This window comes from Dermacentor silvarum, chromosome 1 (assembly GCF_013339745.2).
Source record: "Dermacentor silvarum isolate Dsil-2018 chromosome 1, BIME_Dsil_1.4, whole genome shotgun sequence".
In the NCBI taxonomy this organism is placed as follows: domain Eukaryota; kingdom Metazoa; phylum Arthropoda; class Arachnida; order Ixodida; family Ixodidae; genus Dermacentor; species Dermacentor silvarum.
In genome coordinates, this window is record NC_051154.1 from 19,514,943 (window position 1) to 19,803,300 (window position 288,358).

The 288,358-nt window shown below is 46.6% G+C and overlaps 4 protein-coding genes, 1 non-coding gene and 1 pseudogene across 8 annotated transcripts in view; 2 read left to right on the top strand and 4 right to left on the bottom strand.

The window, feature by feature from the left end:
- Positions 1 to 32,967, top strand: part of LOC119456018 (transcription elongation regulator 1-like) — a 113,080-nt gene extending 80,113 nt beyond the window's left edge. Inside the window, exons 9-14 of the mRNA XM_037717613.2 lie at positions 3,741 to 3,911; positions 10,795 to 10,986; positions 18,738 to 18,944; positions 27,093 to 27,250; positions 27,329 to 27,389; positions 32,708 to 32,967. Of these exons, the coding sequence (XP_037573541.2) occupies positions 3,741 to 3,911; positions 10,795 to 10,986; positions 18,738 to 18,944; positions 27,093 to 27,250; positions 27,329 to 27,389; positions 32,708 to 32,848 (930 nt within the window). The 3' untranslated portion in view covers positions 32,849 to 32,967. The remainder of the gene's footprint in view (positions 1 to 3,740; positions 3,912 to 10,794; positions 10,987 to 18,737; positions 18,945 to 27,092; positions 27,251 to 27,328; positions 27,390 to 32,707) is intronic.
- A 43,759-nt stretch (positions 32,968 to 76,726) lies between these two features.
- Positions 76,727 to 206,862, bottom strand: LOC119457570 (uncharacterized). 3 transcript variants are annotated; one of them, XM_049665230.1, is made up of 7 exons: positions 206,838 to 206,862; positions 192,672 to 192,834; positions 85,872 to 86,139; positions 83,161 to 83,277; positions 78,201 to 78,299; positions 77,481 to 77,533; positions 76,727 to 77,008 (listed from the first exon to the last, which is right to left on the bottom strand). In XM_049665230.1, the coding sequence occupies exons 2-7, from the start codon at positions 192,829 to 192,831 to the stop codon at positions 76,977 to 76,979; spliced, it is 729 nt and encodes a 242-aa protein (XP_049521187.1). In that variant the 5' UTR covers positions 192,832 to 192,834; positions 206,838 to 206,862; the 3' UTR covers positions 76,727 to 76,976. The 3 variants fall into 3 exon arrangements, with proteins under 3 accessions (XP_049521187.1, XP_037575110.1, XP_049521193.1); XM_037719182.2 differs by lacking the exons at positions 192,672 to 192,834; positions 206,838 to 206,862 and adding an exon at positions 130,604 to 130,677; XM_049665236.1 differs by lacking the exons at positions 192,672 to 192,834; positions 206,838 to 206,862 and adding an exon at positions 98,908 to 99,054.
- On the bottom strand, positions 179,269 to 179,465 carry LOC119437828 (U2 spliceosomal RNA). The gene has a single exon (XR_005189548.1). It is a non-coding gene; the product is annotated as a U2 spliceosomal RNA (small nuclear RNA).
- Positions 194,755 to 195,454, bottom strand: LOC125942689 (protein GVQW3-like; annotated as a pseudogene).
- Positions 206,863 to 207,354: 492 nt separating the features above from the next.
- LOC119456028 (SOSS complex subunit B1) lies at positions 207,355 to 225,395 on the bottom strand. Its single transcript, XM_049665266.1, has 7 exons — positions 225,141 to 225,395; positions 224,925 to 225,022; positions 220,725 to 220,863; positions 211,708 to 211,779; positions 211,546 to 211,624; positions 207,591 to 207,687; positions 207,355 to 207,531 (listed from the first exon to the last, which is right to left on the bottom strand). Exons 2-7 carry the CDS (start codon positions 224,998 to 225,000, stop codon positions 207,488 to 207,490), a joined length of 507 nt encoding a protein of 168 aa, XP_049521223.1. The 5' UTR covers positions 225,001 to 225,022; positions 225,141 to 225,395; the 3' UTR covers positions 207,355 to 207,487.
- A 32,631-nt stretch (positions 225,396 to 258,026) lies between these two features.
- LOC119457576 (band 3 anion transport protein) overlaps positions 258,027 to 288,358 on the top strand; it is a 200,516-nt gene continuing 170,184 nt past the window's right edge. Inside the window, exon 1 of one of the 2 annotated variants that reach the window (XM_037719223.2) lies at positions 258,027 to 258,071. The gene's annotated coding sequence lies outside the window, so the exon portion shown is untranslated. The remainder of the gene's footprint in view (positions 258,072 to 288,358) is intronic. The other variant, XM_049665117.1, reaches the window with a different exon arrangement.

Here is a 288,358-nt window from a genome sequence, read left to right on the forward strand (position 1 = left end):
CATCAAGTCACCTTTTTGCTCACTAGTGACAGCGGAGTATGATTAGCATTTCACTAGAAACGCTGCGCTCACTTGCTGTATGAAACTGCAGCTCTGACAGTGTGGTGTGTCCTGCAGGTTTTAACATAAAGAAGGAAGTTTGATTCAATTAAACTAAACAGTGCCATAGTGCTGTAACTTAAGAGGTTTAAAACTCGCCAAATGTGGAGCTCTGGTGCCCATGCTTGCATAGTTAACCATTTGTTAGTGTGAAATATTTGAGTTGAACGCTAGGTGTACTTGAGTTAAATTTGACTAGATAGTGATCGAAATTCAGATATTCGCACACCCCTATGGCGAAAATTTGTCAGCAGTTTGTGTTGAAATTTCGGTCCAGCAGATTCACATCACTTCTGTTTAGTAAATAATGAGATCTGTTTTTCTGTTAATTTTATATATATATATATATATATATATATATATATATATATATATATATATATATATAGTAGTGTATTTGTTACTGGGGAACTTTGGAGATTGCTGGCCTGCCCAAGCTATGATTGGAGCTGGCTAATACAATTTGTTTTGAATAGGTGCTGAATGAACCGGAGACATGGTAAGGAAAACTGCTCCTGCTTCTCTGTGGTGTTGGCAGTAACCAAAGTCCCTATCATTTAAAGGGCTTTTCAGATTATGTGGGGAAGAAAAAAAAATGGCAGTATGCTATTGACAGTTGCATAACAAAGCTGGCTTGTTGCTGGCTGGCTTGTAGAAGCATGCTGCTCATCAAATTGTCCTTGCTGAAATGTCATTTTTTTACGAGTGCTACGAGAGTGCATCATGTCTGTTAGTAGCATAGATTAAGGTCAGAATTGTTTTGTACTTGATGTTTCTTGCAAGTGTTAGTGAATAGAAGTGCTAGATATAACTATATAACTGCATTTATAAAGCTTATCTCTATGTATGCTTTATTCATTAGCCAGCCAGATGCTGAAGGCTTACACTTTGGTGCTTCTGCTGAGGGGCCTGCTTGTAGCTCCTCACTGGTGTTATAACTCAACTTTTCTTTCAGCTCGTACTATAGAGACACTTTGCAGACATATTAAACTGTTTTGTGTTTCAGAACACTGATACTTGTGACATCTATAAAATAATGTGATCCATCGTGACAGTGTTGACACTATGCTTATTATACTGCAGCCATATTGTGTACTTCATCTCTGAAATTTGCACCACTGTGCTTGTGGCTTGTTTTTGTACAGTTTTGTTTTTTCTCTCTTATAACAGCATGTAATCATGTTGCAGCAGCAGCAACAGTGGACCTCATAACAGAATTGAGATTGTGTATAGCATATTTGTTTTCAGGACCTGATAGCTTGTTTTTTCTATGATAGGCTATGCTGCAGTGCATGAAAATATGCCCAGTGAACAAAAAAAAGGGGGATTTTTGTATAGACTGAGGAGCATGTTGTTAATGGTCCAAGCCTTCCTTTTGTACTGTTTGTATACAAAAAATATTTCTCAGCTTGCTTCATGAACACTCAGATCTATGTTCAGAGCAGATAAATATCTTGTCTGTAGCTCGACATACAAACATGCCACAGCCAAGGACCACCATTCTGTGCTCAGGAAATTATTAGTGCAGAAAGGACTGAGAAAAATTGGTTTTAATCGGTGCATTTGTGGGTGTCCCGCTATTCAATAAAAATTGCCTTATCACAAATGGATGCGGCCCATTTGCTTGCAAACGTCATTGAAAGTTCCGACTTTTGTGGCATATAAAGGGGGGGGGGGGGATTCATTAAGTTATGACTAGGGGTGTTTAAATAGTGAAATTTCCTAATCGAATGGAGTATAAATATGCGAGGAAAACTACTTCCAAATATCAAATCAAATATGAAATATTTTCTCCGTTCTAAACCAAGTGTAATTTGGTGCAAGAACAGGCTTAGATACCATATTTGATGTAGTACCGTTTGCAATTAGATGTCTGAACGACTGAAGAGCTTGTAAATGAGTAACAACGGCCTTTAATAGTAGAAGTGCCATAGCAATATCGGTAATGAAACGAGGCAACAGCACATCAGCAGATGCGCATACTGTGTTGTATTTTGAAGTATAGAAATGTGGTACTACAGCGCCACCCATAGTTTTAATGAGGTGCAAACATGGTAAGACTGGCCTAATAATACATTGAAACAACAAGTTCGTATTTAAGCTGCCTAAAAGCAAGCCATTCTGAACTTAATGGCTAGAAAATATTGAGCAAAGGTTGCATGCATTTGCTCAGAAAACTAGTGCCCCTGCGCAGCAACGGCAACTCTCCTGCAGTCCTCACTTCCATTCGAAAATTTTCAATGGCAAATTCCACCATTCAGAAATTTTGAATGGCAAATTTTTTAATCGAATCCTAATCAAAAGCCGAGAATATTCTATTCGTATTTGAAATTTGGAATATTTGGACACCCCTACTTAATGAACTGCCTATAGGGCAGTACCAGATGTAATGCAACCTTTTCTGGCTCATATTTTTTCCTTCCGTAGAAGTTAATGTGTAAATGTGCTAGGACCTTTTTCAGACAATAGTTAGGCTTTCTTTTATGCTGTAATTATGTATCAACAAACCTTACTTCTAGTTGGGATAGCATCAGGTGTGTTTGAGATATTGGGTACCGGCGCCTTCATATACCCAAGAAAGGTTTGAAAAACAAACTATAACTACTGAATTTGTTAGCTCCCTCTGCTTTTGCAACAAGTGTAAATAAGCATGCGTAAGCAATGTCATTAAGCTTTCAAAGACCAGCGTCATCCCCTTGAACGTAGGTTTTTAGGCTTGGACATTTCTTGAAAATTGCAATGCTAGCAGGAAACAGATACATGTAGATTGCTCCCCAACAAACGAGTGCATTTCATTTAAATGAACCACAGTTAGTTCACTGGGCAGCATTCTTATGTGCTGTAAAGCAGCGTTTGATGCATTAAAAAGCAAACTGGAGATTGCTGAGTAGCGCTGAGGTCTTGCAGTGATGTTTGTTGCCCAGACTGCACTGGCATATCTGATTCCCATCCTTGAGGGTGAATGTGTTGGCACATTATTTGCCAGCATTAAAAGAAGGAACATAAGCAGTCTTATGAAAACAGGGCATAGCCCTTGGTAACGTTTCAATGTGTGATTTTTGCTTAACATGTGGTATTTGAGTTTGCTTTGTTTTCTGTTCCTCAATATCATAAAAAAAAGGACAGCCTCCTTTTCATTGAATGCCTTTAAGGCACAACATTTTGCACAACATTTAACCATTCATGATAGTTTCTTGCACTGAAAATGCAAGTTTAATGTGCTAGCCACATTTGGCTGGTTATGTTCCTTCAGGATGGCATCTCTGCATTCTGTAATCATATAGCATATTGCTCCAATGTGTGGACGAGTACAGTTTTCTGCAGGTGCTTGTCAGCTGTTGATTGCAAAGTGTGAGGCTTCCACACACTAGCTCCAGCACAGGCATGGAGAGCATGCAATGTAGCAGTTTTCCCAGCTTGCTTCACACCAGTTTGCAACACTATTTACAAAGATATTTTCATTTTGACTGAACTCTTGTGTGGCACCTGTTTCTCGCAGATAGATGCAAGCTGTGCCTTCAGCTTTATGACGGTGCCTCTTTATTAAGAGCCACTTTTTTTTTTTCCTTTTCATATTGCGAAAGAGCCATTTTGATTTCAGTGCTTACCTTGTGTACTTTTTTTCTTTTTTCTTCATGTAGATGAAAAAAGATTTTCTGGACCTGCTTAAAGAACAGAAAAACTTGGACAAACACTCCCGTTGGGGTGATGTGAAGAAAAGCATGGCGGAAGATGCTCGATACCGAGCAGTGGAAAGCAGCTCCCAGCGTGAGGAGTGGTTCAAGGAGTATGTCTCCAAGCTGACCGCACCTGTGAGTCATTTACTGATCACATTTCTTAAGCTTACTGCATAACAGTTTGAATAATTGGGCAGATCGTCAAATACCCACACTTAAAAAACAAGGGACGAATGTAAAGAGACCTACACAGTGCTGTGTATGTCTTTTTACGTTCGTTCCTTGTTTTTTAAGCGCTGGTATTTGACAATCATGAATAGCCAACTAGCTGGAATTTCAGAAATTGGGCAGGCTTAAGAAATCAAGAGAAAAGACATTTTTTATTGTTTTATTGCGATAGCAATTTTATGGACACTCCAGGCAAATTTTCGTCGTCACCATGAGGTTCCATAAAAATCCAAAGTGCGATAAAATACTATCGTGCCCCTCACCATATGCTATGGGTGCGAGGGGAAGTGTGCGAGAATGAGCCACTGAGAAGGATGGTGGCTTGATGTGCGTCCATTGTTGGAGGTCACGTGATAAAGGGAGGTGAGCAGGCATTTCCTTGTCTAGCCCATCTGTCTGCCACCTGTGCCCTATCTTCGGAGGTAATCTCCCCCCCCTTGGGTACAAAGGCCGTCTTCCGTCTTCCCACACTTCTAGCATTGGAGGTCACGTGATAAACCGTGCACAAGGGAGGGTGGCTGTGTATGGCATGCTGTCTTTGCAGCCGAGCACATATGGGATCCACACGTCCTATCATGGAGGTAATATGCAGCGGGTACAAAGATTGGGCAAGCCGAGATGGCTGGTGGCCGCATGTGTGCTGCCTACCCGCACGTCTATTGCTTGGGGTCGCGAAATTTCAAGTTTTGGAGGCTCATTGAAGTGAGAAGCAGCAAAATCGTTCGTTCCCCTCTGTTTGCGCTCTTCATCACGCCAGCGTTGTGAAAGCATGTGTTCGCAGCCTGTTTGCCTGTTGGCGCATGACATCATGCTTGCTAATGCACATGACACCATTCTTGCTACTACGTGAATGTTTACTGTAATTTATACAGCCATTAAAACTACGAGTCTTCCTTTGTGTAGTTGCGTAATACTTTGCTGTCCAGAGATGTGATTGCTGCTCCAAACTGCTCCAAAGGGTGAATCCTGCTACATCCTGCTACATTTTCGATAATGTGCTCCAAAACTGCTCCAAAAGGTGTTTTCTGCTACTTTAAAAAAACAGACTTATCTAACAAGCGACATCATTTATCACACGCACTCGTCATGTGTGCACATGGAGGAAGTAAAACATGGGTGCAAGAGTCGGGCTACTAAGTGCTTGGAATGTGCTGGCTCCGGCCATTGCTGAAATGGCGCTTAGGAGGTGAGAGCGCACAACTTTCTTAATAACGCTTATGGAAAAGCGTTCTGCTGTTACAGCAAAGCCTTTTTGCGATGTGACTTTCCTGTGGTTTCGTCAAGTGGGTACATGACAGCTGAAAAATTTGCTAAGCAGGGCAACTCGTTGCACATGCTACTGAGCTTGTTTCTCTTCCTTGCACTGCTGCCATTTTGCTGTTTTCTGCTGGTGTAGCTTAGCAAGCGAGCATTGCACACTCCTAAAGCTCTTCCAGAGTCGAGTTCCCCAAATTCGCAACTCCATGTGCACTTCTACAGTTCCCGCCATTTTATCGCCCAGCCTCCTGCAAACTGGAAAGCTAAAGCAGAGATTAGAGTGGTTTGTGGTCATACTATCATCGTGACGCTGTAGTGGTTGTATTATCGTCATCCCACCTTCGTCATCTAATTTTCGTTACACCATCCTCTTCATACAGTTGTCATTCCATTGCCATGATGCCATTATCATCACACCGCCGTCGTCATTACTTCGTCATCATGCATGGGAGTTGCATGTTTTAGCGCCATAACTTTTTATGTTGAGCTTAATGATTCTTGGTAAAAATGTGCTTATTTCCCATTAAATTGGGCTTCTGCCTTCTGTAAGCTCTCTTGCTTCTCTCGAAGGCAATTTTTTCATTTGGAATAAGCATTGAGATGCTCCAAAAGCTCGCTTTTCTGCTCCAAAGCGCACTTCTGGTTGCTCGAAGAAGCTGCTCCAGATTGGCCTCGGCCAATCACATCACTGCTGTCGCTATCAATACTTTGTCCTTCGAAGAAGGCTGCGTCCTTTTTTTTTTTATTTAAAATTTTTTTTAATGCCAACTGCATGGACAGCTCATGAAGTGACTTTTGCTGGACCTACATATGTTGGAACTAGGGAGGCTGCAGCAAGACTATCCTCATGATGTCTTGGTACCTCTCTTTCATGCTAGTGATAGTATAAAGAGCAAGCACCCTTACGAAGTTTTGCTGTGAAAAACTTGACAGGCAGACTTGTTCATGTTACAGAAAAATTGTGACTGATTATAATTACTTCATTTGAAAATATAATTGATCACAGTGACCAGTTACAGCTCCACAATAGTAATTGAGGAATTACTAAAGTAATTCATTACTTCTACGCTATTTTCTTCCAACTTTGATTAACATTGCGCTAATACATTACATAGAAATAACTGGTCTGGTTCTTTCTCTGTACTCTGCAACCCTTCACACATTTATAGTAACTAACAGTTGCTTTTGAAAATTCTTGTCGGTCATCTTCCTTAGGAGAAGGTGCTCCCTAGGTACAAGGAAAAGCTGGAAGAATAGTCTGTAGGGAATTTTCAGGCATCAACTTCCGAAGCAGCCATCACTATCGAGCTATAGCAACGCCATTTACATTCATTGGCCAACATCTGGCAGAGCATTAAGATAAGCAAACGAATATTGACTGCCCAGGTCTGCCTGTCTGTACATGCGTAATTGTGAGGCTGCTGCTTGGCACGACCACAGGTGTTCTACTGTACTGTGGAACCTCGATTGTACATCCCCCAGTCATGATCCAGCCTAGATCCTGAAATTAACCTCAAGGAGGCCAAGGATAACTCAGGGAGCAGGCAGCAGGCAGCGTCAGATGAAATCGAGGCACACATGCACATCTGGGCTATTAAAAGCGCATTGGATATAAAGGCACAAATGCTTATAGAAAGCCCGACGGACTGGGCAGCGGTGTACATGGGCAATGACCTCGAAGAGGACAAGACCAGCAAGGAGGTACACTTGCGAACAGTGCAGCAAAAAGCATATCAAATGAAGAGGCACAGAGACCTCTAGAAAACCCGACGGAATGGGCAAAGGTTCGCATAGCCAATGACCTCGAAGAGTGCAAGGCAAGCGATGAAGGGCTCACCCACTCTTCCGGTGTACCCCTTGCAATAGTGACAAGTGGCCTCGTCAGGTGCGAGGACCACCCAGATAACTCACCTCGAGAGAAGGTGAGCTTGCCTGCCTGCGTCCCTGAACACCCTATAGGTCAAAGTGCAGTGAGCACAAGTACCGAAGTATTCGGTAGAAAGAAGAGATTCAAAGAAAAAAAAACAAGACATGTAAGAGAAATGTCGCATGGCATTTCAGCACGTTCTGATAACGTGCTCAGGAAAGGGGTGCGGGGTTGCATGCTTGGGAAGGCGTTCCACAAATCATGGTTGGTTTACGCTAGAAAATGCGCTGTGGATATGTCAGAAACTAATCCGAGAGCAAACGGCCATGCGTCTACTCCCCATTTTGCAATGGATAATGAGGAAGCAGATCACTCCTCATTAGTGTTCACTGACATGCCGGGTATGCGTTTTAGCCATAGGTCAGAATGACTGTAACGTACCCGAACACCAGGGGTTCTCAAATACAGTCATCCCACGGAACCCTGCTAAGCTCCATAAAGTGCCAAGGACCCCCCCCCCCCCCCCTCGAATTAACCGAATGTCGAGTTATCGAGGGTATCAAGAAAACAATAAACAAATACTTCACTACGTCATCACGCTTCTATTTACTCAATGAATCGTCAAATCTTGTTTCTATTTAGCACAAGACCAGTGCGGAAGCTGAAATTCTCTTCATCTCATGACTGATTAGCGCTAGCAGCGGCGAAGGCCTCGCGACATCCTTCGCGGCGCGCGTTTTCATCTGAGACGTGCTTTGCACACCAACGGGCGCACATCTCGATTATTTTTTCGCCACTCAGCTGCTCGCCGACAAATTGTCCGTCCATCGTGATGTAGTAGCTGGTGCTTTTTATCTTCGACAGCTTTGCACTGAATCAAAGCGAAACTACTGCTTGCCGCAACCACTGCGAACGAAACCGCGGCCGCTATCGACGATCATGGACGGCGACTTTACGGTTCAAAAGGCAGGCGGCTGATGCACGCACAAAGTCAAAACGAAACTACCGTTCGCTGCAAGAAGTGCGGACGAAACTGCGGCCGGTCGCTGTCGACGCTGCCATGGGAGACGACTGCGCAGTTGTGAAGGCACGTAGCCGACGCGCGCATCGAGTGAAAACGAAACTACTATTTGCCGCAACCGCGGCGGACGAAACTTCGGTGAGTTATCGACGCGATTAGAGGTAGCGACTACGCACTACGGAGGCACGCGGCTAGCCGCCAACGCGGTGTTGCGCGCGGCGATAAACGCAAGAATAAAGGCTTTAAAGGTTAGGCACGAAGCGCTTCGGCGTTGCTGTCAGTCACGTGCCGCTTACGATCACCGCTGAGGACCACGGCGATGCGGACTACGCCGATTCGTTTCGGTTGGACGCTACGCCGTTCTTGCTCTTCTGCGGCGCGCATTTGCGGCGCTCCGCGCATTTTTTTTTTTTTTTCCCTCTAACGTATACGTCAGTGCGCACACTATCGGCACCGACCCTATCTACAAATAGGAGAAACGAGCATGGTGGTAAGCTACGGCCTCCGAGATTCAAGTGGGAAAGCTTAGGCGCGCTGCCCGTTCTCAGAGGTTGGGTGGCTAAAAGCTGCTTGCGTATTTATTGCGCAGTTCGCGCGTTGCTGTTACGCACTGTGATGTGCTTTTTGACACTCGGGCATGGGTAATGGAGGTTCTTTCGATCAAGCGCACCTCGTGTTCGCCGTTTAAGACACTTGTCGAGAGCGGGACCAGGGAAAATTTATCAGTGGCTCGCGGAACCCCGAGCAGGGGCCTGCGGAACCCGTAGGTTCCGCGGAACCCACTTTGAGAACCCATGCCCTAAGGCATTTGGGTCTCACTGCATGCAGTTACCGTATAATGAATCCAGTGTCAATGATGTCCTGGGCGAGACCAACAAATTAGTTGTGTACCGTGATCAGATCAATCAGAGGCCCATAGCTATACATCTCCCAAGTCGCAGCAAAGCAGCTCCGGTGCTGTCATCCCGAACGAAGAAGAGACGCGCGGTTCGTCTCATTTGGGATGCAATAGCCTGAAAAGCTGATGAACAGCCGGTCGCCATCCTGAGATCATTGACCCTGGACCGAGTAGAGCCTTTTAAGTGTATCGCGCTTATGTTTAAGCCCGTGCTATCGGAACTCATGAGTGTTTATCTTATGGTTTTTTATTCTCGTTCTGGTTTTATTAAAAGTTTGTGTGTGTTTTCCAACAAACGGTTTTGTCCTCAATTTTGTTCTCGGAGGCTCCGCCTCAGAGCACCGTCAGAATTATTAAAGAAAAGAACCTGTCATCACAAACTCTTCGCGCCCAGACACAGCCTCCGCGATGTCCGACGCCGCATCCGTGCCTCCGCACCAAAAGAGAAAGGGAGAAAGCGCGTGACTGCGCGCTGTTCTCTTTCGCGGCCGTCGGTGGGCGGCATTTATTCGTATCAACCGACGCGGGTCAAAAATTGATTCGTAACAACCGTTCTCTAGCACGTTGCAAAGTAATGGGGCTCGGCCGGGACCACAGAAAAATTCGTATCATCCGGAAATTCCTATTAGCCATGATCGTATCATCGAGATTCCACTGTACTTTGACTGTTTTCCCCGTACTCGGTATAGTTAAGAATAAAAGAAAATGTGGAAAAGAGTGACGATGCATCGAGGCACCGTAGCGTGTACCGCACACTCTTGCAAAGACAGTGCCTAAGGTGATGGTCCTTATGTGTATGGCTTGTGTAGCTGTACAAGAATAAAGTTAATGGATATTCACATTAAAAAAATATCGATTTCTGTTTACCATGTGCGAGGCAGGCAATTTTTGTACCTCCTGACATTTGCGCCATGCGTACAAGTCAATAGCATTCTGCAGCATGTTGCCATAGGGTAGAATAAAATTTACTGTGCCAAGCCGGTTCGTGAGCTGTGTTGAATTTTTATTTCTGTGCACCAGAACTGAACCGGAGCGAAATCAGAATGCACTGAACCGGTATGTTTTTTTCTTTTTGGTTCAACATCCTGGTTATAACAGTCACATCCAACAAAAGAATACCTTTGCTACAAGCATATGCAGTAGAATGCATCGTTATATCCATGCTTGTTGTATCAAGGTTCAACTATGATTGAACATAAGTGCATTACAGACAGCTGCAGCTTGCTCATGAAGCAGTCACATGAGATAAAAAGTTTGTTTGGCTTCCTTGTGCACCAGATGCCAGCATAACAGCTGAAGGATGAGAAGGGCCCAGTTTTGGCCTAAGAAAGCATGTGCGCTTGAAAGAACATATCAACACCAAAGCTGTCATGAGGTTGCTGTGGCAGTGGAGCCTCACTGGCCAGTGCAGTCATGCTGACAATGCATGTTTTGCTGCCAGTGTGTGCAGGGATTTTGTGTCCTTTCATTTAAGGGAAGTTCTGTTCATATAAATGAGACAAAAATATATGGGCTTGTAGGGACTTTGTGCATTTCCGCCCTGTTCATTGCCAGGACTGGGAGTTTCCATATTAGCAAGGTGCAAATGCTTTGATGTTTGGTTCCCGCAAAGATTTTCCATAATTAGAGTTGTCCATTTAAATAACAAGGGCAATATAAATGGGGTCTTACTGTATACGTTTTGCAGCCATGTGTTTAATGGGACCTTTCGCAGCTATATATTCCATGTGTATCCCTTCCTTTTCAGCATGGACATGAGGGTGAAGATGAGAGCACACGTGAACGAGAGAAGCAGGAGCGGATTGAAGCAAGCCTGCGTGAGAGGGAAAAGGAGGTACAACGGACACTGTCCACACACCTGCGTGAGCGTGACAAGGAACGAGAGCAGCACAAGCACGATGAGGCTGTTCAGCATTTCAACGCCTTGCTCACAGATTTGGTAAGGAAACGTATACTTGTGCAGCTACAAGGACACAACAGTGCAATTCCTCCTGCTTTGGTAGCCCAGTGGCGATGTTGTCGCGCTGCTAAGCTGGTGTTTTTGATCCTGGCCGCATATCAATTGGGGGGGGTGCAATGAAAAACATGCTTGTGTACTTAGGTGCATGTGAAAAAGCCACAGGTGGTCAAAATGTATCCGGCGCCCCCCACTACGGCGTGCTTCATATTCAGATTGTAGTTTTGGCACATAAAACCACATAATTTATTGGGGTTTTTTTTTTTCGTTTTTTTTTTATTAGTACAATTCACAGAAATTTTAACACATGATGTATGTGGTTCTTCTTCATCCGGGGCCAGTGACTGGTGTTCAGGGGAAGAATGGTGTAATGGGGTTATGTCTGGAGGCAGCCAAGTTATAAGGAGCACTGCAAAACCTTTTAACTAGGGATGGGTGAGTAGTGATTTTCAGGTTAAAATTGAACTGTAATATTAATTGAACAATTTCAAATCAAATAGTTCAAATCCTAGTACTAAAGTAAGGAAAGGTAAACTGTTGTAATGGGGGGGTCAAGTGGAATACAGTGGAATCCCGATGATGCGAATCTCAAGGGGTCACAAAAAAATTCATATTAGCCGAAATTCGTATCATCGAAACACAATTAAAACTAGCTAAATTAAAGAGTCGAGAGGTGAACTCACTCAGACACACGTACATAAAAAGCATTTACAGTATAGACCACTTAAACGTAACCGTTTATAGTACAGAACTGGCTACAACGCGGCCTTTTTCGACTCCCGTTTACCCTCCCATATATACGCCCATCCCATGTATACGCATACCGCTTACAGTGCAGCTGCGTGAGACGAAATTGCGGCTTCCGCGGGAAAATCTCGCTGACAAGGGCGGTAGCGAGTACGAGGTGCGCCCACCGATGGGAGACGAGATCAACGAGGGCGATGCGGAGGAGGAGCATGAGACGTGGAGCACGAGTCCAAGGGCAATAAAGTCGTCACCGCGCGCCGTATGTGCGAGTGAAAGCGCGCGGGGGAAGCGCGCCTTCACGGACAGCGAATGCACAGCGGAGAGCAAACGTGACTTCCATTGCGCGAAAGGCCTTAGGGGTATGGGAGGAGGAGGGGGGGGGGGGGGGCGACGCTGTGCTGCGGCGCCAAATGCGTATCTTGCAACCGAGCGCAAGGGTAACTGGCGACGCAATCTCCCCACGTGAAAGGAGCAAAGCGGGAAGGTAGCGCGGGAGGGAGTGGGGGGGGGGGGGGGGGCAGCTTCTACTATGCCAACAAATGCGTTCTTGTACTTTGCGCCTGTGTCAGTTGTCGGTGTTGTCGCGCGCACCGTATTTGAAAGCGATCTCCACACGGCTCTGACCTTTGCATGCGCTGTGCTTACGCCGCTCAATTTCCGTTGAAGCGATAGACCACACGAACCTTCGCGGCCGCCGCAGCGAGCGAAGAGACAAAAAGAAAAGCACAAAAGCAACAAAAGTGCCACCGCTTCAAACTCTTCGCGCCCAGTCGCGGCTTCCGCACTGTCCGGCGCCGCGTCCGCGCCTCTGCACCAAAAGAGAAAGGGAAAACACGCGTGACTGTGCGCTGTTCTCTTTCGCGGCCGTCGGTGGGGCGGCGTTTATTCGTATCAACCGATGCGGGTCGAAAATTGGGAGTTGGTTGCAGTAGACGACACTTTCGTGGTTACACTTGCAGCCATCATCCTTGACTCTGTTGACCTGGTCACCCAGGGTAGGCAAAACTAATACTCCTGTTACATGGGAAGTTTCAACTACCTATGAGTTTAACAGCAGTTGACACTGAAACAGCCATTCAACTAACAGCAGTCTACTTGGAATTACATGTGATAGCAATGTAGATGCTAGTTTTTGTGATGTGCTTGGTACGCTGTCTTGTGCACGTGTGTTGGTGAAGTCGTTCAGTACAGCCCCTGGTTGGTGTGACTCCATGCCCAGAGATAAAGCCACCGGCGATCCCTTAAGGTTCGCTTGGCATGTGACCACGCATACACGTGAGCACTACGCTTCGCCAAGCACAGCTCACTTATGTGGTCCTCCCAAATGCCGATAAATATGTCAGTCATTGATGTTGCGCCAAAAACCGCTTGGCAGGTACAGCAGAAGCAACTTGCGATGTCACGCTGTCCACACTCACACCACTGGAGGCAGCCATCTTGCCAGTTGACTTGCTTCAACTAGGTCGTCTATCTCAGTTGAACTCAACTGCCATTCTGATGTCAATGATAGTTGGAGCTGCCATATAATACTGTTCAACTGCGAATGACCCAACTAACAGTTGCTTTTAAACATTCTTGTCGGTCATCTTCCTTAGTCTGAGAAGGTGCTCCCTAGGGCCAAGGAAAAGCTGAAAAAATAGTCTGTAGGTGATTTCCTGGCATCAACTTCAGAAGCGGCCATCACTAACAAGCTATAGCAATGCCGCTTTCATTCATTGGCCAACATCTTGCGGAGCATTAAGATAAGCAAACAACTATTGAGTTCCCTGGTCTGCTTGTCTGTACATGTGTAATTGCGAGGCTGCTGCTTGGCACGACCACAGGTGTTCTACTGTATGTAGTTCCTGCCAAATTTAAACACTCGAAGCTGCTTGTCTGTTACAGCTCTCGTCGATAAAATACTTGGTTACATGCAATTGGTAACTGAAAATAAGTTATGAATTACTGTGAGGCATTACCAAATAAAAAAGCAAGAGGATTATTGCAAAACTATCAAAAGATGTAATTAACTATATGTAATCGGTTATTTACAAATCATCTGGCAGGTAAATCTGAATCCTTCAAAGGAAATCTTTATGCAAGATGCAAGAAATAGTTTACAGAAAACTATCTGTAAGCCTGGATTTGTTTTATTCAGTCAGTGTGCCCCTGTTTCTGAAAGTCTTATGCAATTAGCAAGCTTTTGTTGGCAGGCCAATATGTCGGGTAGAGTGTTCCTGTTGCTCATGTTGTTGATGCGCTGTGAACATTTGAGAAAAACGTCATTTGGTTCCACACAAGTACAGTAGAACCTCGCTGATGCGTTCCCGCTTAATACGATTTCCCGGCTCCTACATTCGCAATCGCGAAAAACAAACATAACCCCATAGAGGAATGTGTTAATACGTTCCGGTTAATACGTGCCCGGAAAATACGATTATACGTTCAGCATTGCGGCAAACTGCGGTCGTATGATACGTTCTGCAGTGAAAAATTAATTATTCAGGTGTGCAAAAAGGCCGCTCTCATGAGCTTACGAAGCGCTAAGTGGCAGACAGCCGCCGCGCGGCTTCTCTCCAGTGCTCAATCCCCCCCCCCCCCCCCCTCCTCCGCGACTTCTCTGCATTGCTCGTTCGCCCGAAGGGATGAAGCGCGGCAGCAGCGGCGAGCGAATTGACCTTTGCGCTACCTCGCCCCTCGCTTCAATGCAAACTACTAAGCAGCGAAAACAGGCGGACGCCGCGCGCGTGGCGCAGGGCGCTACGACTCGCTAAGATCGTAGCGGAGGCGAACCAGGCGCCTGAAGACGGCGGCGAGAACGAAGGCTTGCGCCCACCGGCTACCTTTGCCGAAGCCCTTGCTGGCCTGGAAGCTTTCATATCGTGTTGCCATTGTGGCCAAATATTTTTCTAATACAGTTACAATATTTCAAAATGTCAATAGCGCCCAGTTAAACATAAAATAGGATCACAAGTACGGTAAACTTGTACCCCCGCGGGCATAGTATAGACATAAAACATGAGGACTTGCGTAGTGCAGCAGGAGGGGTATTCTGTAAGTGTCCACGTAGTGTACATGTCCATTTCATCTGCCACTGAAGTGCGGATTAGCTGGGTTTGCCTGTATCCTGCTGGCGCGTAACCCAGCCCAGCCAATCAGAGCTTCAGCAACAGACGAAATGGGCATGTCCACTAGGTGGAGACTTACAGAATAACTCCCAGGATACGTCGCTTAGGTAGCCGTATTTTACCGGCTATATACCGTATTTACACGATTGTAGGTCGACCCATTTTTTCAAATTTGACAATCCAATGTTGGGGGGTCGACTTAGAATCGAAACCGAACCGTGTACCGCTAGTAGCGGCAAGAGAAACGAGAAATCAGGGGCGCTACGGAGTGGTTACAACTTTGCACCTACGTTTCCATGGTTACGGTAGAAGCGTAGAGTATTAATTTACCGTATTGCATACATTTTGATTGCGCGCACCACGAGCGCACGGCTCTTGTGGGAGCATCGATCATGGAAGAGCCGCCGTTTGGGGGGTATTGGTAGTTGGCGGAAGCGCTTTTCTTTGAGATACGATTGTTTTCGACGGCCGCGCGCATCTGTCACTTCTGCTGTTGTGCTGAATCGTCGCGCCTGTCATGAGTGCCAAGAACTTTCGGCGCTCGTTCACAGCAGCGTTCAAACGGGCTGCTATCCTCCATGCCGAGGAAACTAACAACTGCGCAGCGGGACGCAAGTTTGGAGTCAGTGAACGTGTGGTGTGGCAGTGGTGGCTTCAGCGCGAGGAAATTTGGCCTCCCTGGCTACTGTGTGCGGGTGGGTCCTCTCTGCGTGGGCGGCTGTACCGCGCGATATCGTGGTGCAGTTGTTCATGAAGTGTGGACTCGCACTTGATGACGACGTGCTGTGGGACCGCAGCAGCTATGACGGCAGCAGTGCCAGTGAGGTCGACTCTAGTGACGATGAGTAGTCTTAGCAACCCCATCAATAAATTTCCCTTGTGTGAATGCACTCACGTGGTGTTTCTCTCCCCCCCCCCCCCCCTTTTTTTTTTTTTTTGAGACATGCAATTTTGCGGGGGTCGACCTACATTCGAGTCGACTTACAATCGTGTAAATACGGTATACAGTGGTCATTCACACTCTCTGAATAGTCCTGTGAATGCAAAGAAACTACTGTGGAACCTGGTTGATACGATTCTGTGGTGTACATTTTTTGGAATGATATATTGTTTTTTTTTTTTTCCTTCTTCTTTTCCCGTTAATACGATTTGGTTGGATAATACGTTGGATCATCCGATTTTTGGAACATACTCTTTACTTTCCAGTTCTCGGGAAGATCGTATCGAGATTCCAGTGTACTTGTTTGCTTGTAATTAATGCTCCATTTGGGCTTTTAATAAAGAGCACTTCATAATGAACTATGTAATGACAGAAACTTGCTAACATTAAGAAAACTAGGATGTGAACATCATTTTATACGAAGTGTGATAATAGCTGTTCAATATTTGAAAACTATTCAAAATCTATTCGATATTCTATTCGATTCATATTGGTTTAAGTCACAAAAATCACTATTCGCACACCCTTATTGTGTGAAAAAGTACGTTTAGCACCAAAAAATTCTCGCAAAAGAAAAAAATTATACTACTAAATGCTCTTGATACATTCTGGCGGTTAACACTTTTTTGCAATTGCACTATTTCAACGCTCTCGATACAATTATTTTATTCCAATTGCAGCATTTTGCTGTTTTTTTTTTATTTATTTATTACACCACAATGACGATTGCTTTGCCGTCACTGCGGTGAATCGGGTGTGGCTATCACGCAAGCAGCATGATAACAAGCCAACGCGCTTTTTCCTCTTCCCTTTTTTCGCTGCAGCCGCAGCTATAATTGAAGCACAATAAACGGCCAGGGGTCTTTTCTTTCTTGGCCTAGTATACTGACGTGTCGTGTCTCAACATCAAGTTAACGATACGTCGTGTCAGAAGTGGGATAGATAGCTTCCGCCTTAACAGTATTTGCAGTGTTCTTCGCAGGCCTTCAATTTATGCATAATTGTTTCGTCGTGGGCTGAGATGAATTGGTATGGCAGTGCATTTCTCACCTTAAATTTTTTCGTGCCCAAGTTTGAATATGCATGTTTGAACATTGAGCTGCTATTGCACCTAATAAACTTTAAGCTTGTTCTTGCTGTAAGAACTATTTACAAGAGCTGTTTTATTGCGATAGCAACTAGGACACCGAAGGTGCGCTCAGGTCGCCGCCATCATGCTGTCACGATATCCGTGCATGGAGGGTTCCGTTTAGCAGCCATTTTAGCCATCGTTAAAATCGCGGTGATGGTGGCAACGCGAGAAGCTTAACTAAGCGGCTCGCACGGGGCTTCGAATGACTGTACAAAGAAAATAAAACAAAAACAAAACACCCAGCTCAGAACTGTGTGGCCACTGCCCGCGTTTTCGGCATCTCAATGCTTGGATCTGTGCAGCATTCTCGCACAGTCGCCGACCGATTTTCCGGACTTCGCGGGGACCGAAAAATAGTCCGAAAAACTCGTTCACCCTAAAAAAAAAACTTTATTAGGCTTAGAGTGGCATAAAAAATCATTAATAATGCACTGCCTCATACCACGCTTGGAGGTGATCAGATTTGCTCGGATTTCCGCAAGACTAACGTCTCCGCATACGGTCGACAAGAGCGTCACTGTGTTGGCGATTTCCGCTAGCGGAGATCACCACTGAGATCGAAGAAACGTGCCCCGTTACTTCGCACGTGACCTCCGCAATCAGCTCTCGCAGCACGTCATTCGCTCCGGTCTTCCCATTCGGCAGGACCTTGAATAAAGTTGATTTCATTTATTCCCATTCCGCGTGTAGCCCAGCGGAGAAATGTGATCTTGCTAACTCTCTTAACGGCTTAGTAATGGCGCGCTGCACGTAGGGATCGCGGAGGCTACGCTTCGCACCACTTGGCTCTCGCGAAGGCACAGGAGGTGGCGCTGATCGCACAAATTCGAAGCCGCACATGTCTCCGAGGCACGCACACCACGTGCAAAATAGGAACCGTGCATTAAAAAAATAATTTTAAAAAACAAATTTCGTAAAAAGTGATTATAGCGATGGTGCTGACCGAATAAAAGAAAAAAAGTGCTGTCCCCTAGAGCGTTTTTTCAACTAAGGAAAAGTGGGCATGGCCTCCGAGACGAGAAGATGGAGCGCACTCTCGTGCATCTCCCAATCTTGGAGGCTATACAGCGGGCCACTGGAAGCCAAGTCTAGGCAAGCCAGTGGAAAATCCAACATGGCGTCCTCCAAGAACGGGTAGTGTGGCTCGGAACAAGTGATTTAGTCCGGAAAATCGAACTTGGGAGCCGAAATTCGTCTGAAAAATCGGTCGCAAAAATACATTTAGCTCTATGGGAACCCTGAAGGTGCATTTATGAAGTCTGGAAAATCCAACAAGTCCGAATTTTTGGAGTCTGAAAAAATCGGTCGGCCACTGTATTAGAAAATTTTGCCATTCGAACACCCTTATAAACTTGTAGTGTTTTCTCCATACTCTGTATAGTTCAGAATAAAAGGGAACGCGGAAAAGAATGACGACGCGTCGAGGCACTGTATGGCCGTACAACTGAACAGGCACTTTGAACTGCCATTGAGTTGAACGACCATTCAACTCAATGGCAGTTGAAAGTGCCTGTGTGACAATGGTATAAAACCGGTATTGACAGTAGCGTTTGCTCTAGAGCAAAATGTATGGAGCAGCACCTGCTGCCTATTTGAGCAGAAGGCTGTGATGAAGTTTAGCAATTCTGTGGTTTTCTTGATGCAGTCAAGTACATCGCCAGTTTTGTTAATGGATACCAACAGTTTTTTATCAAGGTGATCATTTGCATGGTTGTCATTAGAGCTCTTTTCTTGGCACACCCATAATCTCTGGTTATAAAATGTGAAGGTCCTCAGGTCAGAAATTACAGACTCGTGGTTCTTGCAGGTCCGAAACCCGGATGCATCATGGCGCGAAGCCAAGCGCACACTGCGTAAAGACCACCGCTGGGATCTAGTGGAATCACTGGAGCGGGAAGAACGTGAAAAGCTGTTTGCTGAGCACTTGGAGCAATTACAGCGCAAAAAGAAAGACAAGTACCGAGATCTGCTTGATGAAACACCAGGCATCACACTCAGCTCCACTTGGAAAGAGGTGGGTTTTCCACTGTGTCATGCCTGAATGGCACACCTTGGCTTTGCAAAATCAGTGATTCCACTCCTGCGCCAAAGTGCGCCAAATGGGATTTACTGCGCCATCCTAATACAGTCGACGAAAATTGCGCTTAACGGCGCTGAACAGTCTCGGATTTGACGGCGTCTATTGCCGACAATTGCACCACCGGGGAATTAAAACGTGCAACGCAATGATAGGGCTACCCTTAGTTGCAAACAGTAGACGAAACAGCACTAGCGCGTGCATCCCGATTAAACACCAGCGCCACTCAGGCGCCGACGCGGCGTCTGCCTTGCAAGGCGGCTCAACGGCAAAGTGCGGTTTCTGCTGAGGCTCGTGGCTTCAAGGTCAATTGGCAATTCATCGGCGGATGTTATGTACTCCGAACACGCAGTTAGTGCAGTAGAACCCTGCTGATACGTTTTTCACGAAACCGTAAAAAAAAAAAAGTAAAAGCCGGGAAACGCAAGAGCCGAGAAACAGGAAAAATTGAGAAATGAGAGTAGTGTTGAACTGCACACAATATTATTTTAATTCCTACGTGTGAAAAGAAGTCGTAGTTTCGCCCGAAAGCCGAAGTATCGATTGCGATTGCAAATTACAGTAAAACCTCAATAATTCGAACTCGGTTAATTCGAAAATTCGGTTAATTCTAAGAATTTGAGTGGTCCCGTCATTCTCAATGCAAATTCTACCGGATAATTTGAATGGCCCGCGCGGCTCTATTCGGATAATTCGAAGCTTCCGGCTAGTAGCAACGTGCGGCGGTTAGGTTAGGGCGTTCCGTACAGTCGCCAACCGATTTTCCGAGCTCGTGGGGACTGAAAAATAGTCCGCAAAACTCGTTCGTCCGAAAAAAAAAATTTTATTAGTGCGGCTTAAAAAAAACCTCTAATAATGCCCTGCCTCATACTACGCTTGGAGGGGATCGACTTGCTTGGATTTGCACAGCAATGACGTCGTCTCCGTGTACAGTCGACACGAACGTCACCGCGTTGGCGATCTCCGCCTAACGGAGTTCGCCATGGAGATCCAAGAAACGAGCTTCGCACCGCTTAGCTCTCGCGAAGGTACAGGAAGTAGCGCTGATCACTGAGACATGGGTCTCCGAGACACCTGCTCAGTGTACACGCCACGTTCAAAATAGCAACCGAAACTTGAGAGAAGAAAAAAAAAAGACTCACTGACTTAACGAGCGTGGTGTCAGCGCGCACGAACGAGTGCGGTCTATCGCTTCAACGGAAACTGAGCGGTGAGAGCACAGCGCATACAAAAGGTCAGAGCCGTCTGGAGATAGCTTTCAAGATACGGCGCGCGCGAGAAACCGCTCCGGCGCTAAGTACGCAGTTGTCAGAAGGCCTCCAAGATTGAGTAGCGCGGCTCGGAAAAAGCAATTTAGTCCGCAGAATCGAACTTTGGGGTCTCAATTCGTCCGAAAAATTGGGTGCGAAAATGCATGAACTCAACGGGAACCCTGACGGTGCATTTTTGAAGTCCGGAATATCCAGCAAGTCCAAATTTTTGGAGTCAAGTAGTACCACGCCCGCTTTCGCGGCAGTTATCAATTTCGTGAACATCGTCCGCAACTTTGTTGAGTGCAGTGCGGGTGATATTTGTATGCTACGTTTTTTGAGCCAGCTGGAGAGCATGGCACTAGGAGCGGCGAACCAGTGCGCCAAGTAATCCCGCATCGGTGATTACATTGAGTAATTTTTCTCGGACATGGAAAATAAAGATGATTTCTTTTTGCGGCAAGTTCTTGCTTGTTTTCTTTTTTTTATCATGCATTTCGGTTAATTCGAAAATCCGCTTATTTCGAAGAATTTTCGCGGTCCGGCGACCTTCGAATTATCGAGGTTTTACTGTAGTAGGCAGCTATACAAAGTAGGTACAGTATAGACCACTTATAACGTAACCGGATATAATGCGGTCTTTTCAGACTCCCGTTAATTTTCCCATAGCACTCCATGTATACACGTATCGCTTATAGTGCAGTTGCGGGAAACGAAATACCAGTTACAGTGCGGCTGCCTGGGAGTACGGAAGTCAGCTGAGATGGCGAACGCTCCCCTCAAATGGGTGCCCCAAGGATTGCTCGAGGAAGAAAGAGAGACGAAGTGGAGGAGAAGGGCACGTGGTGCGAACGAACAGCCAGTGAGCCTGAAACCAGAATCTTGAGTGCGAGTCGTGAAATATCACGGCGCGCATAGCGAGCGAGGGCCACGAAACTGCCAATGGCGGCCAACGCTCGCTTCACGATATCGGTGGCTCCCCTCGCCCTCCCTCGTAGCTCCCTCACTTTCGACTGTCACCGTGCGCGCCCGCCGCCGTGCAGGCACCACCGCTCCAGCCGGCCCAGCACCAGCTCCCCGAAATTTCGTTTTCTGCCGTTATCGGGAAGCGGGCATTTGCCGGCGTGGGGCAGTTTCGTTGGCCGGCCTGGGACAGCACCGCTGCTTCCCCCTGCGCCGTAGCCGCAGCGTGCAAGGTCAACACGTGACTAGAAAGTAGAGGAAGCATAAAGGAGAAAAGAAGGGTTCACTGCCATTTTCTATGCGTGGCTACGGTAGCGTGGCTGAGACGTCGGCACGTACACCCATGTTGAGGCGCAACGCAGAATCGGCTACCTTGCCATTTAAGAGAGGGTGAAATTTCCGCCGTTTTTGTTTTTTTTTTCTATTTCTTTTTGTTTTGTTCGCGCGCGACAGTGAGAGGGGTCTCCTAAGCTTTTACTCTATGGCAGTGCTGGTTGGAGGCACTGCCACATGATTTGGTTCGAATTAACGAGATTCGACCGTAAATTGAATGCAAACGTTCAAGCCGCATTCGTCGACTGTCGTACACGCGTGGCGGCTCAGTGTACATGTTTTGCATATGTGTTGGCCTTGAAAATTTTTGCTTTGGTTATAGTGCGGATATTCGCGACTCCGGCGACTTACGTTATAAGTGGTCTACACTGTAGTATAGTAGTATTATCGTCAGTATAAACTTGTAAACATTCACTTATTAACTATATTAACAAGCATGGTGTGAGCGCGCACAGGCAAACGTGAACACATCACACTCGATGAGCGCAGACACGCGCTGTCAACCGCTGGGGTGAAGATGCGCTGCAGCAGCAGCGAACGAAGGGACTTTCCTACTCGTGTCTATCGCTTCCACGCACTCTGAGCGCCGAGAACACTACGAGCCGACGACACACCTACACTGCCCCCAACGCAGATCGCCTTCAAGATATGGCCCGCGCTACCGCACGCCGCCATGCAGTACGCAGTTGATGCCGGAGTACAACGCCGCCCGCTCTCCCTCCCTCCCCCTCGTTCCCTCGCCGGTGCCTCGAGTGGGGGTGCTTCTTCCCTGCTTTTCTTTCTTGCGCGCTCGAGATTTGGTCGCGGCCGTCGGCTCCCCTTCGCACGCTTTCACTCGCACATACAGCATACGGCATTGCATTGTTTTGCATGTGGACATTTGCCAGCTGAATTTGGTGACGCGGGTAGTTTTATTGTTTCTTAAGGGGGGACGTGGGTTCTAAAAACTTTTTCTTTAGTTTTGGTTCTATCCTAACTAAACTTCACTGTTTAGATAAACTTTTCACACTGATTTCAAATCTATAATTAGTTTTTTGATAGCTACTCTAGTTCAGAAAGTATTAAAATCTGGAAATAAATTTCATGAGTACTTCTTATGGGGGTTTTTGGCAATTTATCCTTATCAAAGACAAAAAGTAAGAGCATGACTTAAATGCCAAAGACTTGCTCTAGGGGGTGATGCTATTTTTATTTGTTTGAAAGCATTATAAAGGTAAGAAAGGAGACCAACATTGACTGTGAATATATTTTTCTTATTTTTACTCATTGTTACTTTTGATTGTAATTTATAAAATGATGCTAGAATAACATAAATAGCATCACCCCCTAGATCATTTCATTACGAATACACTGATACCAAACTTTTATTGTCACTCCACAACATCATAGAAAAAAGCCCCGTAAGGCTGAGTGCGGTGTGTAAAAACATCCAACTGAGAAAAACGCATTTGAAGTTTAGACAGCTGCAACTTTTTCTAGAATCCAGCTACAGCAATACTAATGACATCATTTGGTAGCTCTATTCTTCACGAGAATGACTAAACTAAATATACGACGGTACCCTGCCAGAAAACTGGGAAAAGCTTGTCATAAAGCCATGTACTGCCCCTAAACCAGCATGAGAAACTACATTTACCACTTCATGTGCCCGTTCCAGTGGCCTGCAAGCTAAATGAATACAAAAATTGTATAATAAAGTAGCCTTTCCATAGACAAATAAACTTACACAATGTTCAAGTCAAAATCACGCATTTATTGAATATTTATTGAATGACCAAAATTGATTGTCATTCAACAACACTTCGCTCTACAGCATGCCAGGGCTGTATATGCAGGGTTCTTTGCTGGCTTGTGCCGTTTTGAAAGCCTAACCTTGGTATCACTACTGTCTAGATGCTCATTTTGCGACTTCTGAAGCTTTTGCGACTAGCAACTTGAATTTCCGGTCCGTTGCGCACTATGATGCCAGAGACTCCTTCAAGATCGCTGCACTTCTCGTGCGCTCAGCCGACTCGCCCACTCAACGCGTTCTTGGATGCTGCTGGACACGCTGGCTGACGATCCAATGACATCATATGGGCCGTAGCTATGCCCAGTAGAATCAACGGCGACGTTAATGGGCCGTTTCGGACGCAACAGGTGGTTCCGACCGTTCCCATAATGCCGACCGTTCGCGCAACGCGCTGAATAGTACGCCGTATCAACGCGGTCTTGCGCTGAATGGTATGCCATATCAACACAGTCTTGGGTGCCGTTGGATGCGCTGGCTGACGATCCGATGACATCAGATGGGCCGTAGAATACGCCCAGTAGAATGAATGGCCACGTTAGATGCGCCGCTTAGGACGCGGTGGTTCCGGCCGTTCGGGTAGCGCGCCTTCGTCCGCGATCTTCAGCTGTGCGTTCGATGGATGCTTTCGTTTCTTTCCGTAAGATTAACGCGTTACCTTCAGACGCGCGCGGCGCGCAAGACGAAAAGACGGTGCGCGAGCCGCGTGAACACAAGCGTATCAGACGACCGCGATAAACCAGGAGCAACGGAGATACGGCGGCGCACGCAAAACAAAAAAAAAAAGCAAAATGGCAGCCACGGTGGGCGCGCCAGCCAATGGGAGGCGCGAGACGGGGGGCTCGCCTTGCGCGCACGCGCTTCACCCAATCAGAGGCCCGGAACCATCCTTTTGCGCCATTTTGAGCTGGCGCAAAATGCTCACAAAGAAAACAGCTACAAAACAAGCCCAAGATGGCGGCGGTCGGTTGGCGGCTGCGTCCGCGGCGCGCGCGGGAAGTTTGAACAAATTTTGCCTGCCGCAGGTCGTTTCGCGTCTCCCGTGGTGTTTTGAAAGCCGATTTTTTCCTATTTACCGATCGAATTCAGGGTTAATAATTTGAGGGCAGCTGCTTGAAGGCCAAACATTCCTAAAATGCGTTTTTCCGAAAATCAATTTTTCGGCGGTTTTTTTCCATTCTAGAACCCGCGTCCCCCCTTAACCTGTGCAGTCAAAAGTAGTGAGTTGCGACCATGAGATACTTCTTTACTTTAGTTTTCGTGCGACAGCGCTGGCCGACAGGCTTGGCGTCCAACGAAAGGACGAGCACTCTACGCAATCTACGCACAAAGTTTTTGTCGGCCTCCAAAGAAAGTATGTTCTGTGCAGCGATGTGATTTCAACACCCGTTCGGCTGACCTTTTCCTGCATCGCTTTCTGCGCTGAAAGCTCGGAACGCCCATCAAGTCGAATGGCGGGGTATTTGAATATACAGTTCCAATAGCAGGCCTCCGAAACCAAATTTTGCGCCTATGAGAACAAAATTACGTCACTTCTGTTTTTAACAGATATGACGTCAAATTATTTTGACAGATGGCGCTAAGCCCTATGAACCGTCGATAAGCCGCCATGTTTTGAACATATGGGCTTCTATGGAAGCTTCGCTACCAGGTATATTTACCTTGAACTTTATATGGAACATCTATGCGTTAAAACCAATTTTAGGGCCCCAACGCGTCATAGGCACCATCTTTAGATAGCAAATACGGATCTCAAAGGCCATGCTTTTGCTGGCGAAAACTGAAAATATATCATAGGTGTCGCTCCTGGCACTTTGGGCAGCCAATCCTATCGTCAAGCCACCAAGCCAAACGACATAAAGTCAAAATGGCCGTTCGGGCCGGCGCGGGGTGGCAGCAACACATGATGCAGGAACGATCCCACATTTGGAAGGCAACAGCGGTGTTACCAATCCATTGGGTCCTATGGGAGCTTAACAGCCGGGAAAACGCAGAACCTAGGAACGTAACAGCAGGGTTCTACTGTAGCTTGTTTGAAGCGCAGCATGACATGTGATTATAATAACTGCATGCCGCCAATGTGTCCATCATTTCTGTTTCTGGATATACTGAATGACATCTGGGAAAACTAGCAATATATGAAACGATACCGATTTGTGTGTGCGTGTGTCGCATGCACACTCGTTTTTTCGAAATACTTCAGGATGTGAAAAATCAACTGCTCCAAGCTGCTCCAAAATGAAATTTCTGATGCTCCAAAAATTGCTCCAAATCAGAAGTCCTCAGTAGCATCACTGCAAAATCCATCCGAGCCAGAGCCCCTCTGTATACTGTGCTGGAAGCTGAAGGCTCAGAGACTGATGGCTCTCTAAGAAAAGTTAACTTCTGAACTCTCTACCTTCATTTTTTCTTCTCAGAGTCGTTTTATGCTAATCCTGAACGTGGTCATAGAAGGAATCTGCACTTCTCTCACCTGTGAATTATACTAGTAAAGCCCTTCAGTAGTAGTTTTTTACTATGGGAATACAAAGAAGTAGCTTTCAAATTGAATGTCAAAAATTATCTCTCTTATTGTAACTTTCCTCTCCGCTGTACCGGCTGTTGCCGTGTATCTTTTTTTGTAGTTGCAGGACAGTTTAGGTGTCCACCGGCAATTGAGGCTGCCTTTCCTGTCTCTCTTTTTTATGAGTTCAATGGCTTATATATGCTGTACAGGTAAGCTGTTAAAGTGACAGCACCTTCATTAGAAGCCATGGTCTGCCTTGCCATGCCTGGCATCAGAATCATGAAGATGTTAGTTGCCGAACTTTGCGAGGTGAGGAAGCTAAAGCCGGTTGTGTTGTGTCCTCAATTACACAATAGCCACAATCAATGCACACCACAAGGTTTGCCACAATCGAGCATTTCTTGCAGAGTAATCAGAAATAGTTGCCATGCATGCAAAATTGAGACCAGCACATCAGCAACTGTAATTGCCATTAAAACAAACATTCAAACTATTCTAAAAAATGCTTCAAAACAGTCAGTGTTAGAAACTTTCCTGCTCTTGTCGGCTGGCCATCATTAATATGCACTACTAGTTCAGTATGCAAACAGCAGTTATTGTTGAGGGATTGTGATATTTGGGGTGTAATGTTGACTCATGAATGATCATTAATGTCTGCAAATCATTTCTAGCAGGAAAGAATCAGGCATTAGAACAATGTTATGCCCACAAGAACGTAGCTGGTGATCACTAACTCAGAATTACATTTCAAAGTGTAGAAAGCTTGCATTGCATGGATTCAGCAATGCAATGTTTGCAACATTGAAACAGCTTTTCAAGGAAAATGCTGTTTTATGCATTGAAGCACAAAGTTAACTGGAATGCCCATGCATTTCGTCAGACACCTTGAAAATTAATATCTCGAAACTGGTTCAGTCCTGAGAATTCGTTCCAATTGGATACATCTTGTGAACTCAGCGGCTTTAGTTCGTAGATTGATAGATGTGCCGTAAAATAATGATTAAAAAGAGAATTAGCGTAATTAGGTTAATTATTCAATTGGGCATTTTGATTTCTCGTGGAAGTAATGGCCGCTTCATCGAGTAGTTTAGATCAAAGATTATAATTGTGCTATCTGCCACAGGCAATTTTGAAAAATTTGGTGCAGCTAAAATGAAACACCCTGTATGTAGGAGGAACTTTCCTGTGGATGTCACATGCTGCAGCATCTTCAACAAAGCTCCTTTATCTGGATTTCTTTACAGGTTAAAAAAATGATACGTGATGACCCCCGGTATGCAAAGTTTTCATCGAGTGAACGCAAATGCGAGAAGGAGTTCAAGGAATACCTCAAGGATAAAATGGCTGCAGCCAAGTCTGATTTTCGTGAGTTGCTGAAGGAAACCAAGACAATAACGTACAAGTTAGTAATAGTTCTGTTCTGATATATTGGACAAGGTCCACTGGCAGTTTTGAACTCACTCTGATCTCTGTTGTGCAGGTCCAAAAAGCAAATTGAGGAGTCGGAGCAGCATTTGTTAGATATCCAAAAGGTCCTTGAGGTACGTACCTCATCTACAGCCACACCACCGTTTGAAACATTGTTTTAATTATCTCCATGCATTCAAAATGTGGTGTAGAAAAAGCACTTTTCACCATTTTCTATTGAAAAGTTTAAGCAATTTTCCAACTGCCAACAAATGTTTCTGAAACCCAACACCATGTGACGTAATTTTTGCAGTATCATTGGTATCCGAGGGTGAGTCAAATGAAAACCTTATATATATATATATACATAATATATATATATATATATATAGTTTTTTTTTTTTTCGTTTTCTTCAATAATTGTGCACTTGCAGCGCAAAGCTGTACAGTGAAAGCTCGTTAATTCATACTTCAATAATTCAAATTTATGGATAATTTGAACTGTAAGTTTTGATCCGGCCAAGCTCCTGACAAGTCTATGTACAAAAAAGCCCGTTAATTCGAATGCGAGTAGGTCCACTTACATAAAAAATAAGGGGGTGTTGTGGACAGTGTGCTTCGCGTCCGTAAAAAAGAAGAAAGCTCGACATCATGGCCGCTTGCTACACATGCTTGTGCGTGCTTGAGAGCAAGTGACAGCGCTTACGATAGCAAATTGCTATCGCCACTGTGGCTTCAGCACGCAAGCTCTGCACGCTGACGAGCCAGCCACCTGTGCTCGAACATGGCGTCACCGCCCTTATGGCAGACATTTTGGAAGACGTCCGCCATGGGGGCAGTGACTAGGTCGATGTGGACGGAAGTGCAGTGGTGTGTGGTGCGGTGCGCTCACAGATGACGACATAATTTGTCGGGTAAGAAGTTCAGAACCTGTCACTGCCGGTGACGAGGAGGAGGAGAAGGACGAAGCACCAGTGCGGCGCTCTGCTGCGGAAGTCATGGTCGGATTGAATGCCGCCCGTCTCTTAAGTTTTGAAGAAGGCGAAGAAGAGGCCTTCCGCACATTCGCTCGTTAGAGCAAAAAGTGCTGGCTGTCACCTTCAAGGAAAAAAGGCAGAGCGCGATCACACATTTTTTTTCAAAAAATGAATTGTTGACATGCCCTACCGCTTCCCAATCGCAGTGTACTGTTGTTCTTATTCACTTTCGTTAATTTGAACTGAGACGGCTTCCCCTTGTGGTTCAAATTAACGAGCTTTTACTGTATTACTTTTCGACATAATCTCCCCAACGCTTAATGCAAGTTTTCGAGCACTTGCAAAGTGCCTAAATTCTCGTCAAAAACAATTCATCTTGGAGTGTGCATGACCACTCATGTACCGCGTGGCATACTTCATCAGAAAGGAAAGTATGGTGGATGCTCCGAGGTGCATGTGGAAGATACTCGAACTTCAAGCCTGCTATTGTCGCAATTGTTGCATGGTCTGTATGGAGCTGTGCGCTGTCTGTATGGGTCCGTGCACTGTCATGTTGCAACAGAGCACCTGCAGACGGCAATCCACGTCGTTTTCATTTGACTGCAGGACGAGGATGATTTTTTAGGAGGTCGGAGTAGATTCACTAGGGCAAGTGGTGCTAAGCTCCATGAAGTGCTTGGCACTTCATGGAGCTTAGCAGGGTTCCCTGGGACTAACATGCTTTAATACCCCTGCTTTAGAGATAACGTGCGTGTGCGCACAATGCCTGCGAGTCTTCGAGGTGGCACGGCCCGCGAGCATGGCCAAGGTCGCAAGCAAGCAGCCAAGCCACAGCAACGGAACCCAAAGCGGGCTACCTCTTCGCCGGTTCCACTCATGGCCGACGACGGGTTCACTTGGAAAATGATTGACAGATGCGTGACGGTGTTCGAAATTTGCGGTACCGCCCCGCTGACGCAACCACAATTACGACCAATCACGTGAGGGCGAGCGAACCGATTCGCTTTTGGAACCGTTATAAGATTCCGCCCCTGAGCCCCTATTCTCGACACGCATGGCGACTGCGTGGCCGCCATTATTCGCCATGTTGACTCTCCCATTGGCTGTCGAGAAGTCACATATTTGGAAATTTGTGCCGGTAAACAGAAGTTTTGCAAAATGCAATTTCGCGTTTTCATCAGAATGACGAAACGTGACATGGAGCTGCAAATTTTATTAACGAATACTTTTTTGTGACCTGTATTGCGACTTTAGCTCTTTAAGAGAAAGTGGATGGTAGCGTGCAGAAGCCCGTGCAACGCATTTGCAATTCCGCAAATAGTTTCGCTTTGACTCAGTGCAGAGATGTCGAGGATGAAGCGCACCGTCTACAACGCAATGTACGGACAATTTGTTGGCGACCAGCTGAATGGCTAAAAAATGTCAAGCAGAAACTCCTCTGGGAGTTCTCTACGTATGCGTAAGCATTGTGCCGCTTTCTCATCTCCATGCTGCCTGGTGTCATTATCAGTGTTAAAGGGACACTAAAGGCAGATAAGAAGTCAAGCTAAAGTGATAGAGCAATGCTCTAGAACGTCTAAGGCGTCAATATGATCGCGAACAGAGCTTTAGTAATCGAGAAATTGAGGTAAATGCAGGACACGATAAGAGAATCCCCAGGGACATTCAGGTACTTACCCGATGACGAAGGCACTCCTCAGAAAAATTATGCCACTATGACTCAACCACTCGGATAAAAAAGATCATTTCGTTGAATTATAAGACGGAAGAAAATGCTTCTTGTCTACTACTATTAGATTCTTAGGAAAAATTACTTTTGGGTATTACCCTTCATAACAACATGGGTGGTGTAAAGGTTTCGCTTTCGCTCGACTCTGCACCGTGCACTTTCGAGTTTCAGTAGTTCCGTTATCGCGTAGTGCTGTGCTGGTGTTACTGGCTCGCTAAACTCACACTTGAAATTGCAAGCAGCAGAGAATGGCCGCATCCAGATGATAACGCGGGATGCCCAAACGGTCCTCGCGACGGCACGTCCAAACGGTGACCAGCTTTATCGCCCGACGTCGAATTGCTGGAGTCCTCGCTGCTTTCGCGCTCTGAAAAGCCGGTGTCGAGGCCGCCGTCGTAGTACACAGCGACGCCAGTAGCACGAGCCCTCAGCAGCATGTCACGCTCATCGGAGCTTAAATCGCTGAAATCGAGCCCAGCATCGCGAGCCAATGTGTCGTCGTAAGTGTCGTCAACAAGGTCCATTGCATCGACGATCATCATGTTTGCAATTCGGCGCACGCTTTTGGTTCCGCTTTTGCACTGCCATCAGCTTTTTCTTGGCTCTGTTTCTAGCCGCGCGTCGTGAGTTTTCCACAAAAAAGCCGTAGCGTTGTCTGCGGGCGGTGTTTTACTCACCAGCGGCACAACGTCACTATGGGACCATACGTCACCACTCCTCACTCGGGAGAGTGGGCGATTTGAATGGCGCTAGAGGTACACGGACACTTCAGATGCAATTTTCTCATACAAGAAGTCTTTTCTTTGCACGAAAGAACCATTTTGAGGTGTCTGTGATCGTATTTTAACATTCGACGTTGACTTAATATTTGCCTTTAGTGTCCCTTTAAGACACTTGATCCGACCAATACTAATGACAGCGTTGTGGCGGACGGAGGCGCAAGGTGCATTGATAACGCAAGCAAACTACTGCAGGTGGCAGAGCCATGTGCGCTGGTGACATTCTGATCATCATAAGCTGTTATCGCTCTTTAGCTCCTTGTCCACACGTGCCGAACCATTATGAACCGTGATCAAAGGACTCCAGCGGTGGCACAGACCGTTCAAACGTACTCTGGTACGGCCGCGCGTACCATATCTTAAAAGCAGTCTGCGAAGCGGACATACAGTGCCGACTGCTGCTAACTTCGCACGTTGTGTTTTCGCCGCTTCGTTTGCACTGAAGCGCCAGGTGGCCTGAAGGTAAAGGCGCTCGCTGCTGTGGGCTCTATCTTGAAAGCGATCGTCTAACGCGAGAGACGGACGGACGGACTGGCGCACGGACAGTTTTCTCGTTGGGTAAGCATAGAAATGCTTACGCATTTAAAAATAATGTATGTGCGCGCGGTAGTGAAAAGCGTGCCTCAGATGAAGACGCGCGTTGCGGCCGCGCTGCAAAGGAAGTCGCGAGGTCTTCGCCGCTGCGAGCGCTAATCGCATACTTGATGAAGCTTAGCAGGGTTCCCTGGGACCAACATGCTTGAGAACCCCTGTGCTAAGGGGTTAACAAGAATTGTATTTAAGAAAATGTGACCTGCCATGGTGATGTAGTGGCTTTGGTGTTGTGCTGCTAAGCCCAAGGGTGCGGAATCAAAGCCCAACCACAGCAGCTGCATTTCGATAGGGGCGAAATGCAAAAATACCCATTTACCAATTGGGTCCATGTTAAGCAACCCCAAGTGGTCAGAATTAATCCAGAGTCCAATTAAATATGCGCGTCAATAATGTGCCTCAATATCATATTATGGCTTTGTCGCATAAAACTCCTGAATTTAATTTAAATTTTTAAGAAAATCTGAGTATGAAAAGCAGCAGGGGATCTCAAGCTTGAACCACATTGGGTATCTCCCCAGGAAAATAAAGAAGGAAATGCTCATTGTGGGGTATCAGTTGACACATGTATGCACACATGCTGAAGCATAAACTGATTCTTGTTGAAAAGCATAACATTGTGGTATCTGCTGTAAATATTTTCAAACACCTGTGCCTGTTCGCCACTCCGAAACACTTTTTCTGTCGATTTGTTGTTTTTCTTGCTGTATTTATTTATTTTTTCTCCTTATCAAATTTGCTCAAATTGCGACATCTTCATTCTTACCATTTTTGCACCTGTTGTCATCTGTAACTTTTATCCTGTTCCTCTAATGTTAAGTGGGTATTGTGGCTAGCAATGGTAACAGGAAGGGCATGGGTAAACAATAAAGTGGATCCTCCCCCCCCCCCCCCCCAAAAAAAAAAAAAAACAATTTCATTTATTAATGCTGTCAGCCCACTAATGGGCCATTACAGGGGGCAGAATGTAATAAGACAAAGGATTTGCGGGCAGACTTAGGAACGATCAACAGCAGTCTGCCAATTAGGATGTCACTGATGTTTTTGCAAGATTGTTCGACCACTATTGATCAATTCATGTAAATAAGTAACTTGTAGTTCTTTGTGTAAACAGAGGGACATATGAAGCACCTCACGTATTCAGCAAACTTTAAGCGGTGACACATGGAAATTGTTGTACCTGTTACCCAAATTATACTTCAAAAGTACATTTAATAAGCACCATAAAAAAAGTGGGATGCTGATTTTAAAAAGAGGTCCAGGTTGTTTATAAATTATGAGTTCTTTAATATCTGTGCGAGCTTGTACAACTTGTGTTTATGTAGTGCTTTAGAAGAGAAATAGTCAATGCAGTGAGGCTTTTGGTGCTTTTGCAGAAGGACAAGCGGTACCTTGTGCTCAGCTGCATTCCGGATGAGCGGCGCAAGCTATTGATGGCATATGTGGAAGATCTTGACCGTAGGGGACCACCACCTCCACCCACAGCATCTGAGCCCACTCGGCGCTCCAACAAGTAGCTGCTTCTGCCACCATCTTCTTTTAATGCTGTCCACGCCATCCCTCATTTCTTCCATGCTTGCATCTGAAGGTGCCTTTTAATAAAGGGCCTCTGTGGAGAGGGGCACTCCAACCCCTATTTGCTTCTGCCTTGATTTGTGTGACCTTTTGCCAGTCGTTTCTGTGTTCTTAAAATGTTAAGTCAAGTTGCATGTGACATAAAGTGTAAAATCTTGTAGTCAGATTGTGATGTTATTAGGGGCAGGATCACTCCAGAAAGAGATAGAAGCAGCACACAGAAGCACAAACACATATCAGACTTGTATTGGACACACGTAATACATTGAAACGGCACACACGCAACAGTTCCCCAAAATACATTCTAGAAAACATGCAGCTATATATTCAGTCAAACGTAATCTGCCTACAGTTCATGCGGAAGCAGGTGTCGCCGTGTGGGAGACGTCGCGGAACCGGTGTCGGACAGCACTGTCGGACAACAGGGTCGGACAGCAGGGTGGAACTGCAGGGTCGGATCGCCTCATGGAGCTCAGGTGGCCCTGCGCCACAGTCGATATACCAGAGCCTCCGCGTGCCCGGTTTCGAGACGGTGGGGTTTCCAGCCGGGAGCACACTGCAGCAGCCCATCGGATCACGTCCACAGCTGGCGAGGTAACCTTGTGGCCGCTCACCCGAACGCTCGTTCAGCCAGGCTCAGGATCGCCAGCCCTCCTGGACCGGTTGCCCAGTGGAAGAGCTGGACGTCGTGGCCTCTCAGCTGGTGACAGCTTTGATTCGAGTGCAGTCATAGTGACGCGAGCGGCAGTAGCTCCTATGGGCCGGACGCCCAGCGAGGATGCTCTGCAGTCTAATGCCGAACCTCACGCCACGGGCCACGCTCACTCGAGCCATGCTTTTTGAGGCGCCACTGTCAACGCTCACAGGTCGGTGTCGATGATGATGATCACCTTAAGGTACATACCCACTCACGGGTATTGGCCAAGAGTCGATGTCCTCTTCGCCACCGCACGACGTCACATGCTCATGTTTTACACTCCCGTGTACCATATATTATCACACAGATAATCTCGGAGAGCATGAGCTTTTTTTGTTATAGTATTTTTTACGGAAAAATTATTGAATATTTAAAATTTGTAAAGTTTGCAGGCAACAGCCATGTGTGTGCCCTGTGGGGCCTTTTAAGTACTACCCCATTTCCACATACTGAAATCAATTTTTATCCTTTCCAGCAGCAGAATTACTTACACTTACCTTTAGGTACAAGGTGTGCCAGTGTAAGAGGAACCAATATCCGTACTATGACTGCTGCAGAAACTTAAATTGGAACATTACTCAATGGTGCATGCTGAGCACATACAATTTTCAAGAAAAGATCACATAGCTTATTTCAGTGTAAAAAGCAAAGAGAGCTTTTGTAGAACCCAGTGCACTTCACGTCTTCTGAGCAAGGAATTACTGTATTGTGTAAGGCCTGCACCACCAATTTGGAGCAGGAAAAAAAATTAAAAAAAAAGTTTTACGAAGCGGCACACACATACCTGTGTGCTGGTTAATTTTCACAAGCTGCTACTTTATTGCACTAATTACTGTCTTGCCAGTGATTGCATCGTAATCATCATTGGCATATCCTGCCAGATCACGCAGCATAGATTCAGCATTAAAGGGACCCTGAAACAATTTTGTACAAATGTACTGAGTCGTTAGGGTAGGTCCTTCTGATCGTTTGCTATGTGGCTGTCGGCGGTGTCCTTCTGATCATCCCACGGCTGTCCACGGTAGGATGAAAATTGCTCGTATTTGTCATGCTATCTGCTAACCACCAGGTGCATCCTTTGTCTGCTTAAATGCTAATAAAAATGTAATCTAAAGTTATCTAAAATGCTGCTAATAAGAAAATTGGGCAGTTACCAGCCCTGCAGCTTTGCCAAGATTGCTTCAGTAGTATATACCACTCACTTATCAATCTAGTCAAAATTAAGTTTTGTTGCAGTCCTTCTTTGTAAATTAAGAATAGGACACTTGTGGTACTCACTCTTACCTCCTGACTGTAAGCAGTCCTCTGACATGCAAGTGTGGTAGTACTCTAAGAGTTATCCATGTTCTTCTCCAGTGCCCTGCTATTGAAGTAGAGTGCAAAAACTTTTTTCCCTTTCGCATATCACGAACACATCCCTCTGCACACATCATTTTTTCTGAACCGCTTTTGAACTTGAACAAAGCTTTAAATTTTTTAGCCGAAACATCCTGAAAATCATTTGACCAGGATATTTGTAGCATGTGCCCTTGCCTTTGAAGGGACCCTGAAATGATTTTGACGATTTTGTACAAACGTACCGAGTCGTTAGAGTAGGTCCTTCTGATCATTAATTGACGCATCTAAGCGCTCCACGTAAAGCGTGTAATTTATTATAAGCTTTTAAAAATGTACATCGCTACTGATTGCAGCACGCAAAGCGGCTGAGTTTTGTGCCCAGATGATGCGATTTGCCCAAAATACGTCACTGGGCCAGCTATCCGATTGGCTGCCCAGGGCGCGTCATGGATAATTTTTCCAACATTATGGTCAACAAATGTTCGCAATAGTTTAGATGTTAGTTAATTTGTTTCTAGAAAAAGAAAGTAACAGAAAGAGAAAGCACAAGGACATGTATCACTACACAAAAAGCACTTCTGGCCCACAGCAAGTGCCGTCTGCTTGTGTTACAATGTGCTCCGTGTTGACGAGAGCTGCGCGGTCAGTGATGGTCTTGTTCTTTCTTTTCGCAAGCACCATGGTTAGCCCTTGCGTTGTGGGCTGCAAACGTAGCGATCGGCGACATGTCAAGCTGCGACCTCGTGCCCCACTGCAAGGCAGCAGACGAGCGGAGTGGCTGCAGCGCATTGGACTGACGGTATCCAAACGGCGCCAGCATCTACGCGTTTGCGGCCGTCAGTTCTCGTTAAAGGATTGCCACAATAGAATTTAGGTTGTCCGGTATTCAGGTGTACACAAGCGTAGTTTTATGTGATGAACGGAGGGGCAAACGTGAACTGCTTGCACGGTGCAGCCACCTGGTGGCACAAAGCTCAACCAAACACACAGCTAATATAGCAATAACCAATCAACTTTGCTGCTGGCTCAAATTTTTAGCAGGAGCGTAATCTTGAACACGTTGTCTTTTTATATGTTTCAAATGTTTTACACTTGGTTACAGGCATGTTGGATCTGTATTTGGCTGTTTAAGCTCTGCGCCACCAGATGGCTGGACCGTGCATGCCGATCAGGCCGCTCACGTACGTCTACGAAGCTCCTTCATCACAGCGGTATGGAGGAAGGCTTTAGTTTACTCCTCTGGCTATCCGTCAAAACACCCAGCCCGCGTGTGGTTACCGGACACGCTCGGCGCTGCGACAATGCGTTGGTCGCTCGCAGTGGACTGACGGCCGGGCGGCTAGCAGAGAGCTTGGAGAGCCTTCGCGCGCTGGCTCCAAGACAACCGGAAGTAGACGACAACGTGCATCACAACAAGACGTAGAGCCAGCGAAGGCGGAGCTTAACCCCGATCGCTCGGCGAACGAGTTGAGGAAATGCATGGCTAGGGAGGAGGGCAACTTGTAATCGTCCGTAGCTCTCCTAATATGAGACACATATCTTAAATTGTGACGCGAATGTTTTACTGTAGCTGTATCCTACACGTCTACAAAATTTGTCCGAACCGTTTCAGGGACCCTTTAAGGGCACTCTTGGAACACTGTTGTTACTGTCACCGATATTATTTATTGCATCATCCATTCTTAATGAAACTTTATTTGTCGTAGTGCACACTAGTCATTGTCGTTATTTTAATAGCTATGTATTTTACGCAATTTATAATGACAGATTTTTAGGCCTTTTTTACGGCTATGTAACACCTACCATTAGCACTCCATTTTCCACTACATTCAGAATTCATTGACAACACATCATAAGTCATGGCGCTCTTTGGTCATATCTGGCCCTTGCGCTATTAAACACTACACATCATCATCATGCTTGAAGCATTGAATAAGTAAAATTTTTAGTTCTTTTATAGACCTTTTTCTCAGTGCAGATTGTTCTAGAGGAACAAGACGGCGCTCTCAGCAGTGCACCACACGTTGCTTCAGCGAAAGTGTACGAATACGAAACCATTACCGCTTCTGCCCTGCTACTGTGTGATCAGGTGTCGGAAATTCAACTGGGTGTTCGCTAACCCACTGTGCTCCATTCATGTGTCAAAATATGCAAAGGGCCGCCCCTCACCTGGAAATTGTTACGTGCCCTCTAGGGAGCGTTCTACCAAATTTTTCGAATTGGTTCACTATTAGCAGCGGTAGAAATACTTCAATTGTCACGAGCCCATGATTTCAGGAGGCTAGCTTCACTGCCAACATGGACACTCTCACCACTTGCCCCATCTAGCCTTCCCAAAGAAGCCGCCGTGGTTGCATAGTAGTTATGGTTTTGGGCTGCTAAGCATGAGGTAGTGGGATCAAATCCCGGCCACGGCAACCGCATTTTGATGAGGGCAAAATGCAGAAAACACCCGTGTGTTTAATGTGCTTTGGGTGCACATTAAAGAACCCTGGTGGTCCAAATTAGTCCAGAGACCCTCACTACGGCGTGCCTCATAATCAGATGGTGGTTTTGGCACGTAAAACCCCATTATTTAATTTAATTTTAAAGCCTCTGCAAGTAAAATTCCTTTCCTGCACCGGAGCCGGAGAATCGCATCACGTGCTCGTCACAGTCCCCATAAATTCAGCTCAATCTGGTCCAGCTCATAGATCCTTACCGCGATACACTGCGTCATCGTACAGCTGGCACCAGACTAGCTGTATGACAAGTCTGTGCCACGTGAACACTGAGGTAGACGGGAGCGGATGAAAGATCACGCGCTGGAACATGGTAGAAAAATGACAGTTTCGTTCTCTGCACGCGTGACTGCATGACATGGGAACAAGCGTATGAAATGGAAGGACATCTCTCTTGCTACGGTACGAAGTAAAACAGACACGCAGACATTCGGTTTGTATGTTTTATTTTTCAAACTGTAATTTCTCTATTAACGCAACAGATCATACAAATAGTTGCTGTTGCTTTGAATAATTCTCAAAGTCGCGTGTCACTGTGAGTGACGTCGCAACACTGCGAACTACGTAGGCGCACTTGTGCGACTGACTTCGACTCCGGCAGGGAGTGCGGCACCCGCGAAGAGAAGGACGCACGGCGTTTGGTTTGAAATTTCACCCGTTTTCGTGGCCATGTAAAATATCTGCAGACACTATCGTTAGCGCGCATTGTATGCACTGCACATGTCAGCTCAAAATGGCCAGACCTGGTGAGGGGCCTGAGTGACCATGTTTATAGACTGCTGCTATATATATAGACTGCCGGTGTCTCTGGCCCTTCGCGATGCACAGCTTTCCTTGAGGATAAAAAAAGAAAACTCACCCGACAGCGTTCTATCGCTAACCTCCGAAAAAAGGACTTCAACCCCTGAACGTCGGTAAGAGTGAGTACCGCTCTTATACAGTGTCAAAAGGAGTCGCGCTGCTTCCTGATATACCTGTAGTAAGTTTCTTGCACATTACCAACACACATCTACCCCAACTCACGCCCAAACTTACGCATACTTATCACCAACGTATCAAGAATAAGTGAATGGGTGCGCACTTTGAATCAATGTGTGAAAGCATTGGTTACTGTGACTACACCGACAGCACACGAATATTAGAAGCTTAACTTTTTGCGACAGTTCACAGGGAGTAAGCGAGTGACCAGCGATAAAACGTCTTTGCTTCAAGCTATTACAAAGTACATCTGCGTTCCAAGCTCTTGTGCGCAGGAAGAACAAGTCTATCACAACTGAGCCCAGTGAACCACAAATATCCATTGGATGTACCACAAAAGACCAAATATCCAAGAGATTTAACGACGTCCAGTTTACATCTATAGTACGTTCGACTGGTACGTGGCAGTCAAAGGTTATCCAGAGGACGTCGAATGTCCTTATGATTTGGACATCTCTTGCACATTCAAAGCTCTCGTGCATTGATCGTACATAGTGCGTTATGAGTAGATGCACGCACTATGCCGCAGAAATACAAGCAAATTGTCTCTAATGCCTAACAATGGGAAGCTAGGAGAGCAAAAGCATTTAATTAATTATTTTGCAATTTAGCACGACCTTTGCTCGCACTGTTGGAGGTCTAGTAACGTTGCTGCCGGACACCGCGCGCAAAAGCCAATACTTTCGCCATTTTTTCGCTATGCTTTCGGTCTCGGTTACGTCATTTTCTTTCTCATACAAAGATGCTTTATTTTTCAGTTATATCTATTAGTACACTGTTGAAAATACGTAACCTTTAACTTGCTGATGTATTACGACAATTTATAAAGAAAAAAAGAAGCTTGAACCAGCTTGAACTCGCAATAGCTCTGACTTCGCATCGCCACTGATATCAATTCAGCAACACGCGCCTCGATGCAAGTGCGCAGCAATGTTCCGGGCGTGAGCAGCGTGTGCTTTATTTGTGTCTTTTCGACTTTTGTGCGGTTGACCATGGCCCAAGTACGTGTATACTAGGCAGAACTGTACAGTTGCGTGCTGAAATTTCGAGCTGTGCTTCTGACTGCTATTTGTGGTACGTTTGTTCGCCTTGCGGAGCGCTTACGGGAATACTCGGGAGGCAATGTTTTGATGGTTAATTTTCGCACATGTTTGTATCGCTTGGTTTCCTGCGTTCCTCTTCAAGTGTCAGGGATATTTCTCATTTGCAATGCCTATCTCTAAGTCTCTGGCAGCATTATGTTATTGGCACTTTTGTGATCTGAGAAGCTGCCTGACCAAGTTGCCTATCAAGATGAACATTCCATCTCTGGATTCTGCTTGCGTGGAATTTATTTCACCATATATTTTTCAATGCAGCTAGAAAGTACTGGCTTTCTTTCTTGAATCCGGTGGCCCCAGAAGCAAGTGCTGGCAAGCAGGCCATGCGCTTTTGGTCATTAATTAGTATGTTATACTACCTCTTACTAATCAGTTTTATTCTTTTTAATTATAATTGTGGCACTGTGCCTGCTAGTCATTTTGTGCCTACTCGTTACTTGTGTTCTAATGAAGTTTAATTTTCAAGAATCTGTTTTTGATTACGTTTTTTTCTTTTAGATCCGCGTTTAACCTGTTTGTATACAGCGAGAACATGTAATGAATAATTTCATACATGTGCGTGGCTGGGGGCCGATCATTTTTGTAATAAAGCTTTATCAGTTGTATAAATAAAAAAGTAACATTGGTATGACATTGTGAGTTTCACTGGTGTGCTTTACCTAGTGCTTACTGAACTCACTATTTTTCATTTATCCATTGCAGGATTTGCAATGATGCATAATGATCAAAATGCGGATTTACGGTTTTGTTAGCACAGTTTTCGCATTTTGATGAGCGCTAGAACTATATATAAAAGTTGACAGTCACTTTAGCGAACACTGAAGAGGATGAAGGCAGAAGCCTGCGCACTCACGAAGCATTAATTAAATTATTTGTCATTCTCATTCGCATGCGTTGTTACTTCTATTGTTTTCTCCTAGCAAAGTTGTGGGCTCGAGTGCCTTAACTTCGTCATAACACCAATGGTTGCGGGCTCTACTCCCACCAAAGCCTTAATTGTATCTTAATTAACTTTGCCTTAATTAACACCAAAAGTCGTGGGTTTGACTTCCACCCAAGGTCGAGTGTTCGAGTGCCTTAATTAACTCTGCCCTAATTAACTTGCCTTAAGTAACTTCCCTCTAATGAACACCCAAGGTAGTGGGTTCGACTCTACCTTCACCATGTCAATTGGAATCCAACTTGGAGATAATTTGGAGATGTGGCCGATTCGCCCATCTCTCCAAGTGGTTTTGACTCCCAACAAAGGCCGTGGGTTAGAGTGCCTCAATTAACTCTATCTTAATGAACTATGCCTTAATTTGCTTCGACCTAATTAACACCAAAGGTCGAAGGTTCAATCCCCAATTTTGGTGCCATTACATTTTGGTGCTGCAACACTGGACATCGGATTTTTCGACCATTGAGCCATCTAAGGATTTCACCTTAATAAGTGTTGCAATTTATATTTTCACATTCACACGTTTACACGTTAACAAAACATTTCAAGCAAAGTCACCAGCTACATGCCGACAATGGGGGTAACTGTGCCATTAGTGTGCCTCAGTAGATGTACCATCGAGGACAAATTAAATGCGAACAGCGGAGTGTGTGGCCGAAGCATAACTAAAGGTATACTGTGCATGTCGTGGGTCAGTCGTTGTGCACGTGCGTGGGGATGTAGTTCTCGAGGAAGAGTGCAGCGCTGCTCGCCCTATTGCGATAAACGTCACCCGTATTTTGTCCGAAAGTTGTTTTCTCATCTCTCCTCGACAGTGCCATACCCACCTGGCAGTACAGTGTTATGGTGACTAGCACCATCGCTACATCTGTAGTGTGATATAGCTGGCATGCTACCCAGCTTGCTAACGTACATTGCTTTGCTTTTGTTACCACCATCAAAGCTGACAGTGTCTAATCGTAATTTGAATAGCACGAAAAATGTATTGCATTGGATGCGCAACAACAGTGCTAGCCACCTTAAAAGTAATCATAGATAGGAATGGCACTGCAATAGTGGGGTGAGAATACAAGCTTCAAACAAAATACAGGTGACGTAATACGCACTAGGACAAGCAGCCCCGCACTCCGCATCGAAACCACATGCATGTACATGTGGTACATGTGGTTGTACATGTAACCACATGCGTGTAAAATGATCGCTGGCCGACGCCGCAGACTGTGCTTTTAGTTACGTTTTGGCCACACACTCTGCTGTTCCCATTTCATTTGTATTCAATAGTACATCTGCTGTGGCACTCGCAGGTATGCAGCTCAGTATAGCGTCAGCAGGAAATATCCACTAGATGTTCTATGAACCTCCTGCATCCCCAAAAAGAACATCTATTAGAGGTTACTTATGTCCAGCTGCGACATCCTTTCAACGTTAGAGCAACGTGATCTGGATGGGACTTAGATTATCCATGGTACGTATTTGTAATGTTGTTTGGATAAATATAGATATCTATAGGATGTGTGCAATGTCTCAAACATTATGTTCTATGGACATCTATGGTACATTAATGGTTCACTGGGAGCCTACCCGCGAGCGATTCGGCAGAAAATGATTTGGATAGTGACCGTGCCAAATATACTGAATCAAAAACATGAGAAGCTGCTGCTTCAAAGTGCTTGCCAAATTAAGAATGACAGAGCCAAATGCACTAATCACGATTTAATTCATTAGCGGAAAGTTTAGACAGCTTGGAATACATTTCTAGCGTCGCTTTTAGTACAAGTACTGCGCACGCTACTCGCGCCGTTTGGACAAGGCATAACGAGCTGACGAATGCCTTATACGCTCATGAGTCATGGCATATATACTCATCAAAAGGCTACAGGCCAGCACTGTGCAATTTATGGGTGCACAAACAACCAGCGGAAAATAACGATGGTGGGGCCCAGTGAACCACAAATATTTATTGGATGTACCACAAAAGACCACATATCCAAGACATTTAACGACGTCCAGTTTACATCTATAGTATGTTCGACTAGTACGTGGCAGTCAAGGGACATCCAGAGGACGTCGAATGTCCTTATGATTTGGACATCTCTTGCACATTCAAAGCTCTCGTGCATTGATCGTACATTGTGCGTTATGAGTCGATGCACGCACTATGTCGCAGAAATACAAGCAAATTGTCTCTAATGCCTAACAATGGGAAGCCAGGAGAGCAAAAGCATTTAATTAATTATTTTGCAATTTAGCACGACCTTTGCACGCACTGCTGGAGGTCTAGTAACGTTGCTGCCGGACACCGCGCGCAAAAGCCAATACTTTCGCCATTTTTTCGCTATGCTTTCGGTCTCGGTTACGTCATTTTCTTTCTCATACAAAGATGCTTTATTTTTCAGTTATATCTATTAGTACATTGTTGAAAATACGTAAACTTTAACTTGCTGATGTGTTACGACAGTTTAGAAAGAAAAAAAGAAGCTTGAACTCGCAATAGCTTTGACTTCGCATCGCCACTGATATCAATTCAGCAACACGCGCCTCGATGCAAGTGCGCAGCAATGTTCCGTGCGCGAGCAGCGTGTGCTTTATTTGCGTCTTTTCGACTTATGTGCGGTTGACCATGGCCCAAGTACGTATATACTAGGCAGAACTGTACAGTTGCGTGCTGAAATTTAGAGCTGTGCTTCTGACTGCTATTTGTGGTACGTTTGTTCGCCTTGCGGAGCGCTTACGGGAATGTTCTGGAGGCAATGTTTTGATGGTTAATTTTCGCACATGTTTGTATCGCTTGGTTTCCAGCGTTCCTCTTCAATTGTAAGGGATATTTCTCATTTGCAATGCGTATCTCTAAGTCTCTGGCAGCATTATGTTATTGGCACTTTTGTGATCTGAGAAGCTGCCTGACCAAGTTGCCTATCAAGATGAACATTTCATCTCTGGATTCTGCTTGCGTGGAATTTATTTTACCATATATTTTTCAATGCAACTAGAAAGTACTGGCTTTCTATCTTGAATCCGGTAGCCCCAGAAGCAGGTGCTGGCAAGCAGGCCATGCAGTTTTGGTCATTAATTAGTATGTGATACTACCTCTTACTAATCAGTTTTATTTTTTTTTAATTATAATTGTGGCACTGTGCCTACTAGTCATTTTGTGCCTACTTGTTACTTGTGTTCTAATAAAGTTTAATTTTCAAGAATCTGTTTTTGATTACGTGTTTTTTTTTAGATCCGCGTTTAACCTGTTTGTATACAGCGAGAACACGTAATGAATAATTTCATACATGTGCGTGGCTGGGGGCCGATCATTTTTGTAATAAAGCTTTATCAGTTGTATAAATAAAAAAGTAACATTGGTATGACATTGTGAGTTTCACTGGTGTGCTTTACCTAGTGCTTACTGAACTCACTATTTTTCATTTATCCATTGCAGGATTTGTAATGATGCATAATGATCAAAATGCGGATTTACGGTTTTCTTAGCACAGTTTTCGCATTTTGATGAGCGCTAGAACTATATATAAAAGTTGACAGTCACTTTAGCGAACACTGAAGAGGATGAAGGCAGAAGCCTGCGCACTCACGAAGCATTAATTAAATTATTTGTCATTTGCATGCGTTGTTACTTCTATTGTTTTCTCCTACCAAAGTTGTGGGCTCGAGTGCCTTAATTACCTGTGCCTTAATTAACTTCGTCATAATTAAACCAATGGTTGCAGGCTCTACTCCCACCAAAGGTCGAGGGTTTGAGTGCCTTAATTGTATCTTAATTAACTTTGTCTTAATTAACACCAAAAGTCGTGGGTTCAACTTCCACCAAAGTTCGAGAGTTCGAGTGCCTTAATTAACTCTGCCGTAATTAACTTGCCTTAAGTAACTTCGCTCTAATGAACACCCAAGGTAGTGGGTTCGACTCTACCTTCACCATGTCAATTGGAATCCAACTTGGAGATAATTTGGAGATGTGGCCGGTTCGCCCATATCTCCAAGTGGTTTCGACTCCCAACAAAGGCCGTGGGTTAGAGTGCCTCAAATAACTCTATCTTAATGAACTGTGCCTTAATTCGCTTTGACCTAATTAACACCAAATGTCAAAGGTTCAATCCCAAATTTTGGTGCCATTGAATTTTGGTGCTGCGACGCTGGACATCGGATTTTTCGACCATCTAAGGATTTCACCTTAAGTGTTGCAGTTTATATTTTCACATTCACACGTTTACACATTAACAAAACAGTTCAAGCAAAGTCACCAGCTACATGCCGACAATGGGGGTAACTGTGCCATTAGTGTGCCTCAGCAGATGTACCATCGAGGACAAATTAAATGCGAACAGCGGAGTGTGTGGCCAAAGCATAACTAAAGGTATACGGTGCATGTCGTCGGCCAGTCGTGCACGTGCGTGGGGATGTAGTTCTCGAGGAAGAGTGCAGCGCTGCTCACCCTATTGCGATAAACGTCACCCGTATTTTGTCCGAAAGTTGTTTTCTCATCTCTCCTCGGGCAGGGCCAAACCCACCTGGCAGTACAGTGTTATGGTGACTAGCACCATCACTACATATGTAGCGTGATATAGCTGGCATGCACCCAGCTTGCTAACGTGCATTGCTTTGCTTTTGTTACCACCATCAAAGCTGCCAGTGTCTAATCGTAATTTGAATAGCACGAAAAATGTATTGCATTGGATGCGCAACGACAGTGCTAGCCACCTTAAAAGTAATCACAGATAGGAATGGCACTGCAATGGCGGGGTGAGAATACAAGCTTCCAACAAAATACAGGTGACGTAATACGCACTAGGACAAACAGCCCCGCACTCCGCATCGAAACCACATGCATGTGTACAATCATCACTGGCCGACGCCACACACTGTGCTTTTAGTTACGTTTTGGCCACACACTCTGCTGTTCGCATTTGCTGTTCACACATTCTGCTGTTCACATCTACTGTGGCACTCGCAGGTATACAGCTCATTATAGCATCAGCAGGAAAGATGCACTAGATGTTCTATGGACCTCCTGCGTCCCCAAAAAGAACATTAGAGGTTACTTATGTCCAGCTGCGACATCCTTTCAACGTTACAGCAACGTGATCTGGATGGGACTTAGATTATCGATGGTACGTATTTGTAACGTTGTTTGGAGAAATATAGATATCTATAGGATGTGTGCAATGTCTCAAACATGATGTTCTATGGACATCTATGGTACATTAATGGTTCACTGGTGGACTAAGTGTTCCACAACACAGTACTCCGCGAGACCACTGCCACGAGTTTTTTGCCCTCGCCTTGTCGGTTGCGGCAACTTAAGGTGCAGCAGCATGCCATCACAACGAAGTTCTTGTCCCAAACACTTTTGATCCGGTTGTGCGTACAGCACTTTCGTCGCACAGGCCCGAGAATGGGAGTCGGAGCGCGCTGGAAAGAAAAAAAATATATATACAAAAGCGCAACGCGTGCTTCCACGTGACACGGATGGGCCAATGGGGGAGCGGAGGAGGCAGGGGCGACAGGAGGCGGCGTGGAGGAAACGCCGGCGTGAGCGCGGTGGCGGCAAGATCTAAGAATGGCGCTACTTTTTATATAAAGGGGCTTTAATATCTGATGTGTGGGGGCAACGTCTGGGGGCTCATGTCACATCGTGTAGTTCACTTCTCTCTCTCTCTCTATATATATATATATATATATATATATACGTACAGATAGAGAGAGAGGTGAACCCTTGTTGTCCTTGGTGTTATTGTTTGTTGGCTCATTATATGCTTATATATATGTGACAAAGAGGAAGCCCGATGCACAAACCTATATACAACTATTTACATGGGGAAATTTAGATGATCACTATCTACATAGCTAGCGCAAGACAGGGGTAATTGGAGATCGCAGGGAGCGGCCTTTGTCCTGCAGTGGACATAAATATAGGCTGATGATGATGACATGGGGAAAAGTTAGCAGTAAACGCGAAGGCTGGTACGAAGGTCACAGCTCCAGGAAACAGTCTTCCACTTCTTCGTCTCTCTCTCTCTCTTGCGCGCGCACGGTCCTGTCCGAATGCACCATAACATAATCCCCGGCGCTTGTTAGAATGATGGCGAACTTGATAAACAGTACGGTTTTAAATGGGACACGCTGATGTCAGTTCGTAGCTGGGATGACGATGGCGTGTCTTCTACAGGGGCGATTTCGTAATTTATGTCACTTAGGCGTCGCAATACTCGGTACGGCCCAGTATAGCGTGACCGCAGTTTTTCGGACAGGCCGACATGGCGACTTGGAGTGCACAGAAGAACCGGATTTCTGGGAGAGAAGTCTGCCACTTCCTCTTCGTCTCTCTCTTGCGCGGGTGGTCCTGTCCAAATGCACCATAACATAATCCTCGGCGCTTGTTAGAATGATGGCGAACTAGATGAATAGTATAGTTTTAAACGGGACACTTGGAAAACGTCAGTTCGTTGCCGTGATGAAGACGGCGTGTCTTCAACAGGGGCGATTTCATAATTCAAGCGACCTAATCGTCGCAATACCTTGTACGACCCGGTATAGCATGACAACAGTTTTTCGGGCAGGCCGACGTGGCGACTTGGAGTCGACAGAAGAACGAGATTTCCGGGAGAGAACTGAAGGTTCCGGTGGCGACTGTCGTAGCGAGCCTTTTGTGACGCATGAGGCACTGTAAGTCGATAATAGGCAATCTGGTGAGCCACACAAGCCCGACCAACGGCGTCATGGGCGTATTCCGTGGTGTGTCGCGATAGCTAACACAGGACATCTGATGACCAAATAAGAGGTAGAAAGGCGAGAAACCGGTGGTATCCTGATGTGACGAATTACACGCAAATGTCACGTAGGGCAAAGTGTTGAAACGTACATAGACAACATCCCTGTAAGGGCGCGATTTAGTCGTTCAGTCAGTCCGTTCGTTTGTTGGTGATATGCGGTTGCGAGCTTGTGTTCGGTTGAGCAGGAACAAACTATGTCTTCGACAACTTTGGACAGGATGTAGCGGCGACGATCTGTCAGCAGCCGCCTCGCGTACCATGTTGAAGAATGACGTCCTGAAGTAAAAGGTCTGCTACATCTGCAGCACAGCTGGTGGGCAGGGCACGTGTAATAGCATAGCGCACATAGTCTGTTGCAACGGCTATCAATTTGTTCCCTTTTATGGATATGGGAAAGGGGTCAAGAAGGTACATGCCGACACTGAAGACAGGCTCCTTGGGAACATCGATTGGATAGAGGTGGCCAGCAGGTTGCGCACATGGCTTCTTTCGCTGCTGGCACTCGTCACAAGCCGCAACCTAATGTCGTACAGAGCAGTACAGGCCTGGCCAGAAGAAACGACATTGCACTCTGTCGTAAGTGCGGGAGGTGCCAAGGTGTCCGGCAGTGGGTGCATCGTGGAGCTCAGCAAAAACATCAGATCGGAGGGGACGAGGGACAACTGGCAGTAAATCTGGTCCATCAAAGCTCATGTTGCGTCGGTAAAGAATGTCATTAGGAGAACAAACATTCTGATTGAGCGATCTGATTGGCCAGAAGTCAAGCGCTCGATGATCGACCGTAGAGAGTCGTCCTTTCGCTGCTTATACGATGTCGCGAAAGTCAGAAATGGCCAGAAGGGAAGTGTCGGCATCTTGATCGTCGTTGTCAGGAAGATCGACGGGGTGACGACATAAGCAGTCGGCGTCCAGATGTAATTAGCAGCCGGACTTACACATCATCGACGACAGAATATTCCTGGAGTCTGAGTGCCCAGCGATCAAGGCGGCCAGTCGGGTCTTTCATTGACGATAGCCAACACAGGGCATGGTGGTCCGTGATGACAGAAAATGGGCGGCCAAACAAGTGAAGGCGAAATTTAGGCACTGCCCACACCATAGCGAGACACTCGCGCTCGGTGATAGAAAAATTGCGCTCTGAAGGGGACAAGTGGCGACTGGTGTACGCAATGACGCATTCGTCTTTGTGTTGCTGTTGGGCAAGGACAGCACCTATGCCATGGCCACTGGCGTTTGTGCGAACTTGGGTGGGTGCAGATGGATCAAAGTGGCCTAATATCGGAGGCGTTGTCAACAAGCGGATGAGGGTGTAGAAGGCGTTGGCTTGTTCACGGCTGCAAAAGAACGCAGTGTCCTCCTTGAGAAGGTCGATCAGTGGCTGGGCTATATCCACAAAATTTTCAACAAACCGACGAAAATAGGAGCATAAGCCCACGAAGCTGCGCACATCTTTTGTTGTGCTGGGTACAGGAAACTTCTTTACTGCGTGTATCTTAGCAGGATCAGGATTTATACCGGCAGCGCTGACAAGGTGGCCAAAGAGCTTTGACTTCGCTGGTCCAAAATGACACTCAGAAGAGTTAATGAAGGCCAGCCTCCCTGAAGACTCAATGAATAGCGGCCAGCGACTAAGGTGGCTGTCAAACGTAGGGGAAGATACGATGACATCATCCAGATAATATAGGCAGGTAGACCACTTATAGCCCCGAAGGAGAGAGTCCATTCTTTCGAAAGTTGCTATGGCGTTACAAAGTCCGATAGGCATAACCTTAAAATGGTAAAGGGCGTCTGGTGTAAGGAATGCGGTCTTCTCACGGTCCATTTCATCAACCGAAATCTGCCAATAACCAGATCCAAGGTCAATTGAAGAGAAATATTTGGACCTGTGAAGGCAGTAGAGAGCGTCATCAATCAGCGGGAAGGGTACACATTCTTTTTCGTGATCTTGTTCAGTTGATGGTCATCATCATCATCATCATCAGCCTATATTTATGTCCACTGCAGGACGAAGGCCTCTCCCTGCGATCTCCAATTACCCCTGTCTTGCGCTAGCGTATTCCAACTTGCGCCTGCGAATTTCCTAACCTCATCATCCCACCTGACTTTCTGCCGTCCTCGACTGCGCTTCCCTTCTCTTGGTATCCATTCTGTAACCCTAATGGTCCACCGGTTATCCATCCTACGCATTACATGGCCTGCCCAGCTCCATTTTTTCCGTTAATGTCCACTAGAATATCGGTTATCCCCGTTTGTTCTCTGATCCACACCGCTCTCTTCCTGTCTCTTAACGTTAGGCCCAACATTTTTCGTTCCATCGCTCTTTGTGCGGTCTTTAACTTCTTCTCGAGCTTCTTTGTTAACCTCCAAGTTTCTGCCCCGTATGTTAGCACCGGTAGAATGCAATGATTGTACACTTTTCTTTTCAACGACAGTGGTAAGCTCCCAGTTAGGATTTGGCAATGCCTACCGTATGCACTCCAACCTAATTTTATTCTTCTGTAAATTTCTTTCTCATGATCAGGGTCCCCTGTGAGTAATTGACCTAGATAAACATATTCCTTTACAGATTCTAGAGGCTGACTGGCGATCCTGAATTCTTGTTCCCTTGCCAGGCTATTGAACATTATCTTTGTCTTCTGCATATTCATCTTCAACCCAATTCTTGCACTTTCTCGATGAAGGTCCTCAATCATTTGTTGTAATTCCTCTCCCTTGTTGCTCAATAGGACAATGTCATCTGCAAACCGAAGGTTGCTGAGATATTCGCCATCGATCCTCACTCCTAATCCTTCCCATTCTAAGAGCTTGAATACTTCTTCTAAGCATGCAGTGAATAGCATTGGAGAGATTGTGTCTCCTTGCCTGACCCCTTTCTTGATAGGTATCTTTCTACTTTTCTTGTGGAGAACCAAGGTAGCTGTGGAATCCTTGTAGATATTTGCCAAGATATTCACGTATGCCTCCTCCACTCCTTGATTACGCAATGCCTCTATGACTGCTGATATCTCTACCGAATCGAATGCCTTTTCATAATCTATGAAAGCCATATAGAGAGGTTGATTGTACTCCGCAGATTTCTCGATTACCTGATTGATGGCATGGATATGGTCTATCGTAGAATATCCCTTCCTGAAGCCAGCCTGTTCTCTTGGTTGACTGAAGTCAAGTGTTGTCCTGATTCTATTGGAAATTATCTTGGTGAATATTTTATACAATACAATACAATACAATACAGTTGATGGTAGTCGACACAAAATCGCCAGCAGCAATCCTTCTTTTTGACCAAGACAACCGGCGATGCCCAAAGACTTGAAGAGGGCTCAATTACACTTTTGGATAGCATCTTGTCTACTTCAGCTTGGATAACGTGGCGTTATGCGTGAGACACGCAATAAGGACGTCGCTAGATTTGTCTAGCATCACCGGTGTCAATCTTATGGGTCACAACGGAAGTCTGTCCCAGCGGGCGATCCTCAAAATCAAACGTCGCGATAAGACACCAGGATGCTATAGAGATCCGCAGCCTGTTTGGGAAGCAGGTCATGAGCGATCATCTTTGAAAAAATGGCGGGATCGGAGGTTGCGGAACTGATCGGACAGCAGGCGGCTGCTGACGAGGACGGAAGATCCAATACAGAGATTGCGGTATCGTCGATCGGAGAAGTGGTGCCTAGCGAGATGCTTTCCGGGATAACTTGCGTACATGGACCAAAGTTTAAAACAGGAAGGAATATGCGGTTTTCGGCTATAGTGTTGCGTCCCGAATCGGCCGGGCGCATTCCTTGATTGTTTCCCATCGAGGCAGGCCCTTTCATCAGCGTCGCCCTGACGGCGACAGTGCCCGACACCGACGAGACAGGCAAACAAGCGCCCCAACTCGGCAGTGCTCATCCTTTGGGTGCTTCCCCCCGATGTCACCCCCTTCATCAGTGGCCTGGCGACGCGGCACGACACCGGCAGTGATGTTCGCACAAAGAAGCTCACTTAGAAGCGACCGACCACAACCGCCACACTTCGTTAGAAGCGGGGATTAGCGCGAAGGCCATTCTCCCGACCCTGGCAAGATGACCGTCGGAAGACGGTCATCTGCCAGGGTCGGGAGAATGGCCTTCGCGACTTTCGTGGAAGGAGTGTGAACCCCCTGTTTCCGGATTGCCTCGTCCTTGCTTCGAAGGTCCAACATTAGAGGCGGAGTTCAGCGAACAATACGACCCCTCTGATTTGCCGCATCAAGGTCATCTGATTCCCTAGTCGGGTCAACTAGGGAAGACGAATGTTTTATAAGGAGACACCTTGAGTGCAGTGGGCTGTCCGGACGTGTTCTGTTATGTGCTCAGACATGTAGTGAGCTGAGACTTTCAAAGTGCTCTCCCATCGAGTGGGCTTCCATATTTGGAGCCACTGTAAATATGTAGAATAAACCCTTTTTTCTATCGCTCTTACTCCCGTACGTACTCATCCCTTTGGCTGAAGAGTCACCGGCCTAAACGCTACCCGAGGCCCAACAATAGTCACAATGGTGTAAGGAACGGCAACTGTATGTAGCAGGAGAACACTGACAATAGGAGTCAGCACATAATCACCGTCAGGAACAGATGGGAAGCACATATATACATTGTGGCTTGAGGCGGCAACCGTACAAAGTCTAGAGAACATAAACGAGGCTCAAGTGATTTTGGAGGACAGCACTGATTAGGCAGCTCGAGTTGGAGGAGGCCAGCAGCGCAGTAAATCAGTGCTGAAGGGTCCGATAAAAAGTCTAGGCTGAAGATCAAGTCATGGGAACACCGTTCAAGAACAGCAAATGAAACGGAAGTGTTGAAGCCAGCAACAGTTATGCGGGCAGTACACATGCCAAGGATAATGGGCGTTGCTCCATCGGTAACCCTGATAACACGGGATGCGGCAGGTGTAAGGACTTTCTTCAGGCGACAACGAAGATGGTTGCTATCACCGAGATATGGGCTCCAGTATTAACAAGCGCTGAGACATATACACCGTCAACTTGTACATCGACTTTATTGCGTCTGGTCGGCAGGGTGAGAGGCTTTGGTGGAAATGATGATGATGATTTATTGGCATCCCCTTTGAAACGGGGCGGCGACAAATAGTCACCTAGCCTGCTTCATTTAATCAGGTATACTATACATGTTCTTTATCGAGCATTTTTGTATACCTCTCATTATTTTTCTTTTTCAGAAATTTACCTTGTACCGTTGCCTGTGATTTTAAGAGATCAGGTTGTATCCATCTTTTCCCTGCTTTTTTTCCACCAGTACTCTAATCGTCTCTTGCTGATCTCTACGGCTGATCTGTTTATGTTTCCTTCCACTTTAAACCCAAGCGCTTCTGGGAGTGCACGTTACCTCCGGTTCTTGCTGGGTGCATCCCGTCGCATTCCATCAGGATGGGCTGAGTGGTTTCTGGATCTTTACTGCAGCATACACATGTCTCATCTAGTTCCGAATATTTGTTCCGATATGTTTTCGTCCTTAGGCAACCGGCTCGAGCCTCAAATAGCAAGGCACTGCCCTTATTGTTATCGTACAGATTTTCCCTTCTAATTTCTTTCTTCTCATTCTTGTAAATCTCCATTGTCCTTTTTGTTTCCATTCTTTGCATCCAATTCACTGTCTCTATTTCTCTCACTTTCTTTCTGATGACTCCAGGGGTGCGATCGTGTACGCGTTCCAAAATGGAACGGAGGCGGTCCGTTCCATCGAGCCGCACACGATTGGTCAATTTGATCGTCACGGTTCAAATTGACCAATCGTGTGCGGCTCGATGGAACGGACCGCCACCGTTCCATTTTGGAACGCGTACAAGATCGCGCCCCTGGTTGTCTATTTACTGTTTTGATTATCCTGTACTTGGTTGTCAACTTCCTTGACCTCTTCCTACATTCTGTGTCCATGCTTTTCATGTAGAGATACTTGTGCACTTTAGCCGCCCATTTATTTTCATCCATGTTTCTGAGCCTTTCTTCAAAACTAATTTTGCTCTGTGCTTCTCTGACTTCAAAAGAGGCCCAACCCATGTTACCCTGCACTGCCTCATTTGTGGTTTTACCGTCGGCTCCCAAAGCCAAACGGCCTACTGATCTTTGGTTAACTTCCAAACCCGCCAATAAATCCGATTTTAAGCATATAATGGCATTTGAGAATGTTAGCGCTGGCACCATTACTCCTTTCCAGATTCCACGCACCACCTCATACTTATTGTGGCCCCACAGTGCTCTGTGTTTCATTATTGCTGCATTCCGCTTCCCCTTTATTTTCAGATTATCTTGGTGGTTGCTTGAGTAATTCTTTCCTTCGTTTATGTGTACGCCGAGGTACTTATATTGCTTCACTATAGGTATTACTTGCTGTTGAATTGACACCACGAAGTTACTCGTCTGTTCATTAAAGATCATAATTCCTGATTTCTCTGTGCTAAACTTAAGGCCTAGATTTGTCGCTGCATTTCCACAGATATTCGCAAGTATCTGTAAATCTTTTTTATTGTCCACTAGTAGCACAATGTCGTCTGCGTACATCAGTCCAGGGACCTTCTGTTGCACCATTTGTCTTACGCATGTAGGATAAATCAAAACCTAATTCGCTGTTTTCCAGTCGTCTTTATATAAAGCGTGAACGTAAAGCGTGAAGCGTAAAGCGTGAACAACAATGGTGACAGAGGGCATCCTTGCTTCAATCCTTGGTGAATTCCCACCATTTCACTTCCTTTTCTACCTTCCCATACCACTTGTACTTGGTTGTCTCTGTATACCTCCCTCAGCAGCTCCACGAAATAGTCATCTATGCCTTCGTATTGAAGAATATCCCACAACAATTACCTGTCTACGTTGTCATAAGCTCCTTTAATATCTAGAAATGCTATCCATAAAGGTCTTTTTTGAGCTACTGAAATCTCTATGCACTGAGTTAGTACAAACATATTGTCTTCTAAGCGTCTGCCTGGCCTGAAACCATTCTGTAGTTCCCCCAATACATCGTTTTCCTCCACCCATTTCGACAGTTCTAATTTTATGGCTTGCATTGCCATTCTATATATCACCGACGTTACTGTAACTGGCCTGTACGAGCTCGTCTTATCCTTATCTCCTTTGCCTTTGTATATGAGATTCATCTTGCTTTCACGCCATCCAGCGGGAATTTTCTTTGTTCTAATCACTTGCTCTATGGCATTAGTCAGCAGTGCCTTGCTTTTTGGATCGAGGTTTTTGATTAGCTGTATTGGGATTTCATCGGGTCCTGCTGCCGTGTTGTTAGGGACATTTTCTGCTGCCTTTTTCCAATAAAAGCTTTCTATGCTAAATTTTGATCTCTCTGGCCTCTCTGCTGTTGCTGGATCTGTTGTCTGAACTACGCTTTTTCTCGTGCCGAAGTTATCCCTAATAACGTCTGTGATGTACTGCATCGCATCATCTCCTTCGTATATGTTACCGTCTTCATCTCTTATAGCCGTTTGCGAGTTTTTAGTTGGAGCTCTGAGTGCTTTTATATGGTTCCAGAATCTTTTTGGAGCGCCTTTGTCTCTTTTGTGAATGTTATGCACCCAACGTTCACTTGCGCATTTAATTTTAACTTGCACGAGCTCACTCACAGCCCTTTTGTTTTCTCGGTATGTATTCCATTAAGGAGCACCTCTTCTTCTTGTAATCCCAACTTTTTGGCTTCTCGATGAGCCCTAGATGCCTCTTTACGCTCTTCTATAGCTTGTTTTATTTCCTTGTTCCACCACTTACGTGGTTTCCTCTTGCCAATCCAACAATTGTTTTGCCGTGTCCGCCTTATTTCATGCTGCATAACGTCCACCAGTTCCTTATATTCCCAGACTGCTGTAGGAGAATCCTCAATTTTCTTCTCTGTGTTGTTTGCGATCTCTGTTATTTGCTGGTCATTCATTTTTAAAAACTATGAGGCTATTGGTTCATGTTCTGCGTTAGTATCTCGCCCAAACTTTAATGCTAAACGTCTATGATCGCTTCCCAGGCTATTTTTTCCATTTTCGTCTATTATCATTTGGTCTAGTTGTTCGTAGACCATTTCTGAGGCTAAGGCGTAGTCGATACATGACTGCCTGTTTCCGCATTGTCACGTTACCTGTCCATGACACTTATTCTCCCTGTTAACTACTATAAGGTTCTGTTCATCACACAGATCCAGCACTAGAGAGCCATTGTAATCATTATATATCCCTCTAAATCGTCCATGTGTGCGTTCATATCTCCCACTAATATCACCTGGCCCCAGTTACTGAACTCATTAATATCACTTATAATGCAATCAACCAATTCCTTATTTTTTTCTCTGCTATCACTACCTGTCCATAGGTAAGCTACTCCCAGCCACGTCTTTTTACATTGCCATGTGCCGCTAATCCATAAATGCTCTTTACATGTCTCGTTTACCCTTCGCCACTTCAGACCTTGCCTAATTAGTACGCCTACGCCTCCACCTTTCTTTGACCCGGTCATTCTATTGCACCCTTCCCATACAAAATTTTCAATAACAGGCGGCTGCTCCAAATCTCTTAGATGCGTTTCGGTCAAGGCGTACACGCTAATCGATTCATCATTCAGCTGCGTTTGAATTTCCAGCCATTTTTCCTGCTTGCGACCACCCTGCGTGTTAATGTAGCAAATTTTACCTTCTCTGTTCTTATCCTTTCTGTGTCTGGAGACGTTGGCAATGCAGCGCCACCTCCGGGAGCTGCATCTTTTAGTTTTCTGGAGGTACGCGCCCAGGTCGGATAGATGGCGACAGCCGCCAGGTTTTGGGTGTCCTGGACGACGGGCGACGACTTTGCGGCGAACGGGACTAGTGACTGCTCCGCAACGGTGAACGACGGCGCCATGTAGTCGTACATGGTCGCGTTCAGGTTCGGCTCGGATTGCCGCTGGAAATGGCGAAAACTACCATCATGACGGGGGCTGTTCGAGAACGGCATTGAGGCCCAGCGGTTGCGACAGTACCAGGCAACGTGACGAACTGAAAACTGAAGCAAATAGGTCGGTCATCCGGCATTCGCCACTCTGCCGTGTTGCGGGAACCTCGAGGAATCCATTGATTTTTGGTATGCACAGGACGTTCGGTTGGATGGGAACTGGCCACGGTGCAAAGTGATTGAAAGCCTACATCGACGAGTTCTTGGTGCACAATTGCCTGAACAAGGGGAACCATAGAAACGCATGTATCATTGACAGGTGGGTACAGAGCCGCGGGACACATGGCGTCCAGCTCACGGCGCACAATCTTCGATAGCTGTTCTGAAGGCTACCGCGAAGAAGTCTCCTGTCGGTCTTCACAAGACGATGTTGCAGCTGTATTGAAGCCGTGCTAATGACTGATAGATACGACGGCTTTTCAAAACGCTTGCACTCTGTGATAATGTCGTTAACCGAAGTACAGTTCTTACAAATCAGTAGGTTGAAGGCGTCATCGGCGATACCTTTTAAGACATGCCCAACTTTGTCAGACTTTGCCATTTCAGAGTCGGCCTTGCGGCAGAGTGCAAGCACGTCTTGTATGCGACGTAACCTTCGGTTGACGTTTGAACACGTGATGCCAACTCTTTCTTCGCGACGACCTTCCGACCCAATGGTTTTCCAAAGAGATCTCGCAGCTTCTGCTTGTAGGTCTCTCAGTCACGGAGTTCTTCGTGCTTTTGAAACCACACTCGCGCTGTTCCCGCCAAGTAAAAAATTCTGTCGTCAGCATCACTGTGGGGTCCCATTTGTTGTGGCGGCTCACCCGCTCATACATCTCCAGCCAGTCGTCGGCGCCGCAGACGCGGATGCATGAGTACGACAGTCGACGCTGGCGTTGCCGAACCAGGCACCGTCTCCTGTGAAGCTCCGTTATGAGGTTGTTACCCCGCACCTCCACGAAATGTGACGAAGAGGAAGCCCGATGCACACACGTATATATACAACTATTTACATGGGGAAAAGTTAGCGGTAAACGCGCAGGCTGGTACAAAGTCACAGCTTCACGAGAGTCTACCACTTCTTTGTCTCTCTCTTGCGCGCACGGTCCTGTCCGAATGCACCGTGTCAATATACATGCATATATCAACGACCACTGACGAAGCGCAGTGCAGAGAAATGAAGGCTGCAGTCTGATTTAAATGGTGCTTTTCTTGGAACAGGCTTACACCTGACGTTTGTTATCTTCTTGCTTTTCACGGGCTTGGATATAGGGGCAAGGAAAAAGGGAGAGAACAAGAGGCATGCGCAAGTCGTGGCGCTGAGACTTGCTCCTGCAAGGGCTGCAGAATAGAGCTCCAGCCTTCCCCTCCTCGAGAACCACTTTATGATGGAAGATACGTTGAACCAGACGATAACAGGCAGCGCTCATCGACGCAGTAAAAGCACATACAAAGAAAGTCTCATAAGTCGCAAGCTTTCAGAAAATTTTGTTTCGTTTGTTGAAGGAAGGGAGCACCCTTTAACTAGTCAAAGGAATCGCTATAGCCTCACGGGTGGTGGGAGGGGTGAAGAGGGGGAGGGCAGGGGCGGCGGTCGGAACAGCTTTGAGTGTGGGGGCATGCCCCCACTGGTTTACAACCTGTGTGGGCGACTGCCCCCCCCCCCCCCCCCCCCGGTTCAGGAGCCCCTGCTAGCAGCACTTTAGAGGACCCAGGGCATCGGCACGCTGTCGTTTGCTTGGTGAAATGTGTTCACTGCATTGCTGTACAATCTAGGCTTCACACACTAATGCGAAAGTAGTTTGAGGTTACTGAAATAAAAACACGGCCGTCATGTAGCAGTTTAGCCATTTCAATGTCCTAGTGCAATATTTCCCTAAATTTAAACAGTTATTTCCTTAAACAAGGCTAAGAAATTCCTAGATCTAGGAAAATTTCCCTAGAGTTGGCAGCACTGGGACTCGCTATGGGGAACCAGCGCTGGAGTTTCGAGCTGACACACAGCGCCCCTTGCGGACATCGCGCGCATTGTTCAGTCATACAAACAGATACCCAGCGGTGGCATACAGTGGGCCACGTGCAAAACCCGCAAAAAAAAAAAAAGTTTGAAGGCCGTCGTTTTTCTGCGTGGTTAATTGCTACAACTAGAAAAGCCGTCATTCTATTATTTATCGTGAGAGCTACGATCATGAGCAAAGGGCGACGTCGGATTCAGGCAGGCACGATCGCACGCCGCTTAATATTCAACTATTTCTACAGCTTCTCCGGCATAATATCCGTGTGCATTTTGTTTTATTGAAAGCCAAAATGACTGCTTGTAGTACGAAAATATCTACATGTTCTTAAAGATCGCATATATGCAGCTGGCATTTTTTCGGGGGCGCTAAGAGTAATAATAATGCCAGCCGGCGTGTAAATTCCCACTGGGTTTCCAGCGGTGCTTGGTGCCTTGTGACAAAATGAAAAGGCAGCAAATGAGAATGCTATTGATACTCTCATAGCGAACATATACGGTGAACAATTTGTGAACGTCGTCCGCAAGCTCCTCAAACACGATATTATAAACTTTTTTTTTTATGAGCCGCTAAGTGAAACTGCGCTGCTTTTTTCACTTTATGTATCTAGAGGACACTGTGGAAACTAGTCTAGAATGTAAAAGTTTGCTTTGCGCTTGTCCAGTATTGCACATTACTGCCCAGTGTTGCATATATGCAATACTCCATAATTAATTCACAGCCTATACATTCGAATTTTTTTATTGAATATTCGTCCTCCCAGTCACTCTAAGAACATGAGGAAGAGATATCTTAAAATTTGGAATAGTATTTCACATACTAGGAATTAATGGGTTAAAAGGCATTCCATTATTTCATTACCTGAGCGTTCTGATTTATTGAGCAGTGGAAAAACTAATTCAAAGAGAAATGCATTTTTTAAGTATAACCGCACCACCAAGTACCGCTGCCCTGCGTCGGTTGCGGGCTCTTTACAGCGCAGTTGGGCATGTTCGACAAAAATTTCGAGGAAGAAGACTGACGGGACTGTTTCCACGTGTTTACTGCCGACGAAGCTGCTCATCTGAAGTATCCCTGTTCCCCACATGCACAACTGCAGTTAGGCGTTATGGGTCCGCTTGCACTGCAGCAACATAAATAACTCAGGACTTTATGCCAGGCATTCCAGGAACAAAAAGCAATTATCTTGCCTTCAACTTCCGGAAAGATTCAATAACAGCTTTTGGGGCATAAGCGAATGCAATGTTGCGTCACAACAGCTTTGTAGTATCCGTCGAAGATATATCAGTGTGCTTGAGTCCTTAGCGCCATGACGCCGATTTCTTACACCCCGCGCGGCGGAGAGCACCGTTTCAGTCGCTAGACGGGCGGTCCAACCAAGCACAGACCAAGCATTGCGGTTCCGGGCTTCCAGCGAATGTTTCCGAGACGCCAAAGGTGTTTGCCTGTGATTTCGCCTCTCGCATTGGAACTGCGATTTGCTGTGTTCTGACAAGTTCGAAATCTCGCTGCATCATCATCATCATCAGCCTATATTTTGTGTCCACTGCAGGACGAAGGCCTCTCCCTGCGATCTCCAATTACCCCTGTCTTGCGCTAGCGTATTCCAACTTGCGCCTGCAAATTTCCTATCTTCATCATCCCATCTGGTTTTCTGCCGTCCTCGACTGCGCTTCCCTTCTCTTGGTATCCATTCTGTAACCCTAATGGTCCACCGGTTATCCATCCTACGCATTACATGGCCTGCCCAGCTCCATTTCTTCCGCTTAATGTCTACTAGAATATCGTCTATCCCCGTTTGTTCTCTGATCCACACCGCTCTCTTCCTGTCTCTTAACGTTACTCCTAAGATTTTTCGTTCCATCGCTCTTTGTGCAGTCCATAACTTGTTCTCGAGCTTCTTTGTTAACCTCCAAGTTTCTGCCCCATATGTTAGCATCTCGCTGCATCTCGCTGCATCTGCCATCAAATCTGCTTTCGAAATGGTGCACTCCAAAACTACCAAAGTTTAATGTTGGGGGGTGTCGGAATGCGGTCTCTATGAAGGGTATACAAGGTTCTTTATTTTAACACGCGACTCAGCATCAGGCCCCTTTAAAAATGCAGCCGATTTCCCCCGAACAGCATCTCTCGTCGGCTGGACTGCCAGAGGTAGAATATCTGTCACTTCGATGACGCTAGCTGTCTCTGCCCCTAGGCGATAATGTGACCTGGCCGCAGCTTCCCAGAAGTGTGTCCTCGGGGTGGCAACATAGCCACGGGCAGTTGGAATATGAGAGGCATGGTTACATGCGAACAGCTCTCGCTTCTAGTAAAAATATACGGAAAGAGCCGTGCGTGAGCTGTTCATCATTTCAACGACAGAGGATGTCGTCTCCGGGGCGCGAAGTTTGGGAAAACGTCATGATAGCGCTCAGAGCTCCAGTTCACCTATATATCTTGTTCAGAGTCCATGAACATGTCATGTAGCACCCTCCTATACGAGTGTGTTTGTGTGTGTGTCTGCATGTGTGCGTGAATATATCTGCATACAAAGTAGTGCAAAACTTTTGGAATGGGTCTGGAGTTGAACCCCTCCTCTCTTCCCCCCCAGCCAGCACCCTCTCATGCTACGCCTACGATCACCGGCAACGTACTTGGTCGAGTTCCAGCGGCGTGCACGTCAGCACGAGTCGTCAAGATGGCTATTTGTTTTCGTTTCTCGTGGGGCCATAGTAATGACGAAGAGAGCAATAGTGGCGCTGCTGCAGCTGCGCTACTCAAGTGAGAAAGACCATGACCCAAATCGCACTTTGCCGACGTCCAACGCTGGCCATTTCATTGTATTTAATAAATACCGTTACAGCCCCAACCTCTCTCCGTATATATCTCTCTGTCATTGACATTAGACGTGTTCATACTTGCCGCCCATACTCGCTAACCTCCCCTTCGGTCGGATTCAGCCTCGATAGCGGGAAATAGAGGGAGAGATTGACTGTCAGTATACTTAGGCAACCACTTAACGCCGAAACAAACCCACACAAAAGGGAGAACAAAGTGGTATCTATCATTGCATCTTCGCTTTTTCTCCATGTATGCGAGCGTGCGTGTCTGTTACTCTGTGCTAACTTGGCTAGTCCCTCTTCCGCTCTGCCTGTTTATAGAAGGAGCCTGTAGGTGTACGTTTAAGATGGAAGGAGGAAGAAAATGAGGAGCCATTCCACCCTCTGAGGGCGGATGACGAGCGAATTAAGCTGTAGCAAATCACGTGGTTTTGAGCGTCTTCACTCAGTGGAAGTCATGGAAAAACTTGCCGGTCATGATTTGGATGTGTCTGCCATCAGCGCTCCACCAGCCCATACATATTCCCAGGTGTATTGAAGAAAATGTCGCAGTTTCGCCCGAAAGGCGAAGCCTCGATTGCGACAGCAAATTAGTAGAGAGCTATACGAAGCAAGGATAGTAGTTTATTGGGCCGTATAAACTTGTAAACATTCGCCTACTAACTACTAAATAGACCAGCACGGTGTCACGCGCGCACAGGTAAACATTAACACATCTCGCTCGATGACCGCGGAAACTCGCTGTCAGAACGCTGGAGTGAGGAGGCGCGCGTTAACCTTCGTGCCGCCAGTCTCACTTCAAAGCGAACTAAACGTCGAAAACACAGCGCATACAAAGTTACCGGCTCTAGTTACCGGCTCTAGACTTTGTTCACGTCGCAAATCGCTTTGAAGATGAGGCCCGCGCGGGCGCGCACTTTTTCCACGTCGCGGGTCGCTTTCGAGATACGATGCCCACGCGACCGCCGCCAGACTACGGCGACCCGACTCCCCCCCACACTCTGCCTGGCACGCGACAGAAGCAGCGCGCTTCCGTCCCGCTTTTTCCCTCGCGCGCGCGAGATAGAGAAGCAAGCGTCGGCTGAACCTCGCAAGCTTTCACTCGCACACACAGCGTACCGCCGGCACGCGGCGACGATGTTACCGTGTTTGGACTTTACACGGAACCTCACAAGGAAGTCCACGACCACGGCAGAAGTGCACTTGGAGTGTCCATATAATTGCTATCGCAATATAATATATCTGCTCATTTCACTATACATTTTCTCACTCATGCCTGAACATTGGATTATTACGACCTTAGTGAGTGGTTTCTATCTTGGTGTGCACAATGTGCTAGCGCGACAGGTCATCACCGCGAGTGAGCTTGCACACACAACGTGCGTCCATTTTTCCGCAAGCAAGGTGTACCGATATCACCTCTGCTTATCGTTCAAGCACTCACCACGTTCACACTCCCACTCACAAGCACTCACTCATGTTGACACTCTCCTGCACTCACATTCACACTCACCTCTATACACCCAGAAGCACTCAGCACGTTCACACTCGCAGCACTCAGTAACGTTCACATTCAGCTCCACTCACACAGCACTCAGTCACCTTCACACTCATCTCCACTCACACTCACAGGCACTCACCATGTTCACACTCACTTCCACTCACAATCATTGGCACTCACTAACACTCACTGGCACTCACATCCACTCACACTCACTGGCTCTCACCTCCGCTCACAGTCACTGGCACTCACCTCCACTCACTCGCACTGGCACTCACTCACACTCACTGGTACGCACCTGCACTCACTCACACTCACTGGCACTCACTCGCACTCACCTCCACTTACACTCACTGGCACTCACTCGCACTCACCTCCATTCACACTCACTTCCACTCACACTCACTGGAACTCACTCGCACTCAAAACTTTGGGTAACAGCGCAAACAGACGACCACTCACCTGCACTCACACTCACTGGCACTCACTTCCACTCGCACTCACACTCACTAGCACTCACTCGCACTCGCCTGCACTCACACTCACTAGCACTCGCCTGCACTCACACTCACTGGCACTCACTAACACTCACTGGCACACATCCACTCACACTCACTGGCTCTCACCTCCGCTCACAGTCACTGGCACTCACCTCCACTCACTCGCACTCACCTCCACTCACACTCACTGGCACTCACTCACACTCACTGGTACACACCTGCACTCACTCACACTCACTGGCACTCACTCGCACTCACCTCCACTTACACTCACTGGCACTCACTCGCTCTCACCTCCATTCACACTCACTTCCACTCACCTGCACTCACACTCACTGGCACTCACTTCCACTCACACTCACTAGCACTCACTCGCACTCGCCTGCACTCGCACTCACCTCCACTCACACTCACTGGCACTCACTCGCACTCACTTCCACTCACACTCACTGGCACTCACTCGCACTCGCCTCCATTCACACTCACCGGCACTCACTTATACTCGCCTGCACTCACACTCACTGGCACTTACTCGCACTCACTTCCAGTCACACTCACTGGCACTCACTCGCACTCATCTGCACTCACACTCACTGGCACTCGCACTCACCTCCACTCACACTCACTGGAACTCACTCGCACTCGCACTCACTTCCACTCACACTCACTGGCACTCACTCGCACTCGCACTCACCTGCACTCACACTCTTTGGCACTCATTCGCGCTCACTTCCACTCGCACTCACCTGCACTCACACTCACTGGCACTCACCTGCACTCACACTCACTGGCTCGCACTCACTTCTGCTAACACTCACTGGCACTCACTGACACTCACGCCTTTGAAATGAGTGAGTGGGAGTGAGTGCACTCATGAGTGAGTGCGCCGACCTATGGGCACGAGACGGTTTTTGGAGGGACCGCCAGTCGTTTGTCCGCAGGCGCCAGGACAAGCGGGTGCAAGAGAGAAAATTGCGCCCGCTCTTGCTCAAGCGGATACTGCTCGCGTTTGTGCTCCGGTGCCGGGGTGGCAACTTTACAATTAATTGCTAGTAGGTACAGCGGGGGTGTGGCACTGCGGGTCACGTGACTTCCGCTTAACACTTGTCATGGCAATCGTGGAGCTCTTAGGTGCCTAGGAAGCAAATCGTTTAGGGCGCGTTGGCGCTGTGATTGTCTTTCCGCCAAGAAACACTAAACCCACTGCTATTGCACGGGCATAGAATAAAGCGTGGTCGGCGTGGGCCAGACCAGAGGAGACGGTCTTTGGAGGGACCGCTAGTCGTTTGTCCGCAGGCGCGAGGACAAGCGGGTGCAAGAGAAACCCGCCGCGGTGGCTCAGTCAGCAAGCTAAGGCGTTGCGCTGCTGAGCACGAGGTCGCGGGATCGAATCCCGGCCGCGGCGGCCGCATTTCGATGGAGGCGAAATGCAAAAACGCCTTCCAGTCAGGTAGACTGCTCCCTCCCTGATAGATTATATTTGGATCATCAAAACAGTGATGCGTTTATTTAGAAATACCATCGTTTCTCTCTCGCACCCGCTTGTCCTCGCGCCTGCGAGAGAGAAACGATGGTATTCCTAAATAAACGCATCACTGTGTTGATGATCCAAATATAATCTCACTATTAGGGAGGGAGCAGTCTACCTGACTGGAGCAAACACTCCAACGCCGGAGATGAGAGCCACGCTCAGTAACTAGCAGCAGCCGCGCGGCCGTGCAGACCAGTGCCTCAAAATCCCTAAGCCATTATGTCCCTAGGCACCTAGGAGCTCCACGATTGCCATGACAACACGTGTTAAGCGGAAGTCACGTGACTCGCAGTGCCACGCCCCCGCTGTACCTACTAGCAATTGTAAAGTCGCGGCCGGCGGCGACTGCGGCTGCGCAGAGTGACTATCAACGTGGCTCTGAGGCGGAAAAAAAAAAAGAAGTGAAAGCGCGCGCTATCATCGTCCAATCGGAGATACAGTAGAGAAAGAAGCGGCATTGATCAAAGGATGGCGGTACTTTTCCTATACATGGCTTGCACGTGACGTCACGTCCGCCCGCGCCGCTGCGTCCGCGCCATGCCGAAGCACCGCGCGCGCCGCCTTCGCATCTGATCGCGTGCGCTTATGCGGTCTCACTGTGTTTTCTAAGCGGATTTCACCGCTCCTCGCGAGAAATGCCACCTGTTTACAGTAGGCCTGCGTTTAACGAGGCATTTTACGCAGGACTGATCGGTTCGGCGCGTGCACGATATCAAGAAAAAGTTAAACTGTGCGACGATGTGGACCCGTACACGTTGCGACTGAGTGCGGATACGACGATGGACGTTAGCGCTTTCCCCGAGGTCTCGCACGGATGCATTGTAAACTGCCTAGTTTACAATGCATCCGTGCTTCGCGACACTGGAGGAAATGAAGGCTTATAAATCGCTTGAATCCCACAACTACTTCACAAGCGGTTGGGTGAAAACACTGTCGGCGAAGCGGCTGCAAGGAGAAAAGGTGCTCCTACTAGGAGATGTAGGCTGCAGCCCTCGTTTTCCATGCCGCATTTTGTTTATAACATTCAGAGGCATTCCCTGGTTAGTCAGCGGTGCGTACAGGAGACATGCAAGATCGAACTGATACTGTCCATTTAACAATCACGCAAAAGCGGAGTTTATGTGCTAGGGTCTGAAAATTTTCAAACAGGATATGCAGCTTGCGCGAGTGTTTTGTGGCTGGGAGAATGATGTGCGTACTTTCCATGCTTTATTTGGATCGATATTTCTGCATTGTTTACATGTATGTTTTGATTTCAACAGTTTTCAACGGGCTGTCTGTGTATGTGCGGTCGTCGTCACCATCGTCGTAGCGGTTTTCGGGTGGCGTGGCGCCGACTCCAAAAGCTCTTGCCGGTGCAGCGGTCACTGCGTCGACCTCGGGAGTCGTTCGTTTAAACCATCGCCTTGCAGCGCGCTCGTAGCGCGCAGTGCCTTCATTATTTGCTTTGTAGCCTAGCAAAAGCGTTGGCGCCCAGTCCGGGTTCGTTTCTTCACAGAGCTTGGACGGTCTTCCTACAAATGCAAACAAATGTGATTCTAGTGCAGCGTTAAGTGCGCATTATGTAATATTGCGCAGGCTTAGCTGTTACGAAGTGGGCGCCGCACACTCGAATGTTTGGGAGATCGCCCTTGAGATCAGCACGCTTGATACGCGCAAGCCACAGGCTGCGCCGCTTCGAGCTAAGTGCTTTCGTTCGTTCCTCTTGCCATTCCACAACCTTCGGAAGCCGAAAAAGGTTCGTGTTTGCCGACTCCTTCCTCGAGCTGCTTTTATTACTGCGGTTGCAACACCCAACAGCTGCGCAAATAGCCATTGCAAAACAGTGCCATTCGCATACGACTAACAGCGTGGTGCCATATGGTGGTGCTCCGGGTGCTCCGGTATGGCGGAAACCTAACCCAGCATTGGCGGAAGTGACGTCAGTGCAAGCCATGTATATAGGGACTTTAAGTATTGGGGGCGGGGACTTACGGAGTCGCCATCTGTCGGAAGCGCCTCGCTAGCGTAGTATGAGGGATAACGCGGCCCGCTCCTTATAGGCATGGCTGTCGGCGCTCACTACAAACACCACGCGGGAGCCCTCCTGGCCATTTGGGTAAGTACTCTCCAAACGAGGGAAGTTCCTTACTGTCAAAATAATAATCTCGGGTGCAGAATAGTTTACAGGAACTATCTTTCTACCGAATACGTACAGTGAACACCCATTGCGCGCGGTCGACGCGATGGAGTCCCCCGAACCAACGTATTGCGTGAAAGGTAGTGTTATGATCGGCAAGGAATTCGACAGGTCAATGGGGAAAACCAAACCCGCGTAAGTTCCCGTGTCGGGGCAATTATCTACATCCCCAAGAGGCAGTTGTGATCTTCCTGGAAACTGTACCTCTCAAATATGGGAAACCAAACCCGCGCACGTTCCCGTGTCGGGGCAATTATCTACATCCCCAAGAGGCGGTTGTGGTCTTCCTGGAAACTACCTCTCAAATGTGGGAAACAAGCCCGAGCGCCTTTCCCGTGACGAGATAATCCCCTTCATCCCCGAGAAAGCGCCACACCTCTACGACCTGAGCAGACGAAAAAGGCGAGCTACCAAGAAAGAGGACCCGAGGGAGAGGAGGTCGTCAACTTGACCACCCGACAGAGGACTGACACTTCCACAAGTTCCCCGAAGGAGACATCGGCTACCACAAGACCACGAGGGGTTATTTAAGGCCGTCCTGGCCCCCGTGTTAATCAGAACCGCTCGAGACTCGGATAGAGTCAAAACCATGTACCTATGAAGTGAATACAATCTTTTCTACTTTTCATCATCACGATGCCCGCCTTCATCGCCGTCTCCTGATTCCTGCGGTGACGACCCACCTCACCCGGTCGAGATTATATCAGCTAGTGGCAGCGGTGGGATACTCCACCCTTCGTCCTGACTTCAGCATAATGGTGAGCCCTTGACTTTCTTTGAGAATTTGCCAGGTTTTAGCTTGTGTGTTTTCTAAAACGGTGAATTAGTTTCTGTACGTGCAGGCTTCTGTTGAAAGCTTCCTCACGTCAGAGTAAGAAAGTCTTCGTTCGGGATTGACCATGGATTTAGGCAAACGGTAAAAGCCAGAGTGGTTATTACTTTGTGAAGAGCTGGGAATTGAGGTCGGGAAAAGTCAGAGAAAGCCGCAGCTTATTGAGGCGATTGAGAAGTGCGGGGCTCTTGAGGACGAAATTTCAGAAGCATGGGAAGAGATAGAGAAACTAGCTGAGAAAGCTGAACAAAACGCTGCAGAGGAAAGGCAAAGAGCTGAGGAAGCTGAACAAAGGGAAGCTGCAGAAAGAAAGGAACGAGAGGAACAGAGAGCTCACGAACTAAAGCTAAAAGAACTAGACGTGCAGCGGGATCTGGCCAGGCAATCAGCAAATAATCTCTCAATAGATGAAAGACGTTCAGGTGAAGCAGGAGTGAAAATAAGGGATCTCATGCCGTCGTACAAGGTGAACGATGACATGGGATTGTTTCTCGTTATTTTTGAACGAACCTGCGAGAAAAACGGGTTGGCACGAGAGAGTTGGCCGCAACAGATTCTGACCGTTCTTCCTGGCGAAGCAACCGAAATAATTGCAAGGCTAACGAAGGACGAGTCAGAGGATTATCAGGAAGTAAATGCTGCGTTGCTAAGGAAATATCGGCTCTCAGCGGAGGCTTTCCGCCGCCGTTTTCGGGAGGCAACTAAGACACCGGGCGAGTCTTATCAAGATTTCACTTACAAATTGAAAGCCAATTTAATTGAGTGGCTAAAAGGGGAAGACGCGTTCGGTTGTCACGACGAGGTTGTGGAGCTAATCTGCAAGGAGCAGTTCTATGGGTCCTTGAGCGAAGAGATGCGCCTTTGGATTCAAGATAGGTCGGGCGAAAAGGGCTTGGAACGGGCTGCAGTGCTAGCAGATGAATTCGCCACACGTCGCGAATCCGAGAAAACATGTGTCAGGCCCTTCACTAAATTCCGCAAAGGAAACAAGCGCCCCTTTCACAACGAGAAAGCTGGAGGTGGGACCAATGACTCGCCGACCGATAATTCCGGTGAGAATAAAACCACAGTGAAAGACGAAAGAAAAACAGAAAAAGCGTTTGAGGCTAGAAAACCGGTCGTCTGTTTCCGTTGCCAGGAGCCTGGACACCTTGCGATCGGCTGTAGAAAGCCTAGAATTGTTTTTTCTTTCGGGAATGACGACGACAACTTGGCGCTCTTAGAGCCCTACCTTCGCGACCTCGCAGTGAACGGAACGCCATGGGTACTTAGGGACTCGGCTGCGACAATGGACATCGTCCACCCTGCGTATGTGCAACCTGAGGATTTCACCGGGGAATATGCATGGATCCGGCAGGTAGTTGAGGAGCATAGTGTTTGCTTGCCCATAGCCAGCGTAAAGATCGAGGGGCCGTTCGGACTATTGATGACTGAAGCCGCGGTATCGCAGAATCTGTCCAAACAATACCCCTACTTATTTTCAAATCGCTCGGAAATGCTGCTAAAGAAAAGGGGCCTGAGTTTTGGCCACCCTACGGTCCAAGCTCTCCCGCGTAACACGGCTCAGGAAATCGCGGTAGCAGAGAACGATTGCGCCACGAAAGTGGAAACAGTGGTTCTTCCGGAGGCTGTTCCTTGCGGAGACAAGGCTTGTTCCAGCAGCCCTAAAAAGGTCAAGGAGGCGCTGAAAAACTCCCTTGTACTTCCGCATTTGAACGACAGTCCTGAACCGCCCAAGGGAGAGGAGACTGACATGGTGGCCAACCAGAGCAGGAACATGATACTCGGGGATAGCGGAGGCACATTCGGTGACCGCCTGGCGAGGAAAAAAAATTTCAGGCGGCGCAAACGAGCGAAGTATTTAGCGCAGCGCAAATTCGAGAAAGACGCCACACCGCAGCCCGTAAGCAAAGGGAACAGGCCATCATGCAGAACGTCAAAGGGCTCGTTATGGTGGTTGAGAAAACGGAGACGTCTAAGGCGGATGACATCAGAAAAGGGCGCGTCTCCGCGAGTAGGAATGCGGCTGAAAGGGTCAACCGGGCAGAGGTACGCGCGCACACACAGGGCCAGTCAAACCGTCAATGAGGGGGAATGCGCCGCTAGAGCGAGGACAAAGGAAGAATGGCGATTCTCCTCGCGTTTACGGCCTCCCTCTCCTAGACGAGAAAGAAAGGTGCGGCCACACGAATTGACAGGTGACGGGAGGGAGCAGTGTATGTCTGGCGCCCTTTATCGCCCAGGGCGAGGCCCAATGACTCAGATTGCGACCTAGTCGAGAGCGTATTAAGAGGTAGTAATTGTCGAATTTGGCGCCTCCATAAGGTTCTCGTTTGTAAATTTGTAAGTAGATCACGTTGCATTTTTTTTTCTTTGGTTAGTTATCAAGACGTTATTTCTTTTAATTTCAAAGGTTCTGCGTTAATCTCGGTGTTTCGTTGTAATGGTTGTTATGCGAGCCAGTTACGCGAATAAAACTGCGAAGCAGGTTTGCGACGGTGGTGGCTCGTGAACGCGCTGATTTTGTAGATAGGCATTGACATTGGAGGTTTGTAGAAACAAACGATTTTGGGTAATTCAATACTTACTGAGTAGGCGCGTTTATCGGCTACCATTGTAGAATTTTGATTTGCTGAAGCGTGTTCGGAGAAACAATTTTCTTTCACGGTGTTGCGCGCAGATAGAGTATGGTTTCTTGTTTTCTGGCTTTAAATGCCACTTTATGAATCAGCTTAATTAGGAGTTGAAGCGGTCATCAGAGCACATTGCATTTGGCATTAGAAGCGCTGGTACTGGCAGGTACCAATGACCCAACGAGTAACTAACTCACTGAGCAGCATTTATCCGTTTGATCATTTTCAATGGGCTCTCAGTCTCTCAATAAACATGGCTTTCTCGGGCAAGAGAAACAAAAACGTTAGATATTAGAATGATTAAAATACGCATTGACGTCTAGTTTTCTCCTTTTCTTCATTTTCGGGAATCTCGAACGAGGGCTGCAGGTATGATTCTGATAAGGTTTTATGTGAAGAACGTGTGAACCTGGCAGTTCTCGGGGCTAGTTGGGTGCTCTCTGTTTGTTGTGCCTTGGGCTGGGTGTAGTCTATTTCCAGAAGGTGTCACCTCGCCTGCCTTGGAACGAACGGAGAAACGAAGCAGAGGCACGGGGTCTACCGGTCTCTTCGAGGTGCTTGTTGGATGCTGCAACCCCTTCGAGACCTTCTGTGGCGGCGGACGGGCTGTTATGATCGGCAAGGAATTCGACAGGTCAATGGGGGAAACCAAACCCGCGCAAGTTCCCGTGTCGGGGCAATTATCTACATCCCCAAGAGGCGGTTGTGATCTTCCTGGAAACTGTACCTCTCAAATGTGGGAAACCAAACCCGCGCACGTTCCCGTGTCGGGGCAATTATCTACATCCCCAAGAGGCGGTTGTGATCTTCCTGGAACTACCTCTCAAATGTGGGAAACAAGCCCGAGCGCCTTTCCCGTGACGAGATAACCCCCTTCATCCCCGAGAAAGCGTCACACCTCTACGACCTGAGCAGACGAAAAAGGCGAGCTACCAAGAAAGAGGACCCGAGGGAGAGGAGGTCGTCAACTTGACCACCCGACAGAGGACTGACACTTCCACAAGTTCTCGAAGAAGACATCGGCCACCACAAGACCACGAGGGGTTATTTAACCGTCCTGGCCCCCGTGTTAGCAGAACCGCTCGAGACTCGGATAGAGTCAAAACCATGTACCAATGAAGTGAATACAATCTTTTCTATTTTTCATCATCACGATGCCCGCCCTCATCGCCGTCTCCTGATTCCTGCGGTCACGACCCACCTCACCCGGTCGAGATTATATCAGTAGGCAATCGCTGAGAGCAGGCTATGTGAAATATGTTCATGTAGTGTATCCGTATAACCAAATGGAGCATAACAGAATGAAGCCTCAATGCAGAGATCACACGGGTTCGCAGGGACAGAGTGCGCGTCTGCATGCATGTCCACGCTGCGTGCGAGTTTTCGCACCGCACCGTGAGTTTTAGGACGCAGCATATGAACAAAGCAACCATTGTTGCGTAGACGCTATCAGAGCTGTTCAAAAATAATATCGTTATAACTAGGGACTTGGACGCTATACGGCGACTCGTGATGTGCCATCGCGACGATTCAATAATTTTTTCTTTCTTTTCTTCTAAATTCTTGGACGCTTCAATATCGTTATTTCTCAAGTTGCGTCGCACTGTATCTTTATCGGTCTTCTCAGCGAGGAATTTCCCGCTACTTCTTTTTGTTAATCCAGTACATTCATTGTTTGGTGCTAACACAAACATGAACATATGTCATGCCTTTTTTGAATGTGCTTCTTAGCGTTCCCTTTCCATTCTGGTGAACTTGCCAGTATTTAGCACCAACAAGTTCACAGACCAAATCTTCATGACATGAACCGGACAGCGCGCGCGGGCGAGCTTCTCAGTGGGTGCTTTCTGCTACTCACCGAACATCGCAGCCCCAACGCCGTAGCAGAAATCTTCCTCGCGGAAGAGCTTGCTACATACCCGAGTTGCAGCCGATGGCTGCTTACCCGTTCTAAATTTCGCAATCCAAGCTACACACAGCTTCTTGGCCTGCGGGTACGTGTGAAGGCTGACACCAGGCTCCGTTGCGTACACGTCCGGCACTGCGGTACCGAGCAATAGCCCACCATGTCGGACGCCTTCAAAGGCAGCCACTACATATTGTTACGGGGAAAAGAAGCAAGGAATATATTTACACTGTATTTACAAGAATGGTAGCGGCTGACAAGATCATAGCTCGCGAAGTCCGGAGCGTCGTCTTCAAGACATCTCCAAGCGTCTTCTTCATCGCTGTCACATCACCCCCGGCGGCTGAAGCACCGACCCGGTGCTGGTTAGGAGGCGGTCGAATGATACGGCTGAAGACGCGCCACGTGGACTACATCGGAACGAGGCTGAGCCACGGTGGGGTCAAGAGGGGCGATTTCGTAGGTGACGTCGGTTACTTGACGCAAGACGCGGTAAGGGCCAGAGTAGCGTGAAAGCAACTTCTCCGAGAGGCCAACGCGTCGCGACGGCGACCAAAGGAGAACCAGGGCGCCCGGCGTGTAGTGGGCGTCACGATGGTGGGTGTCATATAAGCGCCGCTGCTTTTCCTGCGAGTCCACAAGTCGACGTCGGGCAATATGGCGTGCCTCTTGGGCCTGGAGTATGGCGTCCCGGGCGTACTCTGATGTGAAATGCAGGCTATCAGGCAGAAGGGTGTCGAAAGGTAGCGTAGGGTCGCGGCCGAACAAGAGGAAGAATGGAGAGAAGCCTGCGGTATCGTGGCGAGAAGAATTATAAGCAAAGGTAACGAATGGTAATGCAACGTCCCAGTCGCGATGGTCAGCGGAGACATACATGGACAGCATGTCAGTAAGGGTCCGGTTGAGACGCTCGGTTAGACCATTCGTTTGTGGATGGTATGCAGTAGCAAGTTTGTGTTTAGTCGCGCACGAGTGTAGAATGTCATTAACAACTTTAGAAAGAAAGTAGCGGCCTCGGTCGGTGAGGAGCTGTCGAGGGGCACCGTGGTGAAGGATGACGTTTTCTAGTAGGAAATCGGCGACATCGGTTGCACAGCTTGTCTGAAGAGCCCGTGTGACTGCGTATCGGGTGGCGTAGTCTGTGGCTACAGCAATCCACTTATTTCCCGAAACAGACTTAGGAAAGGGGCCTAAAAGATCAATGCCTACACGAAAGAATGGTTCTGATGGGACGTCAAGTGGTTGGAGGCGGCCAGCAGGGAGTGTGGTCGGCTTTTTGCGTCGTTGACAAAGGTCACACGCAGCGATGTAACGGCAGACGTCACGGTAAAGACCAGGCCAAAAAAAGCGCCGACGAACGCGGTCGTAAGTCCGTGACACGCCAAGGTGACCGGCAGTCGGCACATCATGAAGCTGGGCGAGAACAGTCCGGCGCAGATGCGAAGGGACAACTAAGAGTCGGTCAGGGCCGTCAGGGCGCATGTTACAGCGGTACAATATGTCATCGTGGAGTTCAAACATTCAATGGCAAGGATCGGGCGTCGTTGAAGTCAGCCGGTGATTAAGGTCTTTTAAGAAGTCGTCCCGCCGTTGTTCCGCTCCGATATTGTCAAAAGCACTCAAAGAGAGAACGGTGACAGGAATGTCGGCCATAGAAACGTCAGGTGGATCGACAGGGTGGCGCGACAAGCAGTCCGCATCTTGGTGTAACCGGCTGGTCTTGTATACAACTGAGTAGTTATATTCTTGAAGGCGCAGAGCCCAGCGGCCAAGGCGCCCAGAAGGATCTTTTAGGGAAGAAAGCCAGCACAAAGCATGGTGGTCCTTGATGACTGTGAATTGCCGGCCGTACAAATAGGGGCGGAATTTTCCCACTGCCCAAACGAGAGCCAGACACTCGCGCTCAGTGATGGAATATTTGCGCTCAGCAGGGGAAAGAAGGCGGCTGGCGTAAGCAATAACACGTTCTTGTCCTTGTTGTTTCTGGGCCAGAATAGCTCCAATACCGTGGCCGCTGGCATCGGTACGGACTTCTGTTGGAGCTGATGCATCAAAGTGAGCGAGAATGGGAGGGGAAGTAAGCAGCCGGATCAGCTCAGTGAAAGCAGCAGCTTGCTCACGACCCCAGATGAAGGCAGCGTCTTTCTTGAGGAGCTGAGTAAGAGGGCGTGCAACGTTCGCAAAATTGCGGACAAACCGACGAAAGTAGGAGCAGAGGCCCAAGAAGCTGCGAACGTCCTTGGAGCACGTTGGCACGGGAAAGTCTTTCACTGCCCGGATTTTATCTTGATCAGGACGTACACCCGAAGAATCGACGAGATGTCCAAGCACAGAAATTTCACGACGACCGAAGTGGCATTTGGACGAATTGAGTTGTAGCCCAGCCCGATGAAAAACAGATAGGACCGTCGATAGGCGTTCGAGGTGCGTCGCAAAAGTCGGGGGAAAAACGATCACATCGTCCAAGTAACAGAGGCAGATGGACCACTTGAAGCCGTGTAGGAGGGCGTCCATCATTCGTTCAAATGTGGCCGGGGCATTACATAACCCGAAAGACATCACTTTGAACTGATAAAGGCCGTCGGGAGTAATAAAAGCCGTTTTCTCACGGTCCATGTCATCGACGGCAATTTGCCAGTACCCGGAGCGAAGGTCTATGGACGAAAAATATTGTGCTCCATGGAGGCAATACAGGGGGGCATCGTCAATGCGTGGTAGCGGATAGACGTCCTTCTTGGTTACCTTGTTTAGGTGCCGATAATCTACGCAAAATCGCCAACTGTTGTCCTTTTTATTAACTAGTACAACAGGGGATGCCCATGGGCTGCAAGAAGGTTCAATGATGTTACGAGAAAGCATCTTAGCAACTTCGTGTTGGATGATGTCTCGCTCAGTAGGAGAGACGCGGTAGGGTCGCCGATGGATTGGGCTCGCATCCCCGGTGTTAATGCGATGTTTGACGACAGATGTTTGTCCGAGAGGACGGTCTCCAAGGTCGAATAAGTCCCAGTACGAGGCAAGGAGGCAACGTAGTTCATTGGCAAACTGGGGCGGAAGGTCGGGCGCAATCATTTTCATTAGAGCATTCAAGTCTGAAGGGGCAGGAGGCACAGCAAGAGTTGCACACGAGGAGTCGTCAGCAGTTAAACCCGAAATGTGGTAGTCTCGGGCGAGGGTGATTTGCGCAAGTGATATGCCGCGCGGGAGAACTTGTGTACAAAGTCCAAAGTTCACTAGCGGAAGACAGGACGTGTTGTCCGTAATGGTAATAACGGTGTGAGGAAATGCGACGTTATGCGAGAGCAGGACATCCGGATTAGGGGTTACGATGTAGTCACCGTCTGGAACGGGCGGAACGGGTGAAACACCTATGTAGGTAACGGCAAGGTGAGGGAGGCGAATATGCTCTGTGGAACACAGCCGGATCGGAGCACTATCGAGGGGATCAATAGCAACAATATTATAGTGCTTTCAAGTGCTGTCAAGCGGGCACCCGAAGCGGGGAAACATCCTCACTTAATCAGAACCATATCGCAGGTGGGGCTGAGCTTTCGTTTTCAGCTCGCTTCGGCGCTTCCGAAACAGACGACGCGGCCGCTGTGCCCACGTGATCCCTCATACTACGTCACGCCGACGGTGGCGCCAGCTTTTCCAGTGGTGGAGCTCGCCCCCAATAGACAGTATTGTTACGCCCATTTCTGCGTGGCAAAAAAAAAAAAAAAAAAAAAGATCCGCATTAAGCAATGAAGTCAGGACCACGCTGTGAAAATGAAGATGTTCAACTGGCCGCTTTTAACAATTAATTAGGATAATTCCGACGGTAGTCGTCGCTAACTTTCTGGCATATACTCACGTTGCGTAGGACCCAAATACGATTTTTGAAAAAGAACTAGCAAAAACCGATAAATATCCCCCGATTTTGCTGAGGGTGAATGCCGCAGAATTCTACGCCTATAGTTATCAACTCGAAACAATTAAAAAGGAGCGTTGCAGTTCATCCGTATGAAAAGCTCGCCCAGCGAGCGCTGTAATGCAGTAGCTCGGGAGGAGTTTTTGTACTTGTATGGAAGAGCTATACATGTCTGTTCTCAGGCGCAAGCGACAACGATGAACGCTGTCCAGGCTCCCGAAGAACCCATATAAATTTTGATCCCTCAGAAAATTGTAGCAGTGCATGAAGAACTGCTTGCTCACGGAGGAGCTCGATGACGAAGTACTGAGCCATGCTTGATGCTCCTGGGAGTCAACCAGAAGCTCAAACTCGCATGATTTTACCTATGTTGGCCCTCGCAGGCACAGCACAGGCCCTCGCAGGCACAGAATGTAGCAGCAAACCTTCCTTTTGGCTGCTACATTCTACCATGAACATCTACACTGAAGTGAGGCATATGTGGCTTTCAAGATCACGAGAGGTTAGAGCACAAGATGCCAGTTGTATCTTATTCGTAAGACCTAATCTTTAATTTTACTCGGCTTATTTTCACTGGGCCGTACGTTCGTCATTTCGGCGGCGCAAGTCACGGGGTGATAAAAATGTTACGATGTTCTACTGTCAATTATATGAGGCAATCTTGAAGCTGGTGACCTGCGGGCGGTGCACAGGTACTAGTAATGCTCTTACTTTTCACACGCACTGATCAGGTAACAAGTTCTCTAAATTTATTTGAAAGCAAGGATTGTACAGAACAGTACGAGGAGCTACGAGCTCCATGACGTTGCTTGTTTCACGGCTCCTCGGATGATTATTCTGGCAGCTGTTTTCTGCAGCATTTGCGTTTGTGCGATCATTTATTTTGTGTATGTACAGCTGTGTCTTCAGAGGTGTGGCGAGAAACCATCGATACTCGAGCCGGAACCAGTTGGTGATGTTTGAACGTAAAGTAACGTCTAGAAGGCGTCCTGGTAGACAGCTCCGTCATCTGAAAAAGCAAAATCAACATCAAAATTGGCTCGCAGATGAAATACTAAGATCGTCAATACATCAGCGCAACCTGTCCACGATCGTTTGTCGTTTAGGTATCTTTTGGGGTTGGGATTAAGATTCAGTTAAAGACGTACTGCCTTAACAAGGCGCACCACAGGCAGAAAAAGTGAATACAAAACATGACATGTGTGCTTGACTGTCTTTGATGTACGTGGACACCGTGACGAGCACCAGCGAGGCACTCGACAATGCCTACATATGCACGAATTAACTTTGTCTTGGCTTCTCTCATCGGATGTTGCACCTTTTCTTGATGTATGACGTATTTACTCCTGAAATGTCCGCGAAAATTGCGAGCGGGAGCATCCCATTGGTTATATAGTGGAGTGTGTAAGTTTCAAGGTCATTGCATATTAGCAGTTACAGCTTGGCTTTGACAAGTGGTCAGCTTCCGGTTGTGTGCTCACCGTTCAGGTCGCCTTTGGCCATCTCCTCCGCTAGCCAAGTGGTTGCAGGCTGCCTGTGGGGGAGGGGAGGGGGGGGGGGCACCACAAATCGCATGAACATTTCAAAATGGAGCAAGAAGGCTATTTAACGTTTACTTCATTCAACCCTAGTCACCTACCGTACGAGTGCTACTCAAAATGACGTGCGGTCGCCTCACGCAACCGCGAGTTCGCGTGTGTGAAGCGGATTAGCATTCTCATTGTCCAAAATGAGGCGATGGCAGACAACGTATCATTTAGGGGGTACAAGAATTCACTTGAACAATTTCGGTATGAGCTCACATCTTAGGCTGTATGCGATAAAGCATGTTTTAGTTTGACACCATCCATTTCTTAAAACATTTGCAAAAGCTGTATTGAACAGTGTCGACAAGAACAGAATGTGTTTCATGAACGTGACACAGAGAGAGGCATAGAAAACAAGAAAGAAAGAAGATGCACATCCGCGGTCTTTATTCGCAAAATTTTCGCGCAGATAATGAAAAAAAAAAAAAAACATTGCTTGATGGTCTGATAATGTTGCGGTCTTTATTCGCAAAATTTTCGCGCAGATAATGAAAAAAAAAAAACATTGCTTGATGGTCTGATAATGTTATTTCTTTGGGAACGTCGAAGTAGTTGGCGTAAAGGAGAATTATCATGGCGTATTAAAAGAAGCAGCTGAAATCCGTTCTTCCTTACCCTGCGCTCTGATAGGACTCGTCGGACGACGCAGGGCTTAATCTTTTGCCGAATCCTCTGGCTGTCGATAGGCTGATTCTCCGGATGTCCCGTTTGCTCCTGTACGACATAAAAAATGCGCAATCTCTTCAGCGAGTCCGTCAGTAGGTATAAGCCAGTCTGTCTAACTTACCGAGCCACACAACGCGTTTGTAAGAATAAACAGTGTGCTTATCACGTGGATATGCGCTTATAAATTCCTTATAGGGAAATCACTCGTTAAAATACCGCGAGAATGAGAAGGTTCTCAGAAATTGATAAATTGGTTCTGGGTAGACGGAGGACCAACGACTTTAGATTTTGCTCGGAAACGTGCGCATTGTACACGGGATTCAGTGCTCAGGCTACACGGCCTGATTTGCTGTCGGCCGTGTAGTAAATCAGTGTGAATTGTGTTGCCTTATTCACTTTTACAAGCGGTTTAGCGGCATACAAAAGGGCCTATTTGTGAAAAAACTTGCCACGTATCCGTTCGTACGCAAGAACGGTTTGTTAGGAGAAGTGCCGGATAATCGTGAAAGCCAACAATACAAATGTGGCGGCCATTGAGGAGCTCCTCTTGCGAACTTGCGGATTTCGCTTAGTATTGGGGGTTTTGCCCCTTTTTTATGAGCTTCAAGAAAGAAAAAGAAAAGAATAGAGCCGCACTTTACATGCAGTCGACGTGATACCTAGTGCCTAAGAGCAGGCACGCACGTCTCAAGGTGTGGTCTGGAAACTGGGTCCAGCTGCTGGAATAAAAACGCCTGCGGTGTAAATCTGAGCGACGTACTAATTTCACCGAGACATGTCAGGACTAAATTTGCTCCATGCCTAGAAATTCTCGACATTTAGCTCAGTTTGACAGGTACACCAGCACGCTGCATACCATAACGTTCATGTCTGCAAAATTAAGATTACGAAATTCAAATTTACCGCGATTACTACCCAAGCAGTGAAACAGGTTACTGTGTGCAAAACAATCAGTGAGCGAAAGGGCAACATATATGTGCCAGCATAAATCCAACGAACTGAGGTTCGCGTTATCACAAAACTAGCTTTTGTAAAGCTTCTTCTTCGATCTTTTCGCCCTTAGTCATTTGTCCACACGCTGTCGCACTGCCATCATCGCTCAATTCGGCCACTTGGCGTGACGCGTGATAAAAACGCAGTCGAATAAAAAAAAACATTACGGCAGAACTCATCTCTCGATGACTGTGGACGGTAATGCGAATGGAAATCTAGCAATGTAGCGACATACCTGATGTCACGTTTATTTAACACGTGTAGTGGTAATTCTGAGACTTTCGTTGCTTCGGCCATATGCCACATATCCCATATCGTCCCACTTTGCTATGGTAATCGCTTGCCAAGATCGCCTATGAACATGGAGGCGTGATGTGATGCCGACAAAGTGACGATGACATGACGAAGAACGAATGACATCAATCAAACGACAAACTCGTATAACGACGACGGCATGGCGACTATAGAATAATGAAGACGTGACGAATGGCACGTCTACGACGGCATTACGACGAAGGTATGATGGAGACGTGATAGCGACTGTCTGATGATGACGACATGACAAAGGCGGCCTAATCACGGTATAACCTAATGAAGTGGGGTGACGTTACTGAAGTGATGAGAATGAAAAATCACCGCCCAAGCATTCCGTACTGATACGTGCGGCCCTGGTGTTTATCCCTGAGTCAATCCCGACGGTTCATTAAAGTATTTCTCAATTATTGGTTATGTCTGTGTTTCTTAATGAGGTTACACACGCGTTGGGCTGCGATGGAGAGAACGAAATCGCTGACGGTATGCCCGCAGTCCGCCGTTGTCGCTTGCGTTCGATGTCTCGAGTTTGCTCGGCGGCGTGGTTCGCCCGCCCATTGCCGCTTGCAATTCTTCGAAATTAAATTGCTTCAAAATTAAATCTGTCCGTCACGTAAGACAATGAATGGCTCATACCCCTTAAGCAATGGCTCATACCCCCGTAAACGCTGTCTCCCCATTACGACGACAGAACAGAAGTGAAATTCTACGCTGGAATGATGAGCGGCAACGGAGCCATCTGTGAAAGAAGACGACGACGAACGCGGGAGCATTGGAACGAGCGCGTTCGCGCGGTTGTGCCGAGGGGCGCCAACTAGCCAGCTGCGGAAGAAGACGATGACGCTCGAGCCATTTCTGATGATGATGATTGTTTTCGGTGTACAGGCGACAGACGGACGAATCGGCTAGCCACATACAGCTTAGCTGTAATAACACGACAGAGTGAGGACGACGACACGACGAGAGTCGGATGACAAAGCTGGAATGACGGCGATGTAACAACAACGACGGCATCGCGACCCCGAACACATACCTAGTGGCCCAAGTTATTAGAGAACGTGGACCACTGGGTCGGAGTAGAAGGCGTGACTACGACAGTACGACGAGAATCAGATCACGAAGCTCGAATGACGACCATTGAAAACCATGACGGCATCACTACGGCGGTTTGACAACGAATGCATGATGACTGCATGACGGCGACGCCATGATGAGTGTCGATGGACAGAGCGGGAATGACGGCGATGCAGCGACCACGACGGCATCACGACCACGAGTCTGTACTATAGTGGCCCAAGCTCTTAGACAACTTGCGTCACTGATTCGGGACAGAAGGCGTGACGACCACGGCATGACGAGAGTAAGATTTCACGAAGCTGAAATGACGACAGTGGACCGACCACGACGGCTTCACGACCAGCAGCGCATACCTATAGTGGCCCAAGCAGGTAGACAACTGGAGTCACAGAGTTGGCGTGAGAGGATATTCACAAAATGCGGCGTTTCAGCGCCAGTTTCCAGCTCGCGATGGTGACGTCACAACGAACTTTATTCTTTATCCCTCAGGCTTCCCGGAAACATTCTTGAAGAACAATTTAGTAGTTTGAAATGTGTCATTGCACTCATAGCCTGAGGGACGAAAATAATAGCCGATGCGATTCAAGTTTGGTGCTCGTAGGACCCTGGAGCGTAGCCCACGGGGGCATTGTGCTCGGATGAAAGTAACTATATATATATATATATATATATATATATATATATATATATATATATATATATATATATATATATATACAAGTAGCACGAGGTGAAGCTGTGTTTAAAGACGCGCGTGATGACTGAAGCACTACAGCTGCCTGTAAAGCGTGCACCTCCGCAGTAACCGTCAGTATGCGGGTAAACCAAACAGCACGGGGCAAGGAAAATCTTGAAGGCCAGACCTGCCAACAATGACTTGTATCCGGGCTGGTAGAGGCAGCTATATAGATATCTTGTAAGGAACTACATGAAAAAGCACAGGCGGAAGATAGCATAGTGAACATGGTAGGTCTGTTGCGACATGTAAAAGGGTTTGGATTGCGAAATATTGTAATGTTTCAAGGGCATGCACCTTTTTAAAGTGAAGCTTTCCTTGCTAGCGTCTAGCGGCCATTTATTAATGCTAACGAAAGCGAGCATGTCGTTTTTAATCGCACGGTATTAAGTTCGAGGCATTAGATCTGCAAAAAACAACACTGAGGTGTGGTCGCGAGCCGTCTCCTCGTGTTTTCACCGTGTCCTCGTGTACAGGGTGAATTGTGTTACAAAACAATATACAGGTGCCAAAGTTACTGATGGAGTGTGTGACAGCGCCAAAGTTCCCGGCTACTGACCGATTCAACAGCGTTTATTGCGTCGGGTTTCAATGGCTCATGATATGAGACCGACGGAAAATCGTCGGCGTTTGTCAGAACCCAAATTATTAGATAACTTTAGCTTGAGTTTGCTGTCCGCTCAGATCAGTTCTAGCACACAGCTGGTCGGCATGCTGGAATGAAAGTGTGCGTGCGCACAACGCTTGTGCAAGCAGCGGAAGGCAGAACGACTTCCTTCCGATTTTTGAGCAGAGCATTACGATGCGTTCTCTTGGCTTCGCCGTTTTGCAGGCCTAACAAACTGCACTTAGCTCGCGTCTCTGGAAGACCGCTTATTAAAAAATGTGAAATCAACGCCGTTCTCTGGAGTGCCTGTGCGCATAAAATGTGAGAGAAGCGGGCCGAAAACGACACTCAGCTAAAACTGTATATTGCCCTTAGCCTTGCGCAAAACAGCCATTACGAAGTGGTCAGAATGGTCAGCTTAAAAATGCGATTCTGGGCTACACCGCAATGATGCTTTTAGCCCGAACCTGCCACGCGATTATTTGCCTTTACTCTCCTTTTGTCTTCGAGGTCGATAACGAAGCAGCGGGCTTCTAAGTCCGCGCAGGTGTCCGAGCTCAAAATGCGTCATACTGGACCAAATTTTTACGTGAGGCCGAAACGCAGAGGAGTTCTTGTAGTACATGTCTTCTATACAGTTTTTAAGGTATTACTCCTAAATAAAGATACTTTCAAAAGTATTCGAAGACAGAACTATAGTTTGTGTATGGCCTCTCTCACGTCCAGTATCCTTGCTTCGGGGGAAAAAATGCTTGGCAACTCAGACGAAAGCCATGTTGCTCATGCGCGTATGTTTGCGACGGTCGTGGCACGGGCGGCGCTCACCGCTCACCCTGTTCACTGTCTATACCTGGAAGATAGAATGTTGTGCAGTGACATATTGAACACTCCTCAGTGACTTAATCTGTGCTCTGCACAATGTACGCTTAAATATGGCTTGTAGAACGATGCACTGCACTCTGCGTATTTTACCCTGTCGCTGTCCTGCAACAGTTCCAGGATTCACCTTTCCAAGAGCATTTGAAATAACAGCGAGGTGCTACAAAGTAAGATCAATCTTGTGGGAAACCTAGCGGTGGTTATTGTGGCCATACTTCTTTCTGTCTGCTACGTGAGCGCGTGCAGTGCTCGAAAGGATCCTTGCGAGCCTCCGTTTAGGTGGTGGTTTAATTAGGAGTGCTTACTTGAAATCCATGGGGTCAAAGTCATCGTTCTCCAGCAAAAACGAAGTGTCAGAGTCAGCGCGCTTGCCAAATCCTCTGGCCGTCGAGATCTTCATGTTACGAAAGCCCTTCTTGATTCTGCGAACAAGAAGAAATGGGTACAGAAAACGTAGTCAGCCAGTGGTATGCCCAGTGAGCTGAAAATTCTTCCTTCAAGCGTGGCTGCACCTCTACTATGCCCAGTGCAGTCCATTGGTGCAGTGGAATAGGCGCGAAGCTTTTGTATGGCCCGCCCTCAACAGCGGGTCATAAAAGGAAGGAAAGAAAGAAGGCGAGTGACAAGCGGCAATGCGTGCGCATACACGACAGCTAGCGTTCAGCGAGGCACGATGAACAGTGCCTAGTGCGTCATTTAAGGTGCGGATATAGTCCGGCGTTTCCAGCGTGCCACGCAACGGCCGGCGAAGTCAGATACGTTATGCGGGCGACGAAAATTTGCGCCTTGTATAGTTCGGCGGTGTTCTAACACCGGGCTTCTTATGTGAAGGCCATAAGTTCAAATCCTTCTTCAGTCGTCCTCTACATTTTCAGGTTTGGAGTGGCGCATGGCATCGGCAAAAAGAAAGAAAAAAAATTGCCGAGAGCCAGTGGGGCTATACTATAGTCCAGGTGCAACCAAATTAGGAAGGCCCACTGACCTTCAACAAAGACACTGCCTCACTAGCGCAGGAATTGGCTTCCCTGGTGCAATATTCGGCCACTACCTCCCTCATGACTCCTTCAATTAACCCATGGCCCTCAGTCCCCAGCGGCTGCGGATCACACTTACGGGGGTATGAGCCACTGCATTCGTCTTACGTGATGGACGGACAGGTTTCCTCGTTGGTTAGGCGTAGAAATGCTTACACATTTAAAAATAGAGCTGGGCAGGCCATGTAATGTGTAGGGCAGATAACCGGTGGACCATTAGAGTTACAGAATAGGTGCCAAGGGAAGGGAAGCGTAGTCGAGAACGGCAGAAAACTTCTTCTTTCTGGAGTTTTACGTGCCAAAACCAGTTTCTGATTATGAGGCACGCCGTAGTGGAGGGCTCCGGATTAATTTTAACCACCTAGGGTTCGTTAACGTGCACTACAACGCAAGCACACGGGCGTTTTTGCATTTCGCCTCCATCGAAATGCGGCCGCCGCGGCCAGGATTCGATCCCGCTGCCTCGTGATCAGCAGCGCAACGTCTTAGCTGACGAAGCCACCCCGGCGGGTGACGGCAGAAAACTACGTAGGCGCGGTGATGAAATTAGAAAATTTGCAGGGGCAATTCTGCCCCTGCCCACAATGCTGCACGAGGACTTGCCAACCATGCAGCCACAAGGCAAGAAGATGCTGAGGTTCCTGATTACAAGGACCACCTCCTCGCGTACAACGAGCTAACCAAGCACTTCTACCTACATTCCCCCCTCCGCACAGTAAACTAAATAGAGATCAGGCCATTACGCTAAGGCTCTTACAAACAAGAACTTATCCGAACCCTTCATTAATCAACAAGATCTATCCGGAAATCTCTACTAATACAACATGTGATAAATGTAACGACAACATAGATCTAAGTCATATGCTCTGGCGTTGCTCCGCGTAACGCAGCGACAAGGACAACACTGAAGAGCGGTGGGACGCAGCTCTACGCAGTCTCACATTAGATGAACAGCTATGGGCAGTCCAACGGGCCCGCGAAGCGGCCGATAGGCTAGGCCTTTCGGTCCCAACGTGGAAGCGGCCCGCTTCGGGCTAGGAAACCGCGACCCAATGGACCAAAATAAAGTTTTTCCATCCATACATCCAATATGGAATCAGCTAGCGCAGGACAGGGATAATTGGAGATCGCAGGTAGAGGCCTTCGTCCTGCAGTGGAGATAAAAATAGGCTGATGACTACGACGATAGTTCGACGCTGTGAACGTGGCCCGCAGCACCGCGGCGATCAGCTGTTGCCGCAGCGCATGCGCACAAGTGCGCGGAGACAGAACGCTTTTGCGCTTGGCGAGCGCGCAAACTCGGCGCATTACGCCGGACTATATCCGCGCCTCTGCGGTTGCAACGAGACTATCCTCAGCCGCCGCCGCCCTTTTGACGACCAAGGACAGCCTCCGTGTGACATCCTCTGTCGCCTGGTCATTTTTTCTCTTTTTCGCGGTCACCAAGTCAGCCATTGATTCGGTTCATTCTGTGAAACCCATTTTTAGAGGGGGGTAGGGGGGGGGGGGGGGGCGCTGGCGTCGCGCGTGCGAAACGCGCATGCCCGGCTAAATTCCCCTGTCTTTTTCGCGACACAACTTCGAAACGCAGAAAACATAACCGCGGAAAATGTAGCGATCTGGAAACTGTTCAATATGAAATTTTCGAATGCGACGCACAATTTTACATTCGAGCTTACGCATTTATGCAAGTAATTATAAATTTAGGCAAATAATTTTGACTGATTCGCGAGGAATGACAACAGAAAAATTCAGCATGGCGACTGCTAACAAAACATTGTAAGTCCCATCGTCGTATCTTGTAGCCTTTTTTTTAACAAACAAACAAACAAACAAACAAACAAACAAACAAACAAACAAACAAACAAACAAACAAACAAACAAACAAACCCAAAACAGCTCGATTCGCGTCAGCTGCGACACGCGGAGCTATGCTGCGCTTTTTAAGAACAAATTGAGTGCGCGATTAACCGCATGCTCACACGGGCGGTTGCTGCAGCGCGGGCACCCTGTGCAGGGCCACGTGGTGTCCGAGCAGGGCGGCGATGGCGGGCAGTGTGCCACGCTTGCCGAACCCGCGCGCCGTCGAGAGGCGCAGCTGCTGGAAGCCCCGGTGCTGGCGTTCGCCCCCCGCGGGTGCGCTGCTTTCGTCAGCGGCCTGGCCGCCGCAGCCCACGAGCACCGCGCTGGCCAGCAGCAGCAGGCCGGCTCGTCCCAGGGCCGCCATGGTCGTCGCTCGACGTGTGCGTTCTGCAATAGAAGCGGGCCGTCTCAGTCGCGGCCCCGACATGCCCTCTATTGTTTCTTTTAATGCGTGAGCATTGGGAGCGTCAAAGTGGAAAAAAAAAGTGTATGTTTGGGATGCCGGTCACGTGGTAGAGGTAGATAGAGGAAGGGATAGCTTAGAAGAGCGTGTGTGTGTGTGTGTGTGTGTGTGTGTGTGTGTGTGTGTGTGTGTGTGTGTGTGTGTGTGTGTGTGTGTGTGTGTGTGTGTGTGTGTCACGAAATTTGTGCCAAAATTTAAAAATCCACAAGTGCCACGTAGCTGGAGAGAACCAAGTTAATGCTGTTTGCCGTCGCTTGGAGCAAGTCAGACAATTTCTTAATTCTGCCTAATTACATAAGGAGTTATTATTAATTATTTACTTCTCAAATATTGCAATCAGAATAATATTATCCATGAGAAAATTATAGACATTCATGAAACATTATCCGATCCACCTTTCCGTTGCTCAATACGTGCTACATAAAGCTTTTTTTTTTTTTTCCCCAAGCGTTAAAGAAAGCCCGCAAAACACGAGAAAATGCCGCGCTGCTAGTGGCGCGGTACTATTCGCGTGCTTTCGTGGGCCTCTTTCAGGCTTGGTGAGAAGGGGAGAGAAATAACGCAATAGCTACGTGTACAAGTGAAGGTGAGCACCGAGACTGCAAAAAAAAAAAAAAAAAAAAAAAAAACTGAGAAGCCTATGGTCAACGTAGCTTCCACAGTGATTCATTGATTATGGCATTCGGCGTTCAAAACACGAGGTCGTGATATATAATCATTCCAATTGGGGCGGAGAAGAAGAACATATTCATAATGATCTTTCAGTGCTATGGTTTCGGATCACCTGATGTTACAGCACATCAGGTGATCCAAGTTAATCCGGAACCCTGCGCAGCGGACCATGTTCCAGATGATGCCGTCTGCTTCTGTCAATTCGCTTCTGATGATGTCTACTTCTGACCGTGCTGTCACTTTAGGCGGTGTATGTGCGATGAACAGAGCGCCGAGCAAGACGCGCTGAAACGACTTTGGGCCGGGAGGCGCGGTCTCTGTCACTGAAGGGTTCACGTGAGCCCCCATGAAGGAGCGCGAAACGACGCACTAGATAAGAAGTCGAGATGTGTGGCCAAATGGGCTTGTTGGTACATCTTGAATGGCAGTAGTTGAGCGCGTCCGTGTGTCTCCTCTTTTGTCCTCGTCTTTACTAAGCACTCAACCACTGCCATTCTAGAAAAGAAGCAGCCTCCTGTGCCGAGACAGCTCTGAGAGCAGCGGTATCCGCAGCGTAATGTGCGGTCAACGGCGCCTAAATTCCACCGGTCGCCAGCCAAAATCATCAGAAGCGGCCCATACAGATCAGTGCTGTTGGCAACGCCGCTGCTTCTCAGCATATTCTCGTCGCATTTCCCTAGTTTTTCGCCTGCCAGCGGAACTCGATTAGCTGACTTGATTGTGGCCTCCACTACAGTGACGAGCTAAGAAGGGTCTATCGTCCATTTTTTTTCGTCTGTCGCCGTACTGCCCTGGCGACGTAGTGCTACTGTGGACACTTATTCGCTCGCCTAGTTTGTGCGTAGTTTCTCAACCGTTTTACATAAAATCCTCGCACAGAGATCCCCCATGAACTGACTCGTTTCCCCTCTCTGTGCTTCTACTGTCTTGATCGCGGGACAGAAATTGTAGCTGTCTCCCACTTGAAAATATTCTCTCGACGTGTCGTCTATATAACACGTAGCCAGGCTGACCGATTTCCACCAGGAAAAGAAATTAGTGCGAATGCTTCATAAATTTATTCATTTTCATCTGTGTCCATCATCACTAGGCGTGTTCGAAAAGTGAAATTTCCAAATAAAATACGAATATTCGAGAAGGAGGACCACCGAATATCGAATCGAATTTTCTTTTTCTAAGGAGCATGGAATATGAAGTTTGCGTGGAGTCCATATGATAAAAAATAAAATAAAACAAATCACGCTTATCAATGAAATACCGTTCAGGATTAGACGTCTTGTAACTGAGTAGCTTGCAAATTATAAACTGATTTACATTATCTGGAGAACCACAGCAATGAGAGTACTTAAACAACAAGGGAACAACATCTTACCAGACGCATCTAGTGTTGTGTTCGCCGAAGGAGAAAAGTGGGATACTAGAACACAGCACGCTCTTTTAAATGGATGCAAACATAGTGAAGCTATGGAAATAATACATCGGAGCAATTTAGAATATCCACTGCCTAAAAGCGAGCCATTCTTATTGAATTACTGGATATTATTGGTAAGTTATTTGCCCCGTTCGCTCGCTCAGGAACTGGTGTCCTTACGCAATAACCATGGCTATCCTAGAGCGCAGTCAATCGGAATGGTCCAGACATACATCGTTATGTCTCCCTCGAGACTCCAAAAGTTTATCCCCTATATATTCCGAAGAAACGAATGCTCGACAAATGTTAACAGTGAATTCTCCAATCGAATACGAATCGAACAGCAGAGATAGATCGAGTCGTATTCAAAATTTCCCATATTCGCACACCTCTAATCATCACATAAGGGCGTGTCGTCTTCTTGTCTCTCAAAGGTTGCATATTAAAAGGAGTTGTCGCACAATTCATTGAAATAAACACCGATCTAGGAAAAAACAAAGGACAGCCAGGAGTTAAGGTACCTCTGAAAATAGACACTCTAAGCTCAGGCAGGTATACAGGGTATGCAGAAGCGTCCGATAAAGCTATTCAATCCGACGACTCCTTTTGAGCAGCATACATACCGCGCACAGAGGCTCCCGATTCCTAAGTCTATATGCAATTCAGTGCTTCGCGGTGTTTTTAGCATGTATTTCCCATAAGCAACTCCATAAGTGGCCGTGCAGGCTGAGTAACAAACATGTTGTGTGGCGGGTCCCAGGTCTGAAATCGGGCAGAAAAAGGGCACAAATCAAAATTTGTATGAAGTCATGTATGTCTTTCTCAACCGTTCTTTGGAGAAAGTCTGAGAAGCTTTCTGGGATATTCGGGTTTTCTCGTTTAAAAGTAACCGAGGCTATCTTGCGCCACGCACGAAGGACGAATATAATTTAAAAGTGAGAAACTAGCCAGGAAATTTAATATGAGTAGTAGGATCCACGCAGTTGACTTCTTTAAATTACATCGAAGATTTGCGCTACTAAAAAAAAAAACAAAAAAAAAACAGCATGTATGTTCTACAAGCAAGATGCCTGGATGAACTAGTATACTTTGCATTTATAGCATAAAAAATAACGTTTCTTTTTTTGTCGCTCTCCCATTCCGGACTTGCTATCAAGGTGTGCTATCAAAGAACCTCATGCACTGGGGTTTCTTCTGAAGTGCACGGAAGCGCCCCAAAATAATACCTGTACACAAGGCTGGCAGTACCTCCGATGTTACCAATTATCGTTCTGTTTCCTTGAGGAGCACTTGCTCTAAATTACTTGAGCATATATTAGTTAAGCATCTAATAGAGCACCTTAATGAGCATAATCTTCTTTATCAGCGCCAACACGGATTTCGAAGTGTACTGTCCGCAGTTACTCAACTTATCGAAGTTATCCAAGATCTTTTTGAAACCACCAACTAACGCGGTAAAACCGATATTACATTCCTAGATTTTGCAAAGGCATTCGATAAGGTTTCCCATATTCAATTATTAATTGAGATTGAATCCACCTTTAGAAATCCTAGTATCACCGTATGTTTCTCTTCATATCTCAGTTGCAGAAAACAGTTTGTGCAAATCCGTTGCTGTTAATCAGCATCATGCTCTGCAATTTCCGGAGTACCTCAAGGTACTATCCTGGGCCCTCTCCTTTTCCTACTCGTTATTAATGATTTGCCTAAAGAGGTATCCGTTCCGATAGGACTGTTGGCCGATTATGGTGTTTTATACAACAGCATTAAAAACAGATGACCAGATCAACCTAAACTTGAACCTTCAGAAAATCGTGAATTCATGCAACGAATTGCAATTCTCGTTAAACGCTCAAAAATAAGTCTTATATATATATATATATATATATATATATATATATATATATATAACTAGAAAGAACAATACTGTAAGCTTTGACTATCATATTTTTCGTAGCTGCGCGCACTAGTTTGTGCCCTGTCTGCATATGTCACAATCACCAAGCTGATCCGTGTATATGCGCCTTTGTATATTTTCTTTGTTTTTTGTCTGCATGCCAGGATAGGGTCAGTTGTACCAGTTAAGTACGTTTTTTCTTCCTTCCTTCCTTCTTCTCTTTTTTTTTTTTTTTGCTTTTCACTCGTGTAATAGCCCTAGTGATGGGGCTGACGTTAACATAATTAAATGAATGAAAATGACAAGTTGCAGTTAAAATGGCGCCGTATTGCTCACATTTCGGCAGTTCTTCCTGCGGTTGAAAGTTATGCGCAACAACATCAAAGAAACATATATCCATGTTTTCTGTTCTTTAAAAACCGACTCGATGAGACGTAGTTCGTTGTCAATATTATTTCCCATTTTATTTAAGCCAATTGCAAAGTTAAATCCTGCCATAATTTTAAAATGAAGTCATTGGAATGCTTCCAGTGGTATTATTTTCAGCATCGACCGCACACTTGTCCGCCTATTTATTACCAGCTCTTCGGAAGTGCTTGGGAGCCCAGTTAACTTTTATAGTCAGACCGTTAAGGCTACTAACGGAGCTTTGCACTTAGAACACCTATAATTTTTTGCAGTGCTTTGTGGCCTGGAGTGACCTCAGCGAGTTTATAAATACACGAATTTTATCGTCTGTTGCTGTGTACACTGATATGCATAGTTCGCAAAGTTCGTTAGTATGTATATATACTTCCATATATGGCAGTATGAAAAGGTAACCTTAGCTTGTTTTCCCAATCTCCTCCAAATTTGAAGTGATTTTTGTTATTATTTAACCGGTGTAAATTCCTCCCAAGCCTTCACATTTTTTCTGGAGGCTGTAGAACCTCTGAATCAAATGCCTGTGTGGTGTTTCTTTATTTTAGTTTTGTGAGGTCGTATTTCGCTGGGAATGAGCTCCACGGGAACAACGCAGGAGTTGCTTGGATGATGTGTGGATTCATTGGAGACCTTTATTTCACTGCACTTTTAAGCATGAAATGCTTAAACTTTAAGCATGAAATGCTTAAAATGCTTAAAATGTCAGCGATCTTCAAGTGACCTTGAGCAGAATGCCGGAGCCGTTATCCGGGCACTCAAACGAGAACATCCGGGCATCGTTGCGAGAACAAAACGAGATCATCCGGGTAACTAGTCAACAGTTAACAAAATGCGGTATCTGGCCCCCCAACTTTTTGTATAGGATCGCATTACATACGCTAGTTACTGCCCAAGCAAGTTACACAAAAATATTGCTTCCGAGTTCTGCCTAATGTTCGTTCACAATATCACTCAAGCTGTAACTTCTAGTACGCTGAAGTTTTTATTTGTCATTTCCAATAGCGACGTTCAAAAGGCAGATACAGGGCACCACACACTTGATTGTCATCTTTTGGCGCTGAGACATGGTTGCCTGTGCTCTTTTGAACGCCAGCGGTCCGTGAGTTCCGCGGCGCAGGTTTAACGTCGCCTCGAGAGATGGCGCCACGCTACGTGGCGCCTCCTTCAGGCGCTTTTCTTCTTCTAGTTGGGCAGTGCGCTCTGTCTCCCTGGCGTCTTTCGCTGCCTGTCGTGACGCCTTCGGCCGGTTATTTTCTTCTAGCTGGGCAGTGTACATATGGACCAGTGCACAGTATGGCGTGCTGCGGTGTGGTGTGGTGGTGTGTGCCGTTGCGAACATGAACTACACCCATTTTAAGATTGTGGCTAGTATCCTCTACAACCAATCTGCTTTGCCGGTAGCCATTTCATGCTTACATCTACTCTCGATTTCGGGAGAGCCAGCAATTTTCTAAGAGCATGCACCTTACCATCGTAAGCTCGCGAGGCAAGCACGCGCTTCGCTCGATGATCGGCGGCCTCACTGCACGTGCTCTCGCGAGAAAAGTTAACTTCGTCACAATTTATTTTTGACTAGGTTGCAGCACAGAAAAGACACGATCAAAACATGCGTCCGTACATCTGCATAAAGGGGGGCTTGTACCCCTGTATCGGCGTTGTATGGGGGTGCCCACTGAGCTCACTATGGAGCGGTCAAGGAGGCAGCAGCCTTCCGAGCAGCCTCTGGCTGGTGCGGAACGGGTCTTTTCCTTGCCCTTTCTGACGTGCGGCAGAGTGCTTGAAGCTTCTTGCTTCGCCTCGGCCGCGGGTTGCTCCGGGTTAAACCCAGCCCTTCTCTCCCCCACTTACCACTTTCCCCCTCTTCCTCCTGCAACTTCCTCCTCTTTTCCTTACCTCTCCGCTTTCTGAGCCCCTTCTCTCATCCCCACCCCCTCCTGCAAAATAAAAAAAAAAAAATCGGCCAGCATAGCAGACCAAAAGACAGGAAGTCCTGTGAAAGCGTCAGGCCGAATAACACGACCATGGCTTGAGTCCTCGGACGTGTTGTGGTGCTAGTGGGACACATTGCTGGCTAGTAGGGCAGTGGACTAGCAAGAAGCTCGTGAAGGGCGAAGAAGACTCAAAGCCGTACGCCGGTTAAGCACTTTCTCTTCTGAAATGACCTCTTTAGATGCGCAAGCCTGTGTATGGGAACCTCTTGCGAAGCGTCGAACGTGTCGAGGTTCAGTGTTATTATAGCATCCAGAAAATTGTTTCAGGGCGTAACTTACTAATGGCATTACTCTTCAAGCATTGAAACAGCGGGTTCTTTTTTTCTGTGAATGCTACTGGAATCGTTTTTCTTGCGAGGAAAAAGCGTGCACGAAAAGCGCGTGCGCTAAAGAAAACGTTTGCACCGATATTAAGAGACCTAGTAGTCTGAAAACGTTGCACAAGTTCGGCACGTTGTGTATCACCTAGTTGGCAAATTATAAATACGTGTGTTAATTGTGGGATTCACAAGATAACTTAATCTCGCCAATTGCTAAAAGCCCTCACCGAGATGTTTGCGACGATTGGTAACTCTACCACTTTCAAGATATTACTTTTCAAAGTGTTAATTTTCAAGTTACTTTTGTGCTTCAATGCACAAAGCAGCGTTTGCTGTAAAAAGTGGAACAGCAGTGAATATTTTGTTTTCAAATCTAAGATAAAGTGGTTTAAAAGTCCAGTGGGCGTACCAACTATACTTCACGCGTGAAAGGAGGGAGGAGGGGGGGGGGGGGCATGCCCTGTGACCTTCTCACACACACACACACACACACCACACACACCACACACACACACACACACACACCACACACACACACACACACACACACACACACCACACCACACACACACACACACACACACACACACACACCACACACACACACACACACACACCACACACACCACACACCACACACACACACCACACACACACCACACACACACACACACACACACACACACACACACACACACACACATTATATATATATATATATATATATATATATATATATATTGACTGATTACCATTGCATTAAAAGATAGAGGCTGCAAATGCGTCAGTGACCGGCAAATTATGATAATTATAAAATGATGTAATTTTTGAAGACATGAATTAATCTCACGTGTATTTAGGGATATACATAAATAGTAACTTATTTGAAGTCTTACACACTAAAGATACAACAGTTGCTTCTAGCTGTGACAGAGGAAAATTATTCGGAGCAGACGAGACTTGTTTTTACCGTTTTTATGCTTGCTCACTGACCTGGCTCTTTTCTCAGTTTCTCAATGAACACTGCTCTCTTTTTCCTGCTCCATCACAAAAAGGAAAGCCATCAAACGCCCAATTTTATCTCCCTCAACAACCTTGACCCAAAATGGGGCGGGCAAGGATACTGCGACATTTTGCGTCGTAGGAATGCTACTATTTGGAGGTCAAGATTTGAGCTATATTCTTCAGACGCGCTGCTCGGCGATTTGCTTTTGTTGCTGAGGATGTTTTTAGAAGTGCCCCACTTCCACCTGGCACCTTCATCTTCCTTGCCGATGTCATAAAAAGTGAACTAGGCAAGTTGGGAAATAAATATCTTCGGGGCGCATCCTTCCACGAGGCTCCAGTAATCAAGTAAAAACTTGATTATTTCCACTTGGAGGGGAAAACGGCATACGTTGTGCCACTCCCCCCACTTTTGACAGTGGCGGGGTAAATGGCACTACCCCCCCCCCCCCCCCCCCCCCCCGCGTCCTGGTAAATAAATACGTCTATGTACAAGCCCATGGTTTCTTGGTGTAGCGGGTCCTCCAAGTACGTTTTGCAAAGATCTTAAATTATGGTTGTCATGTCAAAGCTCGAATCCTGAGCACATAACGTCCTAAGAACGAAGTACGTCTGCATTCTGTGGAGTATTTGTTGCTTTGGCGTTTTGAGCGCTTCAATGTGAGTATTCTTGAAGACCCGTGATTGCCACGCTATGAAGGAGACGTTCAATTTAAAGTTGATTATCTTTGACTGTAACCCTATCAAGCGTGTACTGTTTCTGCACCCAGTTTGCAATAAATTGCAACTACAGAAAGCACTTCAGCACCTATGTACCGTTGCAGGATTTAGCGACGCCTCGTAAGACGACAGGGAACACGAAAGTGTTCAGTTCACAAGTGAAGTAAGTTAACGAGTCACTATCATTTAGTTTGTTGTAAGTCAATTAAGACTGCAACTTTTTAAAAATATTTTTTGCTATATTGAATTGCAGCTGCTTGAGGCAAGACTAATAAAGTAAAGTTTTCACAAGTGCCTTCGCAAGTGGGCAATTTGTATCAGCGCCGGTCAGTTTATTTACTTCGAATATACCCTGGAAGACCGGCCGTCCGGTATATAGCCTATAAATATGTAACAGAGTATTGAACAAGCAGAGACGGGCCACAAAGCAGGCAATAAAAAGTTCTGTATTTTACCGCTGAGGCCATAAATCGTTAGGAAAACTGCCGGGTGACTAAACTAAAGCGAAAGCTGCACTACGGGGCTCGTCCTACGAGTCTGCCGGTCGCTACGGTGGCGCGTAGTTGTCGTAATCGTCATCGTCACTCTTGTGTTGACTGCGAAGAAGAACAGAGCCTAAATGATGACTGACATTTTAGCAGATAAAATGTAAACTTTGATAAAAAAGCGAATAATGTTTTGACCGATCGCATAATGAAGAGAGAACTTGCGAAAGCTGGTGGACACGCTGCTCAAGCTTGCGTCTGAAAGCGCTCGCCTTTCTCGACACCGCATAACTTTTCCCGCTTCCACTAAAACTTCGTTTCTAAACGGTCAACCGCGTAGATCACCTGCCTCGGGATAATAATCTGCGAGTAACTGGAAGAACAAATGGTACACACCGCGTCTTCTGGTCTGACCAAACACTGAGGGCTCTTAAAACTAGAACGCGTTTTGACCAGTATACAGGGTGTTTCAGCAAACACTTTCAAAATTTTTAAAGGTTGCCTGTGGCGAAAAGCACAATTCTAGTTCATGAGCTAGTCTACTCGAAGAGGCGGACATTACTTACACAAAAAATGAAAATGCATAGTCAACTAATTATAGAAATTCACAAATTAATGTTTAACTAATTACTTTATGTCCCATATTGCAATTTACTAATTCTAGCCGTGCAGTTCGCAAGGCGGATCCACTTGGAAAGAATTCTCAGGGTTACATCATTTTCGAGATATTAATTGCAGACCTTTGCGGAGAAATGCATTGGCGTTCCAGTTACTTTCCTAATAAAACGTCGTTTTATGCATGCATGAGGGCTGGCTTTGTATTTGTGTCCCTTCTTCGCCGAAAACGCGCTGCATGAGTTTCTTCTGTGCCGCAATAAAAAGAGTTTCTTCCGTGTGATTTCGCGTGTCGTCTTTCCAGCCTTTCCACAAGTGAGAGCTTTGGAGTGCTTTTTACCCTGGCCAAGTCTGGGGAGCACGTGATGGCAGCAACAATAAAATCTATGTATTGGTTTAAAAAAAAGTCCCCAAATAGATAAGCGCTTCTCAGATCTTCGCAATCATGCCGACAAAAAGGACGTGCACGAACACCGCCCACCTTAAGTTTGTTTACCGACCTCGTACCTCCTTTTTTTTTTTTTTTTTTTTTTTTTACGTCAACCGTAATGGACGTCTAATAGTGTTAGCCTGCAGTGTCCAAGTGCCTCTGCTGGTATCTCCAGTATAGAGAATGACATACGGCTAGACTTCACGGGGCGGAATCATTCACGATCACTGCATTACCTCGCGGAAGAGGCACGCGTAATAATGTGAGGTCTTTTTACTCGACGTAGCTTTTAATTGGTGCGCCGCCCGGGGCTGCAATTAGATTGACTCGGCTTCCTTTGGCCCTCGACATATTTCCCCGAAGAAGGATTCATCGACGGCGAGTCGCTTCAGGAAATCAGTCGGGCTGTACTCGAGGCGGCGTCCTAACGTAGACAGTTTCCTCGGGAAATTTCTATCTGTCCTTGCTCTCCTTCGTAATTCGTTTCCGAAGCATTTGCAGTTCTTTAGTTGCAGTCATTACTTCTCCACCTCCCGTGGTCAGCACGATCAAAGACCAATTAGCTCGAGAGACTCCATTAGCGAACCTCTCGGCGGACAAGCCGGTATGGAATTCTGCCCAAATGTTACATGTCAATTTTAAACACGGCGTGCGTCTTCAAGTGAGCGCTGCCTGACCAAGTGCAATCAAAGCCCTGCGCGTGAAGGTTAGTTATGCGTCGAACATTCAGGTCACGGCGTCATCTACCAGATTTCCCAAGACGCATTCCTGCGCAGTGCTTACGTCTTCCGTTCTTTGTGTCACGTTCACGTGGACTGCTGATAACACATCTAAGAAAACGGTGGTAGTCATCCGCGCTTGCGTGCCGCTCTGCGCGCGATTGGCTCCTGTTTGTAGACTTAATATGTGAATATATTTTATTTGAATCCGAGGATATTTAAGCACTTCTTATGAGTTGTGCATGCGAAAGCATTAATGTTCAATTGAAAGCCGCGGAGCGGTCCTTCGAGTTATGAGCTCCTCGCGGGCAAGCGAGCGCGTTGAGACGCTTGGCCGGCCGGTGCACTTCGATCCGTGACGTCATGCTACCTTGCCCGACTGGCATAGGATCTAATGGGGACGCTCCCGAGTAAGCCGCGGTGATTTTGAGGTCACTGCTTTCGCCACGCAGGGCTTGGCAATAGAAATTTCGATCCAAGTAGCATCACGTCAAGAATCAGTGTGCACAAGCCTGCTATCTAGGAGGCGTTGGCTTGGCGCGTTTTCATGTGGCCTTACCGAGGCGCAGTTAGAACGCAGGCGAGGACAAGGAACGCGCGGATACAAAGGCTTCCGAGGGCGAGGGTGACGTGGCGTCGCGGCCTCACGCAACACCTGGCGCGCTATTGGTGTGCCCTTTCACCTACTCTTCTCCGTCGAGGCGACCACGTGACGTGGCGTCGCTGCCAATGGAAATTTAGGTGCCGTTTTTCACTTGCCCAGACAACAGATGCCCGCTTTTTCGCTCAATGGGCCATTTGATGCTTTCGCATCAATAAATTCTGAGGTTTTCCGTGCCACAGCCGCGATCTGATTATGAGGCACGCCGTGGCGGGGGAGTCCGAATTAATTTTGACCACCTGGGGTTCTTTATTGTGCAATATGTGAATAGCGCATATGAAGCAATAAAAATCACAGCATATCCACGGGGTGAATGATGATGAGTGGGCGAAGCTCCAGAGGGAATCATCGGATCTCCCGCTTAAGAGGACGCTAGCACAAACGCGTTAGAAACGTGCAGTACTCTCTAGTAAGGGGGAGCGGCCACAGCGTCTTACGCAGCCATTTACACATGCCGGAACGTGCACCGTGTTTGCCGACGCCATCACATGACTGCTGAGAGAGTATACCCCCCCGTATTCATAAACGCTCCTCGACTTGAACTTGACTTGCCACCGCTTTGGGCAGCGCGTTCGAAACGCGTTGAAGGTAAGGCGGAGAGGCCACAGCGTCTTACACCAGCTTCTTACACGGGCCGTAACGCGCTAGCACAAACGCGTTAGAAACGCGCTAGAAACGCGGCCTTTCGTTAATGTTGGGTATTTATTGCCATCGTGGTGCGTGTGTCCATGTCCGCTTCGTGGCGTAGTGGGCTAACGCCGCGCGCTCGGAAGCGAGGGGTCCCTGGTTCGATTCCGCGCTACGGACAAAACTTCGGAATTTTTTTTCTCATTTTTCTCAGACTGGTTACACACTACTGGTTACACACTACTACTACGACGACGGGGACGGAACGGGTGCCACTATAAGGAGCTTCGCCCCTAAAAAGAAACGACTTAAAACCACATGGCTTTCAAATGAGGCCAAATGACAAATTTTGATGGCTTGAAAAAAAGAATTGCTTGTCGTTTACCAGACATCCATCGCTATTAATGTGTTCCATACTACCAATGCTTGGTCTTCGGACAGAAGTATGTTCTAAATTAATAAATAACAAAAATTAATCAGTTGCGGACTGCTCTAGCGTGTAAGAAGTGCTCAGATTTATATATATATATATATATATATATATATATATATATATATATATATAACAAAATCTGTGGTGATCGAAGACAAAAATGAGTATACTGGAACCAGCGCAATGATCGAGAACGCAGAGCGTGACAGGATCCAATCGCACTAGCGCCGCGTCTTTCCGAGCCGCCGCCAAATTTGCGTATAGGAGGTCTACATATACTTACCGCATTCAACGCATGTTCTCCATGCGCGCCTCGCATGTTCGTGCAGGGTACTCTCCTCTAGTCGGTCTGTCTCAAATGGTTCACTGTTTCGATTCTGCCATGACGACAAGGTGTTTCGCGTTTCGAAGATAGCAGAAGAAAAGCTCTACTATAGCGCTGGTTTTAGCCGCTGTTTCGGATGCCGTGCCGCGACGTCGCTTCGCGTAGGCCTCAATTGTGCGTTGATAAGTGGCCGACACTCTGGCTGCTAGCGGACTTCCCTGTCATTGCTACTGTAGCCTAGTTGTTATCGAGTGCAGAACGACCCTCTCCGGCCCGGCTTTTCCGTCCTAGTGAGAAGTATATACTGGTGGCGAAGCGTCGCTGTAGCCAGACTGCAGTTCCTCACGAGCACCTTGCCGCTTGCTTATTTAATGAAACACCCGCCACTCACGCTTGCATGACGTTGCACGAAGCACGTACCCTTGTGTGCAGACGCTATGCGTGTATACGTGTATGTTGCGCATGTTAGGCCATCCTGCTGCAGCGGCATTACCCGGTCGGTCAGTATTCTGGTCCGTCCTTTCATACTGGACGAGAAACGGAGGGTCACTGGTGACTCCGTTAGTCTAGGCACAAAGTGCGAATTTTGTTTACTGCGTAGCGTTTTATGCCACTATATGCTTCTTCAAATGTCCATTGAAATTATTAGAGCCCGGAAGCTCCTGAAATAGAAAGAGAGGGAGAGAGAAAGAAAGAAAAGGAAACGAAAGGGCCGGGAGGTTAGCCATGCAGGTTGCACCTGGTTTGCTACTCTACACTGGGGGAGGGGGAAACAGGTGAAAAAAGAAGAAAGAAAGGGAGAAGGAAAGGAATAAGTAATAATGCGCGCGCACATACAACAGCGTTCACCGCGCATGTAAAAGGCGGTCGCAAAGCTCAGACGTCTTCAAAAAGTGCAGCATTGCTCATTCGGTGTGGCTGACGGTCGTGTTCATAATCTATCTATCTATCTATCTATCTATCTATCTATCTATCTATCTATCTATCTATCTATCTATCTATCTATCTATCTATCTATCTATCTATCTATCTATCTATCTATCTATCTATCTATCTATCTATCTATCTATCTATCTATCTATCTATCTATCTATCTATCTATTCTACGCCGCGGTGCTGGCGGTGCCTACCAACTTGAGCCTCTGGGTATAGTCTGGATAGGTGGCCTGGTTGGCATTGCATTATTAGAAAATTTAGAGCGCAAGAAAGGCACTGGACGAAGAAAATAGGAACACACATTAGGTGTGGTGTGTGGTGGTGCGTGTGTGGTGGTGCGTATAGGCTTGTGTTCGCGATGCCATCGCGGTCGCGGCATTGTCGTCATTCGAGTTTCGCAATCCGACTCTCGCCTCTGATTCTCGCGTACGACCTGCACTCGAGCCAGGTGGAGCGCGTAAGAAGATTCCGGCATCTCGGCTGCTGAACACCGGGTAGTGGTTGCCCCCGTACGAACAGCGATTCAAAAGCAAGTTTCCCACAAGCGTTGATTTCCGACCGCCGGACAGCAACGCGCCGCGTCCTCATTCCTCCCCACGCTCGCACACGACTTTCATGCCCCTTCTCGAATTTACCAGGCTGTTTAATCAAGCATCGGGGCCTCCTCTTTCGTGCTGCACATGGAGTCTGAGTACGACAATGTAACGCCGAACTCCTGCACTTCAGCGTCATTACACCAACTCGGATCGACGACGTCGGCTTTTGACGCTAACAAAGAAGCCCGTAGAGGGCCGTAGCTTCGTCAAAAAGTGCGTCATATCGGATTTGGCTTTCCTCAGGGGTTTACTTGAGCAACTCGAGAATGGCGTACTACTATGGTACTTACTGGGCGCAAAGAGGAACGTGGTCGCAATGATCGAGCAGCTAGGCAAGCCCACGTTCTTTCTCACCCTCAGCATGTCCGACGTTCACAATGAACGCCTGTTCAAACTCATCGACATCGATAACACATCTCGAAAGAAAACGGTGGTAGTGATCCGCGCTTGCGTGGCGCTCTGCGCGCGATTGGCGCCTCTTCGTAGACCTAATAATGAATAATTTTTTTTAATGCGAGGATACCTAAGCACTTCTTATGAGTTGTGAATGTGAAAGCATTAATGTTCAACTTGAACGCCGCTGAGCGGTCCTTTGAGTTTTGAGCTCCTCGCGGGCAAGCGAGAGCAGGTCGAGACGCACCAGCGCAGGGTTGACGCCATAGCCAGCTACCTGGAAAATACTTCTCATAACTTCGATTCCCACAGTACGTGGAATCTACATAATTTTTGTTTTCTTCTTTGAACGTCCTGTAGTCCATTAAGTAGAAGGGGGGGGAGTCAATTTCTGTTTTTCATTCTCAAAGAAAAGGGCATTAGGTGAGGATATGTTCTATGGTCTCGTCGCAATCATAAACGCTACACAAGGCAATGTCCATTATGCCGATAAGAAAACAAGTATTTATCGTTAAGGTCGTTGAGGCAAGAGATGCGTCACTTCCTGGCGACACTGAAATTTCACCAAGGAGAGAATCATCACTTCGTTCTAACTTTGAAGCTGTTCTGCGTGTCCACGCAGCAAATTTAGTTTTGCAAAATGTGAAATTTTGTGAGAATTTGGTGAAAGTGTAACGTGCTGAATATTCGGTGCGAGCTCCGCGCAGAGAAACTGTTTAAAGGCTGCATACCTTGCAAGTGCCGAATAGTCCGCCTTTTATGAGCACAAGCCGGTGGTACGGCCTTTCCCGTTTTTTTCTTATACCACCCCGCGTGTGGTAGCGGAAAGTCCTTTCATATTGAATCTATACTTTGATCGGCGTAGTACATCGGGTTTTTTCTACCCTTATAAACATTTCATCCCGACCAGATGGGCTTCCGTCAAACCTTAAACTTCATCGGCCTTTTCCGATAGTACTGCCCGCCGCTCAAGAGCGCCCGCTCCAATGGGATCATGCCTTCGACACCCAGGTGCGCGTCCGATAATAGAGTGCGGCCTGAGGAATCATCTCTGAAGCCTCGCATCATTCAGCATGCTTTCCCACTCACCTCTTGGGGGCAAAGCAGGAAGAGAAGAAAGCATCTAACGGAAGAACGGCAAGACGGCCAACAATGGGTCTGGCCCTGACCTTGCGTCCGGAGACCGTTTTTCAATTTGGACTGAACGCGGCGCCTGGCACGGCACGATAAAAAAGACGCTTTCACGAGGATGCGCGGTGACCGTCAGATATCCGAAATCTTGCTTCTGCCAAGTGCATACTGATCATATATACATAAAAATTCGCAGCTTTGCCCGAAAGACGAAGCATCGATTGCGATAGCAAATTAATAGAGAGCTATATGAAGTAAGGATAATAGTTTAATGGGCCGTGTAAAGTTGAAAAACTTTCGCTTAATAGAGAGTTTTAGAATAGGGGCCCCAAACGTTTTGGGGCCCCAAAGAAATAGCGTCGACACCACTGCGCATGCGCGAGACGCTAACTGCGTTTGGGTTTTGCGTTGGGCACGCTATTTCGCCGATTTAGCGGGAGCCCCAAAAGCAGCCCCAAAAGTTTTGCGTCAAAAAACATGGCGACACCCATCGAAGCGGCGGCTCTCCGAGTACCAAACTCGGCTTGATTCGTGGTAACGCGTGAAGTTCGTAAGCTAGGAGAAGTGACTGCGGTTATCGATTTCTCTCAACTAACGTGTGTAATGAAGATTGATTCATTAGACGCCGCTGATTCTGAATTCGATTGTCGATTTCATGGCTCGTAGGCGTGACGTGGATTAGCTTGGCTGGTGAAGGCACGTCAAGTTGGTTACTCAAAATTAGGCGCAATGAATCGCTTGCTGCTAATAGAATAACATCTTACTTGTAATTTAACGCAAAACCACGAAAGTCAAAATTACTCTTCCTATCATAAAATGGTATAGTTTATTTTAATATTTATGATAGTTTTTCTTTGACCCCCTAGTGGCGCTGCAAGCGCAAGACGCTATTCTCAAACGCAAAGCCCTATTCTAAAACTCATCACTCTTGCATGCCCCAACGCTAACACCCGCAAAGCTCTTTGGGGCCCCAAACTTTTGGGGCCCCTATTCTAAAACTCTCTACTAACTAAGTACACAAGCAGGGTGTCACGCGCGCACAGGTAATCATGAACACATCTCGCTCGATGACCGCGAAAACTCGCTGTGAAAACGCCGGAGTGAGAAAGCGCGCCAGCGGCAGCGGGCAAATTGACCTTCGCGCTGTCTCTCGTCTCGCTTCAACGCGAACTAAACGTCGAAAGCACAGCGCATACGAAGTTACTGGCACTTTGTCCCCATCGCATATCACTTTGAAGATGAGGCCCGCGCGGGCGCACACTTCGCCCACATCGCAGATGGCTTTCAAGATACGGCGCCCGCGCGGCCACGCTGTGTGCAGCAGCCGACGGGGCAGAACGCACACCTTCCCCTCTCCCTCTCCGTCGCCTCGCCCCCGTGCATCACGCGCGAAAGAAGAACGCGTGCTTCCGGCCTGCCTTCCTCCCTCGCGTGCGCTACATTGAGCTGCGATTGCCGGCTCACCCTCGTACGCTTTCAGTCGCACACACATCGTACGGCGCGCGGCGACGATTTTATCGCCGTTGGACTTTATACTGAACCTCACGACGACGGCGACGCCGACGGCAGAAATGCGCTTGGAGTGTCCAATATAGTTGCTATTACAATAAAATGGCAAATAATAGAAAGTTTGGTTAAATTTTGCACACGCCGAGCAGGTGCTTGTCAGCCATTTTTTTCAACAATTTCTGGATCTGCTGCATTAGCATGCTTCTAGAAAGCATTGAAATGTGTACAGTGCTTCTAGAAATCATAGAAGGCAGAATGGGCCCGAACTTGCGACTGGTGACAAATAGCACAGAACTTTGAAATCGAGGCGTTCGTTAAATAAAAAGGTCAACGTTCCAGAAAATCAAGATGACGATGACTTCGACCGCAACGTTTGCAACAACTGCGCAGAAATAGTGAGTCGAACGGCGATAAAGTTCGTACGACGAGCCACTCGCGTTCGCCAGGAACGTTGAACTCTTAGTTCACCGAAATCAGATCTTCAGACGACTCGTTTGTCTCTTCTGAGAGCTCAGGTTTCTAAAGGGGGCTCGATACGGGAAACTCGGTGTTCCTGCGGCCATGACAGGGCATCTCGTATCGACGAACTTAAGTACCATTTCTCATTCTTACGGGGAGGACGAAATGCGGTGCTCGTTACCTCCTTATCGGCATACCTTATTGCCTCCTCATAAAGCATATGGCTATCTTCATTGGCGTGAGCAAAAAAAAAAAAAAAAACAGAAAAAAAGGCTGCTGAAAGACAACCGAAGCTGTCCTTAGAGGCGTGCGGGGTCTTATGGTCTCTCTGCGCTTTGCATTTTTTCGACTTCATAGGGCCACGATCACAATATTGACCGAGAGAGTGCTGACGAATAAAAGAGGATGAATCGAAAGCCGAGAAGGAGATATCTCCATCTCCGAACCTCTTGTGCGTTTTCTTCGGCGTGTACAGTGCAGAGAACCCGTGGCACACTTTAAAACTCACTCGGCACGCTCGGCCTCTGGGGCCACCGATGACGCAAAGCCGCCGCCGCGCGCGCCGTTTTGGGAATAGAAACTGGGCGCTAAACTGCCACTGTTGTCCCGGCGTTGCAGCGGCTGTAAAGACGGCGGCTGGCCGAGTGTTTTCTGCAGCAGAAGCAGCGCCCCTTCCACCCCTTAATGCCTTTTCCGTGTTTCGCGCCCTGCCCGTATCCTGCGCGTGGCGCGGCGAATGCGTCGTCAGTGGACGCTTACGTCCCAAAGTGTATCCCGCGGCAGTGACGAGGCTCCGCCGCACGCGCAGGGTCCAGGGCGGTCGTTTGCGCGCCGTCGTCCTCCTCGCTAGCATGCTGCCGACATACCGTTTTTCGGGACAAAAGACAACAAGAAAAGTTCTAGAGAGGACGCGCAGCCCACTCGTACAGAGAACTGGATCACTCTAGATCATTGTGCCGGCATACGCACACAAACACGCGCTGTGTTTCTCCGTGCCGGCACGCATTCACTCCTTAAGCCCGGATAGAGCGTAGAGTTGGTTATCGTGGAACCCGCGCGGATTCCTCTAACCAAAACACAACTCTTCACTGGACTGGAGCTCAAATGCTGTATATGTATATACACTACTTTTAAGTTTCGAAAATTTTTCTACAAAGGACGCGACCTATTGAAAGTAATTTAGCAATAGTGCCCTACGCACAAACGTCGGAGTTGCTAATTTGTTCTGCGGCCGCTCGTGCAGTGAAGCTGGCAGTCCAGCGTTCGTAAAATTACGCCAAGCTTGCGCGATCTATGAAAGAAACCAAGGGTCACTATGACCCCGGCAGTGTAGCGAAATGGAGACAAATGGTCTCGGTAGCCGTATCGTAAAAGCTGCATAAAAATAGAGCGTAGTACTACAGCCTAAACGCATTTACATGGCACCAAATGGAAGCCGTGACGTGCTGTTAGCGCCATGTGAGTGCTACCGTTACGCATGAGCCTGAGCCCACATCTGATTTTCATAGGATCCTTCGTAAACGGCGTTAGACTGCAGCACTGCATTTTATTGTGCCACCTATACGTCAGTGTTATTATTCTCTCCCTAAGTGTAAGGGCTTTTGGCTGTTTCTTTCGTTCTGTAGTGACGTAGTCATATAATGGCACCAGGCCTCCTTATCTGCAATGTAGGTACAATTACGACTCCCGCCAATATTGAGAAATAAAAAGCACTCAAAATGGTACATATGAATAGGCGCACTACCAACTTTTATTGCGACAGCAATTATATAGACACTCAAAGCGGATTTCTGCCGTCGGCGTCGCCGTGAGGTTCCGTATGACGTCAGACGGCGATGAAATCGTCACCGCGCGCAGTATGCTATATCTGTGAGTGAAAGCGCCCGAGGGACCCGCGCTTTCACGGGGAGCGAACGCACGACGGAGAGCAAACGCGCGTTCTGCGCCGTGCTCCCTGAACGGCTGCAGAATTAAGCGTCTCTTTCCTCCTTTACAATCACCATATATATATATATATATATATATATATATATATATATATAGCAAACGCGACTGCTTCCGTCGCGCGAAATGCCGTGGGGGGTCGAGAAGGAGGGAGGGCAGGCGACGTTTAGCTGCGGCACCAAATGCGTAATTATATAAAAACGTTGCGAGGCGAGAAGGTGGTAAAGGCTTCCGACGCTGCTCGACGAGTGTCCCGTTCTGATCTCGTCGAAACCCTCCGAGCCGCCCCCAGAGGCACGGCAAGTCACCAACGCCGCGCGCGTTCGGAGCGAACGCGGGCAAAACGCCGACGGCGTCGACAACAGTTCTGCGCGTTGCTGGTGCTGCTGCATGTCCAAGTTTATACAGCTGATAAAACTACTATCCTTACTCCGTATAGATCTCTACTAATTTGCTGTCGCAACTGATGCTTCGCCTTTCCGGTGAAACTGCGACTTTTTTTATTTGCAGGAGCTTGTAAGCACGATTGCATAATATTTAGTTCTATGAGTACATGCCATGCCCCCCCCCCCCCCCCCCGTCTTTATTCAGTAAAATAGAATCCACTTAAACCGAACTTAATGTTAAAAAAATGAAAGTGTTCCGTTTATCCGAGGTCTCGTCTGATCGAAGGAAGCAATACTCTTAAAACATATATTTCAGGAAGGGATATTTGGCTGTATACATAAGCGGAGTGTAAAAAGAAACGTAACTGTGCACTTCTTCAACTTTCGCATCTTATTTTTCATCACATATGCGTGTATATACGCGGATGATTTCTGACGAATTATGAGGGAGCTGACGTGTTCGGAATAACGGAACAGAACTTCAGCTTCATCTCGTACCTCTTTGCCTGACACTGTAACGTGCAAGGGATCATCGCTGTCCTGGTGGGCCTCACTAGACTTTCGCTCTTATGCGCGATCTCACTTTCTTTGTTTCATCAGTGCGATTGACAATTTTGACAACGTGCTCTCGTCATCACGACGTCGAAACGAACACGCAGATTAGGCTAATCAGAGTGAACACCGCGGAACAGTCGCTGACATCACAGCGGCCAAACAGCCCTGGTGGAGTTCATATGCTTCGTAACAGCCGACTAGGGCCATCATATAGTTTTGGTATAACTCCCGGGTACCCAAAGAACACACACACAAAAAGAAGCCGTTCAAAACAAGTACGTTACTGCTGTATGTAACTACGGGTGGTCCACCAAAGCCGACACCTCCCGTTCCGTTTTTACGGTGGTTCTGTTTAAGTGAGTGCCGTTTATCCAGGCTGCACGTACTTCAATAATGCTTATAATTCCATAAACACCAGTTTTGCTATCTTTTTATTTTTGAGATGTAATTTCGCAGAATGCTGCTCTAAGGTTAGCTAAGCTGGCAAGCTGGCATTTGTCTGTACTAAAATGGCATCAGTAAATGTTCTATGGGCCGTTTAATTGTTAAGGTTAAGATTAAGCGAGGTGGACAAAGGAGACGTAGTTCTTGGTCTTCTTCTCTCCTTTAGGGTGCCTGTTTATCAATATTATTTTCAGATCACCTTGAGCGTTTCCAGCTGTCTTGTGTTGTCCTTCTGCTCGACCTGTGCTTTAGCGCTGTTTTTTTTTAAGGGCCCCGTCTCGCAGAAAATCCGGCGTCCGGCGTCCCGTGAGCGAAAATTTCCGTATCTATTTAGGTTTATGTATATGCCACGCCTTGCTATATGGCATGCGGTATATGCGGGTTATACTGCCACACCATTATATCAACAAAGTTGCTCATACCTTGTCTTACATTTTCGAATAAGTTATTCCTCGGAATTTTGAGAAAGACGAAGCTTAAGCGTTCTTCAAATTTTTAAATATGAACCGATACCAACTTACTCAGCTTTCAATACATCTGCACTACCATCTGAAGAAGTACGTCCCGGAAGCTGTAACACTTGGTCTCTCTCTTTTCATAGGGTTGAACTCAGCACGTGATGACGCATGGCCGAAGTAACGTCGTAAATTGGAGTATAGGAGGCACGGCATGAGCGACGCATGCGAATGTCACGTGCTGTCTTTGTCAGGCTATGCTATTCCTGCCAAAGTTATTGCGTTCGCCACCGCTGCTTAGATTAATTTCTTTAACTGAATAAACGCCAGAAAACAAGGCAAGTATAAACAATAATGTATGAATTGATGAAGAACTCACGGTTGTACACAGAGAGATTAAGACCCCTCCGCCGATAAATTATCCAGTCCAGAAAAAAAAAGAAGTCGAATCAGGCGAAGTACAATTAATTAATTTCACTTTCACTCAAGAAAGTCTGAGAAGTTTCTGACGTATGATAAACTCGTACTTAAGCGAAAAGAAGGAAGATATGACCCCGCTGCTGCACTGCGCCATCATTTTTTCTTTCTTTTTTTTCTGTACTGGCTTTTTTATTTCTCTCTCTCTCTTTTTTTTCTGCATAGATACGGGCGTTGGGACTTCTGAGACTCGACTACAGCTATATATCCTCTTGAGACCCGAATACAGCTATCGGACATAATTGCTTTTCAAGCTGGTTATTATTGTATGCTGGTATATGTTACGAACGTGAAAGGAACTTTTCTTATTTATATACCACGGTTAGATGCCAAAAGCTGGATCTCCATGTACATGATAGAAGTAACCATCTCCTCATGTTTGCTATGGTAAAAACTGCATTTCATTGCTTAACAGTAATATTAAGGTGGAACTACGTGTAATAAATTGCCTTGTTGCGGCTGCATCCTCGATTTTCACGCAATCTCGGGAAATCCGAAGCACAACTTAAACGTTGTTTTCCGCCGTCTGTGACAACACAGAAGTCTAGATGAATTTGGTGTCAAATTTCTCGAAAGCGGATAACAAGAATATGAGTAAACCACTTCCGTAGTGTTCTACATGGCATTGGACTTCATATCCAGGACGAATATTTTGAGCAATCGCTTCCGAGTTAATTTTGAAAAAAAGATTGAAGGCGATGTGGCAATATAATGTACAAAGGGGCTTAGGAGCTAATAATAGGGACGAGTATGGATCTCTCTATGGACTTGCAAGTATTTTCATGAAAAGTGGCAGGCACCAGTGCTGTCTGCTTGACGAGTTTGGCTTCGAGCCTCCCTCTGCTCAGCTGCTGTTTGTGTATCTACGTCAGTTTGTTTATGAAATGAAATGAATGTTTATTAATGTAAAACGTCGTTCCACATTCGCGCAAATAAGATTAGAAAAAAAGGGGGTGGCTTCTATCAATAGTACACGGAGAACTTTTCTCAACTCCAGTAGCTTTTTCATTTGGCATTCTATCTCAGCAATGGATTCACCGTGGACCGATCTTTATCCGGCCTCACAAACGCATCACTGATGAGTAATATATTTTAAGAGGCAGCGTGGAGAAAATTGGATGAACTACTTGCTATAATGACATCAACTGAAACGTTTAGTTAAAATCTTTCTTAACGTGAACCCAGTTGACAAATTTACGGGCAGCATTTTTTTCTCCTTTATTATTTTTTGCTGCACAGCGAATCACTGCTCCTACAATAAATGACTACCCCTTTGGGAGCTTGCCTCTCCAACTGGCAGCAAACATTCTACCTGTCGCTTGTGAATTGGACAATAATTTTGGCCACTGTCTTTTCTCTCAATTACAGAGATCGAGTTAATGCACATCTTATATACAAAGGCAAATGTCTTCAAGCATCCTAGCCTTTTTAATCCACTGTTAACGCAGTATAAGCGAAGATTAGCTTCGTGAACGTGGGTGTAACGTTCTTGTGCGTAACGCGGCGTGGAATCTGCACTGTACTGGTAACCCACCGAGTGCCTAACTACACTCCAACCAATTAACCCAGCAACAAGTATTGTTAAATCTGCATAGTCTCTCGTGTAGTATATAGTCTATCGTGGAGGCCTCCCCTCGATTATTTGTCGTCGTCTTTCGCCTAAACATCTCGCAGATGCAAACCATAAAAATACCACAACCCGCGAAGAACAGGGTCGAAATGCAATAAGCGAAATAAGCACACCCTATAGCAGCGCGTCATTTCCTTCCATCCAGAAACTGTGATCCTAGCAAGTGTTCTGTAGGTTGCGTATTTACTGACCTTTTCATGTTTTTTGTCTTCATTTAGCCTGCTGTAAAGCTGACCTGTGCTGTGCTCTCATATTTTTTTTTTTCACCTTCGCAACTCTGTTGTGTGCTCATCACTAAGCTCCTTAAGCTTCGTCGTTTTTTTTTTTCTCGTCATTTCCTCTCCCCACAAGAAAGAGAGAAAATAAAGAAGAAAAAAAGTCAGCCAACTGGATGCTCTCTCACGACAGCATCGTAAGGCTAGGCGTTCTGAGCGTATAAGTTTTGAATAAGGAGACGCTGTCTACGCCGACAGCATAATACTGTCTGGCACTAAATTTACGAGTGTCGCCGGAAGCGCAAAACCGGCAAACATTGTGGAAGTGAAGAGACGCGGTCAATGTACGCATCCAGCGCGTTCAGTGCGTCCAACCACATGAGCCAACATTGCTGGTCACCAGAGGCAGAGCAGCCTGAAGTGGATAGCGCCTTCTTGAATGTCTCGCTGCCGAAGTTGACGTGCCATCCGACAGAACCATTATGTGTAGGCCGCTGTTGGCGACTAGATCGTTTGTGGCCGGAAATGGCCTTAGCAATGCTTGGGGTTGCATCTGTGTAGAAACGACCGATTAATAAACGACGGCTTTCTTTCAACATAGATGAGAATCGATGTTTGTTGATTGTAATGGACCTTCGCAAGACATCACGAACGGACATTATAAAACGCGAAAGTTTCTGACGCGCCAGTCTGCCCGGACACTGCTGAAACACGAGGTACCAACAAAGCTCAAACAGCAGAGAACAAATTTCGGCTTCTGACAATGAGCAAGCAGAAAATCTAAAGTTTGTAAAAATGAGACGGATGCCATTTTTTGTTTATACCGGATAAGAGATTCAGCATTTACATGCTGAATTTCATAAACCATACTCAGAGGCAAACTGTCGAGCACAGCGATCATTGCTACGCAAAGTTTCGACTGACGAATAGTAGAACTCCCAAAAATTAGGGGCAGCTTCGCACTAGTGGTGCGAAGACTGGGCAAACAGCGAAACTGGCGACCCCACCTAGCTTTACCTCGGTTCGGCCAAGTTTTTGCGAGGTTATGCTTCGAGACTCGGCCACGTTTTGCGCAAGATCACCCCGGAATCATCCACAGCCCATGGAGCAACGAACACTCGGTCATTAAAGTATCTAGACACTTCTGGACACTCAAACGCTTTCCCTTGGTTTTGCGGCCTCGTAAATCCGGATATTCTACGAATCGCCGACGTTTCGCCACCACTTCGGCGGCGCGATACTTTGGATCGGACCGAAGTCGTCTCACTCGCTCTCGAGTAAGGGCGCGGCGACTTTCGCGTCGCGCTTCCTTTTCTTAGGAAGTGACGCTCTTCGGCCGCCCCATCTTCGCGGCGATGTGCTTGGCGCGGAGGCGACGGGGCTTTTGTGTCGCCGCGGCGGCGACGCGGAGCTATATAACCCGTGGGTTGGCGCAGTGTCGTCACGGCATAGCTCCCCCTCTGCGCAGCCGCGGCAACCACTCCGCACGGCGCAGTGACGTCATGGGTCGGCAAAGCTAAGGCGAAGCGATGCGGCGCGCGCGATTACGTCACGGCTCACGCAGCTGTGGCGAGGTTCCTCGCGGTCGGCGCAGCTGGGGCGAAGCGTTGCTAGGCGACGCATGGTGACGTTATCGCCAGGCGGAGATTTTGCGGCGTACACTCGACGGACCATCCTCCAGCTTAAACAGCTTCTCTAGTTCAGACGGGTATGTGTCATTGCGCTCGGACCCTTTCTCCACAAGCTCCAGGATCGGCCCACATTTCGGCGTTACACCTGACGGACAACGCCCTGGTTAAGCATCTTCGCTGTTAATAAGAAGCGAACATCTCGCAGTGGTGTAAAAGGCGGAGGTGTTTTCGCGTCACCACATTTACGGCATTTGGCCGAACGACGACACGAAGACAACCAAGTCGAACGCGAAATGAATGTAGTTCGAGGAACGCGCCGTATTAGCCGTTCACGAGATGCGCGCCGTTTTTCAACGCTACTCAGACAGCGGATCGTGGCTGCTGCTGGACCACCCCAGCCGGATGTGCGCGATTCCAATCGACACCATGTCCGACCACCTCGGAGCACCCGGCACGGAAAGGTGCGTGCCGCGGGATGCTCTGACCGCGGACGGCCACCCTCGAAACAGCGGGTTCGCCACGCGTGCGCGGCCCGCGCGCACCTCTGTGCATGAACCGGCGGCGTGAAAAGTGGTCCGAGAGAGATTTATGAAGCTCAGCGTCCCGGACCGGCCCATGCGGAGATGGGTCACCGAGAGCCGAGAAGCCATGGCATAGCCGTGCCATCTATTTCACTCTGGGCCCGTGCGCTTCGTCTTGGCACACCGGGCAGCCCCATTAGGCGGAGTAGGTCTCTCCGCAGTCTGCACAAAACACGATGCCGTGAGAAAGCCCTGCTCTTCTATCGTCCGCCCGGATCTCTCAACCCTTTGTGGCCTCTTCTTTTCGCTGATTTTTTTTTCTCGCCCCATCTGTCCTTTAGCTCCCTGTCGTCGGCAGCGTAGACAAACACGATCCCGCGTGTTTGCGCCCTCTCCGTTCGAGCACGGTTGGGACGAATGCGTCGCGAACCCCCGGTGCATAGTTGATAGCTCCGACCACATCAGTGCCGCCCTTTTTTCCATCTCTTGTGCCGTGACTTGTTTGCCCGGCGCGCTTCTCCCCGTTTCTTCGGGCAGAACAGATATCCCACGCCAATAGTGGGCACGGCGCTTTGTCTATACTCTGTGGCACAAAGCGCGCTGGCGTGTCCATCTCTTTCCTGCGTGCTGCTGTCTCGCCCTTGCGTCCAACAGAACAATGACTCACGTGTTCCAAGCAAACATAAATCGCTCAGCAGGGCTGCCGGAAGATAAGGTTCATCTCATAAAAAATCACATCACAGCCTTTTTGTCTGCGATTGTTTAAAACCCTCCGTTTTTAGGCAAATGAACCATTCTTTCGTGCCCGAAATTCCGGGACTAACCGCCTGCTTGTGAAACGTACACTCGCGTTTTACATCAATTGTGCCATCATTCTTTATAATTCGCAAATATAAGGCCAGATTCCACGATCGGTTTTGTGCAGCATACCGAATCTACAAAAGAAAGAACGTTAGCGAACTTCTTCGGTATTCATTGAAAGTAACTGTAACGCGTTAGCCTCACACGCGCAATCTCTATATGTATGTACATTCATAACATACTTTCATCGACATAATTTTTCAAATTTTCGCAAAATTACTTACAGTTCGTGTTCGTGAAAACGGAAGAGCGAACTTGTGGAGCCTACTTTTCTGTAGCGCACATCTGTACTATATGAACATGGCGCGAAATTGAGTGTCCCAAGATTATACCGATATTTAAGCAGAAAAGGTAACTCCAAAATTTAGATCTCATGAGTAAAAAGTCATTTACAGTAATTAAATACACCTCACCACAAGTTTTCTACCGAGCTTCTCCGAACATTAGCAAGTTCTGTTGCTAACAAAGAATTCTGTTGTTACAATAATAAATAGCCAAAAAAAAGGAAATTGAGCGTAACGGTAATGAGCTACAACCAGTTAAACTTCTAATCAGCTGATGATGCGGAACAACTGAAATAATTTCAGGACGAAACACAATGACTCAGTTTGGCGTTTCAGGTTGACAACGGCCAGACGTATTGGTGAGCAGACACTAGTATTGTGTGAGCCGATGACCATATCCGAGCCCGCGTAAACTTTCTCTTACTAAAAACTAGGACACCTTTTCGTTTTGACAGCGAAATGAGATGTGAAGGTGAAAGCCGAAGGAACCTACATTTTATTTGACGAGTGCAAGCACACGAGCACTTCACAACGTGTTTGTGTCATTTACAACGTGCTGACGCCATATCACGATCTGCAGAGACTGGCACTCCCTCTGGCAGGTGTTTCCCGTTTATTATACATGACACGCGGAATATAGCTGCACACGTAAGGAACTCTGCCTTTCACTGTCACCGCATATTGTTCCAATGCTTGCAACTCCGAAGCACGCGCCAAGTAGAGCGTCTCACGTGCGTCGAACTGCAGAGCATGCCATTCAGTCACTACGAGGGCACTGTTGTGGTGCAGTACCTCGGCTCGCAAGCGCAAGCTCATGATTTCAAACCTCACCGCGGTCCAATATGTGTTGTCTATTCTGCTCATTTTGTGATGACAGACCGACCGAGGAAAGTCACTACGTGAAGACCCGTTTGTGATCTGTAGAATGGCTATCACCGTTAGAATGCGAAGAGTAAATACATTGTTGATTCGGGAGCGCACGCGTGATGAACGGCGATGGTGAGACGTCAATGTCGAGCAACCTTGCACAGCTGCAAAGAGTGAGTGAAACTCTTTATTACAAGGGCTGGCACTACGTGGGGAAAGGGGTTAATATTTGCCCTGCAGGTCCGCAAGCCGATGACAGCCCGGGCGTTCGGGTGTGTTGGCGGGCAGATCCAATCGTCAAGAGAATGGACCTGTCCACATTTATGCATCCGGCGCAGTCCTTCAAACCTGGGACATTCCCACAGGAGATGGTTAATGTCCGGCTTTGCCCCTGCAGCGCAGGAACGGCAACCGCATTGTGTCCCGGACTTCGATTCCACACTAGGCGGCAATTTGTTCGCATGCGAGGCACCCGAAAAGAATGATAATATCTGGTGGGGTATAGGTCCCAACTCCCAACGCTACAGATGAGTTACGAGGGACGCCGTAGTAGAGCACTTCGCTCTAATTTTGACCATCTGGTTCTTTAGAGTGCGTTGAAATCTCTGTACGTTTATTTTATTGCATTCTGCTGTCGCCACGGCCGGAAAACGAAGCCAGCACAACTCCGCAGCCACAGCGCTGCTTAATTTTACAGTGCACACCAGACATAGACCATTTTGGTTTCTTCGGAACAACGATTGTTGAAAGTGAGCCTTCATGGTTGCCCGTTTCTTGCGCGCCGTTGCTTACGTGTGCGCTGTGAAAGTATGGGAGTGCGCTATCAATTACCAAATAGTTGGTGTAGACGTGTAAGGACTGAAATGAGCGGGTCTCTCTGGGCCAAAAGGGGCAGACTTTTTTTTTTTTTTTGCCTTCGTATCGACAGTGTACAAAACCAGTCAATGGTTACCTTCAAGCTCTAGGTATGCCCCTCTGTCCCGAGAATGTCTTGCCTTTTTAACTTGAAGCTTTTCTAGCGCTGTGCAGTCACTCAACACGATCGTTCTCCCCTTTGTTTGTCTGCAGGCAGACCTGCAGGCCACCTGCCCTGGTTTTGACCTTGCGGCCTTTTCCTGTCAGTAAATTTTCTCTCTCGCTGGTCAAGAACGGTTAATGTCTTCCTCAGCCTCTAAAACCTACTAAAGGGCTGACCTATCTAAAACACTTACGGCCGTTAAATGATCACGAGACAGTGCTTCCCACGAACCCATTCTAAATGCGCCGCCAGGTGTAAAAATTGGCGATCACGCCGTTCCGGCGGAAGGCTATTACATGTCTGACGTGTGCCGTGAATGTGTACGCCTAAATAGACGTATTTTTGTCAGCATAAATTGCGCGTTTCTCACGAGTTATCTCAATCCTGTCTTCACTGCCTGTCAAACACTCGCCAAGGGCCAAATCTCCTAACTCTGAACTTCTCGTTACACTTGCGTAAATCTTGCAAATTCGGAATGGGCACCGCGTTACCAAACTTAGGCGGCTCACACAATTACTCCTCGTGCCTACGCGCTAATGGCCAGCAAACTTTTTTTTTCTTTCGTCCCAAAGTACAAGAAAGATGTGGGCTCACAGGCCGCCCATCAGAACGGCCTGTGAGCCCACTCGTCGTTGGGTGCGCGGCAGGCGTGCCTAGTGGCTTTCCGCGTCAAGCCAGCAACGAGTCGCCAAAGTGGCCGCTTGTCTCCCTCCCAACTGTCAACGCTCCTGCGCGATGAACGTACCGCAGGAAGGATTACGCGCGTCTATCGTCATGAACGGCTCTCAGACTGCGCTGACGCCGGTCCCACATAAATGCTTATAAGGAACCAGCTAAGGGCCAGAAAACGTCGGATACGCGAAAGACCGGGGAAAGGGAGCGAGCCGAGGAGACGGGGATTACGACACCGGTCGGCCATACGTGCAGCCGCATGGTTTCCCGTGAAGTCGTGGCTCAATTCAAGACACCGGGGCGGCAGTCTCTTTGATGCCGACATTCGATTATCATTTGGCGTGTGCGGCTGCCGTTGTCCCGCTCCCGTCACGATACAGCGGGCATTTGCGTAAACATAAGCCTGCGCAAGACAGGGGTAATTGGAGATCGCAGGGAGAGGCCTTCGTCCTGCAGTGGACAGGAATATAGGCTGATGATGATGATGAAGCCTGCGATGCCATCTCCAACCCCCCAAGCTCTCAGTTCGTGGCAGCTACTGAAGGGTGAATGCCTTTGGGCTAAAGTGTTTCTATTGCTTACTAAAGGTCTACGTGCTGAACGTCGTATATCCAGCCGAAAGGAACCAGATCCTCGCAAAGTAAGATTCCAACACTTCGCCGACAACGGAAGTACTGTTACTTGGCAGTGCCGCAGACTTTACCTTCGCCTATTTAAAAAAAAAATAGTGCACATTCAGGAACGAAAGAAAATTGCTAAGAGCCAATCATGGGCCGAAAGGGCCACTAAAGAGCTGTGGCGTCAGGAAAAGCTGCTGCGAAACCGGTCTCCAACTTTGTTTACAAGCTCCGAACAGCATCAACGACTCGGACCTTCCAGTTGTGGATGACTGCTGCGGTAAGTGGCGTTCACAAGAGTTTCTTACGTATTTAGGTGTTTTTCTGTCGATAGGGGAGCACTACAAGCTGAAGTGCTTGCACACCTGTCGCGTGTGGCTCGATTGCTTTAATGGATAGGAGTTCGCTGCGAAATGTATCCGGCAGTGCTCGCACTCCACAATAAAGCACAGAACCCCTACACGGAGGGCATTAAATAAAATTGATGTTTTAATGCGTAAGCATTCTTTGGCGAGTACTCTAGCGAAATCTGTGCGTCCCATGACGCCTTATATCTGCAAAATAAATGCATAATTGGTCAAGTTAACACATGAAATTGCTATAATAGTGTAATAGTAAATTAATGGTAGCCTTAGAAAAAGAAAAACGAGAAAAAAATACTTCTGATCGGGATTCGAACCACAGACCGCAGCCTGGCAGGAAGATGTCTGTGAGCCACAAAAAAAAAAAAAAAAAAAACTGGTTACGCCGCTGTTCCCGCGTCACGGTCTTAAGAAAAAGGAAAATAAAGAAGTTAACATGTGTAATGTGTGTTAACATGGTAACATGTAAAATAGCAGCCGAGCCAAACAATTATTACGCATTAGTAAACAATTCTCAGAATTTCTGTAGCATTTTTTTGGTGCGCACCTTTCCATGTTCATATTTTTAACACGCGGTTTTAAAGCCGTTCGCGTTCAGTGCACATAAGGCTTCTTAGGCCAAGAACAGTCGACGGAATGTGACCGGGTCGTGGCTAGTCCTACAACTCATCCTACTTATAGCGAAACACTACGGATACTACGAAGAGCTATACCTCATGAAAAACCTGCTGCCATTTTGCGACCACCGCAAGCGATTCTCCCATATTCAGTACGAGTCGGGTAGCGCGGCCAGCTGCTGCAGCATGTACGCTGCGTCAATCTGTGACAATTATGCGTGCCGCACCTCTGATTTTTGCGCGCCCGACTTACGTTCCTCTGCATGCCTCGGAAATTCTATTTCACTTTATATCCCATTTTACCTTTCTTTTCATGCACGGTATCAAACCGGACTCCTCTCTGGCTATCTTTCCTGCCTTTTTTATTTTTTTACTCTATCTCCCTTTGTTGGTAACCAGTGTAATTGTACGTACAGCTTACCTGACAGTAACAGTTAATCATCCCAGTGTCTTTGAACTGTGTACTTAAGGGCTCTGTGCTATGTGCGCTCTTTAGTCAGTGCACGTGATTTAAAACGCATTTACTGAGTAACCGCTGAGCGTTGATAGGCAGGGGGCCCGCAAGTATGAGCTATTAAACCTGTGTCGCACAACGTATTTTGCTACACGCGTCCCTGGAGCACACTGCAATTCTGCAGAACGCTGTTGTTCGTGTTTTAACAGGCTCGCCTAGACGTATAAAGGTCCCTCAACTGTCGCTGTCAGTGTTCTGAGAGGCATCCGGTTTCTCTTTAATTTTTTTTCTTAGCTTTGAAGTTTCAGCCTACTTGTCAATATTGACATAATTGCCAGTAGCTCGGTTTCTGTCACCAACCGGGTGTTCCCTTGCGATACCCTTTTCAGTTTCAAGACTACTACGCGTCAAAAAAAGTTCTTAAACGTACAAGCTTTCTTGTTGTCACTAGGTCAGTTATCGACAAGACGAGCGATACACAGCACGATAACAAGACACGCTCACAACACTCCTTCGCGGTGATGGGAATGAAAGCGGTACCCTCAATGCTCCGCGAGTTCCCGACGTGCTCCCAGCCTGCCGCGCTCTCATCGACAGAAAGGAGCGCTCGCTTAATTGAAAGCGATGGCAGCCGCCGGCCAGATGAGCAACATTGCCATCTGTTTTTGGGGCCGCTTATTTCTCCCGCTCTATCACTAAAACCAGTAGGTTAGTTTGGTTTGATTTTTTTTGGAACTGTTTCTTTTTATATTGCCAGGCAGGCTGTGTGGCATGTCCAATTTTGTTTTATTCAACATTTGCTTTATTACGAACTTGTACTTTTTTTTCTTCGCAGTGTTTGTTTTTAATCTGAGAAAATACGTTCTTAGGCCTACGTTGTTTAGGCCGCCTTGTACAATTTATACTTAAAATGGTCATCCTACGAAATTGGCTTTTATTACGCTCAGTGTATAACACTGAACGAAATCTACTACAACAGAACACCTACTGCTTCAGAAGTGTCAGCGCTCCGAGACGTTCTTAACTTGCATGCCAAACAGTCTCTCTCATTGCAAAGAAACGTTACCCTGTTCCCTCCGGTTGGGTGCCGCGTTCGCAAGCACTCTTCTCTTTCGGTGTCTCGGACAGTGCTTCTTGTAACAGGTGGGGTTGCGGCGATGAGACTCAAACATATTCTCTGCCGCTGCATGTCATTTGACGACGGAAGACGTCCTCCGCATGCTACCCTAAGCTAATCCGATGAGACAGTTGTTAAAAAAATATATAGTGGGACCATGGCTTCAAGCGTCATCTGCACAGAAAGCTACGAGAGTCCCCTGCTCTGGTCCCTAAAATCTACCAGACTGCGCAAAAGCCTTTTGAATTGGCAGAAGGCACTATTGTCTGCGAGCGCGCATCGCTTTCTGACACCCTCCTTTCTCCTTTCTTCGGAGTGCCATTTCCCTTTACAGCAGTGTAGGGTAGCTATGGAAGATTAACCTGACAGAATCTCCTTGCCTCCTCCTCCTCTTCCTCCCATTCCTCGTCATCATCATCTCTTCCATAATATTGTTTTCAGCGCGTCGCAATACAAAAATGGGCGAAACAGCCGAATACAGCTATTCGCTAAAAAAAAAAAGAAATCTCAAGGTGTACTCAACATGTGAATCCGTAATGACACTCGGCGCAATCGCAACGCCCTTAGAACGCATTGTCAAATCAGCCCTTAAAACGAGTATCGCAAACGCTTCGTCAAATCCCACTTCACCGCAAATAAATAAGTTGTGTGGCGGAGCGCAACGTCTGGCGTGCAAGGGGCGGAAAGAGACGGCGTCAGGTTGGCGGTGCCAGAGTTGTTCTTTTCTTATTTTGATTCGTGAAGCGAGTATGAGAGCAGCATTTACAAAATTACGTTAACATATGAAGTGCTGATGCATGACGATATTGGAAGTATCAAAAGACAGCATACTAACCACAGCTTGTACAAATGGTGATAAATCGCAATTCGCCGTCAGTAACGGCTTAAAATACCGAGCGGCCGAAGTCATTTACATTTACTGGCCCTTTATTTCAGTGTTTGAAAGTGCATGTTAAGCGCTCTTGCTGTCCAAAAGAAAACAAAATCCCGCAGAAACTCCTCTGGGAGTTGTCTAAGCATGCGTATAAGCATTGTGCCACGTGCTCATTTCCACGCAGCCCTGTGTCATTATCAATGTTATGAAACTTGACCCGACCAGTATAAACGACAGCGCTGCGGCGACACGAACTGCTGCGGATGGCGGCGTAAGGTGAATTGATGACGCACGCAAACTACTGCAGGTAGCGGTGCCAGGCGCGCTGATGACGTTGCGATCATTATAAGCCGTTATCGCTCTTTAGCGCGTTATCCATCCGCGTCGAACCATTATGAACCGTGATCAACCGTACTCCGGCGGCGGCTGCGTATGTCGCGGCCGCACGGGCCCTATCTTGAAAGCGATCTACGATAGGGGACAGAGTGCACCGAGTGCTGATAGCTTGGTGTGCGCTGTGTTCTCGCCGCTTAGTTCGCGTTGAAGCGAGACGCGCGGGCCCTATCCTTAAAGCGATCTGCTATGGGGACAGTGTGTTCCTCTACGAACCATTCTAGCGTAAAACGTTTGTGCGAATAAGGCACCAGCGTTTTGCGCATACGGACCCCTGCCCGTATTCACAAAACAGTTCGTAAGTTAGAAATGTTCGCAAGAATAAGCCCCAGACAATCGTGATAGCAAACATAATATTAGCGAACGTGAATGACCAATGGCAGAAGGCTCATACGATCGAAAAGCTTTGTCTTGTGAATTCGGCCTCTGGGCCCGCGTTCACAAAGCACTTGGTACGCTGCAGCAGTTAGCCCGAACAGAGGCCAGCCAAAAACGTGATTGCGGAGATACTATTTGCGAAGGTGGCCGGATAACGATAATCAAGCGTCAAGGATGAAAATCTTTGTGAATTCGACCTCCGAATAGATAGAACGAGCGCTCCATTTCCTTGTAATGCACTTGTACCTCCCGATGCCAACGAAACGAAGAGCCTACGTCATCGCTGACCTTTAAACCTGGAGATATGCCTAGAGTGAACCTCTTTCCCTGGGAGCCGATTCCCCTGCCTTTCTTGCGCCGCTCTGATTGTCCTTCTGTCTGTCTCGGAAGTTCTCTCGACCAACAAGGGCTTCTGAGATGGTCGACACGCAAGTGGCAATGTCACGAAAGAGCTTTCGCCGAAAAGGTAGAGAAGGAATCGGTCTTGCAAAAAGAGTGACTCCGAATACCTAGGCCCAACGTTGCGAAACATCAGTGCTAAGCTGAGACACCACCTTATGCCATCTTTCCGACTCCCGGACGATCCTTACGACAGTTATCAAAGCAGCTAGCTGCAGAGAAGGCACGTCGCGAGGCGCCAGTAACCTCTTGAGAGAGTGCGGCAACTATATACCAGAATTATTAGAGTGCTGTAAAAAAAAATTGACTAGCGAGTCTTATACCCGTAGCTTATCCTGTTTATGCTGCGATGATTTTACAGAACTTTTCGTACGTAAGAACAAAAGAGAGAGAGAGAGATACATGAGATGCGAAAGGCAGGGAGGTTACCCGGAAGGTAGATATCCAGTTTGCTACCCTACACTGGGGAATGGGTAAGCCGACTTGGCAACTTCAGCCGCCGTTCCTCGGTGTAGGGAGTCTGTTTCAGCGTAACTGGTTAAGTAATCTGTAGCCACCACAATCCACTTTTTCCCAAGTGAAGATGTAGGGAAGGGTTCAAGAAAGTCCACTCCAACTTGTTGAAATGGAGCTTGCGGTGGATCTATAGGCTGTAAAAGGCCTGCCGGTTTCACAGACGGCGATTTTCGCCTTTTTCACTCGCGGCAAGTCTTAACATATTGCTGAACTGAAGCTAACAATTTGGGCCAATAATAATTCAAACTAATCCTAGCGAACGTTCCACTAACGCCCAAATATCCAGATGTAGGTTCATCGTGACATGCTTGTAGAACTTATTGACGCATAGTTGCAGGGACTACAAGCAAAAACTTTTCGCGGTTTGGCTTAAAGTTTCTCTTGTATAGGACATTTCCTATGGCACGAACGATAACAGGCCTCTGGAAAAAATGCGTGGTACTTGGATGTTGAATCCTTCGAGGTGCTTAATGAGTGGTAGTAATTCTTCATCAGCGCGTTGACAACCGCCATCTGCAACGATTGGCCGCCGCCTGTTTTTACGAACTGCTTTAGCGTACGAAACCCAAACAAAATAGACGTGCCTTTAGATTACGTGCCCTCAAGTCACTAAGTTAGGGTATTAAGTTGACATGAACGCGATTAAGCTCGTTCATTCTTTGATAGCACTGAGTTTGGAACACATGTATATATAATATACATTCTTAAAATATTCAAGCTTGCACTCACGTGGAAGAACGGCCTCTGCTGTTATTTATTTTATGTAGCTACTTTACCAATAAGAAAAACTATAACGATTCTCTCTAATTATGACGTGATTTCCATTTGGTATTTTCTTAATGAAAATTTTGTTTTGTGGCTGTTGACGCAGGGCTATAGCTTGAAGGACTGAATTACATAGCATGAACTTGACAGAACACTGTTGCGGTCTGAAATCCTATCGGTTCAACATGCTGGTTGAAGTTTTTCGCATTCTGGACTAGATATACGCGTGGTTAGCCATGCCATCACGTGCAGTTGGTGGTTACACACGTTTGATAGGCCTTGCGCGTCATAAAAAATACAAAACGAACGCAAAGTCGGGATACAAACGCCTCAATTTCGCGTTCGCTAAACTGACTTGATCTGTATACGGGATGTGAGAAGGAAGTGCATGCTTTGACGCAATCACACTTGGCTCACGTGCAGGAGTGGGGTGCCCCACTCCTCGAACGAGACACTCTGGTCCCGTGCACCCATTTATTTACTCTTGACGTCGAGCTGTCAAGATGTGTTGTAGAGGTGGCGCTTAAGTATAGCATTCAAGAAAGGTTTACATGAGAGGCTGAGGAAAGGGTTGGCTCCTTGTACCAGACCAAAAACATTAGATGACCGTTCCTCCCCGTTTTGTTGGCACGGCCCTTACGATCTATCTGCCAAAAACAGATAATGGAGGTAAGATAATTGGGCATGGATGAGAAGTGCCGCTCACCGCAAAACACTGCGCTCGCCACCAGAGCTAATCAATGTCGACGGGGTAGGCGCGCCCCATTCTTCGAGCAAATAGCCGCGTCCCCTTCCCGCGTCGTCTGGCTGTTTCTTCGCGATGCGGCTCTCAGCGTCTCGCGATCCGCGCGTCGTCTCCCGTGACAGACGGCGAACAGCTGTTGCGCTCTCGCCGCCAGTGGCGCTCTTCTCTCCACTGCGCAGCGTAATCGTAAAAGGGTCCCGCGCGAGAATTCTTCGCGGGCTGCCAGCAGCTGGAAGGGCCAACGTTCTGGCGGTTTTGGTTGCGAGACACGCCGCATAATCTCACGCGACATCGGGACGCGCCTGCCTCGGTTCCTCGGGTCGATACGACGTACGTACGCGTCTCTTAGCGCGCCTCAGCCCGTGGATGCCCAGTTCGGACGCTCGCGACGTGCACGGAGGAAACATATACATTTAGGCTTTCTTCGATTTTTGTTTTGTTTGTTTTCTTCGAGGAGGGGAACGGCGGGCGACACGAAAAGTGGCAGAGCGGCACATATCGGTTGTGCGTGCCGGCTACAGGCGGCGACTGCAACGGAGCCGGAATGTGCATCGTGCATTGCGTGCGACGATGATGCATGCCGGACAGGGGGCGTCGCCAAGCTTCAAAAGTTTCGACTCAGTTGCCCGTTTCGGGGCGTATGCTTCCTGAATTTTACACCTGTGCCAGTCTCTATGTTTCGCTTGCAACACACAACGCGAGCGCAGGCCTTTGGATAGTTTATTTCAGTTTAGCTTTGTCTACTTTCCTTTGTCTTTTTTGGAGTTGCTGAGCTTGAATTCGCATGCGTCACGTTTTGAATTTTAAATCTTAGTGTCACAGCAGTGTCTGGTCAAAAGAAGCGCAACACTTTTTTTCGGGAAATCCGCTTTTGACGGACTGCATTTTCCGATATCGTGAATTTCGTAAACATTCCTGAATACTGTGAGATTATAATACACGGCGACCAAGTAAACAGTAATCAACAGCAAAAATTTGCCGTTCTTCGACTCAAGTAGCGCCACTAACTTTAAGTGTATATTTGATACGCTTATGGTATCTTCGGTTGTTTTAGAGCGCTTCGGCAATGCTACCAATTCTTGTAAGGGTGTACCATGGCTATATTTCAAACATAAGTGGGTTCTAACATTGATAATCGTGAAATGTACTCATTGGAACGGGCCTAATGTCGTAATAAGCTTAGCTGCCTATTATAGGACCTTGGCAGCGCTGCTTAAACGCCTTGAAATAACCAATTGAATATGCTACTAGAGTGTTAGAGTTATTGCACTAGCAAACTACTTGTAATGTTTGAGAAATTAACACGAGCATTGTAACTAAGCTGGGAGACACGTTGTTCTGAATAAGCACATTATAATTGTTCTCGTTGACCTATAGTGAGAGCTGTTTTGTTAGGAATTATATTATAATTAAACTTTTAGAATAAACAGAAGAACGCCGAAAGGCGAGAAAAAATAGTCGCCCTGAAATAGCTACTTTTGTATCATTTTGCAAAACGTATGGTACTTTGAGGTACTTAACACATATTTACGCTACAATGCCGAAGTGATTGTATTGTTCAAAAGCGATTATTTACCAAGTACTTTAGGTAAAACCTTGCCGGCGGTGATCGCGAAAAAATTATTTATATTTGCCTCCTCTTTAAACGACCAGTTACTGCAGACACCGCGATAAACTAGCAAACAATTATTTGCGGTTGCAAAAAATCTAATACAGTAGCAACAGTTTCGAACTTGGGTACATGCTTGAAGATAAAAAAATCTGCCGCTATAAAGTTACATGTATGCCCCTTCCTTCTAAGCGACTTTGTAGCGTGTAAGAGGCTTCGTCAAGACAATGTACAAATCGTCGACCATTCGTCGAGATGTGGCTGTTTTGTTCATGCCCTCGAGAATGAAATGCCGCATAATGACGGACATCGCATGTGCCCCTGCAGTTGCTTTTCATGGCTGCAACGGCTTGTGACGTTTGACCAGCTTTTCGTCATCGCAGAAGCACATTAAAAAAATTAATGAGCCATGCCATTCTGTGAAGGTCGATTACCAGCGAAACTGTTTAGCGAACGACACAGAGGTGACACAGAATTTTGAACAAAGGTACGAACATATTTATTGTCCTTACTGGTGGTCATCGTGACGATAGGTACGCACACACATTCGCGTTATTAAATCTGTCCGTGACGTAAGACAATGAATGCTCATGCCCCCTTAAGCAATGGCTCATACCCCCGCAAACGCGGCCTCCCCATTACGACGGCACAAGAGAAGTGAATTTCTACGATGGAATGATGAGTGGCAACGGTGCCAGCTGTGGAAGACGACGACGACGAACGCGCGAGCTGTGGCCACGAGCGCGTTCGCGCGGTTGCGCCGAGGGGGCTCGGACGGACGTTTCCCCTAGGCATGCACAGCGTTGCTGTTAAAAAAGCGGCGACAAAATGACAACGTTCTGCGCTCGTCCTTCCCTCAACCACATGCTTCAGCATTGCCCCACTTCTGCACTACATTCGGGAGACGACGCTTATGATGACGAATGCTTGAACGCCCCACGCTTCCAGACTGACATTTCATCTTCAGTCGGCGTCAGATACCAGGTGGGGCCGTAGTTGGAATTTTGACAGTTACGAGAAGGGTGATATGCATTACTTGTTGCGTGTCTACATTACGCTGGTTGGCGTAAGCACCATTACATTCTGTTCTACTGAGTGGTCTCTGGGGCTGTTGATAACTGTCTAGCCAGTTATTTTTCCGGGAACTGGGTACCATTCACGTCTCATCAGGACGCTATTCACACACAAAACTAGTGCCTACGCGGAACAAGCAGTTTAAATATTGTCGTTTAACGCCATATTCGCAACAACCAGACAGTTTAAAGTCGCTTAATTGTTCACATAAATGTCGGTGTTATTGTATCCTTAACATTTACAAACTGCGCTTCTGCTGCTAGATACGGGTTGTGTGTTTTTTTAAATTCTAGCACATTGTTTAAGCCAACAAAGTTCACACCGGTTACGTCACTGCAGATGAATTACGTTACCAGGTAGACACTATCTCCCAAAAAAAAAAAAAAGCAGAAGAAGGTGAAAGCAAATAATTCACTATATAAAATGATTACAACAATTAACTTAATTATAATCTTTCCGGCACATGTCCTTATTGGAAAGTTGAAGGGAGTCTAGTTCCATGCTTCTATGTTTCAAACTAGCCATGTAGGTCCAAACAACTGCCGTCAAATTACTCGTTCAATTCCCCTGATTGCGCACGCGGGACTGCAAAGCGCGGCCCGTGGTCCAAACCCTCCTGTGACGTAGAAGGGTGACGTAAAATAAAGCTACCTTCGAGCTTCCCTTTTGCACGAGGTGAAGCCGACTGGCGCTTTGCGCATCTGCCGATTGACAATACGCATGCTCAGTTCAGCAGCAAGGGCGAGCCAGGCATGGTACGACGACTTGAGCAAACCGGCAATCGGCTCCTTTTCGTGGCAAAACAAGGAAGCTTCATTCTACGACCCCTTCTACATCACAGTGGGGTTGGACCACGGGCCAGACTTCACTGCCCCGCGTGCTCAATGAGGTGAATTGAACGAGTAATTTGACGGCAGTTATTTGGACCTACATGGCTGGTTTGAAAGATAGAAACACCGGAACTAGACTTTTACGACGATTCCCTTCAATGTTCCAATAAAGACATGTGCCGTAATGTTTGCAATTAAATTAATCGATTTAATAGTTTGATTAGTGAATTAATTGCTTTCGTTTTTCTTGCAGATTATGTCCGCCTGGGAAGGTCATTTATTTGTAGTGACGTAAGTATTTTGTAGGGTCCTTTTTTTCCGTTTTCGAATAAAAAACACAAGCACACACTGTATAGCCACTTTGTGTTTCATGAGCTATACTTCGCAGAAAGCTCTTACCTAACCTCCAACGTGATGAATGGACTTCGCTTTGAGGAAGATTACTGTTATAACACGTCAGTGCTGAGCCTGCGTACACGTCAGCGTGGCCCTTTGAGGACCATTTCCCAAACTTGGTATAGCAGCGCTCTCGTTAGTGCTCGAGATGTCTCCGCCGGCTCAGGTTGTCGCCGGCAGATATGCATTGTGAGTGCTCCTGTACATCCACTCAAGAGCGCCAGAAAATGAACCGTGCCCTTTCTCATCTGCCTTGTGTGACGAAACTGAAAGTGTAGAACAATTCATGTGGTTATGACCCTGCTATAGGGTTAACCAATGCCTTCTCTAGAGCTTGTGGAAAGGAGCTCGCGCGTCACACATTGTGCTTTCGGAAGAACCAAGCGTTGTTCGGTAGAAAGTGTGGCGTCTGCTGCTCCATCTCTCGCGTTATGCCTGTGGTTTTTTTTTTCTTATTTTTTTTTTTTACAGGATTGATAGCTTACATCCATAGCCGTGTAAGAGACGACCAGGCAGAGCTACTGTTGAGAAAAAAACAACCGCGTGCAGTTATACCACAACTATAGACACATGAGCCCCCGTTGTCGTGACTCCGAGCTCGAACACAGGGTTTAAGTCTAAGTCAAGGTATCCACATTTAATTGAACACGTAGAGCAAAAGCGAGCGCGTGCATTTTGGATCATCTGTGGCAGCCAAAACAAGTCCGGTCCCCTCCACACTCACAATTCGCGTAAGTGTGGCATCACGGCCATATTTACCAGAGTGAGTTAACATCAAATGATAAAGGTATCTGCGTATTCCGTTTACAGCGATCCTTACGTCGCTTATCACGAGACGAGCATTCCTTGACGATAACGATCTTGAAAGTTAAGCCTTTGATATACTGAAGAAACTATACGAAGAATCTTTCATGCAAGTCTCCTTCCGTGGATGAGCAAGAAAGTGCCCTTGTCACCGCCAGAGGTGACACGAGCGAAAAAAAAAAAAAAAATGCTGTAAAACTTTAACTGTCTCGCCTTGATTTTATCCGAGATTTCTTCTTCAGCATTTAGGTTTTGTTTCTGCAATTTTACTTTTTCTGTGAATTTATGTACGAAGGTCCCAATGGAGTCGCTGCCTACGGAACATCTTACTGCGCATTTTATATTCTAAATCTATTTAATTCTGAACTTACAAAACTTGATTTGATTTAAAAAAGCAAGATCTTTGGACCACGGCCTCGTGCGCCACAATATTGATACTCTGGTTCCTGGAACAAGTGATCTACAGTGATCGCCCGTGAGTAATTCCCTGAGACTCACTGTGCGTGCGTCTGTCGATTGTCTCTGTTTTCCCCATATTTCTCAGATCCTTTGCCCTTGCTTCTATAGTGTAAGGCAGACAACCGGGTTCAGCCTCCGGGGTTGGCCACCCCACGTTTCCTTGGTTTCCCTCTGAGCGCTATGCATGACTCGATTTGGTTAAAAGGTGACAATTAATGTAATTCTATTAAATTAGAGGCCAGGACCTGACAGCAACGAGACGTCGGGCTGTCATCACTGCCGTGATCGGCGTATGACAGCCCTGCTGCCTCAGCTGCATACAACAAAACTTGACATGTCACGTGCACAGCATTCTACAAAACGTTAACGGGGTGAGTGCAGAAATGCACGCAAGAAAAAAAAAAAGCAAAGAAAATACAAACCTCTGTGATATTAGCGTCTAGTTAGGCTGTTACTTATTGTGACCAAATAATTTCAGTATAGGAATGAATAACGCACGAACAAAACTAATTCAATCTACCAAAATCTGAGAATGTGAAGGAAGAACTGGGTATTACTACTCGCCGGTTGCACTTGCGCCTTATGTTAGAACTCTTTCCGACCGGTTCAGTACGTACTGAAACTCTCTCAACTGTAAAAGCAGTTTCAAATGTTTCTTGCGGACCAAATTCACAGTGATTCCGCAACTACTACGTTCTTTGCCTACGTTTAGAATTCCTTTGGCAAGTGAACTCCAAATGATGGGCTCCCGAAAGTAGAGCTCGATATGTCGTCCCGATCAAAATTGAGAAAGCGAATGGCCTCTAGCTCCACAGCAACTTGCATTCTGTACAAAACTAACGAAGTCTGCGTCATAGGACCAATGAATCTTTTTATGTGCGTGTTTTGCTACAATTTTTGAATAGCGGGCTCTTCAGTAGCAAATCTTTTCATACTGTAGCACTTAAAAAAAAACGAATTTGCAAATACTTGCAGCGGAGAGAACAAGTGAGCTACATAAGCGTCACATAAAACGAAATAATTTGAAATATTGTAACTAATTTGGTTTATGTTCTGTTCTTTCTTTTTCTTTCGGGCGGGAAAGATGGTGGGGGCGAATCAATCGCGAACAACCTGCCAAACAAAAGGCATCCACTTCGTGGCACTTCATCTGTGTTCGCAGACCTGAGAGACTGGAGCATTTTCCCCAGAAAGCATTACAAAAAACGCCGGAAATCGGAGGGGAAAAAAAAAAACGGAGAACTCACCACGAAAACAGGCAGCTTAAAAAATGACCGTAGAAAAAAAAGGGGAAAAGCAAACTTGTGGTATATCATAGAACCAAAGTCTCGACTTCTTTTCAATTCTATGCGGAGAGTGAGTCGGTCATCAAATCTACAGTCCATTCCGGGTACTGGCTTACTTACTGCGAATCATCTTTCGAATTTCGTAAACTCTATGTCCAGCCTCTACACACATTCTGACCAGCGACTAGAGTTTGCGTGTCGAGGCCAGACGGTGAATGAACCAACGTCATTCTCCCAGGCACAGGAATATGCAACAGGGAAGGGTTATTACAGCAGTGTTGCTAATTGTGGCACGTTTACATGCGTAAAACGCGCACCGCTGGAATTCGGACACTCGGTTCACTGGCTGTTGGCAATGCGATTGCAGATCATGTACTGAGTAAAAGCGCAAGCTTAGCGACGTCATCAGTGAAAGAGAGAGTTTTATCAAATTCTTGCGGTCAACATAATGGCATGCGCAGCGCTCAGCGGCCGCTGAACGTGCGAATAGCACCATTATCTGAAATTAAAGTATCTATGTTCGTCTAAGTTTCAAACTCAACTATAGATATAGCTGCTTACTTTGCCAAACATTTGCCTGCTTCTTTATCAAAATTATGATTTATAGCAGCACGCAACAAAGGAGGCAATCCATGAAAGTCGGCCAACCTGTTCGAGACTTCCCAACAAGAGCCTTGGACAGCCGTTTTGCATACCACAAGCGCAGACGGGTCGCAAATGTGGGGTCCGACTCGAATGACTTTCCTTCGCGACCGTTACTGAGTCCAGTGGCGCTATACCATGCAACAGTGCTGAAAAATCATAACGGTACAAGGCAGCTCGCATGCCTTAGCGAAAAAAAAAAGAACACACCAAGTAATGCCATTTTCTACAGTATATACAAGTCCTCTCAGTGAGCCGATCAAAGCTGCGGCGTTCTTAGTGCGCGCCATTCGATTCAAAGCAGAGACGAAGGGTACGTCGTCCATCTCTCACCAGTGCAGTTCGACGGTGGGGTAGACGCCTTCCTGGGTGCTTGCCACTTCGCGGGACGAACTTGTGGAGGCCGTTTTTTTATACCGGCCGCCGGCTGCCCTTGCCGGGACTCTTCCCCTCTCCCCCACGCCCAACCCGGAGGCACTTTCGGCCGTCGACACGTGACCAGCCACGTCTGCGTGGGCGTGCATCGAGTGGGAGCGTGCGCGCCACTTTGCCGCCCGGCGCCCAATTGATGCGGCGTGACGTCACCCCGCGCGGTCCAATCGCCGACTCCGCGATTTGCGTGCGCGCTTTGGTGCCTCTTCTGCGAGAAAAAGCGCACCACTATCCTGCCTTCCTTTCTTTCCTGCTACTTGCCGTGTTTCGAACCCAGTGAGAGTTTGGTGGGGTATAATTGTTCTTATCTCTGGCTGATTATGCCCGTGGAGTTTGAGACAAGTGAATTGGTGACACCTGAAGGTTCTCAGACAACGCTCCCCAAAAAAAGGAGAAGTTGCATTCATGTGCTCTTTGTGCATCTGCGAAGAGATCAGAAGATGCGCCTCGTAATCGAGTCACGGGAATAATGAGAGAGAGAGAGAGAGAGAAGTGTCGCCAATTCCGCTTGTCTTTTCGTCTCTTTTGGTGCTCCAAGAACGCGAGAAGAACACTTCTCCTCAAGTTTAGATTCATTTAGCCCACATATCATTGCACAGAGATTTAATGCACAAGACTATATCCTTCCGTGAGAGTTACTTAACTCTTGGGCAAAAAGGAAAGTGAAGGAACAGAAAGTGCGGAAAAGCTTGAGCACACAGTTAACACGAGGCGATTTCGCGTTTTAAGATCTGTTGAGCCTTCAAGGGCAGATGATTTTACGACAAAAAGCTGACATGAGGAGAGAGAGCTTTAAGGCTTACCGACAGATTCTGGTGCTGCGATCCGTGCTATGCGTTTTCGCGACTCTTGTGCTCTTTGACAGCGTCTGTCTTCGCTTTTTTTTTTTTTTTTTTCTCCGCTTACAGTTGACCCCTTCGTGACATTTATTGGTGCTATTCATTACGACTTTCTGTGAACGTGGCGCACGCTCCCGTTGATGAGAGCGCACTGAGGATACTTTAACTCTCGTTGAGGTCTTGCTAAGGTCTTGTTTTTCTCATACCGAAGTTTCATGGCTGCCCCCCCCCCCCCCCCCCCATTTGTTTAGCATCTCTGCATCTTATATACATTTTTACGGCAACCCCCCTCCTCCCATCGGGACGCTAAACCCCAGAAGTCATTCAATCAAGATTGCAAACGGCCGATGCATAAAACTCAAGTGCTCGAACATGATGTTGCCATTCCATGCGCGTGCGCGGTGCGTGTGCGTGCGCGCGCAAACCCTGTTGCCCGGTGAGGATGCCGGATACTCGCCTGCGCTATGACATTGTAACGCCTGGTGACGTGACATGCGGTGTGAGCGCTATGTGTTGTTGTGCACTGGTGATAATTGGTTGATAAATTGATAAAAGCCGGGCATGGTCACCTGACGAATGACTCGCGACGGCATCGGTGAGAGACCGCATGAAGAAAAAACTCTCCCTAGTTTCGTCTCTAGCACTTTAGCAGCGGATTACGGCAATGGACCTCGGCATTTTTCACATTGAAGCACATGGTTAAATACCTTATATGCTGCAAGTGGGCCCAGAAGCAGTTCTCGCCCAGGTAGCTTCGCATTTCCTCTTCGTGTACCGATTTGTCTCCGTGCGGCACCTGCGGCGTCACCACTCACGAGCCACCACCATGCTGTGCCTTTCCTTGTCTATTTCTTTTTCACGAATACAACTGTGAGCGTGCTTTGCTCGAGAATACATCTCAGTGGTGGCTTTCATGATCAAGTCATCAGCCTTGGCATGCTGAATACGCCGGTTCCGGTTCTAGTGAGATCACTCATGCTAAGCGTCACTGGACTCTCCTACAACGCAGCAGGAAGCTTTCTTAGGAACTCTGAACGTTGTTGCCTCCTCTGTTGCCGTAGAATAGCTGAGGTGTTCACCTTGAACGAGACAGTTGTGGTGTCCGCGGCCAGAGGTGTCCCCCTTCACCCCTTCTTTTCCACCCTTAGCAAACTCGATTTTCACGTTTCGCATTCCCGTGCATCCTGACGCAAATACAGTCGAACGCGTCTACAACGAGCGCCCCTACAGCGAAATGACCAGTATAACGAAGGCTGTGTCCCGGCTGAATTCCTATCCTTTTTACATATTATGAGCACATCTACAACTAAGACCACTATAACAAATTTGCCTACACAACGAAGGGATTTGGACGTCCCTCATGGCTGATGTGTTGCTTTACAACGAACGTTACATAACGGTGCCACTATTGTAATCCGTAGGCGTCACCGAGGTGCGCCTTGCGCTAGAGCTAACGGCAGCGCTAGCGACGCACTTGACGAACGTGCTAATGCTAGACGTATAGTCTTGCTGCACTGCTACAGGAATCACTTAGCCCGTGCGTTGCTAGTTGTAACGCATTAGCGGGTGCGACGACTGACGAATACGTCGCAGTTGATGACGACGTGATCATATGTAATCGTAGCCGACAACCGACGACGTCTTCAAAGCAGTCTACGGCAGAAAGGACGCGAATGTCAGCTAAGGCAATAATGATGAAGACCCTGTAAACTAAATAATTTTGACGGCCAGGGAGGCGATAGCGGTATTCGACGAGCTCAACTTTACTTTTCGAAGTTCCTGCGTTTTGCCGCGGAGCTTGCCGTGACCCTCGGTGCAATACGCTTGGCTGCAGTCGCACACTTTATCAGACGAAATGTGCCCAAAACAAAAAAAAGGAACGAAAAAAAGCGACTTATTTCGCTAAGTGTATTGAATTCATGTTAAATAAAGGCTTTCTTTCTTTTTTTTAAACGTGCTTAGCCTGCTCTGCTATAGGCGGACGATGCCCGACCTTTACAACGAAGTGACCTGTGTAATGAAGAATTTTGAAGGTCCCGAGAACTACGTTCTAAAAGCGTTTGACTGTATGTAGATGAAATTCTGAAACGCTTCTGCCATTAGGACAGCTTACATCTGCGCTCTGCGGACTCCTTGGCGATGGGAACATTGACATGTAATTTTTAGTATGCTATGCCACATTTATACAGACAGCACGCGAAATGAAGCGGTTAATGAGCGGCGCTCATTTTTCCTTTGTAAGGGAATATGCATAGCTTCAAGAGCAACATTTACGTTTATTTTAATGCGATAGCATTATAGGCGGACTTCACCCACTTTGGCAGTATCTAACAGAAACATCTAGGTGTGTTGAGCGTACGCCAGCTCGTCACAGTGTGCACGAAGTCGCAAGTTTGTAAGAGATATGAGGTATAGAAACGTCGCTTGATAGCTTACAGCGTGCAGGGACGCCTGTGACGCACTGCGCGCAGCTGTCGAGACGTCGCAATCAAAATAATTTAAATATGTTATCGGTGCTTAGTCATGACCAAAATTTTTTTCTTTTTTTTAGTTTCACAAGGTCCAGAGCAAAAGTCTCCAATTTTCTCCAGCCGCCGCTGATTACCAGGAAGCTCTGTGCCTTGGAAACGATCAGAGTTCCTCGGAATTATAGCGGGCGCAAGAGCCATAGGTGTTGTCAGCGACACGCCGCATACGCAGGACGCAAACTCTTTTTGCGTTGTTTTTAGGGGTGTGGCTGAATATTCGAAATTTCAAATCCGAATCGAATATTCCGTGCTATTTGATTCGAGAATTCGCCATTCGAAGTTGTCGAACATTCGTCTCTTTCGAATATACCCGGGATAAAAATACTTGTTGCACTCTCGATGGAGACAGAACGATGTAACTGAGCACTGTTCCGGATGATTCTCCACTGCAGGGTAGCTGCGGTTGCTGCGCAGGAACACCACCAGTTCCTGAGCGAGCGAACGGGGCAAATAGCTTTTGTTCAATAATTTCCAGTCATTCAATAAGAATGGCTCGCTTTTAGGCAGCCGATATACAAAATTGCTCCGATTTAATGTTTGGCCAGTCTGACCACGTTTGCATACCTTTGAAACAAGCTGCGATGCTATAGTATGAGACTTTTCTCCTTCAGTGAACACAACATTGTGCGTGCACCTAGTAAGATGATGCGCCCTTGCTTAATCACTGTCCTTACCATGGCGTCACAGATAATTGAAAGCAAGTTGTTCGTCATTGACAAGCCCCTAGTCTAATTGTGAATGGTGTTACGTACATGTGCGAATGTAATAAACCTGTTTTTTTTTTTCATATAGAAAAGCTTCATATTGCATGTTGCCTTAGAAATGAAAAAAATATTGGCTATTCTATTCGATATTTGGGGGTAGTATTTCTCGAATATGTCGGGAAAATAGCTGACTGAGAATAAATGACAACAATATGGGTTAGTCACAATAAAGTAATATTACTATAGCTATATTCTTTCGTTCTTTAGTTCAAGTGCACGCGCCATTAGCACGCCCGCCTACTCCCGTGGTTTAAATTAAAAATAATTGCTCCATTGCATTGACGAAAAGAGTGAAACTAGATATGAACTTTGTTAAGTAGCAGGGATTGGCTGCATGCATAGCTTTGGAAAACTTGCGATTCTAGGAGCAAAATAAAAACCTTCGCTGTTTTCCATCTAATTTCACAACAGAGAGAGACAAGGAACTTTATTGGTATCGTAGGGATGAAGGGTTGGGCCCTTAGTCCAGGGCTCCAATGGCGATGGCGTGCTGAACCTGAGGGTTTCCGTTTCTTGGCACGGCCTTTCAGCTATCCAGGGTTGAGCTAGGGTTGGTGCTAGGTCTGTGTCCAGCGTTTCGACAGCGTTTCGTGAAATAATGTCGAGGTGCCCCACAGCCCGGTCAACGGGAGGAATAGGGTGTGCAACTGCCTTACAGCCACCGCGCCCTGTCGAGATTCCGTGTCCGCCTCGTCTGGGTTGGACAAAACTCTTCCTCCGGCGCCCGGTGAGTGAGTTCTCGGGCAGCTGCATGAGCGCAGTCATTTCCTACAGCCCACGAACGCTCTTGTGTGGTAAACGACTAACTGATTGCAAATAACTTGCCTGCAACAATTTTTTTTTTTGTTTTCTTTACTCTGGTACGCAAAGTACTTATTCCATTCTCACATATGACAAAGAGAGAGAGTGAGAAACGTCGTTTTATAACGTCGAGTGTAGAAAAAGCTAGACTGAAATCGACTTAACTGCGCAGTGCTTCACATTAGGCCGTTCTGGTACATTGAGGCTATACCCGAAGTGCGCTCTTTATGACAGCGATTTTGGATTAAATGGATTAAGTGCTCGCACTAAGCGGATTAAGTGGCTTAAGCGCTCAATGGACTTCTATTGTCTTCCTGCGCGACGGTGATACAACTTTACGAATTTCATATCACGCAATATCTAATTTACGCATTTCGATTAAAGAACAAATACCTAACGCTACGTTCAACTAGACTATTACTTATCTTGGTCAAAGCAAAAAATACGTTTGACTAGTGTATTTAATTAGAAGTAAAGATTACCTCTATGAGGTGTTTGTCGAGTTGAAAATTTTGAACAGCAAGTTGAGTTACTTCGCAACTTACGAGCACTGTTCTTTAGCCATACAAAGTGCGTAAACAGCTTTGCTCATGCACATAATATCCTACTGTTATAAAACACAAGTAACAACTCTTATAAAGTTTTCGTTGTTAGAAAACTCTTTCGACTATTTCGACCAGCGAATAAATAAAAATATCAGAAAGAGTTCATTTGGATCAGTTTTGCTCATGTTCCATACAATTCCCGAGTTCCAGCAAACATGAAACAAAGAGTTTAAGCCTCTGTGGCGCTCTATGGCACACATTTGCATCCAATAGGGGCTCGGTATAAAACCCCGCCCGTGAACCTAACTTTATATTTGGCATGTTGCCCAAGTGTACCTGCTACAGCGAGGGCAATATAGATAAAATAGGGCATTTCGCGGTGTTGATCACCTCTTTCTGGCATTCCTGATTTTTACGGTTCATAATTCTCCGAGCACTGGAACGCTGGCACAAAGATTACGAGCGATGAAAAGGAAAGTTGTAAGCTTACTTTTACGACAAATGGAGCAGATCACCGCTTTCAGGTTTTTTTTTTTTTTGCCAGTTTATGTTGCTATATCGGACGTACTTCACAGGATTAAAGGCGATTTTAAAGCCAATTAATCTGCAGTGGCAATACAAGGCCGTCAAATAGCTGAAGCATGCCAGAGGTTTAAGGTAGGCACGCTGTTTGTGCACGTATACTCCACAGTTAGCGACAGATACACGCAGTACCGACTGAAAAGCAGCAAGCATTTGTCTAATGGAGATTAGTGGAAATGGGTAAGTGATAGCGCTAAGAGAGGAAAAAAGCAATGTTCTCATGCGCCTCGGAGATTAAGCGTGTCCCGTGCCAAAGCACACAAGCGTGTGTCAATTAGCGATTACGGGAAAGCGATCGCTCGTGCTTCTGCGAAGAACGTCTCTCTGCTTCCACGGCACAGGGTGATTCTGGTTTACTGCTAGATGACTCTCTAGCGAAAAGAAAGAAAAATGAATGAGCAAGCGGGAGAAACTGCAGCCTGAAAAGTAGAGGCACTTGAGCTCGAGCAAGCGGCTAGATTAAAGAACACAGTCAACTACGAAGCTATTTTACACGAGAGAGAAAGAGAGAGAGAGAGTAAGAGAGCCCTTTCGGTCAACATGAATAGTTGCCTCGTGTAGAAATGTCAGAGATGGTCCGATTCCCACGCTTGCAAACCGTCGCCTTGAATCCGAGGTAAACCGAACTGACTGACGTTTTAATGCAGATCACATTGTTCCGCTTCATTCATAACTAGGAGAGTACATGATTCCTCCACAGCAAATGCAGAAGCTATAGAAGCAAAAAGTGAGGGGAGACTCCGGTCTACAGCCGGCGCCAGAAGTTTACGCACCACGAGATCTGAGGAAAAACCAAATATTTCCGATGTCTGGTTATCGGGGCCCGTATGCACAAAATTACAGCCAATCCTGGCATTGGACATACTGTTAGAGAAGGCGGCTGGCCAATGTCAAAGAGTACTTACGAACTAAGAACTTTGTGAATTTGGCCCCGGATTTCCAGACTGTAGTAGTATACGTGTGAACAACATGGTGTTGTAATCGTTTTACTCGCTACGGCCACAAACTTTATGAAACAGCTACGTTTTCTCCGATTCGATGGTACGGAAACGTTTCAGGCTCACTGCACGTGGTTCACGTAGTAATGTAGCGATTTCACGCTGGCCCCATTCATGGCACTCACTGTATCGCCATTGTGCGCATTCAACGAGCGCTGCAGCCCATTCTCGTCGTAATCGTTTATGTACGGCCGAATTGTTGCGAATTTACTATGTAGTTTGTAGTTGGTTTCCACGTTCGATAATAACGTTGCCTTATTGTTTCTATGGACAGTGCCTCGTTTAACCTCTGCGGTTGCGAAGCGATTATTGATGCTACCCTAAGCTATTTAGACGACTTACCGCTCAGAGAGCCCAAGACGCTGTTCTAGAGTGTCATAATCCCAACTAGCTACTAGACGCCCAGCTGCGCTTCTTAAAATGCTGAAAGTGACTGTTCGACCGCCTTTGAATGCGCTGTCAAGACACCATCGCGCGTACGGGTGCATCACTGTTGGTCGCTTTTCTTTTTTACTCTTCTCCGTCCCTTTCCCTCAATGTAGAGTAGCAAACGTGAAGCAGCCTAACTAGCCTTTCTTCCTTCTTTTTTTTCTTCTCTCTCTCTATTTATTTCGCTCACTGTCATGTATAGGAATATGTGCCTATATAGGCTAAGTAACACCGAAAAGCACTGAGACGCCATCCCCACCGGCCGGCTCTCGCTAGAATTCTGAATGACCTCGGACAAAGTATCGATTTCTATTGGTCGCACTGCAAAGAGCGCACAAAATACAGGCCGGCCACGAAAGGCCTGCACCAGCAGCTGATCGTTGGCGTACACCATGCGTGCGTCAAAGCATGCACTGGCCGCAGTCGGCGCATCTTTTCTATTGCACCTCTTGGACTACTTAAGAATGGCACTGAACAAGGTTACTGATACATAAGTAAGCGTGACCGGTGTCTTCGTCATCCGATACAAGGGAAACCACTTAGGTCCTTGACGCATGCAATCGCGCGAGGAGCGATACCACTGTTGCAGTCGTACGACAGCGAGCTAAGCTTGAACCGTGTTCTTGCTACTAATTAGTAAACACCATCCATGTTGTCCCGTGGCGCAGTAGGCACACAGAAAGACGACGCACGGCGATTAAGATAATTATCTCTTAGGCAAAATTGTACCTCAAAAAAGAAAGGAAAGAAAGAAAGAAAGTAGGCCAGTAGCGAAGAAGGCGACGTGTACAGGTGGTCGTGAATTAAAATGCTCTGGCTTACTATTTATAGACGTCATCGTATATCTCCGATAAACGTGCGGCTGTCATGACATTAGAGTAAACTGCCACATGCAGCACGATGAACAAAAGAATACAAGCTCTTTTACGCCAGAACAGCAACATCCCACGGGTGTGAATTTTCGATAGAAAAAAAAAAAAAACACATACACACAAACAACGTGTAAGTATATTTTGAGGTCAGTACAGAGAGACAGCGGAGACCTACATACACGTTGCGCTTAATTGGGTTTTAATGAGCTGCTACAAGTAGAACCGTGCAAATGGAACCACTGTGAAGATGCATTTACCTTATGTTTATAGAGGTTCACAGTTGCTCGCCATTAGGAAAATCGCGGTATACACGGTACATGTTAGTGCCATTTGCATTGCGCGATGGTATGGTATACTATTGGCGCAAGCGCTGGTTATGAACTGATACAAGGTCTGCACAAGGGTTCTGAGCTGAGCTAGTTGGTTTAAGTTCATCATGGCGAAACAGAGCAGACGACGGGACGGATGAAACTTGTCTGTTTCACCCGAACCGTCGTGTGCGTTGCTTCGCCATGATATAAGGTCACCTTTAAGCTATATACCGTGTAGCTCGAGCTAACTCATTACTTTTCTCTATTTGCCTATTAAGATGCCGAGTCACGATGAGGCGCATTCCTTTACAATGCTTCCAAGATTTCCAATTTCTCAGTTCATTATTTGATCGATCAGTAATTTTACCAGTTCTGCGAGCGAGCAATCAAGCAAGTGAGCGAGCCACAGTCACAAGTTGCATCGAGTACGAAACTGTGAGGCAGGGCTTCGCGCTTCCGCTGAAGGATGAGCACGCGGGTTGGATCGGCGATGAACAATCACTGGAGGGGGCCGGGATGAATGATCGCGCGCAGCCCTTTGGTGCAGTTAGTTATAAACGGTGTGACTGGCGTCGGCTTATGCAAGGCCGCGCATACTACGCCCCTATTATTGGTATTATCTTTTTCGTTCACGTTCTTAGCTTCTATACGACACAATGTGGCAGCACACGCTCGAACGAAGAATACACCGAATGACTCGCTGTATTAATTCTCGCAAGAACCGTGCAGCGCCGTGGAATCTAAAGCTGGCGTCTGCACGAAGTTGTCTGCATGTAATAATGTAAAATAATCTTGCGATCGGCTGGTATCTAATTACTGGCTGATCGCCGTGCTCAACGATGCGATGGCCAGCGATATAGCAGCTTCGAAAATTCGGTTTCTCATTGGACACTTCCAAATGTAGCGTCCACAACGACGCACAATTTCAATGAGAACCGCGACCACTGCACAAAAATATCTGCACACGGGCTTTCTCTTTCGCGTCCCCGCGAGAGCTTGGCCGGTATTTTGTAGCGATGCCCTTAATGTCATAATGCCTTTTCGCGCTTATCGCGCTTTGTCAGTGGTCAGAGCGACGGTCCTCTCGCGTTATCAACGTTGATATCATGAGCGGACCGTCGCTCTGACAACTGACAAAGCGCGATAAGCGCGAAAAGGCATTGTGACATTAAAGGCATCGCTACAAAATAGTGGCCCTTGTCTCTTTTCGGTAGCCAGGAGTGCAATCTGCTCAGTAGGTCACATTGTGGATGCAGCTGTCACTGCTTAACCGGCTCATAAAGCACAGAACTGACCAATTGAACTTATTCACGAACCTGTCCAGCACCAACTCACATCGGCTACAGTAGTATACTACTAGTAACTAAACGGCGATGGCGTGGTTGCCCTAAGTCTACCTTTTTCTTTCAATTTTGCTTTCGAATGTACCACACCTGAACGCCCACTAAGAAAGACTCTTACAGAAATCTTGTAATTATTATGACCTTATATATACTATATTAATTTCGTGTTTACTCACCACATTCACTACGCTGTGTTTCACTTAATTTATGCGATTAGATGTCAAATAACAGATGTCAAAGGCAGCTCGTTAACTGAGTTTATAGCGATATGGTGCGATAGAAGAAACGTTGCAACGTTGAAAAATGGGCAGGAATATTCCTTACTATGTCAACAGTGTTAAATAGCTTATAGCACAGCAAGCGCTTTCACAGAATCCAAGAAGCGGGGGCCACTCATACGCCATCAGTTGTAGGGCTAGCTGAGAGGGGTGAAACACATTTCACACGAACGTACATTATTTTTGTAACATGGAGTGTAGACATGCGGTGCAAACAAGAAGCGCTGCATGAAACCGACGCTGTGGATCTGGTTTCATTCGTGCCTAAGGCCAACGATGGCCATAACTTCATTAGTTGTGACATTCCGCTCTCATGGATAGTAAAAGGTATAGTAACTCAATCACCACTGTGCACCAAGCGTCGTCCGCGGCACAAGCTGCCGAGGCGATGTTGAAAATACTGGACGGTCTTCTAGCCGTTTACCGCAATAAATGCTTTTTTCTCTCTCTCTCTCTCTCTTTCGCTCTTTGAAGTGCATTCATTTTCAGTGCTCGCATGGGAAGGTGCATAAATTTCGCTTACTGTCGCTGAAAGCTAAGAAAAAGTGGAGCGTTTACTCATGGCGACACGTTTCTCGGCATTTAATTTTAACGAGAAATGTTTTACCACAAACTGCGTCTAGCAGATGTATCAGTGCCGCCAGTGCGACAGAAAAGATTCATCGGTTTCAAGTGCTGCCAGCGCCTGGTGCTGAAACCACGGAGTCGATTCCTCCTCCTTTGCGCCGAGTTCCATTCGTCTCCCGCGACTGCTGACTGGTCGTTTGCGGCTTAAACGGAAACACGCGTTCACGATGAACGGGTGAGGGAAATAAACCCGGCAGTGCCACTTGCATTCTTTTTTTTTTTAATCCTGCGATGTAGTGCTCCTGCGACCTAACTAACCCGATGTGTTTTTCTTTATTGACACGAGCGAAAAGGAGATTTTGCTATGGTATGACGTATAGGATGATATGATATGGTTAGTGTGGAATGGTATGGTGTCGCGTAATGGGGTGTGCTGCGGCATTATGTGCATCAGTTTAAAGCAAAGCTTTCTATAAGGATTTTCTTTTAAGTTACGCACTTGTCTTTAGGGCTGATTTCATGCTGAGGAGTGCGCATACCTGCCTTGCGAAGAGACGTACAGAGGGAGAGGTGTCGAGAGAAAGAGCTGTTTATTTGCCGTCTGCATATGTGAGATGTGAGAGCTTTATTAAAATGTAACCGCGCAGCTTATCGCGCAGTACATGGCGTGAACGGATCCACACGCACGCCCACGCACGCACGTTCACACACGCGCGCGCGCACACACACACACACTCACGCACGCTCACACACACACAATAGACATTCAAACGACACTACCAAGAGAGATCAAAAAGGTGACTACAAAAGAGAGAGGTACGAGGCCTTCACTCCACCAAGTCCATCCGGTGCCCCCTGGGCAGTTGTATCCTACATCAAGTGACTGTTGACGTTGAGCAAGTAGCGCTAAACGTCACCGCTCGATGAACATATCGGTGTCTTGAAGAAAACTTCTGTCGGAAGCGAAACACCTTCTTCCTAAAAATTTGGTGTCTCTGCGGGAATCATGGTAGCGCACAAAACCGCACTGCGTTTCCTTCCGTCAAGGAGAACCTTGCGTCTTTCAACGAACTCGGGAATTTTAACAAATGTTTCACATCTACATGCGCGTGGCAGAACGGACACGTTGGTGATGCTGATAGTCCTGTCTTATGTCACCACGCATGCGCTCGCGCTGATCGCGTGCGAATACGGCGTAGTAACGTGGCTTCTGAATGGTCCAGCGGATGGCCTGCCGGCTTTCTAATTCTAGGATTCGTAGCATGCATTCACGTCGTTTTGCAAACATGCAGACAATGTTCAGCAAGGCCGTGTGACTGGGCCATTGCTGTCTCAACTATGATGAAAATGTGCTGACGACCAGCCTTTCCGTGCCAGCATCGCTTCGCGCACTCCCAAACTAGCGTCGCCTCGGTCTCCAGTCACGTTCTGCTGGTTTCTAAGAGCTCTGCGCCACCATTGGTTTAAAAAACGAACACGTCCCGTCGCAGCTCTCATCAGCGTGTCCGTTACGATGGCCCATGCTCTGGCATATATCATGCATGCAAAAGAACACAGCTCAGTGCGTTTCCGCATAGAGAGCGCTAAGCGCGCCAGTGTCCAGCGCATCACGAGCTAGCTCCCCAGTGCACCACGCTGGTCGGGCAGCGACCTGCGAATTAGAGGTCACCGATGAGGCTCGACTACGTCACAGTTCTAGGCCTACGCGTGTCCGGTTGCGTTGCCCGGCCGTCGAGTGGCAGCCCTAATGGACCTCTCGACACCGTCGCCCCTCCACTCCATGTTTGCGCGCCTCTAATGAATATTTGACGAGCAGCCAGTCCCGTTTCGGCCGGAGTCCGCCGGACCGCTAGCCGCAAGCGCACACCTCCGAGTGATCGTTTCTTCGCTGCTGGGAATCAAGGCTCTGTGTGTGCGACCCTGGGCTCGCGCCACGAACGGGAGCTCAAATCCTGTGCGCGCTGGTGCGTGACGCCTTCGCTCGCAGTGCATCCAATCGCACTCCGCGCTACTGTTTATCTAAGAAACATGATTTCGCTTCTCCCTCGGCTAACCTCACATCATTGCCCAATCGTTAGAGTCCCTTGGACGGCTTCGAGAAGCCGCCACACGAAAAGACAGAGAGGTATCACGCGGTATACAAGGTTCGATGCGTACAGTATATATACGAGCCCCATGCCTGTTTGTAGCGTGCGTGTTCCATATTGGTATGCTAACGACTAAAGACCTCATTTTCATTTAACTACTATACCACCCTAAAACGCCTTACGCGCTTGGTCCGTATAAGTGTGTCTGTAGTCTTATTCTCCTTTTCTTTTTCTTTTTTATTTCTTTTTTTTTTATGACGGGTTTTCAGTTCTCTGTTTTCACTGCGGCGTAATACGATGTTTCATTGTATATCCGATGGCAGCATGCAGTTACCCTTCAAAACGTTGCACATTTAATGCATCACCTTTACAAACGTGGTGTAACTTGTTTGTTTACAGTTCCTAAGTACAAAAAGATACTGCGAAGTAGCTTCGCCCAGTCTTATAGCTTATATTATGAGCTTGGTTTAATTATTATTATTATTATTATTATTATTATTATTATTATTATTATTATTATTATTATTATTATTATTATTATTATTATTATTATTATTATTATTATTTAATCAGCTGGTCTTAAATAAAATCGAGCTTTTACAGACAAGCGATTTACCCTCACTTTTCCGTATCGGTTATCTGAATTTTTAGCCTTTTCCTGGACTGATCCCGGAGTTAGTGCACTCTTAAAATGTGGGCCAATCCCGAAGGTAGCGCCACCTAAAGATGCGACTCGATTTCGAAAATAGTGCAATAAAAATTAACCGAAGTAGCCCGACGCTCCTCCTACTCCCTTCACGCGATGGGCGACGCGACAGAGTGCCTTGCGCCAGCGACTCCGCTTAATTCTCACCCTCAACTCGCTCAGGAAGACATTGTCTTTGAACGACTTCAACTGGAGATTGAATCCAATTTCATTGTTATTTTCTTCCCTCTTCACCTCCGTCAGTTCATGGTGCGAGAATATTGCGTCAGAAATTTACCAATTGCTAACTCATGATTCTGAGTTCTCGCATATTGTCTAAACATTATGGTTACAGCTCCGTACAGGTCAAATTATCATATTGTTGACATATATGCGCGTGTGCGCCGTTTTATTAGAGCGCTATAGTACATGGCTTCCTCTAGGCTTGTCCCCAGGTGCAAACTCACACAATTTATAGGAAATTTAGTCAACGTGAAATTCGTGCCCGGCCAGAAAGGCAGCTGTAGCCCGCTCCCCAAGGCGTGTGCGCGCGCGCACACACACACACACACACACACACACACACACACACACACACACACACACACACACACACACACACACACACACACACACACACACACACATATATATATATATATATATATATATATATATATATATATATATATATATATACGAGGGCAAGTCAAAAAGTAAAGGGACTTTTGCAATTTCTCGCACTAGGGTTTTGTAACAGTGCTAGTATCCAGCGCTGAACAAGTGTCGTCTGCAGCCCTTCTACGAAATGTGTCACTCTTATTCCCGCCTTAGTCGTTAGAGTGCATCAGACCGTTAGACATGGCAGCTCCATTGTCGATCTGCACCGAGGAGAAAACGAGAGCAGCGATTCGCTTTTTGTTTGCGGAAGGTGTTAAACCTGCGGAAATTATTCTTCGAATGCAAGAGCAGCATGTTGACAGTTGTTTATTGCGAAGCAAGATCTACGAATAGATAGAGCGTTTCAAACAGGGAAGAACTTCTTTATGTGACGAGGAAAGATCGGGCAGGCCATCGACTTCAACGACTGAGGACAATTTGAAAGTGGTTGAGGGTATGGTGATGGAAAACAGACGAATCACACTGGACGAAATCGCCAATACTTTACATATCAGTCATGGTTCAGCGTATTCCATCTTACATGACAGGCTAAATTTTCGGAAAGTGTGCGCAAGGTGGGTCCCGAAAGAATTGTCAGCGCAGCATAAGGCACAAAGGTTGGACATCTCTCGTAAACATTTGGCCCGTTATCGTCGTGAGGGAGACGGATTTTTACAGCAAATTGTTACTGTAGATGAAACTTGGTTACATCATCACGAACCGGAACGTAAGGCTGCGAGCACGGTTTGGAAACACTCATCATCACCAGAAGTTAAGAAATTTAAACGTCAACCATCAGCTGGTAAGGTTATGCTAACACTATTCGGGGACTAGGAAGGTGTGGTATCCGTTCATTTCACCCCAAGAGGCGAAACTGTGAACAGTGAGAACTATTGTGATGTGTTGCGAACTAAACTGAAACCTGCAATCAGATCCGAACGTCGTGGGAAAACTGTGAAAAGGTGTCATCCTGCAACAATATAACGCTCGGCCACATTCTGCCAAACGGACGGCCCAATCAATGGGATTCGAATTGCTGGAACACCTGCCATACAGTCCAGACCTGGCTCCAAGCGATTTTCATATGTTGGGACCATTGAAGGAAGCGCTCAGGGGAAGAAGATTTGCAACCGATGCAGAAGTCATCGATGTGGTGCAAAATTGGTTACAGGTGCAACCCAAAAACTTTGTTTTCGACGGAATAAAAAAACTCGTGCAACGTTGGGCAAAGTGCGTTGAAGCGCAGGGAGGTTATGCAGAAAAATAACGAATGTTTCAGTTTTCTATCATTAGAATAAATGTACCTTTTCTCAAAAGTCCCTTTCGTATAATGTAACTCAAATGAGAAAAATACAATATATATATATATATATATATATATATATATATATATATATATATATATATATTTACCTCAATCACAAATTTCTAGTTACAACATGTGGCCGTAATAAGCGTCGTGTGGGTTCTGCAGTATTTTACACGGGCTATCTGCCAACGAAGTCAATGAGTGATACTGTAGGCTTTGTATTCGGCGCTGATATTTAATGGCGTCAAATACTCAGGTACCCCGGAATTCTAAGGCCATGGAATAGTTGGTACCGCGTACCATTGCAATGGTCTCCATACTGGATTCTTTTCTCTCTTGATCCCGTCTCCTTACTCGCGTAGATTTTCTGCTGAATGTAAGTGATTCAATTCAAGACGTTAGAACAAGGACATCGCAAAGATACATTTCTTTTGAAAGAGTTGGCTGGGGAATGCGCGAACAGTTTTTGTCATTCACTTTAATTTCCCCGTGTAGCTGCTACATCATTGATAGAAGAGCCGAACTCGCCTAATATGAATCACACACATCTGTATTTTAAATCATTGTAATTCATTCTACTATTTCTCCGAGTAGATTTCAAGGCGAGAACGAAGTCGTTAAGCACTGCAAAGGACCGTAGTCTGATGAAAGGGCGCCGCCTATAGCACCTTCCTCATCACGTTCAAGATCCGCAACACGCCTATAATTTATATTCCAGCTGTTTATCGTGAATTTTTACCACCATGCAAAAATCCACCGTCATAAAGAATTCCGTATTTTCTCTCTTTAGGGCCGAACGTAAAGGCTCAGAGCAAAAATAATTCTTTAACGGTCCGACTTGACTATATTTCCTACTTGTACTTCTTTGTAAAGAGTACTTCGCCGCGTGTGCATGTTTTAGACGGTGAAGCTCATTTCACGAAGCGCGCCAATTGCAGTATGAGTGTCACCGTGGGGCCCATCGCCTTCCCTCGACGCTCCTTTGGCATGAATTATGAGCGATAAGAAGCGGAAGGGGGATTAACCGAGATGTGGTTCTCTTTCCACGAGCGCAATGATTGCAATCGCCGTGCACTCCGGTTTCTCTTCCCGTTTCTTTTCCCTGTGCCATTCGAGAAACCTGAGCTGAGCTTCCGCCGTGCTACAGAGTGCGCATCGCCTGCTATATTTCGTTTAGGCACGCTGCGAAACTCTCCTCGCGAGCGCGATTGGCGAGCACGCAATTTGCGTTCATTAAGTGAAAGGGAACGCGGAGTTCGGGGAAGCGAATATTCCAACCGGGCGACCATTCTTTCCGTGCCGCTGTTTCTGTAATCACGGTCGATGCCGTTTACTCCATCTGCAAAGGCAACAGTTGTTAAGTGTCCAGCACTTTACTTCTTGTGCAGGTGCTCGTTTTGAAGGTCGTCCAAAATGCGAAAGCACTGAAAAGAAGGTCTAAGCTCTCTTACACCTGCTTCCATAGCTGTAAAAATTTTCGCATCACTGAGAGAGAGAGAGAGAGAGTGATTGTAGAAAGGAAGAGGTGATCTTCCCCTCTACAATCACTCACATCACATCACTAAGCAAGAACAAAGAGAGAGAGAGAGAGGGGGGGGGTAGTGGCATAAGTGTGTAGGGTTCTTCGTTTTTGGGTAAAATACGATAATTGCCTATTTTGCACCCCGAACAAGATTTGAGAAAATCGGGTTTAACCTGATTTCTCCCCGAAGATTGCCCTTTCGGAAAGGACAATAATAAATACAGGTGTTACAAAACTAAAGAACGCTGTCCAACTTTTGTGAGAAAGTGGTCAAGATATTTGTTATATATATATATATATATATATATATATATATATATATATATATATATATATGGTTTATGCCTTGTTTTCGCTTAACACTCAAACAAGAACTGCAATATATAAAAATATAATACATTCAGCACCTACCGGCCTTGAATTAACGAAAGCTTGATCCTTTTTATTGCGGTAGCAATTATATGGACACTCCAGGCGGATTTCTGCCGTAGGTGTCACCGTCGTCGCCACTGTTGCCCTCGCCGTGAGGTTTCGTATAAAGTCCAAGGGCGATAAAATCGTCGCCGCGACGCGCGCCGTATGCTGTATGTGCGAGTGAAAGCGTGCGAGGGTGAGCCGGCGATCGCGGCTCAATCTCGGGCACGCAACGGAGGGGAACGGGAAGGAAGCGCGCCGTCTTCCAGTCGCGCTCCGGAGGGAGGGTAGAAAGGGGGGCGGGGTTCTACTCCGGGCGTGCCCGCCCGGGCTGCTGTATCTTGAAAGTCATCTGCGACGGGTACAGAGTCCACCACACGCTGTTTGCGCGAATTAGTTCGCGTCGATGGGAGCGGCAGCCCGAAGGTCAATTCGCTCGCTGCTGCACCGCGCTTACTCACTCCAGCGTTTTGACAGCGAGTTTCCGCGGTCATCAAATGAGATGCGCTCATGTTTGGTTGTGCGCGCGTGACACCATGCTTGTTAACTTAGTTAGTATGCATGTGTTTACAAGTTTATACGGAACCCGCCGTGGTTGCTCAGTGGCTATGGTGTTGGGCTGCTGAGCACGAGGTCGCGGGATCGAATACCGGCCACGGCGGCCGCATTTCGATGGGGGCGAAATGCGAAAACACCCGTGTACTTAGATTAAGGTGCACGTTAAAGAACCCCAGGTGGTTGAAATTTCCGGAGTCCCTCACTACGGCGTGCCTCATAATCAGAACTTGTTTTGGCACGTAAAACCCCATAATTTAATTTAAGTTTATACGGCCGATAAAACTACTATCCTTACTTCGTATAGCTGTCCACTAATTTCTTATCGCAATTGAACCTTCACCTTTCGGGCGAAACTGCGACTTTTTTAGTAGCCGCGTTTACATGAATACAGCAATGGCACATGGCATCGCATTTCCCCTGCACGTCGCGTAGATGAAATCGTTTGTAACGTGCTCGGAAGTGAACTCAGAGCAGTCGTTGCTCTGTATTGCGAACCGTGGCTGTGGCGTTGAGAGGACGTTTGCTAAGTTCAAAGAAGGGTGGTTGATTCGGCTAGTTGGCATTCCATTATTACGTTGCAAGAGCGTATATTGCGAACGAGTAAAAGAAAGCGACAACAGACAAGGACAAAACAGTCGACATGACCCCCCCCCCCCTTATAGGGAACACAGAAATGCTCCCAATCGATATGATAATGTACTAACGACCAAAAAAGTTTACGGACCACGGGATCTCAGAAAACGATAAATATCCGAGCAGCCTTTAAAAGTAGCCAGTAAAACCGTACATCACAATGTTGTTCGCATATACCAGTAGAGGCTGGAAATGGGAATACCAGGCTGCGTTTGCGTTTTGAGGCTGCGGAGATTTTCAGCTTTTTATCAGATCCCGTGATCCGTAAACTTTTTTGGCCGATAGTACGTCAACAAGGGTTTGTAAGCTAAGGAAAAGCATCGACACACCTCCGGCGAATCATGCCCGTGTTCACTACTTTCCGTACTTTTTTTTTTTCTTTGTTAAAATAAAGGGCAGAGAACAAAGTAAAGAAGGAATCGCGAAACCCGTCTCTATTTGCTGTTTTTTTCTTAATGTGGTTTCGTTTAAATGTATTAATAATGTCTGACAACGAGGATTTGTATAGACAAGTTCGTCACATGATTTGCGAGCAGCTCTCCTTGCCATTACATGTTCCTGTGAGTGATTTAGCATGTTTAAAATAGAACGTTTGTGTCCAAGAGGAAACCATTGCTTGGGATAATCGTTTGTAAATCTTACCAGGAAAATCCGCAACTTTTAGCTGCCTGACAACAAGACTGCCTGCCTTTTTTTTTTCAAATTTAAAAATATATAAAACTTGAAAACAACAAACGTTATATATATATATATATATATATATATATATATATATATATATATATATATATATATATATGCCGCACTCTGATTATACAGGGTGTCCCAGCTATCACGCAGCACGATTTTTTGTAAAAACAGGAACGGCGTTACGCGAAGCAAACTTAGTGCGTATTGTTTCCAGTACAGTGGAGCAGCCGCCAGTATTTTTTTCGTTACTGATATTTAATTAGGTAATTGTAATTAATTATCTAAATCGAGAAGTACTGTCCTAATTATCAAAGTGTCAATGAGAAAATTGTAGAGCAACATGAAAAACTCCCGATGCAGCTTTCTGTTGCTCAATACGTGCTACATAAATGTGTTTTTCCGAGCGTGAAAGAAGCCCGCGAATACACGCAGAACTGCCGCGTGACTGGCCGCTCGAGCCACTTCGCGTGCATTCGCAGGCTTCTTTCAAGCTCGGAAAAACACATTTATGTGGCACGTATTGAGCAACAGAAAGCTGCATCGGGAGTTTTTCATGTTGCTCTACAATTTTCTCATTGACACTTTGATAATTAGGACAGTACTTCTCGAGTTAGATAGTCAATTACAATTACCTAATTAAATCTCAGTAACCAAAAAATTACTGGCGGCTACTCCACTGTACGTGAAACAATACGCACTAGGTTTGCTTCGTGTAACGCCGTTCCTCTTTTTTTAAAATCGTGCTGCGTGATAGCTGGGACACCCTGTATACTCCAAGTTCATAAATACATGGTTGGTAACTCAGAAATTTGCTGTTTCTTTTTTTTTTTTCTTTACAGGTTTTCAACCTTGTCGGCGGAATTTCATAGGATAAAACACGACAGAATGGTTTTAGCTAGACACGAAAGCAAAGGTATTCGCTCTCGATCTCAATCACTCCACAGCAACAAATGTATAACAAAACAGAAATACGAAAGCTAAGTTCTTTAGAAATGAACATTTGTCTGGCGAAATACCTGCCATTGAGTATTCCTGAATGCCTAGTATTTTGATGTGATGTAACAAAAAAAAAAGGGGGGGAACGAAAAATGCAGATGAATATGATGAATCCTTAAGACTCATATTCCATGTAAGCAATAACAGCTGTAAATTTAGAACTAAACTATTCACTAAAGCAACCTATAGGCGATGGCCAATACTTGGTTCTGCTTTCTTTTACAGCGCCATCTGGAGCTTGGCGTTTTTCACGTTCACTTGTTGCGCGCTGATATATCCACATACCAGAGCGCTTTTCTGATTTCGGCCAATGGCGTCTGCCGGTAGCAGGGAGGGAGATGCTGGACAATTCAATTACCTAAAATTAAGCAGAGCTTACAGCGCACTATGAAAGCGCACTATGAAAGCGTACTATGAAAACGCACTATTACGCACCACTATAATACGAAAAACTCAACCACGACTTCCGATTGATTATGAGTCGATCGGACACTTGGAAATGGCTGGAAAAGCATCGCAAATTGTTTTTCTGCATTGTTGTCGAACTGAACCCCGACCTCCAACGATCAGCTCAAAACTAAAGTTAATCTTCTTGTTCTTTGTATTTACTGGTTCAACACACGTTGGTGTTTTGGTTCCAGACATCAACATCTACGAAGCTGCATTGCCGTAACCACACGGTCATAACTTGATCGCGGCAAAACAGACGGCAAAACAGACGTGAAGGGCGCTCCCAACTGTTCATTGTGCGTTTTGTGAGGGCGCCCCCAGTATTTTATTCTATATCTGTTTTAAATTCTGGGGTTTTACGTGCCAAAACCACGATATGGTTTTGACGCACGCCGTAGTGAGGGACTCCGGGTTAATTATGACCACCTGGGGTTCTTAACGTGCACCCAAAGCACGGTACATGGGCGTTTTTGCATTTCGCCTCCATCGAACTGCGGCCGCCGCAGCCGGGTTTCGATCCCGTAACCTCGGGCGCGCAACACCATAGCCACCACGCCACCACGTCGGGTCTCCATAACTGTTTTATCAATCACGTATATCATGCCCAAATACAAGTGAGCATGACTTGGAAAACTTCGAAGGCTCCGCGGTTGAAAACGGAAAAAAAAAAAGAAGAAGAAAAGATAAATACAGAGCGATATCCTTCTCCGCTCGGTTGCAGACAAACGATAGTAATATTTGGCATTGAGAACACTTCCTCATCGAAGCTGTGTTGAAGCAGGCACGTTAAGTAACTGCTAGAAGAAAGAAGGCGCTACACGCGCACACCCTGGTGCAGCAAACTAAGACTTCCGCCGGTGTCGTGTGTCATATTTTCAATCGCAATTTTCTTACTCCGAGTCGGTAGCTCATCAGGAAATGAAGAGCAGCTGCATGCCACATGATGCGCCTTGCACGCATAGCCCATTGAATCGTGTTACATGAAACGGGAGCCCGTGAAGCAAACAGTGTTTTGATGCTATCTCGATGCCACATTAGTTCACTTAGAGCAGAGAATCCCTCTTTTGAGGCGGAGGAGCAGGCCGCCATAAAAATCTTCGACAAAAGCATATGCAACTCATGTTTGATGATAATGAGCGGATAAATAGAATAGAAGAACTATACAGAGTATTTAAAAAAACTGAATAAATTTTCTTTTAGTAAATACCAAAACTCTTTATTTTTGCATGACTGGGGGTGAGATGTCAAAAAGCTCGGGTATATACCGCGCTTTTGGTGCACAATAAAGAACGTTGTGTGGTGAACCTTAATCCACAACAATCCAGTACGGCGTCTCTCGAGGCATTGCATTGGGACGATTAACGTAACAATATCAATCAACATTTCATTAGAGTGCAAGGTTTCGCTTCGATGCTTAAACTCCGTTGCCTGTCTGGAGTTTTTGTGAGCACGTGTAACGAACCTACCCTCCAATGACACCCAGAGGGGGACGTCACAGAAGGTTGTGCTCAATCGAGTGCGCCCATCAGCGTCGAAGTGTCTTGCAACTCTGTTCACGTTACGCGGGATTCCGAATTTTCAGTATGCTCAGTATTCAACAGTATGCTCTACTCACTATCTGCAAAGTTTCAAGCGGCGAAATTTGCTGGCGACCTGAGTAGCGCTCAAAAGAATACAATGGCATAGTGCAGCAACACAGGGCCCTAACGTCCAACTGTTTATTTCAAGCACAAATTTTTATACAAGGATATGCGGCACACAACAAAAAGGCGTCACATCCAATGTGGCGGATGTATGTTACAGTTCAAATAGGTCAGTTCCTTATCAGATAACGAGGGGGCAGTGCACGCACACTTGTCTACTCACAATAACACAAAGGGCAGTGCCTTGCTATTTGAGACTCGAGCCGGTTGCCTAAGGACGAAAACATATCGGAACAAATATTCGGAACTAGATGAGACATGTGCATGCTGCAGTAAAGATCCAGAAACCACTCAGCACATCCTGATGGAATGCGACGGGATCCACCCAGCGAGAACCGTAGGTAACGTGCAACTCCCAGAAGCGCTTGGTTTCAAAGTGGAAGGAAACATAAACAGATCAGCCGTAGAGATCAGCAAGAGACGATTGGAGTACTGGTGGAAAAAAAGCAGGGAAAAGATGGATACGACCTGATCTCTTAAAATCATAGGCAGCGGCACTAGGTAAATTTTTGAAAAGGAAAAATAATAATGAGAGGTATACAAAAATGCTAGATAAAGAACATGTATAGTATACCTGATTAAATCAAGCAGGCTAGGTGACTATTTGTCGCCGCCCCGTTTCAAAGGGGATGCAAATAAATCATCATCATCATCTACTAAACATGTATGTTTACTGCTTTGATTATCTCCTGTGTAAGCTGCTTTCTGGCTTTGCCCACGGCTGCAGCACTGATTAAACATAGCGAACCAGCAGCACTCATAACGATGAACAGCAAGCCAACCAGCAGTGCATTTTTACTGTGAACAAACAGTTATTGGCTAAGAAATGGGGTGAACGTTTCCGTCCATTGCAAGAATCTCGAATGATTCTCGTAAAACAACCCAACCGTGGTGACTTAGTAGCAATGGCGCTGCGCAGCTAAACACGAGGCCGCGGCGGCCACAGTTTGACGGGAGTGACATGCAAAAACGCTCGTGTGCCGGGCATTGGGTGCACGTGAAAGAACCCCAGGTGGTCAAAATTATTCTGTACTTGCCCCACTACGGCGTGCCTCAATCAGATGGAGGTTTGAGCATGTAAAACCACAGAATTAAACAACTTATCGTCAAACAAAAATCTCTGCGGCTGCTTGGTTAATGGAACCAGGGAGAGAGAGAAACGAAGAGGGAAAGGTATGGAGGTTAACCAAGGACTAGCCTGGTTGGCAACCCTGCACTTGGGGAGGGGGAAGGGGAAGAATATATACGAAGGAAAGATAAGAAAAATAATAAAGAGTCAGTCATTCGCAGAGGAATCTCCGCTGCCACAAGCGTTCGTAAAGTCATATAGCCTTCAAGAAGTGCAGAAGGGCTTTTGCGGCCTTTTGCATGCAAGAATGCATAGGCCATGGTCCCTGGATCTTTTTCTCCGAGAGCGCTCTATTATCTAACAGGTTTAGTTTAGCTTGTAGAGTAGGTCGTTGAGCTTCAAAGGATGGGCAGTGACACAGAAGGTGCCCTAGAGTATCATCGCACCCCGCACAAATTGCACGCCGCACTGTTGGCCATTCCTATTAGGAATCAATAGGCATTGGTAAATGCGACGTCCGACCTCATGCGACACAGTAAAGTAGTTTCGCGACGGGAGAGTTCAGGTGGCAGGTGAAGTCACAAGTGAGGGTCGAGAGAGTGCAAGCGTGAGTTGGTGAAGCACGGTGAATTACATTGTAGAAGTGTGATGTGGCGAGCAATTGATTGAAGTTGCCGCGCAGCATCCGTTCTTGAGAGTGGTATAGGAACCCGCTGATGTTTTCGATGAGCCGAGCGTGCACCTTCATCTACGCTGTCGTTGTCGACAATTCCGCAGTGGCTCGGCCACCATTAAAATACAATGTCGTGTTCTTTCTCGAGCGCGTGGTGATGAGCGTGCCTTATTTCGTACACTAGCTGCTCGTGCAACCCATGACGTAGGGTAAACTGCAGCGTTTGAAGGGCTGCTTTCGAATCGCAGGAAATGGCCCAACGATTTGGTGGCTGCTGGGGCACGTAATTGAGTGCACCTTGAAGAGCCGCAAGTTCTGCTGCTTTCAATGTGGTATTGTGAGAGTATTTAAATTGGAAAGAGACGGCGTCCGATGGAACAACCACTGCTCCAGTAGAGCTGTTGGAATTGGTGTAACCGTCCGTGTAAATGCGTATGCGGTCGAAATAAGACTCGTTCAGGAGAAGCAGAGACAACTGCTTCAGGGCTAGCGGTGACAAGTCTGTCTTCTTAGCAATCCCAGGAACTGAGAGGCACACGTTAATCTGCAGGAGAAACCACAATGCCAATGTTGGGCGTTTCGCAGGCTTGAATCCAGATGGTATCGAGTCATGGTCTCTCGTCACAATACCACAGAATGTAGCCTGTGACGTTCGCGCTGGCAAATCGGCTAAATTGTGGGATGGTAGCCTTGAAAGGTGTCGAATGTGCGCTCTTAGCGTCGCAACGACGATATGAGTGGTGATCAGCTGCTCCTGTGCAACGACAATCTTTGCAGCAGTCGCAGAACATCTCTGGAGGCCAAGACATGTCCGAAGTGCTTGGGCTTGCACGCTCTGTAGTGCAAGGAGTTCAGTCTCGCATGTGTCGGACAATACAGGAAGACTGTATCGCAGAAATCCGAGAAAAAGTGCCATGTATCGCTGTATACCATGGAGCACACGGATGGTCACCAAGATTTTCCAGCTACGAATTTAAACAAAGGATGGTCTTCAACTGAATACTAAAAAGTGTCGATTTGCAAGCCAAAACATTAAAGTATTGGGGTGTCGTCAGTAAGCATGGCATTCAGCCTGATCCCGATAAGATCGCTGCAGTGTTGCAATTTCCGCCACCAACCACACTTAAAAACCTCCGCAGCTTTCTAGGACTATATAGCATACTACTTCCGCCGCTTTGTCCGTGACTTCGCAACCATCGCCGCTCCTCTACACAAACTTCTGACTTCGAGCGCGTCTTTTGTGCGGTCGGACGACTGTGAAGCCGCCTTCCAGACCCTCAAGCGTTGTCTCACGTCATGGCCGGTGCTCCGTCATTTCGATGCAACCGCCTCTACTATTCTTCACACTAATGCAAGTGGGAATGTAATTGGCGCTGTCCTGGTGCAGCGGAATCAGAAGTCTGAAGAGCAAGTCATGGCTTATGCAAGTCGTACTCTTTCTCCTGCCGAGCGCAACTATACCATCACATAACATGAATGCCTCGCCATCGTGTGGTCAATACAAAAATTTCGACCTTATCTCTACGGCCGCCATTTCACAAATGTGACCGACCACCATGCTCTCTGTTGGTGTCGTTCCTGAAAAACTTGTCTGGACGCCTCGGCCGTTGGGTACTGCGCTTGCAGGAATGTGACTTCACTGTTACGTATAGGTCCGGCAAACAGCATCAAGATGCCGATGCTTTGTCGAGCTGCGCGCTGTGGTCAAAGGCTCATGATTCAGCTTCGGTCTGCACGTCACTATCTAGCCAAACGTCCAAGTACAGGCAGAGTAGCCCGATAGAGTCGGTTGCCTCGGTTGATTTTCTTCCGTGTACTGACCTCGCCTCACTCCATCGTACTGTTTTATACTGCCGTACGCTAATCGGCCGACTCACTGGCTTAGCACGACACCCCAACAGTCGCTTAAGACGAGAACGTTCACGTTTTAAACTTCAAAGTGGAGCACCATTTCGATTAATTTACCATCCTTCTGGTAGCTGATGGGTCCCCGTCATAGCTCGCTCACTTCGACTCCAAGTTTTAGAAGTATTTCACGACGACACGACGGCTGGCCACTTTGGCTTTCACAAGACCTACGACCGCATCAAAACGCGCTGTTTCTGGCCGGGCCTTTTCACTTGTAACCAAATACGTTGGCTTCTGCCCGTCCGACCAACACAGAAAACGCTCGACGTCCCTTCCAGCTGGACCTCTGCAGCCTCTACCATGCCCGTCCACCCCCTTCGAAATTGGGGTCATATACTTATACGGACCCCTCCCACTCACGCCCGATGGTCACCGCTGGATCGTTACCACCGTGGACCACCTGACGCGCTACGCTGAGACAGCAGCTCTTCGCTCGGGTACTGCCTCCGAAGTCGCCGAGTTTTTCGTGCACCGTATCGTTTTGCGCCACGGCGCCCCTCGTGTCCTCCTGAGTGACCGTGGCAAGACGTTCCTTTCGCATGTGCTTCATGAAGTTCTCCAGGCCTCTGGCACCACCCATAAGACCACATCAGCGTACCATCTGCAAACAAATAGTCCTACAGAGCGTTTTCATCGAACTCTGTCCGACATAATGTCTATGACCTGATCACACAAACTGGGACACAATTTTACCCTTCGTGACGTTTGCTTATAATACTGCCGTCCAACGCACAACTAATTACAGTCCCTTCTTCCTCGTGTACGGAAGTACACCGTCTTTCGTCTTGGACACTACACTCCTTTCAGCACCTGCTGCTCCATCCGCGGCCCTTCCAGAAGAATTGGCTGCTCGCATCGCCCGCTGCCGTGACATTGACCGCGCCAACACCGCTACCATTCAGGACAAAAGGAAAGGTCGTTATGATGCGACGCGTCGCGTTGCTTCGTTCCGCCCAGGCGACGAAGTTCTTTGTGGACACCTGTTCGCACACTGCATGGGGCTCTGTGAAAAATTTAGTCATAGATATCTCGGCCCATATAAAGTGTTGCAAAGAACTTCGGCCGTTAACTACCGCGTCACTCCTGTCAGCTCAGCTACTGAGTGCTGCCGCGCACTACAGAAATCGTTCAAGTCTCTCGCCTGAAACCATACCTACCCTTTCTAGCTTGCGGTCTTGCTCACCACTTTCGTGAACGGGGGGGGGGGGGGGGGGGGGGGGGGGGGGGGGGGAGTTAACGCTATTTCTGCATATCGTCGTCGTCATCTGTACATACGACATCTTGTGTCAGCGCTATTTGTGCATATCGTCATTGTCATTTGTATATACGACTCGTCACCATCTTTTGGCTTATGTGGTGTTTCGGCTCTGCCTCCGGCGGCTGCTCTGAAATAAAAGCATCGCATTGGTCGACGTCTCACAATATTCTCAATACAAATTAGTTTTTTCTTCATGTAGGAGACATGGGGACTCCAGGTGAGGTCACGATTCACAATAACGCCTAAGAGCCTGTGAGATTTATTATACGCAATTGACTGGCCCTGGACATGCACACACCGGGTAAAAAGACATCGCTTTTCGTGTAATTGCCACTACTGCACATTTTTCTGTAGATATCGTCAGACCTTGTCGGCGAAGGTATGCCGCAGTCAGGGTTACCGCTTTCTGTATTCTGGCGGCGTGCATTTGTGGTCGTGTCACGCCGGACGCCAAGATGCAAATACCATCGGCGTAGAGCGGGACATCCGTCTGCGGTAGCGTTTCGTTTACCTACTACAAGAAGACCTGCGACCCTGGAGGAGTGGCTGGCGGACTCCTCCCCAGACATTATGAAAGCACTGCTCGTACACCTTAAACTTCTGGGCCTGTCTGAAGATTAGGCCTCGCTCTTTTGGTGGACCCGGACTGGGGTCTATTTTTTAAAATAAAGTTGTTCTCTCTCTCTCTCTCTCTCTCTCTCTCGGGGAGCCCCACTAGAACGAGATTGAAAAGTGTAGGGTTCAACACTCCGCCTTGTGGAACACCACGACTGTAGATATATCTATTTTGTGGGGCCATCTTCCGTAAGAACAAACACAGATCTCCTTGAGAGACGTGGCCTCGAAGTTGTGCAGCCTCAAGAGCTTGGAGAATGGCTTCGTGGGTTACGTTGCCGTATAGGCACCTTTTTCGTCTAAAAAGAGTGCCACAGAGAGACGCTTCATAGCTTTTTGTTGCTGCACGGAGGCCACAAAATCAATGACGCTGTCACTTAAAGACTGTCCACTTCGAAAACCAGCCATAGCTTCAGGGTAGATATGTTATAGTATTCGAGGTGCCATTCCATACGTGTCAGCAACATCCTCTCCATGACCTTGCCGATACAACTCGCAAGTGCAATCGGCCGGTGCGATGTGTAAGGTACAGCGGGGACTTCCCAAATTTCACTAGAGGTACCAGTCGGCTACACTTCCAATCGTCGGGGGCTGTACCGTCATGCCAAGATTGATTGAGGATATCCAGAAGACAGCATTGCGCTGTTGAACATGTTGAACTTAAGGCAGCGTAGGTCACCCCATGGAGACCGGGTGATGAAGACCGCCTGCACGTAGCCAAAAGCCGCTTGCAGTTCTCCCATATATAAAGGTATTCCCACGCTTTGGTCTCTCGCGACAGGAACGTCGTGTAGCGAGCCGTCAGCCAGTAGAACGAAGTCGCCAGTAACTTTCGCACAAAAATCACCAGCGACCTCAAGCTCTGGATGACTTTACTTTGATGTAGAGCCAGCGCTGTGAAGGGATGACGTTGTTATGGAAGTGAGCGAAGACCAAGAAGAATTCTCCACACGGGGGATAACGCCTTGTGAGGGCCCAGTGATTCGCAGAAGCTCTTCAACGTTGATGCTGAAGTTTGTTCATCTCACGATGAACTTTCTTCTGAATGCTTAGGGCTTCCCTCATGTCATAGACGGACATTGTGCGCCTATATCGTTTCTCGACCAGCCAGCGGATCACCCGAAGCCTCTCCAATTCTTGATCGAAATTTGGCCCTTTGCCAGTAACGAGTTGACTAGAACTGGCTCTAGCTCCTTCACGATGAAATATCGCCCTCTTTGCCGGTAACGAGTTGAATAGAAATGGCTGCAGTTCATTAAATATGAAATGTGGCCTTTTGCCAGTAACGACTTCACAGAACTACCACTGGTTCCTTCACGATGAAATGTGGCGCGTTTTTGCCAGTAACGAGTTGAATACAACTGGCTCCTATTCATTCAATTTGAAATATGGCCCATTGCCGGTAACGAGTTCACAGAACTAGCAATGATTAATTCACGGTGAATTGTGGCACTTCTTTGCTTAACGAGGTCACAGAACAGGTCTTGTAGATGTTGTGTGCAGTCGACCGATTCTTTAACAGTACCGCGCGAGCGTCGACTGGCCAACAGGCCAACGCCTTCTTAACGGCGCGAAGCGACGAGATCAGCAAGTGTAGCGTATGCGCACCAAGTTCACTCGAAGCGCAAGTTTCGTCTGTTAGGGTCTTCCTACCAGCCCGACACAGCCCCTCATACGATTAATTCGGCGCAAGCTTCCCGGCTTACTGGAGATAGCAGCAGCGTGTGCCCCTGGCTTGCGTCCCTGTTGTTGTTTTCTTTTTCTTTTTTAGCGTGTGCTGTTCCAGTTCGCATGCGCAGGAAAATAACGAACAAAAAAACTCGCAGTTTCACCCGAAAGGGGAAGAATCGATTGCGATAGCAAATTAGTAGAGAGCTATATATACCATGCAAGGATAATAGTTTAATGGGCCGTATAAAGTTGTAAGCATTCGCTTACTAACTAAGTAGACAAGCACGGTGTCACGCGCGCACAGGTAAACATGAATACATCTCGCTCGATGACAGCGGAAACTCGCTGTGAAAACGCCGGAGTGAGAAAGCGCGCCAACGGCAGCGGGCAAATTGACCTTCGCGCTGTCTCTCGTTTCGCTTCAACGCGAACTAAACGTCGAAAGCACAGCGCATACGAAGCTACCGGCACTCGGCGCATGCACTTTGTCCCCATCGCAGATCGCTTTGAAAATAGGGCCCGCGCGGGCGCGCACTTCGCCCACATCGCAGATCGCGTTCAAGGTACGGCGCCCGCGGGGCCGCGCTGTGAGCATCAACCGACTAAGGTCCCTGTATGTTCCAAAGGTAGCGCAAACCATTGTTCAAACAGGAAAGGAGAATTTCCTCCCCGCCCTCTACCCCTCTCCTGACTTCTGCGCCCTTTTCCGCTCTCCCATTGGACGATGCTTGACACGTGACGAATAACCCGCGCGGCTTTCGTTACCGCGGGAAAACGACGCCATTAGTGAGCGTAGAAACACCGGAACACATGTGCGCTGTGCGTGAGCGTAGGCTTTTTACATTTTTGAAGACGCGCTCGGCTGCAGCACGATGCCGACTTGCTGTGCTGTTAGATGTTGGAATAGCATTGCCAAGAGGGGCAAGCTTTTTACGGTTCCTCGTGGCAAACAAAACCTCAAACGGCGAGCGATATGGCTCCCCCGTATCGGAAGAAATAAATTTTACTGCCACCGAGGGAGGTCATTACTAAGGGGGTTTCTGATCGCTGTTCTCACCCAGTTAGTGATGAACGCGGTAAGGTGGGTGCGTTCGCGAGTTCACCATCAGCCAACAACTGAGTAAAAAAAAGTCCAGGTTTATGCTCTGCGGCGAACAAAAGGGGCCCCCCTCCGCCTCCGTCCCCTCGCCCCTGTGCCTCGCGCGCGAAAGGCGACCGCACGCTTCCGGCCTGCCTTCCTCCCTCGCGTTCGCTACATTGAGCCGTCCGTTTCCGCTTAATTTTTTTTTTTTTGTAATTATGGGGTTTTACGTGCCAAAACCACGATCTGATTATGAGGCGCGCCGTAGTGGGGGACTCCGGAAATTCGGACCACCTGGGGTTCTTTAACGTGCACCTAAATCTAAGTACATGGGTGTTTTCGCATTTCGCCCCCACCGAAATGCGGCCGCCGTGGCCGGGATTCGATCCCGCGACCTCGTTCTCAGCAGCCCAACACCATAGCCACTGAGCAACCACGGCGGGTCCCGGCTCCCCTCGTACGCTTTCACTCGCACACAGCGTGCGGCGCGCGGCGACGATTTTATTGCCGTTCGACTTTATACGGAACCTCATGGCGACGGCGACGGCAGTAATGCGCTTGGAGTTTCCATATAATTGCTATCGCAATAAAACTGCAAAGCTACCATACAACTGTATAATGAGGGCAAGAAAGAGTATACCACAAGAGGGGGATATCAACTTTTCGATCTAGTTCCAAACTCTAGGCCAGTCGACGCTCGCGTGGTACTGTTAAAGACTCGGTCGGCTGTGCGTCCGCGTCCTTGCCTTGGATCGAAATTCGGTACGCTTGCCAATCAATTTGTCTTGAGAGCACAGGGGAGAGAAAACTGTCAATGCCTCTGATAGTCATGTATGTAGGAATATGGTCGCTGCCGTTACTTTCAATGTTTGTGAACCATTGAACTTTCGAACTTAAACTATGCGACACTAATATGAAGTCCAAACAGCTGCTTTAAGTTACTCCTCGGAGATAAGTCGGACTGGCATCGTTCAAAACACCCAGTTCATGCTCAGCAGCGAGATCAACTAGACTCGTGTCTCGTTGATTTGTCCTGAAGCTTCCCCAGAGTGGATGGTGGGCGTTAAATTCACCCATGCTTATCCAAGGGCTTGAAGTTCTTGTGAGTATGGCGTGTAGTCTGTGTCCATGAAGTCAACGTGATGGGGATATGTAGGCGCCTATCAGTGTGAATGAAACTGTTTTTAACACGGAGACACACGTATTGATTGTTTTCGTCAGGCTGCACTATTTGGTGAACATACGTGTGCTTCTTGCGAATATACACAACTGACTACGTTCAATGCATGAAGAAACAAATGATTCGTAACCCAACAGTCGAATTGTCTTTGAAAAATGAGGTTCACAACTGATATCAATGGCGAACTCTTTAGTATATATATATAGAAATGAGGTTTATTGATACAGGCGTAGATGTAGATCCTTCGGATATACTGGCACGGAACGGGCGGCTAAACAGTTACGTCGGGCAGCGCTCTTAGCCGTAACTTCGGCGGCGTCTTTTGCGGAGCGATCACGATGCTGCTACTGTTGGTGGTGTGCATCATCTGCAGAGCATGTTGTACGTCTTCTTCATCACAATCACCCCCGGGAGAAGAAAAAGCAGCCATCCTGGCGGCTCAAACAGTAGTTATCACGAGCGGCTCGCGGTAAAGCTTGAGGCGATCAACGTGAACAATGCCACGTCCACGACAACGGAGGTCAGAGGGAGCTGTCAGTGGTTCGATTCGGCAATTCACCGCAGACGTGCGCTGGACAATGCGATAAGGTCCTTCAAAGCGTGGAAGAAGTTTTGAAGACAGGCCAGGAGCATGCGCAGGTACTGACAGCCAGACGAGGTCGCCGGGAGGGAAGACAGGTTGCTTACAGTGAGCGTCATGGAGCCTTTTCTGGCGCTGTTGCTCAGCGGTGGTGAAGTGGCGCGCTAACTTGCGACACTCCTCGGCATGACGTGCTGCAGTCGAAACGGGCGCACACTCAGAAGCATCGGGCTGGTAGGGTAGCAGGGTGTCCACGGTGTGGGATGAGTGACGGCCGTAGAGCAAAAAGTAGGGAGAAAAGCCAGTGGTAGTCTGGGTTGCAGTGTTGTAGGCGAACGTAACAAATGGCAGGATAAGGTCCCAATCTGTGTGGTCAGATGCGACGTACATGGCCAGCATGTCACCCAGGGTCCGGTTGAAACGTTCCGTTAGTCCATTCGTCTGGGGGTGGCAGGCGGTGGTTGTCCTATGAACAACGTGGCACTGAGCCAGAAGAGCTTCGACAACCTCAGAAAAAAGACGCGCCCTCTGTCGCTGAGAAGTTCACGAGGTGGGCCGTGACGGAGGATGAAACAGCGGAGCAGAAAGGAGGCGACGTCGCGCACCGTGGCGGCAGGTAGTGCCGCAGTTTCAGCATGTCGCGTAAGATGGTCGACGGCGACGATGATCCAGCGGTTACCGGCGGGTGTCATAGGAAGCGGACCATAGAGATCAATGCCCACTCGATCAAATGGTCGGGCGGGACAGGGAAGGGGCTGCAAAGCTCCAGCTGAACGGCAAGGCGCAGATTTCCGACGTTAGCAGTCCGTACATGAGCGAACGGATTTGCGGACGTATGTAAACATTCCTCGCCAGTAGTAGCGCTGACAAAGTCGTTCATATGTTTTAAAGACTCCAGCGTGGGCGCACTGCGGGTCAACATGAAAGTATGCGCCGATAGTGGAGCGCAGGCTGCACGGTATGACGAGTAGCCATTTGCGGCCGTCAGATGCGTAGTTGCGTCGGTGCAGAAGGTCGTCGCGAATGGTGAAGTGAACAGCTTGGCGGCGGAGTGCGCGAGAGGCTGGCAGCGTGGGCGTGTCAGAAAGTAGGTCGAGGAGGGCCGCTATCCAGGGGTCGTGGCGCTGATCTGAAGCAATTCTATCGATGGTGAGAGGCGAGATGATGGGTGTTAGTGTTGACAGGCAACTAAGGTCGGTAGGCAGAGGAGACCGTGACAGAGCATCAGCATCCGAGTGCTTGCGGCCAGAGCGGTAGACGGCGTTGATGTCAAACTCTTGAAGTCGAAGAGCCCATCGGGCAAGGCGGCCACATGGGTCTTTCAAATTTGATAGCCAACAAAGGGCGTGATGATCTGTGACGACGTCAAACGGGCGGCCGTACAAGTAAGGGCGGAACTTGCTAAGGGCCCATACGATGGCTAAGCATTCCTTTTCAGTCACAATATAGTTGGTCTCCGTTTTGGTGAGGGTACGGCTGGCATAAGCAACAACGTATTCAGGATGCCCGGGTTTTCGTTGTGCTAGCACGGCGCCGAGACCTATTCCGCTGGCGTCTGAGTGTACCTCCGTCGAAGCTGCAGGATCGAAGTGACGCAGAATAGGAGGTGAAGCGAGGAGACGTCGTAAAGTAGTGAACGCCTCGTCGCAGGCTGAAGACCATGATGACAGGTCGCCGGAGCTACCCATAAGCTGTGTCAGAGAGCGTGTTATAGACGCGAAGTTGCGAATGAAACGTCGAAAGTACGAACATAAGCCGACGAAACTGCGAAGTTCTTTGAGATTTGTTAGTCTGGGAAAGTCAGTAACGGCACGCAATTTCGCGGGATCAGGTTGGACGCCATGCTTAGACACGACGTGGCCAAGAATGGTTAACTTTCGAGCGGCAAAGTGGCATTTTTTGAGATAAGTTGAGCCCAGCGTTGGTAAGACACGTCAGAACGCACCTGAGGCGGTGAAGATGTGTCGTAAAATCCGGAGCGAAGACGACAATATCGTCGAGGTAACACAGACACGTTTGCCATTTCAAGCCACGCAAAACAGTGTCCATCATTCGCTCGAACGTTGCGGGGGCATTACAGAGGCCGAAGGGCACCACGTTGAACACATAAAGTCCATCAGGGGTAACAAATGCAGTTTTGGGCTTGTCAGCGGCGGCCATGGGAACCTGCCAATACCCTGAGCGCAAGTCGAGTGAAGAGAAGAATTCAGACCCCTGTAAACAGTCAAGGAAATCATCTATTCTCGGTAGAGGGTACACGTCTTTGCGAGCGATCTTATTTAGGCGGCGAAAGTCAACACAGAAGCGAATAGAGTCATCCTTCTTCTTAACGAGAACGACCGGCGAGGCCCACGGACTGTGAGAGGGCTGAACAATGTTGCGGCGAAGCATGTCGTCGACATGCTCACTAATCACACGGCGCTCCGTAGGAGACACACGGTATGGTTGTTGCCGCAGTGGTGAATGGGAGCCCGTGTCGATGTGGTGCGTGACAATTGACGTGGGTTCAAAGGAAGGCTGAATAGCGTCGAAAGAACGAAAATGGTACAGGACGGCGATAAGCTCTGAACGCTGTTCTGGTGTAAGGCCGTCAGCGATGGGTGGGTTAAAGATGTCGGTGCAAAACTTGTCGGTAGCAGAAAGAGCGCCGATGTCAGTAAGGTCGTCGTGAGAAGTAGCATCTGGCACGTCGACGATGTGCAGGGACTGAATGGCTTGGACATGGCCGAGACACTGGCCACGGAGCAATGTGAGCGGAGCGGACAAAAGGTTGCATACGAAAATATGGCTCAAACCAGTCGAAAAATCGAGGTCGCGAAGGGAAGCAGTAGTTTTTTTTTTTTTTTTTTTGCGATGAATGTCTCAGAAGGAGCGAACAAAACAGTGGCGTCAGAGATGCTTCCACAGGACACAGGCAAAACAACAGAGGCGTGCGGAGGAATGTCGGTCTCCTCAGCGACGACTAATTTAGGGGGATGTTCGGGAGAATCGTCTGAATGGAGATCGCACAAAGGAGAAAGTTCGACTTCGGCCCGCTCGCAGTCGATGATGGCTTTGTGTCGTGAGAGTAGGATGGCAGCACAATGAACTCAATAATGTACATCATGTCCTCAATTACAACTCGGGCCGTACAAGCTGCTAACGGATGAACATGCTGCGCTGTTGCAGTACGGAGGGCTACACCAGCAACTGGCGTCGTCACTTTCCGGATGGAGCGACAGTGTCTTTCATTTCTAACACAAACGGCGGCACCAGTGTCCACAAGTGCAAGAGTTGATACTCCCTCAACAGAAACAGCAAGTGTACATTCGACGGAGAATTGTGAGGACTTGGACGCTGTGACGGCGACGCAGTTCTTGCCTCATGAACTGCGGCGTTTAGTTTTTCTCTTCTGAAGGCATAGGACGACGACGCATTAGAGAGAGAGAGAGAGCGGACGTGGTGACGGAGAGCGTCGGTCGAAGGACGCATGACGATCAAGAGCTCTTGGAAGTGATCCTGGAGTGTAGCGGAGCGGTGGCTGGTCGGCATAGCGAGTCGTTGGTTCATAGCCATATTAGACGGCCAACGGCATGCGGCGGCGACAGCAGTGAGCGATATGTCCGGGGCGGCCATAGGCAAAGCAAATTGGTTTGTCGTCAGGAGTACGCCAAGGGTTTGCGGCCATGGGGCCAGCGCAAGGGGCGCGGGGTGGAGTCTGCGCGTGCAGTGGTTGACGCGGTGTGAAAGCAGGGTGCGTTCGAGGCCGTGCGACGACGTCGGCGTACGTGAGAGGAGCAGCTACCGGATGCGACTGAGGGGACACTGGCACAGCGTCGGCAATTTCTGCTTCTATCGCCTGCCGAATAGCGTGTGACAGGTAAGGAGCAGGACGTGGCTGGGGCTGTTGCTGAGCAAACTGCACAGTGAGAGCAGCCGAGCTACTTCCTCGCGTATGAACGCCTGGAGCTGTGGCAGCAGTGCTGACTGGTCCGAGTGGACGGCAAGGCCTGCGAGGCTGTCGTCGTTGGGAACCAGGCGATGAGCCAAGGCCCGCTGTTTCCGGAGTTCGTCGTCGCTCTGACACAGTTTGATGAGTTCCGCTACGCTGGTCGGGGTTTTTTTTTTTTGCAAGCAGCATCCGACAGACGTCATCGTCAATGCCTTTCATGATGTGCTTGATTCTGTCAGATTCGGGCATCGAGGCATTGACGCGCTTTGAGAGGTCGAGAACGTCCTCAATGTAGCTTGTGAACGACTCGCCCGGCTGCTGAGCGCGCTGGCGCAAACGCTGTTCAGCGCGCAACTGGCGCACGGCGGGGCCTCCGAACACATCTATGAGGGCGGCCTTGAATGCAGACCAGGTGGAAAAATCTTTCTCGTGGTTTTTAAACCACAGATGAGCCACATTTGAAAAGTAGAAGAGGACATTGTTCAGTTTAGCGGTGTCATCCCATCGGTTGTGGACGCTTATCCTATCGTTAGTCGATAGCCAATCCTCCACATCACTATCGTCGGTGCCGCTGAAGACCACCGGATCCCTCAGGTAAGGCACCCCGGAGCAGATGACGGGTGGAGGGGGCGTGGACGGAGGGGCCGTGGACGGCGGGGCCGTAGATGGCAGGGTCGTAGTTGGCAGGGCCGTAGTTGGCAGGGCCGTAGATGGCGGGGCCGTGGACTGTGGGGGCGTGGTTGCGTTTTCGGGCATAGCGGGACGAAGCGTACGGGTGCGGAGTTCCAGGATGGAAGCTTGGCAGGTCGTACCCCGCACCTCCACCAATTGAAATGAGGTTTATTGATACAGGCGTAGATGTAGATCCTTCGGATATACTGGCACAGAACTGGCGGCTAAACAGTTATGTCGAGCAGCACTCTTAGCCGTAACTTCGGCGTCGTCTTTTGCGGAGCGATCACGATGCTGCTACTGTTGGTGGTGTGCATCATCTGCAGAGCATGTTGTACGTCTTCATCACAATATATAACTACGACGAAGGCAGGTCCCGCGGCTGGAACGTCAGTAAGGTCCCGTTATTTTTCCAACGTGCATCTAGGCTTCTACTTCTTTTACTGCCTTATCCTGCGATTCAACGCATCTATATATATATATATATATATATATATATATATATATATATTGGAAAGGAGTGATGATTTGGAAAGGGGTGATGGTCCCTAGTTTGACTTTCGGCAATGCGGTCCTGTGCATGAGATCAGAGGTTCGAGCAAGGTTGGAAGTTAAGCAGCGAGGGGTAAGTAGACTGGCTCTGGGAGCACACGGAAATACACCAAATCAGGGGGTACAGGGTGACATGAGATGGGCGTCATTCGAGGGCAGGGGAGCTAGCAGCAAGATAGAATTTGAGGAGCGATTGAGAGAAATGGCGGAAAAGCGGTGGGCAAGGAGAGTTTTCAGTTATTTGTACATGAGGAATGTTGACACAAAATGGAGGAAGCTAACCAGAAAATTGTCAATCAAATATTTGGACTGCAGGAGGGGTGCAAACCAGGAAACAGCGGTTAAGAAAAAGGTTAAAGAAACAGGGAGGGGTCTGTGGAAAACAGGGATGCAGCCGAAATCAGCACTGGGAACATACAGAACTTTCAAGCAAGAAATTGCCAAAGAAAATATCTACGATAATTCTAGGGGAAGCTCTTTGTTGTTTGAAGCCAGGACGGGAGTATTGCGGACTAAGATGTACTGAGTCAAGTACCGAGGTAGAGACACGTGGGGTGCGTGTGGAGAGGAAGAGGAAACGGATGAACACCTCATACTTTTCTGTAAAGGCCTTAACCCTACAGTGCAAAGCAACAGGGCTGATTTTTTCAAAGCATTGGGGTTTAGGGACATTGGAGGCAAAATAGACTTTAAGCGGGCAGAAATAACCAAACGGAGGTTATCTGATTGGTGGCTAAAATCAAGGCAAGGGTGAGATTGCACCCTCCACAAAGTACAAAATATGTTAATAGTCACGGCTAGGTGGCGTGTGCCACCGCCCGATTGAAAGGGTTCAGCCTCATTCATCCATCCATCCTGCGGTAGCTGCCACTTCAAGCCAAATGCCGATTCCACCTTTTCAGCAGCCCGTGCGCCGTCCCCCTCCTCCCGTCTCCTGGGATCGGCCCTCGTGTTGCCAACCCGTGCACGACAATCGGCCTATATGCTTTGTATGTGGGTATCCCGGACAAGTGGCAAGGTTCTGCCGCCGTATGCAAACAATTGACAATGATCGCCTCGTCATCCGTTCGAGTCCAATGCACACTACATTGCATCCGACTCACCGCCAACTCGTACTCAGACTGACCGCCCTCGCTTCAACCATTGCCGCCCGTCATCCCCGTGTCGCCGATTGCTTTCACCGATGCGTCGGCGGCCCGTATCTAAAGACGAGGGTAACTAGACGTTGTTTCCGAGGCAAGAACTGCGCAAGTTTAGAAATTTCCAAGTCCTCGTTCCTTACCTGCTCATGCTATTGACGTGTTTGTCGAAGGTGTCGCTACAGTTGCTCTTGTTGATACCGGCGAAGCTGTTTCCGTTATGGATGCCAGATTTTGCCGATCATTTCGTAAGGTCACGACGCCTCTTTCTGGATTGTGACTTCTAAAGCCCCTATATATAAAAAATGTCACAGTTTCGCCCTAAGGGCGAAGCAATGAATGCGATAGCAACACAGCAATGTCATACGAAGTAAGGTGAGCGGCTAATTGGTAGCAATATGAATTGTAGTAAACATGAGCTGATTGAGTAAGCAGGAGTGCTGCGGCGTAAGTAGACCGACATGAAGAGAGACTCGATGACCACGAGAAGGCGCGTGTGAAACGGTGGTGTTGATGAGAAGCGCTTCCCGTGGGCAGCGCGTGCGAAGGGACACACCTGTAGCGCTGCACTGCCGATCCGGGCAGCATTGCATGTGTAGCGTGCGTTGGAAAATGTGGCCCGACTATTACTAACTGAATGAACGAGCGTGGTGTGAGCGCGCACAAACAAACATGAATAGATCACACTGAATGACTGCAGACCACTGTCAAAACGCTGGCAGCAAGCGCATACGCCGCAGCGGGCGGAGGTACGTGCGGTCTATCGCTTCAACGGAAACTGAGCGGCGAATGCACAGCGCATACAAAGGTCAGAGCCGTGTGGAGATAAGAGACGGTGCGGGCGAGCGACGAGCGCGGTTGTTGGCAGAGTAGAAGTGCGCCCCCGCTCCCTCCGGCGCTGGCTTCCCGCTTCCTTGCTTGCCCGTGGGAGATTGAGTGCCTTCGCTCTCCGTGATAGCACGCGTCCCCGCACGCTTCCGCTCGGGCATACGGCGCGCGGCGAAGATTTTATCTATACGGAACCTCACGGCGACGGCGACGCCGACGGCAGAAATCCGGTTTAAGTGTCCATATAATTGCTATCGCAATAAAAGTAGCGCCAGCCACTTCGCTCCTCCTCCGTTCCGCTGTCGCGCTCGGCACGGCCAGCGCGATCGAGGCGCGATATCGACAGTGGCGCCGCCTACGTCGGGCCTGCCGTGGCAGACGACAGCTAACGCGCTACCAGAGGAAATCCGCGGAAAACTTCGATCGCGCCCTGCGGAGCAGTTTTTGAGGCGCGATTTTGCTTTATCAGTCAGTAACCGGCCTTAATAATGCCGTTTTGGATGTAGCAACGCGACGATGCGAGACGGCGCAAATGCCAAGTGTGCAGCAAGCGTTTGCGCTCGCCGGATGGTTAAAAAAAAAAAAGCCTTTTGCCCTCTCCTTGTCGGTTGCGGCAACTTAAGGCGCAGCAGCATGCCATCACAACGAAGTTCTTATCCCTAACACGTTTGATCAGTTTGTGCATACAGCACTTTCGTCGCACAGGCCCGAGAATGGCGGTGGGAGCACGCAGGAAAGAAAAAAAATATATACAAAAGCGCAAGCGTGCTTCCACGTGACACGGATTGGCCAATGGGGGAGCGGAGGAGGCTGGGGCGACTGGAGGCGGCGAGGAGGAAACGCCGGGGTGAGCGCGGTGGCGGCAAGATCTAAGAATGGCGTTACTTTTTATATATAGGGGCTTTAGTGACTTCGGACTACAAGCGCTCAACCCATCGAACCAATCGCAGCGTGTACAGCCCTAGTGACGATTCAAGACTCTCGCAGTTCTCTGATCGTGCTCCCGCGCAATTATTCCAGGATGAGATTTTCTCTCTTGCCACAACTCTCTGATTGCGCTCGCGCTGAGGTTGAATTCACCCAACTCAATGATCTCGCCTTCATTGATCCTCATTCTTCCACTGAACTTGTCGTCGAGGGTGGAACCAATATATCACCCTGCTCGTCAGTGCTCGTACCAGTCTCATGCGGTGCTATCTCCGATGGAACGGTCTTCTTCACGCCGTCCGACCTCTTCGTTGCCCGAAAAGCCCTTCCTCTGCCTTTTTCTACTCTTGACCTCGCCGCCGATTTCAGCACATTGGCCGTTATAACTTCTTTTGACAAACAAAAACTAGTTGGAAGTCAGCGCTTCTCTTCATTCCAACTTTCTTGCCGTTCTTTATCGCGTTTCGCGCTGTTTAACAAGAAGAATGTAAACAACCAATATGTAGAACTATGGAGCTACGAACCTTTCCTTCTATATTCGGTGCGCTGTTCTGACACTACGCTATTTGAAATCACGATTGCGATATAAGATTCAAATTAGAGTGCCAATGTTAAACTAATCGAAGCCGTGGGAAGCGGTGTTTGCTTACAGTGTCTTTTAGAAGAATGTGATTGATTGAGAGGCAGAAGACAGCTGTAGGCCTCTCGGTCCTTTTATTCTTGCTTCTTTATTATTAGTATTAATACTATTGTTTTAAGCCAAATGCAGGGCGTCTGCGCTCTTTACTTAGGCTCAATTCTTTGAAGGTACGACCAAATTACGTTTTGCCACATTTGTAAGGCACTGCATGCGCTGACGCGGAACAATTTATGCCGAGAAGAGCCGAGGAACTCTTTTTCATTGAAAAAGAAAAAGGCGCATTGTTGTATACTGTGAGCTTCAGGTCTGTTCACTTGAGTGACTAAACCAATTAGATATTGGATTGTGTTCTTGCTCGATGTAGCGGCCGTCTACGAGTTTAGTGTCGCGGTTTGGCGTCTGCACTGACATCACAAAGATCTCCCGAGTCCGAAATCTAAATTAGTGAGCGTTTCTTTTTAGAAGGATGATGAATCTGGCAAGTTGGAAGTAATCCATTGTAAGCAGCGCGCAAACACGCGCTGCCTTTTTAGTGTTCTCTTTCTAATTGCAGTGATTGGAAATGAAGAATTGCTCGTTCCAAGGCGCGCCGTGCCCATACCCCGTGAAATGGCACTCAGTCATCCGGCCTCTCCATTTGGTGCCCCTCGCTGTGTTGGAGATTCCCCAAGCACGTCGCAATTCACATCAAAAGCCCCGCGGAGCCTGCCCGGAACGAGACAGCGCGGTAAAAGCCTTCATTGAAATGCAGAGAGCTTTGTCCACGTCTACTTGCTATTCTGTATGAGAGGCACGGAATGGCCTTATAAAAAGGCCATATACAGGGTGTTTTCTTTTTTTCTTTTTTTTTTTTAGCTGCACCAAATTTTTAAAATTAGAAAAATATATATCTTGTTCACGTTATCTTTACCATTCGAGTGCACCGATTGGCGGCCTCTAGATACAGAGCAAGTTCCGCCCTTACGTGCGTAATTAACAAAGTTACGCTAATTAATTTTCTAATTATCAACAATAGGTGACTACAGCAAATGAGTACTTTGGGGCCCGTCCTCGACACTACCTATCCCAACGATCAAATTTTCAATAGCGGAGTTCATGTGAGAGCTAAGCGACCAATTAGTTCCCCCTGGCAGGCTCCTTGACACCGAAACTGGCCGCAAAAAGAGCGTCGTTGTCGTCGGTGTTGCCGCCCCCCCCCCCCCTACCTTTCGTCACGTCTCCGAGGTAGGCGCCGGTCCGGCCCGCGAGCAGCTTGCGTTATCTCTTTGCTATCTGCAGCGTTCGCCGTCGACGCTACAGACTGATATGACGCCGTGCCTGTATAGTATCTAAAAACCCAAGGAGCGGGGTTCGCGCTACAGCGCAACGTGGCCACGCCCGACGGAATGACGAAGTAAATTTGGCGGCCCGCCGGCATTGAAGCGTTAGGCCAACGCCGCAAACAGCAAGGAGCACGGTGTAAGATATATACTCTTTAGGTGAGGACACTCGCCAGACTCGATCGACCAGATAAAGTAGCAAAGGCGCGCGCCGATCGGCCCGGTGACGGCAGCGGATACCTATCGGCAGTACGACGCAACTTCAACACAGAAAGCTTTTTATTGGTTTAATCTCCCGTTGTTATAGCAACCGGTGGTTCGCGAGAAATCCGAAATGATTGAGTGACGCACGAAAGTAGGTCACCGGGGAGAGGGCATGCGCGCGTTCCTTGTCGGCGCACGTTCTCGCGTGCGTTCTAACTGAAGTTGCGTCGTTCCGCCGATAGGTATTCGCTGCCGTCACTGCCCCGATAGACGCGCGCCCGTGCTACTTTATCTGGTCGATCGCGTCTAGCAAGCAAGCCGAGAAGTATCCCCACCTAAACAGTATATATCTTACGCCGTGGCAAGGAGATAACGCTTTAAGCTGCTCGTTGGGCCGGACCAGCGGTGACGTCGAAGACGTGACGAAAGGCTGGGGGGCGGCGACATCGACGACACAGACGCTCTTTTTGCGGCCAGTTTCAGTTTCAAGCAGCCTGGCAAGGGTAACCAATTGTTCGCGTAGCTCCCACACGAACTCCGCTATTCAAAATTTGATCGTTGGGCTAGGTAGTGTCGAGGACGGGCCCCAAAGTACTCATTTGCTATAGCCACCTATTGTTGATAAATAGAAAGTTAATTAGCGTAACTTCGCTAATTACGCACGTAAGTGCGGAAATTGCTCTGTATCTAGAGGCCGCCAATACGTACACTCGAATGGTAAACATAACGTGACCAAGATTTACATTTTTCTAATTTTAAAAATTTGGTGCAGCTAAAAAAAAACACCCTGTATATGGATATACCTTATTGTATATATTATTTTATATACGAGCAAATTAAGGTTATATATATTATATATACAGGGTGTTTCAGCGAACACTTTCAAAAATTCTTAAATGTTGCCTAAGGCAGATAGCACAATTCTTCTTCATGAGCTGGTCTACTCGAAGAGGCGGACATTACTTGCACAAGAAATTGACATGCATAATCGACTAATTAACAGAATTTCACGAATTAAGCTTTAACTAATTACCTGATGGCTCATATTACAATTTACAAATTGTAGCCGTGGAGTTCGCAAGGCGGATGCACTTAGAATTAATTATCAGAATGACACCAGTTTCGAGATATTAATTCCCGAACTTTGCAGAGAAATGCATTGGCGTTCCAGTTAGGTTCTTAACAAAACGTCGCTTTATGCATTGAAGCACAAAATTAACTGGAACGCCAATGCATTTCTCCTCAAGCTTCGGGAATTATTATCTCGAAACTGGTGTCATCCTGAGAATTAATTCTAAGTGGATCCGCCTTGCGAACTCCACGGCTACAATTTGTAAATTGCAATATGGGCCATCACGTAATTAGTTAAAAACGCAATTAGTGAATTTTTGTTAATTAGTCGATTATGCATTTAATTTTTGTATAAGTAATGTCCGCCTCTTCGCGTAGACCAGCGCATTAACTAGAATTGGGCAATCTGCCACAGGCAACCTTAAATAAATTTTGAACGTGTTCGCTGAAACACCCTGTATAGTCCTGTTATGTTTTTCCTACGTGCTTCTATTTTATTGAACTACTTCTGCGCCGGCTCCTGTTATTCTTTACTTCACTAATATATATATATATATATATATATATATAACCTTAATATTGGTGCAGCAACTTTCGAATATTAGAAGTGTAAGATAGAGTTCTGAAGAAAAAAAAAAGAAAGCACCAGTGGAGCCAAGGGAAGCAAACACGAAATGAAGGTTTGACGTTGGTTTGAGCGACAACGTCATGCGCTAAAACTCCATTCGTGGGTAAATCGAATTACCTACTTTTGTTTTGTTTTGTTTTTTCTGGTGTCGAGTCCTTTACGTTGTACGCTCTGCATTCATGTGCCCAAGCGTTTACAAAGCGCCGCCGATGTCGCAACAAAGCGGTGAGGCGGTCAAGAGCGAGAGGAATCGTGAAAAAGGCAGGGAGGTTAACCAGAGAGGAATATCCGGCTAGCACTAAGGTTAGTGCTATGCATGCATGCTCGCTGGCACTCACCTCACCCATCTTGGCAGTGAAAATGTAATGAGCTCAACTGAAAACACCTCCTTCAACATACGAGAAGGGGAACCGAGGAGCCCCGGTTCTTTATTAGTCACAACAACCATATGAAGCTAACAGATAATGAAGCCAAAGAAAGCATAGGAGAAAGTACTTCTAGTTTTGATTGAATTGTAGAAATCATAAATGAATAGTAAATGAAAGTGGACAAAAGAACTTTCCGTCGGTGGGAGCCAAACCCAGAAGCTCTGCATTAAGCGTGCGCTGCGCTACGGCAGTGGCCGTTCCGACGGCCACATTCTTGGGCATTTGTTATGTGTACAAGATCTTACCCCGGGAGTGTTAGCCAGCTACTGGTGGGTGTGGAACATCCTTTTTGGCCGATGGCGTCACGTAGTACGTGAAATTTTAGGAGCAGTACGTAGACAGCTGACAAGTAAACGCTTGTATACTACCTGAATGCATCAAACTTGCTGGAGTCGACACCCTCGGTATGCAATGAACATGAAGAACCATTTCCTTCAACATAATCTTTTTGACCAAGCCAGACACCTCACTGCTGCAAGAAACCCGCAGCAGCTTCATCATCTCCGACACTTCTTAGTTGTGTTTAGCATCCCATACCTGAAGAGGGGCACAAAGGCTCCCGGCATTTGCTGTTATATGGAGACCTACAGGTCCGTGCACAACCTCGGATCATCGAAGTCAATCGCAAAATCGCGACAACGACCGAGTTTGTCATCACCAAGACGAACGCGGGAGATCATAGGCCGACCGTCGTGGAACAGCCACCTGATCCCGTCACAGACGTATCGGATCATCCCACAGCTCGCCTTCTTAGTCACGATGCCGATCGATACCACAACTCCCTGAAACACTTTTTGAACACGGTAAGAAAACGTTGCCGATATGTTAACGAAGCTTTTGTGAACATGTGAGCCAAATATTATTGCACTGCATGCACCCGTGAATTACCAATATCGTGTCAAAAGCAGTGAAAAATCGCTTGCTCTCTCCGTCGCAATGTCGTGATGCAACGTCATCGCAAGCAGCGGAGCCCACAACAGCTATTGGTTGATTCTCAGTAATACAATTACTGCTCATCTGAGTTAAATAACACTTCCCCAGTGCAGGAACCGAGACTAACCGATGACTACTGAGGTTAGCACGCGGTATGCAGCTGGAAAGCAGACGGGCTGGTGTGTTTGACAAAGTGGCATACCGGGAAGGTAGAGCGTTATGAGGCGGTTGGCCATTTTCCCCCATCTAACTGAGTTTCTAAAACCCGGAGGAGCGCGCTGCGTGTATTCAGGCTTAGACATAAATGCGAGGTGTGTCAGGGTGCCGATACGGCTTAATTGGTGTTCGTGCTAAAGCTCTTTCGAAGGGCAACGACAGCGCTTCCCTGGTTTTATTTACGTATACACAAAAGATCATTACGAGGTGTGCGTAGGTGTGCGTTCTCTCTAACGAGGCCTGATTCGAAGCTCTAACGAACCGCGAATCGAACCGCGGACTGCACGTTTCTGAGCCCAACGGTGCCGCCACTGAGCAACTCAGCCCGATTATACCGGTGCCATCGTGGGCTCGGATGCTCCTACGGCTTGCGAAGAACGCGGAGCATGTCACGGGAAGAGCATCTAGGCAATGGAAGAGGTCTCCCATATAGGAACCGATGGCTACACTTACATCTCTTTTGTCGCGGCCACCGCCCTTGAGACTAGAGCACTGCACGGGTCCGTACCTTATGCCCTCAGGCCTGGGCCGAGCTCTGGCTTAAAGCCACGCCCCGGGCCGGGCCCGTTCACCTAGGTTGGGCCTTGGAGCACACGCGGCCACTCTGACTAGATCCAATGCATTGTGTGGGATGCTCAACTGACGACGAACTGGCACATAATGACCTTAGCAATCAAAATTTAAAAAAAAAAACTCAGTTCAAATTTCTTTCTTTGTTATTTCTATTGTAAAAAGAATCCTAATTCTTTCGGTTTCTACAAAAATATTTGTTATCGCAAAAGAAAAATAATTATACTAAAACCATACTCTTGATGCAGTCTGGCTGTTACCGCTTTTGCTGTTGCGCTAATTTATGACTCTCGAGATGATTATTTCATTCCAACTGCGTCATTTTACCTCTTTTCATTTACTGCACGGGCCTTGTGAAGTGAAGCAGCGCGGACCTTGTCTATCTTAATGCCGTTGGTGAACTGCTGTGAAGATGTGTAGAGCGATGTGCACGGTCGTGGAAACCATGCTGTTCCAATTTTTTTTTTTTCTCTTATCAAAAAACCAGCTTTGATGATTTTTTCTAGGCTGTCTAGACTTTTCAATGAAAAAGTGACATTAAATGCTCTTTCTGCGCGCTTATGCTATAGTGGCTCTGTACATGGCCGTGTTGTGACGTCACTCATAGTGACACGCGACTTCGATAATTATTCAAGACAACGTCAGTTATTTGTTTAATCTGTTGCTTCAGTGGACGAATTAAAGTTTAGAGAAGTAATAATAAGTACCGAATGCCTGCGTGTTTTTGTTTTACTTCGTACCGTAGCAAGAGATATGTACTCCCGTTTCGTCTGCTTGTTCCTATGTCGTGCAGTCACGCGCGTAGGGAACGAAACTATGTCATTTTCCACCGTGTTCCAGTGCGCGATCATGCTCTATGATCTGCTTGCGTCTGCCTCAGTGCTCGTGTAGCACTGACTTATACCGCTAGTCAGGTGTTCTCGTACACAGCGCGCAAAATCTTTCGCTCCGCGAAACGAGAACAAACGCTACAGCTCGCGCGCGAGACCGTCAGCGGAAGCGCGCCGCGCAGCAAAAGAGCGAGAAATAAAAAAATTCACTGACGATCACCATGCTCCCTAATGCGAATTTTGAGCGCAGCTCTTTAGGTGTTTTGAATTGACGACTTGCGAAATTCTGCGCGCTCTCTACTGTGCAATGACCGAACTACAAAATTTGGTTGGAAAACAAGTCATATCCCCACCTTCCCTATCGCTGATATTTGACAGCTTCTCGGCCAGCTGAGTTGGGCAAAGTCACTTGCGGTTCACGAGATAGCGATAGCGCGGCCTATAGAACACGCGCTCTTCACCCCTGGTCAGTCGCTTAATCCTTATGCTGTCTCAAGGTAAAAAGAAAAAAAAAAAAGCGCGTCAGCGCCTATCTACGACGACTCAATCCGTTTCTTAAAATTAGCGGAACGTCCAGATAAGCACCTTTGGTTGGAAAATACATTTTTTCGCGCATGCGCATAATATTTCTGCAAATGGTCAATTCGCGATATATTGTGGCAAAGAATTTGATTCTGAACGACAGGGTCTAATCGGCGGCGGGGCTGAGCTCGGGCAGCTCGTTTAGCGGCAGCGGCAGACGAAGCATTTCCACAGGTTGCGTCGCTCATTGTTGAGAAAGAAAGCATGAGTACGGGAACGCGTGGTTCGCGCGGAGCGCATTCTCTAGCGGCGGCGGCGCCGCCGGCGATGTAGCGCATGCGCAGTGGGTCCGAAGCCCATGCTCGCGCTATTGCCGCGCTGGCCGCCTGCACTCCAAGTTCCTCCTCACCATTTCACTATACTCTCCTTCGCTTTCCGCCTCATGATTCCGCTGCACCCTCCTCTCCACTTTTATCCTCACGCCTCTTCGCTCTCTCCGCTTTCTACACCAAAGCTGTATATGGCTAGTTTCCAGCGGATCGATGTCTGTAGACCAAAAACCATGGGCCGATTCCGAAGATAGTGCAATACCGGGCCGACCAGCGGCGGAGGTGAAGCAGGCTTCAAGCACTCAAAAACTTCAAAAAATAAGTTTAATATGTTCGGTCGAAATACAACCCGTATCAGATATTAGGCTGATAAGAACAGATGCTACACTTTGACCCGCGTCGGCCAACCAGCGTATTCAAGCTAGTGCCTACCAATCTGAGTGTCTTCTGTCTCCTGACGTCATGTTCTACGTAGGCTCCTTTCCTCAGTTCTGCTCTGACTGTGAGACGGGTAGGCCGTGTGTTGTACGGTCTGAAGAACAGCGTGCCTACCAAGAACGACGGCGTGAAAAGAAAAGGGAATGGGCGCGGCGGCGGCGGTGGAAGGAGACCACCGACGATGAGCGGTCCGCTGACGTCGAGCGTAAGCGTGCTGCCCGCCAGGACAGCGAGGCGGGAAGGAATGCGAACCGTCCATGTGGCCCCGATCCCGCAATCTTGGAACGTTTCACCGGAGCAACGGTCAGTCAACATACACAGCTTCGCTGGTGAGCTGTGAGCATAATATGTGTAAGTATGGCGTCAATAACTATCACCTAAAATATTGTGATTCCTAGATGAGTGCCGACAAATTTATACTCCTCCATTGCGGTTGGAATATTTGTGCGAAGCAAAACTTTCTGGAAACGCTTTATTAATTGCTAAGTAAAACTAAATGCGATGCACACAATAGCCCTTATTTTCGTCTAATGCAACATGTAAGTTCAAGCAATGTTTACTCTTCGGGCAAATCAAACTTTAACGCCATTGAATGTTTCTTTATGGACTACACCGTCCACAAAAGGTATGCAAACAGTTGCGCACAAATGCAAAGGTCGAGACGTCGATATAGTGAATTCACGAAGACGATATGTTCGAGTGAAAGACAGCGACAAGAGGCACTGAATTTTTCCTCCCCCGCTGCGCGCCGTGTTCGCTTTCATCTTTCGCTGTGCTCGTTCGCTCGGTTACGCCGACGCTCGCCGCAGGAACGTGCGCCTAAGAGCTGCGCTCTAATATATATATATATATATATATATATATATATATATATATATATATAAATTAGCCTAGCTTGCACTGGAGGCTTGGCACATTGCGAACGGTGCGCAACTGCCTCGCTAATCGGAAGATCGCGAGAGGCAGCGCGTGGGTGACGCGTGGGTGACGCGTGGTAGCGGTTCACAGTAAAACCTCTGAAACTTCGTAAAGTAGCAACACTCGCCTCCTCCGCCTTCACTCCTCCTCGTTTCTCCTCTCTTTCGCGCTGCCTCCTCGACCATGGCTCCGACCACATCGCTTGAGCGTAGCAGCTTGACGACCGGAGGCCGTATCCACAGGTACAGTGGCTATAGCCACTGTAGCGGCACTACGCTTTTCTCCTCACACTTTCGCCCTACCCTCCTCCTCCGCTTTCCGCCTCATGGTTCCGCTGCACCCTCCTCCTCCGCGCTCTCTTCGCTATTGCAGCCTTGCATCCCCCGCTGCACTCCGTGCTCGATCTTTCATCCTTCGCTGTGCTCATTCGCTCGGTTAGCAATAGCAGATTAGTAGAGAGCGATAGCAAATTAGTAGAGCTATTCGGAGTAGGGATAGTTTTATCGGCTGCATAAACTTGGACACATTCGCTTACTAACTGAATTAACAAGCGTGGTGTCAGCGCGCACAAGCAAACATGAATAGATCCCACTGAATGACCGCAGACGACCGCCAAAACGCTGGCAGCAAGCGCAGCCGCCGCAGCGGGCGAAGGTTCATGCGGTCTATCGCTTAAACGGAAACTGAGCGGCGAATGCACAGCGCATACAAAGGTCAGAGCCGTGTGGAGATGAGAGACGGTGCGGGCGACCGCCACAAGCCGGCAAAGTACAAGCCCAGTTGTAGGCAGAGTAGAAGCTGCCCCCTCCCTCCCTCCCACGCTGCCTTCCCGCTTTCGCGTTGGAGATTGAGTGGCCAGTTCCCCTTGCGCCCGGTTGCAGGATACGCATTTGGTGCCTCAGCACAGCGTCGCCCCGCCTCCCTCCCTCCCTCCCATACCCCCACGGCCTTTCGCGCGACGGTCGCGTTTGCTTTCCGCCGTGCGTTCGCTCTCCGTGTAGAGCGCGTCCCCCGCGCGCTTTCACTCGCGCATACGGCGCGCGGCGACGATGTTATCGCCTTTGGACTTTAAACGGAACCTCACGGCGACGGCAGAAATCCGGTTGAAGTGTCCATATGATTGCTATCGCAATAAAAAAAAGGAGGCGGGGCCCATGGCGTGTGCATCACACAAGCTTCCAGGTCCGGTATGGGAGAACGCAGGGAAGAAATTTTAAGGAATTTCGCTTGCGGAGGCTAGATGGGGGCAAGTCGAGAGTGTCTGTGTTGGCGGTGATGCTCGCCTCCTGATATCATGGGTTCGCAGCAGTAAATATTATTGAGATTGCAATTATATGGTCACTCCAAGCTCATTTCTGCCGTCGCCGTCAGGTTCTGATTAAGTCCAACTGCGATAAAATCGTCGCCGCGCGCCGTGTGCGCGAGTGAAAGCGTACGAGGGGAAACCGGCAATCGCGGCCCAGTGTATCGCACGCGAGGGAGGAAGGCAGGCCGGAAGCGCGCGTTCTTCTCTCGCGCGCGATGCACGGGGGCGAGGCGACGGGCAGCAAGAGGGAGGGGGGTGCATTGCGCTGCATCGGGCTCTGCTCACAGCGCGACCGCGCGGGCGCCGTATCTTGAAAGCGATCTGGGCGCAGTGCGAGCTCGCGCGGGCATCTTCAAAGCGATCTGCGATGGGGACAAAGTGCATGCGCCGAGTGCCGGTAGCTTCGTATGCGCTGTGCGCTCGACGTTTAGTTCTCGTCGAAGCGAGACGAGACAGCGCGAAGGTCAATTTGCCATCTGCTGCTGGCGCGCTTTCTCACTCCGGCGTTTTCACAGCGAGTTTCCGCGGTCATCGAGCGGTGTTCATGTTTACCTGTGAGCGCGTGACACCGTGCTTGTCTATTTAGTAAGCGAATGTTTACAACTTGTACGGCCCATTAAACCACTGTGCTTGCTTCGTATTGCGCTCTACTAGTAAATTTGCTATCGCAATCGATCATTCGCCTTTCGAGCGAAACTGCAATTTTTTTGTATCTCGGCTATTAATGAACCAATTTGAAAAATTCTTGCGGTAGAACGCTCCCTAGAGGGCACGTAACAACTTCCAGCGTATAACCAAAATTTGCTACGTGGACTGGTGAGGGGCTCTTCAAGTAAGTGGAACAGTACAATTTTTTGCGGGGAGTTTTATGGCGCATCTCTAACTTGAGTCGTTCTGTAAATTCATTTCAAGTTCACCTGCTACAATTCGTAAATTGCAAAATGTGCTGTAATTAGGAAGTTAGCAATTTTTTCATTTATTGAATATATCTTTCGATTTCTCATGCAAGTATTGTCCGCCTCACTCAACAATCCAGTTCACGGACTAGAATTAAAATATCTGCAACAGGCGATCTTTCAAAATTCCGGAAAACTTTAAAATGATCACCCCGTATCTCAAAGTAATTAGGGAGTTTCAATTTCGCGTACGCAAACGGCTCTGGGTACTCAAAGGGATCCTTGCATACGGAAAGCGCCACGACAGACTTGCGTGCTTTTGTACAGGTATGGGGCTATTTTTTTTTTTTTTTTGTACCGTTTCGCATTCTTTTGCAAGCCTGGCGGTTTGGTCCCTTTGCGCACGCAAAATCTAAAATTCATCATCCTGTTCGTACACGTTCGAGTGCAAAATGCTGTGGGTCTATTTTTTTTTTTTTTTTTACATATAGTACGCAATATTCGCCCGGCATTGCCTCCCAGTTTAAGCTTTGTCTCCTATGTTTTGGACGACTCGTACACCCAGCATCTGAGTGAAACGGCACATGCAGGACAGATACACCAGTGACCACATAACCACTCCATACCCTCTCTGCGGGAATGCAATGTTGCTCATGCGCACGCTCCGTCGTCCGCATGCCGAAGGCGAAAACACCATCCGTGGAACAGTCTCACTCCAACTATTGAGGGCGAGGACTTAGTAGTCGCCATCTGTCGGAAGCGCCTCGCATGCGTAGTACGCGGCGCGCTCATAAGTTTGGCTGTCGGCGCTCAATAAAAACACGCGGGAGCCCTCCTGGCCATTTCTGTAAGTACTCTCCAAACGAGGGAAGTTTCTTACTGTAAAATAATAATCTTGGGCACACAGAAAGCGCAGAATAGTTTACACGCGCTATCTCTTTACCGAATAGGTACAGTGAACGCCTATTGCGCGCGGTCGCCACGATGGAGTCCCCCGAACCAGTTTCTTGCGTGAAAGGTAGGCAATCGCCGAGAGCAGGCTATGTGAAATATGTTCTTATGGTGTGCTGTCCGTATAACCATGGAGCCTAACAGAATAAGCCTCAATGCAGCGATCGCACGGGTTCGCAGCGACCTACTGCGCGTCTGCATGCGAGCGCGTTTTCGCATCGTGGCCGCGAGTTTTAGGCCGCAGCATATGAACATTTCACAGTACACAAGTAAACCATTGTTTCGAAAACGTAATGAGTGCTATGCACCTTCCACCTTCAAGACGCTGGATGTGACCGTCGCCGATGACACGAGTTTGATCAAGTGGAGGATTACAAAATACACACACACACTAATTACGAGAAATGATTTTTTTAATTACAGTAAAACAATGACATCACTTTGCAGTCTAAATGTACAATAAAAAGAATAACACAACGACTCACAAAACCTACATTCAAAGAACACAATAGTTAACATCTGGCAGAAAAAAAAGCAACCTCGATTGATGAACAGCAACATTGAATTCCGTCTTCTTAAAAAAAAAAAAGTACTGTACAAAATATCTCGCGATCAGGTAGAACATGTGTGCCCACGTGACGGGCGCTCTGGAAAGCAAAGGCACCTCGCATGCAGTCTGCTACGGAGCTGGCGAGTGTGACCGATGACATGACTATGATAGTTTCCTACAAAAATTACAAACTCTGGCGCTGCGATTACTCCGCCACCACGGGAATGACGGGTTAGGTTAGAATATCTGCCTAATCTTCGTGCTTGTGGCGTTGTTTCCAATAATTGAGAATTGTTGCCGAAATAGTTGGTTGAAAACGATTGATTTGCAATATTACAACACTGTTTGAAGCCAGAAGGACAAAGGCATTCCCTAGCTGGATGAGCCGCCGTAGACGCTGGCAAGAGTTTCCTTTCGTAATTCGTGCAAGAAACTTCGTGCACTAAACCGACACTGTTTCCACAGGCGCCTGAATGTCAATGTTTGTCGACATTACATTGAAAGTGTCTTACATGCGTGCATTCGGACGCACACCAGAAAATGTATCAAAAGGTGTTCTTGGTGCAACGAGATGCAATAAACTGCACGCAAATAGGAACAGCTCCGGGGCAACTTTAATGTAAGAGCAGGGGGTACACAATCAAAAGCCACACAACACAGTGATGTATGCACACGATGCGAAGAGCCTGACTGCACATGCAGTTTCTCAAAACAGGAACCACAGCCAGAGAGCACAAAACAGGAGCACCATGCAGAGAGCACAGAAACAGGCTATTAAGATGTTGAAAAAAATGCATATGCATGCCATGCACAAAGCAATGCGCAGAGTCTCTCTGGCAACATGCGGTAGTGCGTGAGCATCCCAAGAGCAGCCAGAGTAGCAGGAAGAGCCGTGCCCTGCAGCAGCCAGGGCAGAGTTGGGCAAACCAGAGTCGACTGGACTCCCGCTGGGCTGCCCCGATGCCGGTAGCGCTGGCACAGTACTCCATGGAAGAAAGCACATTTTCCTTAGTACAACCGCATTCGGTGAACGAGACAAACAAAAACAAGGCTCACTGGCTTGGGCGTTCTGCTGCTGAGCACGAAATCGCGACATCCGCCGAGAAGGAAGAGGGCGTTAAACTCTTTCCATGCGAACTCATAGAGACCCCAGTGATGGGAACAACCGAAGATGGGAAATTATTTCACAGACCTCAAACAGCTGAGCACCATACGTCGATTTTAACCAACACGGCAACAACCCTGTTTTACCCTGCAGACACTAATCGTAGACGATGTGGTAGAGCAATTCCCCTCGTCTGCCGAGGGCTCAGGCCTCCGACCAGAACGTGTTTGTCATTAACTGCGAAAGCCTGAGACAAAGTATGAAATGGCTGCGTGGTGTGAAAACGGTTGAAATTTCCAACAGAAGGCCGCACGCCCTTCCACTCGAGAGTCAAGGTCACATGCACAAATGCCTCTTCGCAAGACACACCGCCTGCAGCGTCACCAACCCTGGCACATGACTTCAGTTAATCATCCAATGCAAAATGCCGCCACTTTAAATGTGTTTCGCAGCAAAATATAAGGGGAAAAAAAGAAGGCACGGCTCGTCACGTGACCGTGACTCACTCCCTTGGCTTCGGTATGGAGAAAGCAGGAAAGCAACACCGCCTGCGTACGCTAGTCGAGGCAGAGGGGGGCAGTCTCTCTTGGCAGTCACGCTCGCCTCCTGGCGTGATCGTAACGGGTAGAAGAGGAGAGGTGTGGAGGGGACGCGCATGCGCTGTGGGGGTGTAGGACGCGGGACGAATGGACAGAGCTGCCGGCAAGAAATTTCTTATCTCCTCCAACGATGAACCGCTTTGAAAAATTATCTCGGTAAAACACTTCCTACACAGCGTTTTACAATTTCCAGTATACAGTAGAACCTCGTTCATACATTTTCAAAAAATATGCAAAAAATAAACGCACGATCCGGGAAAACGTACGATCCGAATCCAGTAAAAATTGAAGCTGACAAGCCCATATTGAGGTGCAAGGGTAGAAAACATTTATTTCTTGCAAAACATGTTAGTCGAATCTCGTTAATTCGAACTGACGCTGTGGTCCCGTCAAAGTTATGTGTATTCCATGGGCGAGAACGCTCTGTAATTCGAACATAACCGCGCACCAACAATGCTCTCAGCAGCACGCCCAATCACGTGGCGGCGCTTCCGACCGGCATTGCTCCGACACCGCCATAAAGCAAAAGCTTAGAGAGACCCCTCAACGCCGCGCGGAGAAATAAAAAATTACTCCATCTCCCGCTAAAGGAAACCATGTGTGGATGCGAAGCAGCGGGGAGTAGTAGTAGTAGTGATTTTATTGAAGAAAAAAAAATGACGCTTATTTCTGCTGCCCAATAGGGAGCACGGCGCAGCGTCAGGGGAAGGGGAAAAAGGAGATAAAGATGTTGAAGAAGCGGGGAGATGGTTAGCTTGAGCGGGAGATGGTTTCGCGGCAGCGGCGCGAGCGCACATCGTGGCGCTCGCTGCACAGGTGAGAGAATGAGACGCGCGCGATCCGTCATTTTCATATCGCGGAACTACCGTGGCCCCCCCAGCAGAGTATGCAGCTGTCGCACCACCTGTTGAGCGCGCCGCTCCGGATTTCTAGAGGAGAGAAAGGGGGGAGCGTAGGAGGAGAGGGGGAGGGGACGCGCATGCGTTGTAGGGGTGTGGCACGCGGGCGCCGCTCCGTAGAGTATTCCTAGAGGAGAGAAAGGGGGGAGTTTAGGAGAGGGGGAGGGGACGCGCATGCACTGCGGGGGTGCGGCACGCGGGCGCCGCTCCGTACAGGATTCCTAGAGAGAAAGGGGGACCATAGGAGAGGAGAGAGGTGGAGGGGACGCGCATGCTCTGTGGGGGTGTAGGACGCGGGACGGACGGACAGAGCCGCCGGCAAGAAATGCTTCGCATTTAAAATGAAAAAAATACCGCGGCGAAAATTTCACTCTCAAATGGCAAGGTCGCCGTTTCTGAGTCGCGCCGGAATACGCGTGTATGTGCCGACGTCTCGGCCAACGCTGCGGCGCAGAAGGAAGCAACGAGGAGGCCCAGTCCGGCCAACGCTCGCTTTAACGGCAGAAAAGGAAACTTCGGGGAGTGGGCTAAGCTGGCGCCGGGCCGGCGGGAGCGGCGGCGCCAACACGGCGGTGGGCGTGCACGGAGACATTTGAAGGGAGCTACGAGGGAGTTTCGTTCACTGCCGTTATCGGGATGCGAGAGAGAAAGAGAGATTGTGGTTGTGAAGAGGAAGAGGCGCTATCGGGATGCGAGCGTTGGCCGGCGTGGGCAGTTTCGCGGCTCTCGCTTTCTATGTGCTTGCGCGCCGCGATATTTCAGCACCGTTCGTACGTAGCGCTATGGTCCACAAATACATCAAAAATAAGTCCTTTTATTTCGAACAAATTTTCGGGCCGCTTCGAGTTTGAATTATCGAGATTCAGCTGTATTTTCTGTCGTTGCGTCACACATTGCAGACCCTTGTCCGCATGTTCTTTGTCTTTCGTGCGAAAGAAGCTTTGTAAGACTTCCAAGCCCGCAAGGGCTTCGGCGAAGGTAGCCGGTGGGCGCAAGCCTGCGTTCTCGCCGCCGTCTTCAGGCGCCCCGTCCGCCACCACCTCCGCTACGATCTCGCCGAGTCGTAGCGCCGCGCGCGCTCCGCGTGTTTTCGCCGCTTATGGCGAATTCCATTGGGAGAAGAGCAGGGCGCCGCGCAGTGCGGAGTCGGGTGGCAGCGCAGTGAGAGCAGGGACACTCGAACCGCCACTGGAATACGGCGTGCATTCTGAGAGCAGGTGGGAGGGCGACGTGTGAGAAGAAATGTACCATGTGACTAAAGCAATCAACGTCCCACCATTATCTGCAGGAGAACGGCAAAACACGCGTGATCGTCCTGGGATCTGTCGGGCGTAACGCTGTCACCGTTTGCAGCCACGTACTACATACTTTTGTGCAACGTTTCCGCCTGCGAAGATCATCTGAAACTGCAACTTGAATCTGAAGTTGAGCTCCGGCAGCTTTCGCTGCTGTCACCGTCGAGCGTCTCAAGCACTTCAGCAAGGCGAAGACGCTTTGCTGCCGCTGTCCCCCGCGCATCCGGCGCATCTAGGCTGACTAGAAATGCCAGGATCTGTCGCTAAATCGCTGCGAAGCTCGCTCGTATCACCGACGTCAAAATCAGCGGTGCCAAAACAACTACGCTTGGCTGCCGCCATTGCCGCCGCGCGCGCCAGCTGAAGCAAAATAAAACGACATGAGGAGGATATGACGGTTCAAGTCACGTGACTTCCTTCGTACTCCGTTTTTCAGGCGAGAGGAGTCCGGACTCCGGACTGCTCCCGACTGCTCTCGGCGCAGCGAAACTGCTCTTGTTCTACCACTGGCTCTCCCACTCCTGTTCGGCCACTGAAACACGTCGCCTCTGGAACGAGCACTTTCAGCGAGCTTCTGAGTGCTCCTGTTCTCCCAATGGAATTCACCATTAGTAGTTCGCCTTGAAGCGAGGTAGCGCAAACTTCAATTCGCTCGCCGCTGCTGCCGCGCTTCGTCACTTCGGGCGAACGAGCAATGCACAGAAGTCGTGAAGGGGTGGGGGGAATTGAGCACTGCAGAGAAACCGCGCGGCGGCCGTCTGCCATGAGAGTGCACATGAGAGTGGCCTTTTTGCACACCTGAATGATCATTTTTCGCTGCAGAACGTATCATACGACCGCAGTTTACCGCAATGCTGAACGTTGCTGCCGAATAATCACATCATCTGGGAACGTATTAACCGGAACGTATTAACACATTCCTCTATGTGGTTATGTTTATTTTTCGCGATTGCGAACGTAGGAGCCGGGTAATCGTACTAAACGGGAACGTATCAGCGAGGTTCTACTGTATAACCAAAATTGTACAACCCAATATCCATCTGCTCACCCAACCACTCTGGAGAGAGCATTTTTATAGAGTCGGGAAAAAGACAGGAGGCAAGCGGAGGAGAGCCTTGTGAAAAGCTAGGTGTCACAAGTAACCGAGATGTTGGTTGGACACACCAAACACATTGTAAGATAGTGGAATCACTGCTCCCATCTTCCTCAATGATCTAGACCATGACACTAGCCTCACCCCTAGATAGCCACTTCAAGCAATGCATAAAACCTTCAGTGTTCTCGCGATACGACCGTGATGACTCAAACCATATATGGTAGCTAGGAAATCGCAGTATGACACACTTATGCAGAACTAAATCTCTTCCCGAGTGATGAAGACAGCAGCAGAAATGGACTATTCTGGTTAGCGCTTATGCTGCTCTACTAGCAGCAAGAGAAACAACGTACTCAAGCAGCAGATTCCCGAAACCATCTAAAAGAAAGATAGCAGTGGGAGAGAAACATTTTCCAAAAATACCAGTGCTGAAGACCACGCACTGGTATTACCTTAGAAATCATTGGCATGCCACCTTGCTCCATTGAGTTCACATTCCATCAATTTTCAGGCAGATCAGAACTTAAATGCTGGTAAAAAAGATTGTGAGAGTAGCTGGAAAAATTTGAAATACTGCCAGTACTCTCAAAACAAAACTCCACAATAGTGTCAAGACTTCTTTCACTTTACAAGGCAAAAATAATGAAGCCTGCAAAACGTTTTTCATGCATTTGCACAGGTGGCAGCACAGGAGCTGGAGTTTCCAAATTTTTGTACACTAAACTTTGAATTCTAGGCCTGGCTGAAGCGTGGGCGACATGCATGATCAAGACATTGACTTGATGTGTGACAAACACAACGGTCGCAGCTAGCAGAAGTACAGCCTGGCCAGGTGCTACCTTTGCTTTTGCACATGGTACACTTCTACTGCCGATTGAATTGCAGTGAGGCAAGTTGCAAGGAGCTGAAGCTGATGTCCAGCATATCCTTTTAGTAGCCTTAGCAGTCTCCGCACTAAATCTGCAACAAACCAATCCTCAAATGACTAAGGCAGAAATGACAAATTAAGCTTCACAATACATGATGAATGCTTTTTCACATTTCTCTGTCCAAAGGTTTCCGTTTGCTTAGTAAATCTCATCCTTACCCAGGAACGATTAAGGGATATAAAACCTTTGTTGCAAAGCTTTTCCTGTACATTCATGAGAAAGCTGAGGCACTTATTGGCTGCATTTGAAGGTAGAGCTGTTATGTCATGTCTACAGTGGCTCATCTGCTGCCCATTGCAAGCGCATTGTTAGGCACTTTCCTCAGTCGACCTTAAAGCACAGCCTTTTTCTCAATGACACTTCTCTTTAAAGAGGGCATGCTGCTAACATTGAATATGTTTATGCTTCATCTTGAAAGATATAAACAAGCTTTTATTTTGATCTTGCAACCACCTCAGAAAAATTGCAGCACAGCCATCAATTATCTTGCACCTTGAGCGCAAGCTGCACTGAACCTTTTCATTGGAAGACCCACATGGTGCAGGGAACGCTGATCAGACTCCTAGCTACTAGGCAGTGGCATCCTGGTGCTTCTGTTTATTTGCACCATGTGACACATTATTCCATACTGAAACCATTCACAATGAAAAACGACAACTACACAGAAAACATACACGGACTCGCGCTGTGAATGGTTTCAGTATGGAATACCAACATGCCCAACGTACCGTCCTTTCGAAACACATTATTCAGCCTTCGGCATGGCACCATCGAGCTGTACAGAACAAGTCTGGCATGTAACGGTAGAGTTCACTACAGATTAAGAACTGTTTTCTCAATGTAAATGCCCACTCCTATTCACAAGATTCCAACAGAAGGCTTGTGCTATGTAATAAAATGTAGGCATCATTGTCAATATGGTTTACATAGTCCTGTCATCAACATGCAATGCTCCCAGCACAATCGATGCTCAAAGAATTCAGTACAGCTAGCAGAGTGAAGGGAAACCACTGGACAGCACGCAATTTGTAATCACAGTTTTTTGTGGTAAACAAAGTTTTCTCTGATGTGCTAATCACCACACTTCATTCTTGCAATTGCCACATAGCAAGAAAAATCAATATAAACACCTCATAAAAATGAAGAACCTGTCCTCTCCTGCCATAAGTGTTTTCAGCACATGAAGCAGATTGTGTGCTCTAAGCTCCTTCAAGCTGCAATGCAACATTTGTATGTCATATTTTCCATGCATGAAACCTGGTTCTAGCTAGGTGATAACAGGAAGCCACTACATAAACAAAGACAGTGCCCTTTGCTAATAAGCGATTTAAGGTTGTGCAGTTAAACCAAGCAGTCCACTATCAGCGCAAAGGGTGCCAAAGTGAGGTGGCTGATAAGCATTTTCGGCAATAAGCCTGACGGTAACCAATGTGGAAATTGCAGCAAAAGAGCAGAGGAATACGCATTTCAAAGCAAAAAAAAGAAGGGGGGGGGGGGACAGGCCTGCAGTACAGATCCCTGGCAGATTGCCTCTGCAGCAATCTTAATACACGGAAGTCGCGCCAGACATTTCCCCAAAGGTCATCTAAAAAAAAAGAAAACGAACACCACGAACATACACAAATAAGCATCACAGTTCTGCACTGCTAGCCACAACCTGCGAACGAGATGGCCAGCAATTCACAAAGGCGCTCCAACATACTTTCACATTTCTCATAAAATTGACTCCCATGATTCTAGTCACAGCATATCTTTCAAATAACAGAAACACTCAAAAAAAAACAAAATTATTAACAGAAGCACACACAAAAAAACTTCTAAAATCCTTACACACTACCTACATCACACCTGTATCAAATTACACTAACAGTTACAGGTCTCCATTTCACTGTGCAAACATTGTAGAGAAAAAATTAAGGTTCCTGAATATTCTGCAGCCAAATGGGGATGCCACATCATGAGGCACATGCTTCCATTTTTTTTTTTATCGCTGCAAAAGCAGAAATGCCAACGTTAAATGCACTTTTTACCACTGCTCCCGAAACCAATTCTTTAAGCTGTTAAGTACAACTGCTTAGGAACAGCAGAGTTTATTTTTTAATTTTAGCTGTGTTTTGGAATTTCCAGTCAGTTTTACCGTTGGCACTGCAGAGCTACTGGACAGACGTTTAGGCCATATCCCTGCCTTATGGCACCAGGGGCAAGTGCCAAATTGTTGAGCACTGGTGGCACTATCTGCCTTTCAAAGATAAGGCAATCACTCTTGATAAACAATACAACAGTGCTGTTTGCCTTGGCCACTTCATGTGCAGAAGGTGAAACTTGGCTCGCGTCCAGCGCGGCAATAAAAATTATGACTTAAACTGGGTGTACTATACTGTGCACCACAAAGTACTTTAATATCAGATGGATTCTGCTTCACATGTTCAAGTGCGCACTTCCCTGAACCTGAAATTTAGCTGCCAGCCACAGCAAGAGTGCACAAAACCGAACCAGCTGCACACAGTGTGGCCAAAGCAAACAGCCTTGATTTTTGCCTGGAGCCCAATGCTGACAACAGCATGATGGCGATCCATGGCTGACCAGTGTTGTTTAAAGAGAGAAAGAGGACTGGGGAGGGGGGGGGGGGGGGGTCGGTGCAGTGGCTACCTCCGGTTGGGCCTTGGCGCCTTGGCACTGGGCACTCCTGCATTGATGCCAAACCCATTGTTGTGGCTGGGTAGAGGCATACGCATGGAACTGTAAGAACTGTAAGGCATCCCTTGGCGGCCTCCTCCTCCTCGTGGGGCAAAGCCCAGCGGGTGGCCATTACCTGTTGTGAGAAGAAGAAGAAGAAAAAAAAAAAAGAAGTCACAAGATTGAGAAGCATGCACAGTTGAACTGACTTGTTGAACAGTAATCATGAATGCAGATAAAGAGTGAATCTGTTTGGCAACAGCCATGAATCTTACAATATCAGAAGGGGGAGAAATGAGGATAGCAAGCTTCCCTAATGAATAACTACAGTACATAGAAAACAGGATGTAGCTGGCATTATCTTTAAAGTTTTGTGTGTGCTTTTGCATATTGATCTAACTTCAAATGAAACAAGCCTGTGTCTTTGCCCAGATTACACGCACCACCAGCACATGTATCCTCCGCCAAATGGAACTGTGCAATTATGGGGGCCCAGCTTCAAAAAACTTCTCTTACATGACTGTGCTCACGTGCCAACAAATATGACAGCAAGAACGATGGTACTGACTACACTATAGGAAGCAAGCAAGCAAATCAGTGACCCGTGCTTTCATAAGAGGATTTTTGCGAATATGGGCTCAGGTGCATTATCTAAAGAGTCCTGACTAAAAATGGCTCCAGTCAAACCCACTTATAGCAATAATGAAAGACCAATAAAATGTCATTAACCACCACAAACAGTTATAACCAGGCTATTTTACAAAAATGACTGCTTCAAGACATTTAATGTCATAATACCCAGTCACAATAATCGGTGCCTTTTGATAGAGTTAACTTGCACCATTTGGAAGCAAATGAAGGTACTAAACGTTGTTTGGTAAACTATGTGTATTGGCTTGTCATTTGCAGGTGAAAAAAAAGCTGCAATAGTTCCATGGCTATGCTGTGAGCTTGCAGTATTGTCAGCATTGTGAACAGGCACAGGCACCATGCAGCAAAGTTGTTACTAAAGTTAGTAACAAGTTGTGACACTTTTAACGCTATGTGTTACTCCCCGAAAGCTTGAGTCTGCAGGAAATAAGTTGGACTGCATCATCAGCTAGATCGGCGTTCCTGTTTATTCTTACTTTGTGCTCTTTAAGCATCATAAAAGGCTTGACTGATAAGGGGAATCAAGCCAAATTCTTTCTGACGTTAAATGACAGGCTGCATAACTGCTATCTCCTGTGTCACATGTATGGTGTGCTTATTTAAACACAGTTTCACTTTTACAAAGGAAGAGTTGGAACCAGGAAGAACTATAGCACCAAGCTAAGTTCAGCAAAGGGTCATGCTACCAGAGGTGAATACTGATACAAATTGGTATCTGTGCTCCAAGCACAATGAAATGATAATATAAGCTCTCGAAGTGCATGCAACATGCTTTTACTGACCAAACAATATGGATTGCTTGTAAGGTCTGGAAAAGTCATTGGGTACACTGGCACTTGAGGTAACCATGATAGAGCAAAGCAGCAGGGATAAAGTCCTTGCTTGCACAATTTGTCTGGCCATAAAAAGCATAGCGAGTGCAACTAGGGCAGTCCAATAAGTACTTAGCCTTCAAAAGAAAAACAGAAATTTTGGAATGGTGTCGATTTATTCCTCAACATAGTCCCCTTTCAACTCTATACACTTGACCCAGCGATCCTCCAACTTCTTGATCCCGTCGGAAAAATGTTTTCTCCGGAGCTGCAAAGTAGGCTTCTGTGGCGGCATTTGAGTTGAATGAACTTCTTCATTCAACTCAAATTTTTGTCCGGCGAGTGACTTTTTCAAGTTGGGAAACAAGAAGAAATCACTCGGGGCCAAATCTGGAGAACACGCTGGATGGGGCACCACTTCGTAGCCCAGTTCGACCAACTTGGCCGTGGCGACGGCGCAGGTGTGAGCTGGCGCGTTGTCATGATGAAAGAGCACCTTTTTCTTCACCAAATGTGGCCATTTTTTTCGCAATTCGGCGTCGAATCGGCCCAGTAATTCGGCGTAGTAGGGTCCTGTCACCGTTTTGCCCTTCTCAAGGTAGTTGATGAAAATCACACCTTGAGAATCCCAGAAAATGAATGGTGGCCATCACCTTTCCGGCCAATGCGACAGTCTTCGCCTTCTTCGGAGCAGGTTCTCCGAGTGCAGTCCACTGTTTCGACTGTTCTTTGGTCTCTGGTGTGTACCAGTGGATCCATGTTTCGTCGACGGTCACAAAACGACGCAGGAACTCCTTCGGATTACGCTTAAACAGCTTCAAACACTGCTCTGAAGTGGTCTCACGGACGCGCTTGTTGTCCGGAGTGAGCAAACACGGCACCTATCGCGCCGACAGCTTTCTCATGCCCAAAATTTCATGCAGGATATGACCCACGCGGTCTTTTGAGATGCCTACTGTCTCAGTTATCTCGCGCACCTTCAGTCGACGGTCTGCCAATACAAGGTCGTGGATTTTTGCCACGTTATCGGCCGTGGTAGCCGTTTGCGGGGCCCCTGCGCGAGGCTCATCAAAAACCGACGTGCGACCACGCTTAAACTCGTTGAAGCAATTTTTGATGGTTGCCATCGAAGGAGAAGACTCACCGTAGACGGCATCCAATCGCTCTTTGATTTCACTGCGCGATTTCCCTTCCAAAAACAAAAATCGAATCACCGACCGATATTGCTCTTTTTCCATTTTTTTTACGGACACACAAAAAATCACCTGCTTCCTCTTCCTCAAGCGGCCAAAAACAAAAAATGTCACAGTTTCGCCCTAAGGGCGAAGCAATGAATGCGATAGCAACACAGCAATGTCATACGAAGTAAGGTGAGCGGCTTTGGTAGCAATATGAATTGTAGTAAACATGAGCTGATTAAGTAAGCAGGAGTGCTGCGGCGTAAGTAGACCGACATGAAGAGAGACTCGATGACCACGAGAAGACGCGTGTGAAACGGTGGTGTTGATGAGAAGCGTTTCCCGTGGGCAGCGCGTGCGAAGGGACACACCTGTAGCGCTGAACTGCCGATCCGGGCAGCATTGCATGTGTAGCGTGCGTTGGAAAATGTGGCCCGACTAGTACTAACTGAATGAACAAGCGTGGTGTGAGCGCGCACAAACAAACACGAATAGATCACATTGAATGACTGCAGACAATGACTGTCAAAACGCTGGCAGCAAGCATACGCCGCAGCGGGCGAAGGTACGTGCGGTCTATCGCTTCAACGGAAACTGAGCGGCGAATGCACGGCGCATAAAGGTCAGAGACGGTGAGGACGAGCGACGAGCGCGGTTGTTAGCAGAGTAGAAGTGCCCCCCCCCGCTCCCTCCGGCGCTGCTGGCTTCCTGCTTCCTTGCTTGCGCGTGGGAGATGAGTGCGTTCGCTCTCCGTGATAGCGCGCGTCCCCGCACGCTTCCGCTCGGGCATACGGCGCGCGGCGAAGATTTTATCTATACGGAACCTCACGGCGACGGCGACGACGGCGACAACGACGGCGACGCCGACGGCAGAAATCCGGTTGAAGTGTCCATATAATTGCTATCACAATAAAAACTGCGAGCCCGATTCGACTGGACCTTCGCACGTGTCCCTCTAAGAGAGCGTACTCAACGTCAGTATATGTCTCATGCGATAGCGTCGCGCTCTCGCGGTGAGGCTAAGTACTTATTGGACCGCCCTCGTAAAACCTTCCAGAAATAACAGCACAGTAGCCAAAACAAAAAGTAGACTTCTCAAAATAGGCGGATTTGTTCCCTAATAAATTCCTGTCTCCTACTAAAAAGTGTAAAAGTTTACTGCATTAACAAAAAATCTGAAGAATGGGAAGTTTTAATGTTAAAAAAAAATAGTTTGCGCATTGAAATCTATATGTACTGTGTCAAGCTTTGCACAGCAAAACTTCATACTGACATGCGCAGAAAAGGCAGGAGCAAAGTAATAGCAAAAGTAATCCTTCTGCAACATTCTTTTTTTTTTTTTTTCAACAATGTTCACATAGCCAGCACAATTTAGAGGTGTCAATCACTTATGTATGCTACCAACATGCCCTGAAAGATAACCATACATTAAAGGGACACCGAACAGAAACGCTAAAACAGTCAAGACTGATAAAGTTTCTTTTAAAACTCTAATTTCATAAATTCTGTGGTAATAGACAGATTACTAGAAAAGAAAATGAAGGCCAAAGTTTCACTTTTCTTAGCTTCGTGCCAAAATCCCAGCGCCGGCACATCAGTGCAACGTCACAGATTTCAAAATATTTTTGTGTACTTGGGCTGTTATCGATTAGTAGAGTTTCTCTATACTTGCCAAGTTCAGTCTGCCTGTTTCAGAATACATTGTAGTCCATCTCTAGCAATAAATGATTAACTGGGCTCAAGGAGATGCCGAGTTGGTGCGGGAATTTTAAAGCGGCGGGGACAACCATCTCTTGTTTTTGCATATTTTTTTGGTTTACCAGAAAATTCTTCTCACACTAAGAGTTTTGGCGCAGTAGAAGGTTAATTTACTAATGCAGCTGAGATTGCTTTTCTGTTTAATGTCCCTTTAACAGTTCATCGCTTTTCTGCATTGACGGGAACGCTGGCCCACTATCTTATTACAGCCACTGCACGAAATATTGTTTCAGGCCAAATGTCTTGAAGCCAGTTCATTTAAGTCAGGTCACTGATCCGACTAATTTTCTTACTGGCAGGTGTTTAATGTTTTCATTTAAAAAGGATAGCCAGAAGCTGAGTAGCTAAGGAATATAACTACTATCTGATGTTCTACATAAGTGTTTAAGCAGCGTCGGGGCCTTTTGCATCTGACAAATAGTCAAATTAAACTTAATCAATATTGACTATAATAAGCAGTTTATCTCACCAAAGGACATCACAGACACAACAGTCCACCTCTTATTTATTGCTTTATCTGAAGGATTTATGCCTCACTGGACACAATTTTACCTGACAGAAAGACTGAGCTCATTATCCTAAACATAAAAAAAATACTCAGTGGCAGAATAGTACAGCACTGGACACGAAAAGCCCCCGAGTCATGACACATCTAATAAGGAAAAGAAAATGTATGTAACTAAAGCTCCGGAAAAGAAAGGGGAAAGCACTGGTATTTTGCAAGAGTAAAGCTTAGGGGAGCGCGAATGTTCGAAACTTTCGAATAATGAATCGAATAGTGTCCTATTCAATTCGATCTTCGACTAAAGTAGTCACTATTCGTAAATGCAAACATTTTTCAAATACTTCAGAATGTCAACTGTACCCAAATAAACATAAAATTGGAGCAAAAGTATGGTAAACTTTCACTCCTGCGGGCATAGTACAGACATAAGACATGAGAACTTGCGTAACTGAGCAGGCTACGCCACTTAGGTAGCCATACTTTCCAGGCAGTGCAGCAATCATTCGCACTCTCTGAAAAGCCCTATGCATACGAAGAAACTAATTGTTTGCTCCTAATGCTCCACTTGTGCTTTTAATAAACAACACTTCATAACATATTATGTAATGACAGAAACTTGCTAACTTTAATAATACTGGGATGTGACATAGTTTTATATTAATTGTGATAATGGTTATTCATTGTTCGAAAAGTATTGTATATTCGATGTGATTCGGTTTCAAAAATCACTATTCGCATACCCCTAGTAAAATTACATGGCAAGAAAGCACATAAAACAAATCTTCCTTGTAAATGCATTATCATGCTCCACTCCTGGCAACAAGTGACATGCAGTCAGATGCAACTAAACATACAATGCTAATATAACAACACAGACAGACACCACATGCAGTCATTTATTTACTAAGCAGCTCTGCAGGTTTTTTTTTTTTCCTCCTCTTTTTTAACTACTCAAATAAGCTAGTGTCTACAGCCAGAAGTAACAAAATGCCACAGAGGAACTTGGGACAGGAAATCAGAACAATGCCAGCAAAATGTGACTAGCCACTGTCCAATTTTCAGCACTACCTGCACCACAGCACGTCTTCACCCTACCAGCCAAAATTCATAATTATTTATACAATATTAGGCTGGGCACAAATGAAGATACAGTAATTGAAAGGGAGGTGGGACATTCAACGTGTTAACAGTTCTGCATGCATAAATGACTGACCACACTCCTTCTAGTGGCCAATGTGCAAAAAAACAAGTGAATAAAGAATTTGTAATAATTGAATACTGTTAAAGAAATATGAAAGAAAAACACTAAATCAGTTTATTCTCTGAAAACTATTTTTGTTAATTCTGCAATAAGAGGTTGAAATCTAGAAAAGAAGACCAAACTTCTTGCTCTCGAATCTAGTACTGAAACCCAAATGCCCAAGTGTGGCATCATGGATTTCAAAGTGCCTACTCGTAATTGAGCCATTGTGTAGTAGTGAATATTCTTAAAACTTGCCAAGTATAGCCTTTGGCTCCTCCAGAATAAAATGCCAGTCCCCATCTTTACAAATAAACAATTAACTAGGTCAAAGCAGACATTGTGCCAAGCTGTAGTGGGAACTTCATAATGGTGCCACCTGCCTCTCATGATTTAATACTGGCTTATCAAGCCTCTTATCATGGTAAGAGTGGCTTTTTTTGGCATTGTAGAAGGGCAATCTACTAATGCAGCTCAAATTATCTATCTCTTTAGTGTCCCTAACATCACAGAGGGTGCACCCTACAATATGGCGAGTACTGAAAAAAACAATGTGTACAAAGTGCGCACAGAAAGTTACCAGCAATTGTACGATAGTGCTGTACCTCTGGAAGCCTAAGGTGTCATTACCCATTTACTATTCATTTCATTGCATTAAAATCTAAAAATAGGCAGTGGGCACGTATTCGAGCATGACTGCTTGCACGGTACATTACACAACAGTGCATACATAACAGTACACCGACTCTCGTAAGTTAAGGTGGGTGATACTTTGCTTCAAAATAGATTTTTTTTAGATAATCATTAAAATATTATACAGCCAAACCTTCTAAGGAAATGCAATGACGTATAACAAACTAATTGTAATTTTCTTTGAATTTCCATGAATTAACTTGAAATTGTTTTAACGAAGCAAAAATTTCCTTTAAATAGATATAATGAACCTTTTTTAGTTCACAATGAAGATTTGCTAATCATTTTGCACCGATCGGCACCCAACACTGCTTGTACATAGTAACTCGCCTGATTCAGCAGTTCAAAACTCCTGTAAGCTGTCAGTGTCTTTCCTGAATTGGTGGTCACACATGCATTCTACCACTGTTGCCTCACACACCACTCTACCTATGCTGCATTCTCTTGTGCTCTGTGCACACAACACGTTGCACTTTGGTTAACATCAAGTACTACTATTATGCCTACATAAACAAACATAAAATGCCTCAGAAAGGCTGGCCTACGTTTCAATAGGTGGATCTATCTTTGTCAAGGGCCTTTGAAAAAGACGGGTCCACTTATCAAAATGTAGGCGAGTCTTTCTGAGGCACTTTATCCCTGTAACATCTATATCACAGTTATCCATCTTATCACAGCTCCATCTGTCAGCCCCCTTCTTGATTTTCGGATTACACCCACATGAAACGCAATAGTGAATAAATGGCTTGCGGTATATAGAAAACGCTTTCAAACATGCTGCACCGCCTAATTGCAGCTATGCTTAACTGCTGCACATGTGTAATAAAGGAGTTTTCTGTGTCCTGTGTGAAATTTTATAAAAATCACTTTCATTTTCTGTTCTTTTCTTTCTTTTGTCATTGACTGAGACAAATCGATGGCACTGTTATTGCCGAGATGAGGCACTCAGCACAACGAATGAGAAAATTGTGGCTGTTTAGGCTTGTTGGTTCAACATAGTGACAGTGTAGTTTTGTCAGCAGAAATGGAAACAAGCTTACACCTGAAATAATAGAGGCAGAAAAGATTTCACACCTTTGTTCTGGGTGGCGTGAGTACCATATCTGTGCACCTGTCAGATAAGGAGTTAACCTTCCAAAGAAAGTGAATTGCACATGTGTAATGGCAATGAGTTTTCAGTGCAAACACAGGTCACTGAAAATAAACCTTTGTTGGTAGTTAGCACTTGTTTGTGATCTCATTTCTTCTATTCATTTTTCTGCACTACAATTTGTCAATAGGACAAACGACAAGTATGGATCGTAGTAAAATACGACCTGCGTTCATGTTCTTGGCGATCGCTCGACTTATCAGCGCTTTGTAAACATGTTGCGCTGGCATGTTCACAAAACGCTTCAAAAGCTGTTGCACCACTACTTGTGCACACACGATGGATAGCTTGACAGCTGCATCAGAGAAAGCAGTCATCTCGTTAATCTTTTACGGTCCTTTGTCAAAGCGCAGTGGCCTGCTTTTGCATTAGCTTGTTCAAAGCTTATGAACAGCAGCCCCCTACAGGCAATCAATGTTGGCTAAAAAGATGAACAACCATTTTAACAAAGTACTAATGGGTATAACAAAGCTTGGCTCCCTTTTCAATTTCGTTATGGCAAAGATTTACTGTATGGCACTTATGTATTTGCAACTTGTAAAATACTTATTTAATTTTTTGTTGCCATGCTGACCGAAAAGTGAATAGGTGTTGGCCATTTACTTGCCTTTTTTTCGGAATGCAATTTTAGGTCACCTTTGCACCTTTTTTCAAACTGTTGAGTGCACGTGAATGAAATTTTGTGAACAGTTGATTTAGTGTACCTAACTAGAATGTACAGCTGGCTACTAACAGCAGTTTTGCAAACAAATAAATACTGTGTGTAAAAGGCCGTCGTACAATGACAAAAAGAAACAAAAATATGTATTTTGCTTAAGTTTCTCACTGCATCTATAAGTACAGTTGAAACCCCACAATAACAAAATCAGCGGGGAAAGTAAAAAAATTCACTTTCGCAGGAATTTCGTAGTTGCAACATGAGCCAGCACAGACATGGAATGCACTGAAAAATGAAACTTCAGTGTCAAAATTTTGTTATCCTAGTTTCGTGAGCCTTGTTCGAGGCTATAGAATTGCATTACCAGCATGAGAAAGTGCACACCATGCGTCACCGATAACTTTCGAGGATACAATCACTTTTGCGAGATTTCACATAACTGAGCATCGGGCGTGTCAGCGTCGACGAACAACTGCATTCCGCACAAAGATTTGCCCTATGGGGCCTTATTTTCAGTCGATCTCTTTTGCGGATACAATCTCTTTCGCGAGATTTCGCATAGCTCGGCACTGGACATGTCAACCTCTATGGGCGACAGCATTGATATGGTAACTTTTGCGAATTTGGTGTAACTTGGCACCAAATGCATTGGCATTTATGGGCGAGAGCGACACAACTTTCCCCAATTTGGCGTAACTTGGCATCGGATTGATCCAATCACCTTTGTGAGATTTTGGACGGGTTCACCTCTGCAAGCAACAGTGTTCCTCCAGTGCCCACTAAAGCCTGTAGATTCCAACGCATTCTGTGCCAAGTTATGCGAAAGCTCCCGAAAGCAATCGACTGAGAATACGGCTCCACCAGGCAAACATACACCCAGCAATGCCAAATCCGCACGCGATGCCCGTTGGGTGATACCAAAACCAGCATTCTTGAAGCAGGGGACGCATATCCTCGGATCTCAATCACAGCCGCAGGCATGGATTTTTTGCTTTTGCTGGACTTAGTTTTCTCCCGCAGGTTATGCACTGCACATGGTACGCAAAAAAGAACTTCATCACTTGTTAATGGAGGTTGACGACGATGTGGCCGCACCCGCCTTGTCATTTGAAACGGGCAATCAAAAAACAAGATAGTGGTCATGACAGGCTTCTGGCACTAGCGATCACTTCCCACGCATTGCTGTTTTTGTGTGCTGCAATGGTATTTTATACAATTTAGATGGAGAGAAAATGCTTTTGAGCATTTTCTGTACTCTGCTAGTGTTATACAGGTTCCGGTGAATTCCTTTGATGTGGGATTGCAGTTTAGTGAAGTTTTATTATCGAAAGATACGAAAATTGTTTAATCCTATGGGCGTTCGCCAAGGATACGAAAATATTTTGTTGTGACGGGAATTTCGTTGTCTCAAGATTTCATTATTATGGGTTCGAGTGTATAGGGCCGGTATTTTGTAGCGATGCGTTATGCTTTATTCTATACTAGTCTTATCATCCACCGCTCACGGCCGGCTGATCCCGTTGTGAGCGGACCATCGCTTTGACCACTGACCAAGCCCGAAAAGAGCGAAAAGGCATTAGCATCGGAAAGGCATCACTACAAAATACCGGCCTAGGTCTTGTTGAACTGTGTAAGATACTATTGTCCTTGTTTGTGCAAAGTTTGAAAGCACTGCAACTGGTTTTATAGAAAAAGGTACATTACAAAAAAAAAAAAAAAACTTTTTAATGGCTTTGGGCTTTAGAGCTAGACCAATCATCACTGATATCATATGAAGTATTTAAAAATCAACTCCACTTTCATGGCTCCTCTGATTGCAATTTTTCCATACTACATTTCACTGCACCTGCCCAGTGCCTCTTTTACTACGGAGCTCAGTTGCTGAGCATAAGGTTGCAGGTTTGATATCTGGCTGTGGTGAACACGTTGATGGAGACACAACACTAAAACTTATATTTTCTTTGAACAGCAGGTGTTGAATTTAATCAGGAGCCCTACACTAAAGAGTCCTTCTTAGCCCAAAGTACAGGTTGGGGATCTAAACCTGCGAATTATTATGCACTACTACACCACTGTGCTGTACACAAGTGCTACAATTCATGGTGCAATTGATGTTTCTTTAATATCAGTGCATCTTGTACAGCGCTAAAAAAAGAAGCACACTACAAATGTCCCTGCAGACTTATTCCGAGGCACATACCCTCCTCAGACCCATGAGTGTAGTAACACAATTACCAAGTTGTCATTTACCATTTCTTCTTAACACTATCTCACAAACATGAAAAATACATTGTTGATCAAATGCAAGGGAGCTTACATACAGCACCTTCATGTACAGCCTCCCGCAATTTTAGCTATATTGCGTAAGAACACTACAATATGGCCGTACATCGTCCTGAAGGGAACATCGCATTAGACGACTCTTGCACAGGAGAGTGCTCAGTGCACTTAAAAGTACTTTTGCCCGTCTCACTGATTATCGCCGCTTAAAGGCGCTAAAATGACGCATGATGGACGCTCGCGCAATATAGCTAGAAATGTGGGAGGCTGTACATAGACCAAGTTTATACAGGTAAAAACCTCTTTTGTTTTCCCAAATATACTACATGTTCTTTTTAGGCTCTATACAGATTTCTTTTAAATTGCTTGTGGCAAATTGTTCGATTAGGTGGACATTATTCCCACAATATTATTAAAATTAATTTTAAAATTAACTGGAATGCCAACGTCATTTGTCACACACTTTGGGAATGAATATCTTGAAAGTGGTGTCATTCTGAGAGTTTATTCCATGCAGATACGACCTGAGAACTCACTGGCAACAATTCATAAATTGAAATGTGTGTCATAAGGTAACTAGTGAGAAACTTAATCAGTGAAATGTTAGTCGATTATGCATTTAGACTTTTCATGCAACTAACTGCCTCTTTGAGTAATACAGCTCAAGGACTAGAATTGCACTATCTGCCAAAGGCAATTTTTAAAAGTTCTATACAGCCTTTAAAAAAAAGAAAGAAAAAATACTCGGCTTATGTTCATTTTTCATCCACGATCGCAGCGCTATCCTCTGGCATTTTAATGTACATTGCAGGAAATTTTTGTCATCAGTGATGATACAACAGCCTCACACAAAGTACTAGTAGCAAATTTCTCATAAAGGAGTGCCAATAACATGCTTAAACAATTGATATATGCTGCTGCCAGCATTTGGCTTTTGTTCAGCAGAATTTTTTCACCAATTGCTTCTGGTTTAACTTTAAAAATAATAAAGCCAAGTTTCTTAACCCTTTAACCCCCAATCCCGAACTGTACTCATCATAGCAAGTTGTACCAATATCGCCAATGACGAGTCAATCGTTCAGCCCTATGTTGCGCTGCTCTCACTGCCAAAGACGAGTTATGGTCAGCATTGAGGGAAAGCTGCCCTCAAAAGCAGCGTTCCTTTTTTTTTTTTAATTTCTGTGTTAATTTTAACCAGACACGAATCAAGTAATATATTTGCAGAGTCAGAATGAAACAGAAAATATTATGACTACATAAAGAATTTGGGAAATTTGGTATGTTCTTCTGGAAGTAATTTGGGGGTTAAAGGTTTAAGGAAGGACACAGCGTGAGCAGTGCATGAGGTGCCTTTCATGGGTGTTTCCTTCCACGCTTAGTGTGCTTAGAACATCTAACAGTTCTGTGGTACATTAGTGTGACTATGACCAGATGTTTAACATTTCTTTATCACAACTTTCATACCATAGTGCAGTATCCAGAGATGAAGAGCATACACCTCACAAGAGTCCAGTGGGAAAAAGTGGAAAAGGAAAGAATGAGAAGCCACAAGACTGCAAGCAGACCAAGAAAAGAGCATGGCCCCATGCATGCCAGAAGCCAGCCATATGAGGACACAAGAGATGCACCAAGCAAGATGCACAAGAGAGACGACATCTGCCCAAGAGGCCCACAGAGCAGCAGCCTTTTGGTCTACAGCAGGCAGCCATACATTGTCAAATGAGAGAATTTGAACTGTTCTTTCACTGTCAATACTACAAGCTGTAACGAAAGCAGAAAGTCGTGTAGGTATGAAAGTAATGTGCCATTAAATTTTACAATGCTTCTAAAAACAGTCAAACAGCACAGTCATCTGCGCAAATTCATAAAGGGGAGCAACCAAGGTTACTTCTGCTCGTACATTTTTATGTGGTTAACAAAAGTCATCGGCGAGACTACACATTCAAGTCAACATATCTATGGTAATATCTGAATGAGCTCCAATCTGCACATTTACCACCAACAGTTTATTGCGCAGTACATTAAAAACCTTAAGTTAATAAAAAAAAAAGCCTGCCAGTTCAATCAGAGAAAAAATGAGAGCTCATGACATTGCATTAAACCAAGACGGCCCTTTCTAACGATGAACTTAAGAAGAAAGTCAAGAACTCAAGTGTACTGAACTTCAGTGTTCAATAGAGAGAGAGAGAACGTAAAGATTTGTGTCACAGACTCAAAAACCTGATGCCTCAGCATTTGTGACATTACTGTCACCCATCCCAGTTTAGTATAGTTGAAGTCCCTAATGCTTAGTATAAATGTTCAGAAAAAAAAAACTGTTTAAAGCTAAAAATCCCTATCTCCTAACATGGTCAAAGGCATTCAACAAAACCACTTTTCTATATGGACTACAATCCAATTTTTTAAGGTCAATGTCAATGTTGAAATTACTGGGTGTACTGTTTTGTCAGAGTAGTGTAACAGCCAACCCTTTTCTATGCACGTAAATACTAAGTGGTTTCTTAACTTGTCTACATGATATTGTAGCAGAGCTTACTTATGCAGGCAGTGCACTTCAGCTAGCTTGTTTCCGTGATCTTAAGGCCTAGAAGGCTTGAAAATGGCTTTCCACTCTGTTCCTTAGACACACCTGACTTGAATTGCCTTGATGGCCACTGGTGCCATCAACAGCAGTACGTACAGATAACAGGCATTAACACTCGCAGTGTTTTTTTTTTTTCTTTCAAACATATATGCTTAGTGACAATAAAGCTAATGTCATCACCACGTTGCTGTAATGCTAAATCCAAACAGGACAATGAATTGGAATTCGCTAACACATTTTCCATCACATGATCACTGGGTCGCCACAGTGCATGTCCTGCACCTTGTCAGTTCTATGTTTCACAGTCTGACACAGAGTTATAAGTGGCTTAGCATTTCTGTTCAGGCCTTTTCCAGGTAATTTGTGTTAGCTTAGTGAAACGCTTATTTTATCAACAAGATCTAATTCTTTAGTGCTCAAATACTTGTGCTGCAATGTCACTGCAGGTGCTTGTTCTCAGGTTCCTCTTGCAGCACTGGATGCTTTTACACGAGAGACGAATAAATTGCTTTCACATATAATTGCATTTTGCCAACATTCAAGATATGGAGATTCCACATCAAAGTTCCCACCATGTAAATTGGATGTGTCTAAAGGGATGCAGAAGCAAATAATCATGCGATAGCTCACTCTGTAAACAAGTTGAGATTTCGCCTGCCTGTGTGAATCCAGGTTTGCAAAAACAAAATAAACAGGTGCATTAAGAATAAACTGAACTAGACCAAATTGAGGCGATCATACATCAACATTGATGTTTCAGCATTACAAGGCATACACGTGGCAAATCAATGTAAGATATTGGGAACTTACACTAAGCTGCTGCCTAAAGGAAAATTTTTTAATTGCTCTGAAAAAAAGCAATGAGTCTAACATAGGAATTTTATCTGATCAACAATTACAAAATTCCAGCTTCAATGTTTCAATGGAAACTGCCGACGTTATGAAGGATGGTGTAGCAAAGTACTCCAAACAGATCACAGCTGAAGTAACACCGTGAGGCATTCTCCACATGTGGTTCCCATTTACTGTGCTCTGTAATCAAGCAAATTACAATAAGTGGCTAAGATTACGAACCACAGGTTCGACTATTCTTTCCTTTCAACAACACAGCTGCCAGAGAGCGACACAAGCTGCTGCTTGGTGTGCCCTAGCACATTACAAGTGCAGGGACTTGGGGCAGGGTACGATATCAAGGAGGGAAAGGTGTGGCCGTGGAGTAGAAGCCACAAGAAGTGTACAGACTATACGAGGCGCTGAGAGGTCCTCCCCGTGCCCGAGTGTCAGAGCTGAGCCAGTGACACACGTGCCGGCACCGGACTGCACCCTGAAGCGAGCCAGCTGTGAGCTGCCATGTCACGGAACTAGACACTGCACAACACTCACCTGGAGCTGGTGTGGGCAGGGCTGCAGCACCTAAGGAGTCACCACTGGCCCCGACCACCTGCGAAGTCGGTGACCGCCGCTGGTCCACGTTGGCATTCTGCACACATGCGAAGACAGCAGTCAACAAACGTGGGCTGTAACTACTGCTCAAAAGGTGCATTAACCTCCACTGACTGGTTGTAACGATTTCATGACATGATGGTTCAGAACTCCTGAACTGAAACGCAATGTTTAACCAAGACAAAAAGTGTGATTCTGACATCATGTTTAGTTATCCAAGAAAAAGATGTCCATGCATCACCATCTCTGACTTGCATCACCATCTCACCATCTCTGAAAGAAAATGCCGTGCCCCCAGAGCTTCCAATGAGGTTCCTAAAGCTGCACCCATTCAGAAGCACAATCTGCAGTCATCATCTGTGTAATATCTGTTTTACAGGCTGCTCATGGCATGTCTGGTGAGAAAGCATGTGGACATAACCTAATTCTTTTGCACCAGACACTCATTTCGTTTTTTGTGACAAGCCCACAAAAATCACCGCGAGGTACGAAATGGAGTGAAACCAATTATAAAACTCACCCCCCCTCTAGCTTTACATAAAAACACTTTCATGATATCAATGGTCTTCCTAAATATGTTTTTAATGTGCATATGGAACTACTGAAGGAACATTTGTTACATTTCCCTACAATAATTTTACAAGAGCTGCAGCAGTGGTGAAGTAAAAAGTGTTTGAAGCAATAAAGGTGCCCTGTGTTCACAATCAAATGTCTCACTAATTGCTTATCACACAATCTACTGTTATGGTCAGCCTGGAATTCGACCTCTCAAGAGTGGGAAATGTACCAACTCACTTTCCCGTGTCGTGGTAATTGCCCTCATCCCTGAGAAAGCGCCACCCCTATAGCCCTTGCCATGTCCTGAGCTGACACAGGTAAACAGCAGGCCACGAAGGGGAGGAGGTCACTGACTTCACAACTTGACAAGGGGCCACACTGACTGCGCTGAATGTGCAGGCACTGGCACCTACATGGGAGCAACCCCAGCAGATTTCGACTACCAAGGAACCACGAGAAGTGAATGACCCTTTCAGTGGGGACCTCTCTACCGATTGTAACGGCTGTACGCGAGGGCTTATTTAAGGCTGTTCTTGCCCCAGTGTTAGGCAGAACCGCTCGAGACTCGGATAGAGTCGCAACCATATACCAATGAAGAGAATACATTCTTTCTACTTTTCATCATCACGATGCCTACCTTCGTCGCCTGATTCTTGTGGTGAAGGCCCACCTCACCCGGTCGTGATCATACCTGTACCTCACAGCTACACGCTTTCAAAAGTCGACTCTCGGTGGACAGCACTCCAGCACTCTTGTATGCAAAGGTTTTACATACACTGCCTGTGCCAGTATTGCTGCCTCCAGTGGGACAAAGTTTGACTCTCCTTGATTCACAGTACTAATACTAACATCACTGAGTGCAAACACAGGCCAGCACCATCACCAAAGCAAGAGCATTGACACACATTTCTTTCTCGCACGTCAAACGAAAAAGTGCACAGTAAGCCTTTTTTTTTTTAATAAACCATCACCAGCCACCACAAACAAGATGGCTCAATTTTACAAAGATGCTGATCTATTAGGACTGGCTTGACTTGAATGGCATAAACTTCGTGGTCAGATACACAAATAAAATGCACCAAGATTAGCAATGAAAGCTAAATTCAAGAATTTTTAAGCACTCGGTGAACCTTAAGAACTTTTAAGGCTTTGAAAATACCCATTTTTGAATGCAAGGGTTTTCAAGGACCATTAACCCAGCACAAACAGCAAGAAGAAAGGGCAGGATGATATGAGTAGGCTTATACAAGCTGTGCACATGAATCAATGGGGTTTTATGTCTCAAGACAGCACAAGGAATAGTTGTGGAGGTACTTGTATTACTGGGCAGCAGTGAAATAAGTAGATTTGTACAGTCAGCTCTAGTGACAACTACTTTTAAAAAAATTTTAACACTGCTTCTTGTTCTACAAAAATATTTTGTTTATTTGCTTAATACGCATGCTGTTCGCTCTTAATGCTGGTAGGGTCTCGCTACCTTTTTTTTTTTTTTTTGAACACGATTCCCAATTTCTTCTACCAGACAAAGAAACTTTCCTGATATAGTGCATGCACAATGTGACCATTCATCAACCGCAGGAACCAATGCACTCCAACAGTTCAAGCACTGAATAAACTTCACAGTTTGCTATCTTGCCTCCTTTCTTTCTTCCTCCTTCTACAAAACCCCCTCTGCCCCCCCCCCCCCCCAAAAAAAAAAAAAAGTTCATAACAAAGGAAAAAGGGGCCACACTTTTTTTTCTATCTTTTATCTGCACTTTATAAGATGTCTCCTAGCAAAGCACCAGCTTTTAAAAAATTCTTATATATTGCACAGCTATATATGCCACTGCTGCGCACAGCAGTATTGTGTTTTGTGCATTATTAATGTGCTTCAGTGAGCAAAAGATTACAGGCTGGAACCTACTACAGCTAACCAGAGCAGTTTAGTTTCTTGCAACAAGTGAACATTGAGTCACAGTGAACAGCTGTAAGCACAGGGACAATTCCTGTTAGTGCCATGTGTTGAACCACTAGTTGAGAACACAGCTGTACAACACAAGCACATCTAAAGAGAAATTCTGCTTGCGGCAGTCTGACAATCACATAATGCACTTAAACAAACCTGCAGCACAAAGGAAAGCTTCAAGGGATCTTTTACACACCTAGGTGGAATCTTGTTTAGGACAGGCACTAATACTATCAGTAATGAGTACATTACTAGTATTTGCAAGCAGCTACAAAAAGCAGTACAAAAAGTACACAAGCACCTGCCTATACCATACCCTCTCCACAAACAAGCAACATAAGGCTCAACCGGTTCCTCTCAATGCATTTCTTTTTCCTGTTTTTATTGGTAAACTCGCTGCTAAAAAAGGAAAATTAAATTCTCGGGTTTCACGTGCCAAAGCCATGATCTAATTATGAGGAACGCTGTAGTGGGAGGCTCCGGATTAATTTTGTGATCTCATGCTTAGCAGCACAACGCCATAGCCGCTAAGCCACCACGGCGGGTGGTAAACTAGTTGCTGAAGGCATGTCAGAATAACAGATGCCAGACCACAAGCATGGTCAAAGTAATATAAGAGGTAGGCTCACTGTGCCTATATATCCATTGCATTGGGGTAGATCATCTCTGTGAGCACTTTAGACATCTATTCTCATTCTTAAACAATCAACTGATCATCAACGAATATCAACAATCAATAATCAGCAATCAACCTTTCTGACATTTTCAAGGAACATGCTGAAAGCTTCAAAAATCTAATAAGCATCAAGATACACCTGTCAATTTATTTTTCAGAAAGCAGGAACCCCAAGGTAAGGAGCCCACCAACTGCACATACCTTTTCACACCTAAAAGCTACTAGTGCACAGAGACATTTGTAGTAACTTGCTGAAGGGGACACCACTGAAAAATATTAGCCTAAGCTGGAGCTAAGGATTTTACTTTTCATTCATTCATTCATGTACCCTCAGGGCCACATGCTATATTCATGATAGCATGAATTTTGGCAGTACCTGCTCAGGTCTACACAACAGCTTATCAATGCAAACAGAAAACAGTAAATGGTAAAGAAAACAATGACCCAACCTAGCCTTTCTAGTAAAAAAAAAAAAAAAGCAAGCGTAAAGTCAAATCCATGGCATCCCAGTGACGTCATGGGCAGTGGTTTCAGTGCTAAATTTAAAAAATTCACAAGAAAAGTTTTCAGTTTTTAAAGACTACCCTACCAGCCAAAAATGCTTTGTTTACTTTTAGTGTACCTTTAAAACTATGGGTTCAAGCAATTCTGCTACCCGGTTTCTGGCCTCTGCAATGCTTGTGAAGTTCAAGATATGTATGAAAATTACTAACCAATTTGGCCTGCAACTGCTGCATGAATTCCGGGTTAGGTTCACTCATAAATGGTGTTTCACTGAAGGGCAAGCAAAACCTGGAAGAAAAACAAAAAGACACTGAGAATGGCTGCAACAGCAACAACTATCACAAGATATATTCAGATAAAGCTACACTTACTCTCCGATCTTCTGAATGTCACCACCTTTTCCGGTATACAAAGTAAGGCAGCCTTTCCAAAGCGAAGCATATCTGGAGAGAACAAACATTTTCACATTCACTGAACTGATATAAAGCTCTGGAGTGAAGTACACCAACACAAACAACTTTGCAAGCACAAAACCACACATAACGTGTGGCACACTTCAAGAGAGAACTCGCATTAACTTCAAGTTCTGGCCAACTTCATTTTGTAATCTTACAGATGAGTAAATGAATAGCATGTGTGGTTAAAGAACCAGCAACTAGAATACCCTTCTGAAACCCCTTGTATATGAAATTGCATGCTGCCTTCAATCGATTCGAAATTAACTCGGCAGTGACTACGTAACATATTCACCTCAGATAGGATGTCACATGCATTCAGGACTGTATATAAGTGGTTTAATCCTACTGTTGCCACCAGTTTCAAGACTATTAACACTAATTTGACATAGGCAACCATGAAGTGTGTTTTAAAAAAAATTTAGGGGATTCACCATGTCAAGACCACCATCTAATTATGAGGCACACTGTAGTGGGGGGGGGGGCCTCCAGATTAATTCTGAGCAGCTTGGATTATTTAATGTGCACCAATAGCACGGCATAAGAGCATTTTTGTGTTCCGCCCCTATCAAAATGTGGCCACCACGGCCAGGATCGAACCTGCACCCTCGCGCTCAGTAGCACAACGCCATAGCCACTGCAGTATCGTGGTGGGTGAAGTGCGTTTCGAATACCGTTAATGATATGAAAAACTAAATTAAATTATGGGGTTTTACGTGTCAAAACCACGATCTGATTATGAGGCACGCCATAGTGGGGGACTCCGGAAATTTGGACCACCTGGAGTTCTTTTAACATGCACCTGATACGAAAAACTAGGATGAAGCATCAACGTGGCAATTTACCACATAATGGTACATCTTCATCTCTCTGTTTATGCAAACAAAAGCAGTTTTTACCATATAAAACATGAGGAGACGATTACTTCATCGAAGTACATCGAGGTGCTCCTTCTGGCATTTAACAGCAGTGTTTAAACAAATAATTGGTTTTTCACGTTCGTACTATAACGGTCAGTAACAAGAACCAACTTGAAAAGCAATTATGCCCTTCAGATGCCTTTGGGTCTTAGGAGGATAGAGAATGCATAAAGTCCTGAAATTGCAAAATAAGTGCTAAAAAAGGAACGGCCATGCACAAAAAGAAATCATATCCCTACTTTTCCAGTAATTTCCTGCAGTCATAAATGGCTATAGAGAATTTGGCACATGGTAAAAAGAGTCGCAAACCACATAAAAAAGCTAAAAAAGCCGACTAAGTAAACAAACAAACAAACTACAGCGGAATCTCATTATTCCGAACCAGCATAATTCGAACTTTCATTTTCTTTGAACTGACGCCATGGTTCTGTCAAAATTACGGGTATTTCAATGTGCAAAAACTATGGTTGGGTGAATATTTGATCGAATGTTATGCTACTTGGCATTCGCTTCGGACCTATTTCAGTATTTGGAATTTTCTAATTATTCAGAATGAACAATATCAATTTGATAACGTATAAGACAATTTCAATTTCGGTGAGCAAGGCACATTGCCACTGACACGGCTCATAATCAAGACAAGCAAAAAACGAAGCCACACCACTGGACCACCCAGTTCCTTACAGTGGCTAGAAGGGGAGGTGAGAGCAACCGCAGCGCCAGAGTGAAGCAAGCGACCATGGCGCAGCAGCGGCGCTGCAGTCACAAGTAAGATCACTCATCGACGTTCCAGGCAGGAGAGCAATGGGGCAGTAAAGAATTCAGTTCGTGTGTAGCGGTCTTGCACTTGGCATAGCTTGCGGTAGGTTTAGATATATGGTGCGTTTTGTAAAGAGTGACAAAAAATGGCTTTAGTGGTTATCCTTTAATGAATCGTTCACTGGCTGAAAATATTGCAACGTAGGAAATCCTACTGTCAGCACACTTTCCTGCGGCTGCCAAAACTGTCTACATGGGAAAAGAGCAATGTAACGAATCATCTTTCTTCTTTCTGGGGTTTTACGTGCCAAAACCAGTTCTGATTATGAGGCACGCCGCAGTGGAGGGCTCCGGATTAATTTTGACCACCTGGGGTTCTTTAACGTGCACTACAACACAAGCACACGGGCGTTTTTGCATTTTGCCTCCATGTAACGAATCATGATGTGCTGATGCGAAAATTTTTCTAGACATACCATTAAAAAAATTACTTGACATATTTGACGACTAAAACTAAAAAAAAAAAAACGTAAGGTCATATCACTGCAAAATACTTCCTCCTCCTTATCGAATTCTCTTGAAAAGCATAAATGAATGGGGCTTCAAAGATCATTCAGCAAAGTTATTTTATTTGCCGTTTCATATGCTTCGATGTAGAGTGCAGGTAGCAATCAAGAATGCTAACAGAATCAGTAAAACAGTATAACTTGATTCGTAAAAAAGTAGGAGAAATATTGACATTGCACAAGAACACGCATGATCACCGTACCAGCTATCACAACTGCGGCAGCAGTTTATCCATGCATGAGACTACACACTTAACAAAAAAGCATGAATGTTCAATAACGTGAACATCATGTACTGCATGTTCATGTGAAATGATTAGGCATATGCGTGACAAGAACACGAACGGAAGACTCAAGATTTAGGTAGCACATCACAGCTTCAAGTACCGCATTCTGTTTTTTTTTTTTGTCTTGCCTTGTTTTCGGCTTACACAAGGAAATTAAACTGTACTGTAAAAACTCATTTTTTAACACCTGTTACCCATTCTTATTATTAACTACTTTTTTATTGTCGTTCTCTTCCTAAGTGTGGATGAACTGTTACCAATCTGAGTTTTGTCATACATAATGTTATGAGCCAACTATCCTGTGGCATCTCCCCGTAGGAGTACGTATTCTCTGTATTTTGAACACTTTTATTCCCCTCTACACTAAGGCCCTCCTGGGCGCTGTAGGTACTGTAAATAAATAAATAAGTATTCCATTTTGGTGATGAATTGTTCAAAGCCGCCAGACCGATAGAGGAGTCCACTGCGCCATAAGTTTCGCCAGACATCCTTTATGGGAATGTCGTCTGTGGCATCTAACAGCTATGTTATTGCACACCCTTCAAATTTGCTCCTTTTTAGCATTCTTGGGGGCAACATAGCCAGTTACATAATAATTAAGTGATGCCTGAGTCACTTCTTATCGACAGTGTATAGAGCCGTGTTCTGGCAATACAATGCAAGATGTCAAGACATCGTTGACTTCAATCAAGCAACCACCATATATAAGTCATCAAGCTACCTATATTACATCCTTCGGCATGCAGTTCAGGTTTCTTGACAATCTATCGCATTGGCGGAGAGGCGTACCCAGTGTCGTGTAACCTGGCGCAAAGCAGCGGGTCTGTCTTTTCGCTCTCTTCACCATGGTTTATTGTGGCATGAAAAGGGTGTAAAAAGTGTGTTTAACCATAACTAATTGATGAAGTCCAGTCGTACAGCTTGGCCACAAAAAAAAAAAAAAGACAAAAGATTAAAAGTAAAGGAAAAGCAATGAACACAACCCAGCGCTCTCTGATGTTGCACCACTGATGGCTGGAGCGTACCACGGCCATACAGCGAAGGCATCTTAGTTGTGACGCGCATGCCACCCCATGCTGTCATGAATTACTGCTTGACACCACCCCGCCACCGTCCAATTTTTCAATTATCGAAGTTTCAGATTCCATACGGCGCCTCGCTCAATGTTTCTGGTATTCGCAAGTGCTGTGTTGGAAAATCTGGAAAATGGCACCATGCAAATTGTCCCCCATATCTTCGTTTTCCTTGGCGATGTCCATATCTAGGCGACCAAACTGAAACTTCAGTCGCCAACACCTGGCGAAGCAGTGCTGATAAGGCCTCACCGTCAAGGCGGAGCCACCGTTAAGAAAGTTTTCTGAAACCATTGGGAGAAGTTTGCCGCTCATGGAGTGCCTCAATGGTAACCACGCCCGAGATTACATGGAAGGGATACACTGAGGGCCATAATAGCAGCGTGTGGTTTCGCGGGCAACCACAGGGGATTAGCCGTCAACTACAGAGTGCGTTAAGTTCGTCTGTGCGCTTACTCGACGGAATAGGCAAAGCTCGCATGTGCCGGCCTTAAGGGGAGACGCAGCTTTCGCAACGCAAAAAATGGACAAAAAATCATTTTTTTGAAAATCCCATTTTCAGTTTCTATAACTCTTTTTCTATATGATTCCGAAATAGCATCACTGAAAACCACAGAAAAGCGACCTAAAAAAATTTGTTGCATCAGCCATGGTGTCGTAAAAGTTCGCGGAAATCATGAAAGAACAGCATTTTTCAGGCCACAATATCTCCGGAACGGCGCAACCGAGCGCCACCATCTTGGTCTCATCTGAAAGCGCATTTCTCAGTCTTCAAATTTGCTGCTTCAGCTATCTTCTCCATACAGAAACAAGCACACAAAAAGCAAATGCTTGAAGGTCGTGCCAAGTCTGCGATTGGCCGCACCTGCCACGTGACTGCAGCGCGGTTCACCATTGGTCCGGCGCTCGTGTCGTCCGTTCGGCTCTGCATCTCGCAAGCTCGGGACAGTCCCCACATTCCGTAATCTTGACGAATGTCAAAATGGGCGCTACGTGGACATCACAGTAGCGTGGCCGATCCCTCCGTTTGTGGACGTCTCAGACCCACAGCTAAGCATTCCGGGCATCGGCGACGTGGACTTCCAGACCAAGCTTCGTGCGCGGAATCTTCGGACTCGCGGCTAAGCTTTTCGCGCATAGGCGACTCCGATTCGGCGATCAAGCACATCGCGCGTGGACATTCGTCTAAGCATTCCGCGCGTCGGCACCTCGAACTGCGCAATTAAGCACATCGGGCTTCGACTCCCCCACGGCTAGGCATTTCGCGCGTCGGCACCTCGGACTGCGCGACTAAGCACATCGAGCGTAGACTCCTCGAGCCCGCAGCTAGGCATTTCACACATCAGACCCGCAACCAAGCACACTGCGCGCCGGGCCGGCTCTATTATCATATTGTCACGATATCTCGTAACAATATCTATCATACCTCCCCTTCATAAAGAGAACCTCATCATCAGCTCTTTTCACTAGGCCCCTTGGGCTGGCACAGACACCTGGTTGCAGAAGTGAGGCATCATAAAAAAGTGCAAGCTGGAAAGCACCTAGCGAATGCATATCTATCAGTGGGTCGCTGATCCCTAGTTCCACAGTCATTGTGAAGATGACTCAGAAGGTTGCTGAGAGCCCTCATTCAGCAACATGGTCGATTCTACCAAAAGAAAAAAATGCCACGCTGATTGCATTGGAGACTGCTATCAATGAGACAGTCTGCAGATACAATACTGGAACTATATTTATGCCCACACAGAGTTCTGCCCCTCACTTGGTTTGAAACCAAGGCACCATGCTCTTTGTAGAGCAGCAGCAAAGAATGCCATACAAAAAAAAGGGGGGGACGAAGGCACACCAGACCAGAGGCCACATGTCAAGAAGCCCCCACATCACAAAACCCACCAAAAAAACTACACATTTCGTGCCTTTTAGAAAACTGAAGAGAAGGTGAAACTTTGAGAACCATTTTCTCAAAACTTCTTTTTTGCCTTTCTGCTCAATTTCTTGAGCTGATTTCTTTGTTACTGTTTAGCCTAGTTTGACTGTTTTTTTATCACGTTCCATGGGCTACAGTGCAGGCCGTGACAGTCTCGCTTTTTTTATCTTGACTTTTTATAAATTTATGATGTGGCTATTCGTTCCCCCCGAAAGTGTGCTTGATGCGGAGGTAACAAAATATTACACTCCAAGGAATTTGTGTAGCGGAAAAAAAAAAGAAGCAAGACTGTCCCGAACTGCAGCACATAATTTAGCTATGCAGTCAATACTTGACGAGCCTTCCATCGCGTTTTTTAAGCTCCCCAGGCCCTCCAGAAAGTTCAAGGGGGGAAAATTCGGCTCAATAAAATGTTCTCAAGGTATCACACTGAAACTTTTATGGAAGCATCAGGGAGACCTTCTAAACATTTCTGCCAATTTTCATCAAAATCCATGAAGAAATAAGGAAGCTGACTTTCAAAGCCACGTCCCCCCTTAAGCTGCCAGCACCTGCGCGCGCAGTTGGAGCAGTTATGGTTGCATGCGACATCTGCACTTCGCAGAATAGTGGAAATGCACAACACACACAGAGCCACGGGATGGGCGAACGCGAAACGCGCACCACCATCACGAAATTCAAGAACTGTACTGAAAAACACTGAACAAAAGCCTAAATAAATTTCATGTGTGACGGGCGACTGGCAAACACGAAACGACGCCACCGGTTTGACCATCCCAAAATTTAAGTATACTGAAACACAGCACTGAGCAAAAATAGGCAAATAAAATTTCGATACTGCTGGCGTTGTAAAGAAATGTTTACCTTGTGTTGTTGCATGAAAATATCTGCATAACAACACTGAAAATAAACATACCATCTAAAGGAGTACCCCCCCCCCTCCCTATTTAAAAAATTTTCAACTTCTGGCCCTTGTGTCAAGGTTTTACGCAAAGACTACAACCCTTCACTTCGAGCCCCCACAAGTCATATTTGTATTAGCCTAAATATAGCAAATGCTGCCACATTTTTCTTCCACATAATATATGGTACACATAATACTACTTATTTATTCAAAATACTCCTAAACGCCTTCCAGATGTGGGTATTACATGGGGGGAGGGGGGGGGGGCACACGAACATAACATTGTCATAACAATTTATGACAAAAATGCAATAAACACGGCATAACACGCAAACATGACTATATGTTTTAAGTAAAATCGAAGTTTGGATAACAATTAGCACAATATTAGAAGAAATTTGAAAATTGAAACACTGAGAATTCCGAATACATAAAAGACACTCAAAGGAGAATAATTAGAAAACAATATCGGTTGGACAGCAAAGGTACCAGAAACAAAAAAAAGAAGTACATTCTAACTATTAGCTTCAAATTCGATTCGCACCTACAATTTACTACTCGCCCATCCCTAGCGAAAACGCTCGGCAATTCTAATGCAGAGGTGTTTGCGACGGCTAATTCGAACATATCGTGCCGCCGCTCCCGACCTGGCAGTGCAGGCAGTGCGGCCGCGCGCTGTCTGCTGCTCTCATTGCAAATACCGTATTCTGGTGCGTATAACCAGCACCAAAATTTTAAAACTTTCACAGACGTCGGGGTGCGGGTTATATGCGAATTTCACCTTATGGTGCACTTCACAGCAGCGCAAATGTAGCCTAGAAGTGTGGCTTCATGGCAGCATGCGTCGTGCTGCCGTAAAGCCATACTTCCAGAACTCGTCACTCGTGTGTTAGCTTGGTGCACATGCGCCGCCTAAAGGCGCAGATATAGTCCGGCGTTTCCAGCATGCCAGGCGGCGGCCGAAGAAGTCGGATGCGTTACGTAAGCGACGCCAGGATCACCGAAAACTTGCGTCCTGTATAGTTCGGCGCGTTGAACATGGCCTGCAGCAGCGCAACAATCTGCTGCTGCTGCAGCGCATGCACACAAGTGAGTGGCGAGCGAGCACTTTTTCGTTTAGCGAAGGTGCAAACTTAGTGCAATCTCTTCAGTGCACCTGAAATGTAATCCAGTATGCTGCCGGCCAGTCATGTTAGCGCATGATACACTTTGGTCTAGAGGTCCCGGCGTGAGATAAGACTTGTTCTATTCCGGCCCTGGGCACGCCAGAGTGTGCCGAACGCAGTCAGGAACGCTGGCTGCGCTGTTACCCCACCACTCTGTGCCGGCGTAGCGCAGCCGCGTTACGCCGGATATATCCGCGCCTTTACGCGGTGCTGCGCAATGTCCATTTTTTTAGCTTCCTTTATTTCGAACAAATTGTCGCATCTTTATGAGTTCGAATTATCGAGATTCGACTAATATATTTCAGCTGCAGCACCAGAGCACTGGCAGCTGAAACATTTTGGTAGTTCTCACTTAATTACGAACGCTGCAAACAAGGCTTTCATGTTTGTGCCAGAACATTGATTCTTTTGTTTTTAGAGTTTTTGCCATTTAGTGTATGGCCCTAAAGAAACACTTTTTGAACATAGTAATAAAGTGTTGCCGATCTGTTAACAAGGCTCCCGTAAACATCAGAGGCAAATATTATTGCACTGCATACAGCAGGGAATTTATTATCTTGTGTCAAAGGCAGTGAAAATCGCTTGCTCTCTCCTTCGCAATGTCGTCAGGCAGCGTCACTGCAAGCAGCTGCACCCACCAAACTATTGGCTGATTTTGTGTTCACGAGAACATTCTCAGTAATACAATTATTGCTCATTTGATTTAAATGAGAAATATATAAGCCTGCGATCTCAAAACGACGACAAAAAAGAAAAAAAAAAAACGTTTCATATTTGCACTGCCGTTGTACACACGACAGTTGCGCATTGCTGCGTCTGCCAACGCGTGGCCTCCGAGATCATGATCGTAGCGTAGATCGTGCCGCACAGAGCCGTCTCGTCTTTGGGCACAGCTAGCAAGGCATTGCTCCCTTGCGCTCCCTTGCCGTGTCCCCTGTGAAACTTCCCACGCGCCAGTGCAAATTAAAGAAAGCCGCTCATTGATCCGATAAATACGTTCAACTTAGCTTGGGCTTGAAGGATTCGCAATATTTTTGCGCCAGGAGATTCATGAGGCGCCATAATTTAATAGTGATGTCATTCTACGATTAGTTAAAGAAGTGTTTCAGGGCCCCGTTAACCTATTAGTTTTCTAATGCGGCCAGTGACTTTTTTTTTGTGAGCACTTTAGTTGTTCTTTTTCTATTCATATTTAACCCTGTCGCACCGAGTACTACTTTCCTGATGACAATTTTTACTAGTGCCATAAAGATTCCTAGCTAGACAAAGGTTTTGTCAAACTTTTGAATTCTGAAAATTCAAAGAATTTCCACAAAAAAAGTGCTACTGACCCCTTGGTAAGCTTGCAAATGTCACCCTGCTGGATACATGTGCCCGGTTCATCCCAAACAGAGACATTAATCGATCCTGATCGGTCAGCCACCCTGCACGTCCGAACTTCATGGCCTTCTTTGGTCATGTTTGGCCGCCCTAAAGAAAAAAAGGAGAATAACAGTTCAGTACATTCACTCACTTTACTTGTTTTTCACAACAGTTATATAGTGTGAAAGGGGCCAAGCAGAAAAGCCATTACGTGACAGCTCGAAAGAATATTCAGTCTCGTTTTCAGCACTCACAGCAAGAAAGCAACAATGCTGTGAACGAATGCAAGGAACAGGACAGGGAAACCTTTCGAAGTGTGAACCATGCAAAATTAATTCAGTTCATAACTTTCAGAACCACCTATGACATAAGGTAGAAGTTTTAAACTACAACTGCTGCTCTGAGCAATGACTGATGCAATTTGAATAACTGCGGTTGCAAATATAATTAATGTGGACATCTTGCCGTGTAAACTGCTGGGTGCGCTGATTTCTAGCATTCACAAACAATGTCTTATTTTGACGCCGTCTGCTCAGGTCTAGTTAAATTTTAATCGGTGAGAATGGACTACATGGTATACTAAAAAGCAAAAAACTGAGCTTGGGAAGTTTCAAGAACTTTTGCTGAACCCCAAAGGCTGAAATGCGAAAAAATGCTTTGCAATCTGTGACAGTCACACTGATGTACCAGCCCTGGGATTTCAGTGGAAAATTTAAAAACGAAACTTTGATCGTCATTTTCTCTTCCAATATTTAGCCTATTGCCACGAAATGAACGATAGTAGAATTCTTCAACAATACTTTATCAATCTAAATTGATCCAGTACTTCTTTTTAGTGTAGTGTAAGAAGCATGCCTGTGTGCACCACTACTTGTGCTTCTTTTTTCCTCTGAGTAAAAAAGTACAGAGAACAAAGTAAACAAGGGATCACCAAAAATGTCTGTTACAGCTGTTTTTGTTAATGTAGTTTCTTTTGAAAGTGTACATAATGCCTGACAGTGAGGATTTGTATAGATAAGTAGGTCACATGACATCCAACTGGCTCCCTCTGTCATTATTTGTTCATGTCAGTAATTTCACTTGTTTAAATAACACGTCTGCAAAAGGAGATCGCCCTAATAGTTACCAGAAAGATCCCAAATTTTGGGCTCCCAGACAACTAAAACCCTATTTCTCAGCGGTTTTCCTCGACAGAGAACAAAAGCCTAATTTCTCCCCAGTTTTCCAGTTTAAAAATACCACCAGATTTTAACCCACCGAATTTCAAAAAACATAAAACCCGAAAATAAGGGACCCTATGTATAATGCACAAAGATGTCCATTTGAAAGGTAGATGCTTCCAGCATGCTGGAAACCACCTGCTTCCAGCATGCTGTTTGCACAACCATCATTGTTATGGAAATCGCTGTGCAATTTTTCATTAATATTTCTTCAACTTGGAGAAGCATACATGTTTGGCGTAAAGCATTTGCCTTTCATGTAGTAAGGCTTTTAGCAAACTTTCGCCAATATGGAGAAACAAAAGGTAGAAGGCAGATCAGGCAAGCAGACTGGAGAATCAGAATTCAGAAGAATTGGCTCCAAGGCACTTTTTGAACAAGTATGAGGGTGTGATGCACACATTCATGCCTGTCTACAAGAGCCTATACATGTAAAGAAACAAGAAATTCCATGTTTCCAATGGTTAAAACCAAAGTACAGAAAATATGCTTACCTTGCGCACACATTCAGAAAGCACTCCACTATAATATACAGTTAAGCCTGCTTATAAAGAACCTCCATATAACGAATTCCTGGACATAACGAAGTTTTTCTATTCCCCGCCATTACTCCGTAGAAGCACATGTATTTGAGACCTCTACGTAACGAAGTGGCAGCCGGAGACCCCCTCGAAAGAACAAATTTTTCCCGCCAACAACCTAGAGATTTCGCCCCAAATTTTGTCATTTTTGCGCGAGCAGCAACCAGAAGCACCTTCTCTGCCGCGACGGAATGCGAAGCGGCGGCATCGCACTTGGTGCACTCGAATTCACGGCGACTGCGAGGCGAGAGCAAGCGTACGTGTGCGTGCGAGCATGCGCGAGGCGGGCCTGCATGCCTCAACCCGGCGATCTTGCCGCCACGGGCGTGACCTTTCCCCCTCCCTTCATTCAAACCTGATACCGCCGCTTGCTGCAGCTGGCCTAGCCCGCCAAGCCGGCACTCTCCTTTTCCAGTTGATGTTGCCAAAGAAAAAAAAAATTTTTTGTTATTTTTCAACGCGCTGGCATGCGCCACTCTTTGGTTACTGCGCAAGTCTCTGCGCTTCACTTCACTAACCTGACACTAGGTGACACTATACGACGCCATAGTGTCGCTCGCTTTTCGTCCCAGTTTCGCCCGAAAACTGGGACTTTTTTGTTAATCGCAACTTTAGTGTATTGGGAGTAAATCTTAAGCAATAGTTGTATTTCTTCATGAAAGCATGAGGTGCGCGGTACTGTAAAGGATTTTTTTTCCTCTCTTTTGGTCACGGAAAACTGGTGCGCATTACAATCGAGGGCGCGTTAGAATAAGTAAGAGTTAGTAAATAAGGTAAGTGTTTTTTTTTTTTAATTTTTGGTGCTGAACCTGCATATAACGAAATCCTCTTTATAACGAAGTTTTTCGAAATTTGTCAATTTCGTTATATCCACGTTTAACTGTATAAACACGTAGGCAGCATCTCTCCACTCAATACAAAATCTCAATGCCACCATGGACACATGTGGTGTTAAGGAATAAACCGTGCCCATCTGAGTGACTGGTTGCATGCTTCAAACAATGCATGTGATGTTCATGAGTTTGCATGTCTGTGCATGCATGATACACCTTTGTCTTTGTGTAACCCATGTGCAGAGTGTGACAGAAAACAAAAACTTTATATCTTAAAGAAAAACTTTTTATCTTAATCTTTATACAAGAAATAAACTCCAACACAGCCATGCTTTCAGTTGCTCGAGATCGCTCCACAACCATACAGTTACGATAATACTTTCCCACCACCTTTCAAATGTCTCTTGTCCTATTAACACCCACGATCGACACCCAGTGACCTAGTTCACACCAAGGCACTTGGCAACTGCCCTCACCCTTTCCTCTCATCAAAACCTGGAACCTATGGGACAAACAAGCCTGTCGCAGCCTTCTGAGAATGCTACTTTTCTCTTGGCCATGATGAAGCAACCCTGTTTAGTAAAGCCCTTCTCAAATATCAGCAGCAAAGGTTCAAAGGAACTGGCAACATGAAGTAAAATAAGCACTTCTACATTGCTGCAGTGAGTAGCTAACATGAAAAGACAGCGCACTTCTAACTTCGTGTCAGACAGGAAACTTCCCTCTTGTATGTAAGGCACTATAGATATGATGCAGTATACAAAGTTGACTTCATACCTTCAATACTTGTATTAATAGTACAAGGGTTTACACTGTAATGTTGCTTCATGTGCAAATGGCTCACAAATTCAGTACATAAACAGGTCCTCACGGAAATTTGTCTCAATGTTCCTACTATACATTACAGCGCATAGCGTATGCACATTTATGAGGGAGTGGGGACGACTTTAACTCATCGTGTAATACACTAACGGTCGCTGCCACTGCAAAGAACCTCAACCCTGTGCATAAACACACCGCCACCACTTCTCATAATTAAATTATGGGGTTTTACATCCAGAAACTGCACAGTGGCTTATGAGTCCTGCGCTTTTTTTTTTTTTTTTCCCTAACGTGCTGCTAAAATTAACTACAGGGGCGTTATTGCATTTTGCCACATCGAAATGGGGCCACTGCGATCGGTAATCGAACCCGCGAGCTCGTGGTCAGCAGCGGAAAATTTACCGTCAGGAAAATGTTAACAGTAGTCGGGCAATCATGTGCTGCTGTAATACACGCTCGCACATTTGGTAATCTCAGCCGCGACTTACGTAGGAACCACAACGAAGGCAAACAGTGAACAAAATAGATGCGCCGACATTAGCGGAAACAAACGTGAACAAGATGATCGGTGGAACAAGCTGCCTGTGCGCCAGCTGAAGCAGCCGAGGTATTGGTAGCAATTCATTGGAATTTATTCACGGAGACCGCATTTGCATTATTAGGGGTAACGGAATGTTCATTGCTTAGAACGCACAGAATGGAACGTTTCTCACCTATTTCCAAGACGATGAATATAATACTGAGGTTTTTCATCCCTGGCTTCAAATCTCGTATTGTTGTCGGCTCCATTACTTCCGGTGCTTCCTGATGCCTGTACGAAATTGAGGGACCGAAAACCATGATGACCAGTCAAAGTTCCAGTAAAATGGAGCACGCACGTGAGGCGAACCAAGTCTCGTGCGCCAAGCATGTGAAGCCAACTCGCTTACCTGTTAAAGAATATTGTCACGAGGATCACGACAGTCGCGCTAACGGCGTACGCCTATGGTGTATGGCCACATGGCTACAAGTGCATAGGCTTTATTTCGCCACAGTTACGAAATGTATGTTCATACGTCGAATTATTGAGTGTTCAACGGAAAGAAAAAGAACTAGTCGCGAAATAACATACCGCCCTATCGCGCGTAATAGCATCAGCTTCTACCGTGTACTACAACGCCTGCCATCACAAAACCACGACCTACTCAAATACTGACCTGCTCAGCTGGGAGCCGCCTGCGCCGGTTCTCGTTCGCCACTTCGCCGCTGAGGGGGCGCTCGAATTACCCCTCCCGTTTACCCCTCCAGTTACCCCTCCCATTTAACAGGGCTATTTGAGCTAGAGCTTGCTAAGGTACGAGTCAGGACAAAAGGGAACAGAAGACGTAAACCCAAGAGCTGGTGGGATGAGGAGGTTAAGAAGGCCATAGAGAAACGTCAGGAAGCATCCAGGGAACACAGATATTCAAAGCAGAGGGGTGAACCAGAAGCTGATGTAGGCAGAAAATGGAATAACTTTTTAAACTGTAGAAGGGAAACATCCCATTTGATCAATGAAAAGATCAGAAGAAAGGGGAGCCAATATGGTTGTCAGAAGTAAACAAAAAGGATAGAAAAGCAGCGAAGAAATTTTGGAAACATCTCAACTCCTTGAGTATATAATAAGACTATCCTAGAGCAGAGGTTTATAGTTACAGCTCAAGGTGTTCGGCTAGAGGGAGATGAGGCAATGGAACATATAAGAACAATGATGACAGAAAAATTTAAAGAACGAAACATAGCATGTGCTCAATCAGGTGAGGATAGAATAGTTAGTGCAGTGGCTCCACTGGCACAAAGCGTGTGGGAAAGGGCAGAGAAGAGGGTTCATAGTAGCACGTCGACAGGTCCCGATGGCATCCCAATTATGTTGATAAAGACATTGGGCCCAAAATCTAAGAAAGCATTAAGAGAGGCAGTGAGCAAAATGATAATGGACGGTAAAGCCCCCGACGGGTGGAGACTGAGCAGGATGAGCATGATATATAAGGGAAAGGGGGACAAAGCCGATATGAACAACTACCGTCCCATAACAGTGACGTCAGTGGTTTACAGGGTGGTGATGCAGATTATAAAGAACAGACTGCAGGCATGGGTGGAGAGCGAGGAGGTGCTGGGGGAACTACAAAATGGGTTCCGGAAACAAAGAAGGTTAGAAGATAATCTGTTCTCATTGACACAGTGTATTGAAATAGCAGAAAAGGAACACAGGCCCCTATGGCTTGCATTTCTGGATATCAAGGGAGCCTATGACAGTGTAATCCAAAAGGATTTGTGGGACATACTGGGCACTCTAGATGTGAAAGATGGAGTAAGAAATCTTTTAAAGATATCTATAAAAGTAACAAGGTGGTTATAAAATGGGAAAACAAGGTATCTGGACCTATAGAGATACAGCAGGGGCTTAGGCAGGGGTGCCCTCTGTCACCTCTGTTGTTCATGCTGTATTTACAAGGATTAGAGAAAAAATTAGAGAGGAGCGGACTTGGCTTCAACCTTTCCTATTTCAAGCAAGGAGAATGGATTAAACAGTCATTACCAGGACTGATGTATGCGGATGGCATTGCACTTATGGCTGACAGCAAGGAAGACTTGCAGAGATTAATGGACATCTGTGGTAAAGAGGGAGATAGCTTAGGTTTGAAGTTTAGTAAAGAAAAATCGGCAGTCATGATTTTTAATGATAATCAGGGCAGCGAGCATAGGATACAGGAGGTTACGCTGGAGGTGGTGAATAAGTACAAATATCTTAGAGTGTGGATAAACAATGGGGCTGAGTACCTAACGGAACATGAAAAATATGTAACGGCTAAAGGTAGCAGAAATGCAGCTGTGATGAAAAATAGGGCACTGTGGAATTACAATAGGTACGAAGTGGTGAGAGGGATTTGGAAAGGGGTGATGGTCCCTAGTTTGACTTTCGGCAATACGGTCCTGTGCATGAGATCAGAGGTTCGAGCAAGGTTGGAAGTTAAGCAGCGAGGGGTAGGTAGACTGGCTCTGGGAGCACACGGAAATACACCAAATCAGGGGGTACAGGGTGACATGGGATGGACGTCATTCGAGGGCAGGGAAGCCAGCAGCAAGATAGAATTTGAGGAGCGATTGAGAGAAATGGCAGAAAAGCGGTGGGCAAGGAGAGTTTTCAGTTATTTGTACATGAGGAATGTTGATACAAAATGGAGGAAGCTGACCAGAAAACTGTCAATCAAATATTTGGACTGCAGGAGGGGTGCAAACCAGGAAACAGCGGTTAAGAAAAAGGTTAAAGAAACAGAGAGGGGTCTGTGGAAAACAGGGATGCAGACAAAATCAGCAATGGGAACATACAGAACTTTCAAGCAAGAAATTGCCAAAGAAAATATCTATGATAATTCTAGGGGAAGCTCTTTGTTGTTTGAAGCGAGGACGGGAGTATTGCGGACTAAGATGTACCGGGTCAAGTACCAAGGTATAGACACGTTGTGCTGTGCGTGTGGAGAAGAGGAAACGGCTGAACACCTCATACTTTGCTGTAAAGGGCTTAACCCTACAGTGCAAAGCAACGGGGCTGATTTTTTTCAAAGCATTGGGGTTTAGGGACAGTGAAGGCAAAATAGACTTTAAGCGGGTAGAAATAACCAAACGGAGGTTATCTGATTGGTGGCTAAAATCAAGGTAGGGGTGAAATTTCACCCACCACAAAGTACAAAATATGTTAGTAGTCATGGCTAGGTGGCGTATGCCACCACCCGATTTAAAGGGTTCAGCCTCATCCATCCAAAAAGTAGCGCCAATCACTTCTCTCCTCCTCTGTTCCGCTGTCGCGCTCGGCCCGGCCAGCGCGATCGAGGCGCGATTAGGCGCGATAACAACGTGGCGCCGCCTACGTCGGGCCTGCCGTGGCAGACGACAGCTAACGCGCTACCAGAGGAAATCCTGCGGAAAACTTCGATCGCGCCCTGCGGAGCAGTTTTTGAGGCGCGATGTTGCTTCGTCAGTCAGTAACTGGCCTTAATAATGCCGTTTTGGAGGTAGCAACGCGACGATGCGAGACGGCGCAAATATCAAGTGTGCAGCAAGCGTTTGCGCTCGCCGGGTGGTAAACAAAAAAAGCCTTTTGCCCTCGCCTTGTCGGTTGCGGCAACGTAAGGTGCAGCAGCATGCCATCACAACGAAGTTCTTGTCCCTAACATGTTTGATCCGGTTGTGCGTACAGCACTTTCGTCGCACAGGCCCAAGAATGGCGGTCGGAGCGCGCTGTAAAGAAAAAAAAATATACAAAAGCGCAACGCGGGCTTCCACGTGACACGGATTGGCAATGGGGGAGCGGAGGAGGCAGGGGCGACAGGAGGCGGCGAGGAGGAAACACCGGGGTGAGCGCGGTGGCGGCAAGATCTAAGAATGGCGCTACTTCTTATATATAGGGGTTTTACCCTCCCGTGATGACCAGAACCTTATAGTAGTTAACAGGGAGAATAAGTGTCATGGACAGGTAACGTGGCAATGCGGAAACAGGCAGTCATGTATCGACTACGCCTTAGTCTCAGAAATGGTCTATCAGAAATAGACGAAAATTGAAAAAAGTAGCATGGGAAGCGATCATAGACGTTTAGCATTAAAGTTTGGGCGAGATACCAACGCAGAACATGAACCAATAGCCTCAGAGTTTTTAAAATGAATGACGAGCAAATAATAGAGATCGCAAACAAACATAGAGAAGAAAATGGAGGCTTTTCCTACAGCAGTCTGGGAATATAAGGAACTGGTGGACGTTATGCAGCATGAAATAAGGCAGACACGGCAAAACAATTGTTGGATTTGAAAGAGGAAACCACATAAGTGGTGGAACAAGGAAATAAAACAAGCTATAGAAGAGCGTAAAGAGGCATCTAGGGCTCATCGAGAAGCCAAAAAGTTGGGATTACAAGAAGAAGAGGTGCTCCTTAGATGGAATACATACCGAGAAAAGAAAAGGGTGGCGAGTGAGCTCGTGCAAGAGAAAATTAAATGCGCAAGTGAACGTTGGGTGCATAACATTCACAAAAGAGACAAAGGCGCCCCAAAAAGATTCTGGAACCATATAAAGGCACTCGGAGCTCCAACTCGCAAACGGCTATAAGGGATGAAGACGGTAACATCTACGAAGGAGACGATGCGCTGCTGTACATCACAGACGTTATTAGGGATAACTTCGGTACGAGAAAAAGCGTAGTTCAGACAACAGATCCAGCAACAGCAGAGAGGCCTGAGGGATCAAAATTTAGCATAGAAAGCCTTTATTGGAAAAAGGCAGCAGAAAATGTTCCTAACAACACGGCAGCAGGACCCGATGAAAGTCCCAATACAGCTAATCAAAAAACCTCGTTCCAAAAAGCAAGGCACTGCTGACTAATTAATGCCATAGAGCAAGTGATTAGAACAAAGAAAATTCCCGCTGGATGGCGTGAAAGCAAGATGAATCCCATCTACAAAGGCAAAGGAGATAAGGATAACACGAGCTCGCGTACAGGCCAGTTACAGTAACGTCGGTGATATATAGAATGGCAATGCAAGCCATAAAATTAGAACTGTCGAAGTGGGTGGAAAAAACGATGTATTGGGGGAGCTACAGAATGGGTTCAGGCCAGGCAGACGCTTAGAGGATATGTTTGTACTAACTCAGTGCATAGAGATTTCAGTAGCTCAGAAAAGACCTTTATCGATAGCATTTCTAGATATTAAAGGAGCTTATGACAACGTAGACAGGGAATTGTTATGGGATATTCTTCAGCACGAAGGCATATATGACGATTCCGTGAGCTATTGAGGGAGATATATAGAGACAACCAAGTACAAGTGGTATGGGAAGGTCGAAAAGGTAATGAAATGGTGGGAATTCACCAAGGATTGAAGCAAAGATGCCCACTGTCACCATTGTTGTTCACGCTTTACGTTAAGGGTATAGAAAGGCGACTGGAAAACAGCGAATTAGGTTTTGATTTATCCTACATGCGTAATGGACAAATGGTGCAACAGAAGGTCCCTGGACTGATGTACGCAGACGACATTGTGCTACTAGCGGACAATAAAAAAGATTTACCTTCTAATCATAGGTTAGCACGAAGAATTTTTCCTCCTCCTCCTCACCCAAAGCTCAAAAAAGCACAGGCAGTCACTTACAGAAAGTTGCACACTAGAACATATACATCACACCAACAACACTAAGCAGGATCAATCCTAACCTTCCTACTGAAAGCCCACACTGCGGCCACGAATACAACTATACTTCGAACACATGCTCTGGCTGTGCCCTGCCAACGCGGGCACGGACTTTCCTGGCCAGTACTCCTGGGATTCAGCGCTCAGAAGCACAGAGCTCATCGCTCAGCTCAAGGCTGTCCAGAGGGCCCGGGCCGTCGCCGAAGGAATCTGTCTACCGGCCCCGACCTGGGTGGAGCCACCGCAATGATTGGCGGGGCCTCCGGCCCGCTTTAATTCTTTCTCCTCAGGACCTAAATAAAGTCAGTACTCACTCATTTGTGCACTAGCGTGTACAAGCGAGACTCTTTAAGCACTCGCACAAAGCTTCGCTGTATGTAGGATTCCAACTCGTTGGATCTGCTGCATTTTTTTCTTGTACAAGGTGTTTCAGCAGTACACAAGAGACCATGATCTCTTTCACTTTTTTTTTTTTCGCCCGTTCTAACTACTGATAAGGGATCGTGATGTGGTCTCTATAGCCACTAAACTTTTGACAGTGGCGCAAAAGCCACTGCGAGAACTTTTACCATGCGAAGTGGCAAAAAAAGTTCGATTTCACAGAGACACTGTAGCCATGTTTGCAGAAGCAGGTTCTTGTACTGGGACGAAGCTTCATCAGAGAAGTAGTGTAGTTTTTGAATTCCGGGAAACTATTTGCACATCTTGGGGAATTTCGCTTGGAATATTGACACGGATTCTGTGGCGTACGTGTTCTATTCTATGCAGCATGTAATGATGATACATAATTTAACAGAGTTGCAATCGTGGCTTGCATATGAACGGAAGTAGGCGACTATTGGTTCATCCTGCGTCCTGAAGAATGAAGCAATAATTTTCTGCAAAATTCATAGTGACAATGGTCTCATCTTTCTTAATAATAATTTTTAGCTTCCGCAGCTATTTTGCTTGTTGTTGGCATATAATAGGATAAACTTTCAAATCCCGACTGACTTCCTATTCATCGGCACATGAGTTGGAGGCGGCTATAAATAAACGAAGGCACGGCAATCTCAAGCATTTCTGCAACGCTCCCTGGAAAAAAACGCGGTCAGCAAACATAATTTCTTCCTCCATGCCAAGGCGTATATTGCAGTAAACAGTCACTGCTGGCCAACGGCGCCGTATGGAAGTTTAGGACCAAACTTTTAGAAAAAGAAAAAAATATCGCGTCAAACAAAAACTATTCCGATTAAGCTTTCTGAAACAAACTGTTAGGTTTCCTTCTATAAAAATACGCAACCTTTCATAATTTTAGCTGTGGCCATCTGAATACGGAATTCAGCTAAAAATGTGACAAAAAATGCAATTTTTGCAAATTCGAGATAATTTTTGTCCGACATTTATTTTAGCCAATTATTTGGACACAAGAATGCCAAGAATAGTTAACACAACTCTGAATAAATCTACAGTTCTTTTTCATACGATATTGCAAGGATGCCCCAAATGGGCCTGTCTGCCCGCATTATAAATACATAAAAAATAAACTTAGGGCCTACAAGAAAAAGTGCATAGTAAATCACAATCTGTCTAAGTTAATCAGACGAAATTTACGAAATGTCTATATTAAAAAAAAGAAGTCTGTAAGGTTCCAGTTTCCGGCTGGTGCGTTTAACCTGCACGTGGTCACTGCGATTTGTCGTACAAGCAATCCCCCCCCCCCCCCCCTCCCCAATTCAGGTATTCTACCTGAGCAGGCCGAATTGCGCCATATGCTGCATGCGATTTTAGAGATCTGTTCTATCGAAAAAGAAATCACACACTGTATATGACAGTATATCTTGCGTAACAAGTGGCAGAGTTCACTGGCGACAAACCTCGCATTGATTCGACGGGCGCAAGCTCGCTAGCAGACAACGCTCACGACGACGCCATGACAATAGCAATGTATCGTGATACTACAGGGCCTTGGAAACGTGCATAGGAAAGTGTAAACTCATAGGTTTAATATAAAACCACTCGTAAAAGCTTATGGGCTTGATCAGAACATCTCACCACACAGGAAAAAGTGCGCTGAACGTGTGCTATCAAGTGCACACAAATAGACATTTCGCTCGCAGCGCCCTTAACACTTTTCTACAACCACTGTCTCAGAGAGCAAAGGTAGCGAGAGCACATAGCACCGTCCTCGAACAACCAGCAAAATTGGATTTAACCGTTCTTTCTGCGCAGGCTCTTTGTTTGTACTGTGACAGGAGACGTGACAGCAAGCGCCGCGAGTATCACAGCATATCCGTGACTGTGGTTGCGAGAGGGAAATGTGCCGACTTTCGGTCCTAAATTTGTCTTCGCCTAGGTACTACGGGGAAGAACGTTGTTAGCTCTGTTCGTCCCTAGCCGAGATGGCAGGCTGGCAGCACAGAAACGACACAATGCGTGGCTGATTAAATTCTGATCGTCGCAGGGGGTTATGTTTGGGAGTTAGGTGTCTTCTCGGATGACTTTAATGGCAAAGCATTACATCGTGCCGATGCATTGTTCATTAGTGCCGTTGTGCATACCGCACACTTCAGGAGAATTGCGGGAACGGGAACAGTTTATGATTGCAACTGTTTGTACTTTGTATGTGTATGTGAAAATAAGAAAATTGAACGTCGCTGTGCACTTTAGGAGCCGTAGATCATTGTGACAGCTGTACAGCAACATTGACAAAGCATTACGCCGTGCCGATGTTTACAAAAAAGCTTCGATGAATTGGAACACATTTCGTATCCTGTATTTGTTAAAGTAAGAAAAATGAATGTCGTTATGCAATATTTCATAGACTTATATAGACCCTTGTGAAAGCTGTACAGGAACACTGATAGACTACGTGGTACAGATCCGTAGTTATTCTGGTGCGCTTGTATATAATTAAGAAACGCGTACCTGATTCCCGCTACGATCTTGTATACGGGGCGTACGTGCTAGGTTGGCGAAACAATTAAGCGCTGAAATCACTACAGTCACGTCCTAAATATCTCTGAAGGCCTGCCAGCACATTTATTAGGCGTCTCTTTGTTTGTACTGTGACAGGAGACGTGACAGCAAGCGCCGCGAGTATCACAGCATATCCGTGACTGTGGCCCTTTTACACTCTTGGTATGCTTCACCGCAATACAGTGCGTATGTTTGACCGCGTAGCACCGCCGCATTGCGGCGAAGCTGGCATTATGCAGCGCCTCGAGCCTTCTTCTGAGTGACTGCGCATAGAAAAGGCATACACGAACAAGAGCTTTTCGTCGATTTTTGCACCTCTTTATTGAATGAAAAGGATAACGTACCCCTGTGTCCGTTAGTTAAAAGATCGATACAGACGCTGGGCACTTACTTGCAGTGTGTAAAAAATGGAAAACTTTATTTATGCAGGTGTCCATGCTACTAGCTGTTAAGAAACTGCAATTCAGTGGTGACCCTGTGGAGCTGGATCCGGCCTTATGGAAACACAGCCGGCTCATCAGTCACAAAGTAGGAGCTGAAGATAGCACTGTAATGCTGATATTACACCTCATTGTATAGTGCTTAATTTGTGGTTAGCTAGTGACAGAGGCATTGAACTAAACATTGAGACTGTCTTAATCGCGGCGCTTATGTGGCGAATAGGAGAGCAGAAGGTGAGAACAATGTTTCGAGATGAGCAGGTGTGGGACTCCTGCGTCAATTGCGCTATTTTAAAACAAACACAAATTCCTGCGCCAAACTGCGCCAAGTACAGAAAATTGGCCGAAATTGCGCCACGCTGTGCCAAAACGGCTTCGGCATGTGTGCTCCGGCAGTGGCCGTGAACAGCGAGCGGATTCGTTCTCCGAAAAAGAATGCAGCCGTTAACATTCCACACACTGTCAGCTGTTGTCGCTGCTGTCGGAATGGCTGCAGGGCGGTTGTATTATTGCGATAGCAATTGTATGGACACCTCACACCAGCAACATGTTTGTTTGTGCGTGCTGACACCATATTTGATAATTTAGTTAGTAAGCGAATGTTTCCAAGTTTATACGGCTGATAAACCCAATATCCTTCGTATAGCTGTCTAGTAATTTGCTATCGCAATCGATGCTTCACCTTTCGGGCGAAACTGCGATTTTCTTTAAAGTGTACTAGAATACGGTTGAGTGGTCTCAGTGGCGCGGCGCCCCCTAGCTGACGCGCAAAACAACGAAAAGTAGGCTGGCGAACTATAGATGCCATGGAAGCGCGCGCTGCGGCGGGTTCAGCGGGCGGGAGTCTGTCTCCAGGGCCGGAGACAGACTCCCAAAGTATTCCAATCTGTTTTTATGCCCATGTGGACTAGGCCTCATCCTTTTTGACCTATCAGGAAGGGCTAATGGCGGATTCGGAATAAAATCAGATTGGTGTGCAGTTTTACGTTATACCAGCCCAGGGTCGATTGCGGCTCCCTGGGTCTACAGGTGACATTTGGTGACCCAGAAATTATGTTACCGCGTCGATTGGATCGCATAATTTGAGAACATTTTCCGCTATCATCATAAGCATCGGAGCGGGAATGCACAGGGTGTCCCAACTATCATGCGCCAAGATTTAAAAATATGCAAATGCCACAGAGCTGGACAGAACCAAGGTAATGTGGTTTGCCGTCGCTTGGAGATACTCAGATTATATTTTGCATTCCGCCTATGATTACTTAATAATAATTAGTCTTAATGAATTAATCAACTTCTCAAATACTATAATTAGGTGAAAAGTGTCAATGAGAAAATTGTAGAGCAACATGAAAACTTCGATACAGCTTTCTGTTGCTCAATTCGTGCTACATAAAAGTGTTTCCGAGCATAAAAGAAGCCCGCGAATACACGCAAAGTGCCTCGAGCGGCCAGTCACGCGTCAATCTTGCGTGTATTCGCGGTAGGGTGTGCGAATATCAAAGTTTTCGAATACGAATACTTAGCTTCGAATATCGAATCGAATATCGATATGCACGTGCATTTACTAGCAATTTAGTTAAATTGTTATGTTGGAACATTGCAATTACATTGTCAATGTTAAAAACTAGACTAGTAAGCCGTTATTCTAAAACATTGTGTATTTGGCTCATGAAAACTTGGAAAATTTAGTAATTTCGACTAGCTGTCCTCGCCAGCCTGTCTGTGCCTTATTATACCGCATCAAATGCCCGTAAACTCGGAGGCATTTGACCCTGTGCCAGTCGTCACACATCGCACTTATCAATAAGCTCAGAATTGGGGGTGGCACTGAAAAAAAAAAAAAAAAAGCGCACCCTCGCGATCCGCAAACCCGCCGTGCCCCTTGCTACCGAGAGGGTGGATTTCCCTCAAGTTTAGACGTTTAATGACTAAGTGTGCTTTACAAGCGAAATTTCGCTAGCAGCACGAAATTATCACAAAATTCAGCACAAAATCGCCGCCATATTCTTAAATTAGATAGAAAAAAATACGAAGAACCGTGTTTTCTCCCGCAGAGCCAGCAATATACATTCGATTCGATGTTTGGAATCGAATACGAAGATTAAATATAAAATATTCGATAATGCTCGTACTTTTTGAATATTCGCACATCCCTAATTCGCGGGCTTCTTTCACGCTCGGAAAATGTTTTATGTAGCACGTATCGAGCAAAAGAAAGCGGTATCGGGAGTTTTTCATGTTTCTCTACAATTTCCTCACTGACAATTTTCATCCAATTTTTTGAGAAGTTGATTAATTAGGACTAATTATGTAACTAGGCGGAAAACAAAAAATAATCTGAGTCTCTACGTGGCATTTGCATATTTTAATATCTTGGTGCATGATAGCTGGGACACCCTGTATAGTTCGATCGCAGTTCCACCGATGTTTTCGGCTTTACAGAAAAGCATGCGCCATGCCGCCGCTCGACCCACTCTTCGCTATAGCTACAAAGCGCGCTTCTACTACGCAATTCCTGTTGGTTTATTGTGTGTTTCGTCGTGGTTTCGAAGTGCGCTTCCATATTCCATTATTCCACCAACATTCAAATTGGCCTGTTCCAAGATCCTCCAAAATGCAATTTCGTCTGCTACAATGTAACTGCTCCAAAACGCAATTTTGCTTGCTCGAAACATTGCTCCAAAATGACTCCCTGGATGGGGCAGGACTGACTTCATTTATGTAGTGAAATCGTGTGTATTATTTGTGTAACGTCATTGCACTCACTTTCTTGTCTAACATTTACTGCAGCTTCTGTCGGTGCCAGTGCTTTTTTTTTTTTTTTTTTTTTACTGACTGGAAACAACCTTTGACTTATCAAATAAAGTTGCCATTTTGTATTTATTACAGGTTTTCCTCTGGTCTTTTAGTCTTTTCTGAATCTGGAAGATCTGATTGAATGTATGTGTATCAGCGTTTGTCCTCCATCAGATTTAATGGTACATTTCACCTCAAGATAGCCGACACACTTCCAAAACCACAGGATACTACACGTAGTTCAGTGCAACCGAGCACTGCAAATTCAACTATTTTTATGAAACACCTTGCTCTTGCTGCTCACAAGGCTAGAACAATTAGTGATTGAGTCGTCCACTTGTGGAGCATTTTTTTTTTTTTTTTTGGCACATGCTGTACAGTGTCAAGGCTGTGCAAACAGTTGCAGAAAGCACAACCTCTTGTTAAGTCTCAACCTGGAAAAGCGCCTTCCTTGGACATTTGGAACGAGTTAGCCCATTCATCAGCGCTCGCACCGACAGCGACCGGGCGTGTCTTACTGTGACGCGTTAACAAAGGAGCTCGCGTCGAGGCAACCACAACTACCGCCATCCGTGGATATGGTAATTACCGTGAAGATCACACTATGTAATCCTGATCCTGACAAGAGGGCCGTCACGCAGAGCCCGCTAATTGATGAAAGGGGCCATCGTAACCTAAAACCGTGGGAACAGCTTCGAGCTCAGTTTCCCAGGTGGCCACGCAAATTAAAGAATGCGGGGGCGGGGGTACTACATTGGAGGCGGGCCCGGCGGAACGGTGCGTCAACATGGGAGGGATGTTGCGACCGATTCAACGATTGTGAGTGGCCGAGCTACCATCATGGGATTCCCCAGTCCAGTCTCCGAGGGAAGACGACGGTATTAAAAGCGGGGACCTGTGGTGCAGTGAAGGTGGTTCTGACGTGTCCTGATGTGAACTCAAGACGTTTAATATGTTCCTGATGGAGTGGGCTTCCGTACCAGGGGCCAGTGTAAATAATGTAAATTAAACACTTTTTCCTTCATTCCTACTACCGGACGTACTCACCAATGGGCTTGGTGGATTCCTGGCCCAAACGCCACCCCGAGCCGCAGCACTGTTGCCTGGCATGCATGACCATGTCTCCACCATTTTTTTTCTCCGTGCTCCGCCACCACACCCTCCTTTATTTGTCCTGTTTTTTTATTTATTTTTATTTTATTTTTGTTCATGTGAGCTTGCCATTGCTATTTCCTGTGCTTTTTGGTAGAGGTGCTATGACTTGGTAGAGGTGCTGAAGACAATTTAATTACAGGGTATTGAATCTCGAGCATATCAAAATTAAGGGAATTCTTTTTCCCTTCTCCCTTCCCTTCCCAAAAAATTATTTTTTTGTGGGAAGGCCTCTAACCTTGTGTGATGAAATTTCATTTTGGTGACAAATAACTGATCATACTTGACAAGTTGTTTCCAATAACTACATTTTTTGTACGTCGAAAGTTCACAAGGTTGCCAAGTTCCAAAGTGCACACATGCCTCAAAGAACTTCACAGCTCTATATATAGGTATTGTTTCATACTTTCGCCACTTAATTCCGACCTTTATGTCCACTGTTCATCTGTTGACCTGGCTGCTTTTTTTTTTTTTGGCAATACCAAAGTTACGACTTAGTACTCAGCATGAAATAATTCTTTAAAACCATTGGGCTGTCCACTTGCCTCATCATGCCACTGTGTCCTTTTGATCTGACTTCTCTATTGGAAGTACACTGTTCACCCAGTACAAATTTAGATATGACGAGGACATAACACACATGCCACGCAAAGTTGAAAGTTCAGTTAAATTCTTGATCAAAACAACTGCTTCCACCTCCAACTTATTTCCACACTTAGTCTGTTCAAGGCCTCACCAAAGACTGTAGTTGTTAACATGTCCTATGGAAAATGTTCGCTGTCAGATGACCTGAACTGATCGCACCGTGGTTTTAAACATCGTTAAAAGAGATGACCCTACAATTTCTGCGCTCGACACATCCACGAAATCTGTTGTGGCTTCACCCGCCTCAACTGCGTCTCCTACAGCGCCACATCCGGTTTGTGGCTCTTCTGCAAAAGCCATTGCGCGCCGTTGCGTCTGAATGAACCTCCGGCTGCCGAAGTTATCGGCAGCGATCGGCAGCTCCCGCAGCCCAACCGCTACCGACATGATCATCATCAGAAAACAGCTGCAGCCTCGAACAGTAGCGCTGGACTCTCGCCAAGCCCACGGTGTAAGATATATGTATACTCTTTAGGTGAGGACACTCGCCAGACTCGATCGACCAGATAAAGTAGCAAAGGCGCGCGCCGATCGGCCCGGTGACGGCAGCGGATACCTATCGGCAGTACGACGCAACTTCAACACAGAAAGCTTTTTATTGGTTTAATCTCCCGTTGTTATAGCAACCGGCGGTTCGCGGGAAATTCGAAGTGATTGAGTGACGCACGAAAGTAGGTCATGGGGGAGAGGGCATGCGCGCGTTCCATGTCGGCGCACGCTCTCGCCTGCGTCCTAACTGAAGTTGCGTCGTTCCGCCTATAGGTATCCGCTGCCGTCACCGCCCCGATAGACGCGCGCCCTTGCTACTTTATCTGGTCGATCGCGTCTAGCAAGCAAGCCAAGAAGTGTACCCACCTAAAGAGTATATATCTTACACCGTGGCCAAGCCTCAGCAAGTGCCCCCACCCCCCACCCGAAAAAAATTCCTGGCTACGGGCCTGGACGTTTCGTAAATGTCAGTTTGACGTTGCACTGGGTCGCAATCGCTTAGATTTTCCGCCATAATTTGTGGTACGACGAGCCGCGCGAATTATGCTAATGAGCAGCCATGTGCAATATAGGGTTCTAGCCGCATGCGTATCGCTGTATTTTCCCCGTCGTTAGGGGTAATAAAAATCTTTTGTTCATAAGGCGTGCTCATAGCATTTGCATCGCTCTGGAGTGCGCTGGAAAGAAAAAAAAATACAGAAATGCGCAACGCGTGCGTCCACGTGACACGGATTGGCCAATGCGGGGGCGGAGGAGGCGGGGGCTACAGGAGGCGGCGAGAAGGAAACGCCGGGATGAGCGCGGTGGCGGCAAGATCTAATAATGGCGCTACTTTTGGAAGATGGAGGGGCTTTATAGGAGCGCGGCGCGAGTAAACATCGAAGCGAACAAGAGACGGCAGCGCCGCCGCTTGCGTTGCGCAAGCAGCGGGACCTGTGGCGATTCGAATTTGGTGTCGCAAGGGAAGAGACCATGGCGTCTAAACCCACGGCTCCTTAAAGACAGGTAGGCAACCGCAGAGGTGTCATTCATTCTATTTCGCTGGATCCACAACAGAAAAAACCTAGAAGGGGGCCCTTCAGTATAGCCATAACACTATATTGACGGGTACCTTAAACCTCTGTATAACTACGGGTTTCCTCTGGTTTCATGGCGTCACCGAAGAGCGTCGCGTTCGTGATTGAGGGGACCCGAGTTCGAATGGGGTTGTGCAATTGATTTTTTTTGTTGCGATAGCAAATATATGGACACTTCAAGCGGATTTCTGTCGGCGTCGTCGTCGTCGCCGCCGTGAGGTTCCGTATTAAGTCCAAGGGCGATAAAATCGTCGCCGCGCGCCGTATGTGCGAGTGAAAGCGCGCGGGGGACGCGCGCTTTCACGGAGAGCGAACACACGGCGGAGAGCAAACGCGAGTACACCGCCATAGGGCGTATATGGCAAAGGTTGGCACGTTCTTCATGAACACGTCACCAACGCCGCGCGCGTTCGGTGCGAACGCGGGCAAAACGTCGCCGCCGTCGACAACAGTTCTGCGCGTTGCCAAGCATCAATTGCGATAGCAAATTAGTAGCGAGCTATACGGAGTAAAGATAGTAGTTTTATCGGCTGTATAAACTTTCGCACATGCGCTTACAACTGAATTAACAAGTATGGTGTCAGCGCGTACACGCAAACATGAATAGATCACACTCGATGACCGCACACCAGTGGCGCACCGACGGGGGGGGGGGGATTCGGGGGTTGGACCCCCCCCCCCCCCTGAGGCCGACTTAACCCCCCCTTTTGTTTAACCCCTTTTCTTTCCTTACGCATTTGAGTACTACAACTAAGATGTAAGACGCGCAATCGTCTGCACACTCGCAAAAAGCGCATTTTTTTTTTACAATTTCCCGTGAAGAAATCGAAATTAGTGCTGTTTAGATGGTATTGGCAAACTGTCAACCCCCCCCCCCCCCCCCTGGCAGAGATCCTGGGTGCGCTATTGCCGCACACAACCGCTGTCAAAACGCTGGCGTGAGCAAGCGGGCAAGCAGCAGCGAGCGAAGGTTCATGCGGTCTATCGCTTCAACGAAAACTGAGCGGCGAAAGCACAGCACATACAAAGGTAGCTTTGTAGCAATAGCTACTATTGGGTGGATGTCTCATTTTCCATTTAAAAGGTAGGAGCCGTGGCGGCAAGATCTAATAATGGCGCTACTTTTGGAAGATGGAGGGGCTTTATAGGAGCGCGGCGCGAGTAAACATCGAAGCGAACAAGAGACGGCAGCGCCGCCGCTTGCGTTGCGCAAGCAGCGGGACCTGTGGCGATTCGAATTTGGTGTCGCAAGGGAAGAGACCACGGCGTCTAAACCCACGGCTCCTTAAAGACAGGTAGGCAACCGCAGAGGTGTCATTCATTCTATTTCGCTGGATCCACAACAGAAAAAACCTAGAAGGGGGCCCTTCAGTCTAGCCATAACACTATATTGACGGGTACCTTAAACCTCCGTATAACTACGGGTTTCCTCTGGTTTCATGGCGTCACCGAAGAGCGTCGCGTTCGTGATTGAGGGGACCCGAGTTCGAATGGGGTTGTGCAATTGATTTTTTTTGTTGCGATAGCAAATATATGGACACTTCAAGCGGATTTCTGTCGGCGTCGTCGTCGTCGCCGCCGTGAGGTTCCGTATTAAGTCCAAGGGCGATAAAATCGTCGCCGCGCGCCGTATGTGCGAGTGAAAGCGCGCGGGGGACGCGCGCTTTCACGGAGAGCGAACACACGGCGGAGAGCAAACGCGAGTACACCGCCATAGGGCGTATATGGCAAAGGTTGGCACGTTCTTCATGAACACGTCACCAACGCCGCGCGCGTTCGGTGCGAACGCGGGCAAAACGTCGCCGCCGTCGACAACAGTTCTGCGCGTTGCCAAGCATCAATTGCGATAGCAAATTAGTAGCGAGCTATACGGAGTAAGGATAGTAGTTTTATCGGCTGTATAAACTTTCGCACATTCGCTTACAACTGAATTAACAAGTATGGTGTCAGCGCGTACACGCAAACATGAATAGATCACACTCGATGACCGCACACCAGTGGCGCACCGACGGGGGGGGATTCGGGGGTTGGACCCCCCCCCCCCCCTGAGGCCGACTTAACCCCCCCTTTTGTTTAACCCCTTTTCTTTCCTTACGCATTTGAGTACTACAACTAAGATGTAAGACGCGCAATCGTCTGCACACTCGCAAAAAGCGCATTTTTTTTACAATTTCCCGTGAAGAAATCGAAATTAGTGCTGTTTAGATGGTATTGGCAAACTGTCAACCCCCCCCCCCCCCCCCTGGCAGAGATCCTGGGTGCGCTATTGCCGCACACAACCGCTGTCAAAACGCTGGCGTGAGCAAGCGGGCAAGCAGCAGCGAGCGAAGGTTCATGCGGTCTATCGCTTCAACGAAAACTGAGCGGCGAAAGCACAGCACATACAAAGGTAGCTTTGTAGCAATAGCTACTATTGGGTGGATGTCTCATTTTTCATTTAAAAGGTAGGAGCCGTGTTGCAGATCGCTTTCAAGATACAGCGTGCGCGACCGCGCGTCGCCGCGCAAAGTAAAAGTACGCAGTTAATTGCTCGCAGAGCAAAAGCCGCACTCCCTCCCTCCCGCACTGCCTTCCCGCTTTGCTCCATTCGCGTGGGTGATGGAGTCGCCAGTTCCCCTTGCGCCCGGTCGCAAGATACGCATTTGGTGCCGCAGCTAAACATCGAGGTGTCGGTCCCTTGCAGCGTTTGTTTAACCCCTTTCGGCGATCTTCGCACGTGGTCCGTCTGAAACACTATCCCCGTCGGCGCTCCACGCAGGTGGTGCGTCTTACATGAGGCTTCCCGCGGTCGTCGCTCGGTATTGACGCGTTCGTCGCGGCGGAAGGAAATGCCCAGACATTGCTGTTCTAACAGCATTGTCGGTCGTGACACGCCGTCGCACACGTTTCCTAGAGACGAGAAGGTGCGTTAACTTTGGATACCTGCCTATTAGAGAGCTTTGGCTTGTCTGCGGTAATCGGGTAAACGCGGGCGTTGGGGCGTTCGGACGGAACCGTAAACGTGAGCGGCCTGTATGGTGCTGCCACCTGGTGGCGCAGAGCTCAAACAGACAAAAACAGCTAATATTGCAGTAACCAAGTGTATTCTACTTCGCTGCTGGTGTAAATCTTCGGCAGCAACACGATTACGACACTGCCGAAAATTTACACCAGGAAATGACCAATCATTCTTGCATAAGTGTCTGGTGCAGAGCGAAATCTTCGCGCTACGGTTCGCGAAAATCTGACCGGCACTTCCACGGCCGCCTGCTCTTCTTTGTCGCTTGACGCGGAAGGATCGTAACCGTAAGCGGTAATATTTCTTGCCAAGTTGGAATGGTCCTCGTCTTCAGACGTGTACTCATCGCTGGTAGACGAACCAGAACTCGAATCCATGCTCGCGATGACGGCGTCGGCGCGCTTCGAATGACCGCGGCCGGCCGGCTGGCTAACCGACGAGGGTGTCGTGACGTCACGCCTTCCAACTCCCGCGGGTCGGGCGGCGAGGCGCGCGCTCACAAAAACGCCAAAAATAAAGCCATCGTCTCAAAAATGAGCTAAGTGACTACTTCTTTTCGGTGTAATCACACACTGAAAATTCATTTTCAGCATTCTCGTAAAATTTGCAGATTTTGTGTCCGTATCCCTTTAACAGCTTCGCTGTAATAAAGAAGAACGATAAGACGACTGTTTACAGAGCACGTGCCCGCCAGAAAAAAAGGCAAAATTACTTTCAAAAAAGATTGCTAAAGTAAATAAATGGAGTCACAATGTTCGTTCCCAATTTTGTTCGTAGAAAATAAAATAAACCTTTGACCGGATAATGGCGGCCGTGCAGCCGCCATGCGTGTCGAGAATAGAGCCCTCAGACGCAACGGCACAATGGCTTTCGCAGAAGAGCCACAAACCGGATGCGGCGTTGTTGGAGACGCAGTTGAGGCCTAAGAATGTTCAGTTGTCGAATTGGCTATTGCCACTTCCTGCCGATCATACTGAACGCACTATACATCTATTTATATGCGTGAGTGACATGTAAAAATGTATGCAAAACTTAAGTTGATCAGACGCGGAACAGATGGCGGGCGGAGAAATTCACCGAACGCATTCAATTTCCAGATAGAAGGAGTTTCGTTTGCCACAGAAATAATGAGACGCGTGCGGTTAGGTTACCAGCAGAGGAGTAGCATTTGGTTCATGCGTATCCGACTCGCGTGCAGCGGTCCTTGGTTCGATTCCGGCGGAAACCGGGTACTTTTTTCTCATTTCCAGCGATAGCGGTTACGCGGCGGGGGCGGCGGCGGCATCATCGCGACCGGAAACGGCTATTGGAATGCGCCCATAACAGCTTACGCTGTGGAAAAAAAAAAAAAAAAACACTGAGTAGGGCAATGTGGCGCTTCTAACTAGTAAAAGTTGGTTGAAATCAGAATCGTGGCGTCCGACCACTCATTTGTGTAGCACTGACAATTGGGCGAGTTGGTACGGATGCATGGCTTCAGAACGGCGCAACAATTAAGGAAGACGAAAAGGCGAAAGAACACACGAACACAAGCGCCGGCGCTTGTATTCGTGTGATCTTTCGTCTTTTCGTCTTCCTTGTTGCGCCGTTCTGAAGCCATGCACTCATTTGTGTCGTACAGCTTCATCCTCGAGGCGCCAGCTACACGTTATTACGGTGGCTTTTAGCCACCGTAACGTTATGGTGGCTAGATCGGTAGGCGTACGGCCGCTCGTGGGTAGGTGTGCCGACCCAGCGTAGTTCCCCACTTCTCCGCATCATGACACAGAAGTGGTGCTGCGGACAGTATAACGGTAGAGTTACTGTATATTATACAGTAACTCTATATAACGGCTCAGCTGTGTGCAACGTGGGCAGCGCTGTGTAGACGAGCAGCGTGTTCGATAGTATCGCTGCCTCTGACTTTAGTTTTTATGTACGCGTTATAATACCTTTCTCAGCAGTGTAGGCCAAGCCAGAATGAGGAAATTGTTGTTGTCGTCTAGTTAGAAAAAACGAAATGCTTAAGTCAATTTGCTAGCTTGGCGATTGGTCACATTTATTGGTATAAACGCGGCGCTCCAGCCTATTGCATTAAAGACGTAGATGCATTTTTCCCATGCATAAAACTATACTGTAGTGGTTTTATATGGTATAAGGAAACGTGTCTACGCGATATTTAGCGGGTTCTAATGTTTCAATTTCGAGAAATCTAGCTATCGTGTTTTATTGCTTGGCATGGCAGCATTTATGCATGGCTTTACTGCCTTGACATGGCAGTATTTCGTCTAAGTCCACAAGGAGGGAGCCGACTTCTTCTGCAGATTTAATTAACAGTCGTTGCACCACCATTCCCTGGACAGAAACATTTGCTCTCACATATGTTCACACGATTCCAGGAGGATGACCTTAGTGAGCGCGATGCTGTTTCCGTTTTTCACGCTAACGGAAAACGCCGCAGCCGTTGTACCTTCCACTGAATGCCGTGTCCAGCGGCCGCGAGGCAGAACACACGAGCCGACGATCTCGGCAAGCGTAGGTGTAGAAAACTGAAAGTTGTCGCATTTGCACAGGCTCCATTAACATCTCGTTCCTGGGATCTCTACGCATTCTCAGAACAGCTTGCTGTCTCAATCACCTGTTGTAAGCGCAGTCCTAAAGAATTCTTCGTTTTCCTTTTTTGGGGAATCACTTTAGAGAGGTATAGGCAGGAGCACCTGGCATAATTGATGGCACTGCATCGTTGGTAAGCCGTGGACGCTCCCTTGGAATCAGGTCAACCTCTCCGTTGCCCACATGGGTGAAATCGCGCTGAATGAAATGTTCTTGAAAGTGTCGCTCGCACACAACTAATGTCGGCTGCAGTTGCTTGTCCGCTGGATGAAGGGCCAGTTCCTATTTCCTACAAAGGTCAAGGTCTTTTGGCACCGAAAACAGGGCTATTTTAGGCCTCTTTCACAGAGATTTAGAACCCGACTTGCAGTTCGGAGCGAAGCAGTAAGTGTCCTCCAAGTAAGTAAAAAAAAAAAAAAAAAAAGACTCCAATTAGCTTTTCCAATAGGAATCCACTGGGAAAAATAGGAACCAATTGGAAAATACTTATTTCCAACCCAGTAGCGCACCCAGGATCTCTGCCAGGGGGGGGGTTGACAGTTTGCCAATACCATCTAAACAGCACTAATTTCTATTTCTTCACTGGAAATTGTCAAAAATGCGCTTTTTGCGAGTGTGCAGACGATTGCGCGTCTTACATCTTAGTTGCAGTACTCAAATGCAAAAGGAAAGAAAAGGGGTTAAACAAAAGGGGGGGTTAAGTCGGCCTCAGGGGGGGGTTACAACCCCCGAATCCCCCCCCCGTCGGTGCGCCACTGTTCCAACCGGTTACGATTGGGTCAGAGAAGACACCAATTGAGTCCGATTGGAGTTGCCAATTGGAATCAACTGGGCCCAATTGGAAATCCTTACCTCCATTTGGTTACAATTGAGTCAGGAATGGAACCAATTGAGTCCAATTGGACTTGCCAGTTTGAACCAGCTAGGCCCACCTTACATTCCCAACTACTAAGTCTAATTGGACTACCAATAGGAATAAACTAGAATGTAACGAACTTGAAAATCATATTTCCAGTGTATGTACCCATTCAAAGTAATTGGAACGAGTTATAGCTATATATGCATGCAGTACTAAGGCTATAGCAAACCTGTTTATGACAGATGGAATCCTATTTAGGTTTGCTTTGTATAGGCTCGGTATATATATATAATGTGTATTGGTATTGCCCGTTGGTGCAATTGGTCATTCCAACCAATTGGTACCTATTGGGTACAATTGGTCACTCCAACAAAAACCAATTGGTTACGTTCCAGCTGGTCTAATTGCTCCAATTATGTACTAATTTACGATTGGAAATTTTCCCATTGGTACCAATTGGATATTTCCCAATTGGAGTCAATTGCATTTTTTGACAGGGGCAGTTCAGAGGCGAACACAGTTTTGGCCACTTAAAATGCAGGATACGTCAGTTATAGAATAACATTGAAAATTAGTTAAGGTTCTTGCAGTAAGTGAGCTACATTAATTTGCACAGAAACATATTTTTTTCTTTCATTAGTTTACACAGCAGCCATATATAAGCGATATGTTTGAAGATAGCATGGAGTAATCATGCAGTCATGGTCAGGCCACACACCACAAGCCATACCTCCACATATGGTGTGCAAATGTGTTTTTATTGTAGTAAGCAGAACCTTCGGTTTGTTAATTATTTATCGTTTCTGTTCTCTGCGAGAGAAACAATGGGCCAACTACTGCAATAACCACGGCTAAGCGAAGCAGCAGTCACATCGCGCAAATCTTGAATGTAAAATAGATAACAGGAATGCAAAAGTAGCTGGAAAGGTTCGCTACATATTTGTAGTATAAAGTGCAAAACTTGATTTTAGGTTCGCTTGCTCTCTGGACTGAAAGAAGCGTGCAGAGTTTGCGCCTTCGCCGAATGAAAATGTGTTGAGGCAACAACAATGAAAAAGCGCGCCCTGGCTTCGCATTTATGCGCATGCACAGCAGTAACAGCTGATCGAGCAAGTCGGTGCGCTGCTGCTGGCCATGTTAAGCGTGCCAAACCGAGCAGGTAGTAAGTTTTCGGCAATCCTGGAGAGGCCAGCATGATGTATCCGACTTCGCCGGCCGCTGTCTCGCACGCTCGAAACGCCGGACTATCTATCAACGCCTTAACAGTGAATCAAACCAGCAAAAACGTGCTTGTACTTTTCCGAACAATACAGCTTTGCAAGAGTATTTCAGTTCCACGACCGATGGGTTCAAGAACAGATCGGTGATTTTCATCAGAATCTTGTGCGAGTCCGCTGTCATGCCACAGGTTTGTACACACCATGCGACCACTTCAGCCTCATTACCCACTGCACCTCTCTCAGATCAGCCAAAATGATCTGCTCGGCAAATGAATCAACAAAGGACATATATACTTTATCAGCATGTACTTCTTCCATTAAAATTATTAGGTGATAACCTAATATGCTGATAATCTAATGTGCTAATGATAATGATAACCTAATGTGCTGTTGGGAGGATAAGAGATCTTAGCGTTGAGCAGACTAAATAAACATACATGTTAAATTAAATTGAAGGTGCACAGTAAACAGTTCCGTACTTCAAGGTTTCGCAACCCATGCTCAAAAGAAAAAAAAATCGCAGATATATGCCAAGCTTATGCATCAAGGACATCGAAGCTTTGGAAGTTCTAGGGATCTTGTCTTGCAACTGTTAAGTATCTACCCAAGACTTTGCAAATGCTTTGCTATATCTAGTGCAATTTTTTCACTATACCTGAGCCTTTCCATGTGCTTCAGTATATTCTAGCTTTGTACAGGTACCTGTGTTCTGCCTTTAAAGTCATAAAAACCTGAGCCCTTTCCTCGTCAATAATTTCTTCAATGATATCTATGGGGTAACTGCCATCGTTGAGCATGTGTATGCAATATTTAGTGACAGCGTGAGCAACTAGAAAGAGAGGATACATTTGACAGTCAACCTCGCTTTATTCCAAAAATAGGAGACGAGAGAATGTTAGATTTGTAATTTCTGTTCTCCTGATGCTTTTGTTTATCATAAGCAGCTCAGAGGTATGTATTTAAAACAATTACAAGAAAGCAACTCTAAGCCACATGTGTGCGTTGTTTCTAATATGAAGCTGCCCCCCCTTGTGTAATTACGTCTCGTCTCAGCGCCACATATGAAAGTGCCTGAAAGCTTACACTCAGCACTTCTCTGCTTCAACTTATTCTCTTCATTGCCCCATTCAGCTGCCCTGTGCGCAGACGTTTAGTTAATTTGGCTATGAGCCTGTAGCCATGAGGAATAGAAAGGCTTGAGTGGTGACTGCAACACAGCAGCCACTCATGGGGGGGGGGGGGGGGGCTGCACTCAGGGAGGTCCCCTCCCCCCCTATTGATGCCACTGTGCACACCATATCCTACTGCCACACTTTTTATGCAGTATGAAAATTTGTGCACACACAACACAAATACCAGCCTTTTGTCATTACGCAGGGACTCTTTCGACTGTTGTGTTCTTGACTGCATCTTTTAACTAGTTTGATCAATTTTTAGCATGGCCCCAAGATTTAACAAATCAGAGTAGCCTACAATCTGACTCTGGAGACCTTCCTTTGATGTATGTGTGTATACTTTCTGGGGCACAAAACACAGTGTGGTGTAAACAATACCAGTTGTTACAATGTTGGAATGCCCAGAAAAGAAATTTAAAAGTGCTTTCACAGAGTGGGGCTTATGTTGCTAGCACGAATGTTTATCCCACAGACAGGCGCTCCTATGCCATTAAGCTTCTTTTTAGTATATGCATACATATTAATTTGAGTACCTGTAAATATAAACACAAATTCAAGACATGTAGATGTTTCTTGAATCCAGTGGTAGACGATTGCCTAAGATTGCAGATCGTCTGCTACAGTTATATGTCCATGTACATCTGCACGTGTGTGCTAGGGAATACATGGAATAGAGAGTTTGTCCCAAAAAGCTGGGCACTGTTGTAGAAGTGTGAAGTGGCATGGATGAAGGCAGAGAGTGAAAAAATTGCTGCAGAACCCATATCACGTTGACTATTGATGGTAATGCATTAGCATTGAATAAATATAGCGGCACAATATATTTCCACCGTTGCAGCGATTTATGTATGAGACGTGTACTGCAGCAGGACTCCTTTTTTGCCCTTCCGTAAGCACACCTGGAAGCGGGGGAGGGAGGGATGTTTGAGAAAATGATGCCTGAAACAATTCAATAATTATTTTCCTTTTCACACTTTGTGAGTAGTCGCCACAGCATACTAGCTGCATTGTCACCAGGATCAGGAGGTCATCAGTGATCAGTGGTAAATGATAAACAAATCCTGACATTATACCAGCTAATAACTGCTTTGCGCAAGGTGGACAACCGAACTATTTCATGATTGGAGTGATTGGAAGCTTACTTCAATACTGACTGAATTAAATGCTATTTTGCTTAGGTGACTTAGAAGGAACTAGCATTAGTGGACTTTGTCTTGTGGAGAAAATGCGCATCTTCTGGTAAATGACCAGAGATGCATTTGCCCATTTATAGTAAAAACAGTGGAAATCAATGGGACGTTGAAAAGACACTTCAACATTCGAGTGGTAACTGTTGCACTTAAGAAGGGCACAGCAGGTCCCCCAGCATTCCTGTTCTGTTAATCATTTCAAGGTTAGCTTGCTGCATTGGTTTAGACATTTCACTCTTACCTCACGTTTGACCTCACATTATGTGTTCGTGTTCTTGAACCCCATCCTTTCCGTGCATATACATTGCCACAAACAAAAATATTCAGTCACAAGTCAGTGCTGTGTCTGTCTCCTCTCCTTTTCCAATCAGTTTGCACTGTTCTCGTTCTAGAATACTTTGTAGGAACTAGGCTATCAAGAAAGTTGTTATGCATGTCCTGACAAGGTAAAGTTAATGAAAAGTGACTGAACATATTTCTCAAAGAAAGGTTATGTACACACACAATATACTAAGGTAATAACTACATCTGCTACACATCCCATGACCAACTTGACTTGCCTGCTCTAAGCAGTACACGCTGTGTAGAGCTGTCAAATCAGCCAGCCTTTAGTCTGTCTAGCTTGCTTGCCTGTTGATTTCATACATACAAACCAAAAAGCAGCTTTCTACAGTAAGCTTATGCTGAAGATTATGAAAGGTTGCCTGACACTGTGCCTTGCAATGTTTAGAGTCTTGCCAGAAAGACATTTCTGTTAGCAAGAGTAGGTGAAAGGTAAATAAAAACTATAAAGTACAGAAATTGATTTAAAGGCCTTCACCTTCTCTACATTGTGCAATATGAGGATGGCTGCCCAAAGGGACGAAGCCAGTGCCATGTGCATGCACATTGCTCACCAGCTGCAGTGGCTTCATATCAACACAGGCAACGTGCAAAGACATCTTTGCGCTTGAAGATGGGTGCATGTAAAGCACCACAGTCCAATAAAACTGCTTTTCCTGTATACACATATAGTGTCATTGCTGCCACTACATGGGTGATATGATGAGTCGGGATGCCTTGGCCATGCCATACATAACTGTCCCAAGTTTTGAAATAGCATGAGACGCGACATAACTGTGACGGGCTAGCCATTTCCTTGTTTAGATATGCTGTTCAGTTTGTGCATGTTGGTGGTATGCAAGCATACCACCAATGGGGTTGAGCATTCTAAAAATGAAGTACACTCCATTGCCTATTTAAGTACATTAACATTTGCGCGATAAAATTTTTTTCAGCTCAAGAGCTTTTGCTTTATACAGTGACCTACAGTGTCAAAGTAAAGGTCTACGATTATTCTAGGACGTGGAGAAAATCACTTTTCTAGAGTAATGAAGAATACTACAAAATTTTGTCACTCAGAATGTTACACTTGGTATAGTAGGCAGAGAGATTGTGGTCGCACATTTATTGGTGCACAAGGCGAGGCTTTACTTGAATGTCAGGAGGGACTAAAACCAGGCACCCGCATGCCAACTTCACTGCTTTTAGCTAAGTGCCTTTACAGAGTGGAAATATCTTATGCTTGCCAGGCACAGTGCTATAGCTAGGGCATGAAAGGAAGCAATTGCTGCCATGTCCTTTTGTTCCCACTAGTCTGTGATGCACCAAGTGTTTGTGCTAAGTGTGAGCATCACATGAATTGTTCTGGCACTTGCCAGCGCATGTTTTCTTTATGAAACTGCAGCCCACACGCAAGAAACAAGCAAAAAGTGTGCTGATATGTGCATAAGTGAGCAATCTGTAGCCCTAACTGACAAGGAATTTGCCTTTTTGAGCGCCACCTGATTTCTGATTTTGTTAACATATGTAGAAGAAGCTCTGTGTATATTTTTTATTTCTTAAATATCGTTATTTTTATTCTGCATGCTCTAGCACATGCTCACTTTAGGCAGCCTGGGTATATATACATATAACTTACTTCCAAAAATAAACTGAGTTGTGAGTCAGCACTTGTGTGCTACCTTTGCCTTGTGTCCTCGTTTCTTGTGTGTGCACTGCAGTTTCATAATGGCTAGCTACCAACTCGCCCAACTTTCAGTACTGTTACAATAGGATACATGTGCACAGGAACAAGTGCAGTAGCTGCTCGTGCTGGAGAATGATGCACTAGTAGCAAGAGCAAGCAGAAGGAGTAGTTAGGTGTGTCATAAACATAGTTGAATTCGCAGTGCTCATCTGTACTGAACCACGCGTAGTATCCTGTGGTTATGGAAGTGTGTTGGGCTAACTCAAGGTGAAATGTACCATTAAATCTGATGGAGGACAAACTCTGATACACATGCATTCGGCCAGATCTTCCAGATTCAGAAAAGGAAAACTTGTAAATCTACAAAATGGCAACTTTATTTGATAAATCAAAGGTCGTTTCCAGTAAAGAAGCACCTGCACCGACAGAAGCTGTAAGCTGCAGTCAGTGCTTAAAGTCAGGGGGGGCCTGGGGGGGCCGGCCCCTCTTCCATTTCTCCAAGGAGGGGCTCGGCGCCCCCTCAACAAGCGCTGGAGGTGATTTTATTGCCAATAGTGCATTGTGTGGCCAATGCTAACTCTTCAATTTGTTGAATAATTATTTAATCGTGATTAAGCGGTTGATGTAGCATTAGCAAAAACATGAAAGCAGGTATTGTCGTACTGTTGCATTAATTTCTCTGAGACGCTGCACATGACCGTCACCACCCTTGTTCAACTAAGATCCATGGCACAGCATACTGTTTCAGGAGCTACCTGAGCGTGACTCATGAATTAGTGAAGGTTCACCTTGGTTTCTTTAGGTTACCGGTTAATTTCCATTCTTTCAGTTATGCATTATGAGTGTCATTTTATACCAAAGATGCATACATTTTCAACACTTTTGTAGGTAAGTAGGTCTGAAACCATAAAATATATTGTGTAAGTGCCGGCGGTTGTCAATGAAGCAAGGCAACAATTTACTTTTGATTGAATTGGCACATTAAATAAGTGGCCAAAATACATTCAGAATAATGTATTTATTTGAAGAGCACCCTTAACAAATTTTTCGCTACACTACTTGACGTTGGCTTTTTCCGTGCCAATAAAATGAAAGCGAACATATATATATATATATCAGAGCATGTGTGAGTGTGCACCCTTTATACTGGTCACCGCCCCATGAGGGCCTCCCCTCCACTGAAGGGAGACTTTAAGCCCTGGCTACACTAAATGTCAGACTTAAGAAAGTGAGTGCACTGACGTTACACAAATAATAAACACAATTTCACTACACAGATGAAGGCAGTCCTGCCTGATCTCAGAACATTGCTCTCACCTTCTGGTCTCCTATCCGCCACATAAGCACTGCATATTAAGACATAGTTAGATGTTAAGTCCAATACCTTTGCTACTCGCTAAACACAAAGTAAGCACTATACAATGAGGTGTAATATCAGCATTACATCGTTTTCTTCAGCTCCTACTTTGTGACTGATGAGCCGGCTGTGTTTCCATAAGTTGCCGGATCCAGCTCCATAGGTACACCACTGAATTGCAGTTTCTAGCAGGAGCATGGACACCTGCATAAATAAAGTTTTCTATTTTTTACACATGCAAATAAGTGCCCAGAGTCTTTATCGATCTTTTAACTCACGGTCACAGGCGTAAGCTATCCTTTTCATTCAATAAAGAGGTGTAAAGATCGACGAAATGCTCTTGTACGTGTATGTGTTTTCTATGCGCAGTCACTCAGAAAAAGGTTCGAGCGCTGCATAATGCCGGTTCCTTACTGTCACCTTCTCTGTGATACGCGGTCAAGCATACGCAATGTATTGCGGTGAAGCATACCAAGAGTGCGAAGGGGCCACAGTCACCGCGCGCGGATATGGTGTGATACTCGCGGCGCCCGCAGTCACGTCTCCTGTCACAGTACAAACACAGAGACGCCTAATAAATGTGCTGGCAGGCCTTCAGAGTGGTTGTGGTGATTTGGGCGCTTGCTTCGCAAACCTAGCACGTCCCGTATACAAGATCGTAACGGGAATTAGGCACGCGTTCCTTAATTATATACAAGCGCCTCAGAATAACTACGAATCTGTACCACGTAGTCGATCAGTGTTTATGTACAACTTTCACAAGGGTCTGTACAAGGCTATGAAATATTGCATAACGACATTCATTTTTCTTACATTAACAAATAATACGAAATGTGTTCCAATTCATTTGAAGCTTTTTCGTAAACATCGGCGCGGCGTAACGCTTTGTAAATGTTGCTGTACAGCTGTCACAATAATCTACGGCTATTAAAGTGCATAGCGACGTTCAGTTTTCTTACTTTGACATACAGAGTACTAACAGTTGAATTCATAAACTGTTTCCGTTCCCGCGAATGTCCTGAAGTGTGCGGTATGCTCAGTGACACTAATGAACAATGTATCGGCACGACGTAATACGTTATCATAAAAGTTATTCGAGACGACACCTCACTTCCAAACATAACCCCCTGCGACCATCAGAATTTAATAAATGCCACCGTCGCAACAAACTCACATCGGATACGCCTTCTTCGCCGCGCCAGCCACGCATTCTCTCCATTCTGTGCTGCCAGGAGTGCGATCGCGCAACCTGCTAGGGACGAACGGAGCTAACAACGTCCTCCCAGTACCCAGGCGAAGAAAAAATTTTAAGGACTGAACGTCCCCTTTCTCCCGCAGCTGCTGCTTCTTACGCATGCGCAGAAAAAAGCGGTTAAATCCAATTTTGATGCGCTCGTCTTCAATCCACTTCAATGTTGCCGACATGCACACTAAACTATTGTCAAATTGAATGCGCCCTATATAATACTTTTTTTCTTGGTAATATAAAATGAGAACTGCTTAATTTCGCAAACGTATAACATAAAATTGTAATATATTTTTGTAGATTTACGTTTTGTTACTTACGTACTTCCGCCAAAAACCGCTCGGCGGCGAGCACCATTTGTGGTAGTCACGTGACAGACGGGACCAATCGCACAACGTCATGTGCTTTTGTTGTCTTGCGGTCGCAGAGCACTCGTCTAATGAATGTAACAATGTGCCTTGAGTCTGGTATAGGATAATTTGTCCCTCAGAGTCGCCGCTAGCCAGTGTGTCATTCCGGTGAGTATTCCAGAGTTCGTTCTTGGGAGCTCCTGTTGCTTACACGCTACCGAAATGATCAGCCGGCATTTGCAGAAAGAGATCGAAGCGCTCGAGGAAATGTGAACTGTTTCCCGGTATCGTGAAAGTAGAAGAAAAGTGTAAAGAAAATGCACTGCTTGATATTGTGACGGCTGTCTGTGGTTGGCGCGCAGGATTAATTTGAAAGTAATGCGAAGAAGCATTGTGAAGCCTTTTTATGCGGCATCTTAAACGTAGTTAAATTCCGCGCGCTTAGATTTTACTTTTTCTTGTTTTTGTAGTACATTATTGGCCATTGTTGCTTTCAGTTGTCAAGCGAAAGCAAAGCTGGCACGCGGCTTTTTAATTCGTGCGAGCAGTATAAAAGATGCTGTTGCAGCTTTCCTACGCAACTTCTGTCTGTCGACTGTCACATACTTTCATGTAGTACATTTTTTAACTTTCACTTTTTGACTCAATGTGGTGCACGTATTTTACGTTTATGGGGTACATTAACTGCTGTTCGCGTATGATCGCGTTTCTTCAACTCAACTTCAGCATTTCTTTTTCTTTGCTATTTCTTCCTGTGCTTTAACTTTGCTTTAATCGATTCTTTCGAAACGTACCGACACCTAGTGTCGGCGCCGTTGGGAATCTAGCAGCACGGCGCACTCCGCTGGCCGCTCTCACCCGCGAAGGTGCGCCCCGCTCGGTTTTGAGATTCAACGGCGCTTGTGCAACAGGCTCGCCGCATGTTCTCTACTGCACGCACGCCTCATTTGCGTATTGCGTCTCGTTCATGCGGCGTCGGAGGCTCGCGCATGGCACCAGTCTCCAACCGGTTTTGGGAAGCGCTTGGAAATAAACGTCTCGCGTTAAGTAAACGCACCATCGAGTCGGCAGAGCCTACTGAGAGGTGACGCCAGTAGAACCGCGTGTTTGCAGGGGTAAGACACTGCAGTAAGAGTGCTTTCTTGTTTGTAATCGGCCGTTGCCAGCACAGCCCTATGCTCAAGCGCTACGTGTTGCTTCTCATCTTCAATGATTTTGAATCGCCTATCTGTTGCCTGTTTTAGCGTTAGTGAAATGTCAGTTGAGGTTTCCCTCTCTCTGCGTTGCGCCGGATTCGGCCCAAGATCTAAAAACGGTCAGCGCTCGCACATATTTATTTTTTCATCTGTTTTCTGCTTTATCTTTAGGCGACCATGCAGCGCAAACATAAACATCCGTGCCCTCTGCAGTCGTCACGTAATCTAATTCCAGTAAACCTTGGCGTTGCGAAGAGTTGCGATAGCCGTGAAGCGCTTCTCGCGTGCTTCTAGCGTTCAAGGAAGCGATCAGTAAACGAGGAGTTGAGGTGGGGTGATGGGGAATGGCTCGCGCAGCGTGCAGTTCATGCGCGCTATGGCCGCATCTGTGGTTGAATCGGAGTGTAATTATGTGCTTCTGACTGCACTGCGGTTCAGCGTTGTCCCTGGTCACTACTTCTTGGAACTGAACCAGCCAAGCAGCGGGCCCTGTTTTCGATGAATGTAGTAGTCCTTCTGAACCTGTCGAGTTCATAGCGTAAAAATATTACCGTCCCCATAGCTCAGGAAGCTACAGTTGCTTTGTTTGCATTAACCAGCTTGCAGCCGTCAGGAAAAAAAAAAAAAAAAAAAAAAAAAAAAAAAAAAAAAAAAACGGGGGGGGGGGGGGGGGGCGAGAAAGAAAAGAGAGCGATGTAGGGAGTAATACATGGGGTGTTTTTTTTTTCTTTATTTTTTTAATCGTTAACAGAATTTTTAAAACCCTCCGATGATATGTAGGTCAGTTCTTCTTGAGCTAGATTACTCACAGGTGGACATTATTTGCACGAAAAATTAACACGAATATTGACTATTAACCAAGTTTCGCTAATTACTTTTAGAACTAATTACTTTACGACACATATTGCTATTTACGAATTGTAGCCGGTGACTTCTAAAGTCATATCCACGTGGAACCAAGTTTGAGGATGATACCAGTTTCAAGATATGCATTCGCAAAGTTTCCGACGAAATTCATTGGTGTACCAGCAATTTTCGAACTTCAGTGCATAAAAAGGCATTTTGTTAAAACTGTAAATGGCACAACAGTGAATTTTTACCGGAAGTTAGACAGCGCTTATCTCAAAACTGGTGCTAGTTTTGAAATTCATTGCAAGTGAATATGCCTTGTGAAATCACTTTCTTCCTCTTCGTCTATTGCAAATATTAAGATATTTGTTAAAAACTGGTTAGTGAAGTTTCTTTAATTAGTCGATTATGCATTTTCATTTCCAGTGTAACTTAATGCCCACCTCTTCGAGTAGTTCAGCTCAATGAGCAGACTTGTGCAATTGCCACGGGTGACTTTTTAAACGTTCTGTTAACGAAGGGGAAAAAAAAAAAAAAAAGTCGTCTGGAATATTGTAGGAAGAATTGATTAACTGAACTGAGAAAAAAAAACAATTCATTTTTAGTATGACGTGACAAGAAACAAATAAACGCGCATTTAGCCGTAAAATAAGAAGAAATTGACCGTGCTCATATTTCTATCAAATCATATTGGCCTATATTCACAGAATTTCTCTTACGTTAGCGCCGTGTGGTATTCGTGTGGCGATTTTTTTTTTTTTTAACACGCTGATTGCTATCGTGAGTGACTTGCGCCCAAACGCCGCCCGATGTGAAAACCCTTTTTACGTCAAGAAAAGTTTGGTGAGTATGGGTGCGGATTGCGAAATGGGTTAATTAGCGCGTGAATCTTTGGGTGCATAATGCTACCTTTTCGAGAATTCCTGGGCACTTTTCTTTTCCCTTTTATCTTATATATATATATTTACGAGGACCATTTCACAGCAGCTCTCTATAATTAGTAATTTCTTTTCAGTTCAATATCGACCAAGGGTTGAAGAAGCATTGTCGTCCCCTCTACTCGGTGAGTGAATTCTGCTCTGAATATTTGTGAGGTCTCAAATTAGGCCCGGTAATCTTTAAAACCTGGAGCACCCACTTCCTTCTGTGTAAACTAAATTTTTTATTTGGGCCCTCAATTTGCATAAGGATAATTGCCGAAAATTGAATAATTACGAAAAGAAAAACATCAAGCACACAACTTCGTATCTCGGCTGTAATAATAAGAATAAATATTGATCTATGAATAGCAGTTTTTGAGGCATAATCAAATACGAATGGAATAGTGCCAGGAGCGAATTGAGTCGAAAATTTTTCGAATATCTTGCAAATAATGTACAGCCTTTGCACCATTAATGTCACACAATTTTCACATCCTAGTAATCACAAAAATAGAACGTTTCTGTGATTACACTGCACATTATAAAGCATATGTTCATTAAAAAGCACAAAGGAAGTGTTAGAAGGAACTAAGCAGATGAATTGTTCGCAAACTCGGGCTCTTCGGAGCGTACGCGGTCGTGCATTATCATATAAAGTTTGTAAAGGTAACCTTGAGGGCCAATTGTGTGCATGCCGTCGCGGCTACACCAGAGTTCGTCTGCGGCATTGGAAGAATGAAAAAAAAAAAAAAAAATCGCGTCAGGGATGACTTATTTAATCCGATGAGAGGACAAAGGTGCTCAATTTATAAATACGAAGCTATACTTACGGCTGAATGCCGTGTCTAAACAACATTTTATAGCAAGTCGTTGTGCTTAGCCGGAAAAGTCAGGCTGTGTGAGCGACGAATAACGAATCGAATGGGGCAATATTTGATTCGTTATTCGACAGTTTCGCACACTCCTAAATAATAATAATAATAATAATGTCACGATTCTGTTAACTGGTACATGTCTACTGAGACAATCGATGGGGGTGAAACGCAATAACGTCCGCGTACAGTTTAAGAACCCCAGGTGGTCGAAATTAATCCGCAGTCCCCCACTACGGCGCGCCTCATAATCATATCGTGGTTCTGGAACGTAAAACCCTCCAATTTAATAATTAATGTGTATTTACTGAGACAACTAAAACGGAGGGAATTGACATATTATACATCGTAGTATACGAAATTGCACTCGCCGTGGTGGCTGAGTGGCTATGGCGCTCTGCTGCAGAGCACAAGGTCACGTGTTCGATTCCCGGCCGCATTCCTATCGGGACCGAATTCAACGTTTTTCTCTCTCTCTCTTTTTTTTTCTTCTGCCGTGTTTTGACGAGTACCAGCGCACGTACGCTTGCACGCAATGGACAGGGAGGACTTAATAAGAAACGGGGCTCCAAGATGTGCCGGAGCCGATTTCACAATGGAAAATATTCGAAGTGAAATCATGAAATCTTCACAAGAAGACAACGTTAGAACTGCGCCTCTGCTTTTACATTATATTATAATGTTGGCAACTGTGGCTGCACTCCTATTCCCTTCTCTAACGATGCACTCACGTACTTGGTAATTTCTTCTGACTGTCATTTGACAGGGAACATGCATTTAGCAGGACTTCGTAAAAGCTTCAAGAAATTTTCGCGTATACTTTATGAAAGTACGCGATACTTAAAGGGCGACTCTGGAGATTTTTCGATGTTCACTGACCTTAATAAAATGTCGAGTATACGTTCTCTTTCGCGTTCTGATTAACTGTGCCAAACGATATGACTGCAAGTTATTTAGTTTTTCTGAAAGTGAATTTTAAAGCTTCATTGCGTGTTCCTGACTCATGCCCACGAATGTGTGGCATTTACTGGACACCCTGTGTTTGTGACGTCAGAGACTACACCGCCACTTCGCCCAGAAACTACGAAGCTGGCTGCTCTTTCTACGAGACAACAATCATCTTCACATACGTCACGTGACAACCGGTGCGCCTCTCCGTCTTGCCACAGCACAATGCCGCTTGAGCTTGGGCACGTCTCGCGCGGCGGCGACGGTGGGTCAAAAGCAAAGGGCGATCCTTCAGCGCTGAAATCGTCACGGAAATCGCCACTGTCTAGTTCGAAAGAGCTCGAAAAGCTCCCCGTGTCGTCAGAAGACATCTCAAATTCGGTTTTTTTTTCTTTTTTCTTTTTTCTTCTTTTTTTTTGGCGTTAGCACCACGTGTACTGCACTATAACAAAACGCTTAACCTTGCACTCGGCCGCACTCTAACCTTGCGAGCCCGGTACTTCCTATATAGTCACGAAAGGCTTGCGATTTATCAGCGTGACAGAGCGTTCTCGGCAGGAAAGCAGCGAGCGCTAAGTTTTCAAGGAAGGAAACGCAAGCAAGGCAGATGACGATTATTATTTGGGGACAAGATACGACCCAGAGGGTGTAAACTTTTTTTTTTAGTGCGTGTTTACATTACGGTAGTGTAGGATCTGACGTCATCGACTCATCGTGACGTCACACGAAGCAGCTACTCGTTGTGGTTTCGGTACCTCGTTTATTGTTTAATTAAAATTATTGATTAGTTTCTAAGCAAACTGAACCACCCTACCGGTGACAGGACTGCCAATGCCGTTTGAAAATGACAATATGCTAATATGGTTAAAGAAACGCCGGAGTTGCCCTTTAGTCCCATTTTCAGTTCGTAAAACGCTTGACCCTGCTCTTGTCTACAAAGTTTCTTATTTGTGGTATCGCTTTTTATCACTGCTCATTTACCTTGAAAACGAAAGTAAACGCGATCTTTATGCAAATGTGTAAGAATGTCGCTTATAATATTAGCATGTCAGCAAAGCAAAATATACTTTCGTCTACTACAATTCTTTTTCTTTTTTCGAAATTAAAATTACAGATGTAGTCACCCTATAATGGTGACGGCTACTCCTGTTCACTTAATAGCAACAATAATGTAAAAAATTGTAAGATAACAAACGACGTCATATATAGGTTCGAAAAATGTAGAGCAGATAAAGAGAGTAAACGAAGTTCGCATATAATCCTAGACACACTCTTTTGGTGACTTATTCTTTCACATTATTATGCCTAGACAATTTTTTTTCTTTTTGTTTTTTTACGCCAACCATATTTTAACTCACTACGAAGCACCATTTCATCAGGTCCAAACGCTCACTAAGATATTATGAACAAGGGAATGTCTGTTAATGTTTGCGGTGACATCTGGCTGCTTTGGTTTAATTTTCCCGTTTATTCATGTTGGCGTGTTTTGAATTATCATTGCAACTCGCCATTTTCATGTCATGTAGCATTGTTTTTTTAACGTGCTTGTGCTATCTTCTGCGGGGCACAGTCCGACAAGTCATGATCTCTTGGACGGTCATGTTTATTATGTTGGTCTGATGCAGAAGTAAACTCATCATCATTATAATTATTATTATTATTATTATTACTGAGCTCTGCGCTGTGCCCCTGTTTTTCCGAATCTATTCGGCGTATGCCTCCGCACCCATGGCATAATCTGCATGCTGGGAGGAGCAGACGACGCCGTAGAACACACGGCACGCAGACAGTGTGCTTTGCTAAAGAAACATTTCCCGGCTCATGTACTGTCGGCAAAAACGAACGCGATTGCGTCTTTGGCTCTCCGCGTTCACTGTAATGGCTTGATCTTTGCGCAGACAGTTCGAGTTCTTTGGCCACAGAACGTTCAGACGTCTGTCTAGCGTCGATATAGCTAGACGGACATCTGAAGTCTCTGGCGTCCTCTCTGTTATCTAAGCTGCGCTTTGTTTTCCTTCCGCACATATTGCAGCGTTGCGCGACTTTTGTGAGGTGGCCGTGCGAACTATCGTTTTTATTCTTGCCCGCATAGATGTCAATTGTTAGGGGGGGGGGACTCGCTCTCTGCGAATCGCCACCGCCGAGTCGGGCGGCTGTGCCTTTCTCTCGTACGGCGCAGCTGGCCAAACTATGGCACAGCTCCGAGGGCCCTCGATTCTTCCTGCGCTAGCGACGATCGAGTTTGTGCGATGCGTATCCGCCGAAAACGCGACGCTGGAATGACTGCGCCCGCGGCGGTGTCCCACGTGGACGTGCCATTATTGGTGAGTGCTGACGATGAATGGCACGCACCATAGAACTGCGAGGCATGTGTGAGAGAGAAGCAAGGCCGTGTACGCGGCGTGTGTACCTTTTCCTTGACGTTTCAGCCTTCATCATCCCCATCAACAACAGTCAGGAGAAATTCGCACTGTTAAAAAAGAGAACCACCACCTTTTGGTTGCGAGGGCAGTCTCACAGCCTTTGAAACATCCTTACAACCACATTTTTGAGAGGTAGAACCAGGAATGCATGCGCCCTTTACGCGCCCTTAAGAAGTTATAATGTTCGCTGAAGGGTCCACTTGCGAATTGTGCCCTAACGTTGGTGCGATTGGTTTAGCGAAACTGCAGAATATACAAGCAAGAACAAGCTGTCTCTCTTCTGCCTACAGCTTTGCGCTGTCACATAAAACCAGTGGATCAGAACCAACCAGCCCAAGCGCGGTTTCGTGTTCGCATCCTACTTTGGAGAAACGTGTATGCCATAACAGCGCAAACATGACCTTGCAAGATATGAGACAATATACTGCGAGATTTTTCATTGCAAGTCCTACGAGCCTGCTTTTAAGAATATGTATGGTGTCGTTTGCAGATCTGTCCTTTATTTTGGCCCCAAAGGCGCATATTTTAGCCTAACAGCAATATACATATATACGGCACGGCGATCTGTTCTACCACCCAGCCATGAGAGATCCATTCCGGCCACTCTTAATTGGAGCCACGTATATAGCCCGCGCTCTCGTATGTGATTAAGGAATGTGTTTTAGGATTCTGGATGCGTCGGAAAGCCTGGCATGGCACGTTTCGAAGCGTTGTCTTGCTACTAGCAACACCATTACAAGGGGTGTGGGTATTGAAGCCATCCTTTTCCATTCCACTTCGTAAGGGTGTATAAAGGTACATGTAACACCGCCTTTCTTTGTGGGTGTTGAAAAAATCTAGAATTTCCCCTCTTGTTAGATTCGAAGGTCATTATAGACGCCCCCTAAGCTGCATTAAATAAATATTGCGAGGATACCACACGCTGTGGGAATTGAAGTTATGCGAAACATTTTGCAGTTAGCTAGCCATGGCGTCGACCCTGCGGTGGCGCGCCTCGACTGACAGCTTGAGTCTCTCGATGAATTCGACCAGGCGCTCATTGTGGAGCTCGGACACGCTGAGGGTTAGAAAGAGCGTGGGCTTGCCAAACTGCTCGATCATTCCGAGCACGTTTCCCTTCCTCTGCGCCCAGTTGCACACGAGTAGTGCGCCATGCTCGAGCTGTTAAGTAAACCCCTGAGAAATGCAAAGGCCAAGTTAACGCACTTCTCGACGGAGCGGTGATCTTCCAAGAGCTTTGTAAGCGCCAGGAGTCGGTTGGCGCGCGCGCGGAGTCGACGATCCGAGTCGCTCTGATGACGCTGCCGTGGTGGAGTTCGGCGCAGCGTTCTTACGCGTGCCACCTGGACAGAGCGCAGGTAGTACGCGAGAATCAGAGTCGAGGACGACGAAGCTCGCATGACGACGATGCACCGACCACGACGGCATCGCGAACATGAGCATATACCCAGCGGCTCAAGTTAGTAGGCATCGCGGCGTAGGAGGCTAGACAAGCCATTCAAAAGGCCTGAAGTTGGCAAAGAATGCCTCGCATTCTTTGTTCAAGGAGTTGCGTTCAAGGAGTTGCTTGTCTATGTGCTAGTCCCACTGCAGTTCATGTTGCCTCCCCGAATCCTGCACCTGATCGCGCGCACTCGTGAACGCGGCGTCGTCTTCGCTTGCGCTATTTCCTCCGGACGCCGGCAGCAGCGTGAGAGCAGCTCCGGGGGAGCATAAGTCGCATCTGAGCGACTTTTGTTCGCCTCAGATGCCTGGTGGCTTGACGGCGGCAGTCAAGCTCTGGCATGTCATTGGAACGTCTCGTGCAGCCCCGTGTCCGCGAACCTCTCACCCCGATGGTCGCTCTCTATACTTGTACCGAGCTCTATGAAAGCCGGCGCAACGTGTACGTCAGAGCTCTTTTGTTCCTTATGTTTCTAATCGTGCAATAAATAAAACGTATTTTGTTACTCTCCGCCGATTCCATGCTCGGACATCCATCACTACTCCACCAGTGTGCAAGGTTCCGTGATTGAATCCGCACAGCGCAAAAACACACACACACACGCACACACACGCGCGCGCGCGCGCCACTCGAAGGACAGGCAGACGCACTCAGCGCGATGTGCCTTTGTTTCTTGTATAGTGCATTTTGTACTTAGGTTTAGGACCCACGTTAATGAAACCACGGTGGTCAAAATTAACCCCGAGTCACGGCGTGCCTAATAATCATTTCGCCGTTTTGGAATGTAAACCCCGAAATTTTAATTAATTTCAATTTAATTGTGGTGTATTTGTATGTGCTGTTGTCAGTCGATCATGAATCACCAACTCGGCCGAGTTGCTACCTGTGTAGGCCCAAGTTCCGTTCGTACGTGAGCCTCGCGCCAGAAGCTATAGACCTCTAGCGTGGAAGCTTGGGCGTGTTGGTGATTCATTGCCGAAAACACAGCGCAAAAAAAAAAAAAAAAAAAAAAAAAAACACGGACACGAGAGAGCGACACGCACACAGCGCTGTGTGCGTGTCGCTCTCTCGTGTCCGTGTTTTTTTTTTTTTGCGCTGTGTTTTCGGCTATAGACCTCGACACCCCTCGAGCTACTAACAGCGCATACTTTACAGCGTATACTGCAGCACAACAGAGCATCTCCCCGCGCTTTGCAATAACCTATGTCTTGTATATAGCAGCAGTGCCAATGCATCTCTTTATTACGCTGTGTTTGTTTCTTGAAATAATCGGTATATAGAGTTGCTTATTTATTTATTTGCTTGCTAATTTTCAACCGAAGCACCTCTGCGGGATGGTCAGTGAAAGCGGGGAAAAAGCGGCTCTTGTCTACCTAAACGGAGAAGCCGTACTTTGCATCCGCTTTGCACCAGCTGGGAGCGTCAGGCCTCTTCGGCGGGCTCTTTTTCGGAGTTATTTGAGAGGCTTGCGTTCCGCGCTTGCGTCTCTTCATCTGTCTATTGTTGCAGTATTGTGCAGGTGTGCTTATTCCGCGCACGAGAGCTAGCTGACTCATGCCTGACCTTCATACCATGCTGCTCCGTTCTGCGTCTTCTGACGGACACAGAACAGAACCTTCTATCTTTAAAGGGCCCCTCACCAGGTCACATTCAGTTATGTTTTGAACCCATCATTTGAGGAGGCGAGCGTCACCGTCAACATAGACACTCTCTCCACTTGCCCCGTCTAGCCTCCGTAAGCGAAATACCTTCCCTGCGTTCTCCTATACCCGAGCCGGAAGTTCGCGTGACGAATATGTCATGGGCCCCGCCTTCTTTCTTTATTTATTATTATTATTATTATTATTATTATTATTATTATTATTATTATTATTATTATTATTATTATTATTATTATTTTTTCTGTTGCGTTCTTGTTGAGTGGCGCACTTCCGATGATGGTCTCGCGCGTGAGCTGTTGCGTCTGTGTCGTTTCGCGCAGCGGACGATCTTGCGCGCTCTGCACGAGAACACCTGATTAGCGGTGTAAGTCAGTGCCCCAGTCTCAAGGACTGAGGCAGGCGTGAGAGGACGAAAGAGCATGATTGCGGCGCCAAAACACGGTCGAAAATGACTTAGTTTCGTTCTCTGCGCGCACGACTGCACGACGTAGGAACAAGCAGACGAAACGGAAGTACATCTCTCTTGCTACGGTACGAAGCAAACCAAAAACTCGCGGACATTCGGTTTGTATGTTTTATTATTTCTCTAAAGTTTAATTCGTCTATTGAAGCAACAGATTGAACAAATAACTGGTGTTGCCTTGAATAATTCCCTAAGTCACGTGTCACTATGAGTGACGTCACAGCACTACAATGTACGTAGGCGCACTTGCGCGATTGACGTCGACCCTCCGGCTGGGAGGCCCGCGAGGAGAAGCGCAAACGGCGTTTGGTACGAAATTTAAGCTCTTTCCGCGGCGCGTATGGATGTAATACTTGGCAGACACGATCGTTAGCGCGCATTGTATGCACTGCACTTGTCGGCTCAAAATGGCCAGACCATTGTGAGAGGAGCCCCTTAAAGCGAATATTCTTTACCACTTTCGGCTGTTTTCGTGGTTGGCCGGTGGTCGGATTCGGCAAGTAAGATCGTGAGTTCGGGCTCTTCGCTTACATTCACAATCATCGCCGATGGTTTCTGCAGTTTTTCGTTTTCCTGACCGGCCTCGTAATCCCATTGACATTCCACGCAGTTTCGTGCATTGTGATGTCCGGCTTCAGCTCCACAATGAGAACGTGTACCTTAAAATAATTGTAATGTTTTTTTCCTAGTAATATTGTTAATTATCCAACAGAACATTACGATTCGTCGTGAAAGTAATGTCCTCTTCGTCTAATACAGTTGGTGAAGCTGCAGAATCGCGCTATCTGCTACAAAAGTTTTTTTTTTCTTTTTTGAGTGTGCGGAACAAGCATTTTGTATTTCTTTTCCGTGTATTCTTTTAACAAACTGCTGATTGATATTAATCTTTGTGTCCGTCCTTCCTCCCCAAGTCTCTTTAGTTGCTACTTGGCGTTTGCTCTCATCAGGTGTTCTTTTTCTAGACAAACGATATTTCAAAAAATCTCCGGCTCTTCTTTAGCTGGATTACTCGAAGAGGCAGACAATATTTACGCGAGGAATCAATATACGCAATCGAATAATTAAAAGAAATTAACTGATTCAGTTTCTAGCTAATTAGTACTTTATAGCTTACAAGTCGTATCCACGTGGAACTAATTGAGGATGGCTCCGGTTTCGAGATATGAGTAGCCAAAGTTGCGGTAAAGATACACTTTTGTCCCACTTACTTTTTAAACAAAATACCGTTTTATGCATTGACGCAAGAACATAACTGGAACGCCAATGTATTCCGTGTCACACTTTGGGAATTAATTTCTCGGAAAGTGGGTGTCGTCCTGAGAATTCGTTTCAAGTGCATATACCTTGGGAACTTACCGGCTGCGATTTGTAAGTTGCAGTAAGGAGTGAAAATTTGATTAGTTTGATTGTGCATTTCGATTCTGCTTCGAGTAAAGCAGCTTACAGGCTATAATTGTGACTATAATTGTGAACTGCATGCTGCAGGCGATTTTTATAAATTTTGTAGTCTAAACAACAGCCGGCGTAGCTCTTGCCGACCTAGCTGCAGTGGAGCCGAATATGTGCACGGTATTGCGACAGTTGCTGTTTCGTTTCCCGGCCGGGTTCTGATGGGGCGGAATCCAGGAACGGCGGTTGTGCCGCTGTTTGAGCGCTCGTTAATGAATCCCCTCTGAACTGAGTTAACGTTGAGCCTTCCACTGCAACTTCTCTCACAGCTTGACTAGGCAAAAAAAAAAAAAAAGAAAGAAAGAAAAAAGCTCGTCAGTTCATCGTTAAAGCCGCTCGGACGCGGGCACATGAATCGGGTTTCACTGCGTGGGCTTGTCCGCGTCTCTAGTGTCCCCCATCGTCGCTCCCTTCCTCCTCTGTTCTTTTTTTTCCCTCAGTATTTGCCGGCACTTGACGTCACTGTGAAGAGAAGCATCTCCTTCCCGGCACAGAAACGGGGCCAGGGGTGGTTTCTAACTTCTCGCACCGGTCCGCAAGGCCAGGGTCGTCGCGCAAGCGAGGCATGTTGCAGATAATAGCCATTCCTTATTGCAAGCACCTGGCGATTAGATTGCAGGCGTCGGCCGCCGCCCTCGGAAACTCGTTGCGAGTGCACACCGTTCGCTCCTCGGGAGGAGAGCAAAAAACGGGGGTGGGGGAGGAAGTACTGCCTGCGCGGCCGAGGTTGCGCAATTGCGCCGCACGTCCGCGTTGCGATGCCTCTCCCGCTTAATAATAGGAAGAAAAAAAAAAAAAATGTCATCCACCCGAATGTAGCTACAACGGGAACCCACGCGGGGTTCTCAGAAACAAAGCTTCCTATGGTATGGTATGATAAAATTCGTCCTGGTCCGAGATTTAACTATACGAGGCCCTTTATTTCTGAGAAACCCGTGTGGGTTTCCTTTCGTGCTATACATTCGGGTGGAGGTCAATTGATCCTATTGTGGACCTTCGTGCACCTTGCGGAAATTCCGCAGAACTGATTTGCCATACTCTCCCGCTTTTCACGTATGTGGCACACTCTAGACTGTCACTACGGGCCTAGGCGGGCACGAGACGAGACTGAACCTCGCTGCCGTGTATCTCCAAATGGACCTGCCACTTTGCAAACATTTTTTTTTCCGTCTGTTATTCGAGCCGAATTCATTTTCTATTTCCTCTTCAACGTACTTTTGGTTACAAGGACAGAAGAAAGAAAAACACAACACGGCGCTGATGTTTTCTTCCATTTGTCCTTGTTTGCTATGAGCTGTTACCAAAAGTACGATGAATCCGCAACTCGCCCACCTTGCTATCTTGCTCCTGCTCTATTTCCCTTTTGTGCTTTACTTTTTTTTGTTTGCCATACTTAAGGCATTGTATAAAATATGATCATGGCACACTTATTGTGCTGATTTACAGAGCGCGTTAAGAAAAATTATCACAATTAAGTCACATTAAAGCAGTAAGCGGCTGTCGCAGCGCAATGCCCATACGAGGCCACGGGTTCGATTACTGGCCGGCCAGTTGCTAAATAAATACATAAATAAATAAATCAGACGTAATGTACTTATTGTTAGTATGTTTACATGTCACGATATCAGTTTTCTTTATTTTCCATGTTGTGTCATAAGACCTATAACACCGATACCTGCTAAAGACTACTGCCACATTTATCTTTATTTTCAACACGCGGGGTTTTGCATATATGCATATCTCGCCAATATCATGCTTTGGTAACCGCGACTGCAGCATTTGTCGGACCGTCGCGCAGGAAAGCGAGTGGTTCACCTGTCGCCTTCGCAAGGAAGAAATGCCTGTCCCTCTAAACACGCTAAGAACGACACGCTAATAACCGCCGCATTATGTCAAGTTCTGTCGGGACACAATTGTGTAATTGTGCGTCTGCACACTTCCTTTTTATGACGCCATTGCACAAGAGTTCGTGCCAACCTTGACTCGGTTGCGAAATTGTTCACGAGTTCTGTCGTGCGACCAGTTATGTGCCCGTATAGGGGGCACTTATGTTCGGCTCAGTGAATACGCTCTAAAAGTTCGCTCCGCGCAAGTGGGGGTCTGCTCACTTTCTGCGCGGCACATTTGTAAACCTCTTCCTATTGCGCAAATGCAAGCTCTCCGGTTGTCTCTCGTTGCTGAGTGCGCAGTTATGCTCCTAGCCGCAGGAGAGAGAAAAGGCGGAGGAATACGAAAAGGTGACCCCTCTCCCTCCAGACATTACGATTACTAATGACAACTATTTAATAACGCCGTTAGCCGACGTGTAAGTTGCAGAACTAGTAAAACAGTGCTCAAAGTATCACCTTCTGCTGGAAACTTGGTGCGTAGCATTTCTCTCTCTTTCTCTATTTACCCCTATTCCCTAATGTTGAGCAGCAGATCATAACTTCAATTCGGACCAACCTGCCAGTTTTTTTTTTTTTTTTGACATTAATAAGTGCCTCTCTCCTTCGCTATCTCGTGCCTATACCATCAGTTGCGAGGAAAACGGACTTGTGGCCCCGATTGGTGTTTCTTGCGCTGTTCTAGTTGACAGTTCCGCATTATTCCACTGCGCGGAAACATACGAACAGAAACAGCAGTTGTACTTCGCTGCTGATTAGGAGTGCTAGTTTCTCGAAACTGCTGCTAGGCACGACGTTTCTCGCAAAATGTTACGTTTTGAATACTGACCGACTTGAATTAAGATATTACATCAATCAGCATGATACTTAGTGAATTTTTATTACTTCAAGTTGTATTCGAAATTATCGCGCAGATTCTGACGTTCGCCGCTGCTATGAAGTTTGGTCAGCCCCCAAAAATATTTTATCTCGAATTCGCCATTTTTAAAAACCCGAGTCAATCGTCGCAGATTCACGCGGTATACAAAATTGTACCCGTGCGCAGGAAACACTGCGCACTGCGTTACGTCGTCGCATCTCTTCCGTCTGCTTTGTTCGCCAGCTTCCATCCTCTTAAGAAGCAAAAAGAAAAATTCGGCTGGCTTGACGCGTTGCGTGCTCTCGCCCGACTTTGTCGGGCATTCGTTGTCGATAGCCCCGGCCGAGTACAAAAGAAAAATCCGCTCCACACGAAGCTTCGCGGACTGGCGCTTGACGGCGTTCTTGACGGAGACCCACGCACAGCGGCGACGAGGAAGGGTCAACCGTCGTCCCGCTAAATTCGCGCAGCGTCCTGGGCTCTAGCCGGGGCAAGTCGAGCGTCTGCGTCCTGTGCTCCGAGCCTGCCGATATCAGCGAGGTGCTGCGTGAGGTTTGTTTTTCTCCCAACATCGAAGGATAATTACTTGGCTGGAGCGCGGTAAGCAGCGCCGGCGTTGTCCTAATGGTTTTTCGTACTGTGTATAGCACACGCCTCGTAGTTTTCGCAACACTGCGCGGCTGCACAGAATAGTTTCGGCGGCGTCGGAGAGAGAAGGGTCTCTCTCCGCTCGGCGTCTGGCGCTCGTCTTCCTCGTCGTCGCAGCGCCCGTGTTTCCGAATGCCAGACCGGCAGCTGCAAAGCGGTGTTTTGACATTGTTCATGAATTCCGCGCGCCGGCGCGCTGCCGGGATCCAGTAGCGAGTGCGTAGCCCTTGGCGTGCGCGCTCGACTGCGGCCGCCGTCTCCGCGCATGCGAATCAGGCGGCGATGGAATCCGGGGCTGTGGCTGGCTGGCTCTCGCCGACCGGTTTGCACAGACGTCGCCAGTCTCGTCTTCTCATTTCCTGTTTTGCATATGTCTGCGTTTGCCGAACTTCAGCAGCCTGTGCGTTTTGTTTGATTTTCTTACTTTCTTGTTTATTTTATTTTTTTACTTTCTTTCGGCAGGTTAAAAGGCAGACGTGTATGCGATTTGCACAGAAAAGAAACCTATGGAGTTCAGAGCTCCAGAGTGCCGTAAGATTGCCCCACTCAATCTACTACCGGCAGACGTGCATTTTTTGCAGGCGACTTCTTTTTGCTCTGCTCAATTGCAGAGGTGTGTCATGTTTCGTGCCGTCTAAGTAATATGCCTGGGTGCTTCTTTTTGTAGCTTTCTTACTTAATGAACGTTTTTGTGAGCAACATCAGTGAATGGGTTTCTAGTTTTATAAGGTACAGAATGTTCAGTGACTTTTATACTACATAGGGTGTTTCACCAACGGCCCAGCAATTAATACCGGTGCATGAGAGGCAAGTTTCTTTCGGTAACGTTCATTACTCGAGCCGACGGACGTGAAATCGTCATCATAAGCAATGACATAATGTTTACTCATTACATGCAGAATTAATTGAGGGTACGTGTTGCAATTGCGGAATTGAAATCGCTCGGGGCACGTCCGCGTAGTAGGACTATTGAGACGTTAGCACCATTTTAGAGATATCTATCCCAAAAGATAAATGGTAAGATTGGATATTGTTCGAGCGTTCCATTCCTGCGTTTGTAGCCTATAAAGGAGACGCCCGTGCTCTCGCTCTTGCTGTACAACATGACGCATGCGCCAGTCATCTCAAGTAGCCAATTGGTTTTGGCACGAGAGATGTATGCGTGCGTGTGTGGGCGGCCCAGTGGTAAAGAGCATCGTGCTGCTCAGCCGGGGTTCGATCCGAGCCACGGGCGAATTTCTTTTTCCTGAAGAGGCCAGAAATGGTGCGAGACAGGAACCTCCAGCGCTGAAACTTCGCGAGCCAACAGCAGCGCCGTAGCACACCGCCGAGCGAGCAGAGGGAACAGTTTTCAATAGCACATGCTGCCGGTGTCGCGTCAGAAAATTCGCCGCTCATCTTCAAACACACGTGTCTTGCGTCGGACCTGTCTGCAGGCACCGACGTGCTATAGGACACAACGCGCACAGCCATGGACAGAGCTTGACTGGACGCATCGGGTTAAAGCAAACGTCGATACATGCGCGAGTCTGTTATCGCTAAAGGATTCGGGCCATTTTCGTGGCCTCTATGCCGAACGGTGTGAGTATATATACTTCAGTTGCACACACAAACTGCCGTATCGCCTCCTGGCCTGCGCTGGTTCCCCTTACCTACCCATCGGAAATTGTTTGGCATGAGGCAAAGAATGGTTCACATTATGAGACAGTGTAGCGTATGCGGTACGCCGCACATTAATCGATGCGGCGAATCCTATAGTGCGCAAAAGAAAAGCTCGCGACCGACTCGGACGAGGGGAAACCGTTTGAGATTACACTTGCGTTGTTTCACGTGGATATTGCTTTTCTTTTCGCTTTTCTTCTTCAGGTGACTCAGTATACAGTTTATTAATGTAGAGGCGCAAGCAATTCGTCCTCTAGGCTGTTTTCGGTCATGGACCGCACCGCTGGCGTTGGTGAGCGTGCGCCGCTGCCAGCTGCGCGTGCGGTTCGAGGCGTCCCGTTGCGTGCACAGCTGCTTCGGCCCGAGCGCAGCTTCTCGTCTGCCGGACGATAGTGACCGCGCTCTGCCTTCTCCTGATATACGGCACCGTGTCGAGTGCTTCTCATCGCTATTTCGCGCTGCGCTGAGGTTTGCGCGTTCCCCGGCGGATCCACACGCGAGCGGCTCTGCGCTGACTCGACACACGTGTGGCCCGGCGGCGAGCTGGGCCGATTAAAGAGCGGGCGTGATGATTTCATTTTGCGCTGATGAAGCTGAGCTTTCGATCATCGTACGTGCTGCACATAGTTCTGTTGCGTAAGCGGTTTGTCTTTCTCTTTAGGTTTACAATCTCTCTCTCTCTCTCTCTCTTACATTTTCTTTCTTTTTTCACACACACACACACACACACACACACACACACACACACACACACACACACACACACGCACACACGCACACGCACACGCACGCACACACACACACACACACACACACACACACACACACACACACACACACACACACACACACACACATATGCCGTCGTGCGTCCACCAAATAGTTCTCCGCAGGTTCATAGTCGGGTGCGTTTGCATTAACCGAAAAGGCCGGCCATCCATATGTTTAATGCAAACTCGCTATAATTTTGGAGAGAATCACCGTGACCTGTTCTTTCCTTTTCTTACCCCTCGTTTTCGTGGCATTGTCAGCAGGTGGGCGTAATTACTGCCATTCGTGTGTGGCAATGCCGTAATTCCATCTGCACACTGCATTCGAAGTTGTTGAAAACTCAGTTCCTCTTCCGTAGTGTCGCTCTTTGTTATTACAGCTTTACATACCTCCCCAGTGCCCTCTTCGCTACTGAAAATGATTTTCCAAAGTCACAGGAAACTCGTTGTCTGTTAGCCGTGCGCACAATGTCTATAGCATCTTGTAATTGCTGCACTTGCGCATTCAGGCACTGCCTCCTGCACTTCTGTTGGTTTAGTTCACCTCTATGCCCTATGATGCCGCACAGCTCTGCGTAAAACATGCCTTCGACACGGTGGGAATGAGGCGTTGCACCTGCTGGCTACACGTTTACCTTAATCCATTCGATGTGTGAAACGTGGAGGCATTTATGCGCAGTGGTCGAGGTCGGGAATAGCGTGCACGCGGACACGGCCCAGAGCACGGATTCACGAAACCTTTCTCACACAAGCACAGCCCGTGATTGGTCACGGCCGCTACGATTGTCTCGTTATTACGTCATCGCAGTTGTCATGAGTGCTTGAAATCCAAGAGTCCGGTCTATAGGTGTACGAGTGTCGCACTTGTCAAAGTCGCACTTTTCAAAGTCGCCGTCGACGATGTCTTCACTGTGCACTACGATTCAGCGTTTTCGGTTCGTTATTTTTGGGGAAAAATCAGTGTACTTTTATGGATATTTATTCGCAGTATAGTTTTTCGTATCTTTGTTTCCTACGACTAAATATATCTTATGCAAACGCTTGTTTTATTATAGTATTCAAGTGACATTTTAGTTTACCCGTGTTGATCGATGACAATAAACATTGTAATTTACCTCTTTTGCCATTGATATCCGGCCGGCACGCAACTCTTTGATAACTAATATTGTTTCTTCTGAGCAGTAATTGATAATACACTGTGCGATATTTTCAAGGCGCCACCTGACGAACACCTCACCTCACCTATGCGTAAAATGCAAAGGAAATGGGGTTTAGGTGGCGCTGTGTTCACTAATTGAAGCCGTGGCATGTGTAGCGATCATAAAATTAAGCTCGTGTGGCGACGAGCATTCCCCCCAATCCAGACCCCCAGGGCACACCGCTCTGAATCCGCCAGTGGGTATCAACTAAGCGCGTGTTTGCTTTGGCTCGTGGTTCGTAGCAGTTCACGCCGCCAGCGCCAGTGGATTCGCCATCCGCCTCCCCTCTTTCTACGTTTTATAAATAAATTTCAGCTCTAGAACTGGGCTGGATGGATGTACTCGTGAACTTAAACGACGTGCGCGCCCTATACAACATGCATGCTATACCTAAAATTCTCTTTATGAACGTGGCTTGTCTGTTTATAAATTCAACGTGGATGGAAGAAATTGGTTCCAGCCTGCCTTTACTTACCTTGCTGTTTCCCCACACGTGCGGCTCTCTCCAAAGAAAGCGTGGAAAAAAATTGGAACGGAGATGGAGAGCAGGAAGCAAGGTATACTTTTTTCGAAGGTGCGTTCTTGTGTTGGCACGAGAGATTGTCGGGCACATTATATATTTCTACCTTTGCACGTCTTCATCATCGCACCTTTCCGCCCTTGATATGGAAATTATGGTCAAAGGTTGAACTATCTGCTAATTCGACCCGATCATTGTTGATTACGCTGTGCCTTACACATTCTGCCATTTTATTACTAATGTTTATTATCTGTACAAGCTAATACAACTCTTGAAAGCTTCTGAGAGTCTGAAAGCTTGTTTGCAGAAACTTTTAGAGTAGGTCAATGATGGGGCAACGGCGGGAAAAAAGAAAGAAAACGAGAAAACTCGTCAGAAAGCGGCGGCCACGTGTCAAAATGCACGGACGCAGATTGGCAGAACGTGCATGGCCTGCCCCACCTTTGGTCGTTGTCGTGTGTTGTGAGTGAGGAATAACATAGGCTTGGTGAGGAAATTTCCCATTTCCCGCAGAGACATCAGCGGCATAAACAAGTTTTTCGCTCCCGTATTCTAGGAGAAAGAAAGAGCTGTGGAACGTATAGGCGCGCTTCAGCGAGGACGGAGCGGTTCACGTCGCCTCCAATGTGTTGCGCGCCTCGGGCGACGGATGGGCACACGATTGCTGCGCGCATGGCGGGCTAAAAATGCGCTTTCGGCGCGGGTCGAGCGAGCCCCGGGCTTCGTGGAGCGCACGTTGCAGCTTCGGTCACGTCGCCACGAGTACGACGACCTGTCACGCTAGGCTGCGCAGTCGCGGTTTCCGCTTGTGCCTTCGCCAGGGGCCACACAGGGAATCACAACAATGTTTGTTTTCGGAGATAGGACATCGGTTCACCGCGGGCAAGTGACGCGCTCCACTTTTGTCGCAGCTGCACTTGCCCTGAGTGGAGTCACTCACCGCGGTGGCTGAAGTGCATTGTTTCTGGCCGTGCTTTGCAGCGGGGGGGCGCAATGCAAAAACGCTCGTGTATACCGATCGAGCACTGGGCGCACGTTGTAGGTAGACTAAAGACCAGCATTATATCAGTTTTAACTGGTACGGTGTTTTGTCAACACCACGTTTCTCGCTCATTATAGGCGGCAAAAAGGCTCATTATTACTGGAGAAATTGAACGCGAAACATTTTTTGCGGACATATTCGTATTTCAGTGCTTTACTGATTTCATGGTACTTTGCCCGGCCTGTCGAGACTTGCTAGGTTGAGCGTTTTGGTCCCATAGGAAAGCAATGTAATCCTGATTTATACCGATGAACACTTACCAATAAGCGAGCACACTTTCATAATGCGCGATGTGTTGGCGATCTATGAGGGAACTTAGGGGCGGCGTCGCCTGCATGGCGTCTTTCGTGTTTGCACCTTTTCTGGTTTCATCAAACCTCCTCTCGCGGTACGAGGGGCTCTTTTGATATTGGAGAAGCGTAATTTACTAATACAACTTGACTTAAGGATACTCATCTTTAGTTTTACTGAGCCCTGGCCACTGCGGCAGATTTGGAATCTCTCGTGTAGGAAAAGAAATTAAAATAAAGGGGGTGGGAAGCCCGCACCGCCGAGGTATCGCAGGCGTAAAGCTAATAATAAAAAATAATAAAAAGAGGTGTAATGACCCAAAATATCTTTAGAAGGGAAAGCCAATCATCAGGGAAAGAAATGCCAGGAAAGGTCCCAGATCAAGATGGAATATCGGCGTTTGTGAGAACTTTGCCATAATAGTATATGGTGATTATGAGGGGGCGTGGTGTGCCTGACATTTCCGTCCGTTCCAATGGTTTACTTACGTATGAGCTCCATCCACTACGGCGTCTCTCATTATAGCCAGTATGTTGCTCTTTGTCCTTAAAGTAAATCAATAAAAGTACATTCCAGCGACTACAAGAGTGGGTGGTTCACTGTGTCTGTGTGTGTCTCAAAAACTCTGGAAGCAACTGTACACGAAAAACAGGCGTCATTCTGGAGCGGTTATTTTTGATCAGGTTCGATTCGGGTACAGCTGACTCGCACTGACGTCGTCTCGGTCGTCATGTTGGGAGTCCGCTATTGTAGCAAAAACAGAAACAAGAAACTGCGCCTTATAATTCTTATATTTCCGGCAGGCTGGTGGACGCCGTGAGTGCTGTTCTGTGACACGGCATCACGTGCAAACTGGTGTACAAGTTTGATTAGGTTACCTTTGTCGATTGTGGTTCGCTGAGGGCGAGTCCATTCTGGGATGCTGCGTATTGGCTTCAGTTCAGTGCAGGCGTTTGTTTCGTGTTCTCGATGACTGATTGTTTACCGCATTAGGCAGCGGACACGTGGATGTAGAGTATACGCAGCTCGAAACTATTGACAACGTGCCGGTTACGCTCCGAGTCCTGTATACAGGGTTATAGCCATATATTTTGTGTTGACTATATAGTTGGTATTGTACCAGCGCGGTATACTTTGTCATGGAGAATGCACAGAACCTCCATTGACGCACTCAGCATTTAATCTTTCTGAAATTAATAGTTTGACGGATAACCGTCTGGTCGGGAGGTGACATTGTAAGTAGTTGAAAGTTCGACGCTGACCATAAAATTTTATTAAAAAAAAAAAAAAAAAAACCTTTCGGCGCCCGCACGGAAGCCTTGTTCACAATCGCTCGTGCGTGGCTATATATAGCCTAAACGTTTGTTTATTATTTTTTTGTGGTCGGCGTCCAACTTTCTGCAACTTACAGTTTAATCTTTCTACCGAAGTGTAGTCTCGACTCGGCAGCAGAGCGTGGTAGGCGGTATAAGGTGTGTCGTCGACACAGGGCAGGATAGCGGGATATTATACATCTGAAGAGAGCTCGATCGTGCTGGCTGATGGCTTTGCTGATTTGCATGCGACAGTCACGGTTCGCAAACCTCATCATGGCCTTCGAATTTCGCTTCCGCTTTTCGCGCGATTGAGCTGAATCGGTCCGACTCTTGTGTCCCTATTACGGCACAGAGGAAAACATTATTCCGAAGTAATGATCCTGAATCGATCGCCGTGCCGGCCGTTACGGTCGATGGAGTCGGCGACTCCGTCGAGAACGCCGCGGGCTTTGAATGTGCAGACGATTTTACCAGCTGAGTGGCGCCCAGATTGTCTTCGTTTAACACGTGAGAAAAGGGCAAATATACAAGCATGGTGGGAACTGGTCATCATGAAAAAGACACCGCGAAGATATAGAAAATGAGAAAAAAAGAAAAGCGCTGCTCTCTGTGTCCTCCCCCACCCCCATTTCTCAGTGCTTTTTTCACCGTGATAAATATAACGCGTACGTACAACATAAAAGGCGACCGTATTTTATTAAATAATTAAAATAGGAACGCACAAGCTAAAGCGCTCGCTGCTCATTTTCAGATGACCTAGAGATACTCGAGTGTACAAAACTCGATGATTCGGATGCTTGCCAACGTTGACGTTAATTTACAGATGCTTGACACGAAGCTGGTGTTGGGGACTGAAGTTCTCTATAAAGACGTTAGTGGGGACCATAGAACTTTTCTACTCCTAAAATGTGGCTCAGTATGGGACAGGATGCCACAAAGCGAAGACGCGTATACGAATAGTCGCTGACGGTATGATGTGATCGAAGTGAAAGAAAGCCATATCATGGCCTGTCTGCAAAGCTGAAAAGAAAAGAAATAGGAGTATAAGAGGCTTTTGGCAAGAGTTTATTTCGCGACCATAGCTATTAGAAAATGCGCGACGAACGCCTATTAAATATAATATTAATTGATGCTGTGAAATAAATTTGAATCACTTCATCACATGTCACAATTTCGGAATTCAAACCAGTCGGTACTAGAGCTCGCCAGAATCGGTGAAATACCAGTTTCGACATATCCGTCACTAAAATGTGCGGCGATATACGGTTCCACGTTGTGTTTATTGCGGGACAAAGCTATGTTGAACGCCTGCCTGTTTTGTAGCGTATTTTCAAGACCAATATCTCGAATCTGGTGCGTCTACTAAGTGGCTACTAAATGTGCTGCCACCGTGACGCTAAATTCGAGTACGCTCTTGGGATTTGTGCAATCTTACTTGACTGAAGAGAACGGTGCAAAAGAAATGATAGTTCTCGCAAATAAGGTGGAGAGCTCCGGAAAGCAGTTGCAACATCTTTTTTTTTTCCATCTCAGCTGAAACAAGTATCAGAGACGAACTCAGCAAAATTTTGCTCAGCTGCATCGCGGCAACTGCAGGGAATATGACCCCCAGCCGAGAAACAGCCTCTGTTCTTGATCTCTTCCTCATTGCATAATTCAACTCTTGCGCCAGCGGTCAAGTGAGTTCCGTTGCTTATTCTGACTGGAAAGTTGGTGGGAAACGTGAAACGCTTCTGGTGTAAAATATTGGAAGGGCGGTATATTTCAGGGACCGAATTCACAAAGGGTTTCATTTGTAAGAGCTGTTTGTCATTGGCCGATCGCCAATATGTTCGTCATCACAACCGGCCTGCGCCTGTGCTCACGTGTACCGGCCCATAACTTGGAAGAACTGCTTTTGTGAATAATATGGTCCCCGAGGCTCAACTGCGGCTGCATTGTAACTGCCCTAGTCCGTGTTATCGAGGAATGCTGCTCTCACGTCGCGAGTGCCCCTTATCTCGTCAGCGTGCACGAGAGGCGTAGTGCTTGCGTTGCTAGCTGTTGCCGCATTGGCACGGCGTCCCAGCGATCACGTGTGCAGCGCGATCCAACTGCCGTTGGTCGCGGACGACTGTAATGCACAGTGAGGCTTCTCTATACGACTCCACGCCTTCCCAGCGTGGCGGTTATATATTTCTGTGACGGGGGGCCTTTTCCGATGGAACAATAGATAGTGTGACGTCACATCCGGGAGAAAAGAGGCCCCACGCTCGCGTGCTGCTTGGCACAAGGAATATAATCGTATAAAATACACTTGCATATGCACACACGCGCCCGAATATAGTATACATGGCCACACACAATACACACGCAGATACCCTGTGCGCACGCACACATACAAGATCTTACTTTCAAAGCAACGATTGTCTAGTAACTGGGATCGAACCACGGACCTTTTTGTAGAGATCAACATTAATTAAACTGAGCCCATGGTATTGTTCACTTCTCCGCAGCTCAGATAACGCTCGTCAGACGCAACAACGTCCGGGAGCACAAGAACAGCGGTGGTTGGCTCAAAGTGCGTATCTGGGTCCTCTTCGACTGGAAAAAAGTTCTCGAAAGGTGCGCGATAAAATTGAGTGCGAGGGCACCTGAAAGCCTACCGAAACAAGGGTGACCTAAATTGCGAGTGCGCACGGCATTGCCGATGCCATACGGACTGTGCAAAAAAACGTAAGACGCGCCATCACCTGAAGAGAGCATTACCAACAAAAATGACTGCAATCGTGCTTACTTGAAGCCCTCAAGTTACGTTATTGTTGGGAATAAGTCTGTGCCGAGATAGAACGCACTATAATTTGCGTTATAAAAATGTTCTCTTTCAACGTGGTTCATTTTCGAATGTTTCAAATAAAGCAGCGCGAAAAGTCTAATTGTAGAAGCCAATATTTTGAAATGCTTGAACTAAAGCAGCGTGAAAAATTATATATATATATATATATATATATATATATATATACTGAATCTTTTTGCATTGTTGGTCCACTATTTTGTCTGAGCCGCGCTTCAATCTTTTCGCCCCAAGCGTTGCGGCTCACGTCAATGGACTTCGTCGCGGACGTGACGCCGGCGAGCATCCGCCACGTGCGCTCGGCTCCGCGTCCGAATCAGCGCTCGCAAGCCGCGTATGGCTCAGGCGGCGCGCAGTCGATGCGGGGCGTCGGATGGCCCATTAGGTTAATGCCGATGGAGGCGAGGGCGGGCACCGCCAACGAGTATTTCTGAGCGACTCTTTTGCGCACGCGCGTTTGCGTGCGTGCGTGAGTGTGTGTGGTCACGCAATGCACAATGGGATAAGTTCTCACGCGTTTTGTGGAAGAAACGCCAGAAACCTCGGCTGAATTAACGTTCAAGAAATGCGTGACGTCCGGCCATTAAATGACAGGAGAGTGCACTTATCGCGCGATGACACCCAAGAGCATTATATTATTGATTTTTTTTTTATGGAAGTGCTTTCAATCGTTGAGGAACATTTAAAGGAAACATTGCAGTCGGTAAACATTTCAAACATTTAATTTCGTTTAAAGAAGGGGGAAAAAAAAAGAAAAAGCTGTAGTGTTTATCTTGTACTACAACGACCGTCGTCATTATCCGCCGCAGTGGTTTAGCGGCTGAGTCTCTGCTACGCTGAGCACAATTTTACGGGTTCGATTTCCAGCCGCGGCAGCCAACTTCCGATAACGCGGGAACTCTTGTGCATTCAGCTTTAGGGGCACGTTGCTCATGCAGTTGGTATAAAAATGATCCGGAGTCCCCCCGCGCTCCCCCCCTCCTCCACTGCGCCGTCCCTCATAGCCGATGGGTTGCCTTGGTGGTTCATTAAACCCCATGATTTGATTTTTTAGTGTATTTCTTTTCTTTTACGATACGGGCGCCCGGTACGTTCTTCCGGTTAAGAACGGCATGCGCGTCTCAGCGTGACCTAGCGTTTCTGACAGGAAAGCAGCTAGCGCAGCACGTTAAATGAAGGAAGTGCGCACATAAGTTGATGGCCATAATTGTTTTATGAAAATATAAACACTAAACGGGGCAAGAAAAAATTTCGGGTGTGCCATCCAACGAAAAACATGCTTATATCTTATTCAGCGACCGTTATTTTGTTTTCTCCTTGTGGTTTTTTTTTTAAATTTATTTTGTTTCCTACAGCTACCTCATGGGCATTTGCGCAAGGGGCGGGGGGTGGGGGACGAGTAAAGAAAAGTACTTTAGATACAAAACAATACCAGGTGCACAGGCTATGATCGGAACATAGCAGTGCAACCAGACCGTAACAAACGAAAGAACTGCCAGTTCGACAATTTGCAAAAGTACAAATATTTTCTCGCAATAAAGAAAAAAAAAAAGCCCATGGCCACGTAGTAACAATCTCTTTCGGTAAGCAGTTCCAATCGTGTTCAATAAGCTAAATGTAGTATATAGGATAGGATAGGAATAAACTTCATATGTCCAACGGTTATGGCTGTTGGTGCCCGGGGCTAGGCTATATACTTCAACGTGTTTTTATCACTGGCTTTACTCAACAATAAAGTATAAAAAAAGACGTTTTGCCACCTATTATTCGGGTGGCATCGTCGGTACACAAATGGCAACAAATGGAAAAATACGTTTTATTTATGCATGATACTGCCGTAAACATCCGGCAGGGGGCCACTGGTTAGAATTGTATGCAGATCGATTGCGACGGATAAACCACGATTCCACAAATTTTCATGGGCCCCATCGGTGTTCCCGTGCTAACATGGCTACGTTATCAAAATCAGACATGTGTCCTTTTGTTAAGCAATGGTCCACCAGTTCCGTCTTTGCACGTGCGGCATGCGTTGCTTTCGTAGCGTCCCTTATGTGTTCCTTGAAGGACACCTAAAAGTATATGTATACATTATTCACTGATAGAACATAAATGTTTGTGCAGTTTTCTTTTTTTGTAATTTTTTTCACGCTTTTAGCTTGGATCTCCTATCCAAGCAACGAGTAACTTCCAATCTAATGCTGTCAACAATTATGCATACTGAAGCTTATCCATTGACTATTTTCACATCTGTAGGGACTTCATGTAGGGTTTAGGTTCTATATGGAGGTCTCGTTGAATAGAGGGGAAATGTAGTTAAGGGTTTGTTAAATCTACATGTGAGCTTGCCGACTTTCAGGACTGTAAGGGCTGCCGAGAGATCATTACTGCGATAAGAGATAATATTAACCACAATAGTTTAAATTCATGCCTGGGAAGTCTACAGCGATACATTGTTGTTGAAAGCAAATGATAAAGAGGGACTGCTTTAAATGGAGATCTGAAAGTTAGCGGAAGATATCGACCCTTCGCGCACGAGAATCGAAGAATTAAGGGCTCTGTCTGCGCGCGCGCGCGCACTGCCCTTGATAGATTTTGGGTATATACGCTAAGCCGCTTGCGACCGCTATTTCTGAAACTCTGTACGTATAGAAAAACTCAGGAGCATTTCGGCCATGTCTTCATTTGAGTAAAGCTCGTAGCAGAGTCAGGGCACAAGGTCTAGGCAAGTACATGCGTTCCATCAATGAAAAACACGCGCATCCACGCAAGGACGCAAGGTTGTAGCTGTCTCGTTGAAACTCGGAAGTGACAATGGAGCCCCGCCAGGGCTCGGCGCTAAGCTCTTTTATGTTTAACACGCTGATGGATGTGCATTTCTGTTTAAAGCGGTGATTGATGCGCGCGAGACGTGCGGGTGTAAACACGCGACTTTGTTCGCGTGCATTATGTGCGCCGGAAGCCACGTGAAGTTCTGTGCACTTTGTAACTTGGCCAACAGTCACAAAACCTAGGCAAGACTGTTTGGTTTCACTTCGAATGTAAACAAAATCATTCTCTCCCGAACCCTCCATTGACTTATTTGACCTTTGCCGATAATGAGCTCTGATATAAAATCTGCAGTTGATGTTCTCGCTTAATTGTTCAAAATGAATTCTGTGCCTCTTCGAGTCGTATCAGCCAGGCACTCGTTCGTGCAGCCCAGCGTCCTGACCTATAATCCTCGCCTCGTTCCGCCGGGAGCAGGGCCGATATCTCGGGCGGAATGCCTGAGACTGACCCAGAGCTGTAAAATATAGAGCGGCTGGGCTGTTGCCCTTTACGAGGATCGCGGAATTCACTTCATAACGGGCTGGGACGCGCACACTCGCTTTTATTTTAGTTTTTCACCTTCTTCTTTTTCTTCATTGTTCTTTTGAGCTCTGAAAGCGCCAACTCGTAAAGGACTATGAGTATTGTGCTGTGTTCGTCCTGCTGCTGATGTTTTATTAATTCTGTTCGTTGTGACTTGTCTACTTTCTTTTGCTTTAAGTTTTTATTTTGTGATCTACAAGAAAGCGATAAACCGACTAAGTCTTTTTTTTTTGTCAAGTTTAGTCGGGTACTAAGTTTCGGTCATCTAATCATGTCCATGGAAAGCAGTCATTGAATGGACTCCCGTCTACCCCCCATTTTTTTGTTTATTTTTATGAAGTCGTTTGGTGCAATTTATGATGACCTGTACCTTCCCCGGTCTGTGCTGATCAATCGTAATTTCGAAGATGCGCTTCAGAACCGGGGCCAACCCAGAATCGTTCCCACTCTGGTGACATAAAGGGTCACGGCAAGGCCACTTTGCTCCGAGTAATGGGATGGAGGCAGGGCTTCCAGGCTATTCTCCGGTTACGACCGCGTGCACCTATCCCGACCTTTGACAGATGAAGCTGTTTTAGCAACCACGTTGTTGTGACGCACCTTGATTGTGTTCAGTTCAATTTTACCTGTCGTCAAATCTAAGGTCGACTTCATATAATTGTGTTATTGCATCAGGAATCTTAATCGTTTCCTGTCCCTATAATTTCCCTGAGATTGTATTCGATGTCGTCTTCTTTACCTTCACCTGTGAAATAGACCTCGTCAACGTGTACTAGCGTATACGTTGTCGAGCGCTTGTCGAGGAGCATACTAAAGGGTAATGGTGCTTTTTCCCCTTAATGGGGCATTGAACGGCGGTGTGGGAGGAACCACGTCGCAAACTCTGCGCAAACAACGTGCTTCTTGGACCGTTAAGACTGTCCATCTTCTACGACAGTCCCTCTAACAACGCTTACTAGGTTATCTCTCGAGGAACCTGGGGGCGACAAATTGGCAGAAGGCAAGCGGTGTCTGTCGTAACCATAGACGACTGCGCGCACTCCGTCGTGTCTGCGAGCACGTTCTTCCCCTCTCGGGGAGGGGTGGTGGGCGCTCTTCGAAACGTGACGAGCGGAGACGTTTAGGCAAAGTGGGCAGCACGACGGAGCGCGACCCGACGCAATTCAGACAGACCGCCTCGGGCTTGTGTACATACACGCCCGCCTCCGCCAACTGCTCGCCGCGCAGTCACGCGCGCCGGCTGCGCTTGCTACGCAATCCCCCCCCCCCCCCCCCCCCCCCCCATTCTTTCCTTCTTTCTTTCTTTCTTTCTTTTGGGAGCATTTATTTTGCACCTATATGCGCATTTGTTTAAGGCTCAGGCACTCGTATGACTATACCTGCTCATGGCAACATACAAAAAGTTGTTACGCTCGGCGGCTGCTACGCTGTATTGTATATGAAACCTGCCTAAAAGAATACGGCTGAAGAAATGGAAAGAAAAACACGTTGGGGTCTGGCGGCTTATGGAAACACGAGCCACATCGTTGTGTAACGACTGTTTTTCTTTTCCATTCTTTTCTCCCTTCGTCATTGGCTCGCAAGAAGCTGCATCCACGCTATCGCCGGGATCGGCTGCTGGGCGAGGCAGCTGCTAGAGCCTATGATATCGCAAGGAATTGAATAGAATTTTATATGAAAATAACGGTTACAAGTGACGCTCCCGGAATTCCTGTAGTGTAGCTGTTTATTTTGCAAGCAACCGGAAACAGGAAACACCGGAGTTTTTACTGCGCCGTACAAACTGATATCATATTTTTCAACATGTCCCGTCTCGGTGTTCGCAGCGAAAGTGTACGCTACGTGTAGAGGACGACGTTTTACACCGTCCAAGCGAGCAGCCGGCTTGACGCTCTGTCGAGCTCGAGTGGTCAGACGTCGACATATACGTGTCGTCGTAGTCGGCTACTTTTCTCCGAACAAGTAACTTTCGTATATGCGTGTTAATGTGCGGACGCGGAGGCAACGATGGTTTTTTTTTTTTTTTTTTTTTTGCCGCTGTTTCACTCGCTGCAGCTGTCCTGAACACAGTGGGAAGCGACCGTAGAAAAAGATACGCCCGTCCTTAGCAAAGTATATCTGTACGATGCTTAAAATGTGCGTGTTTGACGTGTTTGCTGTACAGCCTAAGCAGCGTTTGTTTTGACTCTGCAGTGTGTGTAGACAGGAACGCGAACTGCGTGGGAGCGCGCGTCAAACTACAGACACGCAACACTACAGACAAAAACAGTCTGCTCTCTCTTGGCGTGTCCTGTGTGTTCGTTTGTTCGTGTATCTGCACGGTGTGCAACGCTCTCTGCGCAAATAGCAATGCAGCGGGCTGTTCTCTAGAAACACCCACTCGTCTGTCATTTGACTAAATGTTTATTTGGCAGTTGTCTCTCGCCTGCTTATGCCCCAATTCTTCGTGCTATATTTAGACAAATGTATTCTTTAGATATATATAAATTTGATTTTGATGTTGCAGAATAAAAGTTACCGCAACATTACTGTATATCGTTATATTGTTTCATCCCATTCACGCATCGAAAGTCAGCTCTCGGATAAATAGTTGAAACGTATTGTGGCGCAAAAAAGCAAGCGACAAGAATTGTACACTTTGCCTAGGTTTCGTGCATATAGCGCATGTGTGATCATGGTGAATACTACTCCTTCCCTGCAAAGAACCTTTGTGGCCGCCTTTCCTTCAGGTCTGGACCGGCTGCTCAGCTCGTTTCAATCGAGTGGTCGTGTATAGACCTTTTCGTTTTGTGCTATGGCTGGGAAACTTTGCAACAGCTTCACGTCATGCCACAGTCGATTGAGTAGCGCCACGCCTCGCTCAATGGGCGTGGGTGCTACACTGAATGGCGTGGAGGCCACTCGGCACCTTGGATTGGCTACCTTGGAGGCGGCGGACACGGTGTGTTCCACATTTCATGGCGCTTACAGAAGTCACGAAGGAAGTGGGTCAGTAGAGGAACATACAGGTGCGACAAACGATGCGCCTTCGCTGATCCTCTTTTCTCCAATATGAGTGTTTATAAGCGCGAATTATTTCCAAATGTCAAGGCGCTTGCATATAAAGCGCATCGCAGCTCCGTTTTTGGTGCATTAAGTTTTTTTCTTCTTTTTAATAACATTCACGCGTTGCAGCAGTTCACCGCATTCAAAGTGTGCAGTTTATTTTTCTCTTTATTATACTGTAAGAAATGGTAATGAAGCGTTGAGGTTGCCAGTTGCAGGCTGTTCATCTTGCCGTAAGAGTTGTGGAAGATAGTTTTTCGACGAAGTGTCCAAAGACAGCACGCACGCAGCTCCCGCCTTCCTTGGCGGACATTATATAGGACTCCCGATTATTATGAAAGCGGTATTCTGGTGAGAGGAAAAAGAAAAGTCGCAAATACAGACAGACAGGCAGACACCAAGAACGCGGATAATGAGAAGCATGTTACAGATTGTCGTGAGAGCAGTAATTCTCTCTCTCTCTCAAGAGAGACTACACATCTATTGACAAAGACAAGGCAATTCTTCCTCGTTGGGTGGTGCCCTCAGTCCAGGGCTCCATTGCCTTGCGCGACCCTGGGAGCCCGCTGGACCAGCTGTTGCTGTTCCCGCCAGCCTAAGCTGAGCAGTGCAGACTCCCAAGAGGAAGGGGTGGGGTTGGCGATAGGAGGAACGCCCCGTGAACAAGAGCATTCCCACGTGGAATGATAGACTGTTGGTGACTCGATAGGCCTCGTGCGCTGCTGTTTCAAATCGGACATGCAGCGCCACTGCGGCGAGTGCCGGCGAAAAATCTGTGTTCGTCCACGCATGGACGAGAATGGCCACTGGCGACGCGGTGAAAAAAAGAACTTCTGTGTACTGTTGTGTGCATAGACGTCACAATAGCGCCTCCTGGATGCTGGCGAAGGCGGAATGTTATCGATTTCCCTGGAAGTCGCACGAGGCTGAATGCAGTCGTCCAGCGCGTGCAAGGTCAACAAACGCGTCTTTATACACGTTATCTTCTGCGTGCTCTTCAATATATTATTAGGGCGTAGTCGCGTCCCTTGTTTTCGTTTATTATTGGGGATGGGCGAATATTCGAAGTTTCAAATACGAATCGAATATAACAAACTAAGTGTTCGTATTCGACAAGGAACTATTTCGTATTATCTAATACTTGAAACTAACCAAATATTTCGCAACAACCGACTGGCTGTTTAAAGTGTTGTTACTATTCGCCATCTGCTAAACAAAGTATCTAAAGTTATCCGAAATGAAACAACGACAAGAGTTGTCAGGAATGCAGAAGCAAAATGGACAATGGAAGTTTTCGATTTCGCGGTGGTAGCCTACATGACAACCTGTGAGTGTTGCTTGTAGTCTGTGATTTAATGTTTTCGGCAGTCAAGTCATGTTGCACTTTTATCTGTTACACTACGATAATAAACCCGCTGCGGTGGCTTAGCGGCTATGGTGAACGTTGCGCTGCTAAGCACGAGGCCGCGGCGGACGCATTTCGATGGGGGTGAAATGCAAAAATGCCCGTGTCCCGTGCAGTGCGAGCACGTTAAAGATCCCCTGGTGGTCAAAATTAATCCGGAGTCCTTCACTACGGCGTGCCTCATAATCAAATCATGGTTTTGGCACGTAAAACCCCAGAATTCAGTTCAACTACGAAAATGGATGTTTTTCTTGTAATTGGCCCTTTTACGTGTCTTTAGGCACACAAGTCCTTCAGTTTTTTTAAAATACTAAAACTTCTCATGTTTTTCGCAGCCATTTAT

Coding starts and splice junctions, on each gene's coding strand:
- LOC119457570 (XM_049665230.1), bottom strand. CDS start 192,831: ATGGCCACCCGCTGGGCTTTGCCCCACGAGGAGGAGGAGGCCGCCAAG. Junction 83,278..85,871: donor GCGCTGCAGCAACCGCCCGT/GTGAGCATGCGG, acceptor TCTTGTTCGCAG/AATCAAGAAGGGCTTTCGTA. Junction 77,009..77,480: donor GGCCAAAGGCGACCTGAACG/GTGAGCACACAA, acceptor TTGCTTTTTCAG/ATGACGGAGCTGTCTACCAG.
- LOC119456028 (XM_049665266.1), bottom strand. CDS start 225,000: ATGGAGCCGACAACAATACGAGATTTGAAGCCAGGGATGAAAAACCTC. Junction 211,625..211,707: donor GACATTCAGAAGATCGGAGA/GTAAGTGTAGCT, acceptor TTTTTCTTCCAG/GTTTTGCTTGCCCTTCAGTG. Junction 207,532..207,590: donor CCTGCCCACACCAGCTCCAG/GTGAGTGTTGTG, acceptor GGCTCGCTTCAG/GGTGCAGTCCGGTGCCGGCA.